The 288,358-nt window shown below is 41.6% G+C and overlaps 1 protein-coding gene and 1 long non-coding RNA gene across 3 annotated transcripts; one reads left to right on the top strand and one right to left on the bottom strand.

Moving 5' to 3' along the window:
• Positions 1-159,659: 159,659 nt before the first annotated feature.
• Positions 159,660-288,003, bottom strand: tafa3a (TAFA chemokine like family member 3a). 2 transcript variants are annotated; one of them, XM_086040707.1, is made up of 6 exons: positions 287,883-288,003; positions 287,489-287,621; positions 214,771-214,883; positions 173,893-174,042; positions 172,724-172,848; positions 159,660-160,327 (listed from the first exon to the last, which is right to left on the bottom strand). In XM_086040707.1, the coding sequence occupies exons 3-6, from the start codon at positions 214,880-214,882 to the stop codon at positions 160,316-160,318; spliced, it is 399 nt and encodes a 132-aa protein (XP_085896833.1). In that variant the 5' UTR covers position 214,883; positions 287,489-287,621; positions 287,883-288,003; the 3' UTR covers positions 159,660-160,315. The 2 variants fall into 2 exon arrangements, with proteins under 2 accessions (XP_085896833.1, XP_085896832.1); XM_086040706.1 differs by having other exon boundaries at positions 287,489-287,987.
• On the top strand, positions 231,012-266,892 carry LOC147141720 (uncharacterized). The gene is made up of 3 exons (XR_015088240.1): positions 231,012-231,086; positions 265,106-265,186; positions 266,722-266,892. It is a non-coding gene; the product is annotated as an uncharacterized LOC147141720 (long non-coding RNA).
• Positions 288,004-288,358: the final 355 nt, after the last annotated feature.

The following is a 288,358-nucleotide window of genomic DNA, read 5'->3' as shown; positions in this document are numbered from 1 at the left end:
ATCATGATGCACACACAATTAAATTCTTTACATTCTGTTTATTTGTGTTATTATTACAGTATGTTTTTGTACAGTAAGTACAAATATGTAGAGTGCTATTTTTACCAATATATTGTTTTGACATGTTTTGGCTATACCATTTAGCAGAAAGTGTGTCCGCAGACACACATTTATGGAGGAAATGAATCGTTAAAATCTGAAAAATTACCATGTTAACTAGATTAGGCAGGGCAACTTATCAAGTAATCTCCTGATAGGGCGTCCGAGCGGCGTGATGGATGGTGCACCGACTCTATGCGCCAGGAAAGAATTCCTGATTGCTCGTTGCAATTATGTCTCACCACAAAATAATACATATTAGTAGGTGTTCCGTCTCCCCAAAGATGTGCTGATTTGCATGTATTCACTGTGGATTAGATGCATATCCTCACAAAGAATATGCTCACCAATAAAATGTCTTCTTTTACTGCGAAGCAGTACCTTGGCCAAATGTAATTTGATTGATTGATTGGTCCGCACGTTCACAAGAGATTTTTGCATCAGACACATTAATGATAGGCCTATAGATGTGTAAATGTTTAAACAAGAGTCTGTGGAGTGCGTCAAACTGCTCAATGAAATGTAAAATATTACATCTTTAAAAAGGTTCCGATCGCCCCATATAGCATGTAATTAAACACCACCGTGGGTAATGGAAGAACTCAATTGCAAAGAGGAAAATCATAAAATCGATTTATAGAAAAGGTTTACTAGTTATGACGTATTTCTGTTATGGTTTGTATCCAGTGTAAGGAATATGTTTTTACTCTATTTTGTTTTTAGCCAAAATTTGAGGGAAAATGTTTCATACTGTTAGGTTCACACCACTTAAGACGCACACAATGAGGAGAGACGACACTCAACACAGTATTGTCTTTTTGCTGAGCAAAGGGAACTGTACAATTACAATTTCTCACAGTGCTCTGAAACGGCCCTTCCACCTCCTCTCTTTTTATTTTCTTGGGTGGTCCCTAATTGTATGCATAGAAATTGCTACTCTCAAGGGTGGGGGGAATATGTTGCATAGCGACAAACAGTTCGAAGACGGTGTGTGTGTGCGTGGGTGTGTGTGTGAAAGTTTGTTGTTATTGTTATATTCTGTCTAAAGGACTCATCGTCTAACCACACAATGCTCTTCGACAAGAGCATCGTTCCTGTTTTGCAACTGCATTCTTCTCACATTCCACTGTCTTCACAGACTTACATGATTCAACAAGTTTATAATGCTGAATAAATGCCTTACAATACTTATAAGAGTAGATATGGGATAACTTATGTACAATTATTCTAACACATATATTGATAAATAAATAGATCATTTAAATTCATTTGAATTCAACTCATACATGTAAGCCTACTGTTTGACTAAAATTTTAATGTACTTTAAACTATATTTCTAAACTATATTAAGCCTTTTACTTCAATAAATAAAATGTTTTGTTTTATTTCAAATATATTTTTAGATGCATAATTGATTAACAAATACAATATGTGTATATATAAGGAAGTACTGGTACATATACTGCTGACAGGGCAGGGGGGCATGCCTGTCCAATATAGGCTCACCGACTGCCCAACAGCTGTATATGTATCCCTGCTACAATACAGTAACGGCCGAACGTTGACATTATATCATACTGGTATTATGGTGAAAAAAAGTATCAGCACCAGTGGACATTTTTCTTCACGCTTTCGACATGCCGATGGGACTTGCAATTGAAACGCCGATCACACAGTCACTGTAACGGTGAGCCATAAGTTATAGATTTTTTTGTGGCAGTGTGTTGCGTGGCAACCTGGTCAACTCTCAATTTGCACTGTCTCCTAAGCTTCCCGTATTCTAATTGAACTGCTTTTATTGGATTTATTAAAAAATGAATGCAAAAACACAAACTCCTTCAAAGTAGCCTGTAGACGAGCCATGCACAAATCACTGGCAATCATTTCCGGGTCCACGATGCAAGTTAATTTGACAATCCATGTGCCATATTTTCAAAAAGGATCTCTATGCCACGAACCAGAAATTAGAGCCACCCTCAGACTTTACAGAATCACGCCTCTTCAAAGGTTGCATGTATATTTCCGGGTCACGCAGGCTGGGTGTGTCAGCCTAGACTTGAAATTGCACAAGAAGCATGTGCAAGGAATTGATTTAAGCCCCAATGGGAGAATATGCTCCTTAATTATTAGGAGCTGTAAGGATGGTAATGCAACAGTTAAAAAGTCCAGGGTGCACCTGGTGGCTCTAAGAAAATCTGGAGCAGAAGAAAATCATAAAGAGTGCATTTAAGGTGAAGGTATATTAATGAGATTTCATTAAAATGGAATTTGTCTTTTGTTGAATTCCATGTTTTACATTATATGGAAAGCTTTAAAAGGTGCAGTCCAGAGACAAATCAAAGTGTGTCCTCATGGTTTTTTTCTTTGGAACAGATTGGATCCTTCTTTTGAAGAGAAATGAAATCTCATCTACAGTAGAAGCAGACTGAGAAAAGATCAAGATTGTCCCCGAGGGTGTGTGTGAAGCAAAAATAATCGGTACAGAGAAACCCACCGTGTGTGTGTGTGGGGGGGGGGTTGGCCGGTGATGGGGGTGTTCGTGAGAGTGTGTGTGTGAGAGGGTGCATGTATATATATGTGTGTTGGAAGACTATTCATGCAAGTGTTGGCCGATACTGGTACTTAAACGCCACGTTAGCTGTATTAATTTAATGTGACTCCTGCTTCCCTCGAAAGCATTCACCCCGCCACTAAGTGAATTAGCATGGCTGATTGTGGATGTAATTGCTCATTAGCATGACCCGGTGGTACCGCAGTCCCGCGGGTACATGGCGTGCAACCCTCGCTAGGGGTTTGAAAGCTAGTCCGAGTACCGTAATGTCTCCTTTGTGTCACGGTGATGTAACACCACATAAGTATAAGACAAAAGTACTCACACTCTGCTCTCTACTTAAGTAGAAGTACAGATACTTGTGTAGAAAAAAAATACTCCGGTATAAGTAGAGGTACTGATTCAAGTCCTTTTACAAGTATTAAGAAAAGGGTTATGTTGAAAAAGTAAAAAGTAGAGATCTGTTTTGAAATATAGGAAGTCAAAGCTAAAAAGTCATCAGAAAAAATATTTCTCACATAAAGTACGCATACAGTGGATAAAAAAGTCTGCACACCCCTGTTCAAATGCCAAGTTTTTGTAATATTAAAAAATGAGACAAAAATGAATAATTTCACGACTTTTTCGACCATTAATGCAACCCTATTACCTGTACAAAGCATTTTTTTTTTTTTTTTTTGTCTTTTTGTGATGGGAAAGAAAATTAAACATCTGAAGTTGCACAAATGTGCACGCCCGGATATAATTGAGGATGTGACTGTGAAGCCGCAAGTTAATTATGCCGTCATTGTATGATACGGCACAAGTCTCCGTTGTTGTTTATCTATCCATCTATCTCTATCCATCCATCCATCAACTTGTTCCCCACGTGGCAACAGTCGAATAAGTAGATTACCGGCATATTTTTTTTTCCACTTAAAGCGCTGGCCACATCCAAGTTAAATTATATCAGTTGATGATTTTCATTTCATTTTGATAGATTATAGGTTACACATTAATTGTGAATTTTTTTTAAGTGATTTATCTTGGTCTCATTTTTTTTAAATCACAAAAATCTGGTATTTCAACAGGGTTGGTTATATTTCTTACATGCACTGTACATGAACAATACATTTACAGGGAAAGTCAACCCAAGCATATTTTTTCCCAGAATATGTTCGATGCAGGCCCACTTGTTGAAATACGGCATTCTGATTAATATTGAGTTTGTGGAATATAAATTAAACAGCAAAATGCACCGACTTTTAGCCATCTCAGGGGGCAGCCATTTTGTCACTTCTGTCGACTGAAGATGACATTTAAGTTGCTCAGGGCTCAGATAACGACCAATCACGGCTGACCTGTTTTCTGAAGCTGAGCTGTGATTGGTCATTACCTGAGCCCCGAGTAGTTGTGATGTCATTTTCAGTCGACAGAAGACACAAAATGGCCGCCCCCTGAGCTTGCTTAAAACGGGTGGATTTCTCATATTCCACAAATGCAATATTAATCAGAATGCCGTGTTTAGACTAATGGACCTGCATAGAACATATTCTGGGAAAAAAATATGTTTGTTACTGTACTTAAAGGGAAGTCAACCCAAAGTATTTGTACTTGGTTACTTCCCACCACTGTGTAACACACAGAGAAATCACCTCTACCACACACACGGAGAGACAGAAAAATATTTAATTTTCTGGCTCACAAGGTTAACGGTGTCGTTTGTCTTTTGATGATGTGGCCGGCAAATCGATTTTTCTTCGTGTTTGGCAGATAGCACCATTTATTCTCGCCATGCCTCAGAGACAACAACATAACGGGAGACGCACAAACAACACTCACGCACCTTGACCCCCTGAACTAAAAAAAAAAAAAAAAAGCCCAAATGCTCCATTGCCCTTAGCTGTAAGGAGTGCAGCACATTTCTTTTTTCTTAAATCAAAATCCACTACACTCCCTTGGCAGGTTCTCCCACCATCTTGCCTCCTTTTTCCCCCCTCACATTCAGCTGTGGACTTCACTTGAGGTTATTAACCTTTAGGCCTGGTGAGCTGATTCAGAGCTCCCTGAAGGCAATGTGGGCCAGCAGAGGAGAAACAGGTGGATGAGGAAAGAGTGGAATCACAACAGATGTTTAAAAAACAAAAAGCAAAACTGCTGAATGTGTATACCAGAAAGGCATCAAACAAGACTATTTAATTTTTTTTTTTAAATCACTGCGGCAAGTACAGTATAATCTCATACATGAGTGACTGGATATGGATCTTATAGTGGGGGATGCTACTCCATTTTTAATGCAGCAAGGAGCTTGTTACCAGGAGGCAAAGATGTGCTCGTCTCTGCCAAATAGAAATGACGTCCAAAACAGCAGTGTGTGTGGGCGTGTGTGTGTGTGTGCGTGTGTGTTTTCAGGATGATAAAACATAGTTTTCATTCGAAGCTGCAGTCTGGTGATTGCAGCACAGTGAGGAAGGTGAGACGTCTCCACCTCTTCTTCCTCTTGCTGCTATTATGTGAAGGACAACAACAACAAATCCTACATTAAACTTTTTCTGACTGATTGTTTTTCCATGTCGAAGAAAGAAACCTGTTGATCTGAACTGAGCACTCAAAACGGTTGAGGTAGCGGACATTAACTACAGACGTGGAACGTCTACTAAAGTTTGCCGGTCCAGTCCGAGAAGGGGGTAAGTCGGTCGACTTAAGCACATTTAAAACGATAGACCAGTACCATCCAATAGGCGATTACGATCTGATCCGGTTCGACAAAAAGACGGATAAACGGACGGCTGTAGGGTATCCAGGCTGCAGAAGGATGGCGATAAACGGACCGGCAAATTTAAGTAAAATGCCCACCTATGGATGCACTATGTACAATGTACAAAAGTCATCGAAGATTTCTCTAATAAACGTTGAGGTTAGAGGTTATCGATGTCAAGGGAAAATATTTGTTTTCGTACATTGTGCATCACAATGTGTCGGCTTGCTGTTCAAACAGATTTACTCTCACATACATTTGACGTTTCACATAGCCTACACTAATTTGCCAATCTATTGAACCGTTGTGGGAGCCTGCTGCCACTTTAACTTTCACTTTAAAGTTTTGCTTACCTAAACCAGAATCCCGTGTCACATTGCACATTGTTGCCAAAGGCACAGTCCTGGTGGATTAAAATGCTTCCTAGTGCTTTTGCAAACTGAAACAAAGTATCCATTACAATAAAATAATATTTTTTTCTTCGATTTATCTTCTTCTTTTAGCGGTTGGCAAGCAACTTTTGGTGCCACCTTCTGACATGGAGTGTGAGGCTTCAAAATACCATTTGACAACATCCTAACCCTACTCTTTCCGATAATAGAAATAGAAATGTAACACTTCACTCACAAGAACTTCTGTGTAAAACGGTCTCCATCTTCAAAGCTATATTATTATCCCTTAGCTCTGTAACATAGTGAGCTGAGGGAATACTTAGTCATGGACGGGTGTTGTTGGATAGCCGAAGGAGCAAAGACTTCTTGATATTCCACAAGCCGTTGTTTAATTTGCAGCATAACAATACTTCCCCAGCGTACCGCGTGTTACTTAAGCACATAGAGTCCATGACAAAAGGTGCACTGAAGTTCAGGAAAACAGAAGTGACTAACTGACATAATAAACCAAAGAGGCGCCACCGTGTGGCGAGACACCGTACCTCAATAACTGACTGTTACATGTTGTTGGATAGCCGAAGTAGCAAAGACTTTTTGATATTCCACAAGCCGTTGTTTAATTTGTAACAAAACAATACTTCCCCAGCATACCGCGCGTTACTTAAGCACATAGCGGTCGGGTACACCCGACCGAGTCCATGACAAAAGGTGCACTGAATTTCAGGGAAAAAGAAGTGACTAACTGACATAATAAACCAAAGAGGCGCCACCATGTGGCGAGACACCGTACCAAAATAACTGACTGTTACAGCTCATTAATTTGTTGTTAGTCTTAGCCTGAATAACACATGATTCTCTCTTTTATGCATACTGCCCCCTGCTGTACAAATACCGTCAATGCAGTCTGGGTCCGTTCGGACTTGACCAGGTTAGTGATCATTACACAGACGGATGAAAATCCACTTCCGTCTGTGCTTAGTCTGTCTTTGTTTTTTGTTTTTTAAGATTCCTGTCTATTGTCTAATGTCAGCAAAACGGGCATCCGTCAGTGACGGACAGACGGACATGTCCGTCATTCGGACGAAATGCCCACCTCTGTTTGGGATTACAAATACGATTTTTTCCATTACAAAGGGACATTCATATAGATAATATATTTAATTCAACTTTTTGACTAATCCTCAAAATATCACTGTGTGACAATCTAAGAATTCTATAGATTTTGCAGGCAACTGAGGGTGGATGTCCAACCATTCTCAAACTTTTAGGAATACTGTCTTGTATAATACAAGAACCCTGCTAATTTTCATTGACTCACACAACATGAGTTATTGTTTAGTCACAATGTTTCGTTGATCAAATACCACCACTGTTTAACAAGGCGAGAACCAATGATATTTAGCAGGTAGCTGAGGTCAGATATAAAAAACAACTTCAAATTGGTGGGAAATCTTTTTGATAAAGCTAGAACCCATTAAGGACGGGAGCTCATAACCGCGTTTCTACCACTAAAGCCGGGAGCGCTGTTGCGTGTTTCTCCATTTAAAGCCGCGAGAGTGTCTACGTCATTTTCTTTTTTTAATCCAATTCTCGGTCTCTTAGCCAATGAAATGCCTCAGAATATACATGTGACGTGTCGTGGAGTTGTTGGAGGATATCCGTAATTTTTTCGAGCAGTAATGGGGGACGCCGTCGATCGTGGGAGCTCTGAAATTAATAACAGCAGTGATATAGACGACACGCTCGTGGATTTTAAAGCCGTGAAACCATCCAAACGTGATGTATGGTTAAGATATATGTTCGTAGACAATGAGGATTTCAACGTCTTTGTAAGAGAATACAGCATGGTAATTACCTGTCGACTTTTAAAAAAAATTAAAATAGTTCTTTACTTGCCTCTTCGATTGAAACAGTGCATATTGATAAATTTGGGCCTGTGTTAAAGCCACGTCTAAGATTTCAAATTCTTTTGGAATTATGTTTCTGCTACAGGGGTTGATATATTAATTATTTTGTAGGTGGCAAAAATGTCAGGTTTTCAAGGGTGACTCCAAAGACGACCATTTTTAGAGAGATGTCTCACGAGGGGCTTCAAGCTTTAATGGGTTAATTTCTGATGGACATTGACACAACATGGCCGAGGTATCTCTTCGTCACTAAGATCTATTGATCAGGTCCTGATAATCTATGATGAAAAGGGTTAGAATAATGTAAAAACCCAAGATTTTATAGCTAAGGTCAGGTGTTCGAGCCGCTCAACCGAAATTCAAACTTAAAATTCAACAACTTATGCAAAGCAAGAACTGTTAATTTTGCTGGAAAATACACAATATGATTGAGGTATCTTGAACTGTTGATAAATCCCTCCACGTTGGCTAAGTCCAAGTTTCACCTGAAGAAAAACAGCCCCAGCGCTTGATGTTACCACTACCGTGCTTCCGTGCTGTGGGTATGGTGTTCTTATGGTGATGACTGCAGCTCTATTTCTGTAGACAGCGCTCAGTGTAAAAACTGGCGCATCTTGATTTTTGTGCCAGCGCAAGCCTAGTTTACCACGTTTCAGAATTTGGCAGACCACGCTGCACCACGCTGGGCTTTCCAGTGGACCGAGCGTGTTTTCTTTTACATGCCCCCGGGGCACCTGATAATTTGGTGACTGCAATTAGACTAGACCTTACACCAGCTTGGAGCAGATCTAAGTAGTAGCACAGGTGGTGTAACGTGATTTTGGTGAATTTGATCAAGGTGTAGGCAGACAAATTTCGCGCTCTGCTGATATGTATGATGGATGTCATCATATTTCATTCATAAATATGACAACAGCATGCAAACTATCTGAATCATTGTATTAATCATTTCATTGATCATTATTATCATCATCTTTATTCTATTTTTTTACACACCAATTCAACTCTGTGTGTATGTGTTTTAACGGCTCAAATGGAATCCAACGGAGTCTCATTCTAAAATGCTCACTTTACATCTTTAGCATGCCTTAGAATGAAAGCCTACCATGATCCATAACACCACAACAAAAGACTATTCATCACCGTTTAACCTTCACACTCAATTTCACACGTGCGAAAAGCCAAGTCGACTGTTTTCTTTTGACTCCTGTGGGTGCTTCTTGGGGAGCAACAAAGGAGGGTTCCACATTAAATAAAATATGAGCAAAGCAGGCAAAGTTTCATTATTCATCTGGAGCTGGAAACTCCCCACCTTCCCATAGGGAGTGCTGAGAAATTTCAATTGGCGTGATGCTATGGTATGCGTTGCGTTTTAATGTCAACATCGCAGACTCCGATTTCCCTCTTGAGCGGCAATGAAGAAACTTCAAAAACCAATTGAATCCTACAATCGTGCATTCAAAAACGTTCACCTAAGGACAAGTTACCTAACTCAGCGTCAACGATAATGATGCTGATTAGTTTAGACAAGTGAGAAGAGAGTTGCCCTGCTGGTGTTACTGCTCATTTTTGCTCTAAGCCGTGAAAAATTAACAGCCTTGTTTCATATTTTAAAATGAAACAAGCAGGCGTCCATCTCAAGCACAGAAAACTCACTTTGCACACACACTTCAGCCTCTACACTGGAATAAGCAGAAATGTGCCAGACAGGAAGAGCAGTGGTAAATGTATCCATCATGAAACTGGAATTCTATAGAGCTTGTCACTTGACCTGACTGGAGTCAAACATAAGGTGACACTGACAGTTTTAGGATTTGGGACATGCTTTGCAAAAACGTAATGTAGAAAGAAAATGACACTTGGATTATTGACGTTTGTATGGGGAATTTTCACCCCTTACTGAGACAATGGGTCAAGGATTTTTCTAATAAACGAAGTTAAAGGTTATCGATGTAAAAAATATATGATATATGTGTTTTCGAAAATCACTGTATTTGTGGGTTGGGGCTAACGTTAGCACACTGTTGTTAGAAAGTGAATGAGAATATCATAGCTGGATATGTAATGTATGTTCTTGCTTTGCTGAGTGGTTGCTTAAAAATGCAAGCTAACAAGTGACAGATGTCTCATTATTGCTTGACAATGTAACCGTTACGTTGTAGTTCGGGTTAGTGCGGTAAAGAGAAAAAGACGAGGCAAAACAAGTACACATTCAAGCCAATGCTGGGATATTCACACACGCGAAAAAAACAAGCACAGAAGCAGGTCCGCTAAATCATACATGAAAAAGCAGATTCATACGCACTTCAGTTTGCGTCACAATGATTGTTGACCAGCAAAAATAGTGAGACTGCAAAAATACGTCCTTCTCCTTCGAAGTCTGGCCACCAACTGGCGGGAAGTCTGGGTGGCAACCCACACATAGGCACCAGCCGATGACATCACTTGTTGGCGACACCTAACTAAAGGACCCATAACATTTGTTACATCTCCACCCCACTGAGAAAAAGGCTGACCCCAGCTGCATACAACCAGGAAAATGTCCAAATCAAATAGAAAAAATACAGCATGAGTGACAGAACCCAGTACAAGTAGTCACAAACCAAACATCTCAAAATACAGAACAACAACACTCTTTTTTTAAACATTTGTATAACATACGCCACCACATGGAACGCAAAACACTCACTCCATGTCTAGTCTGGTGGAATGAAAGGGGTTAGTCCACCTACAGTTGGACCAACCAGATGTAACTCTGGGGTCCTGTCTTTGTCTTAGGTTGTAGCGCCCATCATGACCAGGGACCAAGTCAGTCAACAACTCTCCCGGGTCAACCTTGTCCTGGTCACAATCATTCTTCTCTACTGCCGAGTACTGGGAATGGCCCACAAAGTCAGTGTCCTGGCCAACGTCATGACAGGCCACCCCATGGACCTCTAACACACCATGGTCCTGAGACAACTGGCCTTCCTGTCCATCCTCCCAACCAGACGAGAGAGTGGACCATGTGTGTAATGGCCGAAGGTTCACTACGTGAAAGACGCCAGCCTTGTCCCAAGTGACCACATTGATGAGCCTGTAATTCACATCAGAGAGCTTTTGGGAGACACCTTATGGACCGACATATAACGGGGTCAGCTTGGCCGCATTTTAGGTGAGTCCTAACTCGGACAAGATCACAAGCCCTATAGGATACGTGACTGCGTCTCTTATCATTGTTCCGCTTCTGACGATCATGACTCCCAGAGAGTACCGCTCGGGCATGATCATGTGCATTCGGAATAGACCCCCATAGCTGTTCCATATAAGGGATCCCTGGCTCATCCGTCCCCTCGCATATGGGCTGGGTGACCAGATCAAGACAAGGTACCATCTCCTGCCCATACAACATCATTGAGGGGCTCTGTCCCGTGCTCTCATGGGGAGCAGCAAAACAGATTTGGGGAATGAACTTGTCCCACGACATGTGTTTTGTCACCTATTCCCGTTCCGTGGCATTCGTTTGAGGATGACAGGCGGTGGTGAGACTGTGCTCCGTCCCAAGAGTTGACACAACATTCTCAAAAAGATCACTGACAAACGGAGTACCCCTGTCTGATATGAGGTAAGTGGGAGCACCATGACGGGCAAAGATGTCACTGACAAACATTTTGGCCGAACCCAAAGCACTGCGCTCACCTCATCCCGAGAAGTAATCCACAAAGACAAGGATGTACACGTTACTATTTTGTGTATGGGTCAAGGGAACGACATAGTCCACACCAGCATACTTCCAAGGACTCTGTGGGCAAATCGGGACCATAAATCCCGCTGGCCTCCTATTGTTAGGCTTGGTGGTCTGGCACACAGCGCAAGAAGCCACGTAAGTCTTTACATCAGAGGCCATGTTCGGCCAAAAGAACCTTGGGCGTAGACGCGCCTGCATTTTCGCAAAGCCCAAAGTGGACAGCCGTGGGATGATCATGATGGTGCTCAAGCAGACACCCGCGAAGGGCAAGAGGGGCATAGAGCTTCAAATGTTTTGGATGCAGGCCACACTTATTTATTGGCTCATGAAAATAGAGAAGACCATCTAGCACAGGGGTGTCCAAACTCGGTTGTCAAGGGCCGGAGTCCTGCCTGTCTTCCATCTATTCCTGCTGCAACCCTGATTCGAAAGATCATGATTGTTGTCAAGCTTCAGAGCTTCCTGATGAGCTGATCATTTGAATCAGGTGTGTTGCACAGGCACAGATGGAAAACAGGCAGGAAAGCAGCCCTTGAGGACCGGAGCTGGACATGTCTTATCCAGCACAACATACTGCGGGGAACCCTGGTTGATGTCCCCCGTATGCTGACCATTTTCAAATCGATGGAGCAATTCCGCAGCCACAGAGTCTGTCCGCTGAAATTGCCGCACTTGGAAGCGGTCTTCCACTACAACTGGTGGCAGTGTGCGAAGATCCAGACTTCCAGTCACTACATGTGATGGTAAAAGATCCAAAGGGTCGTCATTAGCGGGTGGGGATTTCGTGTCAAAGCGTCTGGCACTGTGTTACGCTCCCAGGTTATGAATAACTTCAAAATCAAAATCCTGAAGACGAAGCGACCAACGAGCTAGCCTGCCAGAAGGGTTGGGAAGAGACATCAGCCATCTAAGGCTGCTGTGATCAGTGTATACTGTATACCGTAACATGGAATCCCTCAATGTAAGGTGCTCCAAAGCCCATATGAGAGCAAGACACTCCTTTTCAGAAGTTGAATATGGCTTTTCCACCTTATGAAGAGCACGGCTAGCAAACGCTACTGCCACATCTCTACCCTTCCCATCTTTCTGCATTAACGCTGTTCCAAGGCCAGCGTCACAAGCATCCATGATGCCGTTTTTTTTTTTTTTTTCATTCTCTAAAACCCACGAGAGCACTCCTAAACAGAAAATACACAACCCGTATTGGGTTGTTTACTTTGTCCCGTAATATCGTGAGAGTCAAAAATTGCCTGTAAAATGTCAATGGAATTAATGAACAACATGACAGTTCCCTATAGGCTATATGACAACTTACGGTAAAGGTCGTAGGACATCCCCTGCTCTGTGACCAATGAGCTGACAGTACATTCATACACGAGTATGACGATACAGAATTGCTATACTACTTTAACTACAAATATATACAGTAAAAACTTGTTTACATTATTTTCTCTTTTATGAAGAATAAATGGACAAATGTGTGAAACAAATGTTCTGCTGAACTGATTAAAGGTGAGCTCATTGTGAGCTTGACATGACATGTCTTGCTCAGAATTTTACCCTGCAGTAGTCAAAGACAAACCGCTCCTCGCTGCAGCAAGATCTCAGAAGAAATATAAATGGAAAAAATTGGCTGTCTCCACGTAATGTGGCATTGAGCTGTTCATAAGTTATGAATGTTCTACTTATTATTTATTGTTTTATATTCATGTATATAATTTTGAGTTTTGAATTTTGAGCTGGAATGGTTTCTAGAAGTTTGATAGGGGTTAATTAAATTTTGTTTGTTTGTATTAGTACATTTCTGGATAACTTTTTCATGTGTTCATCCATCCATTATCCAAACCGTGCTGGAGCCCATCCCAGCTGTTGCCAGCCAATCGCAGGGCACACACGAACAAACAACCATTTGCGCTCACAATCATACCTAGGGTCAATTTAGATCATTCAATCATCCTACCATTCATTTTTTGGAATGTGGTAGGAAACCGGAATACCTGGAGAAAACTCACGCAGGCACGGGGAGAAAATGCAAACTCCAGGAAGGTCAGGGCCGGATTCGAACTCACAACCTCTGCACCGTGAGGCCGACGTCCCGCCAATCAGGTTTAAATTGTTAAAAATGGTTTCACCCACAAAAATAAATAAGTAAACAAAAAATACAAGTCACGCAAGGAAGGTTGAAGGCAATCAGGTAAGCCGTCTCTGCCGATGAGGTGTCCCTTATTTTTTTTTCAGGGAGTTGGCAACCCTAAGCCCCGGCAAACAAACCCCTCCCACCCACGAAAGCCAAGTTGTCACCGTAGCATAACGCTAACATTAAATGTACAAGCTAGCATCTCCGTCGCGTAATGCTAATATTAAATGCACAAGGAAGCAAATGAGTAAAACAAATAGATGTATTGGGCACCACTCGCTACAAGTGTGTCAGTGAAGTGTGTGCTTCGAAGTGTCATTGTGTAATGTGGCAAGCAAGACATATCTGTAAAAAAATTACATATTTGTAAATAACGAGCGCCGAGGATGCTTGAGGTAGACTGGCACTTGGGGCAGCAGTCTAAAACTCAACATTAGAGGCTGGGCTCTGGTGACGGGTCTGCCACCGCTATTTCAACCTGAGCACAGTCGTTTGGAGGCTCACTTAGCCACACGTGTAGAACGCTAATGGCTGGGAGTGGGGACTAAACCTGCAAGCCAATGGGTCCAGAAAAAGAAAGAAAGAAAGAAAGAAAGAAAGAAAGAAAGAAAGAGAAAAAGCTTCCAGAGCTTTAGGAGGCATTACGAGGAGAAACACTGGCAGGTGCTCTTGTTACATTTGACATGCTGCATAGCAGATGACAAGCACTCCTCCAGCGGCAATGACATGACGAGACGCCAAAGCCCAGCAGACGGCGAAGAAACTTTGCGAGATCCCCGCAGGGTTATTATCTGTTGGCTCCCTTTGTGTAGTCTCGGGATGGAGAGAGGAGACGTGTCTCTTATACATGTATTTTACTTGAGAAAAAATGTGATTATTTGCAAATAGTGGTGCTCGCCGCTGAGGCACCTTTCCAGCGTCTCGTGATGAGTGTGATGCCTTCAGGGGCTTTAAAATCCATAATAACACTGCTAAACTATAAGATCATGAATAATGCATCAGTTTAGAGTAAATCATTGCTGTTCCAAAGTCAATTACTGCCAGCAATAACAACATATGAAAGATCTTGCATTGTGGAAGCATTGTCAGAATTAAGAGAACAGGAGATATTCGCAGTGCAATTACAGTACATACTGTAGACTGTATATTCTTTAAAATACTCATTGTCTTTCCACTTAGCATTTTTTAAATTCTATTTCAAATGGAATACCTTGCATTATCTTGCAAGGAAAAGGCAGCTTGTTCAGAGAAGACTCAAAGAATGCTGTTTACAAGGTCTGCTGACTTACATTGTAAGCCTAATAAATTATCTTTTGAATTTTTTGGGCAAACAAGAAACAACAAATTCAACAAACACTAAGAATCGAGTTGCCTTGATTCAACCTTTGCATATTTCCATTACCTGATTACTGATAGTCTACAAAGACATTGAGCAAAAAAACGAAATTTTTAGCAAGTGCATAGGTATTTTGTTTTAAACTGATACTGTGATCGTAGTTATGCTGTTAGGCCGATGACATGGCTGCACTAAGCCACAAGCTGCTGCACCAAGTCGAAAAAATTTAAGTAAAATGCCCACCGCTACTGCATGTCACTGTCAGAGTTGGGCATACAGCCTATCTAATGAACCGGTATGCCTATGCGCCTATGACGGACGGCCATTTTGTCGGTGATAAACGATAGATGGGAAACTTAAAAATAATTGTCGGACTAATCATAGTCGGAAGCCCATTTTTCCCCGTCCATGCAATCGTCTATTTTCATTCCCAATCTGTATCTATCTGGTCTTCCTCACAGGGATCTCTGAAACAAGCCCTCTATTACATAAGGTTAAAAATACATAATAAAAAAAAAAAAAGAAAAGGAAAAAGGCAACATGGCGATGCAGTAACTGGCACATTACGCTTGAGGTTGTTCTTTTATCCTCAGTTCCAAGCACCTGTCAACATATAGATGTTAAGAGCATAGTTGCATTATGTGTGTAGTCATTAAAAAGGAGCTACTGTAAAGCCCGTTGTCCTTTCATGAAAACAATTCTGGTAAAACCGCTGTTATAGCACAGTCATATTTAGGACATTTGCTCAATCCCTCATTAAAAAAATAACATAATTGTAATGGACACGCATTTCTGTAGAGGATTAAAAAACAAAATCATTTAATTTTCTTTTCTTGGCTGAGTACAGCTTTTTAGACACTCTGCTTAGTGCTCAGTTTGCTATTAATGATTGTGGGCTGAGCAAGCTTGGTGAAAAATAACCTCGTCTGTAGGCGCCCGCCCAACATAAATCTGATTAGATACTAGTGTGGAAAAGTCTCACTGGATAAAGTTTGAATGGATTCACTCTGTTCAATAAGCACTTCATAATGGAGGAGCAGAGGAAAGCAGGAGCTGTAGACGAATGTGTTTACCGTGTTTGCCACCGTCTGCAAAATTTAAGCTTCTGCACGGGAATAAAACAAATTTAGCAGACTGGAAGAGCATTGCTGGATGCATCCATCATCAAACTCCTGATAATAAACAATCCTAGATTGGACAGAGGAAGGGTGGGCAAACCTTTGTGCTCTAGTGTCACATTCAATTTTTAATACGAACGGACAGGGCATGTCATTTGTAGATGAGGTGGAACAAAAAATGTATGTTGAATATTTCTGGTTATTTAAAGAATAATATAGTAATTCAGTATCCTTTTTAATTAATACTTTGTATTGTTCATATATGTATCATATATTAGTATTCTATCTTTGATAACTACTGTATATTATACAATCAATTCTAATTAATTTACGACTATTACTGACTTCTCCAAAACAAATTGATAAAATGATATCATTTTCCTGATTTACTAAGCTCACATTTCTCAAGGTGAGAGTTTACAATTTCATCACCATTTATTCCTTGATTACATTTCTTGGTAAACAAGAAATTTGTTAGGTGGATGATACACTGGTCTAAAAATTAAGATTTTGTGCAGACCGAGGACTTTATTGACTTTTTTCTGAAGTATGAACAGTATGGTCCACCACGTCATCTAGATGCCAGCACCTGTCCATTTGAAATGTCATCCTTCATGAGGAAGTCAGCTGATGACTCTTAGGCCTTAGTGGAGGTGTTCTCATTTACTGAATTGCTCCCCTCCCCCCATCACAGTAAGATTCATTTTTACATTTTCAGTCTACAAAGACAGTGAAATTTAAATTACCTAACATCACTTCTGGTGGTAAGCGTGAAGGCCAACCAAGTCGTCAATGGACATCCGTAACCAACCATCAACTGGATAATGATGAATAGGAGTAGGTGGGATGTGTTAATGAGAGATCTGAAGGAGGGGAACGGCAGAATTTTTTAAAGGACAGCGGCTAGGAATGATTGGCTGGTAGAACAATGATTTGACACAAGCGGTAATTTTAGAAGCGCAATTGAAAGAGATATTGACAGCTCAAGACCCGTGTGACAGGAATTCCCAGCGGGGGAAAAAAGAGGGGAAGATTGCGCCCGTCAATTCAACAATTGGCTCTGACAAGCTGATTTACTAAGTGGGAGTTGTTTACCAAAATTGGTGCATAGAGGGGATCCAGAGAGTAAATTCCATCCAAAGATTCTTTCACAGTATGTGTGAAAGAGTAGTACAGTAACATTTGGTTTTTTTTCTCCCAGCATTGAGCATTTGGTTCTCACTATCTTATTCTTCGTTCAAGGCCCTTCTCAAAGCTATGGGCCACTGGAATTTCATTCTCCTTTTTGTTTTAGGTTTGCTTCCACCTTCATCGTCGTCGTCATCCGAGCTATTCTTCTTTAAGATACCGGATTGTTTCGCATGTCCCCAAGAGGCTGTGCTGGATTTGCATGTTGTATATTATTCATCCATCTGTTGTTCTATAATGATTGCCCTCGTGAAGGTCACGTCATCAGTAACTGGAGTCTATCCCAGCTGACTTAAGGCAAGAGTCAAGGTACATCCATAATCACGTCTAATATAAAAAGATTGCTTTGTTGCCATCTTGGTGCCAAGAAACTATGTTGAAGAGAGGGGAGGGGCTTCATTTAATTAGGCTATAACCTTTTTTGATTGAAAAAAAGAAAGTGTTTTGTTGCTATCTTGTGGCATCTTTAGGAAATTACAAACCTTTTAGGGTGGGCGTCAGTTCTTCGCAGCTTTTCTCTATACGCAGTCTAGCCCCCGCAATTAGCAGGGGTGCACTGTATCCCACAAAGGTGGGCATTACATTATGGAACTACTTTACATACTTCATCCAATATATTATTATACTCATAATGCAGTTTTGGGTTTCGTCTTGACAGTGCTGAGGAAGCAGACAACACCATCTCTGACAAATCTTTACAAACTGTCCCCCTACTAAAAAAAAGTTCTGCCAAAGTCAGTTAAGGCAAGAAAATAAAAAGGAAGTGAGTGTAATAAATGGGTTTGTTACACTGACTCTTTTTGGTACTTTCAAACATGAGCAGACTTTCTTATTGGGGAAAGTTCTCTGGCCATTGTTGCCTCACAGAGGGGAAGTCGCAGCTAATTTCTACCATCTAAAACCTCCATTGTGAGTGGTGTTGACACTGGCCTTTCATCACATGCAGGTGCTCATGTCACCTGTGGTGGTGCATTCACGGAGGCTGTATATATTCAAGGTTGATTAACAGCGGGGTGTCATTTGCATTATTAGAGACTCAGCACTAATGAGACTTCAGCTTTTGGCCCTTAATTGGATTGCTTCACCGCAGTCCCTTATTGATATTTGCATGCCACAGTTCATCATGATAAGTAATGAGAAGATTATTCACTAGAGGTCTCCAATTGCATGCTCCATCTGGGATGCATGTATTTGTGGGTGTACTGTCCACTGTGTGGGGGAACACAGTGCACAATGACAAGAGGGACAGGAATGAATTGTTTTGTTTTGCCAAAAGCGATTCCATTTTTGCTGTTTTTAATGGTGGTGGAAAGTGCTGACTTGCATGGAAATCACCAAAATGTAGTCAATGACTAGATTGTGCCTTATATTTAAAGTGGGAAGTCAACCCAAACATATTTTTTGAAGAATGTGTTCTTTGCATGCCCACTAGTTGAAAGACGGCATTCTGATTAATATTGCGTTTGTGGAATGAGTTAAGGAGCAAAATCAACCCGCTTTTAGCCATCTCAGGGGGCGGCCATTTTGTCGACTGAAAATAACGACCAATCATGGCTCAGCTTCAAAAAACAGGTGAGCTGTGATTGGTTGTTACCTGTGCCCTGAGTAACTGTGATGTCATTTTCAATCGGCAGACCGCCCCCTGAGATGGCTAAAAACGGGTTGATTTTGCTCCTTAACTCATATTCCATATTAGTCAACTCTGAAAATTTCGGGATTCGCCCCCTTTGAAGGGGAGGTCAACCCTGAAATTGTCTTACCAATAATGCCCTATGCAGCTGCACTAGTTTAACCACTGCATTCTGATTGATATTGTTATTTGTGGAGTACAAGTTAAGTAATAAAATCCACCCGTTTTTGGCCATGTCAGCGGGCGGCCAACAATCAAACATGGCTCAGTTTCAGAAAACAGGTGAGCCGTGATTGGTAAGTCGCACCTAGTCATTAAAGTTTATTTTAAAACTTAAGTAAGTAAATAAAGTCAAAGACTAAAAGATCGATCAGTGAAAATTCAAACTCAAGAAGGATTTACTTGCAAATTTACATATTGCACATTTAAAAACTTAAGTTGTATTAACAAAGAATATGTTTTGTATTTGATAATTTGATGCATTTAGTTGCCTTCCATTTTCTAAGTACGATTGAGCTCCAAATTTTTTTCAGTGTAGCTTTTAGATATAAAACATGTTACTAAAAGGTCATTTGGTACCTGCAAGTACCTGTAACTACCTGCCATCTTCGATAAACATTTTTATGGCTGCCGAGCAGTTTTTTCATTATCCACGGCAGAGCTCAGCCCCTGATTGTAGTTGTATAGTATTTTTCGTATCGTGACTAAAGAAGGCGGCCCGGTGAATACATACACGTGGACGACCCTACATGCCTTGTTCTTATTAGCTAATAACTTGTCCTTACCGAGATGAGCCGGCAACAATGCTTGTAAAGCAATCAGTCTGCCACTCTCAGATGGCCTTGCAATGTTATTGTCATTGAAATATGTCCCACTACAAAGGCAGAAGCAATGACGAGGGACAAAACAACTTGTCTCATTAGCAGTGAAAGCAAACCCGCCGGTGGGGACCACCTTTATAAAGCACTTTTCACCCGCCGAGTGTGCTTCTGGGGTTGGAGCGAGGTGGCACTATCCAGGAACTCGGAGAAATATCATTACAACCTGGTAATTAGCTGTGAAACTGTGCACATTAATTCTTGGCAAATTGTAGCAATTACAGCCGGCCATTTACGGAAGGAGAGCACAAACAATGTTCCTTCTTTGTCAGTTTTAGAATTGTCTGTGATGGACAAGCTGCACTTGATGTACTGTTTGCATTAGAACAGGGCTTTAATCAGCCAGGCATTTTCCACATGCAGTAGCTCATTCATTGTATTTCATTAGACACTGTTAGACAGGATTATAAAATCAGCAGTAATAATACAATTTTTTAGCCAGTATGAATTACACTGTTATGGTAAAAAGTTTAAATTTGCCTGCATGATGGGGAGTTTAACTGATGACGTCCACAAAATACAGTTGTTTTTTTAAAATGTTGGATGCCCTTCTATATTTTTTTTGGGCCGCCCTCATTCATTTTCATCTTAGAAGAAGCTGCACTGGCCAAGCCTGCTCACCATGCGTCCATACTCATGAACTTATTTAAAACGGCTTTATTTTTATAACATTGCAGTGGACGGAGAATGGGTGACCTTCGTCGGACACAGTGCAAGCACAAGACACCAGATCAGCCGTTGGAGAGAAAACAGCATTGGAAGTATGTATGAATCATAAAAGGTAACAGCAATGTTAAATTGTGATGAGATCAACGGAATGAAACAGCTGCAGCCGCTTGCCATCTTTAATGTGGTAGGGCAGGCTGGATAATAATGTTATCTTCCATTTTAATCTATTTAAGTTGGAAAGACATAAGCTAGGCTGGTGATTTTTTGGTGAGTGGAGGTATTGGCATTGGCTATCGCTTAAAAATATTCCGCTAAAATTGAATGGTGAAGAAGCCTGTCAGGCATTATATTGGACACTTTAATGGCTACATTTATGACACTGGCACGCTAGCATAAATGACGTCAGTGACGCGATTGGTCGAAACTACTCTGAAATTAGTTCACTCTAATGTCTGAGAAGTCTGTGTTATGTCAGTTTTTTTGTCAAATGGAGCCGTGGCTGTCTCTACGTAGGCCTTATGACGAGATATATTGTTGTAAGGAATGCAGCCATCGCACTGCTAATGTTAAACATTTTTTTGGGCCAAGCTAAAAGTCACAGAAACTTGGCTAACTGCAGGTTTTCACATGGCAATGGGACAGTGCTTCTCCAAATGATGCCCTTCCTGTAAAAAGAGGACTCCAGTTTTCTTTTGGCAGACATAAGAAAGTAGGGACATTTTATCGAGTGAACTACATGGAATCAAATGTTTCTTTAGCCCTACTAGTTCCTAGTCCTCTGAAGTTGGACTTTAAAATATCGGTAATTATAATCACATTTTTTGGGTGTGTTTTTAAGATGCATGCAATTGATTCAACGTTAAGTCCTTCATTTATCACAAATGTCCGTCAATTAAAATTCTAAAATTTTCACCACCGCTGTCATATTGGCGTAACAAGAACTGTAGCTGTAATGTACAGTATATTGACTGATACTATTATACAGAGCTGGGCATCACCTAACCACCACCGCGTTCCGTCCTGCATATTCAATCGACCACGTGGTCTCGGTCCATCCCACGCGAGCGAACAGACACTCACACACGCACAGCGTTGTCATCGTTGAAATAAAAAGAATATGGTACACATGTCATTGCGTCTGTGGGACTGCAAGGTACACCACACGCTTTTATTTTTTATTGTTTCCTTACTTGACCGCATGTCAGGAGAGCGGCACCTGCATGTGACGCGGTATCGGTAAAGTCTGTTCTCGACGTTGGCTGACTCCGAGCGACTGGGACCACGCGGGTCGATTGAATATGCACGATGGAAATCGGGGACGGAGGGCCGATGCCCAGCTCTGATAATTAGGTCATTTAAAGTTGAAAACCACATTCCATCTGTACAGAATCTCTTTATAACCGAAAATATGAAATACAGTTCTGCTACTGTAGCTTAAAATTACAGTTATTGACAACAGTGTTACCAGTAAGTTACTTTAAAAACCACTAATTTCAAACAGTGTTATGTTGAGGCTGGGGATGGGAGATGTAACCATGCACACTACGGTGCTCCCTCATCATTGCTATCATGATTCCCCAAAGCTTTCCGCTGTGGTCCACTGCTGCCGACAGTGTCCTGTGTGAATCCCATTAAAAACCCCCGGCATCTCCCGCCCCTCTTCTGCTTGATATTCATCGGTGTAAAAATACAACTAGGATCAGGAACGGAATTCGCGTACGTGCCGTTGTTTTCCTACAACTCTTGCAGTTTCCCCACCAAATGCATGCCAGCCCCCAAGGCAGGATTTGATTTAATGGATGGATGGATAACACGACAGAAATGGTCCCTCGCGCGCACAAAAATATGTCCAATTCAAATGAGTCCTGCATTTGTCTACGAGAGGGTCACACTGTTCAAACCTGGGTGTCATGTATGACATGATGAGGCTACATTGGCAACTGTCGAATTCACTATTTCCTTAGACCTCCACTGTGGGGTAACGTGCAGGTGGCAATACGCCCGGAGTCGTGTTTGACACCTCACTGAATCGCATTACTGTAAAGCAGCATGCAGCAGGAAAAAAGCACACGTACGCAGCATGAAATATAAAAGAGAGCACCCAGAGTCAGCTGCCCTTGTGCATGGTCCGAGTCCATCTGCACTGAACATGTTTACGTGAATCAGCGTGGTCGCGAGCAGTCAGTGCATGTACTCATGCTTAATTCTTCAAAGAGTGTCTCCAAGGCTGGATTTACACTTTGGGGTCACATTCCCAATTCTGATACAATGCCTATATATTTGGGCTGTCTGTCAGGGTCCATATGCATTTCGAGTGACAATGTATATCCAATGGTTTACATGGTATACATGGTATATCCGTGTTTACATTCACTGAACACATGAAAGAACCTGGATGGGCAGGTGTCCAAATTTTCATGTAAATAACTCAATAAGCGTCAACAAAGTAACAACGCGGAAGTAAACAATAATACAATGGATATAAAAAGTCTGCACACCCCTGTTCAAAACTTCAAACACCAGTTTTTTTGTGGTGTAGAAAAAGAGACCAAGATAAATCATTTAATAACTTCACCCACCATTAATGTCACCTAAAAGCTGTACCATACAAATATTTTGTAGAGATCAAATAATTACTAACTTTGATAATGTGGTTGCAGTGTGCACACCTTATAACTAGGTTTGTGGCTGCGTACCGACATAACCAATCACATTTAAACTCAGACTAAATATGATTCAGAACACACATGCAACCATTTAACCTGTCTCTGATTAACCCAAATACATTTCAGAATGTTCAAGCAGATTTTTCCTGACTTTTTTTTCAACCAGAAGGAGAATACACTGGGGCATTTTTCTCCTGCTTATTCTGAAAATGTTCTTTTGTTTAAAGACCCTATAAAGGGAAATAAAATCTCTTGTAAATTTGACACAAAACAGAAAAGACTATTGTTAGAACGATTGCCAAATTGTACCGACTGAAAAAAAAAAATCTAAGCTCAGTATATAAAATAAGGCTTAAAAGTCGTGAAAAAAATAGATCCACCTTTTCAACTGTATGACAGTGTCTGCTAAAGGCACTTGAAACACACCCTGCTCACACTTGAACATATTGGTCCACAGTATGTGCTAAACTAGTGTCTGTAATAAAAGTGTGCTAAACTAGTGTCTGTAGTCAGCTGCAGCCTGAAAAGTGTGTGCTCCTGCGTTTAATTTTGAAAAATGTTGATTCTTCAATGAGCATAGCATTCATGTTTTTGAAATGAGTGCAAACTAATGAAAAGCCATGTAACCCATGTTAACCACAACTTGTGGTTAGCATAGTGACCATGCTGCAACAACCCTAAAAAAAACAATCAAGATCCGAAGCTCAGTACAAAAGATCCGAAATGTTTCCTGTGACGAGGGTGGTGATGACTGCATCGAATAAAATTTTCACTCAACCCTGAGTTTATTTCACTGCAAGGGAGAGCAGTATTTGATAAACCACATACGCAACATGAAACAAGTCTTCTTTATTGATTGGTCACATAAGTATGATCAACCCTCACAAAACCATAAATACACCACACTTAAAACAATCACATGCAATAGTGCCTTAAAATGGTGGGGGTAGTTGTTAGGGTCAACACGCAAGTGATCCGAAGGTAACAGAGTCCTCTTGGGATTTTCCGACACTGTCCTGTGTAGGGGGCACACCACCAGGACCCTATCTTAACCTATTAAAAGACAAGAGGGGAAACAGCGAGGCATCCACTACTCAAAGACATCCCAATGAGCCCAGTATCACGCTGGGAGAACTTGCAGCACAAGGTTTATTGGTGTAAAACTCACAGCTTTGGGGCAGAAGCCCCAGCTTCTGCCAGCAACGTTCACCAACTTCCAATACACACTCATGTGGTCAGGGAGCAGTGATAGTCATCCACGGCTTCCAACACGTCAGGGCCTGCGGCAGCAATCACAAAACCATTCTGCCTGCTGTTTTTTTTTTTTTTTAAAGGAAAAAAAGGTGTGCTTCCCGCAGTTGCAATTGACCAATATGGCCAGCTTGCAACACTTGAGTGGCTGAAGTCCTTCAGTCCAGGTGTCTCCAGACACTCAATTATATCCAGCTGTTCCTATCATGAAATTAAACCTACATGCAAAAAAAACTCAAAGCGCAACCGGTGTCCCAAAGCCTGGTGGAAGTACAAGACTTGAACTGGGACACTACGCTCAGTCTCTGACTGGGCTTTCCATTGTTGCCTCCTCTGTAGGACCAGTACAATGTTTGAGGACAGTCCTATGAAGAGTTTTCACACTGCCACTCCTCTCTGGCATAACCCTGTAGCCAAGTCCTGCATCTCCCACCATATAAGGCTCTGGATCCCACCAACTGTGTAATTTCCCATGACCTGCTCTGTTCCTATCACGCACCCATACCCTGACAATGGGATCTCTTCTACATAAAGTCCATATAATTCTGTCAAAATTTTAGCGATGTAATCACGATTGTGGTCTAAAACTGTAACTTGTCTTTTAGCCTCACCACTCAACACCCCTAACACAAACGCAACCTTCCGTGACTCTGCTAGTTCTTCTGGTTCTAAAATCCCCATAACTTGTTTCTTCCATTCCTGATATGTAAAATCACAGCCAAAACCACATTTCGGTACCCAATTGGCACCTGGATAAAATACTAAAAGAACATAAAAAAGAATTTGGGGTATATAATATTACAACTTAATTTGATTTGTATACATAGGTATGTTCTTCTGATGGTGTTTTGCCCAGTAGAGAAGGCTTTGAAGGCCCTGACGGCACACCAATTATAGGGTACGTCACAAAAATGTGTACCTTGAAGAATAAAAATGGACCCCTACAATACCCCATTCTTCTAACAGTGTAATTAATCTGCCTGGCAACAAGAGACACTTCACTTTCACTCCTACAGATTTCCACTAATGCCAGGTAAATAGTGTGTTTATTTTACACCATTGGGAGGTGTGGGGGTGCTCCCCTGGCATGCTTCCTGGCGCATCACTACATGAATGTTAATTCCTACTGCCGGGCCTCGGCTTGAGACAATCGAGTCGGACATGCTGCGGCCTCAGGCTTGCTGCTCCGACTCCTTTGTAACCCCTGGCAAGGTTGACACCCGACGGCAGGAAGACATCCGTAAATCACATCCCCGAGATTACCACGTATGAGACCTGAAATCTCCCATACTGCACTCGCTCCTACATACTGCACTATGATGTCTTGAAAAGTCATTTTGCAACAAGGAATGAAGTTGAAGTGAATTTAGTTAGAGCATACACAACCATTCACAGTGAAAATATAATTGTCAATGCCTTTTCTGTCTTGAATTCCAATAGCTGATTTGCGAGTGCCCAATAAATACAGTGCACACAACCTCAAGATAACAGATTTCCATGTAAAAACTGAAAAATTATGAAAATAATGTGACCTATTGCCTGTAAAATTAAATTAAAAAAGAATTGTCATCAAGTAAATACATTCAGTAATGCTGTAAAAGAAGCCGTAAAATAATTATGTCATTTTTTTTCACAATTTAAAATAGTTTCCAGGGTCCTCATTTATAAAGTGTGCGTAAAAACATTCCCACGCAAAGTGTTATTTATCAATTTGGACTTGCCCATGAGGACGTGCATAAATTTACTCACAGTTTTGACTATGCGTACACACAAATCCTTGTGGTAGAACAGTGGAACTACAGATAGAACGGCTGTGCTGACAAGCATATAAAAAAAACAAATGATAAAAAATAAATAACAATAAAAAACAATAATTTACAGAAAAATAAATTAATTGAACAAATAACTAACATTATAGAAACAATTATTTAATGTGAAAGAAAACTAGTCTAGGCTGCAACATGCAGTTGGTCTGCAAATAGCACTTATGTGAGGTCAGATGTACATTTCACTATGTTTGCTTAAGCTTGCTTGTATTTGTTTCCCCCTGACATTTCAGTGATTAATCAGTCTCCTGGCATAAGCACTCACACCAAGAAAAAACAAACATTTACGTTAGTGTAATGGTTGCATTGAGTGGAAATCAATTAGTCATGCTTAAAGAGTGGAATGCTTTGATGCTACGTTTGTAGCAACAAAGCTAACGCAATATAAAGGACGCTAGCTAGCGCTGCGTGAGTGTATGTTAGTAAAACCCGTGACGTATATAATAACCTGCAGCGTTTTCAGGTTATTTTCTGTCTCTACGGCAAAAATGTCACAGTGTGCGGCCTACGTCTTAACCAAAAATCTGGGAGAAGCTCCAAAAGCACATTACATCAGTAAGAATGAAATTGTAAATTTTCTCTAATAAGGTATATATTAGAGTGCTACTCAAAGATTCATCTGCATCACGTTGTCAGAGCCATTAACAATAACGTAAAAGAAAAGTCCATCAATAAAGAAATCACTGTGAAATGTAAAGTTAACCTGTCAATCACAAGTCACAAGTTAGTATCGGGGCTCGGTGCCCATTCCTATGTATGACAGGTGTACAGGTACGTTGGATAAATACCGTTTTTTTTTTTTTTGTACCTACGCACACTCTAAATTTCAGTCGTGTGGACGAATTTAGAACCTGTTCTACACACTCTGATAAATGAAGCTCCAGGTGTATTACTATATGTCTCTGACATTCTTCTGTTGAATTACAAACTTAACATCCACTTCACACGGATTGAAATCACTCAGTTTTGAGGGAGCGGTTTTGACTCATGCAAAAAAATACCGTTGCCTAAAACCTGTGCAAGTATTATGAGATAGGTATAATACATCTGGGTAAAATGTGAACAAGCTAGTTGCACACTATCCTAAAACTAATACTTTAAGTACAGCATATGCACATAAGTGGCAAAATTTGCAGGAGTGCTCCAAACTTTTGTACCCATATACCTCCAAGATTTCCAATGGGATTTAAAACGGGCTCCAGTAAATATAGGTATAAATTGTGTACCAGGTAGATGCCCTCTGGGAAGAACCATGTTTTATTTGTGAATGATGAATAAAGCCTGCTGAAATTGTAATTCTTATAATGCTGACATTAAAGTCACCTCAGACCAAAAGGCCCTTCCTCTCTGGGGCGATTGTTTGAAATCGTCACGAGTGAGGAAAGGTTGCTCGTGAAAGTTGAGCGTCCGACTTTGTTCCCGTGCCCCGGAGCACATCAGCCAGCCAGCCATCCACTCACTTATGTTGCATCAGTAATCTCTCCGCCTCTCTTTGTGCCTGACTGGCCGTGGCTCTATGGAGGCATCAAAGCAGCGAGAGGCCTCTTTCTTTCTCTCGTTCTCTCTCTTTCTCTCCCGCAGCCGGGCACTGGCGGCGCCTTCAAAGCAGGAAAAAAATGGGCAGACGTAGAGGCTGACTGGCATTTTTTTCACCCCAAAAAGAAGCACAATCGTCTGCATCTTGCTGTGCACCTCATTAAAGGATGCCATGCCATCTTTCAAGCTGTCTTACTTTAACTACGGCAACTGTGGCGATGAATGGACTTTCACTTTTCCCTTCTTTTTCAAAGTAGTTTGGAGTTATTTTCCAAGTTCACAGTTTTGGCAATTGGCTTAAGCACTCATTAATGATCGCTGTAAAGCACCTATACACTTCATTATGAGGATAGGAGAAGATCCTTCAAGTGTGTTTGATGCAGCTTTCATTTGATAGACTCAAGACTAGTGAACCCAGCGATTCTTGAGCATCTGCACTGCAAATCTGGTGTTAATTCAACACAGAGTCTGTTAATTTTAATGCCAGCAAAGTGTCTAGATTTATTCACACTACCTGTTGTCAAAGTAACATTTACAACATAGTTAATGTTGAACACTCAATAGTGTGTTACAGCAACAAAATGAAGTGTTGACAGTGCAGTAATGAGGCCACTTCTGAGTGTTCATATGAACACTATTGAGGGTTCATGGAGAAAAATACTCAATGTTCCCCTACCTTAGATAAAACACACCACAAGACTTCAATTAGACACACATTTATTTTATTAAATCAATTTCAGACAGCTCATACAAAACAGCAGTGGGGCACTTTTTTTCCTCATAATTTTCATGTGAAAACTACCCATCATGATGCCATTAATAAAATCCGGTCAGACTCCAGTAATAGTGAAAAAAAATCCTCCTCAATTCTAAAAGCATTCAGGTAATCATCAAAAACCATAGTATAACGTTTGTGGTTAAAAACAAAACAAAAAAAGCCTTATTATCATTAAGATGTTAACAATTTTCCTGAAAGTAGGAAATTCATCTTAACGACATTTCCGTGTTACATCTTATACAATTTTACTTGTGAGTGGTGTTAATGCAACACCGACATTTTGTTGTTCATACTTTCCAAGAACTTTTAACAGTGGCTGATTTACAATGTGGTCAAGGTTTTGAAACTCACTACAGGGAGTGACCATCTTGTGCTTGGCAGGGGTAGGAAGATCAAACAAGAATACAGTGTTACTTTGACTTATCAGTGACTTGACTTTTTTAAGATACATTCCGTACTTGGGTGATTTTTTTTGTTTTGGTCTTCAATTGCTGATTGTGAGGAATTCTTCTAAAAAGAGGCCTGGTACTTGCTTGAAGATTATCGCCATTCCAAGTTAAAGTTTAAACATAAAACAAAGAATTATGTGTTGGTATTTGATAGGGCCCGACCTAATTTTTGAGGCTGGTTGCGATTCCAAGAAGAATTCCAATAACCGATTAATCAGCCAATTTATTAAAAAAAATATCTATATAATCAATAAAATAACTTCTTTATTTGTCCCTTAATGCTAAAAACAAGAAATATATGAAGTACAGGCAGAACATTTGACTGATTTACATTATACTTTTGTCCTTTAGTATTTGTTTAATTTAATAACGGAGAGAAAAATCTGCAAAAAATCTCACATTTTTTTAAACTGGCCAGCTGATCAATCGCTAAGTATTTAATCAACCACATACAAGAAGTCAAACAAGTCTTCTATCTTAAAGTGGAAGTCAACCCAAATATATTTTTTTCTAGAATATGTTCTTTGTTACAGCTATAGCTGTTATGAAATGCGCTATATAAATAAAATTGTATTGTATTATTACTTTGGCCTGAGCACAAATAAAGTGAACAAATTTGTCACTGTACTCACTTTTGACTTTACTACTGCATTAGCGTATTCTTTTTCACGTTACTTGACTAAGGAACACAACTTCATACCTCTGGTTGCTACATTTGTGCATGTGTGAGCCTCATATTTCAAGAATATTGGTTCACCAAGTTCTTGAACCTATCATCCAACTGTCAACAAAGAACCCTAAAATGCCAGCACTAAAAACCAGGAGGCTTTGTGTGTTGTTGCCAAGCCTATATGAACCCACCTTTTTGTTTGGAGCTTGCTTGCTTGCTTGCTTATTTATTTATTTATTTAATTTGATTTGTTTTTTTTTCCACTTTATTTTGAACATATAAGAAAATAATAAATAAAAATAAAATAACAAAAAAAAAGGAGTGTCATTTAAGTGCATACAAAAAGACAGACATACATTACATGTTTGAAATGGAGTAAGAAGAAGTATACGTATACTTTTATATTCCTACCCCTTTTATCTCCATTTCATCAACAAGATATTACAATACTTTCCACGCTGACAAAAAATCTGTTGAATTTATTCACAACCTTGTCCATATTGTTAATGTTAATTTCATTTTCTATGAAATAATGTGGGTAGTTGTCCTTTCTGTGACCATTTCTAATTACATTTAAAATATTCCAGATTCCTTTAATATTATATTTATTATTCTCTAATAATTTGGTATACCGGTAATATTCTTTTTGACATCTTTTCAAAATACTGGTTAACTTGTTTTTATATTTCTTATATTTGTTTTCTGTTTCTTTAGTTTTATAAATCCCCTGTATAGACTGTTTTTCTTTTTGCAAGCATTTATCCACTGATTTTCATTATGCTTTGGTTTTATTTTATATCGTTTGATTGGGCAGTTAATATCATATAATCTCTTACGCTTTTTGAGAAATTCATCATAAGCTTTATCAATACATTTTTCTTTGTATACCGTATTCCAATTCTCTTTCAGTAAATAATTTTTTAGTGCTTTCATAGCCTCTTCAGTCCTTATTTCTCTGTGTCGTAATTTACTATCTTGGTTGTTTTTGCTACAATTACAGTCATAAATTATAAATATTGGTAAGTGGTCACTAATGTCATTTATCAGTTGTCCACTCACCAAATTGTTCTCCATGATACTTGTAAAAATATGATCTATTAGTGTTGCACAAATTTGATTTATTTAACTACCTACCTACAACCAAGCCAAGATGTTATTTCAGGATCTGCAGCAGAATGTGTTATTAATCTCAGGGAGAAATATTTCATCATGTCTGCTTGGTGACAGCAGACAGAAGAGATTCCCATGGCAAATTGTGTGCTGCCAGCAACAACACTGTGTGGGCTCAGTCTCACAGACATGTTTAGGCCAGGCCGCTTTATCCTCTCTTCAATCTTACCTTTTGTTTTAAAACCACACTCAACACACACACACACAATCATGAAAATAAATGAAACGGCGCAGTCATTTGCAGAGATGAGCGGAGCCCCCTCAACCAGAGGAGGCCTTCAGGCCTGTTCGGGCTCTCCGCAGCACATTGTCATGGCAGTGCAGAGCGGGAGGAAGAACAGGCAGCGACAATTTGTGAAAAACTGCAAAAACAATGTTGCTCTAATGTGTTGTGCAGAAAATACAGGAAATGGAAGAGACTGGATGAGACTGATCCTACTAAAGGCAAAGACAAACATGCTCTGTGTACATGTACAATAGTGGTGCATTGCCCACGTAGCTCGCTTGCATACGTTAGTTGTCAAACTCAAGGCATGAAATTGGAGCTAACCCACTCCATCTTTTTATGTTGCCCGCTAAAGCACATCATGTGCATCTACCTCATGGTTCTTGCTAAAATCTATATCACCCAAATTGCAAATTGTCATTACATGTCCTATTATAATGGTATATGACTATTTACCTTGACTTATGATTTTAAAACTAGTTAGTATCCATTAATTTGCCTGTGTACAGTGGTGCCTTGAGATACAGTTTTAATTCATTTCAAACTTTCCCCATTGAATTGCCATGGAATTGTTACAGTACAGTACCTACAAGGTGAAGACATACTGCCATTTTTGGTTGACGAACACACACACATTCCATGGGGTAGGACGAATACCAAATGTTCAATTTCTTTTTGTATGGTTTGGATGGTGGGATGATTCAATGTGTAGGGTTTACCATTGCCAACTTTGTACTTTGTATTTTTCCTTATACCATTGCAATTGGGTGTGATGACATGGTTCTGTCAGACCGTCCTCCAGCTCAATCGCCCCACTTAGCTCAAAAGTTGCACAGAGTTTTGTGGGTGTTGTATAGTGCAACCCTCTTACGTGGCTTTATTTGCTCAAAGGGTGCAAGTTTAGCGGGATGAGGGAGTAACCCCCGGGGAAGACGGGTGAGATCTTAATGAGTTGCGTAACTTCCCCGCCGCCGCAGCATCCTCTGATGTAGTGCCGAGGCCAGCTTCGGGGGGACTTAAGTGTAATCCAGAGATGGAGGGAGATTTGCAGGTAGACAGGCCAGAATTCTGATTTGATGACTTTGTTTTTCCAGACAGGGTGAGATGTCGGCTGCCTGCCTCTACTCGGTGATGGATGAGTAAACTCACTGAAAACGCAGAGACGCGCAACGATTCTAAACAGCCTCTTGTGCAAAGTTGTGCAAAACAATTTAATGCTTTCAATTTTCAATAATTTCAGTAAGAAATGATAAAAATAGTAGCAGCGTGACCAGATTTCCCCCCAAAATGAATAGCTTTGAAAATGCAAAGTCCGGGTGGAAAACATGAATACAATGAAGCAAGAATTTTGAAAATTGGATGAAGTGTTCTGGAGAAATTGAACATATTAAGAGGACTACAACTTTCGGTGCAGTCATCTACAGAGGTGAGCGGAGCCCCTCAACCTTGAGTTTGTCTGTCTGCGCCTTGATCAAATATACCAAAACCATGGTAGACCACTTGCACTATGAGTTCTACCTGTTTTTTGCCTGTTTAAAATGTAGTCCATTTGTTGTAACCAAATTGTCAAGTGCGCCGGGGGGTGAGCTGAAATAGACCATTGCCCCAGCATGAAAATGACGGTGCACCCGTTGTTATGCCGAGCGCAGACTACCTTCTGCTACCAAATTTAGTTGGGGGCGAGGCAACTCGGTGCTTCGGAACACCCAGACAGGCACAACACAGCACTGAACACGGTAGACTGGCGAAATGAAGTTATGCCTTTTTTTTTTTACACCGAGCGCACAGTTTTGCACGGACAAGGTTTAAGTTTGGTAAAATGGTTGGTAGCGTTTGTCTGTCCAGTAGTGAGTGAGTGGCTTGGTTGGTTGGTTGCTTCAGTAATTAGTAGGTTGGTTGGTTAGTTGAGTCAGTGATTGACTGAGCTTAAGACTTATGCCTATTTACTTGGTCGGTTATTAGTCGGTTCGGTTGCTCCTGAGTTGATTTATTGATTTGGCTGTTAGTTACTGCGTTGGTTTCATACTGAAGCTGTAGGTTTCCTAGCTGGTTGGTTAGTTTGTTATTTTAATAGTGGGTGAGCTGGTCGGTTGTTTTTTGGTTAATTTGGTTGGTTATTAGTTAGTAGGTTGGTTAGTCTGTTTGACCGTTAGTTGCTTTCTCACTTGATTAGTTCGTCTGATCGTTGTTGAGTTAGTCTTTAAGTGAGCTGTTAATTGTGTTTTATGGTTATCTAGTTGTTTTCTTGGTTCTTGGTTCACCATTAATTACCAGGTTGGTTGGTTAGGTTGTGTTTGTTTGGTGGTTGATGAGTTGGCCATATGTTCGCCCATTGGTGAGTGACTAGCATTGATCATTATTTAAGGTTGGTTGATTATTTGGTACAATCTTTAGTCGGTGAGTAAGTTTGTGAGTTAATAGTTTGTCACCAACTTTGGTTGAAACCAAACTTGGTTGACTGCAGTAGCGTTTTATCCCAAACCTGCCCATACTTGTTCAGAGCAGAGGTGTTTTATCACTTCTATTTTAGCCATCAAAATGTGCCAAATGTTTACTTTTTCATTCTCACAAAAGGTGTTACAGTAGCATCACCCCCATCAACCATTTAATAAATCATGAACTCCCTGGGATTATTCATAGCGCCAAGGTGTTAATGGAGGAAAAGTAGGTGATGGCACACAGGGATGCTGCACACGTTGGTCCTGACAGGGTGAATAAAGTGCACCCGCTCACAGTTGGGTCCAGTCGAGTGTGTAATCAGTCAGAGGTGCGGCCTGTCTATCAAACGGCTGACAGGCCGTCGTCGCTGCTGAATGCGCCCAGATCAGTGGCCGTCATGTGACAACCTCTAAATGAGGACTTTAAATTAGTTCCACGGGTGGCGGAGCATTTCCCATGAGCTCTCCCTACACAAACACATACACACACAAACGCACATTCGCGCAACCACAAAGCTCCATTTCCATTGCCACCTCTCTTGCTCGGACTCCGCCTACGTGACTGCATGATCACAAACCAATAATGGATCCTTTTCACACAATATTCCAGCCTGTCTGTCACATTTGCCTTCTCCCGCCCCACCATGGACACTGGACATGTCTAATAATCGAGTAAAACTAATGTGGCAGTGACTCCAAATAAGACAATTTATAACTTTTATGTTAACAGGCAACATCAATCACAAACTATTAACAGACACAAACTATTCATGGAGAAGAATTTGTGTTTATTTTCCATTTGTTACTACCTGTTACGACAAATCCGTCCCGGCGTAAAACTAAATACCACCAACTGACCACCTTATTACAACCAACCAGTTGGTGGTCTTACTTGACTTAATCAATGACAACCAAGTGATGATCTAACTACATACAACCAACTAAGTAAAACCAAACAACCACCAATCTTAGTTTGTCCAAATATATTTTTTGTTTCCAAGCTACTTATAGTTCGACAAATTAACATCACCGACGGATTCACATCCCCCATTCCCTAACCCTAACCCTAACCCTAACCTTAAACCTCCTAATCCCAACCCTAACTCTATTTTGGATTTTTCCCAGTTTTTCCGCATGCGGCCTGCGGCCCGCCTGTTGTCCATCCCTGACTTAAACTATTATAAGGAGAGTTAATATTGGACCACAACACAAAATGAATGAGGATGCTAGTGAATATCAAATCACACATCCATTTCTCTGAGTTTTACTGCCAAGACTCCCTTTATTGTTTTTATGTTTTCCATTTTGCAGTGTGATTGTTGGCCTTCTTTTAACAGCCTCTTAAAGGAGAGTAACTTATCATCAGCAACTGCAAAGTGAGTAAAGCACAAACAAGATAGATTACATTCTGTTGCTGTGAGTGAGCAGAAGGACTCAACAGTGAATTTGTAGCACATCTTCCTATGAAGAATATCTTTATGTGAAGGATCAGCATGCCGATTGTCACTAGTGCCACCTCACCAGTAATGCTGTTTTCAGATTTCTTTAAAATCTAACCCCCTTCTGATCTCCATAATCTAGGATTACATCAAGTAGAAAAGCAAAAAGAGGCAATCAATCTTCTTTTAAAGGATTTAATCCCTTATGAAATAGACTGGATTATTTTCTTGGTTCGGCTTTATGACTGAGATTTAATTCCCTCGGAGTTTCAGTGCCAGCTCTTTGTGTTTGACTCGCTCCCGCTTGCTCCCTCCTGCTCCCCACCAGGGGATTCTTGATTTATAGATATCATTTGACCTGTTAAGGCAACAGTCTGCCAAAAGTCCAAGATTAAGTGCCAATGTCTGGGCTGACAGCGGTTCCTGCTGCTAATTTTACATGATCTATGGGGCTAATACCTATTCTCCACCCAGGCCTGTGCCTCCTGTCAGGGGTTTGGCTAGAAATTACCCGCATGTCAAACCATCAAGCAGTTATTACAGCAAGTTTTGGTACTTGGCTTGAAAACCTAGAATGCAGGTTTCAGAGTCGATACTGCAGATGCCCTCCAAGAATGACTTTCTAGGCGAACATAACGATTTGTCTCTCAGAGATGCAAAGGTTTTGATACCTGCACATTCTTCAGTGTCTCTATCCAGTCCTGTGGTCTAAGGTCACACAAATGTATATCAGTATGTCCAACAAGAAACAGAGTAATGAGTCAAGCGGTTGGGAAAAACAAAACATCCATCCATTTTCCATGTTCATCCTGTTCAGGGTCACAGGTGAGTGTGAACTCCTATCCCAGCTGGCTTTGGGAGAAAGGTGGACTACACCCTGGACTGGTCTTCAGTTATTCACAGGGTGAGTGGGAATTGATCCAATGCTATTTCAACCACTAACTTGCCAGTGATGTGATGAGATATGAAGTTTTGAAGAAGATTATTTCAGATTGATGAAGGTAGTGTGCTCTACCAATGAGAACGGCATACTGCATAGTTCTGCATAAAACGGACACATGGTTGTCAGAACCAGAGTACCTGTAAGCATTCAAACAGTAATTATATGAAATCTACCAAAATAAAAAGTGTTGCACAAAATAGTGCGTTCTTTGAAGAAGTGAGATCATTTTTTTCCATAGTGAGGTGATTAGCAGCCATGCTTGCGAACACATGAATGGGTAGCTTCAAACAGCTATGTACTGCGGCAGCGCAAAGGATCAAAAACTTGTTTGTGACATTATTAGAAACAAATGGGACACACAGTTTTCTTCTGTAAATTAGTTTAGGTTCACCATGAAAAGAATACTTTCTGACCTGAGGCAGAAGTTGTTCAAATGTGTGTAGGCAGGCAGGTGGAAGTAAATCATTACAGTACTCATTCATATGATATGTTGTATAAATATGACTGACCTTCAAACCTCTGTCGATTACACTACATGATGCCGTTTTATTTTACAGTACAATTATTTCCAAAATAAAACAGAACTGAGATATGCACAAATGCACATATGCCTTTTCATTTGGGGTCTGAAACTGAGGACATATACATTTTCTACATATTTTCTCATGTTTCCCTAACACCAGCTTCTGTATCCAGGGATGCCAAGGTCCCTGTCTTCCGCCGACTCACAATGCACTCGACTTGTATGGCAACCTCTCACAGGTAGTGGGCCCATGGAAACAAGGACCCACGTTACCCTTTTGGGCTGTGCCCGGCCGGGCCGCATGGGTACAGGCCTCAGGCACTCGCCTTCGAAGCCTCACCTCAGGCCTGAGTGCAGAGGGGGGCCCGGTGACCCACATCCAGGCAAGGGAAAACGTCTTCAAATATTTGGAATCACCATAGGGGTCTTTTGAGCCGTGCTTTGTCTCATCCCTCACCTAGGACCTGTTTGCTCTGTGTAACCCTGCCAGGGGCATAAAGTCTCAGATAACTTAGCTCCTAGCATCACTGAGACACACAAACCCCTCCACCACATACTATAAATTACAAAACTTAAGTCATCTTCTCTACTCAATCTATAACAACCTGCCAATCTCGCCGTGCTTGTCAAACTGTACTTTAAATTTAGATGTCAATTCCATGTACAAATGCATCACAAATAAACCAAATCTCTGTTAATCCTTGTTTGAAAATAGTCCAACTAACAAATACTCTGTATTGATTAAGATACATTATCTCAATATTGCAGCACCATCGGTTTCAATTCATCGCTACAATGTTTGAGACATGTGGGGCAGCACGGCTCAGTGGTAGAGTGGTCATTTCCCAACCCGGAGGTTGTGGGATCGATCCCCGGCCATCATGACCATGTCGAAGTATCCTTGAGCAAGATACTGAACCTGCAGTTGCTCGTGATGCTGCGTCATCAGTAGGTAGATGAGATACAGTGTAAAACGCTTTGAGTACCCATGGTAGAAAAGCGATATGTAAGTGACAGCCCATTTACCATTTACCACATGCTGTAATTACCAATGGATTACAACACGACACAGGCTACTGTAAATTAACTTTGATTTTGATTTTGATTAAAATGTTGCAAAAAACAAGCATGGCATGGATGAACTCATCACTACATTTGTACTGACAACTGTTGGTATGCTAGACATGCTGAACAGTGATATAACATAAAGTATTCCCACATTATTTTATGACCGCTGCATGTGGAAACACTGAATCTTGAATGCCAGACGGTGTATCTTTTAAAGAACACTATGACTAAAAGCTGTCATGCTGCTGTGTCCAATTCATAGAGGTAGCTGCTCAAGTCACTGAAAACATTTAATTTAGTCATCACATATGGAAATGCATGCACAGTGCATACAGTACTAAGTACATGTGCAAAAGTCAAATGTGCTGCACACGAGGAGTGCTTGAATTTGGACTTTTTAAATCCATTCTCACAGCTTTCCACGGTCCGCCAAATGCGTCATTCGCATAAAACAAACAAATGCCTCACTAAATAGATGCAAGGAAAAAAACAGGTAGTTATTTCCAATACTTCTCTAAATTGCTCACACACAGAAAGTTAACTGCTGAGACAGTTTAAACTATTTTGCTAACCACAACAGCAGCACCTACCAAGGTCATTCATCTGACTAAGGTCAACTGAATTACATATGAGGAGTTTTGGCATTAAAGGAATGGTAAATGGGCTTTCATTTTTATCGCGCTTTTCTACCTTCAAGGTACTTAAATAATAACCTGTGAAGTATTTCTATTAACATTAACAACATTAACATTGAATAAACAGCCTATATTATCATAGCTCTTCGTGCTGGTGGGAGTGAGACATGGGTTAGATATTCACATGAATGTTTTTGTAATAAAAAAAGGTGCAGCATCTGAACATCTAAAACATTCAGTGACATTCTTCTAGAGCCCACTGTGTGACGTCATATTTTTATGCTGTGTGCGCTGCCTGAGGGCAGGTGGTCGAGTGAGTGAGATAACAGAGGAAAAATAGTCGTTAAAGGATGGTTGGGCCGGGACGGCCATGTTTTCACTAACAAGTTAATTTTATATATTTTTTTATCAGGAAAATGAAGGGTTGTCATTTTCTATTTTATCCATTCATTTTGGAGAAATTATTAAATAAGTGACCCCATGAATAACCCCCCTTGTTAATGAGGAGAATGGCCGCGCCCCCTACCCTTCTATCCTTGTTCGGTCGGAGTCACTGGAGGAACCGATTACAAACCCTCCACTGGAAATCATTGTACTTTCATGGCTTATAACGTCCAAAAACGGTGATCAATTGGCACCAAAATGTATGTGGACATCCCTACCAATAACCACTACAACATATCAAAAGGATTAACCTCTGCATGGCTGATTTATATGCGAATGAGGAAATTTGGACGTGAGCAGAGTTACATAGATTTATGCTGGGACGAGCGCACACTGCTTCTTTACTAAAAAAAAACAAAAAAAAAACACTGCTTCTTTGCATTTAACACCAGTTGGGATATTTACAGAGACTGAAGTGGGAATGGGTGAACGTGCACATTTATTTGGATGAGGAAAGACCACAGTTTTTTGACCGACAACACACCATCTAATGGAACGTAACAGCCGAAATGGTACATTCCAATATGGCCACACTCGGCTGTGGAGTCGGATACGCACGTTCATGACACCCCCGGTGTTCGATGAGGTCTTCATTCTCGCAGCTGCAAGCGGTGTCTGACAATGCACGCAACTGCTTCGGAGGCAACCCCACGACAGGAAGACACAGGCTCATGATCACTTCCACACACACAGTAAGGAGCTAATGTTGTTGTGAAGGGAAAGGGGGGTGGGGAAACAAAGATTCATGCTTGCCTGATTGCTTGCCCGCTGCCAGTCGCCGTCTGCCTCCTGAGAGTTGACACGAGTTTAGCTTTGCTAAATGTCCGAAATATAAGCAGTGGGGGTTCGTGTGCGCATTCATGCTCTTGTCCACTTCAGCCTGTGTATTTGGAGAAGCAATCGCCACGGTATTTTTGATTTTGTGGAGGTGATCATGATGACATCACGATGTCAATGAATCCAAACTATTGTGCAGAACAAGCAAACAATGCATATAGGAGTGCTTCTTGGATGTTTTGAGTTTTCTCAAAACTGTCTCTTTGGTGCTCTTCAGTCAAGGGATCAATGCAGGACTTCAAAAAATGCAAACTGAGGCACTCGAAGTATTTTGGATGAAAAACCCTTTATTTTAACATGGCCAGTTGGAGATAATGTCTACGCATTTCAGCCTTGGTAGGCCTTCTACAGGGCAAGCACTATTGTGCAGAACACTTTTATACTTTCACAGGTTGAAATGGACAAGAGTAGTAATGTGCATTTGCATTGTGGTGGCGATCGGTTGCCGTTTTATACAACAGAACTGACAAAGCGAGCAATATTACCACGCTTGCCTCCCTCAAGTGACGTAGACTGCTGAGACCGAAAAAATAACGAGTCCAGACCCAAAAAGGGTTGGGGCAATTTGTGGTAAATCTGATCACAAAAAAGCCCTTAAATGACTACAGAGTCGTTTTAGCATTTTACTACTGATGTCATTTTTACATGCAAACCTATTATATAAGTGCCAATGTTAAGCTCATCCAAGTGTTCCTTATTTGTTTATAAAAATGGTTAACACCTGCCCTGTTTACGGTTGCTGTAATCGGTCAACTAGAGATTTTATTTTGTGATACCGACAGTGATTCAAAACCCGGGGGGAAAAACAAAGAAGTTGTTTGAAAGACGAGCACAATGGCTGTCAAATCTTCAACATTACCATTTAACACCATCACAACATTCAAGGATATGCTCTGATCACTTTATGTCAGTTACTGTTTTCTTTTTCATGTGCAGTGGGTCATAAAATTACCTTTGATTTTAAATTTGAGGCAGACGTGATGCTTACCTGTTTGCATATCCATTCAAGTTATCGTTTGCATTGCCGTTCAACATTAATCGGTTAATTATGTAGGTATATAAATTTTAGATGTTGATGGACCGGGCGGCACGGTGTTCGACTGGTTAGCACATCCGTCTCACAGTGCAGAGGTCGTGGGTTCGAATCCGACCCTGGCATTCCTGTGTGGAGTTTGCATGTTTTCCCCGTGCCTGCGTGGGTTTTCTCCGGGTACTCCAGTTTCCTCCCACATTGCAAAAACATGCATGCTAGGTTGACCCCAAGGTGTGCTTGTGAGTGTGAATAATTGTTTGTCTCTGTGTGCCCTGCGATTGGCTGGCAACCAATTCGAGGTGTCCCCCGCCTACTGCCCATTGACAGCTGGGATAGGCTCCAGCATTCCCGCGACCCTTGTGAGGATAAGCGGTATAGATAATGGATGGATGTTGATAGACCATTATAGGACATTTTTCTGTCGGACTTACACACATTTTCGCTCAATCGCAACTCTTTACACTAGTGTAGTTGATGTCTGCCAAGCAACGTGTTGTAAACAAACTTGTCTCTGTTAGCAGTTTGCAAGCTAGAGCTAGCTCACAAAGCTTCGCCGGCGCACAAAAAGATGAGTTATCTGGACACAAACAATTTCATGAATGACTCTTTACACCATTAAAGTAGTGATTGGCATACTGTGTCAACCAAAAGCAACATACTTTTCACTGTCACGAGACAAAGATCCAACCAACAAGCTTCACCCCTCCGAAAGTAATTGCAAGATGACAGCATCAAAGTCCCCCCAAGCAACTGCCTCCAATGTGGTGGCGTAATGGACAGGTGTCCTCATCGGGACCTTTTTCACCAAACTAAACATAAGTGGACCGATGACCAATAACGCTAACAATGGATAAGTCTTCTCTTCGTATTTTCCTTCCGCGTGCGGATCTGAAATAGGCCACGCTGTTTTCAAAGAAAGTACCAGTATCGATAACCGGCATCTGCGATTTATTTTTTAGTACTCGTCAATGCCGATACCAGTTTATATGATGCCATTTTAATTGATTGTCGGGACAATCAACACGGCTTATTATTTATAGACAAAACTCCATCCTATTTTGCTAACAGTGTTGATATGGTGAGCTACGTAGTTATGTGGCCACTGTGAAAGTGGCAAAAAAATCATTTACTAGAGTTGACACAACCCAGCCAGCTACAAGCGCTGTCCGAATTATCCTCAGAATGTCCAGGTTTTCGTTTCTTTTTTTAGAAAAGTCAACCTTGAAAATGAATATACTGTCTTGTACAGCCGTCTGCTCCCAACTTCATGCAATTTATCCAACTAAGTCGCTCTGAACCAATCAGAGGACGGAAAAGTGCTGACGTCCCCAGAAGTATTCCAGTATGCCCTGTATACTTAATCTGATATCTGATTGGTTCTGGCTTTGAAGGCCCTGTATTCACAGTTGAAGCCACATATTCATTTATGTGTGTGCATTCCTATCTGTATTTACACTTTGTATAAATGTTTTTACATGCGAACCGATAGGTGCATCTTAATCTGAAATAGTATCTGTATTATATAAAGTCTTAATCCCACCCACAAATGCAATGGATGTTTGATACCAGTGTTTGGGACTGAGAGGACAGAGCAGTGACTACTAATTAAGATTTATTAGGATTATTTGGCATTGTCATAGGGATGTAAGTAGTGTCAACTCTAAGGAAAAGAAGATGTTAAGCATGTCAAAGGTGACACACAGCAACCATCCACTTCCCCCAAATTGATCCTCTGGGAACTGCTGCCTTATAAAATTGTCAAACGAACGCTAGCATGAGCTTTAACAAAAACTTTAACTTGGAGAGAAATTGTTGGCATTTAATATTAACTTGGCATGCCAAAAGTCTGTTTTGACCCCTCATCATCCATTCTTGTTATTAGTATCTATGGTTGAGTTTTACAAGTTCTTTGTTCTATACCAAAACAATAGTTTTTTAATCATATCGAACACAACATGCCATCGGTAGCCATTGTCAATAATCATGTTACCAATTTCCTTGAATGCGGCATTTAACTTGTGAAATTAGGAAAGATTTCCTGGTCACAGTCTTTAAATTAAAGTTATGTTAGCCTGAAGTGAACAACTCAATGTAGCAACCATACTCTATATTTACTTTATGGTTTATCTATATTTTAAAATGTTATGATTAATATATCATCACTGTCCTGTGAAAAACACATAAATCCATTTTTTTCATTTTTTTCTTATTTTTACTTAATGTAAAAACATCATATTTGGACAGCCGCATTTTTCATAGGATAGCGACGATGTATATGTACCTCGTATACATGTGACGTACAAGTATTATTTTCATCCACCTGGGGTCGCCATCCTCACGTTAACACTGTAGTATCTGTGACTTGGAATGGAGGTGGCTAAAGGCGGAGCCTGGCCTGGTGAGTGACGTGTGCCTTAGCTAATGATGCTTACCATAGATGTGTACTTGTAAGACAGTTCTGCTTTGTAGTAAAAACAATGCATACTATCTTCTTTTTAAGTGTGAAATAATACCAACTTTTAACATTCCCTTTATTTTATCGACTCTTTCCACTTGGCTTGCATTAATTTGTACGTCAGGCTGCAGTAACATTTGTGTGGAAAAATGATCACTGAAAAATCTCGCACTATAACAAAAAATGAGTGTTAATGTATGTAATTAGATATGTAAAATTTAAAAACCTGCGATACAGTGAGACCGCAAAAGATGAACCGTAATATGTTGAGGTAAAAGTATTCTATAGAACAAAAAATATGTCATGTCATGTCATGTCATGTCATCTTCCAAACCGCTTATCCTATACAGGGTCGCGGGGAGTTGCTGGAGCCTATCCCAGCCGTCAATGGGCGAAGGCAGACTACACCCCGAACTGGTCGCCAGCCAGTCGCAGGGCACACATAGACACTGTCACTGAGCGGGAATTGATCCCACGCTGCCCGCACACAACTCAGGCGTGTGTACCACTACACTATCAGTGGACCTACAAAAAATATGGTATTAATATATGAGATTCAAAAAGCTAATCATTAAAAACTCACTCACTTCCATTGACACCTATAGATGTCAAAGATCCATTTCAACCAAGCTGGCAGTGAATAATATGTGATATCATGTCCAGATTTGATACATTAAATTACAACACAGTTTTCTGCTAATCTGAAGATGCATTATCCTGACTCCTCATTAGCCCCATCTCGTTTGTATTTGCTCTCTGTTGTCATCTGTCTCACATTATTAGCAACACACATACAGCCACAACTTGCCGCATAGTACATCACAAGAGCAGACTCTGTCTCATTAAAAAGCAGCCGACAATGAACCATTGGCAGCAATCACCCATTACTGCTGCAATATTTTCTGCTTATGATGCAGAACTGGCTAGCAGTTAGTATGTTGTTTTCACAGAACTGTGAAGGTTAATTAACGTGCTACTTTTAACGGTTGGTTTAACATGGATGTCATGGACAAACTGTGAGGGTTTTTGTTCATCTGCTGGTGCCAAATGTTAAAAATTAAGTGTTGATGGTTTGGTTCGATTTGAAATACAGGGCCAAATCTCTCCGAGATGGACTGAGACTGTCTCCATCAGCCTGGAGCAGAGAAGTGATGGACGACCGCAGGTGTTTACAACAAGCTGGTGGCATGAGCGGTCACACGAGGTGAGGTAGACACGATGTGTTTGCACATCTCCTTCGCTCGGTTCTCACAGCTACTACTTAAATGTATGACTGAAAAGTATTGGGATGCATACAGAAGCAGAGGAGAATGCATATTAGACAGTGAACACATAAGCTGTGCCCTAATTGAGGCTTCGTGCTTCACTTGTTGACGTTTCTCTGCCTCTATACACTCTACTACATTTGAACAAATCTATATATGTCTTTAAATCCAGATGTAATTCACATCTGGATACACACATGCATTCATAACCAAACCCTGCTGAATTCACATCTGTATCCACATCTGTATTCACAAGTGAATCCATTTTTCGTTCACATCTGTATCAGTGTTTGAATTCACATCCGAAGCCAGATGGTCATTCATATAGAGTATGTAAGCGAATCTGTCTTGACAACTGAATCCACGTGGTCTTTCACATCTACATTAGTAATTATCATCATCTGAATTCACATATGTATCTACTGTATATCGACATAAAAAGCTGAATACACAACCTAATCAATATTTTCATTCACATCTGCATCAATGTTTGAATATGCATTGGTCCATCTACATCTTTCCCACATGTATCCAGATCTGCATTCCTATCAACCGTCAGGTCAGAGTGCGCATCTGAATTTGCATCTGTCCGCATTCAAACTGAATCATGTTCTTTCACATTTGTATCCATATTTGAAGCCACATCTGAATTCACATACGTATATATCTACTGTATATCTACATTCACATCTGAGTAGTCGACCTAATTACATTTTCATCACATCTACATTCACATATTCATTCAAATTTGTATCCATACTGAATGCACATCTGAATCAATGACTTCATTTAAATTCGAATTCACATGCGCATCTTAATCTGTATTCGCAACTGATCCACATTATCATTAATGTTCTAAACTGCTAGAATCCACAGCTGTATTTCCAGATGAATCCAGGTCTTCATTCACGCGAAACAACTAAATATACATTGAAATCCATACCTAAATGGATATATGCACATAGACATCTGTATTAACATTTGATTCCATGTTTGCATCCATATATGAATACACATCTGAAATCCACATCTGTTCCAAGTATCATAAACTGGTCAACACTGGTAATGCTTCAAAGGAGGAGGCCGCTGGAGGAAACACATTTGGGTGAAAATGAGTTGCACGTAATTAAAGTCCAAATCATATTAATAGCCTTCATTTAAATACCATGTTGCATTGCAGAGTCAATATTAGGAGCATGGATCATTCCCAGGGCACAGAGGAGTGGGAGGAGGTGCAGCTCTAATTAAGTTGTTGGCTGCACAGGATCCTGGCCAGGATGTTTCACTCTGAGGCATCATAGATAATTACACAACAAAATGGTCATTTCAGGGCCCAGTGCTCAATGGCTACCGTGTTCTTGTTCAAAGGCAAGCAGCTGATTATTCATGTCCACTCTGCTTACTTGCTGCTGAGTAGAAGTGTGTTCTCACAGGAGCACAGAGCATGAAAACAATTACAAACACTTCAATGTTAATGATGCAACGTCACTGCAAGGCCTCTTGTTCCTCCTCTTTTTTTCCATACGTTTCCCAATTTGTCTATGGACTGAATAGAGTTTGTGTTTTGGCCACCACTGTCCCAACACATCCATGCAAGGCAAAAACATCTATTTTATCCTCTTAGTGCCTAGAAACCAAAAGTCTTTGAAACGAGGTCGTGGATTATGCAAATGCCTTATCCTGCCATCACAATATTAGACTTGGTTCTAGTTGAGTTGGTGCATTTGCATTTTGAAATGAAATTTTACTGTGGGGATACAGTGACCAAAACAATGTGGCTATATGTGTTATTTCCAAATATTCTGAAGAGTTCATTTTATTGTCATTTCATTGTTTTTTCATCCAATCGTAGTCTGTCTCTGTCTCCATGTCTGAAATCACATCTGCATGTGTATTCATATCTGAATCCAGAATGAAATTCAGCTCGGTATTCTACAGCAGCATCCACAACAGAATTCACCTGCCATTTACATCTCTATCCATTTCTTGATTCGTATGTGACCACATTCAAATCCTCATCTGCATCTGCATCAAAATACTATGTATCCAAATTAGCGACATTTTAATCCACATCTGTGTCCACGTCGGCATTCACATCTTAATCCTCATTAGCATCCAAATTGTCAACATCTAAATCCAAATCTGCATGCAAATCTTTATCAAAATCGGACTCCACACATTTCCAGCATGTGTGCAAGAATTCATGCATACAAATGCGTTACTGTCCTGTTACAAACCAAGTTAATTTTGTTGCTCCTCGATCCCAGCGAGCGAGCTGTGAGAAACACTTCGGCAGGATCAAATGAGCCTCTTCAATATTGTCTCTCCCAACACTGTGGCGGCGTGAGTCAAAGGTTAATGAAAGGGCAATGGTTGGGAGGATGAAGATGTGGCAGCAGCCAGCACCACGGGGATTAGCCCTGTTCACATATCAAAGGCATCCCCCGGCTGGCGAGGCTCAATCTGGATTTGGCGGGGGAATCTGCATCCATCACAGAGATATTTAGCCAGGCTCTTCATCTTCCTTCGCATCGCCAACCTCCAGTCGTACTGACATTCACCGTAGCCCATCAGGATGAAAGGATCTAAGTTTGCCTCCAATTTGAACATATATTAAAGAGTTTCCTGATATGGAACATTAACCCTTTCATGCACGGATTATGATAACCTACATCAGGATTTTAAAGGATTTTTAAAAACATTCTTTCATATATAAGAAAGCAACTTTTTGAATAGCTGTCGACTGTAATGACCACTGTCCTGGCATTAAATTCACTGGAAAAACTCACAGGCAAACTTTATTTTAGCGTCTTTATGGCTCAAATGGGACATCCCACTTACAGTATTTTCATGAACAATGGCCAGGGGTATGTTTATTTACTCAAGTGCTGGAGTTTAAAACAGCATAAAAAGGATTACTAAGGTGTAATGTATCAAAATAACAAGAACCAAAATTCGACAGGGCAGAACAGACCAAGTCTTGTAACTGCTCAGAACATATTAACATGGACGCACACAACCTTGCAGAGTGGCCACCTGTGAGTTTGTAACACTAATCGTTATAAAGATACTAGCAGTGTGGACACATTAGCATATTGTCCCTTAGCCCTAGATTTGTGGTTCACAAGAACCAAGAAATGTCCCAATTCACCTTTCAATAGGGTCACAGCCAAGGGGCGTATGACCCTAGGGCACGAAGACAGGCCCTGAACTCCCAAGACGACAAGAATTGTATACACTCCAACCCCTTGTCAACAGGCGACAACAACATTGCCAGCGAAAAGAAAAGTGAAACACAGGCATTATTTAAGTAATATTTCTTTATTTTTGTACTAATGACACTTGTGGTGGGTGGCACGGCGGTCAACGGGTTAGCACGTCCGCCTCGCAGTGCAATGGTCGTGGGTTCGATTCCAGCCCCGGTCTTCCTGTGCGGGGTTTGCATGTTCTGCCCGTGCCTGCGTGGGTTTTCTCCAGGTCCTCCGCTTTCCTCCCAAATTACAAATAAATGCATGGTAGGTTAATTGATCACTCTAAAATTGCCCCAAAGTGTGATTGTGAGTGGGTATGTTTGTTTGTCTTTGTGTGCCCTGCGATTGGCTGGCAACCAATTCAGGGTGTCCCCCGCCTACTGCTCGAAGACAGCTGGGATAGGCTCCAGCACACCCGCGACCCTTGTGAGGATGAAGCGGCATAGACAATGGATGGATGGATGGATGGACACTCGTGATTTGATTAGATGCTAAGTACTTTGTTACAGTGTTCTGAGTTGTTGGTAAATGCTCGCTATAGAGCTGTCTTAATTGCTGTCGGAGCAAAATAGCAACACAAACGCTATTGCTTCTGAATCCTGTGACAAATTGAGCTGGTTTACATGCGGTCGGAGAAAAATAACACTGATGCTAGAGGCTAGATAGTATTTTTGCTTCTGAATTCTGTGGTGTAAGTTTTTCATTGTTTAGTCGTCTAATCAATCACGTAATGTAGTAGTTATTAGTGACATCTGTTGGCTGATGTCATACTATTCCAGAAACTGTAAGCAAACGTAACAAGAAAATGGGGAGTGAACTTTGAAATCTTTACCCTTACATGTCTGTTCTTGTATTGTTAAGTAATGTGGGACATTTGTGTGTTTTGTTTGTGTTTTTTTTTTTTTTTCAGGAAATTGGATTGGTAGTTGGGCCTTGAGGGAATGGTGACAAGGAAACAAGCCTCCAAAATAGCAAAAAAAAAAAAAAAAAATGCAAGATAGTTTTCTAGTTGGCCCCCAAAAAATGCTACATAGCAAGTGAAAATGTTATAATTGTCACTATTTTGATTTTGCAACTATGTCTTCTTGAAGGATATACAAATGCCCAAAATGGGCTCACATACTGAAGAACACTGTGGGCACCTGGCAGTAAGACATGCACGAGGTGTTGGTTACCAGGCCAACTATAGAACCACCGTACAGTCTTGTGGCATCTCTTCTGGGGGGGGTCGCTCAACGATGACATACGATTATTGTATTATTCATACAGTACCTATAGTTGGGAATTTCCGTGACCTAAATACAATTTCTAAACACATTGTGGACAGCACACCTGCTGTACAAAGTCTACAGCCACAAAGCAATACACTTTTGTTATTTGTTGTCCACATCTATTCTTACCTTCACCCTCTATTTGGATTGAGCACACTGAGTCAATGGTGATAGCATATGTTCCCAATTCCTAGAGGAATTTTTTATTTAAATTTTTTTAAACCTTTGTCTTCACCTCCCCTATGAAGAGTTAAGGCTTCTTTATACTCACTCCCACGGGCGACATCCGCGAGCACGTCACTGCGGCGGCAATGCCACACGTACTCGCGCACAACCCTCATGCATTGTTTTGAAAATGTGTTGCAGTAACACTCCAAGTTGTGGGGCGTTGCTAGGGTTGATACTGACGAGGACACCGCAGGGCGGAATTTCCTCTGCCTTTTCGACCAATTCTAGTGGGTCTGGTTTTTACTGCCGAGCAGCGATCAAAAGGACAGTGACAACACTGGATATCGTGTCTGCTACAACAAAGAGACCTACATGACTAGACGATGCTTGTAATTACATTGCGAATACGATCTGGAAGGTGTCAGCGGAGGTGGTACGTGCGTGTGTATGCTTCTTTACACGCACATACGTGACAAAACACCCACGCCGCTGCCAACACATGCCACGCATACGTCAGAAATTGTTGCTGCGTATATGATGCCGCATGCATTCTCTCGCTTGATCGGTCCATTATGTCACATGTTGCGATGACGTACAGTTTCCCCCGGCTCGGCCCGGCACTTTATTTGTCACTACGGAGGAGAGGATTCACCACGCAGTTTGTTGCTGCTGCGAAGCAAACTAGTTTTGCAGTGGCGTGGGTGTTATGTCACGTATGAGTGTGTAAAGAAGCTATACATGCACCTTCGCCGCTACCTTCCTGAGTTATAAAAGCAAACTGCGCGCAGCAGTGACGTGCTCGCGGATGTCGCCCGCGGGAGTATAAAATAGCCTTAATAATAAACATATAGTAGTGTTGCAGAATGTCAGGCCAAACGGTGAAGTACCACCACCTCTTTTAATGTATAACAGAATGGTTACTCTTGGCTGTAACCACACCCAGACAACAACAACACGCTCTAGTGCGACACTCAACAGTTTGGATTTTCCCCCTTCCTTTCTCTCCTGCCATCTGACGTACACCCTCTTGTTGTCTTTTTGGACCCTCCAGACAACAGGAAACCAAAAAACTCATGAAGGTCGCTACAATATTTTATTTAAAGTTTCTTATTCTTATGACATGTTAGACATGTTATTAGATAAATGGTTTCACTGTTATACTGTAGTGAAGAGATTTGGAATTGAACATTGTAATGGAGTCACTAGGTGGTCCACAATCCACCTTTTTTATTTGAATATTCAAGAATTGCGGAAATAAACCTGAATGGAAATGCTACAAATAAAAAAAAAAGGCCTAAAATTCACCAAAAGGGTTTTATGCTTGGAGTGGGCGGATTTTTCTACGTATTGATAAAAAGAAAATGCGAATTTTGGCTATGGAAATATGTTTTGCGAATAAATTATGACAAGAATGGATATCACGTGGCGGCACGGTGGGCGACTGGTTAGCACGTCCGCCTCACAGTTCACATGTCGCGGGTTCGATCCCGGCCCCGGCCTCCCTGTGTGGAGTTTGCATGTTCTCCCCGTGCCTGCGTGGGTTTTCTCCAGGTACTCCGGTTTCCTCCCACATTCCAAAAACATGCATGGTAGGTTGATTGGACACTCTAAGTTGCCCCTAAGTGTGAGTGTGAGTGCGGTTGTTTGTCTCTGTGTGCCCTGCGATTGGCTGGCAACCAATTCAGGGTGTCCCCCGCCTACTGCCCGAAGACAGTTGGGATAGGCTCCGCGACCCTTGTGAGGATAAGCGGTATCGATAATGGATGGATGGATGGATGGATATCATGTAGCACGTTTTGACCGGACATTAGTAGCGATGGACAAAAAATAAATAAATAAAAAATAGCGGCAGACGAGACAGTAGTGTATATTTGGAAGCTAACATTAGCGCGGAGACCCAGCTGCGATACCATACAGATGGAGCAGAACGCAGGATTGTTATTATTTCCAACAGTATTCTTGACATAAACAATCTTCTTTGCCATCTCCTTTTTCATGACAGCTCAGTATGCAAGTGAATGCTGAAACAATTGTGACCAGAGTGCTTCCAAACCACGGAAGCAGAGAGGAGGTTAACATTTTTGGGGGAATCCCGTGGGAATCACACGGGATGGGAGTCAACTTTACCTTTAATCACCGTATTGGGACGGCACAGGATAAAACATTTACCGGAGCAGGATTATCGATTAGGGATAAAAAAAAAAAACTTGTCTAATGCGCAGACGTTTTTAATGTAGCTAATCTCCAAAATGGGAGCGGTATGGGAGTGGGAGTCATTCTGAACAGGAGCAGGATGGGAGTGGGAGTTGTTTTCATTGGGAGTGGGACGGGACAGGCCTGTGGGAGTGTGAGAAGAAGAGGTAAAAAAGGAAGCGTGGGGGAGTGGGATGTGACAGGACTGAAAATCGACTCACGTGTCACCCTCAAGTGCAGCGTGAAGGCCTGAGTCTGAAAGACACCGCCTGCCATGATATACACTATGTATATCAGTGGCAGGCGGTATCTTTCAGGCATATATATCTACTGTATGTGTATATATGTGTTCTCTCTTTAAGGTGAGCTGTATTTTTCACATCTACCACCCACCGCGACCCCAGCTCCCCTCTGTCCTCTTCCCAGTCGTCTCTGCTTCACTGGGGCATTTGATGGGAGAGCTTCCAGCAGTGTCCCAAGGTAACCAATCTTTGAGAGATGACAGGCCGCAAGTTCCATTTTTATTATGATTTATTCCCGTCAGCCACACTTCTGTAATGGAAATTCATTGGGAAACATCCTGGCCATCTGCGAACTTCACGAGACGTGTGCGTCGGCCCCATTTGGCCAAATGAAAGTCCACATTTTTAAATGCAAATATTTGCAAGGCTGGAATGAGCTCCATATTCTATATTGCAGTACCAGTTTGTGCTTATTTTATTCATTGCACGTCGGTTGTATATTGTCTGTGATGTTGGTTGGTAACTTCCTGGATATGGTTTTGGATCTACAGTATAAACCCTGCGATTTTGGTTAAAATAAAAATACGATTATAAAATCATACAGGGGGCGGCACGGTGGTCGACTGGTTAGCACGTCCGCCTCACAGTTCAGAGGTCGTGGGTTCGATCCCGGCTCCGGCCTCCCTGTGTGGAGTTTGCATGTTCTCCCCGGTGCCTGCGTGGGTTTTCTCCGGGCACTCCGGTTTCCTCCCACATTCCAAAAACATGCATGGTAAGTTGATTGGATACTCTAAATTGCCCCTAGGTGTGATTGTGAGTGCGGATGTTTGTCTCTGTGTGCCCTGCGATTGTCTGGCAACCAGTTCAGGGTGTCCCCCGCCTACTGCCCAAAGACAGCTGGGATAGGCTCCAGCACGCTCTGCGACCCTTGTGAGGAGAAGCGGTACAGATAATGGATGGATGGATGGATAAAATCATACAAACACAAATATCATGTGATGTCAACTCAAGTTTCTGGATCGCAGAGTACATACTCTATAGACAAAAAAAAAAGATTTTCACAATCACGATCACACATATGGGCAATTAAGTCTTCAATGAGTCTACATGCATGTTTTTAGAATATGGGAGGAAGCCAGAGTGCCCTCAGAAAACCCACACAAGCATGGGCAGAATTTTTTCTAAAAATGCTTTTTATTCAGCAGACTAAAAAATATACAGGTACAGTGCAGATTGACTATACTTAATACTCGCCCTGGACGTCCCTCAAAATGTTTCCAATGCTTGGTTGTGATAAAGTTTGAATATACAGCTTACGTAGTAGTGAAGAAACTGAAAGCCTTCGATCTAATACTTCATCTTGTGTAGGTGTGTGTGTCTGTTGGTGGGGGGTGGGGGGGGTGCGTGCGTGTAGGTGTGCATGTATGTTTCGGGAGGCCTCCACATTTAATGTATGACTACATTTATTTGAAAGCTCCATATTTTTCACACTTTATATTCAGTTCACTTATTTTGCAGGAGCCTTATCTGTGGACGAGATATAAACTTTCACTTTCCCTCCATATTTTCTTATGGAGTGAATTTTCCTATTGAAGGAGTCTTCCGCTGTGAAGATTTACGAGGCAGACAAGCTTGCACAGTAACGTACAGTGTAATTCATGTTGGATCAAACTACAGCGGAATGACGTTGGAAAATATGATGACTTCAAATGGAGCCACTCTGTCAGGAAGGCAGCTGTGCCAGCCCTACAGCTCAATACCGTAGTGGCCCACTCTCGATATAGTATGTGTGTGTTTGTATTTTGAATGTCTAATTGATGTATCTTGAGGTCGTCCTTTCCGACCTATAATCAATAACAGCCACCGTCAACTGATGTTATACAGATTTTTTTGTACATATAAATGGAAAAAAATATTGATACCTCTCTGTTAATGAAAGAAAAAAACATAATATAAGAAAGACAAGAAAATGATAGCAATACTTAACAAAAATATGAAAATTAAGCAATGAAAATCACACATTGCTTTTGAATTATGGTTCAACGGAATAATCCATCCATTATCCGAACTCCCTATCCTCACGAGGGTCACGGGCACGCTAGAGCCTATCCCAGCTGTCTTCGGGCAGTAGGCGTGGTACACCCTGAATTGGTTGCCAGCCAATCGCAGGGCACACGAAGACAACACCAAACATTCACACTCACAATCATACCTACGGACAATTTAGTGTGTCCTACAAGGCATGTTTTTGGAATGTAGTACCAGAGTACCCGGAGAAAACCAACGCAGGCACGGGGGAGTTGATTGGACTCTCTAAATTGCCCCTAGGTGTGATTGTGTGTGCGGATGTTTGTTTCCGTGTGCCCTGTGATTGGCTGGCAACCAATTCAGGGTGTCCCCCGCCTACTGCCCGAAGACAGCTGTGGACGAGATACATATATATATATATATACATGCATACATAAATACAGTCATGACAATAATCACCATAGTGTACGTGACCCTAAACATCATTTCCAAACAGCGTACGGGTCAAATAATGACTTACAGTGGCTTAAAGCTAATCCTGCTGTCTAGTGTTTATTCTGTAATTGGCAGTGGAGCACAAATGAGGGCGAACTTCTCAGTATGTCAGCGCAGTGAGCTTGGCCAACATTGATGATGATTGACACCGCAGTCGAGAACATGACAGCGTACGTTCAGCTGAGCTTCTTACTCAGAATAACATCCATTTGTGATTGACATCACATTCATTTGACCGCAGGTACACATAGACAGTGAGTGAATATGTCACTGAGTATACACAAACAACTTGTGAATTACAGTATTACCTTTACTTGCCAGTCTTTCGTGCTTTTGAAAACACAAGCCATTGCTCTGCCATTTTTTTTGTCTACAAGATTGTATTGGGGTCCTTCGGTGGCCTGCGCGCCTGCTGATGATGTCATGCTTTATCACAGATTTCTGGAATATATTTCTTTGCCTCAATGTTTGCCATCCCCTTTCTGTTGTGTTTGTATGTTGTGAGTTACTAATTTTTAAAAAATAAAGAAAATGAAGTAGTTTTACTGCTACTTTTGCAAGGATCGTCCTTCGGTGTCCTGCGTGTCTACCGTAGACCTCACGTCAATGTTTCGTGGCTTTGGGAATCAGATTGTAGTAATGCTTATTCGGAGGGAAAATATGGACACGCCTTAGTAAGAATACTTCGCATTATATACATACATTTTAGTCATACAATCTTGCAGCCTGAGTTAACCACTGCATTGTTGCCAATTCCAATACAAAAAAACGTTACACCTCTAATATTGAAGCGAGACGGTAGGGGCTTCAGGGTTCGGTGCACGCAGTCATACAATGAATACGTATAATGTAAATATATATATATATATATATATATATATATATATATATATATATATATATATGACAAATTTTAAAAAAGGGCTGGACTAAGCATGACCGGAAGTGGATTTTAGTCTGGTCCACTAATCGGCCCTCATGCATGTGACGTGCTCGCGAGGCGGCCAAATTTCATCTCAGCCTACTCGGTGAAAGGCTTCTTTTTAGGCTTCTTTCTACTCCCGCAACAGCGAGAGCGACAACTGTCGCATTGATTCACATGACTGATGTATTGTGCTGTTGGCAAAGGGTCTGCAACACATGCCACGCACAGGAATTATTGCTGCTCTGATCGGTCCATTATGTCACATGTTGCGATGACATACAGTTTCCCACACGGAGGAGAGAATGCACCACGCAGCTCGTTGCTGCTGCAAAGCTAACTAGTTTGGCAGCGGCATATGTGTAAAAAGAAGCTACTCACCCACGTTCCCCCTTAGCCGCCACCTTACAGATCGTTTTCGCAATAAAATTAAATGCATCGTCTAGTCTCTCGGTCCCTTTATGGTTGTAGCAGGCACGATATCCATTGTTGTTGCTGTCTTTTTGAAGTGGCGCCCCCCGACTTGAAACGCAACTGTTCCAAAACAACTTGTGTCCTCGAGTATAGTCAAGCTGCGCGCAGCACTCAAGGATGACGCCGACACATCAAGGTGGAGTTCATGCACTTCTTCTGTCTCGTCTTCCGTACTTCCGGGAATACGCCGTAACAAACCTGCTGTGTATAGTGGTTTGCTGGTATGCTTTGATTTTGAAGGCCAGAAGTGTGGAAAATCAGTAACTTGTTGACTGCGACTTCTGGCCGTCTGTTGGACCCAAATAATTATACATACAATACGACAATTCCAACCCAGGGGCTCGCAATGCAAGTAAGCACACGTATTTGGGTGAGTACTACTGGCGCATTTGAAGCATGTCCATAGCGGGTTTGAATTGTAAATTAGCCAGCTAATGATCTTTAAAAAGCCTCTGCCGTTAGCATCTCCCCCGCGGCGACGTCAATCACGGATGCTTTTTGGGTTTTTTTTGGGTCGGGTGGTGGAACGGGGCGGGGGCCGACAATGTTTATGAATATGGCCGGAGGGTCGCGGCCGGAAGGGTACCCAGGTCAAGAGTGGATGGTTGCGGCCGGACCGGCAAAATTGGGCACTCTAAATTGTCCCTAGGTGTGATTGTGAGTGTGAATGTTTATTTGTCTCTGTGTGCCCTGTGATTGGCTGGCAGTCAATTCGGGGTGTCCCCCGCCTACCGCCCAAAGACAGACGGGATAGGCTCCAGCACGCCCGTGACCCTTGTGAGGATAAGCGGTTTGGATAATAAAATAATATTATTCTTGTAGAATTGGTACTTTTTTGGAATGGTATGCCATTTTTCATTAACAATTAATAAGTATTTCTTCCTCACTATACAGTGTTATAGTAGTGTGCAGTATAATAGTGTATACAGTGATTTTTTTTCCCCATAAAATTAAGAATTTGTTCTCACATAATTAAGAGTTTTCCCCTGATAATATTATGGCATTATGCGGGTAAAATTAAGTGTTCTTTTTCCCCAATGCCTTGTTCAAAAGAATATCAATTATAAATCCTCAGAATGTCTGAGAGGCATTTAAGCTCTCACCTGCAAACCAAATGATGTGTTTGCTGCACCAATCACACGCGTCTCTCTCATTCTGTGGCAGCTTAATTCCTTTTTAAGTGGCAGCTGGATATGAAAAGCAAAGAAAAATATGAATAAAACATTAGTATTTAGAGAACATATAGATACAGAGGCTGTATCTTATGTAAATATGCTAAACAAATACCATTTCAGGCGTATATTTAAATATATCCTGGCTAAGACTGGGGGAAGCAATGGTGGATGGTGCGCGGAGTATGTAAATCTCATTAGTTTGATATCAAATAAAAGCTTCCTTCTGGAGGAAATGGTGGCGAGGGAGACAGGAGGGCATGTTTTTCTTTGAAGTGGATGTGGTTTACCAGGAACATTTTGGCCTATTTAAAGGCAACATGTCGGAAAGGGGAACCTAAGATTGACATTAAGTTGTTGTTCACCTTTGTATTTTCTTTTACATATACAGTACAGTGATGCCAATTCAGCTTGTTCCATGACCACACTCGTAACGCAAAAACGCTTGAATCTCAAACCGTGTTTCTCCAATGTTTGAAATGAATGGAAATAACATTAATTGATTCCAGCCGTAAAAAAACAACAAAAATGTAAATTTCAATAAGAGAAAATGCACTATATAATACTGCACTTTATACATATAAAAAAACCATACAGCAATGGCTGGTGTAAGACAGACGTAATAGTCGTTGAGCCTGTCTCATCTCCTTATAAATCAGCCTTATTATTAGTTGTTTTTTGCAGAGGATAAATAATCTACACCTGTGAGCATTATCCGTCAACATGTGTTGCTTGCTTCATTTCTTGTTTTCAAATACAGTTTTAAAAAGGTTTATAACACTGCGACACTGATACTATTTGTTAGTCCATCTATTCTGTTTCCCATTATGCGTTGGCATTAGGCTAGCTGACTTTACCCGTTGCAATTCCAGCTAACGTGCTGGCGACATTCGCCATGAGACAGCAGACGGCTGCCAGCAAGACCGTTATCTCGGTGTGGGCGCATCAAAATATGTCCTTATGTGAAAGCCGTCCACAGTGCAAAACAAGAATGGAGACCTAGAGAACTGTGCTAAGCTATCTGACCACAGAGTCCCATACTGCAAGTCAGAGCTGGGGAATACATTTTTCGGATGGGCAATGCACACTCAATTGTGTTATGTATGAATTTAATGTCTTTTTATAAAACTGTAAATTGTATTGTTTTAATAAGCTGCCATTCTGTAGCCCTGGTATAATTGTCTTGTTGTAATTATGAAAAAAAAATCTGAAAAAAAACGTTTTTTCAGTTATGTTAAAATGACAGATGCACACATATTAACGATAAAACTTGACCAGATGTGCTATAAATCTTTAAATTAATCCATGAGGTCGGTTGTGTTGGAAAAAAATCTAGCACCAAAAGCAATCCGGTGCGTAGTGGAAAACCACGCCAAAATGAGGGATGCAAATTATTGCGCCACATTATTTCTGCCTAGCAACAAGAGGTCACAAAAGAATGTGAAACTGCCATTAAGACAAGTTGGAGCATTTCTGTTTAATGCATGTTTGTATGCCTAAATATTCATTCTGTCATGTATACACAGCGCTTGGGAGGGAAGCTAGAAGTGAATTAAAAGTAATTCAATAAAAGAGTAGTCACTCTCTAGTCACCATTGTTGCTATGTAATCTGACATAATCAAAGAGCAATGACCCCAAAACAGCTCTCAATACTTCTTCTTCGTCAGTCTTCTGTTGTATGTGTTAATTATTAATCTCAATCGTGACACGTCTAAACCAGCCCGCGTTTTGTGTAAATGTTTTGTGACAGATCAACTGTCATGCTTTACCTCATTAAGCTCCATGTGCCAGCCCCCAAGTGTAACACTTTGCAAAAGGAGGCAGCCAGACAATTAAATTGCAAGTCGACATCATGCAAATGAAACGCCTAATTATGATTTTCTGTCAAAAGGAATTATTTGCTTGTATTTGATCAGTCTGCACCAATACTGCGAATGGGAGATGGACGCTTAACGACAATCTGATGGCTCATAAAACAAACATTATCGTTAATTAAGGAACATATTGTGAATATTTGTCTGGAATTTAAAATTGTTTCCAGATCTTAATAACATGTCTGCCACATGCTTTTGTCAAAATAGCCCACTGAGCAAGAATTCCAGAACACTTTTATATGCTTTTATTTAGCCTTGCAAACTACTTTTGAGGAGGCGGTCCCATCTCATACAAATGAGCCACCGTTACTATAGTCCGCCTCTACCGTGAAGCCAACAATAAGTAACACTTTTGTTACGTTGGCGACTGAGGCAGCGCTGGCTGGTTGTGATGAGTCGTGCATCTACTGCCAGCCCAGACTGAAGAAAAAAGTGAGACAATTAGAGTCCGAATATCAAAATAATTTTTCAGAATGAAAGGTGGCTTATGAAAATAAAGTTGTATTTTTGACATTCACTTATTCCAATTTGACTTTCGTACTCCAATAAACGTTGACCTTAACATTATATTATTAAGACTTACTCAAATATGACTATACTATCATGATTATGACTGTTTATCTCAAAAAGTGTTATTCAGTTGAAAAGATGACTTTGTCAACTTCATTGTGGATCACTGCATATTCAAAGTTCAAAGTGTATTTTATTTAAAGTTGTATATTCTTATAACATACTGTATTAGATAAATGGTTGTGCACTGTTATACTGTAGTGAAGAGATTTGGAGTGGAATGTTGTTCACTCGTGCAGAGTGAAGACCTTCATCTCAAAGGCACCACACACCACTGCAAAATGCAATCTACGTAAAGCAGGGGTCACCAACATTTTTATAGCTACTTAGGTACTGATTAATGCAGAGGGATACCAGTTTTATACACACTTCTAAAATAACAAATTTGCACATACCTATAATTACGAGTTAATGAGATCCATTTATGTGAATACACTGGTTATGTCAATGATTTATCACAATGATTATCCACAATTACTACAATTATATGCAATCAAGAACCAGAGCTGGGCATTTCACTAAAATTTCCTGGTCCGTTTATTATAAAATGGATTATTTCAATACAATACAATACAACCTTATTTATGTAGCGCATTTCACAACAGCTACAGCTGTAACAAAGCACTTTACATACAACAGCAAAATACCAATAATATAACAAGTGAAAGCAATAAATAAACACAAAATACTATACAATAGACACCGGAAAAAGCAGAAAACTATCAGTCTCATGTAGAATCAAAAGCCAAAGAATAGATATGTGTCTTCAAACGGGTTTTAAAAATGGACAGAGGGGGCTTTGCCTAACAGTCAATGGAAGGTCATTCAAAAGGGAAGGACCGGCAACAGAAAAGGCCCAATGCCCTCTGAGGCACCGCTTGGTCCTCGACACCTCGAGCAGTGCTTGGTCCGCAGACCTGAGGTTCCGGGGAGGAGCTCGGTGAGGTACGTCGGGGTGAGGCCATTTAAAGACTAAACACTAAACAAATAGAAGCATATTAAAATGAACCCTAAAATGCACTGGGAGCCAGTGAAGGGGGGCCAGACTTGGGGTTATGTGCTCCGTCTTCCGAGCTCCAGTTAGGAGGCGATCAGCAACATTTTGGACCAACTGGAGACGCTTGAGAGAGGACTGTCTGACTCCACAATAAAGTGCATTACAGTAATCTAGTCGGGATGTAACAAAGGCATGCACTACTGTTTCTAAGTGCTGATGAGAAAGGAGGGCCTTTACCTTCGCCAGCTGTCTAAGATTAAAATCGCTGGACCTGACATCAGCGCTGATTTGCCGGTCCAATTTAAGATCACTGTCCGTTTTAAAGTTCGAGACTGTTGGACTTAGATATGAAGCCTGGGGGCCCAGGTCAACAGGGTGGAGGAGAGCCACTGGGAGCGAATACCATAACATCTGTTTTCTTTTCGTTGAAATTTTAAAAATTTCGTGACATTCAGGCTTTGATGTCCTCTAGGCAGGAAAAAAGAGGTCCTAAGGAGAAAGCATCTTTTTTGCCTCGCGGGACATAGATTTGACAGGCATCCGCATAACAATGGAAGGAAATACCGTGTTTTCGAAGGATGAACCCAGGGGCAGAAAATACAATGAGAACAGCAAGGACCCCAAAATAGAACCCTGTGGAACACCATACGATAGAGGGGCAGAGTGGGACTCAGAGGAACCTAGGCTAACACAAAAAGTCCTGCCAGCCAACTAGGATCCAAAACACTCTAGAGCGCTTCCACTAATGCCCACTTAGTGCAGCAAACAAGCCAAAAGAATACTGTGGTCCACCGTATCGAATCCTGCAGTCAAATCCAACAGTACATACACACAATAAACAATACATACACACGTCTCCAATGTCATTTGTCAGGAGGATATCATTAAAAACACATAACAAGGTTGACTCTGTGCAATCCATCATCTTGAAGCCTGACATGACATTATGTGCGTCCAAGAAAGATTTTAACTGAGAGTGCATCACTTTTTTCCAGAATTTTAGAAATAAAAGGCAGCTTGGAAATGGGTCTAAAATTTGACAGCACACCTTGATCAAGGCCAGGTTTCTTAAGCAGGGGTTACACTACAGAATGTTTAAAATGTTGAGGGACTACACCAGAAGACAGGCTGCTGTTGATAATGGCCAAAACCGATTCACCAATACTCGGGTATTCTTTATTCTTCTTTAGGTACATGTTCAATATCACAATTATATCAATATCACAATAGTCAACATCCATGTCGCATATCGCATGTTTTCCCAATATCGTGGAGCCCAACTAAAATGCAGGTGTGTTTGCTAATGACATCTCATATGGGTTTAGCATGGTGTCAAAAGTTAGATGATCAATTTGAGGATAAAGGGGGTTGTTGTTGATGAATTAGTACGAAAAATGTATAGTGTGTCATGTGCCCAGCAGCACACTAAAAGCCATTTCAAATTTCTAAAATCACTCAGCCATTCTTCCAATGCTTATCCCTCAGTGGTGTACATCAGACAAAGGGGGCTTGTCATTGCTGCCGTATAATGTATAATTCAGTGCACTACAGCACTGACACAAGTATAAATCAGTGCATCTGTTCATTTATTAATCCAAAATATGTATACATCAAACTTCAATAAAAGGCACAGAATCCATTTATGAGACTACTGCTACATCATCGTCATCATCAACCATCATCACCCCCTAGCACAGCTTGGATGCTAAAAGCAGTGGTGGTGGGGGCTACGTTGTAATGACCCTTGTGATGGAACGCTGAATGTTGATCAAGGTGAGGCGCCGAGGAGGCCCCCCTCAGCCGTCTTGTCAGGGGTCCCGCCGTCATCCCCAGGCAATCTGCGCAGCCGGCAGATGGAAAGAGCAATGCTCTCAGATCCATCATACTCCGCACGCCCCATGCAACATGGATGCCACCGTTCCCCCAAAGTGGGAATACTGTATGTTAATGTTTGGCATTTCAGGGCTGGAGGAATAATTAACTGTTGGTGTAGCTAATGACAAATAACCTTAACATAAACACATGCGAATGCATTCAAGATGGAGAGCGGGCATTAACAAACATTTGCGCTTAAGGGTCACTTTTGATTTTTAAAATGGACAGATGGAACCAGATCAAAAGTTGAAATGTGAATGGAAAATGGTTTATTTTAATAATGAAATACTATTCAGCCTGGTTTTTAATGTTGTATCATGATTAATTTAATAATACATATAATTTAATAATAAATAAATACATTTGTAAATGATCCAGGTGATTAAAAAAGAGTCCATCCTTTTCCCTTTAAAGCGCTTCCGCCATTACATTTCGTTAGTGCCCCCTTCCGCTAAAAAACAAACAAACAAAAAAACAGCGCCTGTGCATGACGCCGTGGGAGAGATGGTAACGGCAGAGGTTTCATAATTAATAAACATTATTTAACGCTCATTAGCTGGTTAATTTCCTATTTCAGCTGGGAGTATCGTGAGTGGATTGAAATGTTTACAACTGTGTAAGTGTCAACCAAGATAGTATTTAGCTGCCAACACAACCACCGTCTGTCACCAGACTATGAAGCCTGACATTACGAGAATATTTAACATTGTGTTATAACGCATTTGTGCTTTATTGCAACACTTTTATGTTATAACGCGATAAATATAATTACTGCAAAATAACACAATGAGGTGAACGAAAGACTTCCACCACTGGGTCGTAGCTTTAAGTGTACGGTGGCGCTGGCATGAGCATGAATGATGGTTTAGAGAGATTTTTGCGCTCTAGAGATGTTCCAGACAAGGACATACTTCGCATACAAAGTGATAACTAAGGTATTTACTAAATGTTAACAGCAAACAAAATTGCTATCGACCTTTTACCTCGTCAATGAAATGTGCGTCCTGTGGCGTAATCATGGTATTACACGTACACTAGAGGGCAGACTATGCCTGTGAGTACAGTTACTGCAGTGAAACTGCACATGAAAAAGAACAAAAAGACTCTACAGTATTGTGCAAGCAGTTATTAAAGACGACCCCGTGGTATCGCAGAAGAGAACATTGGTCTTTCTTTTTAAAATAACCCAACACAACAAGTCAGTCGGTACTTAACCCGGTTAGGGACGATTACAGGGATGGACGAAAACGCATTTCTGTCCTTGCTTAGTCCATCCTTTTTTAAAAAAAAAAACATCTCGTCCTCTGTCCCCAAAATGGGTGTCCATCTGGAACGGATGGATGGACCGTTCTGTCCCTGAAATGGAATGCCCATCTCTGATCATTTCAACAGGTTCATGATTTCAAATTATGAACCTTGTTGGTTTTAGAGAATACCCGGCAGAATAATCTGAGATCATTAGTTCACTTTTTATACGTCTCGTATCACTACTTTAGAGCACAATTTCACCTAGTCCACTACAAAGCTGTTACTTCGGCATGCTAGGGCAAGACTCTTATTGAATTTGGAGAATGTGAAACACATTATGACCAAAGGTAGCCCCAGTATACTGTAATGTCCAATGTCGTTATTTCTGTACTGGAAATTTCAACCAGTATTCAGTATTTATTTTTATTCTACTTAATATCAAAGAAAGAAGAACCATATCAATTATGATTCGATCGAAGATGCTCGAAAAAAACAAGTTTTTTTCTGGTACCATGTATTTTTGGAAACCATTTTTTTTTTGGTACAGTATAAAATGGTCGTATTTCCCAGGTGAGCTGAGCAATGAAAAACAAATTAAAGCCTTCGATAACATAAACCAAGAGGGGCCAGCAAGAAGTGCACCCCACCGTTCAAGGTTGACCTTGTCAATATAGTTACAGCCTCATTAGGCAGCTGTAGGAGAGGGCGGCAAAGGCAGTGGGCAGTGCGGCCCACCACAGACCAAACTATTATCATGAAAGTCGTCTGGTTGGCTTTCCCCATCGGGTTGCAGGCTAAGATAGTGATCTGAGAGGCAGCACCATGATAAAGATCACACATTGACTGGTTGGGACGCCTCCCCCTCCAAGGATTTAATTGAAGTCAAAGCATCTTTGATCCAAAAGATTGCCAGAGTACACTTGTTTCAGACCCTGTTTATACCTCCCTTGCATGAATAACTGAAACATACAAGATGAAAACAAAACAATTGAATAATACTCTCTATTCTTGTAGGGTTCTATTTATTAAAAATTGAAATATACAGGCGGCACGGTGGAAGACTGGTTAGCACGTCTGCCTCACAGTTCAGAGGTCGTGGGTCTGATCCCGGCTCCGGCCTCCCTGTGCGGAGTTTGCATGTTCTCCCGGTGCCTGCGTGGGTTTTCTCCAGGTTCTCCGGTTTCCTCCCACATTCCAAAAACATGCATGGTGATTTGATTGGACATTCTAAATTGCCCCTAGGTGTGATTGTGAGTGCGGATGTTTGTTTGTCTCTGTGTGCCCTGCGATTGGCTGGCAACCAATTTAGGGTGTCCCCCGCCTACTGCCCGAAGACAGCTGGGATAGGCTCCAGCACTCCCCGTGACCCTTGTGAGGATAAGTGGTACAGGTAATGGATGGATGGATGAAATATACAGTATAATTTCTCTTTTATGTAATGTGCCAGTTTCAGACTCATACATGTATCCATAGGTTTCGTAGGTTCAGTCTCAGGGCCGTAACACCTTTTCCGGCTCAGGCTAGTCTTCCACTAAGACTTTAGACAGTGAAATTGGCTGGAAATGTACTGTACTGGATATGATTTAGATTGCAGCGTAAACAGGAGAACTCAGAGAAAAGCCTACAGTTAATAGGTGAGCCTGCAAACTCGTCATAGAAACGCCATAAAACCGGATGTTCCAATTGGTTCAACTGGGGATCTTCTTGCTCCCAGAACATCAAGGAGATATCCGTACCCCGCACTGGTTTCATTGCAGCGTCCTACCACCAGTCTCTGCTTAGGCTAGACTTCGACTAACATCTGAATGAACTTGAATGAACCTGACATGATTTAGGTTGAAATTCCAGATGGTCCAACCTGAAACCTTCATGCTACACGATGACCGACGTGTGTCAGAAAGGTTCTCGGACTGGCATCACAAAAGATATATTTTAAATGCAAACTACAACACTCCTGTTTGAAGTAATCCCCATGGAGTCTTACACTTGCACATTTTCAGCCTTTTCTGTCATGCCTTCATGCACACATGAAAGGATTCTTCCTGGATCCTCTGCTCTGTAGACATGGCCATATTGTTGTCATCCACGTCTTGAAAACACATGCCCTTGACGATCCCCCTGAAGCTTGGGAAAGAGGGGGCAAAAAAATCACAAAGAACCAGGTCAGGTGAGTAGGGTGGTTGCTCCAGCAAGGCGGTGTTCCTTTTGACCAGGAACTGACAGATGCTCAGCGTACTCTTAGCATGTGCGTTGTCATGGCGAAGCAGCCACAAGTTGTAATGAAGAAAACACTGCAGGATCTCTTTTTTAGACGTGATGGTTGACCGCCTGGCCAGCATTGAAGAGGACAGGTTTTAGTATGTAGTTTGGATTTAAAACATATCTTTTGTGATACCAGTCCCTCGAACATGGTCGATGTATTGGTATCCCAAGTTGGTTCTGTCGCAGGATTCTTACATAAGTCCCTGCTCAGACTTTGACTAGTACTTTGGCTGACTGAAACTGACTGGAAATTAAATAAATTACATGAGTGAGTTTTTGGGGGCAACTGGAGATCCTGAAGAAAAGCCATTCAGGTAAGACCACCATTTTCTAAATAATCAGCCACCCCATCATCTTTAAATATCAACAGGTCAGGTATACTGCATTCATTCTGTCAACAGATGTTTCCGTACCCCTCGTAGTTCTGTCTCACTGTCCTAACAATGAAACTGGCTGGAAATGAACTTGGCCTGATTTATATTGCAAGGGAAAAGAAACCGCAGAATTCCATTTGGGTAAGGGGAGGACCAACAAACTCCACTCAGAAAGGCCCCAAAATCAGTTGTTCAAGTGACCAGGTTCCTTCTTAATGTAAAGCACCATTTATGAAAAACAATCAGCCATCTGATGTACCATTTTAAAATGTCTAATGCATGATCTGAAAGGCCCAAGCCACAGATGTACTATACCTTTACTGCTTGTGATTCCGTTAGCGGGTTCTAACACCCGTCTCCACTCAAGCGCAACTTAGACAGTCAACTTCATCTTTCGGCACTGTCAAGCAAAGTAATGGCTGACATCCACTCAGGCTGATATCAGTACTGTCATGTATTTTCTCCCAATCTTAATTACCAACTGTTTGGAGCACCCGGCTCGCCTGGCCTGATCCCACTGGAGTTCAAGTGTGTCCCCCGGTAAGTGGGAAAAGTGTCTTGTTGTCTTAGAGCGGTGCTGTCAGGGCGGGACAAGGAGCAGGTGATTGATGTGTTTCCCAGAGTGTTCCGCCAAGTTGCCCTGCACACCAATAATGACACATGATGGAAACGCCTGTCAGCTAGCCATGAGCAGGAATGAAGACGGATGGCGTCTGGGATGGGAAGTGAGTTCAGTCGGGCGCTAAAGTTGCGAGCGCTTTAGGGAGATAATCTGCTCGTATCATTATCAGGTCGTTGTGGATTCTGGATGGCATTTTTGAAAAGGATCACATAGCTTTCTTCTCTTGTTTCTTTAAAACAACATGTTAGCATTTGACCTTGAACTAGAAACCCTCAGAAATGACGTGAATGCTGAGAGAAAATATCAATTAAGGGGCTCAGGTTGAAAAATATTATCAATTTTACCAACACAGTAACAGTACATTTGAATTATTCAGTACAGTGCAAAAGCATTTCTACATCGAACACATTATGTAAGTTACAGGAAGTGTAACCACTTCATGCCTTCACCACACATCTACTTTTAAACAAACACAGTGCAGCTCAGCATTTGACAAGCGGGCATCATGGCTAGGGACATGCTGTTCAATTTTCATTATATCATCCATTATTTTGTTTGAGAAGCTTTGACTTAATAGCTAATTTACTGCTGGCATTTTGTAGTGTTTTATGTTTCATTGTTAATCTTTTCCTGTTCACACAAAAGATGAGAACTTTTATGTTTCACATTTGTGGGGTGAACATTTCCGACTGTTGACGAAGGTGGAAAAATGCGGGTTCACATCAGGGTTCGTCAGGGTTCATTGAAGGTCGCAAATTTTTGCCAAACTGTCGTCAGATGTTCGCCTGTACTTTTCTTACTTTTCTTAAGATACATGCTTGCTCAAGGTACGTGGTGAACCGTGATTTTTTCCCCCCATACCATTACACTTCTACTGTGCACCATATTTCATTTAAAGAGCTGGGCATTTTACTAAAAATGTGCAGTCCATTTATCGCCTACTGCCTACAGCCGGGGTACCCTTCCGCTGTCCGTCTATCTGCCTTTTTGAAGACCAGAAAAAATTGTAATCACCTGTAGGTTGTTCCGCCGATGATTTTAAACGGGGCACCCAGGGAGGCATTTGTAACAAAAGACTGAGTCACTGAAGCATGGAAGCGTCACCGCAGCCGGACTCAATGTGTCTCCTTTTAGCACCTTCCAGGAACTTTTTGGAGCTTTATGTACCTTTAAGGACCCTGGAAGTCATGCCGCATTTCAAGGAGACGCATTTTGTGTGGCTATCTAAGTCTCTGAACATAGGGAAAACGTCACTTCCTCTCGCCTGTTCCCTCACTCAAATCTGTCCCCCAAACAACTCAATCCAACAATACTATTGTTACAGAAACCTCACCACAGTCATTGAAGCCTCACCACCATTTTGACCCGTACCGTGGAAATCCACACAAAACAGTAAAAAAAAAAAAAAAACAGGTTGCACCAGTAACAACTTTATTTTAGATGATTTTAGATTATGTAAAAATTCAGAAAAGAGACAGACAACAGATTTTAACTTTTTCTTTTTTTTCATTTAACTTCAACCCCATTTTCTGAGCTCGAGTGTTCAGCATCTTCAGTGGTTCCCACATGATGGACAGAATGTGTGCTTTCTGCAGATATAAGTCTTGCATTTCACACAAGAGGTGCTTGTCTTACTGTCCTCTCGGGAGGGACAGACCTGGCATATTTTCAGGTTTTTTTTACACCTGTGTCCACTGGATTAATTGCAGATTGGTTGGATGACCTGTTCTTGACATTTTCAATGACAGCTGCAGATGCAGGGGATCGAACTGGCCTGGCTCGCATCTGGATCTTGGGTGTGACGAGTGCTTTGCCGAGTTCTTCCAGGAAAAGCCCACGTCAGTACAATTTGCCGGCATTCCATTGGTGGTTATTTTCAGCCCACAGGACATAGGCATTGTAAGCAGACACATCAATAATGTTGTAGAAAATCACCAAGGGCCAACGGACAGTCTTGCGCTGGCAGCTGTATGTTGCTGTGACTCCTCCTCCTGTGGTGGAGTTGTAGTCCAGGATCATTTGTGGCTTCATTTCTTCTCTTGTGCTCAGAGATGCATTGTGCTTATTGGGGAGGCGGAAAGTTCTAGTTCGTTTAAGGGGCTAACTGTAAACAAGATGGTGTGCCGGTCAGAGCACAGGCAGGAAGAGACAGGACTCCAAGGTGCGATTTAGTATCCTTTACCGTTCCAAATATATGCATTAAATGAAAGTAACTTATACAATCACAGATAACTGATAGTGTAAGGGTGCCATCTTAGTGACGACATGAAAACGGCCACATATTCAATACAAATTTGACCTCCTACGTCAACGTAGTAATGAGTTACGGTCGTCACAACATTGATAGACACTGCATAAAACATAACATAAAATCAAGGAAGAAACCATGCCCTTATAGTCACATATTAATGGCCGCTTACGGCGGGGGCCCGATGCTAGGCACCTAATATGGCTAACTAGCTCACGAGCATATGGGTAGGCATGAACCAAAAGACACAAGTAAATGAAGACTACTCACGTTTTTGTCATTAACTCAAGGCTTAAGGTGCATCAATGAAATAAGAAACAACAACAAAGAATCATCAGACTAGGCTGATATCGAGCTGAACTGTAAAGTTGCACCTGACCCAAACCCGCGGAAAACAGGAAAAACGTCTGAAACAACGCGAGATACAGAACGTGTGAACGTGAACTGACAACAACGAAATTAAAGTGAAGGACAGCGGCCCCTGAATGGAACAAGGTACTCATCTACAGTAACATGGGGACCAGGATTGTATAGCAACGGTAGAATTTAAACCCATTTATCCCATACATCTCTGATTGCAGCTAGTTTGTCTCTTTCACGTCGACCAGCTCTGGTGTCACTGTTGTCAAATCGGATCATGCGAGATAACAAGTGGAATTTCTCCAGAGACATTGTTGCCTGAAAGATTGTCCTTCCATACTCTTCATCCCATAGACTTGCAGTTGCTCTCCCCGTGACCTGTACACTCCAGCTAATAACAGAATTCCAAGATAAGCATGCAAGTCAGTCTGATCCAGTGGCTTCCATTTCTCTTGAAATACACGCTTCCCCTCCAAGTTGGTCATTTCCAGTATAATCTTCTCTATTGGTGGGGATATGAACAGCTGAAATACTGATTGAATATCATTAACTCGTGTGACAGCAAATCTTGTAGGACCAGGAGTCATTTTGATGACATTGGAAGATGACAGTCTGCCTTGGCTTTGGTGTGGTGATGTTGACCATTTTATCTTACCATCTTTATGTGCCCATGTCCCCCCCGTGGATGATGATTGCTGCATTCCTAGGTTTTCATCCAATGGAGAGACAGCAGCAGACTCGCTCTCTGAATCCTCCTATCGGTGGAACACTGACAATCTAGATCATCAATAACATTGTCTTCGGTCTCTGAAAGATCCTCTGTCTCTGAAATCTCTTCCTCTGCATCACTATACCAGTTCAAAATCTGCGAAGAAGCTTGTTCAGCAGTAAATCTTCTGGAGCTCATTTTTGGTGTGTTGGTCAAAGAGATGACATGAGAAGGGTGACAAGTCAAATAAGAGAAAGTTCCTGCTCTACACACACCTGGGTCTCTGGCAGTCAAAATACAAATAGTGAGCAGTCAAGACAAAGTACATCAAAGAGACATTGGATCTGAACAGCTGCTTGCCCACATTACAGTGCCTGGGTCGAAATGACCCGCAACATCATATTCGTACACAAACTGTGCAGAGACATTCCACGACACATCAGAGTGTCCAGATTTTACACACCAGTTTATGACCCTGATGGGCAATCCGATCCTGCTCCTGTCGGGTTCTGTACAGCATGCTCTCCCTGACTGCAAGACGACTCTACTCTCGTAGCCACAACCCCAAAATCGGAATCTCCTGTTTTAGTGTAGGAGGGGTTTGGCTTCCAGACTTCAGATTTTCAATCACTATTCTTAAAACAGTGTCTTCCCTTTGCTTTTCTGCTCATTCACTCATGGTAAAATGAGGGATAACAGGAATCCCATGAGCACACTCCTGCTGAAAACCTTCAGGCATGACAAGGACGTCAGTAGTGAGAGACTCCACCAGGGGGGTCGATGGGCCAAAACTTTCCAGCTCTCCATGACAACAGTGCACTTCATTTATTTGGCATATGGCCCGTACTGCCTCAGGCAAAACTTTGTTGGACCCATCCTGTCCTTCCATATGATTCAAAGTGAACTGTTGGATCCTTTCACTTTCCTTCCTGGATCTGAGGTCATTGTCAAGCTCTGCATGGGGTCGTCTGGAAAGCCCATCCGCATCTTGATTCTGACTTCCTGCCCGATACTGAATGTTAAACGAGAACGTGGACAATGATGCCAGCCATCTGCAACTTGCAGCATCCAATTTTGCAGAGGTCAAGACGTAGGTCAAAGGGTTACTATCTGTAACCACCACAAATTCAGCTCCATACAGATAATCACTGAACTTGGTCGTAACTGCCCATTTCAAAGCCAGGAATTCCAGTTTATGCGCTGGATATTTAGATTCACTTCTCGTTAATCCTCGGCTCGCTTAAGCAATTACTCTCATGTGTCCATCTTGCTCATGGTACAAAGCACCGAGTCCCGTGGTACTGGCATCAGTGCGAAGGAGGTGCGGAAGTTTAGGGTTGGCAAAACCCAAGACAGGGGCACTTGTGGGCTTGCTTATGATGTCATCAAAGTCTGTTTCACAGTCTGCCGTCCACTTTGCTCCAAAGTGATCTTTTGGGTGGAAATGCGGCACGTCGGTCCTTCCTGTTTTTCCCTTTATATGCTCTCTGACCGTTGGATAGCCCGGTGTGAGTTCGCTGAGAGGTTTCACAACCTTTCAATAGTCCTTCACGAACCGCCGATAATGTGTGCCCCTATACAGGGGCCTTACAGAGGTGTGCACCATAGGTGGATTCAAGCTGACCAAATGGGTCAGTAATTGTCGCAGTGTCCCCTCCTCAATACCAGAGGAGGAAAAAGCAAAAGTAGTAAAAACATTGGACCTGGATAGAGATCATCTTCTAATGGAGCTAGCTCTTGGAGCTCAATGGAATATTGAGCAAGACACCTTCACATTTAGCATGGCGGTCAAGCCACAGCAAACAACAAGACGTGGCATACTGTCGATTGTCAACTCTGTGTATGACCCGCTGGGGTTCCTTGCACCAGTCATACTTACCGGTAGGCAGATTCTACAAAACCTGTGCAAGATCAAGCTTGGATGGGATGAGGAAGTCCCAGGGCTAAGTGCGCAACAGTGGCAGCAGTGGGTGGCCGAGCTGCATAAGTTGGATGACTTTCATTTTCGTAGATGTCTCACACTTAGCCATTTTGGTGAGATAAAAGCAGTACAACTACACCATTTCTGCGACGCTAGTGAAACTGGATATGGAACAGTGTCTAAGCTTACATTGGGACCACCCACGGGCACTCTCACCTGTCCTAAAGCTCGATGCCCGACCCTAAATGTCTCACTTCCAAAACCTTGAGTACAACCCCATATCCCGGGACAGAAGACAAGGGCTGCTGTCCATGACGTTGTATATGGTCATTGTAAAGGACAACGAGAGTAATGGTACCTAAAAGGATTTGAGGTGAGGAACTCACAGCAGGGACTACCAGTGCCAGGGTAGAGACTTCAACCGAACCGTTAAGTTCCAACAAATTCTTCTGGGAATGTCAAATCCAGTCCTATGCACCCTAAATAGGGCACAACTTGCCCATTTGCTCCCACCACTTTAGTACTTTGACATCCACTAAATCATCCAAAGACTTCAGATTGTGATGGGACAATTCACTCTCATAAATGGACTGGGGCATGGTAGTCACTTGAGACCCAGTATCTAGAAGACAGAAATGTTCCTTTTGCTGAATGAGAACTCTAGCAGTGCATTTAGCTCCCATCAACCCAGGAGGTAATCTGGGAGAAAACCGTTTTATAGAAGAACAATTATTGTTGAATTTCTTGGATTTACTAGGGCTTTTTATCTAAATTGATTCGCCGACCTCTGTTCGCCCTGAAACAGGGTCCCCTAGTAGTTTAAATTCTGCAAGTGGGGAGTACCATTCTGCTGATCCCACTCCTGCTGACTATTTCTTAGAGCATGTCTCTTCTCTTCAACTAAAGTGGGCTTTGGCTCAGCTTCACAATTTCTCGCCATATGGCCATCCTCCCCACAGCGAAAGCAATACCAGGGTCGAGGTTGGTCTGCCATCACACCCTGGGATTTTGATTGCACAGTTCGTCCTCCTCTTCCATGCCGCGCTCTACCCGCCTGGTATGTACCATGTGAAGAAATATCTTTTAAAGGCTGCTTAGCCTGCACGAGCAATGCACTCACTTGAGATTGTAGTTTAGCAAACTGTTGTTTTAATGCTCTCAACTCAATTGCTTCTGAACTGTCACTCTTAGCCGGAGAACATGGAGGCTTCACCTTTGTGAAATGAGCTTGAATGTCAGCGAGTTGCTTCTCCACCTGGTTGAGTTCATCTGCTTCATGCAATGGGGATCTAACTTGCTGAGGATTAGTAACGTGCAATGCAGCAGTTTGAGCCCGCATGTCCTCCATTTGTGTTTTCAGCAATGCAGTTTCAGCCACGTCCTCTTTAGCTGCAGCGCAAGCACATATAGCCATTTGGCTTGATACCAATTTTGTTTTGTTTCAGGTTTGTGCAGTCCCAAGTGCCCCTTTTTTGAATTTATTTTGCCTTTGCCTTGTCTTCTTCGGTTCGGATTAGCAACACGAGTTCAGTAAAACTGGGGGGCGAGTGCTTTCGTCGTTCCAGCTGGAGGTCGGCAATTAATCCATCCTCCCAACATCCTCTACAGAACTGTTTAAAAGGTAACAACTTTTCTCAGCATCAGGCAACCCACCACGACGGATAACTGCAGTAAGTATTTCTCTGCAGTCTGTGGAGGTATTGTGAGGGTGTCTCAACACTGTTCTGTAATGATGCCATAAATTTGGCCAACAGCTCGTCTCCATCTTCCACTGAACCATATATGGAGTCTAGTAACTGTAGGTACTCTGACGGGGAAGCGAAGTGATGGACGAAAACGGTGGTTAGTCCGTCAGTTTTTTTTAATTTCCCGTCATTCTACAGCACGGGACATTCCATATTGACGGAATGCCCACCTCTCCTAATCACTAATCTTTCCTGCTACCAAGCCAAACTCAATTACCTCAAATACAGTATACTTATTCTGTGTTGATTTTAGATCTCTTTCAGTAGCTTTTGATTCCTAACATATCAAATACACAATTTAGGTTGCAGAGGAGAGGATTACTATGTATGGATTTCATTTATGTCTTTGGATGGCATGTTAAAAATACACACGGTGTCGGATAAAACATTAAATAGGTGATAGTGGTCTGTGGATTTTTTTATACCCCTGCTGTGGATTTGACGCGCGTCTTACATTTTTCAATGTTGAAAGGATTAATGATGTTTCTCATAATTAATGGATTATTTACATCTGTTACACCTTTGTCGCAAACGCACGCACACTAAAACAGAAACAAACACACGATGAAAAAAATAAATCAAAAACACACATGTAAGACAGCCCCACCCACACGGCAAAGCACAAACAGACATTCACACTCACTAGATGTGATATCTGATTAGATATCAGCTAATCATCACCCAGGGAATCCCTGCTGGAGGCGACGGGATTCATTGACACTTTTTCCACATTTTTCCGCACCAGCCAGCACATTATCCTCACGCCCTCGCCTAAGACACGTTTGAGCGGCGATTGTCTCTGCCGAAATGATTCATTGTGCGTCAGCTGGGGCATCGATGCCTTGTGATGGCTCTCTCCCTCTCGCTTCGTCACAATTTTACGGTTGCGCTGGAGGATTTTAATTTGTCAAAACTGTTTACCAACTGGCCTGGGTTGAGAGACAGCAGCAGACTCATCCTCTGAATCCTCCTCATCATTGGAACACTGACAATCTGGATCATCAATAACATTGTCCTCGGTCTTGAAAGCTCCTCTGTCTCTGAAATCTCTTCCTCTGCATCACTATCCCAGTTCAAAATCTGTGATGAAGCTCGTTCAGATGTAAATCTTCTGGAGCTCATTTTTGGTGTCTTGGCCAAAGAGATGACATGAAAAGAGTGATAAGTCAAATAAGAGAAAGTTCCTGCTCTACACACACCTGGGTCTCTGGCAGTCAAAATACAAATAACTGAGCAGTCAAGACAAAGTACATCAAAGAGACATTGGATAGGAACAGCTGCTTGCCCAGATTACAATGCCTGGGTCAAAATGACCCGCAACATCATATTTGTATACAAACTGTACAGAGACATTCCACGACACAGAGTGTCCAGATTTTACACACCAGTTCATGACCCTAGATGAGGAAAAGTCACAAAATTTCATGAAGAAAAAGAAAGGGTATCCAGTGCTTTGATCAACACAAAAACTGAAACGGATCAAATTGGCCCTGAACATAAGTGGTCTCCAAACTTTGAAGGTCCACTTACGGAATAATCAAAAGGAGGTGAGGGCTGCGGATTTTAATTTGTCAAAACTGTTTACCAACACGCCACTGAGGCTATTACTGGTGTGTCACCAGGGAGTAGATGGGTAATGAAAAGCATACAAATGGTAGATGGAGAGGTGGGGGGAAGACGAACCTTGTCGGCCCGCTTGGATAACGTATTCTCTTGTTGAAAAAAAAAAAGAAAGAAAAAAGGAAGTAATGTCACAAACTGGCAAGATGCAAGACGGGGAGGACCCAAATGCGAGAGGGCAAGGCATGAGGACAGTTTATGATATTTTAATGAAATACTGAAAGGTTCAGATGGAACCGGCAGTGATGAGATCCCACAAATGCAGACAGACAAGAAATAAGTAACAAAAATTTACTTACAGAAAAACAATCACTACAGACTAAAGTGCAAATCAAATCGCAGGCAAACTGCTTGGGGGGAAAAAACAAAAGACGCTTGCAAATAAGGCAAGGAAAATCAACAACGCAAAATCACTTGTCACAACGGGATCAGGGAAACTCCAATTATAAACAAACCAAAATGCCGTACAAGAAAACTAACAAAAAATTCCAATACTCGACAAAAACACGCGAACCAAAAACTACTAGAGCCAAGAACTAGGTAGGTCAAGAACATACACTTGGCACAATGACAGCAGGCAAGGTAGAATAGGCTGACGATGAGCCTTCGACGACGCAGTCATTTTATAGCCCCTGATTAGTGATGTACAACAGGTGCGGCGCCGAAGGACATGCCCACCAATCAGCCTCCTGACAGGAACACAGAACAGAATCATGACAAATACAATTGACCGGATTCATATGCTTGGCGTGGTGAAGAAGCTGGGCTTGGCGTAGGGACGAGGTTTGGCTTGGCTTGCGAGACTGGGCTTGGCGCGATGACGAGGTTCGGCTTGGTGTGGTTACAAATCTTGGCTTGGTGACTTGGTTCGGATTGGCATGGCTTGACAACAGGTAACTCTGTTCACACGACAGCATCGACAACAAGGACTAGAACGACAATGACCCGACAAGGACTGAACAAAACCTAGCAACTTAAACACAAGCACACTGATGAGAAGCGAAACACCTGGACAAGACACACAAGGTAGGAGGGAGCTGGCACAGGGCAGCTCTCTATATAAGCAGCTGTTGTCAGCGGTCCCAGTCGGACAAGCTGGAAGGCTGGACAAGGTTGAAAAGGCACACATAACTCTACATTCTCAGCAGAATCAAGCAGAGCGCAGTCAGACAAGCGGAGCGGTCATTGAAGACACACTACAACGGGACCTACATACCCAGAGCCCAGCTCTGACTTCTTTTATGTCACACGCACACAACTTAGCCACAATTAACACTATAGGCTTACACTGTCAGTGCAGACACTGACAATATGGGCAAAGTGGACGGACTTGGCCAGCTTGATATTTCCCGCTCCATCTCCAAGCGAAGACATACAGAATATTTCACTTATGTGTGTTGTATTGAGCTTATATCGTGCAATACCCAGCATTCCCCACTACTGTAATTCCGTGCAATACTCAACATTCCCCACTACTGTTAGTCTAGTTTTATTTGTATCCAATGCATTTGGATGCACTTACATTTCACTGTAGCACTGCAACACTGTCACTTAGAGTATTTTTCCTCTGTACTATGTAGAGGCTAAAATGAGTGTTCCTCATACTTTTTATGTAGATGTATGTTGGTGTGTATATACACGTGTATATACACATAGTTACTGCGTATATTTACATAGGTTTGATCCTGAATGTTTGCCGTTAATGTTATACATTAATGGCTACATTATGCCGCCATCCCTGTGCGACCTATATCTTTGCTGCTGTAACACTGCAAATTTCCCCACTGTGGGATCAAAAAGGCCTTCTTATCTTATCTCATCATTAAATCAAATTCATCCATGTCAGTTGTCAAGACGCAAAGAGGCTTCAAAATGAACATGTGAAATTACAGAGATGCTTTGAAATTTGAGTGATCCGCATTCACGTTTTTTGGTATACAAGCCATCGTTCGGCTGATTTTTTTACTTTTTTTTGCAAAAGGTTTATATACAAACATTGCACAGTGGCAGAGTACTCATCTGACTTCACAACAACAGTTTGCCAGATTGGCAGCCAAAATTCTTCAAAAAAGAGGTTGTAAGCAGTTTAAAGCAAAGGTTACTGTCAAACTAAACATAAAACAAAGCTAAGTATAAAAAACAACTACTTTAAGTGTGACCTTAAAAAATGACAAGTCTGCTACATATGATTTATTTGGTAGGTAGAAACATAATTCTAAGATAATTTCCAGTTTATACAATCTTTATTTGCATGTACGCCACCATTATCGCAATAAATTTAGGATAGTGACGTAGAATGGTTGCTGCTGTCTGCCAAGCAAAGCAAAATAAATGCGAACTACTACTCACATCAGCAAAAAGGAGTCAAAATGCCACATTGCACAACTTTTTGTATATTTTAACAAGATGGCATAAGGCAAGTGGTTGGGGGGTTATTTATGTTTTCTTTCTCGAAGTTGGTAATCGGAAATGCTAACGGAAGCTCGTTTAAAATGGTAGTCAGACCGCCCTATAGACAATTACTATTTGGTCCTGCCGGACAAACTGGAGGATACACGGACGGCGGAAGGGTACACCGGCTGTAGGCAGCAGGCGATAAACGGACCGCAAATTTTTAGTAAAATGTCCAGCTCTGCAAACAACAATAAGTGAGCAACTGACATCCCCACATCCCACAATATGTTAATACTTGCCTATTTAATCTTTAACCCCCTCCAGGCAGGTGTTGCAGATTCGCAACAACTAATTGCTAATCCACTAATTAATACACATTCATATTATATGAGCCTTTTTTTTTTACTATGAAGTATTACTAAAACTATTACTAAAACTTAATTTGAGCCCGAGAGGGTTAAAAGTACAACAAACCATGATCCCAAAGCACTTAAGGGGGAAATCAACCCAAACACATTGTTCCCAGCAGGCCCACTATTTGAAACACGTGATTAGGATTAATATTGCGTTTGTGGAATATGACTTAAGCAGCAAAATTCACCCCTTATTAGCCATCTCATGGGGCATCCATTTTGTCACTTATGTAAAATGAAAATGACATTACAACTACTCAGGGCTCAGGTAATGACCAATCACGGCTCAGTTTCAGAAAACAAGTCAGACGTGATCGGTTGTTACCTGAGCCCTGGGCAGTTGTGTTGTCATTTTTAGTTGACTGAGGTGACAAACCGGCCGCCCCCAGGGATGGCTAAAAAACAGTAGATTAACTCCTATTCCACAAACGCAATGTTCATCAGAATGCCTTGTTTCAACTAGTGGTCTTGCATAGAACATATTGTTGAAAAAAATATGTTTGGTTGACTTCCCCTTTAAGTATCATTTTAAATTCATCATCCAACAATACCCAGGCGTGTACAGTATGTCAAAGCACCACTGTATTTGTATGAATATCAATATAACACAGGCCATGAATATAAAACAATCGAAAGAAAAACTTCCAGCAACTAATTGGGACACGGAAATACTGTAAAAGTCAGTCTGAAAATAGTCCATCTGAAAGTAAAGGCCCCGACGAATCAATCCCAGATGCAATGTGAAGAGAAGAGAGGAAGAGGAGGAGAGCTGCCTGAGAAGTGACTTGGCCACACACAAACACGCAAACACACATAGGAGGACAACAAGGACGCTTCTGGGCCGCGCTCGTCATTTAGGTCCCGCTGAGAGGAAGCCGCCACACAAGTCGAGGCGCATTAATGTCACACTGGCCCCATCACTGCCACTTAATTACACACCTGTTAATGGCAGTGCCCTTGCGTGTTTTTGTGGGTGTGTGCGCGTGCATGCGTGTGTTGGCGTGTGTGTGTGAGTGTGCGAGTGTGCGTGGCGAAGAAATATAATGTCCATCTTGGGCGTGATGCCTCATCTGTGTTATGTCATCGTTTAAAACACGCCATAGCCCACAGTTACAGATAGATAGAGTTGATTTAATCCCATGAAATAGCCGACAAATCACGAGAAAAAAACATCCACCATTCACACTACATATATCTTTATGGTGAACCACCATGATGATAACAATTCCTTGTTCTCAACCATACTATATTATATGGCGGATTTTTAGCAGATTGGATTGTTTTATTCCCATTTTTCTTTCAACATTTTGCATTTGATATATAAAGATCCCCTGCTCATCACGGGAGTAATAATCCAAACCCACCTGAGACAGGGGCGGAGTGAGATTCATGAAAAAATATGGACGTTAAACTTTTGGTAAATTGTTAATAAATTATTTTTTAATTTGTGTTTCATTGTAATTTTTTTATTTTATTGAATATTAAGAATGGCATAATTGTGATTGTCTAAGGAAGATCTGAACTTCATATTATTCAGTTTGTCATTTTATTTGAATATACGGGACAGGAGGATTGTACTCAGTGAGAGAAATATTCAGGCCCACCCTAATTTTTCCAGGCTCACCCATTAGCCACGTTCTGGCTCCGCCCCTGAGTCCTGAGATAAGTGAACATTTGTGATAGTGACATCATTTAAAAAAAAAATAAAAAATGTTTTTTTAAACTCTTCAAGCTGGGAATTACCCCTCCCACATGCTTTAAACACATATAAGCATATTAAAACACACTGGTTAAACACAGCGTAAGCGTAGGCGTGTCCTGAACAGCACTTTGTGCTCTCTTGAAATGAAAGTTGCTGTACTGCAGACCGCAAAAAGGCTTCACACTCCTGTTCAAATGCCAGGTTATTGTGACATTAATAAAATGAGATCAATACAAATCATTTCATATTTTTTAAAAACATTAATGTGAACTATAACCCGCAGCTGTTTGTGAGAGGAAGTTTTTTTAATGCGATTATGTGGTTGCACAACTATGCACATCCCCTTAACTGGGATGTGGCTATTCATAATCAAGCAATTACATTCTAACTCATGTTCAATGGGGGTCAGCACACACATCACAATTTAAAGTGCCTCTAAATAACTAAAAAAAAAAAACGGATGTTTTCATATGCGTTTCCCATAATTTTGCTTTCTAGCAGAAGTCTGAAGGTTTTGTGATAAGACTGACTGCTATTTGGAACTATTCATAAAGCTTCTCTGTCGGTATGGTGCTCTTTTGATGATGAGCAGTGTTGTGTTTGTGTGCTTTTTGGAATTATAGCCAAAAAGTTCAACCTAGGGTAACCCCAACCCTATAGATGGGTAATATTTTTTTTCCCCCGGAAAAAAGGCGAATGACGGAAGGGTACCCACGCTGCAGACGGATGACGAATAACGGACGCTCAATTTTTTGTAAAATGCCCAACTGTGGTGAACACGGTAAGCTCAAACAATGCAATCCGTCTCCACTAACTACAGCAACAAATAGCTGGGCTTCTTTCAAGTTCAAATTCATTCAACTACATGAATCGGGTAAGCATGACCACCATCAGACATATTTTTGCTTTAACTGAATTGACTCCACTGGCACGACTGTAAAGTAATGATTTTGTCTTGAGTATTTCAGCTTTTGGTTGTTGTGGAAAAGTGTCGTCAGTGGAAGTGAATATCCATCCATTATCTATACCGCTTATCCTCACAAGGTTCGCGAGCGCGCTGGAGCCTATCCCAGCTGTCTTCGGGCAGTAGGCGGGGGACACTCTGAATTGGTTGCCAGCCAATCGCAGGGCACACAGAGACAAACAACCGCACTCACAATCACACCTAGAGGCAATTTAGAGTGTCCAATCAACTTAACATGCATGTTTTTGGAATGTGGGAGGAAATCGGAGTACCCGGAGAAAACCCACGCAGACACGCGGAGAACATGCAAACTCCACACAGGGAGGCCGGAGCCAGATCGAACCCACGACCTCTGAACTGTGAGGCGGACGTGCTAACCAGTCTTCCACCGTGCCGCCCTTGGGGGTGAATAAAAAAGTGAAAATGAAAGACGACTGTGTTTTATATAAATCATACAAGTGTGTTGCTGCTGATCTGGGAATGTATTCATATGATACAAGTGGGTATCATTTTGTCATCCAAATGACATATTGTCAAGGGATTGTTGGTTTTTGATAGCAGAATTTCAATTTGACACAGATGTGAATGGTTTATTTCTTGGTATGTCTTATTTGCTTGTGTACAGAGTTCTGAAACGGTGAGCCAAATTTTGCAAAACGTGCTCAATCAATGGGCAAAAACTGTAAAAGCCTATCCATTCCAATAGCAGCTAGCTCAATTGCACACTTTTGGTCACGTGACTCATCAGATGACGCCAAACTCCGCAGTGACAGGTGGTGTTAATTAGATGAGGCTCGATGCGTCGGTCTGACAGCCCCCACTAATCGCGTTGATGTGAAGGTCCCGTGGGTGAAAGCAGAGGCTATCCTACGTATCCCTCTTAAGTCAGAATGGGGGTAGGGGGGGAGTCATCTATTCCACACAGATGTAATCTTGGCTACTGTGGAATTCCTCCTAGATGCTGAGAAGTGTGTTGAATGGTCGCCAATAGCTGACAGAGGATTGTAAAGTATTACAGTGTCCTATCTGCTGCAAAGGCTTAGTATGTAGCAACAGGGGAAAATAACAAGCTTTCAGAAATGGGCAATATAGAAGCATTCTGCAGCAAACCTGACTGAAACTTGAAGGAAGTCTGTTATATTTTTTTACACCACAAACAATTATTTCAAACAAAATATTGGACTTTTGTTAAAGCGAGTAGCACACATACCAACAATCAGACCAAATGTGAGGATTGTAACTCCCTTGCGATCAGTCACAAAAGGCCTGATTGTCTGAGAGGAAAATCCAACCTTTAATTCAAGTGCGTTTATTCAGTGGGAAAACCAATCAAAATCCTGCATTAAAAACTAATTCTTTTAAATAAAATCATGTGTTCCACACTTATTAGCACGAGTCACGGTGGCCACAAGATGCTCATATATTGAAAGCTATTTTCCATATCTAATGAAGGAGATCAGATCTTATTTAGGGATTGAATAATTTTTATCATCTATGATAAAACGATCCATTAAAAATCAATTAGGGCCTCCAGTTAATTTCAACCCCTAGTTGTTTTGCAAACATGGTAAAAGGATCTCAAAGATTTTAAAATTACAAATAAAAGCATATAAAAGGGAATCTTTAAAGAAAACAGATAAAAGGGAACCTTTAAAGGGGAAGTCAACCCAAACATATTTTTTTCAAGAATATGTTCTATGCAAGCCCACTGGTTGAAACAACTGTATTCTGATAAATATTGCGTTTGTGGAATAAGAGTTATTTAGCCATCTCGGGGGGCGGCCATTTTGTCACTTCTATCGACTGAAAATGACATCTAAACTACTCAGAGCTCAGGTAAGGACCAATCACGACTGACCTGTTGTCTGAGACTGAGCCGCAATTGGCCGTTACCTGGGCCGGCATGGCTCAGTTGTAGAGTGGTTTCCCAACCTGGAGGTTGTGGGTTCGACCCCCGGCCATTGTGACCATGTCGAAGTATCCTTAGAATAGAATAAGAATGCCTTTATTGATCCCACAGTGGGGAAATTTTCATTGTTACAGTAGCAAAGATATAGGTCACACAGGGGCGGCGGCATAATGTGGCCATTAATGTATAACATTGACGGCAAACATTTAGAATCAAACCTATGTAGATATACGCAGTAACATGTGTATATACACATGTGTATACACACCAACCTACATCTACATAAAAAATATGAGGAACACTCATTTCGGCCTGTACATAGTACAGAGGAAAAAATACTCTAAGTGACAGTGCTGCAGTGCTGTAGTGAAATGTAAGGAACAGCATTGGATAAAAATAAAACTAGACTAACAGTAGTGGGGAATGTTGAGTATTGCACGGTATTACAGTAGTGGGGAATATTGGGTATTGCACGATACGAGCTCAGGTGCAGGACTGCACAATTGCACTAATGACCGCCAGTTTGTAGAGACTACACAATGTTCTTGTTAAAGAGTCTGACAGCAGCAGGCAAGAAGGAACGGCGGAATCTCTCCTTTGCACAGCGAGGGTGTAACAGTCTGTCACTGAAGGTGCTGTGGAGTGCTGTTAGGGTGCCCTGGAGGGGGTGGTCCGGGTTGCCCAGCATTGATGACAGCTTGGCCAACATCCTCCTGTCCCCCACCGAGTCCACAGAGTCCAGGGAGCAGCCCAGGACAGAGCCGGCCCTCTTGACCAGTTTGTCCAGCCGCTTCTTGTCCCGGGCCGAGACGCCGCCTGCCCAGGTGACCATTCCCTGGAAGATGACCGATGCAACCACCGAGTCATAAAAGTTCCTGAGGAGTGTCCCCTGAACCCCAAAAGACCTCAGTCTCCTGAGTAGGAAGAGTCTGCTCTGACTCTTCCTATAGAGGGCGTCTGTGTTGTCGCACCAGTCCAGTTTATTGTTCAGATGAACACCCAGGTACTTGTAAGTTGAGACTCTCTCAACATCTGTTCCCCGGATGTTCACTGGTGCAGGTGAAGAGTGCTGGCGCCTACCGAAATCCACCACCATTTCTTTGGATTTCCCCGCATTGATCAGGAGGCGGTTCTGCTGGCACCAGTCCACAAAACCCTGAGTAAGTTCTCTGTACTCCCGATCATCTCCGCCTGTGATGAGGCCGACAATCGCAGAGTCGTCAGAGAACTTCTGCAGGTGACAGGTAGGGGTGTTGTAGTTGAAGTCCGAAGTGTAGAGGGTGGTGTCACGACTGACCTGTTGTCTGAATCTGAGCCATGATTGGTCGTTGTGAGCAGTTGTGATGTTATTTTCAGTCGACAGAAGGCAAAATGGCCGCCCCGAGAGATGGCTAAAAACAAGTGGATTAACACACTCAGGACAAAACTGAAGTTTTAGTTATCGGTCCTGAAGGTCAGAGAGAGAAACTTTTACCAAAACTACAAGTTTTTAATCCCTCACATTGTGTGAAGAACCTTGGCGTCATTTTTGACTCTGAGCTCAGTTTTATTCCTCATATTAAAAATGTAACCAAGATTGGTTTTTATCACCTTAAGAATATCGCCAGAGTCCACCCGTTTCTCTCTCAGGCTAACACGGAAGTGCTGATTCATGCTTTTATTTCCTGTCGTTTAGATTACTGTAATGCCCTGCTCTCTGGCCTCCCGAAAAATAGCATTTCACCATTGCAACTACCGCAGAATTCAGCCGCTCGGGTGCTGACGAGAACCAGAGGGCGGGAGCACATTACGCCAGTTTTGAAATTGCTGCATTGGCTCCCCGTGTGTTTCAGGATTGATTTTAAGGTGCTTTTATTAGTTTATAAATGTGTTAATGGTCTTGGGCCATCTTATTTATCTGATTTGCTTTTATCATACCAACCCTTGCGGATCCTGAGGTCCTCTGGCGCCGGCCATTTAATTATTCCAAGGGTGAGGACCAAAATGCATGGCGAGGCTGCATTCAGCCATTTTGGTTCTCACCTTTGGAATAGCCTGCCAGAGGACGTCAGGTCTGCAGAGACTGTTGCTATTTTTAAGAGAAAGCTCAAGAAACACCTTTTTAGTTTGGCTTTTAACAACTTTTAAATAATTTATCTTTTCTTTTGATTGAGGATTATTTTTATCTTATCTTACTGATTTTAGTTCTTAGACTATACTACTGTTCTGTCTTAGCTTTGTTGCTCTCTGCCGTTGTCAGCTTTTAGCTCGAGTGTTTCCTCATGGGGGGGCCTCCGCGTTGAGGGAGGGGTGGCTGCCCTTCCCACGGGGGCTGTCATCGCAGGGACTCCTTGGGTCTGGGTGGCCGGCACCCTCTACACTTTCTGTGGGGTCCGCCTGTCTAATCCGGGCTGGGGTCTCTGTGGTGGTGGCCCCCCTGTGGCCGTGGGCTGTCATTCCCCTCAGCACGGAGAGCTGCCCTTGGGTACCCTTTCCTCATATGGTGTCTCTGTGCCTTGTCATGTCTTTTTAACGCATTTTATCAGGTTGTGCACTTTGTGTGGGTGTGTGTGAGTGAGTGCTGATGTACTAGTGGATATCTGTCTTGGGTTTGTTGGGAGGGAGGGCGTGAACTGATTTTTTTTTTTTAATGTTTTGCTTAGGATGTTTTACAGCACTTTGAGCTGCATTTTTATGTATGAAAAGTGCTATATAAATAAAATGTGATTGATTGATTGATTGATTGATTGATTGACGCAATATTTATCAGAATGCCGTGTTTCAACTAGTGGGCATGCATAGAACATATTCTTGAAAAAAAATGTTTGCGTTGACTTCCACTTTAACTCATATTCCACAAACGCAATATTAATCACAATGCCGTGTTTCAACTAGTGGGCCCGCTGGGAACATATTCTGGAAAAAAAATGTTTGGGTTGATTTCTTCTTTAAGGTATAATATCAATTGCATCAATATAGGTTGATGACGACAAATGTTTTGAGTAAACTCATGAATACCTGGATGTTTTTTTTGCCATTTTTGCATTTCCACGAGGACAGAATATCTGTGTAATGTTGACATAATACGTCTCACTCAGGGCGCCCCAAATGTCACCCCTGCAATTTTTTTTTGGTAATAGCGCACGCTTGTAAATGTCAGCAAAAGTGCGTCTCTGTTGAGTGAGTGTTGTCCATCTTATGCACCAAGTCTTTTGATAAGAGGCTATGCCTTCCTACGATTGTCGCCGTCACGCGTGCAGCAGATGTGTTGATGCGTTATCAAATGCGCAGGGAAGGCGTTCCGTACGTTGTTGTCGTCTCCTCCCGCGACGAGATGAGGCAGCGTTGACGGATGAAGACGGGTGCGGTAGCTGTCTTCCATGACCCCATCTGCGAGATTGACTCTGACGTTCACGCACGCCGCATCTCGGCATTGTTGTCCGCAATGGACAAATGGCCCTGCTAAATGCAAAGTGCTGCTTGTTGCACCTTTTATGCATTCAGCAGTCACATTCTGGCTCAGAAGACAGTGTTAAATTATGATGCTTTCAGTGAGGCATTGTGTTTTGGGATGTGAAAAGATGTCAGTGTATAATGATTTTCTTTTCTCCTAGCGACATGCTCAACAAATCTGTAGAGCACATTAAGAAAGTAAATGATCAGTTTTAAGGATCATTTATACATTTGCTGTTTGGTAGACCATTTTAAAAGGAATGATCTAGCATTTGTAACACATTTTGTATTGCAGCTTTCAAATGTGTGCTGTTGCACTCTGCACACATTACATGAAGACGGAAATATTTCTTTTTTTTTTTTTACAATATTTATATGCATCGGAAAAAAACAGCGATACCATAAAATACAATATAAACAATGTCCCCAAACATTTTAACTGTGTATATCTTTTTTTTTTTTTTAAGTTAATTTTCCGAATGTTTTTGCAACTATGACCTTTCTTTCTAACCATCAAACAACATATCAAGAATTTGGTAGAGGCTAATGTTTTGAAAACTGTTGGTTCTTGTTATAACTGCTCAAAGGAAATATAGTAAATTGCAGTAAACCTTTTGGACAGGCTTCCTCCCACATCCTCAAAACATGCATGTTGACCATTCATTCATGTGAGTATGAATGGTCTGTTGGCTGGCAACCATATGGGCTGAGATAGCCTGCAATTCACCTATGACCCTGATGAAAACAAGTGCTGTACAACATGGATAGCTTGGTGATGTATGGTGCTCCAATTTTGGATGTGGTGAAAATTGAAAAAAAAAATCAATAAATTAATAACAACACTGGACATGATGAAATGATGGCTAGTTGAAGCAAAGAAAGTACACGCGCATGCACGATCCGGGGTGAAGGCGGTCTCCAAGTGCCCATCTACAGCGGCCCACTTTACATTTCCCACAAGTGGAGATCTTCTTGCAGTTCCCCTTACATGTACTTTGCGTGTGCCGATCCCTTGTAACTCCATGCAATGTAGACCACACTGCACTCTTGGAATTTAAATGGAATGATGGAAGCCACTCCGACTGTCTGGAAGTCAGCTGCTTTCCCTCCCACAATGGCACACAACGGCACCAACGCCCTTTTCCTAACTGCGCTAGTCCAGCAAAATACCAAAAGAAAATTCCATCAATATGCACAATAATACTACGCTGTACTTGGCGCTGGGCATGAAAATAGGGTCCATACTGCGTGGTAGACAAAATAGCTAAATCCCCTGATTTGCAGTGCATAAATGTGAATAAATTCGATGAATGTGTGTCTAGAAATACAAAAAAAACCTAAATCTTTGTTCAGACAATCTAATCTTTGCCTATCAGACGGTGTAATTTGTGTTCCCTCGATATAATTCCCAATAATAATGATTACATGCCACATGGGCAAAATACACAAGCCACACAGGGTACACATTGTTCACCAAAATGACAGAAAATGACTGAGCGAGGGCGCGAGGGAGGTGTTCAGACAGGAAGAAAAAATAAGCTGCTATCGGATGCATTTCAGACAGCATGTAACCCAACAGGACGGCTTTCCAGTTAAGAGGCCGCCTTGACCTTTTCAGTATGCATCAGCAGATTGCATCTTTCGTCCCTAAACCAATCAGCTGGGTGGAATTTCCAGGTCAGTGTAGCCACCTCAAAGTAAAAGGTCACACGGGGAGCGTCCAGGCTCTGCCAAGACTTGCTAGACGGTGGGCTCAAACTACCTGGGAAATGACACTTTTACAAAGCCTCCTCACCTGGCTTGGTGCCACTTTAGTAGCTATAAAAGAAATGTTCAGCAACTCACATAAAAAAAAACAGCTCAAGGAACATAATAATAATAAACTGCAGAAACACCTTAGTGAGGATTACTGGATCAGTAATAAAATAAATATATGAGACACAGAAGCTATGTTTACCTACCACTGTGAAGGGAAATGTTTAAAAGTATATAACATCTACCATTTGGTACAGCTTTGGTGGATATGACTTTTAATATTTACCTATTTCCTTGACGCATTAGCGTTTGGTGGCATACAACTGTGAGTACAAGCCCCTGTCTCTGTAGACACATAAATCAAGGTATGACTGTACATGTAAACCATCCATCCAATTTGTCTCAACTCAACTCAACTGTATTTATAAAGCACTTAAGACAACCACCCTTGTATACGAAGTGCTGTACGTGGAGAAAAAGTAAGTCATACAACAATAAATAATAAAACTAAAATTAATAATGAAGACAGTAAAAAGCACAAAAACTGTAAAACCAAAACCAAGTCTCATGCTGAGACAGAAGCCAAAGAATAAAAATAAGTTTTAAGACGAGTTTTAAAGATGGGAAGTGAGGGGGCTGTCTAGCGGGATGTCATTCCAAAGAGAGGGACCTTTAACGGAAAAGGCTCGATCCCCTCTGAGCCTTCGCTTAGTCCTCTGTATCTTTAATAGCGCCTGGTCCGCAGACCTGAGCCACTGGGCAAGTTCGTAGGGATAAAAGAGCTCAGAGAGGTAAGCTTGGACGACGCCATTTATAGATTTGAAAACAAATAATACAATCTTAAAGTGGAAGTCAACCCAAACATCTTCTCTCCAGAATATTTACTATGAAGGCCCACTAGTCTAAACACAGCATTCTGATTAATATTGTGTTTGTGGAATATGAGCTAGCTCAGGGGGCGGTCATTTTGTCAATTCTGTCGACTGCAGATGACATCAAAGTTGCTCAGAGCTCAGATAATGACCAATCATGGCTCAGCTTCAGAAAACAGGTTGTTAAAAAACCCCGGCTACGTGTAGACAAGGCCTTAAATTGAACCCGAAAGTGCACTGGGAGCCAGTGAAGGGAGGCCAGAATTGGTGTTATGTGCTCCATTTTCTGAGCTCCAGTTTGGAGGCGAGCAGCATCGTTTTGGACCAACTGGAGACGTTTGAGAGCGGACTGGCCGACTCCAAAATAAAGTGCATTACAGTAATGAAGCTGAGATGTAACCAAGGCATGGATGACTGTTTCTAAGTGCTGATGGGAAAGGAGGGGCTTTACCTTAGCCAGCTGTCTAAGGTGAAAGAAGCAGCGCTGATTTGCGGGTCCAATTTAAGATTACTGACCATTTTGAAATCCAAGTTTAAGACTGTTGGCTTTAGATATTGTGCCAGGGTGCCCAGGGCAACATGGTGGGATGTTGAAGAGCCACTTGGACCGAACACCATAACTTCTGTTTTATTTTCGTTGAAATTTCAGAAATTCAGTGCCATCCAGGTCTTGATTTCCTCCAGACAAGACAAGAGTGGCCTCAATGAGAGTCTTTTTTGCTTAGCGGGAAATAGATCTGACAGTCATCTGCATTGCAGTGGAAGGAAGTAGCATGTTTCCTTCAGATGGAACCCAAATGGAGCAGATACAATGAAACAGCAGAAGCCCCAGAATTGAACCCTGTGGAACACCGTATGACAATGGAATGGTGCGGGACTTAGAGCAAACAATGCTAACACAAAAAAATCTGTTGCCAAATAGGCTATAAACCACTCAAGGGCGCTACCACCAATGCCCACTTGGTGCTGCAATTGAACCAACAGAATACTGTGATCCACCCTATAAAACGCTGCAGTTAAATCCAACAAAACCAGATACACATCGCCTCCAGTGTCACTTATCTGGAGGATGTCATTCAAAACGCATAACAGGGCTGACTCCGTGCTATGCATCACCTTGAAAGCTGATTGGAAGACCTCCATGACGTTATGTTTATCCAAGAAAGATTGTAACTATGTGCATCACTTTTCCCAGAATTATTGAAATAAAAGGCAGCTTGGACGTAAAATTTGAGAGTACATTTTGATCAAGGCCAGGTTTTTGAACAAGGGTTGCACCATAGCATGTTTAAATTGTTGGGGGACTACACCAGAAGACAGACTGCTATTATCATAAGGGGAGACAGATGGCTTAATCTTGAAAACCACATCCTCTAAAAAATGTCAAGGACTCAGTTTCAAAAAAATTTAACAGCTGAACATGGCACATGGACAGAGGGATCAACTGTGGTGGTTGAAACTTTGTAGAATCTGTATTACGCTTAGGGTCACAGGTGCGCTGGAGCCTATCTCAGTTGTCTTTTGGTCAAGAGGCGGGCCTGGATTGGTTGACATATATGTAAACCTATCCCACTTGTTTTTTACAGTGATAGACCATCAAAGTAAGAAATTGACGGTACTGTAGCAGGCAAGTTTCCGGTCAGCTGGACTGTACCATTTTTTTATCCTGTGGTGGTGGAAAATGGTTCCATCATGACTCAAATGGCAAAAAAGAACTAAATTCCTCCAACAAAAGCACATTATGTCCAACGTTAGTCCAGGAGTTGCAGTTTGAGAACATCTGCATTAAGATACCCCGGAACAGATTTTTCAAATATGTCTACTTTAAGGCTTGGGGGAGGTAACTATCAGGTGTCACACACCTCCACAGACAACCTTAGTGTAAATGGTTCAAGCATCCTGATGCTGATACCATGACTGCACAGGCATCGACAGTTTGTTCATGGCACTAATGGTCAAGAGTGCTTACTAATACTCTCGCTGCTGGACATTTAATCGCCCTATCAATCTTACCTGCGACGAGGGCTCCTTAGCCACTCTTTGGCAAGTGCATCTCTGCCTGCAATCTGTGCCACGTTTCCCCCCACCAACGGGACGTCGAATTAAGATGAGCGACGGGGGAGGCGAGATGGAAACTGAGGAGAGGCAGGAATGTTTAATCTACTGATTCAAATGCTGCCAATGGCTGTCATTCTCCTTCTCCGCCAGTGTGGCCAAATGGAGCATGGGGCCCAAAACACATTTTCTTATCCATATACGTACCTCTCTCGCTCACAATGTCTATCTCACACACCATCTCTTCTGCTTTGTCACCCTCTCACTGACTGGCTCACTACACCCCCAACCTTGTATGAAAAAAACATTTAGTTTTCTCGGTGATATAAACCACTCCAAAGCATTTAACCTGAGATTCACCAAGGATCATAAAAAGATGCCTTTGAAATGTTTTGAACTGCAGAGCTCTCATTCAATGAAATGGCATTGTGTTATTGCTATCATCAAGTTACAAGCGGTATAAGGGTCTGCCAAATAACACAGTATGAACCTTGATTTTTAAGGTCACGGTTCAGTTCCTGTTGAATACAGTGAGGGGGCAAAAAGAAAAACATGGGTGTGCTTATCTTTGTGTAAACAGGAGTGGATGCTTGCAGTCAATTCTCCAATGAATTAATGTTTCTTACATAAACAAAATAATGCTCATGAAAAATAAATAATTAATGAGATGTAATAATGTGAATATTTTATTTTAGGAAAGGGCAACATCAATAGTCTGCCTTTTTAGGAAATTACCAATGTAAACAACAACAAAAACACTTTCAATACAGGGTGACCTGAAATGAAATGGATAAAAAAGGAAGTGTATTGTGGTTTTGGGGACAAACACCATTTGTCTTGTTCTTAGTAAATGAATGATGCAAAATGTATTTATTAGTATATGACATCTTAGAAAAGTACAGATCAGTAGTTTTTTTTCTTCTTTTTAGAAAGAACAAGGACAAGTTCAACACCAACAGTTTGATCAACATAAATTATAATTCATTAATAGCACTAATAAAGTAATTTGTTATTAATTTGGCTGCTTCTGAAGAGCCCAAGACAGACTGTTTAAATATACCTGGGAGTCCTGCGTACTGTGCATTTTTTTCCCCCGTGCATCACTGATATTCATATAAATTTTTCGCAAGTCTGACTTACTGCCAGAAGCATATCACTAGTCATGACGTATGGCCGCCAATGGCTGAGCTGCATTGAAAATTTCTGTGGGAACTTTCATCAGTGCATTTATCTTGAATGTGCATTTATATTATCATTAACTACCAGAAGACTGTATATTGTCAGTTGAACTTTTTAATGGGTGCCAAAAAGATCTAAACTTTTTCTGCGAGACGTGAAAGGAAGTCTAAAAAGGGTTGCTTGCTTTCATACCATCACGTGGGGGAGGCGAACAAGGATGCTCTACTGGGGCACAGGGCTCCAATGACAGTGGTCCCAAACCACCGGTCTGCAGCCAAATACCAGTTTGCCAGCCACATATTTGTATTTTGAAAACATAGAAGCGTCAACAGTATATTATCACCATGGCATGTAACAGACATTTGCTGTCCACATACACAAAATGCCCCAACCCCACTGCTGCACTCTTACTAAAACTACTATCTGAGTGTTTTTATATATATATATATATATATATATATATATATATATATATATATATATATATATATATATACATATATATTATTTTTATATATATATATATATATACATATATATATATATATATATTTATATATATATATATATATATATATATATATATATATATATATATATTCATCATTATAAAATTATTTTGACAAATATGAACACTTTTAACACTACAACAAAGGCATAGCAAAGCTGTTTTTGAGTCTCCCTAGCAGACCTCAATGTGCAATGTGCGCTCAGTGTTCTGCACCCCAGAGAAAGCCGTGTGGATGGGTACAGTGGCAGTGCTAGCGTGGATGACGCCATGTTGGCCTATGTGTACAAACTTAAGAAAGTGCAACTTTGATTTGAAGAGGGCTGCTGTTGTTGTCCTAAAAACTTTATAACACCTTCAAGAAAAGAGAAAAGAGTGTGCTATATTTAGTCAGCTTGCTCTAATACGTTCATAAAAGTGAACAACTGTGTTTTCCAATTAAACCACTGAGACCTGTACGGAATGAATGAACAGCCATTTGCAGTAACAACTTCAATGCCTCATGTTAACATTTTGTTTAAAGGGACGGTGGGGCCGGGATGGCCACGTTTTCACTAACAAGTTCATTTTATATATTTTTGGATCAGGAAAATGAAAAGAGTTATCATTTTGTATTTTATCAATACATTTGGGAGAAATTAGGAAATAAGTGTCTACATGAATAACGCCCCTTGATAATGAGAACAATGGCCGCGCCCCCTAGCGTTCTATCCATGTCCGGCCAGAGTCACGCGAGGAACCGATTCCAAACTCTCCATTGGAAATCATTGTACTTTTATTGCTTATAACGTCCAAAAACGGCGATCAATTGGCACCAACATTTATGTGGACATCTCTACTAATGCCCACTTCAACATATCAAAAGGATTAACCTCTCCGTGGGTGATTTGTATGACAATGAGGAAATGTGGAAGTGAGCAGAGCTACAAAGCTTTATGCTGGGACGAGCGCACACTGCTTTGTTGCTTAAAAAAAAAAAACACTGCTTCTTTGCTGACCACGGTTAGAACGGGCGAGGCATTAAACACCAGTCAGGATATTTACAAAGACAGAAGTGGGAATGAGTAGACGTGCACATTTATTGGGCTGAGGAATGGACCCAGTTTTTCGACTTAGAACGCGCCGTCCAATTTGGAAGGTAACAGCCGAAATGGCATGTTCCAATCCGGCCACACTCGTCTGTGCAGTCAGCCTCGCTGAAACTTTTTGTTCGCTGTTCAATGAGGGCTTTCATCACTGTCAGGCCGCTTTACTCAGGCAGGTCGCGGCTGCAAGCAAGCAAGCAGGGACACCGCACGCAACCGCTTGCGAGGCGACATGAAGACAGAGGCTCATCTTCACCTCCACACGCTGGGCGGACAGTAAGGAGCTAATGTTGTTGTGCTAACGCCTTTTGTTTTAATGACCTGAAGCTAGTTGTTGCTATTAGCCATCCTATTATCCTACCTTTAGCCGGGGAGGGAAGCGTGGGGCTCCAATCTGCCTGCTGCTGCTGCAAGCCGCCGCCTCTCTCCTTCCTGAGAAACGAATTTAGCGTCGCCAAATGTCCAAAATATAACCAGTCGGGGTTCGTGTGCGCAATCATGCTCTTGTCCGCTTCAGCTTGTGAAAGTGGAGGAGCAATCACCACGTTATTTTTTATTTTGTGGATTTGATCATGATGAGATCGCGTTTTATGTCAATAAATCCAAACTACTGTGCAGAACACTTTTATACTTTCACAGGTTGAAGTGGACAAGAGCAGTAATGTGCATTTGGATTTTGGTGGCGATCGGTCGCCGTTTTAGACAACAGAACTGTCAAAGTGAGCAATATTACCACGCATGCCTCCCTTGCGTGACATAGACCTCTGGGACAAAAAACATAACATAAACCACGCCCCAAAAAGGGGCGTGGAAATTTGTCGTAAATCTAATCACAAAAAAAGACCTTAAATCACTACAGAGTCTTTTGGGGGGAACCCTTTGGTACTGATGTCATTTTTACATGCAAACCTATTATATAAGTGCCAATGTTAAGCTCATCCCAGTGTCCCTTAATGTAACATTTAGTCCTTACCAGAAAATTCGAGGAGATATATAATTATTTATCTTAACCTCAAATTACCTGTTGGGACATGCCAAGCAAGCAAAATTAAAGAGACAGTGTGTAAAAATGTGTAGATTTTTCAATGTTCTTTATTTCAAAAACCCATTATTAATTTCAATAATATGCACACAAATGTGTTCTATTACATCAATGTAATTTTTAATGTAATTCTATGTGAAGTAATGCTAATTATCAGAGGTGGGCTTTTGTCAGAACTTTAGTTAGTCTGTGACGAGAACGGACTTATCGGTACCACGTCACACTCAGGTGTCGCACTGCAGACATTCAGCCAAATAAATAAAAAGTAAAACAGTGTTGTACACCTTTTGGTCCCAAAGAAACAATGACATGTGCCCCATATTGTTTTTATTTCACCGATCACCACGCTGTGCATGTGTGTGTCTGTTGTATTTATTTGATATGTTTTTGCTTTATTTGGCTGCGTGTCTGCTTGTCTGGCTCCAACGTGTGATGTGGAAATTATGTTCTCAATGCCGATTGGCTGTTGTCAACGAGGGACCGAATGGGACCACGGGCGTTGGCCTAAATTACTGACGGAAACTTCGAACATACCGACGATGCCCACCTCTACTAATAATATTACATAGCCTCCCCTACAGGAGGCTGACATGTTTTGCCATCATCTTGCTGCTATGGATACCCGAAGGGGACAAACAGTGAAAGTAGTTCCTTAACATCATGACTACAACATGTATAACAAATGAAATGTACTTACTTTGTCACTTGACGGAATAGTAGAAGTCGTTTGTGATGTATTTTGCTTGCACCTCTGCTGAAGATATTATGGTAGGCTTGCGAAGTTTGGTCTCTCTGAGGCACTGTAGTGCGTGTGCTTCAAAATGCACGCACTGCGAGCTTAGGTCATTGCATTACTTAGTTCATTGCAGTACTTCACCACTAGTTGGCACTAAATTCTACACTTCGTACTTTTAAGGTGTTGGTATAAATTTTTGCATTTGACAGCAACTGCATTATTCTGCTAATGGAGAAATTATTATTGTCAGAACAGGACTAACTTCTTGCAGCACGGCTAATGGCATATAACTGTTCTGTGTAAACAAACTCAAACAGAAACTATATATTGTTTTGTCTCATCTGTGTGTCTACTGCTTAATGTAAGCTAGTAATGTGCAGTCAACTTTGTAATGTTTGGTGAGGCTCGGACAAACTGGCAGCACAACTTTTCGCATGTAATAAATATAACATTTATCATTGCCGCTTTGTTCTTTTTTTCATCCTCTTGTTTTTTCCATCTTTTGTGTTCCCATATCAATAAGTTAGCGTCATTTTGATGTGCTTACAGATGTTTTTTCAGCAAGTATGCTAGTAGCGGGCTCTCCGACTCCCAACGTGTCATTGCAGTGACTTTTAAAAGTTGTGTCATTGATATATCAGCCAAACGTCAGAGGTGGGGCCTGGTTCCTGGTTAGCACGTCAGCCTCACAGTACAGAGGTCGTGGGTTCCTGCAGAGGCCCGGCCTTCCTGTGTGGCGTTTGCATGTTCTCCCTGTGCCTGCGTGTGTTTTCTCCGGGTACTCCGCTTTCCTCCCACATTCCAAAAACATGCATGGTAGGTTAATTGGGCACTTTAAATTGCCCCTAGATGTGATTGGGATTGTGACTGTTTGTTTCTGCGTGCCCTGTGATTGGCTGGCAACCAGTTCAGGGTGTTCCCTGCCTACTGCCCGAAGTCAGTTGGGATAGGCTCCAGCACCCCCGCGACCCTCATGAGGATAAAGCGGTATAGATAATAGATGGATGGATATATATATATAAGGGCGACATCTCTGGGGGCAACTTTGCCTAACCCATGTGGCAAAGTCTGACTCCACGGTCTTAACTGTATTCAACTACTATGTGTGCCAAGAGTGCCATATATTAGGAAGGCAAAGCAATGAGAAAGGTGACAGCAACACAACAGCCTAGAACACCACTAGTCACCTATCGAATTGTGTGCCAAAAAGGTCTAATCTAACAGTAGACAGAGAAAACGTGTTGCTGGAGTGCCTGCGGTTTCACTTTGTGGCCCTTACATAATATGTTCCATATCAGAAAATCTGTTGCTGTCCAGGTATGGGTTGTACCCCTAATCATAGTACTTGAATGCCTACATTGCGGCATTATACATTTTTGCCAACAGTATATACAACATAGTCTCAAATGTCCAAAACAATCCTTTCCTCAACTTCCAATTTATTGGGCTTTCCTATAACTATTTCCCCCATAGGAAACATTGTAGATTTGTGGTCCAATAGAAACAATCAAAATGGGTAAAGAATTAGCTTAGCTGGCATTCACACTATGCCACACAGCTAACAGGCATTGGCTTAATTCAATTTGAATGATCCCAAACACAAGCCTTGATAGAGTTTCCACACAGCAGAAAGCTCAATAAAACCTCAGTCTGTGAAAATAGTAACTTTAGAATCACTTCGTCAAGAGCTCCAGTATTAACCAGTGTCATACTAATATAGTTAACCAAAAACTTAACTTAGCTATATTCAACTTTTAATGGTGTGTCATTGCATTTTGGCATACAATTGTCCAAAATGGTTTCCGAAGATTCCAAACCATGATTGATTAATGATGTAACTAGAAGTAGAGTCCTAAGAATTTCATGCACAAATACTGCATTAGCACTCTATAAAAAATAATAAACACATCAACATTGTTTGTGGCGATGAGAATACATTACGATTTTACAACACATCTCTTCTTTAGATGGGTAAGGCTTCAAGGGTCATCAAGGATTCGCTTTTATTGCTCTTTGTGTAAAATACTCCTCTTGTTAATTGTTCACTGAAGCATCATTCCTGCCTGTTGTGAATTTACGGAGATGTGTAGGATTCACATTATGGCTGGATGGCTCCTTAAAGAGGCATACAGTTGGAATAAATTGCGTTTGTGATTTTGGTGATTTTATGACTTATAAACACATTATTTTGTGCCACCATTATAATTAGTTTTGCCAGTCAGACTATAAATCATGCAGGCTCAGAGTCATTGAAACTGCATAGTTGTCAGATATTGGCATTCCGTCCCAGGGCCGTTACGGATGACCATTTTGTGGATGGACAGACAGAGGACAAGAAGTTTTTTGAAAAAGGACGGATTAAGCAAGGACGGAAGTGGGTGTCCATCCCTCTATTTGTGGCTAACGGGGGGGGGGACTGCTGGAATGTAAGGACGGAAGTGCTTTAAATGGACGGGGACAGACATTGTCGGAAGATGATTCTTTTTATGAATAATGATGGAAGGGTACCCAGATCACGGATGTAAGATGGAGGACAGACCGGCAAAAAGAGTGCCCATCTCCTCTCTTTTGAAGTTTTTTCAAAGTCCACTTCACATGCGTGCGTGTGTCCGATTAAGTCACATTGCAGGCGGCCTCCCCGGCTGAGGTGCGGGCCTCCCGGGCTCTACCACTCCCACACCAACCGATTGACAGCCATGACCCGCCATCGGAGGCCCCCCGCCGGCCCCGGCCTCTCGTCAGGGCTCGGGTGGACGGTTCCTACGGCCTGCGGGTAGCTCTCCAGCACCAGGGTGCGACCGCCGCCCTCTCTCGCCTCGGGCTGATTGCTTTGGAGCGAAGTTGAGAAGACCCCGTCCTCAGCCCAGATGCATTGCCACGGACATACTTGTAACTTGCGCATGTGACTTAGTCCTCTTGGAGATTGGTCGTACATGTTTCCCTGTTGTTTCTTATTGCTTGATTGTATTTTCTAGGTTCACTGTGTATTTTGACAAGGATTAACAGAGACAACAACAGCACTCAGGCACAAAGCGAACTAATGACAGAATGAGTAGCAGGTGGAGAGAAGAGCCAGAGAGCCAAATGGCCGAGGAAACCCAAAGGAAGAGGGCGGGGCCCTGCGGAGACACATCAGAGGAGGGGCAGATGGAGCAAACAGATGGGGAGAATGCAAGCAAGCTGGTAGTAACACACAACAGGGACGTGATTACAAAATAAAACAGGAAGTTAGAGCGGCTTAAAAGCTCAGAGCTGCAGATCCTTTATTAGTATCATTGATACATAACATACCGAGGGATATGGGATTATTTTACAAACCAAGACAATTGCTCCCACTTGAGGCATTGCTATCCTTGTATCGATCTATGTGTGAGCCTCATATACATTATTGTAATATTATTTGGAACAATACCTAAAAAGCCATAAGAGCAATATCCTGGTCTAAATACAATTCTACTACAAATGCTGTCTTCCATGGATATGGCCTCTTAAAGCTTCCCGAATGTATTGTCTTTCACAATCAATGCACAATGTACAATGTGGTTCATAGGCTAAACACTCATTGGTGTGAATTTATTCCACTGGACTCTTCCACTCACCCACAAAATACCAGGAGTAGGTTGCATCTAAAAGGTAAATATAGGAAATTGAAAGTTACTTGTTTCAGTATATGTTATCGAGGTCCACAAATATGGAATGAGCTGGAAAATGATACAAAGCAATCGCCCACATTCCCCATTTAAAATCTGAAGCGCAAGCTACTGGAGCGCTGTCTTAGGTTGAGTTGCCATAGGACCACACCGGAAATTATGATTTGTATTTCTTTTTCCTTATAAACTGTGAGGCGCTTGCCTTGCATTCCAAGCATTTGCTAATCATATATAAATGAACGTGAATATGGCAGAGCTGTAATACATTGTTAGGTGGTGGTGTGTTGGACCCCTGTTTGTAAGCTTTAAGCTTCAGAGGGAATCTATGTTTTACAATGTAAAACAATATTGTGTTTTTGATACAATGTTATGGAAATAAACTTGATATAAAAATTGAAATGGTGGCACAATCTTTGTAGTCCCAGTTAAGCTCCCTCCAGCATTTTATTTGATATTTTAAATTATATATATTAGAGCTTTCAAAACTGATGTGTTAGTACAGTGTTAACTTAAATTCTTTTTAACTGCAGTAATTTTGTAATGCATGATTAATCATGGCCATTTGCCGACCCTGTAATTTGGGTTTTCCAGCTGCGAAACAGAAGGTTGTCAACGAAGCACGGAGAACTCATCAGAGTACTGGAAGAAATGGACACAAAAATTGTGTTTTGGATGCAAAGTTCCACTTTAAAGCCCTTCAAGATGGTTCAGTCGACAAGACCAAAGTGATTTGCATGTACTGTCGATGTGAAATGAGAAACACAGAAGTACAGCAAGTCTAAAATACAATTTGCTACCAAAACATACAGTTAGTGTTTCTCTTAGGACCACTCCTCACCCTCAGCAACGGCAGACATCTTTACAGAGGACACGTCTGGACAGAGCTACAAGCGGCAAAAGCAATAACTAAATGGGTGGCCACACCTTTCAGGTCAATTAGGATTGGGGAGGATGAGGGTCTGCTTGAATTCATTTGTATCGCATCCAAAGACAGCACATGTATTTTACCCTTGAGAGTCACTACTGCAGCCAACATACAGCGCTTATATCAGGAGGAGGAAGCTAAAGAGGAGGCGGCATTGGGAGTGACAAGGACGGTTGCGCTAACTGGTGATTATTGGACTTACTTACCATAGCACATTATTTGACCCACAACGGGAACTTTGGTCATGTTTTAACATTTTAAATGTTATGAAGACGCAGTCCGCTGATAGTGTAGTGGTACACACGCCTGAGTTGTGTGCGGGCAGCGTGGGATCAATTCCCGCTCAGTGACAGTGTCTATGTGTGCCCTGCGACTGGCTGGCGACCAGTTCGGGGTGTAGTCTGCCTTCGCCCATTGACGGCTGGGATAGGCTCCAGCAACTCCCCGCGACCCTATATAGGATAAGCGGTTTGGAAGATGACATGACATGTTATGAAGACTTAGATGCACTTTGCCAGTGCCTGTTCTGAGCACTTCACGCAAATAATACGGCGGTGGGACATTGAAGGTAAAGTAGGCACACTGACTCGCAGCATGATTGCAGCGGCCACACGGTTTCCTTTCAACCACATGCCTTGTATTGCACACAGCCTTCATTGAGCCGTCACCGTTTCTCTTCAGAATTGTGCATTTGACATTGCATTAGCTGAGTGCAGAAATAAATGTCGGCCTTTTCAATAGCCCACTGAACGTGGTGGAGTTCGAACAACAGCAAATTGCGTATCATCTTGAGAAAGAGTTACTCACACAGGACTTGTCAACGGAATGGAATAGTACACCGGAAATGATTAAGCGTATCCTGAAAAATCAAACAGCACTTAGAGATGCATTGGCCCACTATACAACAAAGGTCACCATGTCGACAGGAGCTGAGCCGGAGAAATTTAAGAACTTGGAGAGAGCCCTGGAGCACTACAAGTGTGTTTCTTTGTTATTCAAAATGGGGTCAAAAGTGGGAACCAAGTGTGACCGCTCCATCAAGGGTTAAAGAACCTCAAGTGTCTGAGCTGACTTGTCCGGACAGGGGTGTGGTGTGTGATTGCTGCCTTGCTTAGGCGGTTGGAGACAGCGGTTGCACAGCGCAACAACCATGTAATAGCTGAGTCACCAAAGAAAATATTGGCTCTCAGGGCTGCTCCAAACTTTTCATCTGATGAAGAGGAGGACATTAATGTCAAATGTTTGGGGCGCTATAGAGAAGAGCCCCCAATTAGCTTGGAGGATTGTTCGCAGCAGTGGCGAGCCAAGCATGAAGGGGAGCACAGCAAGATGGCCTATCTTCAGAGATGGGAAATCCCGGTCCAGAAAGTAAAAACCCAGCCACAGTTTGGCTTTAGCCACAGGTGCTTCTACTCAACCGGCAGGTAACGAGCACCGGTGGCTCAAGACAAACTGTGGTAGGGTTTTTACTTTCTGGACCTGAATTTCCCATCTTTGCCTGTCTTGTATGCAAGTACTTGGCAACACCTGCTTACCAGAGGTGGGCATCGTCACTCCGTCACTAAATTCCCGTCAGTATTTCAGGCTGACCCGCGTGGGTCCAGTGCGACTCTTGCCGGTGAGCGCCAATCGACGTCGAGAACATAATTTCCACGTCACACGTGTGCGCCGCAGAAGCGGACACGCCGCCAAATAAAGGAAAAATATCAAATAAAAACAACACATGCACAGAGTGGTGAAATAAAGACAATATGAGACACATGTCATTGAGGTCTGTGGGACTGAAAGGTATGCAACACTGTTTTATTTTGTATTTATTTGGCTGTATATCAGGTGTGTGTCACCCGCGTGTCATGTGGTACCGGAAAGTCTGTTCTTGACGCTGTTTGGCCGACTCGAAACGACTGGGCGGGCCTGAAATACTAATAAACATAAATGAGCATTTACATCTCTAAAAACTAAACGGAAAACAGCTTTTGAAATGAATGTTGACAGTTAAATCATTGAAATGTTATTTTTTTCATACAAAGGGTTATATGAGTGGCTACGGAAGCATGGAACTGCCAATGTGGAGTGTTCACTTTTGACTAGCAAATACATTTAAATGTCTTGTGGGATTTTTGTCTCATCCAATATATATATAAAATATAAAAAAACTATATATATATATATATATATATATATATATATATATATATATATATATATATATATATATATATATGTATAGGTTTTTTTATATTTTCCCACTACGGTGAGTTTCCTCCTTCATTTTACAGAAAGTACAAATGCCTTTTTTCAGGCAGCATGGCTTGTAAGCAAGGCCTTGAGAACAACAGCATAAACTGAGCTTCTAGGTCAAAATTACATCGTTCTTTTGAGGGGGTCATGAACGAGTTGATGACCTAGCCTTACCACTACAGAAATCTAAGTGTTGACCCAAATTTCCCATAGAGGCACTTAAATCCTATGCTCCTGCAAGCCTTGAATTCAATCTGAATATGGAACGGCTCCCGAGACGGCGACCCCGAGAAGTGAGTGTCAAGAGAGGAAGAGGAGCGGGAACGTGCACTTGATAGGAGGCGATCAGTCGTCAGTAGGTGGCCAGTATCCCGGCGATCTCTCAAGGATGATCACATGGCCCTTCACATATGACGTCCGTTGCAGGGTTGGGTGCGTGTGTATGATTACGCACAGTAAGGGGGCCATTTCAGACTTCGTTACAAGAGAGTGATCACACTAAACCGTTAGGGGGATGATCATGTTCAAGACACAGCATTCTACCGTATGGAGAATTCCCTGTGAGCCGGATAATGAGTCACTGCACGCCTACACACAGACTCATGTGTGTCCTGGTGGGGGGCCGATAGAGGACACATCTGCTTTTCAAATTTCACTCTTGTCACTTTGTGTCGCTGTCATCATCCATCAGCGTGTATTACACATGGCGTGGAATTAAGACATTAATGCTGTAGTTTTCAAGACTCCCGATTTGCATAATCAAAGATTCACCAAATATGAAAAGGATGGCAGGAATTTATTTTCTGTGGAGTGTTTATGTTTTCCACGTGACTAGAATCCATGCTTGGCCAATGAAACAAGAGCATAGAACACCGTCATAGTCTTCCGGGAGCCTATGCCATCTGACTGCTACACCCTGTACTGGCCAATCACTGGGTATAACCATAACCAAGATACAAACCCTGAACCTTCCAAACTGTGAGGGTGATGTGCCCATAGTCATCAGGACGGGCTCCAGTTCACCCGTGAATCTAATGAGGACAAGCACTAGAGAAAATTGATGGATGGTTTGATTGTTATTAAAAGGACTAAGCACTTGAAAGTTTCACCCTATTGGTTTTAACGATATTTAAAATCGATACTTGATCTATGTGGCCTTTGTCGAAAGCCTAACCGGTGAATCCTCTTTAAATCACCAGCAGTTATCTGCCACATTCCTTGTTTAAAGTTCATCCTTTGTGTTTTACAGCTAGAAGACTAAAATGGTGTAGACTTAAAAGTTTGTACTAGAGCAGCTGCACTAAAGCAAAATGTGTCTCTGCTCCACTGACTAGCACAACAAAGGTGATGTTTTTGTGTTTTGTGTGTGCTTGAGTGTGTCTGCCATCAGCCAAATTTCCTGACAGCATGCTTAGCTCCCCCAAGAGAAGGTGGCACAGTGTCACAGTGCGCTTTTCCCAGTAAATTTCTCTCAGTTATGTCTTTCCCCCTGTTTGTTTTGTTTTCAGCCAGACAGCCAAAGAGAGAGGCAGCGGTGGGTCATCATTCTTTACTCGTGGGCCTTTGTGCTTGTTGGTCCTGCAGTAGCTGCTTTATTATGAGGGCCAGAGGGGGGTGGGTGTCAGAGACCAGTTGGAGTGTTGAGCTAGAAGTCCTAGATTCATAGCTTGTTGCTGTGGCCTCTGCGACCTGCATTACAAGACTGCGCAGGGATAGATCGGGTGCATAGGGATAGGTAAGGGTTGTACAGTGTACACCACAAAGGTCAGGGAGCACAGGAATAGACAGGGATGTACGGGGTGCGCTCAGATAGACAGGGTGTACAGAGATGGACAGCATGTTCAAAAAAACGATGGATGGGGTATGCAGGGATAGAATCCACATCACCCAGAATGGACAAGGTGTGTAAGGATGGACAGAGATTGACGAGGTGTGCACAGAGAAACGGGGATGGACAGGGTGCACCAGGGCAGAAAGGGTTCCCAAAATCCCAGCGATGGATTGGGTGTACCAGGATGAACAGCGATTGACAGCATGTTTTGGAAAAAAAAACAGACAGGGTATTGCATGGATAGACTCTAGGTGTACTAGAATGGACACTCTATGCAAGGATGGACAGGAATTGACAGGGTACACCGGGATAGGCTGGGATGGACGGGGTGAACTAGGATGGACGGTGTTTATCATTGAATATCAGTAGGGTTCTTGCCACATTTGATATGCATAATCACTAGGGCCTCTAATGCAGCAGACCAAACACAAACTGAGTGTTACTGGTGGAGTGTTTCCATATACTGTATAGTCAATCCAGTTTGTGCGATTGCATGCCGGGTGGCGCGGATGAAGCGTTTGAAGCAAAAATGTTGCTTCTTTGCAATTGTCATGATCTGGTTGTGGCTTAGGTTACATTTAGTTTTGTTTAATGTTATGTCTTGTTTCCTCATGTGCCTTTTTTATGTCTCGCTCTTTCCTTTTATTTCAACCTGTGCTCATGAACCTGGTCCCGTGTTGAGCAATCAGCTCACTCCAACTACTTGTATTGTCCAGGTGTTCGTTGTTATCTCGTCAGTTTTCAGTCTTTGTCAGATTATTGCTTATGTTGGTGTTTCTGTCAGTTCCTGTTTGTGAGTACATTACCATTTTGGGGATTTACCACTCTGTGTCCAGTTTTTCGGACTTCTACTCATTTTGTTCTTTTTTTTCCACATGCCTTGTTTGCATTTTTGTTTTAAATTTATAAAATAAATGCACTCCTTCCTTGCCTTCCTGCACTTGCAGCTTTTCCCACTACCAACTCAAAAACCCACATCCCGTGACAGAGATATTTAATGTTCGGTCTGAACCCAGCATTACTCTCCTAAAGAATAGTTTTGAAGGAAAAGGTAGAAACTTGTGAGTGCTAGAGCCTTGACAGGGTATCACGTAGCATTGCTAGTGCCATTTAAAAGCAATACCTTTATGGAATCTTGCAGAAGAATAACAATAACGGTGGATGATTGGTGCAGGCAAAAGATGCTCAAGTCATATGCACCGTGGAGAAAGTCTCAGGCTTTTGGAATGGTGACATTTACAAGGTGCCAGGTTCAACCTTTAGAGAGCAGCTGTGGTCGCTTTGAATTCATGTCAGATACAATTTACTGCTACATTTCCAGTCATTACTGCAGGGAAACAAGGCAACCTTGTGGGATGTTCTTTGCTTCTCTTATGTGCTCTGGTCACAATAGAATAGACAACTAGAACTTTCTATCCTTTGGTGATAGTCTCATCGTATACATGTCTGAGTGTAAAATGACAACCGGTTAAGTATTAACACCTGCCACTCTAACTAAGCCCACCATTGCATGGTTATGCGGCTACATTACCGCGGATTGACGGCCCTTGTGATGAATAATTATGGCACTGTGGAAAGGACACACACAGCACAATAGGAAACAAAGAGGGGGTGCGCGGGTGGCTAAGCGTGTTAAAACAGGTGTGTGTCATGAATTATGCATATGGAGAAACACAGCCCTGCTGCCGATGAAAAAGAGACGAGAAAGGACGTTTTCGAGGGACGTCGGATTTCGTGAAGACCCGTACCTTAAGGGTGTTTCATTAGTTATGCTCGATGAAGATTAATTACCTTAATACACACACACACGCACACACACGAAAACGCTTGTATATAGATATGCTAATGACACACAAAATCAAAGGACAAGCATGCATCCTGCTGTCCTGTGCAACATGTCCTTTCCTGTCTTTCCACATGGTCCAATACATCAACTGAACAAATAAATTGTATGGATCATCAGAGTCTAGTAATATTTTGAAAACCCGGTGCATCCTCCTATACCTGGGCACAACTGCAAACCTCTCGTCTCGAGCTTGTTCTACAAATGTACGATGGTAGAAAAAAGAAAGCCCGCAAGCTTGCAAAACTGAATAAAAAAGCATCACTGACGTCCAAGTTTTGAGTTTTGCCATGTTTCCACTTCATGTACCACATGAACATATCTGCACACTGATTGACAGGTCTAATTTGTGATGAAGTGCTGCTTTCACAAGCAAAAATATAGTGCAACTGACACTTGCACTATATATGGGCGCTTGCTTATTTATTTATAAAGAAGGACAAGAAGTCTTTTAAAAAGGACGGCCGATGCAAGGACGAAAGTGGGTTTTCATTCGTCCCTCTATTCGACCTGGGTCAAGTACCGGCTGATGTGGTGTGTTGGGTTCTTTTAAAAAGAAAGCCCACTGTTCTCTTCCGCGATACCACGGAGCAGTCATGACTAAGCCTGCACAACACTGTAGAGTACTCGTTTTCATGTGCGTTCCCTCCCTGCAGTATTGTTCTCACATGTCTGTCCTCTAGTGGACGCCCATTTCACTGGCGAGGAAGAAGGAGGATAGCAATTTTGTTTTGTAAACTATTAATATTGTGTACAAACCTTATCCCTTTGCATGCACAAAGTATGTCCTCGTCTGGGACTTCTCTAGACTGTAAAAAATCTATCCAAACCTGACAGGTCATGCCAGCTCCGCCGTACACTGAAAGCTTTGACCAGGAAGTGGAAGACGTTCATTCTCCTCCTAAAATAACATTGCGTTATTATTTTTTTAATGTGAAATGCAATAAAAACTGAAAACGTCTTGAGTTCAAATGTAAAGGTTTTGCAATAAAATACAATGGTATTGCATTTTTAAGCAAATTTTAAATATTCTTGATGTCCCCTGGCTTACTCCGGTCTGCATCATCATCATCGTCATCTTCATCACATCACGATGATCTTGTGTTGGCACCTAAATGCTATCTTGGTTAAACATTTGTAAACAATTCAATCCACTTATGATACTCCCAGCCGGTAAGTGGATGTGCATAGGAAATTAGCCAGCTAATGAGCTTGAAATAATGTTTATGCACAGACTTTTTGGGGGGTTAGGGGGCGGACCGATGGAACGTAAGGACGGAAGGACTTTAAAAGGACGAGGACAGACGGGGTCGGAGGATGATTATTTTTATGAATAAGGATGGAGGGACAAGAACGGAAGTTAGTGACGATTACACTGACGGATGAAAATCCACTTCCATCAGTGCTTAGTCTATCTTCAGCAAAACGGGCATCTGTCAGCCTACCTCTGGAAAGAAGGACTCGCCTTTGGCCAAGCAGTATATAGTCTCTATAACTTGTATGAGAAAGAGGCACCTCCTCAATACGGGCTTATTTTAACAAGCGAAATAAAGTGTGCTATAAATATTGACCCTTGAGGTATTTTGATGAAAGCATAGACCAGAAATGTTACCAGAATATCTAGGAACTATTTTACATTGTCAAAAAAATGCCTGGTATGTCTCCTTCAAACTGCATTTGCACCTCTTGTATGGATTCGGATATTTATGTCAAAGCATTCCACGGCCACCAAGAGACCGAAGCCTCCGCACTATTGGAATTCATTTCACTGCTGCTAGGGACATTCCTCCCGTGCACGGCATTTGGCCGACCATGAAAATAAACCATCAATTTGATTGACTGATTGAAATTAGTCCTGTAGGCAATTAGAGCTGCTGACACGCACTCGGCGTGCTGTTTATGAACTTACATTAAATGACAAGCAGCGAGTCGTCGTGCAGCCTCCGGCACTACGGAATAATTTTACTCTGCTGCAATGTCACACGTCATTGAAGTGCCACCTCGTCCTCACAACACCACGTGAGTCGTCAAATGTGTCCAAAGTGAGTTTTTTTTTACCTCCTCCTCCTGGTAAGTGAACGTGAAAGATAATGAGTGGAGAGGCCAGGGTTCAGGACATGTAGGAGGGTGATCTGTATTCTCTGCAGGCGATCCAAACCCCCGACCCCCGCTGCTACCTCGCCCCCTATCTCTGAGACTCGAGCATCACTATTAGGAGGGAAAGTGGCAAGGTAGAGGAGTACTAATGTTGCGAAGGCTTTATATAAAAGCTCCATTAACAGGCGGAATTTCTCATCGGGGGTGGTTTGCTTGCGAGGAAATGGGCGAGGGAGCTGAAATCATGGCTAAGCATAATGTTCGAGGGAATGGGGCAAAGGAGACAGAAGCTAAATCAATGCAGCTGCTCTGCGCCTCCAAACTAATGCTTGTGTCCCAGCTCCCAGCCACAATAAGTCTAAATACCTTACCTAACGTGACCTGTGGGAGCCTTGGAAGCCTACTAGTCAACATGAACAGGAGATACTTCCACAGTATCACACTACCTTACTGCCCTGCATAAAAGTGGAAAACACCAATTTATTATTTCAGTCAACACCAAACATGATAAAGCACATGTCAGGCAGTCTGTGTGTGCGTGGGGGGTGGGGGGGGCGGCGTGGGTGTGCGTGTATGTGTGGGTGTGTGTGTTTATAGGACTGTTAAACCGACAAATTCATCTAGAATGGTACCAACATCTGATGTTGCAAGGTTAGAACTTGTTTGGATAAGAATTCGTACGTTGAGGTACAAATTTGTATGTTGTCACGTGGAATGAGAATGTACACGCAGTAATTACTGCTTTGTTCTACATTTGCAGTGTGGACTGGAAATGAAGTGTTTTTCACACCAAAAAAAATGTCTGTGACGATGGCCTAACTACTACATTAGCATGTGTCAGTAAACTGTCAGTAAACTGAAATTATGTACAAATTCAGGTAATGGCAATGCTCTAGGAACAGAACTCTGTCATAAAGCAAGGAGCCCCTGTATGTTTTGATTAGGCATCGGGTTTGTGTTGTATGTCATTCAAAATCATTGCAGGTCTTGCTTTAATATTTATTTATATGTTTAAATAATGATTGGCAAAGGTTTAAAGCAGATGCGTTTTGAGTCATACCTGACAGAAAGGTAGAAACGTTTTAATTTGACTTTATAGTTGTGTGGGACATCTAAAATCAATAAGCTTCTTGCTTTGACATGATTGCAATCATCACAAGTGCAAGCAATGTGCATGTTCTCAATTGGGAAGGAAGAGTGGTTAACATCTGTGCTTCTTTCTGAGGTTCTGGATTGGAATATCTGCTGCGGCCCTGTGGTGTGAGCCTTCTTTGTGTTGTGTGGGTTTTCACCTTGCACTCTTAGCTTCCTTCTACCTTCCAAAACCATGCATGCTTGGTTCATTGAAGATGCTAAAAGTCTTTTTTTGTCTATAGGCCTGCAATTGGCTCGCAAACAGTCCAGGGTCCAAAGTCAGCTACGATTAACTCCAGCTGACCCGGGTTCCAAATGAAGACAAGCACTATCGAGAATGGATGGATGGATGTTCTGATTTGAGCTCATGGTGTTGGCTAGCTTCCAAAATCAATACAGTTCCCACTTTAATGTTGTACCTCAATCCTTACAAGTTTGAAGGAGGTCAGTTTGAAATGGTAACTGGCAGGAAGGTAGGAATGGGATTAATCTTTTTTACCTTTTGGTGTTTGAATACCATGACATCATTGATTTAAGATTACTGTCATGAATTCTTATGGTTTGTCTTGATTTGAAGTCAGACCCTGAACAGAAGAGGTGCTGCATGTTTACTTATCAACTCAAGCCAGTCAATAAAAAGAAACAAAAGAAAAATCAATTTTTTTTCCAAAATCAATATGAAAACCCTTTGTGTTTTATTGTTGATATACCTTTCCAATGCACTTTAAAAAAGTAAAAAAATATTTTTTTTTTATGAAAGAAAAAAACAACTAATCCCTAATAATAAAAAACAGCCCTGCACTAAAAACGGGTTGACGTGGTTAGTAATGGAGTTTCAAAAAAACATTTCGTATTCTGACACTTTTGAATTAGAGTGGTCCCTCGTTTATCGAAAAATTACCCGTAATAGGCGAAATCCGTGAAGCAGAGGTTAACTTTATTTGGGACGGAGGGATTTATGCAAAATGTATTAAAATTTAAATAATTGAAAGTTAGTTGCCATGATTACCCTTGCTTCTTCTTCATTGTCTTCTTCGGCTGAAGAAACTAAAGGTGCGTTCGGAAATTCACGCTAACACTACTCTGAGAGTTTGTGTATTCGGAGAGGCAGAGTGCACTCCGCTCCCAGTAATTTCCAAACGCAGATTGTACTTGAAATGGTTTCATCTGTGCTGGTGTCCCCAGTCGGAGCGCCTAGTGCGTACACTGGCACTCCATTTTTTGTGCACTATGAATTTGAGCAACGCACTGAATTTCTGAGCGGTCGGAGTGAACCAGCGCACGCTCCGTGCATATTCCTGAACACGCCCTAACGTTCGCTTTGCAAAACAACAAGGATTGAAAAGACGCTATAATCCATGAGGATTGTAACTTTAGCTAAAATGTGACACAGGATTCTAGTAAATGTAAGCCTTTTTAAGTAAAAAAAAAAAACTTTGACAAATTTATTAGCTGACGTTTAATCATCCTCGTCCACTCACATTAATAGCTGAATGCAGTAGTTTACTTTCCTTTTACTGTCTGCACTGGGCTCCATTTTTTCGGGCACTCTGAATAACAGAACGACACATTTGAAAAACGTTTTGAATTTCCAAATGGTTTGAGTGAAGCAACACACTCAAAGCGTATTTCTGAACGCACCCAAGATAAGAGAATGGGGATTTTGAAGGCAACGAGCTCTCTAGGGCGCGTTCGGAAATGCGCTCTGAGCGTGCACTTATTCACTCCGACCGTTCGGAAACTCAGAGTCTTGTTTAAATGTGCCGTTTGGTTAATCAGAGCACACCAAAAATGGAGTGACGGTGTGCCCTCTAGGCGCTCCAATTAGGGACACGGTCTATCAGACAGTCCACACAGAAACAGTTCAAGCATGAGCCAATGATTGGTTTAAAACATAGGTTTGCGTTCGGAAATGAATGCACTGCATGAGCATGCACTGCCTCTAGGAACACACACACACACACACGCATCCACACACATACTATCAGAGATAGTGCACGGGCGACAGAGTGAATTTCCGAATGCGCCCCTAATGTTCATGGTCTCGGTTTTTGTAAAAGAAATGCCCACCCCCCCAAAAATGTCAATTTCTTGACTGATCCAACTTAGAATGAAGGAAAAAAAAAAAAAACACACAAAATAGCGAGGTAAAACTGCAATAGATGAAGCTATGGTCACAAATTAAAACCCACGATCGAGCGAATCCGCAATAACTGAACCGAGGGAACACTGTATTCGGGTCAAATTGACCGAGGAACATTACAGATGTTCCTGAGAAAACAAACAGAAAAAAGAAAATGAAGACAGACTAATTTAATTGATCGATCTATTTAAATTGCAAATCGGTAGACTGGTAAGAACTGGCAATCCGTTGTTCAAATTAGTCGGGTTTTTCTGACATCAACAGACAAACTGATAGCGCTTGTGGTTTTTTGTTTTTCTTTGTCGACTTCCTATGACTTTGGCCTTGCACTCTCATGGTAAGAAAACTTTATCTTCTCCAGCCAAGAGACTATTAAATGTGTGAGCGTGTTCCCGTAGTCCTCCCTTTCATCAGATTTCGTTGATGCTTCACACGCACGTGCCCCTTGATTGGAGAAATTAAATAGAATATATCAGCGTTCAAACAGCGGTGAGATAAAGGAGAATTGATTAAAAAGGGATGGTTGGAATTACTCAGGAAAGAAGGGTGGTGGGGTGGGGGACCTTTGTGGGTCATGCTTAGCATATAAATAGTAAAGGGAACCATGAGTAGGAGCTTAAGGTATTGGTGCAATTATAGAACTCTTCTGGGTCTAGTGGTCTCAAACTTGGTACCAGCTTGTGTGTCACTTCCACCCATTCCGCACCAAGCTGGTTCAGATGCTAAAATTGGTTGCTAGCCCCCATGTTAGTGCCAGTTTTGGGCTTACCGAAGCGTTACCAAAGGTCCCGGGTGCCTTGAGATCATTCATAATTCATTCTGTGACCATTCTCGTAACTCAAAACATGTGTAAGAACATAATTGAATAGAATGTAAGAACTGAACAGTTATTGCATCATGAGTAATTTATCCTTCATTCATGCATTCATCTGGAAGTAGTCATGATTAAAAAAAGAAGGCTTTCATAATTACCGTACATGACTCATTGAACTATTACTTATTTTTCCCCCACAGAGGAAAAAGAATATATGCCTTGGAATATTGTTATATTGTCTGTCAACACCATTTGTGTATTAACTATGGATGCAATTTGTTAGCCCAGCTATAGCATTTTGTATTGTGTGTTAGCATCAAGCTAAGTGGACTCTCCTATGGGCCGCAAAGCTATGCGGTTCTTTTCAATACACAATATGTTGTTCTCTTTGTTTTAATTTTAATGTAATGCTAAACTTAACCTTTGGAATGTGTTAAAAAGCTGCCCACGTCTTTAGTGTTTGCGGGTCAAATTTGACCTATGATTTAGTTCAGCCTGAAAATTCATAAAAACACTAGTTATCATTCAGTATTGTTTTTCAACTTATAGCTAACTTATTATGTATTCATATCCATGGAAACAATGTTTTAAATATTGTATTTTGGGTCTCCACAGAAATTTTATCTTACAATGTACCACTTGTGTTCAATTACAAAAACTGGTAAAATTCACTAATTATGTTTCCTATAGTGACAAAAATGAGTAATTATATCATCCACATCTTAAACTAATATTAGAGTAACCCTACTCCAAAAATTATTTTATGTATTTATTTTTATATTTAGAATAATTAACAATAGTGACATCTGTGGTGTTAAGGGTCAAAACTGACCCGTATAGATTTATGGTAGGATAAAGACAAAAAGTCAATTCTTTCTCATAAAAACTACTTCATTTTAAACAGAATTACAAATGCAAATGAAAATCAAACCATAAACTGAAAACGCGTGTGCGTGTGTGTGTGTGTGTTTGTGTTGCTTACATGCATGAATGAGAGTATGTGATGGTTAGAGATGTGTGCTCCTTTCATTTCACTCAAATGTATTTTTGCATTTGGGGCATGTGGCAATGGTTTTCCTGTCCTTGTTGGAGGGGCAGGACTGTCACCTCTTTCTTTTGTTCCCCCTGGAATCCCCTGCCTAGTTCCTATGCCATCCAGCTATCACCAAACACTCTTCCCCCCTCAATGTTGGTCAGCTCAAGCAGGATCTTCTGAAGAGGTTGTGGAAACCAACAGCAAACATGGACTTGATGTCTTGGTCATGCGACATAGAGTTTCTAGTAGGCCCTGGAGTCATTTTGAGGTTGTTCTCTTCTGGTGCCCTGTATTGCGTGTCCAGATGGCTTGATGACCACAAAATGTCATATTTCCTTGACTGGAAGACCTCTCTTTCTACATCTGTGAAATCTGGGTCCTCCTCATCAGATGTATGGTCTTGTTCGGGGTCATACTGAACCCCGTCCTCATCCACATCCTCCTGAGATTGGCTTTCCTCTCGGTCTTCAGTATCACTGACTGTCAAGACCAAAGATATGATCCAGCCCCTCATAAACTGTGCACCTCTTGCTCATGTAGACTACAGCTCCAACAGAACGCAACTGATAATATCTCACCCAAACCCTGCTTATATATGCCAATGTTTATTTTTATAAGAAATGTGTCAATATGCTGCAAGAAAGCTTGAGTTCACGTGGGGTGAAGATGGCCTTTGTGTATGTGTGAGTGCGACAACAATAACAATAATTTAATAATAATTTGTAACAATAATTGACGAGAATGCGTGTGCGCATGATAATGTGTGTGATGCGGGTGTGCGTGTGTGTCTCCGTCTGTCTGTCTCTCTGTCTGTCTATTGTGGAGCATGTTGAGCCATATTTGATCCACAGAGCAACCCACAGCTTTTAAATAGCCAGTATTCACTGATGGGTCAAATTTGACCCATAACACCACAAATGTCACAGATGAAGCCTCGTTCCGGTACAAAAAAGCCAATGGTACTTTTTACGTAACTAGACTTCAAAACAGGTCAATTTTGACTCCAACACAATATAAGGGTTAAACCGGAAGTGGCAATAAACAGCTTGTAGGTACTTTTTTGAAGAACTCTTCATTATCTGGCAAACTGGTTAATGTGTGACTTGAGTTGTGTTCATTGTGTCAATACAGCACTTGTATCTAAATTTTTTCTTCGCAAATTAAAGCAAACAATCGTCCGAAAAACTCATACATCTGGTCACATGTATCTCAAGGCCCCACTTTTGTCAGGATGATTGAGGCCTTAAAGTGGAAGTCAACCTATGAAACAAGGCATTCTGATTAATATTGTGTTTATGGAATATGAGTTAAGCAGCAAAATCCATCCGCTTTTGGTCATCTCAGGGCGCGGCCATTTTGTCACTTCTGTCGACTGAAAATGAAATCACAGTTGGTCAGGGCTAGGGTTGTCAACCGTCCCTTGAAAAACGCAATCGTCCCCTTAGGCCTATTTAGAAATGTAAGCACGTGTACGTGTATTGACTTGTAAAGGGACGCATTTTGTCCCATAATATCGTCCATCTATCCATTATCTATACCGCTTATCCTCACAAGCCTGCTGGAGCCTATCCCAGCTGTCTTCAGGCAGTAGGCGGGGGACACCCTGAATTGGTTGCCAGCCAATCACAGGGCACACAGAGACAAACATCCGCACTCACAATCACACCTAGGGGCAATTTAGAGTATCCAATCAACTTACCATGCATGTTTTTGGAATGTGGGAGGAAACCGGAGTACCCGGAGAAAACCCACGCAGGCACGGGGAGAACATGCAAACTCCACACAGGGAGGCCAGGGCCGGGATCGAACCCACGACCTCTGAACTGTGAGGCGGACGTGCTAACCAGTTGACCACCGTGCCGCCTCCTATAATATCGTGAGAGTCAAAAATAGTTTGTAAAATGTAGATGGAATTAATGACAATTTACGGTAATGGTCCTAGGACCGCCACTACTCTGTGACCAATGAGCCGACAGCACATTCATACACCAGTATGATGATACAGAATCCGCTTATCTTATTGGTCGAGGTAGTTGGTGTAGCAAATGTTTAGTATTAAATATGAATTTAATAAATGGGCGGCGATTAGGTTAATGCTATACGGGAATTCCTCGAATTACGACGTTTCGACTTTACAACGCATGTGCCTCTTCTGCCATTTTGACCCCAGCACCATAGTGACTATGTTTACATTCAGTTTAAGGTCAAAATTCAGATTTCTGAAATATTCGGAATAACCCGTTAACATGAATGGGCAGAGTTGCTCAGGCATTTGAATAACACACTGTGAACGGCGTCCACCGACGCATGATGGATGTCATTTCCACATGTTACTTTCAACTGCCAATAAAACACTTGATATTCATTTCACTCACCACAGGAATGAAGCAGCCGGTTTCCTCCTCCCTCCAAAAGTGTGCTTTTGTGCTGCGTCTTGAAATCCGACATACGCGGAAATTCAGGTTACATCGCCTGTGTAGAAACGGAACTCGTTCGTAAATTGAGGACTTCATGTATTCCATAAACGCAATATTAATCATAATGCATTGTTTTAACTAGTGGGCCTTCATAAAACATATGCTTAAAAAAAATATGCTTGGGTTGACTTCCTCTTCAAAGCCAAAAGTTAAATAGAGCTGCATGCACGAACCCAAAATGACAACACTCGCAAGGAGCAGCTGTAGGCCACAACTCACGTTCACCCTGAATTAAAACCGGCCACACCCAACTCCAGCTCCTGCCATCACTCACCAAGCCACGCCCCTCAAACTCACACATCCAAAATATGGAAACTATAGTATGTACATAGTATTTACACTTTTTAAAACCCCAACTTGTTTTATAGTGTCATTAATTTTACAGTATTTATAATATGTATTTTTTTATAGAATACAGTGCTCTTCTCTCTATTAAAAACTAATAAAAAATTGTTGGTGTTCCTTGGATGCTGTGTAAAATGTACAAAGTGCTTTTTATACTGTATATGAGTAAATTGAGGTTCAAGCTTGGTCATGGAATGAATTAAAGTCATAAATCAAGGTACAAGCGATTGCTCGATGTAGTTGGCGACGCTGTGGTGGGGGTTGTTTGTTTTTGGCTATGTGTCCATGCGTTGCATACACATGGAGTGGTGTAAGAAGTGCTGCTTCCACAAATAAAAATGTGACTCATTCTGGATGAAGAGTCGTAAAGAATAGTTTTGCGAAATGGACAAAATTTTTGATTTTGAGACTTCAAAAATATCCTCTTTAAGGTCTCTAATTTCACTATACAGCAGCCCAAAATTTACACTTGTAGTCGAAGCAAAGAAAATAACTGATTAGTAGACAATATGCATTGTTAGCTTAGGTGTTTTTAGCTGATGGGTAGCAAGTGCGTCTTGGGAACCCGAAATTCCTCGCCTGTAACTCATTTCGCAAATTATTTATTTTTAATGCATATGCAACCAATAAAGGTTAAAAATACACCATAATGTGATCCTCTAACATGATATCGAGTGGAAACTCAACAGCCATGTTTTGAGCTCGAACCCATAATGCAATGCTTCTCAACATTTAATGAGCAAAGGCACATATTTCACATCGGGAAAAGTTGTCAAGGCACATCAATTAGTAAAATGATTCAGAAAAAGTGGATATACAGGTTAATTATGTCCAGTACCTTCAGTCAAATTGTGGACGAGCATTTCATGTCATGTCATGTCATGTCATCTTCCAAACCGCTTATCCTATATAGGGTCGCGGGGAGTTGCTGGAGCCTATCCCAGCCGTCAATGGGCGAAGGCAGACTACACCCCGAACTGGTCGCCAGCCAGTCGCAGGGCACACATAGACACTGTCACTGAGCGGGAATCGATCCCACGCTGCCCGCACACAACTCAGGCGTGTGTACCACTACACTATCAGCGGACCCTGAGCATTTCATTGTTTTACCTTTTACTACGCAAGGTTGGAATACATAAATACAAAAAAATTATTAGAAAATAATGTGGGGTTTTTTTTGTCAAAATAAAAGACATTGGATAATTTTCCGCGTCACACCTGATCATCTCTCACGGCACACTAACGTGCCATGGCACACTGGTTGAGAATCACTGCCATAATGCATTAACTACGTTGAATTAAAAAAAAAAAAAAAAACACACATTCAAATCAATATTCAGATTCAAACAAGAGAAACAGACAAAGATGTGACTACAGGAATACAGGGCTGCCTAACAATGACAGTTGGTAAACCCATTTTACCATATAATAGAAGCGAATGTCATAATGGGATCCAGATACAGGCAAATCTTTGTAATGCAAATATTGAGTCAATCTTCAACCCGGGATCTCTTTTCTTATCGAGTCTATTTCTCCTTTTAATTTCTTGTATACATGCAAAGCAATTTAATCACGAGGGAGTTAGACATCACTGGAAATTACGTGGTTGCTTAAAGCACAGATGAAATTCGACGTCAGTGTCAACACAAAAATATTTATGGTCGTTTGTGTTGCTTTGATAATGGAAAAATTATATTTTTTAAAAAGCTCTACTTGGCTTTTTACTTGAGATTCAACAAATTTTTCTAATTGCAATTACTATAGGTCCTCGCTCGACGCTCCACTGTTTAAGCCCCTATCCCACTGAGCGGCGAACTTTTGCGAGTGTTTGCGAAGATTGCGAATGTTGTGTTCTGGTCAGGGTTCGGTCAAGGTTGCAAACGGTCACCCGGCGTTTGCCTTTAGTTTTCTTGTCGCAAGGGAATTTTGAACATGTTCCTTGCAAAAAGAAAAAACTCTAAAACTGTTGTCGAACATTTTGCAAACATTTGCAACAAATTTGAACAAACCCTGATGTGACATTCCCTAACCTTCGCCAACAGTTGCACATGTTCACCTTTCAGTGGGATAGGGGCTCGACACCTCCCACCAGAAATTCAGTCTAGGAGTGAGATTGACAGAATTAGGGCTGTCAATAGATTAAAAAAAATGAGAGATTAATTAATTATGATCTGTAATTAATTGATCTAAATAATCTATTTTTTAATCTCACTTAAAATTGCTGAAAAGACCCAAAGCTTCTTTGGTAAGTAAAGTCCTTCTTACAAAGAAGTCATATCACTTTGCCTTTATCAATAATGCTGTCAGGACGTTTTTTTAGATTTACCATATATCGATCCAACAACTCTCACATGCTCCTCCATTTTCACGTCTTCTCTCTGCTTCTGAACTTGCCCTCAAACCTACAAAAGGAGCCTATCAGGTTATGACAAACACAATGACAGCCATTTTAAAATTTATTGAAATTTTAAAAATTATAATATTGCATCCAATGAAATTATTTTTAACATTTGCTCAACTGTGAGCCTTACAGTGCAGAGGTCGTGGTTTCGAATCCAACCCTGGCATTGCTGTGTGGAGTTTGCATGTTCTCCCCGTGCCTGTGTGGGTTTTCTCCGGGTACTCCGCTTTCCTCCCACATTCCAAAAACATGCATGGTGAGTTGATTGGACACTCGAAATTGCCCCTAGGTGTAATTGTGTCTCTGGGTGCCCTGCGATTGGCTGGCAACAGGTTCAGAGTGTACCCCGTCTGCTGCCTGGGATAGGCTCCAGCACACCTGCGACCCTTGTGAGGATAAGCGGATTGGATAATGGATGGATGGATGCTATTGACAAATTTCCTTGTCTTTTCACAGTCCAGCCATTCCCAGGAACTCATTTATATTTATAGTTTTATTTTTTTTCAAACATTAGGGTAAAAGAGGGTCTGAAAATGTCTGGCAGTGAATGAGTTAAAATGATTCAGAGGGTTTGATCTATGTTGTCAAAGGGTAGTGTAAACGGGTTGGGCAGTTTTTGAATCATTATACTAACAATTTACAAATTAATACTGTCTACTTACATTACAATGGATGGCTCAAGTGCATAAAAGGAAATTAATGGCAAAGCAGATATTGGATTTCACATTTCATATTTGCAGGAAATAGCTACTCCATAGGACATTGAAAAAAAACTTGAAAGGAAACAGAAGAATTGCTTTAGTCTTTCAAGTTTTAAATGGATCAAAGATTCAAAAACATCCACGCACAAGAAAAAAGCTGCTTCCTACCCACTTTGCATCCCCACAGCACATATTGGCCACCATGACACTTTTAAAGGTCCACTGACAACTTATGTTAAGCATGATTTAGCCTCCGGTGTCGGATGTACCACAGAACTCACGCCGCCTTCATCTCGGCTGCTTTCTTGTCCACGCTGGTCCTCAAGATAAATAGATGAGAGTTGCTGATGTAAATTTAAAGCCGTCTCTGTTTTATTCAGGGATTCCCCCCCCCCCCCTTTTTTTTTCCCCATTTGAATAGCGGCGAAACACTTTCATCTCGGCATCGCTGCCCGCATCGTCTATCTCAAAGCAGCTCGGCCAGCTCGCTTGATATAATGCATCATAGCACTTTCTTGTTTTTCTCACCTCTCCCCGAGCCTGCATGTTACACTGGGGTGACATGATGGTGTTCCCCCCTCCCTCCTTCCTAACCTCCTCACCGCCCACCTCCCTGGTCACACAACGGCAGCAGCACTCAGTGTCCTCGCACTCGAAGCTGATATGAACCCTCAGAAATTACTTGTAACTCGATCTCACTGGAGTGCAAACCTCCACCAAGGCCAAACAATCCAATGCCAAGTTTTCCTGACTGATGATCTCAAAATCATGGCATGCTGTCCCACTCCAGCGGCTGTAATTCAAATTACAAAGTGGGTGCTAACTGCTAACCAATCTGGTAGGTAGGGTTGCCAATTCCCTGAAAAATAAATAAGAGACACCTCATCGACAGTGACGGCTGATCCTGACTGCCTTCAACTAGCGATGGGTGCATCGATACCAAAATATCGATATTCCGCTCAATTTTAAGTATCGGTCCTCAAGCTAAAGTAGTGATATTTGCAATTACTTCATATATAATGTATTTATTAATCTATCATTTAGAAGGTTGTATTGTCATCCAATCAGAAATTTCACTATGTGTTGCCAAGGGCAAAGAGCTTTCTGCCTTGGCAGAAACATTTGACTACTGCAGTGTAAAACACTGAGCAAGACATGTTATAGTTGAGGCTCAAAATGAGCTCACCTTTAATCAGTTCAGCGCAACAGTTTCACATATTTGTCCACTTAATTTTCATAAAAGAGAAAAATAATGTAAATAATTTTTTACATTTTTTTTTACTAGAGTAGTATATCGACTTCCTGTGCAGTAAAATGATACATATCTGTTTGAACTTGTAATAAATGTAAGGCTGTGTGTGTATTCTTTATCGATTATTCATCAATTTATTATGTTTATTTAACGTACTTGTCAATCAATTGTACTTGTTTATTCCACACCAAAATTATTATACAGTATGTTGTTTGTCAATACAATGCTGACATTCATTGCACATTCCCATATTAACCTTGATCGGAGGGTTGAAAACAAATCATTCTTTACATACCATATCTATCTCTGGCATTGCCTGGTGGACAACAAATTTGTCACGGTGCTTTGTTGACTTCCGTTATCTACTTTGGCAAGCGACATTACCTCGACTAACAAGATAAGCGGATTCTGTATCCTGATATGCATGAATGTGCTGTTACCTCATTGGTCACAGGGCAGGGGAGGGCCTAAGACCGTTACCGTAAATTGTCATATAAAGGGAATTGTTGTTCATTAAAATCCATAGACATTTTACAGATTATTTTTTACTCTGACGATATTATGGGACAAAGTGCATCCCTTTACAACTCAGTTTGGGACACGTACTGATTTACCTAAATGGTACATGGACTGTCATTTGTATAGCGCTTTTCTACCTTTGGCACTCAAAGAGCTTCACACTGTACCTCATCTACCTACTGATGACGCAGCATCAGGAGCAATACGGGACGATTCCGTTTTTCAAGGGACGGTTGGCAACCCTACTGGTGTGTCACTGCCCTACTCGGCCCTATCCCTGTACCTTGATACTAATGAATAGCCAAGTACTTTTAATGATGGCTCTATTTTCAATTAAGATGCTTTTCCATTCTTAAATTGCATCCTGATTTTTGTAAGTTTTTTCCTCACTATCACATAATCCCTGTATTATCCACAATCTCTGAACCAGAGATGGCAGTACAGTAAATCACATATGTACAAGCCACAAGTAAGTCTCAAGTTGCAACCTTCAAGTCTCAACTACTGATACTGATATCAGTCATTCTACTGATATTGATGGCAAGTGGTTTTAATGATTGACATATTTTGAATTTCAAAACCTGTTTCCATCACTCTTTTTTGTTTTGTGCCAGTGATGTGTTGTAGCTTGTTTTCATCCAATACTTCAATTATCACACAATCGTTGTATAGCGAAATTAGCAATATCATAGCCATGTTTTTAAGATGACATATCCTCTCAGTTTCCCATCTTCAAATGCATGGTGTGGTGAGCATTATAGATTGTTTTCTGTCAGTGTATACGGACTAATGAAAAGTCATTGTATCTTGATACAAGATAAACTGATGACAATTGTTTCCATTGATTGAATTGGTCTAGTCTGAATTTCTGTAATTTTTCCCTAGGTTTTCCTCCTTTGGTTACCTAGCGGTGCATCATAGATGTTTTCTTCCAATTAATCGAAGGCCGTACAATTACTGTATTATGATACTTGTGACATTGTTTCAGGGATATCAAGGGTCTTTTAATGGTTGTTATTGCCTTTTTGGAATAAAGAAGGCTGTTTCTACAGGATTTCCTTCCGTTAAACGGTTGACATATCATAATACTAGTGATAACACAGGTAAAATATTGCAATAATCCGATTGTGAGTTACTCTGCACTTCCTTTTGATTACATGACTTGATATGTGACTTTGCACTTACTAGGAGCATTTTTCCTACAGATTGTTGATGATTCTCTTTTCTCAATTCGCCACCGGGCTTGCCTTGTGTGTTTTCTTCAAGCTTTTGTTGTTCACTCTTTCTAAAACGTGCACAGCAATTTATTATTTTTACTGGAGGATCTTTTTTATATGCCGTGTTATAGATTTTTTTTTTTTTTTGGTGTGTTTACGAACCTTCCGTCGACCTTGATGTCACTCTGGAGGAGAGCTTCACTTTAAAGCCGCGGCGTGTCTTTGAGGACACGCGAAGGACGAAACACAAACAACATATCAAAAAGTTTTCATCAACGACTGCACAGGACGCCGGTACTGTATCACCATATGACACAAAAGGTCAAATTGAGCCAGAGGTGGGAGCAAGTCACATATGTGCAAGCTACAAGTTAGTTGCAAGTCGCAACCTTCAAGTCACAAGCACGTCTCTATTTAGAGACTATGCCAGAAAAGGACTATATGTATGGACCATGAGGTGCAAACCATGTGTTTTGCCATCGTCATCGACAAAATAATCCATTACTTCAAATTAATGATCCTCGGAGTTGCACCCACGCTGCTGGTGTTTACGTCGCCACTTCACACCAAGAAGTGATGATGACTGGGTTGCCAGATTGGTGTGAATGAAACAAAAACACTCTTTTTGTCTTTCTGTCTTGCTTTCCTTCCTAAAATAGCCAGTTGCGTCAAAGTGTAAATTTCAAACTATTAACAAGATGACTTGTCAAGTCATATAGTTCAAGTCGAAGGCAAGTCGAGTCACTTAGATACATAGTCTGAAGTGAAGTCAAGTCATTCCCAACTTTTTGGCAAGTTGCGAGTCTCAAAAATAGCTACGCGAGTCTGACTTGAGTAAAATTGTTAGACTCGAGTCCCCCATGTCTGTATTGAGCAGACGTCCAGGATTCTGCAAACATGTGGTCTAAAACTTGAACCATGAAGCAAAGGTTTCTCGTTGAGCGGTCATACATTTGCTGACACCATGTAGTGCTCTACAACCATAAAGACGAAATTCCAGCCAATAGAGTGAGCCGCGTCACCTCAAACAAATAAGGCCTACTTCCACGGAATGAGCACCGCCGCCAAGCAAACGAAGCCAGCAAAATGTCACGTAAATGAAGCCGACATGTTGTGACAGCGCACACGTAGCCAAGCAACCGTCACTTGGGTGCCTCAACAGGGAGAGGCCACATGCCTCAATGAATTTGCCAGTGTTAAAGACCCTGTAAAGTGAATTCACAGATTTGTTTCTCAATGCATTATACATGTTTGAAGATAATTGCAGAAAATGTGCAAAATGACTGTGAACTATAAACAGTAGGACTGGATTGTGGGGATATGTTGTTAAATTATTTCTAACCAATTCAGTTTTCCTGAATTGTTTTTGGGTGTGGCTAAAGTCAGTACGCACTTGGGCCGCAGCATGAGTTGCCCCTCTTTCATGGTAATTTATACAGTGCAATTGCTACGTGCAGTTAGCCAGATAGCTGTGCCACTTTGAACTTGAGCACGTTGTGGTTTCAATGTAATCTCTGCCTGGTTAGCCTATTGTGCTGTTTCATGAGCGTTAACAAGGAAATTTAATGTAAAACGAGAGATGGGTTGAATTAATGCTATTTAAACTTTTTGACACATTTCGGGATTCAAACATAAAGATCATTAAATGTTTTCTTTTTTTTTGGGTGACAAATCAATCCCAAGCGGGACACTCTCGTGAAGTGGAACGATAATTCATATGATATTTTCAATGTTTTTTTAGAGATTAAAAAAAGTGTGGAATTCGCCCCCTTTACTGTCAGTGCAGCCAACTCACTCCAGAAGTTCCCAGATGATTTCGTAATGAACCATTGTTGAAATGACGGATGACGATAAATAGAGTCCACTTGTGTAATCTAGTGTCAGTATAAATGCCAGAGCTGATGATAGTGCCATTCAATAAGTTTAGCTATTTTTTATGAATAATAATTGCAAATATTTTATTTTTTGATCATTCTATATGTTGGTGAAAACTGATGCATTTGTCTTTTGTAATTATTTTGGTTTTTGAATTGAAATATGTGTGGGATGTTGCTACTGTCTACGCTAGAGGACGAAGTTCTTTGTTTTGTTACACACGAAGAAGAAAGTGTTGTGCATTGTTGGAGAGGAAATAAAAATGTTGGCGGATGAGCAACGCGGTCGTTTTTATCGTGCTGCGGCCGTCAGTGTTGGCGCACGCGTAAAACAGTGTTTGTGTCTGTCTCTAACTGAAGAGGTTAAACAACGAAAGAAGAAGAAACTAAAAGAACTAAAGCCTCTACAGATGGACATCGCCGAACCGCCACTGAGTTCCCGTCTGCATACATAAATACCCCATGTGGACCCAGTCTGTCTCGCGTCGGTGACAACCAATTGGCATCGAGAACGTAATCTTCACGTCACACGCAGGCGCCGCACGAGCAGACATGGCATCAAACAAAGAAAAAATATCAAACAAAAACAGCATACGCACGTGCACAGAGTGGTGATCGGTGAAATAAAAACAATATGGGGCAGTCATTGCAGCTGTGGCACCGCAAGGTACACAACACTGTTTTATTTTTAATTTTTTCCTTACTCGACTGCGTCATGAGTGCGGCACCTGCGTGTGACATAGTACAGGTTAAGTCCGTCCTCGACACCGTTTGGCTGAATCGGACTGACTGGGACCACGTGGATCGATTAAATATGCACACGGGAACTTGGTGGAAATTAGGCGATGCCCTGCTCTGGTAAATGCACCTGTTCTGTGATGGGGAAAAAAGTCTCTTGATGTGCAAAACTGAAAGAGACAAACTCCAAAAGCATTGCAGCTTTAACCACAGCAAAGATGGTCCTATTAACTCAGAGGGGCCGTCAGCTTTTCATTTCTACAAAATGTTGGAAAATTCCCATGATTTTTTTTATCCGTTTCACGATTGTGTCCCACTTGCTGTTGATTCTTCACAAAAAATTCCTTACAATTTTGTGTATTTATGTTTGAAGCTATTCCCATGGGTTCACCGTCTGTGGGAGGGGCCAAAGAGGTTGGGTGCTTTGTGAGCTGGGCGTTGGCCAAAGGCGCTCTGATCCCCTGAAGCTAGTACTAGGGATGTGGAATATCACCTCTCTGGCAGAGAAGGAGCCCGAGCTGGTGTGCAAAGCAGAGAAGTTCAGACTTTACATACTCGGACTTGCCTCCACACACAGCCTGGGCTTTGGTACCAGTTCTCTCGAGAGGGGTTGGACTCTCTTCCACTCTGGATTTGCCCACGGTGCAGAGCAGGCGTGAGCATACTTATTGCCCTCCGGCTCGGTTCTTGTACATTGGGGTTCACCCAGGTGGATGAGCGGGTAGCCTCCCTCCACCTGGGGTGAGGGTCGTGACTGTTGTTTGTGCCTATGCACCAAACAGCAACTGAGAGTACCTACCCTTTCTGTTTGAATTCGCATAGTCTTATTTTTAGCGATAATTTATGTCATGCTCTGATTTTCCCTTCTTTCTTATTCTTACTGAAGCCATTATTTCTAAGGACTACTTTTTACTTTTACAATTATATTATATATATTATATTATCTATTATAGGTTGAGTACAATTTGGCTACTCTACCCACCTCTGCCCCTCACCCCAATTTTAAAACTAACCCCTCACACACAACCTTACTAGTCAACAACTAACTTCCCTTCTATCAGTGTCTGGACATGTATCAGCATCAGGCCCAAAACAACATGACCGACATCAACAACCACTAATGAATGAATGACTGCAGGGACGGCGAAAGGGATCGAAGGGATCGATCCACGGCCCGCTATCTCATCCCCGTTTTTAGCCTCTGTCAAACAGGTGCCAAAGGGAGACGAATTTGGTCTGCCGGTGGAGTGGATTAATGTCGTCAAAGGGGAGTCTGGCTGCAGCCGAACTCAGCGGAGGGGCACTCTGCTTGGGGCGGGACGATGATGTCCGAGGTGTTATTGACAAGACTCTGGAAGGAGAGGAGAAGGGAGGAGCTGCCAGCGCCTCAGGTGGGAGAGCAGGAACACTCACTTGGTCGCATGCCAGCACGCACACATTCACACGCACACGCAGGCACGCACGCACAAACACACACACAAACACAAATCCAGTGCAGCATGTTGTATTGTGGTAATTGCAGTAGGGAGATGTAAAAAATTACCAAATGTACAAATACTATGTTGCTGTACGCAGGCTCACCTGTAAGTGTTGCTCTGCAACTCTTGCATTTGATAATGAATAATTCATAGTTTGTTAGTTGAGTCAGAACTTCAATAATTTTTTTGTTGTAAATTAATATAGTTGTATGTAAATATGGGTGTGTATTGCTTGGATGTAACAGAGGGGGACCATGTTGGTATGTTGATTGCTGTTGATGGTGTCATGTTGTGTTCATATCCGGAACGTTTGTTTCTTGTGTTGCTACTGCTGCAGGTTTGGAGTGGGCGACTTTGACTGCAACTTAACTGCGCATGTCCACCTGTTAATGCTAGTGCTAATCTTCATGCGCCGAGGTTAAACTGATGTCGGGAGGACTCTGGCGAGGACTTGATGAGACTCGTTTGTGGGTTGCCGGAAAGCTCGCCTCTTTTCACGGCTTGCGGCCACAACGAGGTGTTTATTTGTTGTGCTTTTCGTTTGCCTTGTCGAGGCTGTGCGTCTTATTTGTACTGTTTTTTTTCATTTGTGGGTAATGGCGTGTGCAAGCCATGACCACGGCAGAGGATGTGAAAGCAATAAGTGCCAGTTCCGAAGAACTGCCTGTGTCATTGTTGTTGTGAAGACAGCTACACCACCCTTACCAAACGGCTTCAGCACAGGTGCCTACGGTACTCAAGGACCTATCAGAATAAAAAAGGAAATACGTTTTTTTTTTTTTTTTTTTTTTTAATCCAATTTGTTGATTTTCCTGTCAATCACCTTACATTCTTGGCATGAGTTGACCAACCCACGGGCGATTCTGCACAGATCCGTGGCCATAAATATATTGGAGCGTCCTAAATGTCTTAATAGTTTCATATTATTCTGCCGCTTTTTGAACTTTTGTCAGTCACTTCACTGTTGCAAAAGACAAAGCCCAATGTACAGGGCATACAGCGTAATTTGTTTATTTATCAGTCAATCATATCATTCACTACATTTACATACAGTCAATATTCGGTTTAAGGTCAAAATTTCGATTTCTGAAACATTTGGAAAAACCCATTCACATGCGTGAGTGGACAGAGCTACGTGCGCATTTGAATAAACCGATTGAAACAGCGACGCACAGACGTTGTGACGCAATTACACGGTAGACATAATTTCCGCCTGTTACTTGCTACTGTCAATAAAACATATTACATTCATGTCACTCACCACAGGAATAAGACCGTCGGTTTCCTTCCAAAAGTGTGCCACAGCGATGCGTCTCTGAGTTTCGTCATGATTGTTTACCTCTGCCTGTGTATTTCTGGTGAGTTGCGCCCCAGACATACGGACTTATACCACGTATATATGTCTCCATATACACACTGTGTCATTTTTGCCATAGAGACAGAAATTACTGTGAAAACACTGCAAGAAATCACTGTGTTCAAGTTAGGCTCGTTACGGCGAGGATGCCGTGCTTACAAGCACATCCTGTACTACAAAGACCAAGATTCAATACAAGCATTTCCTCTACTACAAAGACCAAGATTCCTTGCTGTTGAGCATGCGCAGAGTGTCTCGTGCATTCGGGATATTCAGATCGCCATTTACATGCGCGCATATTCGGTTTGGGAAGGGAGTAACCGAGGCATGATGTATGATTGGTCCGCAGATGGTGCAATGTCTGCATTTACATGCAGCCAATAAACATTTAAAACCTGAATATTGGCAGTATTTGGGTTTTTGAAAGCCATTTAAATATGTGCAATATTCCGAAAATCCGTACAATAGACTCCAGATATCACGTGAATGATCCCCACATGCATTTGTTTACACTGCCAAGCTGACAGGACTGTAACGACAGCAGTTTATCAGTCAATATTCTGTCCAAGTGAATTCACATCCCGCTTTAAAGTACCAGCAGCTTTTAAGACCACTGTTATTCAACCCCTACTTAAGTGGCCAAACCTCGACCCAGAGAGTGTCAGTAATAATAGACCGGTGTTTGTCATGTGACTTGCCTGTGTAAAATGAATTTGACTGAAAAAAATGCCAAGGAAAAGGTATTGGTAACGGTATCAATCATCTTGCAAGAAAAAGTATCGGTATCGTATCAAAGTGTGGTGTCGCCCACCCCTAGCCTCTATACTTGTCTACAGTCTATAAACTGAAAGGGGATGTTGACCCTTTTCGGCTCAGCTTGACTTCACAGGTCTAAAAATAGCACTCTCGCTATTTGAACCCATTAGCTGACCAAAAACATGCCTGATGTAACATATATGAAAACAGGTGGATTTTGCTGTTTAACTCATCTTCCACAAACGCAATATCAATCAGAATGCTCTGTTTCAACTAGTGGGCCTGCATAGAGCATATTTTGAAAAAAATATGTTTGGGTTGACTTCGTCTTTAAGTTTCCCGTTTTCCCCCATCCGTCATGGGCAGGTAGACGGACCGGTCCGTCGGCTACGGGGAATGCCCAGCCCTGTTGATAAATGTACTCTTACCCAAAGTGATTCAGCAAAGAATATTGGTGTTTTATTTGACTCAAATCTGTCTTTTCAAATGCACATTACGATTATTACTAAAACTGCATTATTTCACCTCCACAGTATGGCTAAAATTGGTCCAATCCTCTCTGCTAGTGAATCAAAATCATGAACCATAACATATGCGTTTGTTACGTCTCGCCTCAATTATTGTAACGTTTTGCTCTCTGGTCTTCCCATGTCTAGCATTAAAGTCTGCAGCTAGTAAAAAAGCTAGACTCCTGACAAGGACGAGAATGTTTGATCATATTACGACAACAGATTCGGTGAAGCAAGAATACATCCATTGCTGTATTGAAGCGAATTGTGCGTTCATTGCTGGCCACATGAATGCTTCCTGGTGAATGTTTTGTCACGTGCCAAACTAGAAAACAAACATTTCTAATCTGGAAAGACACATCCAAGTTTAGTTGTAGTTGTTATTTTTAGCTAATTTTGCATTATTTGTCAGTCAGTTCACTATGTTAGACAAACTATGGGAGCATTGTTTTGATTTCATAAAAGTCGAGCCAACAGTAGCTACCTCTTTAACAACATCTGACTTGTAACGTGATTTGTTTTCCCCTAAGACCCCCCAATACACCCACCCGCACACACACACACACACATCCAACCCACATCCCCCACACTACTGTATTGATGTGAACGAAGGTTCTCAAGTTCTTATGTACTGGGGGAGTGGGTACACCCGCCCATTTTTGTCACAGAAAAAAAACTGAAATGGTGAAAAAGTTTGAAGCTTTATATTCAGACCGCCCTCCCAGAGCATCTCTTACAGGCAAAATGATGGATGGTTAGAGGGCTCAGCTACCAGTTCACCTTTGTTGGCACTTGCCTTTCTATGAATTGAGTGGCTGCACTCATGAATATGCACATGTGTGGATGATGTTCAAAATCTTGACACCAAGCATATAAATTGCCAATTGCTCTGAGTTAATGACACCAACACAACCCTGTTGTTCAATTACCATTGACTTAGCGCACATGAATTAATCATCTGCCAAACAATTAGAGCGGACATCGTCAATGCATGGAAATGTTTTCTCTAAATACATATTGCATTGCTCTAATTGAGCGGAGAGAAAATATGTCCAAATAATTGCTGATTGTGTCACACTTATACAAATGCAGCACAGTCGCTCAGCTTCTTCTCACAATGGCTCAATTAGCCATAAGTCAGACATGGCAAAATACTCACTCTGCACTCAAGCCAATCAGGATCTTAACTGCGGTTGACTCTACTTGTCTCTATGTATGTCTTTTTTTACATTGCGTTGCCATCTGCAGAGGAACATTTCATGTGATATTTTCCGACTGGTGGCAGTTTTTTTTTTTTTTTTTTTAATACATTCAAAAGTGAATATCAACCATTGGTTTAATTGGAATACACAATGAAGCTCTCAAATACATCTGATCAAGAATGAAAGTGAAAAGTGGAGGTGTGAACCTAACTGATCCAGATTTGAGACCATATCTACAAACATCTACGGGGCCAGATTTTCGAGTCTGAAATGTTTGCCAAGAAAAAACAGTGCAAGTAACTTTGTCTTTCAGGATTTCTTTCAGGTTTTCTGTATAACAACACTCCCCCACCCCCCACCCTCCCCACAACAGAGTTTGGTCACGGAATGAATGAAACTAAAAAAATACCACTGTATCATTTTTCAAAGGTGAGGAGTAACTGTCTTCTTTTGCTTTCAGCTTGTCCCATTTCCATCTGAGCCTATCTTCTGCATCTTACTCTCTAACACCAACTGCCCTCATGTCTTCCTTAACTACATCTATCAACCTTCTCTTGGGTCTTCCTCTAGTTCTCTGGCATGATATGTCCATCCTCATCACCCTTCCATCAGTATACCCACTATCTCTCCTCTGGATGTGGCCAAACCATCAAAGTCTGCTCTCTCTAAGTTTGTCCCGAAAATATCTCACCTTGGCTGTAGCTGATGAGCTAATTTCCAATCTTATCCTACCTGGTCACTTCTAAAGGAAACTTCAGGATCTTAATTTCCAGTCATTCCCAGCTCTGCTTCATTTAGCCTCTTCAGTGCCGCTGTCTCTAAGCCATACTTCATGTCTTATAAACTTACCGCCATCATCCTAGCAGAGACTCTTCTATCATGTAACAGCCCACTTTCCTCCACCGGTTCCAACCAGCTTGGATTTGTTTCTTCACCTCCATACCACAGTCACCACTGCTCTGTACTGTTGACCGCAAGTATTTAAAGTCCTCCACCCTCGCTATGTCTGCCTCCTGTAGCCGCACGCTTCCACCTCCAGCTCTCTCATTCACACACATATTCGGTTTTAGTTCTGCTCATCTTCATTCCTCTCCTTTCCAGCACATTACTCCACATTTTAAAGTATGCCTTCATCTGTTCCCTGTGGTCACTGCAGATCATAATGTCATCTGTGAGCATCACCGTCCTAGGGGATTCCAGTCTAACCTCATTTATCAGCCGATCCATCACTATTGCAAACAGGAAGAGTCTTAGAGCTGATCCCTGATGCAGTCCTACTTCCACCGTAAACTCCTCTGTCACACCTAAAGCACGCCTCACCACTGTTCTGTAACACTCATACACGTCCTGTACTATTCTAACAGACATCTCTGCTACTTCAGACTTCCTCATGCAGTACAACAGTTACATTCAAGGTTCCCTGTCAGGCTTTCTCTAGAGCCACAAAGACACAAAGCAGCTCATTCTAACCTTCTCTGTACTTCATCAACTCTAAGGAGCAGCAGTAGAGTTGAAAAAAACATCTAATCCAATCTAAGTACAGTGAAAAAGGAGTTGTTCTCTGTTACTTCCAATCGTTGTAAAAACACATCGAATTACTTTAATTGAGCAATGGGGAAATATGTCCAAAGGATTGTTGATCGTGTGATGCTTAAACAAATGCAGCACACTCACTCTTCTTCACCCAACAGTATAGCTCAATTAGCCGTTATACGGTACGTTGAACATATAAATGCTCGCACATGATTGGTATTCACTGTAAACTTTGAAGGTCACAGGTCCGTAACCAGTGTATGGCTCGTGCGCAGCCAGCAACTCTTCTAAATTCACTCAGCAGAATCGAGGAGGAGGCCCGCGGGCTTGAGAGGAGCTCAGTATGCTGCAGACGTCTATCTTTCTATCTCTGGCTTTGGGGCACTTTCCTCCCTGTGAACCATCGTTGATAATTTCTCAGGCCAGCAAAAAGTGCCGATGCTCTTGTTTTTCTTGTTTTGTTTTGTCTGTTTCATAATAGCTGCTCGGCAAGACACCACAGATTAATGAGCAGCCAAATGTAAACAGGCAGCGGTGGGATTAGCAAAGTCTCCTTTTTGTTCTCTGAAGACTGATAGCTCGTTAAAGAAAACTATGTGCCTTTGTCCCTGCTAAATTGTAGCGATTAAACACACCCTACAATACATTCCTGCTGGTGTTTACTTTGCTATTGTCTAAAACAGGGGTGCCCATTACTTCGCTCGTAGGCATCGTGGGTAGATCGCCAGCCTATCATCCATCCTCACTACTGTATTGCTACGTTCACACCAACTGCGTTGGGGGCGTTTCTGGTGCCGCGTTTGAATTGGAGTCAATGTAGTTTGCACGGGCGGGCGCGGTTGCGCGCAGGACGGCGCGAATGATGCGTTTGGAGCGGTGGGACGCGGAACGAAGCACCAAAAATTCGCCCATTCACTCCATTCGGCACGTATAAAACAATTCAACTTGTTTGCCATTTCCCCTCGCGTCAGCCAGTCAGCTCGGGCATTCTACGTCACACACAGCCACACAGCGTCCTGTTCATTCGGCGGCTTTTTTTTTTTTTTTTTTTACAGTTCTTGAACTTTACCAAGACAACAATATTGTTAGCATTAGCATAGTGTGCAAAGAAGTTGACTTGTTTTATATGCGCCAAATGGGCGGATTGTTGTTGCTGCAAATCTGCATGAGGCTGGCTATCAGCAGCTACTGTCCATAGCTATGCGTCCCTGGCTGATTCCATTCATTGCAAGTCATCAGAGTAAGGTAATTACAAAACATGTTTTTGTTGTATTGTGCTATATAGGTTGATGCACTCATGCAAGGTACACCAGCATATACGGTACATATAAAAATAATTCTCAATATAGTTATAAATAATGTGTTTTGCATGTTTAGTAGGTGGTAGATCATTTTGACTCGGTCATGTCATGTCAAGTAGCTCTCAGGCTGAAAAAGTGTGGGCACCCCTGGTCTAAAAGAAGTCATGTTATTATGTAATTGATACTGATTTGATGAACTGTATACCTGGCTTTCAGTCCAGGTACTCTGAATATAATTTACCTTGGTGTTCCTTGGCAAATGGTATCAGATGATGACTAAAACCCTATCCATAACATATCCAGTAAGAAGGACTCTGGAGACAGACGCCCCTGTGAAAATAAACCTGGAGGTGGATGACTCACTGGGAAGATTTGGTCCTTCCGATTGGGTAATATTCCACCCCTGGAACCAACAATACTGTAGCAGGTTTCACACATGAGCAAGCACGCTGGCATCAGTGCGAAAGGTGAACCCAGCAGAACCAGGTCGGGTACTCCACATCAGGGGGTCACTTGTCCCAAGTTTCCTTCCATCCGGGCCCGCCTCAGATCTCATTTCTGCCACCATTTTTTTTAACTGAAAACTTTTTGAACAACAGTTTTAACAGATGCCAGAAGCTTTAAGCAATTTGACCTGGCTTTTTGTTGTCGTTTTTTTTCAACCCAGCAGAATTGAGTTGGGTAGTCCACTTCAACGGTCACATGTTCCAAGAGTTCTTTATTCCGGATTCTTTTTCCTCACATCATTCTTACTTGAAAACCAACAGCAGCTTTAATTATAGAGCCTTGTTGCTTGGTGTCAGTGTATAATTTTTTCAACCCAGCACAGCTGAGTAGGGTACTCCTCTTCAGAGATTACCTGTCCAAGGGATCATTCCCCCTGGATCCCACTGATGACTTCATGCTTGTTCACATACTTAAAATAACAGCAGTTAAAGAGCCTGGGTTGGGTAGTCCTCCTCAAGGGTCAGCTGTCCCAAGGGTCCTTCTTTCTTGATCCTCTTGAACTTAAGACCCTAACTCTTCAATGTCAGTGTACAGTATATGTTTTTCAACCCAGCACTACCGGGTTGAGTACTCTCCCTCAAGGATGACCTGTTAAGTAGGATCAATCATTCTGGACCCCACTTCTAATAGCCATTTTGATTGAAAACTTAAAACCAGAGCTGGGCACTTGACCCTTTTTTGCCTGTCCGGCCGCGACCCTCCGCACTTGACCTGGATACCCTTCGGCCGCGACCCCCCGGCCATATTCATAAACATTGTCGGCCCCCGCCCCGTTCCGACCCGAGCGGTTGGGATGATGCACATAGCATAATAATGTATAATGAAATGAAAGAGTGACTACTGCTAACATTACTTGTACACATAATAATGAATATGATAAATGTACTAACATTATTTAAGGACAGGAAAACAACAACAACAGAAGCAATGTAGGTGCTTGACGCTCTATTGTTGCGGCCAATAAATGATCAACAATGCACACTACCCCTGCTGGGGCTATCCTCAGCTCCATTATTTATGGCACCACAACAGTCTGCTGTATGTGGTGACTAATGATGTAAGAACAAAAGATCTAGGAAATACGCTTTGAGTGTTGTTGTAATATCAAACCTATTAAAAGTCCTGTGTGTGTGTGTGCGGGGGGATGGATTATTTAAATGGAACATATGCTAGCTACACCTTCTGTTAGTCAAATGCTGGCTGAATTTAGCCAGCTGGAATGTGACAGGAGTTATACGTAAATATTGATCATTAGATTGCAATGTAATGTAAGATCAATTTGCAGTGTTTAAGAAGAAGCGGTCGCCTGAACTCTATTTTAAAATGACAGACAGAGCTTTTGTCATTGCAATGGTTGAAGGAAGGTGGATTTCCACGATCCTCCTCTCCAAAGATCACAGGCTCGTCTGACCATGATGTGCCACTCTGACCAGGGAATATGCAGGAATGAAGTTGTGTGGGCGGAACTGGGATTTAAGCACTTTGAGACAAGGCGGAGGCGGTGGGGTCAATGGGCGCGCCTGATGGATTGCCTTAACCGAACCGGCAAGAGGACTAGGAGTACTTTTTCTGCCATCCCAGATTGTCCCATTTGTCAGTGTCGTGGCCAAATACAGATGTGTGCGAATCTAAGACAGCAGCTCATTTTGAGCGGTGCGCTTGTAGGAGGCCCCACCCTCATATGATCACTTCGATCTGCTGCTTCATTTCAAAGTTCACTGGCGGCTTCACAGGGGAAAGTTCTTTAACTTTGATTAGAAGACACTCCACACCGGCGCAATCACTGGTGTGGATGAAGTTTGGGCCTTTCTGTGTGGCTACTTCCTTGCACAGTCCAAAAATATCTATGTGAGTTTGATTGACGACCATGAATTCCCCACAGGTGTAAATGAGGGCTGGATTTACACTGTAAATCCATCCACCTGCCATCAAGCCTATCCCGGCAGACTTTGGGCAAAAGAAGTCGGGGCACAACCTTAACTGGTCGCTGCCAGAGCGCATATAGACAAACAACAATTCACGCTCACATTTACACGAATGGACACAGTCTTCGGTTCACCCAAGAAGCATGGTTTTTGCTCAGAATAATCTTTTAGAGACATCTGATCACTAGGTTTTTGCTGACTTTCATCAGGAAAGGGGAAACCAGCCTCAAATTAGGCGCAGTTAGTGGCATGTGTGCACTCATCTTACCAAGATAAGCTGAATAACAACAGGTTACAACTGTTAGTTAAGGTGGCTGTGGTGAATGCAAATGCGGAGATGGTGGAGGCTACCACAGTAACTCAGGATGCACGGATAATTGATAGGAACAAGCAAACTCTGAAAGGCAGTTTGGGGACAGCATTCAAATGCCAATGAGCCAAAAAAAGACTTAACCGAAACAAGGGAACTAAAGAGCCAAAAATGGAAGGCACTTATTGGACAACACGACCCATAAGCTAATAAGGCTAGATGTGTCCACCTAGTTGCAAGAGTCTGTTTGTGTTGGTTTCTTTTTTAGTTTTGCATTGTTTCCTTTTTATGGATATGAGCTTCAAAGGCATGTGGCACGCCCTTAATAGTAATAATAACAGCATCTCTCTAGGGGGCACAGACTATGCTTCTGAAAGCTTGAATTGTGCCACTTGGGAGCGATGTGTCACTGGAGCCATATAGTGCAAATCTGGCCCAGTGGAGCTCATGTGCCAGTCATAGGATTGACGCAACCTAATCACACAGGATGAAGCAATATGGCCCCATAATGAAGAACTGGTTTTACTCTTAACTGGATTTATCCACAAATGTGTATTTGACACTTGACAACAGAATTACACTGCTTTGGAAAAATTATCTTCAATCAAAAGATGCAGTGGTAATTACTTATGCTTCTAAATATCATTGCTGTCCGGTGGAAACCTTGTATGGACAAATATGCTCAAAATAATTTGTCCATACTAGGCCACGTTTCTACAAGAAGGCATTTAGTGATAATATTGTAGGGCGAACGTTTTTGTGATGTTTTCAAAGGCTTTTTGCACAATGGGAGCTTTACAGGATTGCGGACTTTGAAGTACTCGGCTGCCGCCAGCTTTGTGTTTGTACTATCTTAATCAATGCCACTGTTAAATTAGTATTTAGATGTGTTTTTTTAGATAGTATTATGTTGATGCAAGTGTGCAATAGCAATAGAAGGTATAATACAACTAGAATGAACTCAAACAAGCTGGTGTTTTTTTTGGACTGCCTATAAAGTTGTCATTTTGACACTATGACTATCATATGCAAATACCGTAGCTTGTGAGTCATTCACACTTAAACATTTACCGGCTGCAGCTGGATGTGTCAATGTGACACACTCCGAATATCCCCAATGCGAAATGTATCATCTTATCAAAATATTCTATAGTTCTCCTAATATGGTATTTACTAAAGTCTATTTTCTACTGAAAAAAAAAAAAAAGCTATTCATTAGGTTAATATTAATACACTCCCAAGGCACACATATCTGTCCCAGTGCACACCTTCGTTTGTTCTTTTTTCATAAACTCCAGAGATACTTAACCCTATTTTGCAAGTCCGTCCTCCGTCCGCAACCTGGGCACCCTTCCGTCATCGTCCCTCCATCCTTATTCATAAAAAAAAAAAAAAAATGTCTTCCGACCCCACGTCCTTGTCCTTTTAAATCGCTTCCGTCCTTATATTTTGTCAGTCTGTTCCCCAACAACAACAACAAAAAAAAAACATCCGTGCATGACAACGTGGGAGAGATGCTAACAGCAGAGGTTTCTTAATTCATAAACATTTTAAGATCATTAACTGGCTAATTTCCTATTCACATCCACTTACCGGTTTGTTTACAACTGTTTAAGTGTTGACCATGATAGCATTTAGCTGCCAACACAACCGCTGTCGGTCCCCAGACTACAAAGCCTGCCAGGAGGCATTACGAGAATATTTAAGATTGTTTAAAAACTCAATATTGTTGTGTTTAATTGCAAAACCTTTGTGTTATAAAGCAATAGGTTTTAAATTTTCATTGCCTTATATTGCCATAGAAACTATTATTTCAAAATAACGCAGTGTTATTTTAGGAGGACAACAAAAGACTTCTACTTCATAGCTTTGCATGTACGGCGGCACTGATTGAACTTCAAACCTGTCCAAAATAATTCTCTGCTCATATATTGTCTTAGTCAAGGCCCACACTGGAGGTGTCATAGCCTAAACAATGTCTCTTTGTGCAATATGCTTGGTAACTGGTTTTAACTAAGTGTGCAGAAGATAGGAAGATGCAAGGGCCAAGCCAAGTGTAATGTTGAAGCAACGAACAATTGTAGCTCAAGCCACACCATATAGTTATGTGCATTGGCAGGGTGGCCATTGGGAATTTCGGGATAAGATGTGTTTTTTTTGCCCCCATACTGTATTTCTGGCCCAGTATGGAACATCATGGCTGCCAGCAGCCGTACCCAACCCCCCAACGAAGTTTTAGCACGTGACGGCACCAACTATGTCCCAGCGCATAAAGGCCGGCAACTTTTCATCGCATGATGGCCAAACGCACCCTCCAACCCCTGTCAACGATAATTTATTGGTGTGTGGCGGTAACGGTCAACGAATATTCCCAGAAAGAGTTTTGGTCACAGCGCGTCCCTGGTCATGTGTCAAACAGGCCTATTCCAACATAAGGCTACAGCAGATTAGAGGCAGTTCAATTGCACAATTATTGATAATCAACTTATGGTTGGAAAATTGCTTCCCTGTGCTGGAGGCAAGTTGAGACATGCTAAGCATGTTGACATGCTAAGCATGTTGACATGCTAAGCATGTTGACATGCTAAGCATGTTGACATGCTAAGCATGCAGTATCATGTGATCTATGCATCTAAAGCAAAGCAATGTAACACATTCACACACACATATGGATTGCGTGTAATGTATTCACATGCAAACACGCCGCAGTGTGTCAGTATCATCGCTCCCTAATGTAACCATCTGCTCTTCTCGTCTCTGTTATTTCTCGCATGCATTAAATGCCCTAGCAAACCTTGGCAAAGGGAACCTCAATTCTCGCCACCGTACGTACATCAGCGCAGATTAATGAGTTACCTGAGAGCAGACAGCTTTTGTGGGTCTAATGGGAAATTAAAATGGCTAACAACCTTGAATCAGCCAAACTAATGGGGAGCGCGGCAGAGGCCTTTTCTGGATGACGCCAGGGCCACCCCACACGAAACGCATAGGAGTTGCCGCGTTATTGCTCAGAACAGAAGTTCTTAATGAGCAATAAGGCAAGAAAGCCACAAGCCATTTTGTAGAAACAATTTTGGTTATCTTAGACAACATAATCAATCCGGAAGGTGAAACTTCAAGGAATATTACACGTACTTGTCTTATAATCAACATTTAATGCATTGTTTTTAAACTGCACTTTCTACAATAAGCAGCAAATAGACTGTCACACCCTCTTTTTATGGTCAATCATCAAAATAATCATGGAAATTTTGAAATCAGGCTGCACCCACATTAGCTAGCATGTCCCTGAACTGTTTCATTTATGGTATTTGCTTCCACTTGGGGCTCATTGTGACTTTTTCATACGTTACATTATGTAGTCAAGTGCACACAATTGCTTGTTGAGTTGCGAAACTTGTACTTTTTTTTGGGGGGGGGGTGTCATATGTTTCCAGGGAGCGCAACTAGGGTTGCCAACCGTCCCTTGAAAAACTGAATTGTCCCGTATTTAGAAATATAAGTACGCGTCCCGTATTGAGTTGTAAAGGGACGCACTTTGTCCCGTAATATCGTGAGTCAAAAATAGTCCGTAAAATGTCGATGGAACAACAGTTATCTTTATATGACAACTTACAGTAATGGTCCTAGGACCCCTCTGCTCTATGACCAATTAGCTGACAGCATATTTTTACACGAGTATGATGATACCGAATCGGCTTGTCTTATTGGTCGAGGTAATGCCGCTTGCCAAACTCTTATCGCGGAAGACAAAGCAGCGTGAATGACACGGTGACACTCGTTCGAGCAGCAGTGTGACCGGCAGAAGCACTAGTCCTCCGCAGAAATGATTGCAAAAATACAGAGGACGCGAAAGCAGAAAACACATGGGTCGAAAAAGTTTGAGAAAATATCTATCAAGTGCACTGCACTGTTTGCCTGCGCACTTTTTCCATAGCCGATGGTGGACTGACTGACCTCAAACAATTCTTGCTTTCAGTGGTGGAGACATACGGAAGGCTCAACAAAACTAGGGGAACCCGAGACAAATTTGTTGTCCACCAGGTAACGCCAGAGTTAGATCTGGTCTGTACGGTATGTAAATAATTATTTTTTTCAACCCTCTGATCAAGGTTAATATGGGAATGTGCAATGAATGTCAGCCTTGTGTAACATAATAACAAACATAATGTTGGGGTGCAATAAACAAGGACATTGAACACACAGGTAATTAATTGATTGATTGACATTGATGAATAATAGCTAAAGAATACACGCACACACACACACCCCCACACACATACCCTTACACCCCCCCCCCACACACACAGCCTTACATGAATTACAAGTTCAAACAGATATGCATAATTTTTACTGTACAAGCAGTCGATATACTACACTTTAATTATAAATATAGTAGAAAAACCTTTAAAAAAAAGTTTTATTTTTGTCTTTGATGATCGTTCTTCATCCAATCAAATGCGTTTACAAAGTTCTGGTGGGCGGGACCAGAGCCAGCAGTCTGGTTCTGCCAAAGCAGAAAGCGCTTTGCCCTTGGCAACACATTGCAAAAATTCTGATTGGATGACAATACAACCTTCTAAATTATGGATTAATAAATATATAATACAGTATATATGAATTCATTGCAGATATCAATACTTTAGCTTGAGGATCCATACTTAAAATTGAGCACTCTGGATTGGAATATCGATATTTTGGTGTCGATCTGCCCATCCCTAGTTGAAGGCAATCAGGTCGGCCGTCCCTGCCGATGACGTGTCCCTCATTTATTTTTCCGGGAGTTAGCAACCTTAGGCGCAACTGAGTGAGTTTTGTTGCGGGCGTGTTTGGCACCCCATACTGTAAGTGTGTATGTTAATTAGTAAATGGGCTGTCACTTGTATAGTGCTGGCTTTTCTACCTTTGGTACTCAAAGCGCTTCACACTGGACCACAATTGCCTGATGACGATGCAGAATCTGGGGGTTCAGTATATCACTCAAGGATACTTCGACACGGTCACACAACGGCTGGGGATTGAACCCACAACCCCTGGGTTGGGAGATGACTACTCTACCACTGAGCCATGCCATCCCCATGACATATGCCCCGTGAACATTTGCAAAGGTAGCGAATGTTGATTTCGCGTCAGGGTTTGTTCAGGGTCGCAAATGTTCGCCAGATGTTCGCCAACAGTTTCATAGTTTTTTATTGTCTCAAGGAAATTTGGCTTGTCGCTGCAAGAAAAACTGTCGGCGACCATTAAAACTGTTGGTGAGCGGCTCACGTTCGTCTTTGTGACCTTGAACGTAACCTGAAGAAAAATTAATGTCTGCTTACCCTCGCAAACTTTCATCGCTCAGTGATAAATAGGCTTAAACTGTGTACATTTGCACCAGAATATAAACATTTGTGATTTTTTTTGCGCATGTTGCTGCCCCCAATTTGATTAATTTGTCAGAAAAATAATGAACAGCAATTCCAAAACACGCAGTGGTGCCCCACCACAGGAATAATAATGATTATTATTACTAATGTTACTATGTTTATCATTATTATTATTATTATAACAACACTGTGCAATGTATTTCCACCATTTTTAATTTTCTGCGAACAAATGCTTTAAATGACAATATTTCGATTTGTAATTTGGAAGTAACAACATATTGTCATAGAATAAAATGTTATTTTTACTAAGTCATAAAGAGCAAAATCAAGGAAGCAGAATTTTTTAAATACAATCACAAGGGCATTAAACGCTCCTCCCTCTGTCTACATGCCACCTTGGCAAGGCAACTCCTACTAGTGAGGAGTCGATGTTTTGATGGAAAAGTTTTTCATTTAAATGCCTTTTATGTTATAATGTAATGTAACGTTTTGATCATTCCTCGATGTCATCATTTCATGCGACGCATGATGACACATCACTTCGTCAGTGACAAGCAATCTACTTATGTAGGAGAGTTCTAGCACCACCAGTTTCCACTTTAAGTGGATTCCGCTGTTTTAAGTGGGAGGAAAATAATATTGAATATGAACACTGTTCCCATGCAGATGAAAGGATAATTGTTTGTGACTATCCTTCCAGCCCGGCCCCTAATGCTCACAATATTTGGAGTTGTCAGGTTATCGTGGAGGAGGACCCAAATGCAGGAGGCAAAATCAGAGTGCAATATCAAGTACTTAATTTAAAGAAAAAAAAAAAAGGCTTGCAAGGTACTATGACAGCAAAAATGTTGAAGTCCGAAAAACAACAAGGACCAAAACAAACACTAGGACTAGGACTGGACTTGACTTTGACAAGTGACAAGACAAACCAACAAGGACTGAAAGAAAGCGGGGAACTACCGTAAATACAGACAAGTTGACGATACAACAAGGAACACCTGGACAAGACACAGGGGGTAGGAGGAAGCTGGTTGGCGAACACAAGGGACCGTGATGACAAGCACAGGTGGACTCAACTTAACGAGAGCCAGACAAAATAACACAAGGAAAAACTTGAAACTAAAGTCAAAAACCAAACTCAAAAGACAGACCATGACAGGAGTAATGTGAAAATATTGGACAGTATGTATACAAAGTGTTTGTGTTCATTATGTACTACATTGAATGCAAAAAAATGTGGCAAAATGCATTTGAGATATAATAACCATGATAACATTTCGGTAAACTTTCTTGTCACAGGCCACAACAAAAGTCAAACAATCTTGTGACACAAGGTTATTCAATTGAAATTTCCCATTGTGGTAATTTTTACCTGATTATATACACTCCTTTTAAATTTAAAGGAACACTTTGAAAACACATCAGAGCTAAGTGGTGAAAAAAATCATGCTGCATAACTCTACTGATATAGACTGGGTAATATGTTAGGAACGAAAAGGATGCCACATAATTTGACCAAATTGAAAACTCAACCCACAGCAGGCTGCATTCAAAGACACCTCGAAAATCAAAGTGCAAAAATGATGCGGCGGGTTAGTTCATCCATTCACCCATCACCCAAACCGCTCATCCGCACGAGGGTCGCGGGGTTGCTGGAGCCTAGCCCAGCTGTCTCAGGGCAATAGGCAGGGTACTCCCTGAACCAGTTGCCAGCCAATCGCAGGGCACACACAGACAAACAAGCATTCACATTCACAATCATACCTAGGGACAAATTACAGTGTTCAATTAACATACCATGCATGTTTTTGGAATGTAAGAGGAAAGCCGAGTACCCGGAGAAAACCCACACAGGCACGGAGAGAACATGCAAACTCCACACAGGAAGGCCGGGCCGGATTCGAACCCACGACCTCTGCACTGTGAGGCGGACGTGCTAGCTTAGTTCATGTTGCTGAAATTTAATTCCAGCTACTCAGAGTGGTACTCAGTAGTTTGTATGGCCCCCACGTGCTTGTGTGCATGCCCTGCAACGTCGGGGCATGCTCCTAATGAGACAACGGAGTTTTCCTGGGGTATCTCCTCCCAGGTCTGGACCGGGGCATCACTGAGCTCCTGGACAGTGAGGTGCAACTAGGTAGTGTTGGATGGACCGAAACATCATGTCCCAGAAGTGTTCTATCGGATTTAGGTCAGGCGAGCGTGGGGGAGTCAATAGTACCAATTCCTTCATCCTCCATGTACTGCCTGCATACCCTGCCACAAGTGGCCAGGCATTGTCATGACCCAAGGAAGGATCCAGGACCCACTGCACCAGCATAGGGTCTGGCATTGGGTCGAAAGATTTCATCCCGATACCTAATGGCAGTCAGGGTGCCGTTGTCGAGCCTGTAGAGGTCAGTGTGTTCCTCCTGTAGGGTCCAGACACCCCCCTCATGCTCGCATTAGTGACACTGACCCAAGACGAATGCAAAACTAGTGGAAAAACTGTCAGAAAAGATGAGGAGGGGAGGTCGTCTTGTTGTTGCTCCTCTACGCACACCTGATGTTCATTTCACTAACACCAAAGCAGCTTTAACAAATTAACAACCCCCTCTGTTATTTAACTCATCAGATCAATATCCCAGGTGTTTAAAAGACGTGATGCTATACTCAGATTAAAAAGTGTTTGTTTTTGGAGCAGTATATATTGAGAGGTCATAAGTTTTTCAGTGAGAGGACTCATCAGGAACATTTCTTCACCTTCCAACGTTACATAAAATGATCCATAAAAGGTCCTCAGTCACCCTTTTAGGCTTTTACATCTTTGAGTCCAACTTGTCAGTCAGCCAACATGTTTAAATCACAAACACAGGCCTTGGGTTGCAAAGTCACTCTGCATCGCGTCATGACATTAATTTTCACCACAACCATCCCTGCAGCCTTCCCATCTCGCATGGCCACGATCGGCATGTTGTAATCCACTCTAGTCGGACCTCGCTTCCATTCCAAGGTGCCGCTGAAGTTCTGTTTGAAAACAAGTGCATTATGGTCCTAAATGGGGTGTGCGAGTGATGCATGTAGGACAGTCTAGACAGAAACAGGATTATTCATTTATGGCATAGTGTTTTTATTTTATTTTTTTTTACCCTTACACTTTTTCATTTCTCTCATGTTTGGTGGTGCTTATCTATGAAATAAAATTATAAACTTAACTCAATGTATATACAAAAGTACCCAGACATGCTTCTTAATCAATTACTAATCAATCGGAATATCAATTCTTTTTCTTGAGAAGACATTTTGAAAAATGATATAATTCTTACATGTGCAAAGACCATGAAGTTGTGCTTGGGTAATACTAGTGTGGAAGAAATCGGACAAACCCCATCACCAAACTTTGGGATGAACAAAAAAAGAAGGTGTAAGACATTAGGGCTTTTTTTTCTTTTTTGCTGTTGAGCATCAACATTTTTCGTTCAAGGCTAATAGAAATGTTTAGAGGCATCCCACTAAGAAGTAGTGCCAGCTCTGACAACGGCTGGAGTGACAGCCGAAACTGTCAGCAAGGTAAGAGACTTGTTTCTTTACCGGAAAGAAACGTCAAACCTAATAGAAGGCCACAGAAGAACAGACCAGTGTCTTGTCCTTCTCCGTTCTTGGGTGCTTGTAGCTGTGTTTTGGTTCTCTATTCTGTTGCAGGACCCACGATCTGAGCCTTTCTGACGATACATTGTACCCTGCAGAGACTGAAGACAATTTACTGTATCCCAGATGCAACAAAACATTTCCTGGACCAACAAGCCCAACCATAGAGCTAATGATACTGCAGTTTGGTCCGAATCTCTTTGTGGCTTGTCAATGCTTTTGGGAAAATTGCGATCTCATCTATTATTAGTTACTTCATTAGCCATTGAGTGAGCGGCATGGCTCAGGTGGTAGAGCGGTTGTTTCCCAACCTAGAGGTTGTAGGTTTGATCCCTACCCCTTGTGACCATGTCAAAGAGTTCTTGAGCAAGACACTGAAACCTCATTTGCTCCTGAGGCTGCATCATCAGTAGGTGAATGACAAGTCAGTGTTAAAGCGCTTTGAGTACTTTCTAGGTGTGAAAGTGCTGCACAAATGAAATCCCAAGCATATTGCAGTTTTTCTCTTCCCTTAATGTAATGGCACCACAAATTTTGACTATGTGTGCAATAACAACCTTTAAAGACCCAACTAAGCAAAAGTGTAAACCCAATCTTTGGGTTACTATAGGCCCCCACCCCCACAAATGTGGCTCACTTGTAGTGTTAAAACTTTACATTAATACAGACAGTAATACTAATGGATATTTTTTTAACGTAACACGGCAACTTAAAATGATCACCTTCCATATACAAGCTATTTGACTCTTCTTGGTTTACCTAAAAGTAACTCCAACTGCCTCATGCCTTGAACATACTATGACGCATTTCCCCTCAAAAGTGAAGCCTGTAGAGGACATTATGAACAGTATGTTTGATAGTGAATAATGGCAATACTACCATAGTCATAGTTCAAATAATCATAAACTAGCTGCACATTACGTTAATATTCCTGTTCCTGATGGGTCATAAATTATTCTTCGATCTTATGATACCATGATAACTGTAACCCATAAATCAATTACCATCATGGCTTTTTACATCAAATGGCCATGTTTACCAGAGCTGTGCATTTTACTATAATTTCGCAGTCCATTTCCCCTTCCGGCTTCCATCTAACCACCTTTTTGTCTGGCCGGACCAAATAGTAATTGCGCATTTTAAATGGGCTTCCGTTAGAGTTTCCGGCTACCAACTTCGACCAACTTTCATTAGCAACGCCTAAGCTGAGGCGATATTTTAAACGAAAGACTCACCGTGGCATGGAAGCCTCACCATCTCTTTTTAGGACACAGGAACTGTCAAAAAGCCTCGGCCACGCCAACGGGAAACTGAAGCCTCGTTGCGGCCATTGAGGCCTCACTGCGAAAATAGACGATAGACGATTACATCAACGGGAAAAATGGGCTTCCGATGATGCTTAGTCCGTCTATTTCATAGTCTATTTTCTACAAAACACAGTGTTCACTTCTCGCATCTTGACCTTTCATACACTTTGCATGAGCCTAAACACATTTTCTATAGTGTTGATCCTGTTCAGAGTCACAGCCATCAACCTATTTGTAATAACTAAAACCTGGTGCACACATACTGAAAGGTAGGCCAGTTTTGAGGGTGGGTCCTCCCTTCCGATCAAATAAATGTAAGGCTCAATTATCTGATGTGTCAAAAGATTGTACTGATTGATGATCGTGTGGTGTGTGGTGTATTGATCATGGTTTTACTCCCAGATTTGCTCACAAAACGTTCAGTGCCAGCAATCCATTAATGTTGAATGTTCAATATTCCATCAGGGTCATAAATCAATCACAACATTCCTTTGACCATACTGTGCCATATGTGAATCAATCTTGATTATTGTTTTTTATTTTAATTTATATTTCTTGGCATTGCCTGATCCCTAACTTAACCTGGGGTTTGTGTGTCCCAATGATCTGAGGAGCTAATTTGTCTGGGTCTTTATGACCATGGCAGGGTCAACCATGGCTAACAAACCCTAGGTCAGGGACCAGACACTGTACGACTCATAGACCCCCTATGAGGACTAAAATCTTTGGACTTCGATTTCCCTCGGTCACCGGGGGCCTACTCTGGAGTAAGTCCTGGGCTCGGTGGCGAACACATGGTGACCGGTCCTGCAGCCATGGGGCCCTGCTGGGCACCACCCGAAGAGGCAAGGTGGGTTTCCCCCCACCGTCTGTGGGAGGTGACAATGAGATCTGGTGTGTAGAGAGCTAGGTGACTGAACTTGGCGGTGCGATACTAAAAAATATAATACATGTCAGTATTACTGCCAGTGGGTCACTGGTGGTGTAGTGGTACACTTGCCTGACTTATGTGCGGGCAGCGTGGGATTAGTTCCTGCTCAGTGACGGAGTTTGTGTGTTTCCTGTGACTAGCTGGCGGCCAGTTCAGGGTGTAGACTGCCTTTTGCCCAAAGTCAGCTGGGGTTAGGCTCCAGCACCTCCCTAAGCGGTGTTGAAGATGACATGACATGTCAGTGTTAAAGCAATACATGGTGTATAAATAATATTCAAATAAATACATCATAAAATACCACATTTTATATATATATATATATATATATATATATATATATATATATATATGTATATATATATGTAATATACTGTATATATATATATATATATATATATATATATATATATATTTATATATATATATATATATATATATATATATATATTTATATATATATAACCAACATGACAAAATCAGGTGACAGCTGTAGCGATTGTTTTGTATCAAATATGAATTTAATAAATGGGTGGCGATTGGGTTAATGCCTGCACTAACTCTCGATTGCTGCTAGGGGGCGTTTTGGGTTGATTCTTTCGACAAAACAGACGAAGTCCTCGTAATTCAGTCTTAATATATGAAGGCGCTACATTAAAAACCTGTAAATCCGATTTACCAAATCAGTGATTGAAAGTTTCTGTAAATGACAATGATTTATTTTCTACAGCTATCGAAATCTAAATGAAACACACTTCAATGTTCAGAAACAGAAATAGAAACACAATAAAGAAATACTATGGCAAGTCTAAATAAATGAAGAAAACGAATATCAAAGGTTTGTGAAGAAAAGGGCATTGGGGACCGGACAATGTGCGTGCATGTGTGTGTGCGTGCGCGTGTAATGAGCAGTGAGCTAGCGTACCAGGCTAAGGTTGCTGGCTTATGCCAAGCATTACTTGATTCCCAAGTTAATTATTTACCAATCCTATGGCCCGTAGGTGATTGCAAGCTGCACTTACGGGTGTTGGTTGTCGTCGCTCAATGGGGAAGGGGAGGAAGCGTTGCCGCGGAGAGTGATATCACAGGTTAGCAAGAAGAAGAAGAAAAGTTGATTCGAAAAATGAAAAAGTTCCACCAAGGAAAATTGATCGCAACGGCCACAGAGGTTCTGCGGTCAGCACGCTGGTTCGGACCAGGTGGAGCTACCCGTTTCAGGCGCCCAGACACTGGTCGTCCGGGCGCGTCGACTTTTTGCCGGACGCACGCTGTGATTCCTGTTTTGAGGGAAGGGGCGCACCTTTTTGTGGGGTGCGGCCGCGCTGTGCTGGCTAGGTGGAGGCTAGAACCAAACAAAATTTTGAAGGCCCCCACGTGTGCTTTATGTTTTATGTTTCAAGTGGTCAGGGGCGGGGTGGCCATCAGGAATTTCGGTAAAACGACAATTTTACCAAACGGCCAGTGTATTCCTGAGCCAGTCCTAGCCATCATGGCCACCAGCAGCTGTCTGGGCACCACTGTCAACCATTACGTTTCAGCGCGTTGACGGCCGCACAACATCGCCGATTATCTTTTCAGCAGCCTGACGATGACAACTTTTCAGCACATTCACACATGAATCGTTATATACATTATTCTTGCATCATACGATCCAATAGAGTGTCATAATGGTATATGTTTATACTTCGCATCCAACCACAAAATCACTAGATCTATCCTTATTGGTGTTTTGAACTATGATAAAATAGAAAGAATACGCTTCAAAATGAAATAGTAACAAGACTTTTTTGTGTGTGTAAGTACGTGAGTAGAAAGTACGGATATTTGCGTTGTAAAATGTAAGGAGTAGAAGTATAAAGTAGGTTGAAATATTATTACTCCACTAAAGTGTCGATACCCCAAATTTCTACAAAAGTAAGGTAACGAAGTATTTTTACTTTGTTACTTTACACCTCTGAAAATGAATGTGAGTGATTATGTGTATAAATCTTAACACCGTCCGACGAATGACGGACAAGCAAGATTTAATAAATTTCCCAACTCTGACTCAAATATAGTATGTTCATTATGGTTTTAAAGCTGGGGGGGTCATATGTTACCTCTCTCCTTTGATTTTATGCATCGTGGGTCATTAATCTATCGCCACAATCATTTGGCACAACCAATCTTGTTAGGAAGAAAAATGATCTGCCATTTGATCTTTTGACATTACAAGGTCATAAAATCCAGATCGATGTATGTTCCATTATGGTTTTGTCATATTGTGCATAACTCTGTTCTTCGATCTTTTGCATAATGAGTCATACATCAAAATCCCAATTTTACTTTGGACATAAGCAGTCGTTTTATCATAATACCATTCTGCCATTTGATCTTTTAACAACAGGAGCTCATAAAATCCAGCTGTACAGTACAGTATGTTCCTCTATTGTTTAATGGGTGTCATACGTTGCATGTCTCCAATGATCTTTTCTGCATCGTTGGCCATAACTCAATCACCACAATCCTTTTGGACAAGCAGTGGTGTTACTTTGAGGGGTTGTCAAAAATTCTTCCTTTTGATCGTTTGATATCAGGGGGTCATAAACTCCAAATTCACAGTATGTAGCATTTTGGGTTATTTTTTTTTAGAATTGTTATAAATCACACTCCTTTTGCATTGTGAGTCATACATCAATTTCATTCCATTCCATGTGGACACACTCTCTCATTGCTGACACAAAAACACATTTGTTAACTCTCAAGCATATTTTGGTCAATCAGAAGTCTAAAGCATTTCCCCCCTTTAGTATGACTATCAGCCACCCACTTTGCAGAAGATGCGATACAAATACTAGTGAAAGTACAGTATGTGCTGTTAAGAAGTCATCAGAAGAAGAAATGTGACTGTGGATGTGTGAGTGACTTGGCCAAAGCAGCTGGCATCCCAGCGTCATTATTCACGGGCTAATTGCCTCTTGGGCCCGGTGTAGTGGAGAAAAACATACCGAATTGAAGGCAGCAGGTACACCAGCAATACTTTGACAGGATCATTTCCGACCATCCATGCTTTTGCCTTGAGCGGGATAATCTCATTATGCCCCAGGATACTGACAGAACGGCACAACTCACTCGAAAATAAACTATTTGGTGAGGCATAACAATTCAAGCTGCAAGAATTAACATCCCAACTCTGACACCCCATGAATTAGAACATTCATTTTTTGTACAAATAACACATATATTAAAAGAGAGAATATAGCACATAAAGTGCAGTCGTTTTTTGCCTGGCTTTTTCAGATCATCTTGTGAGTTTTGGAGATTAAGCGGTTTTTCATTAGTCTGTCAGCTTTCATTATAACATGAGAAAATCGAATTAGTTTGGTGTATCTGACAGCTTTTCCAAACTAATTCATTCTGTCAAGATAAATGCAGCAGATGGTGTTTGTGTAAGTGAAAGCTTGCTCTTCCATCAGAGCACTTAGGAAAAGTGCAAGATCCTTCATGTTTCAGATTTAAATGCTCATTGTGTTGTTGATGTTATTGTTATTTGACAAAGGAAAATTAAACCAACTATATTCTTTCACAAGTAAACCATCTTGTTTCAAGCGGTTAATAAACAAATTATTTTATGCTTTATTTCTTCCATTAAATTGCTCTTCAATTCAATATTTGCAATTATAGTAGTTCCAGCGACAAAAGAGAGAAAATAATTGTTTCATCTCATGCATAAGTGTTTTTGAAATATTCAATTAGTCATAATTAGGGGAAGAAAACTACATTAGAAATAAATTGTGTGTGGTTCAAACCACTACCCTGTAGTACTCCACTGCTAAAAAAAATGGCTGAAAAAAATCGGACAGTTTTTTTTTTTAAATACAACAAATTTTCTCCTTACAATATATGTTTTTTTCACAAAAATATTCAATGTCACAAACACAATGTGAATGAGAGTTGATGGAAATTGGAACCCAAGTGATTGGGACCAAACAACAACATTGGCAAAAAGTCCACCACATCCAATAAAACCTACATGGAGTATTTTAGTCACTTTATTTCCCAATCCACTGTATTTGATCTGCCGGGGAACTCATTTCGGGCAGGAGGAGTGTGGAGGATTTTAATCAAAAGCTTGAGAGGCATCTGCGTGTAAAAGCTGCAATGACACCGGCTATAAACTAATGACCTACACACAATATTAGAAAAAACTGCAACGAATTTCATTATCAGGAGCAACACAACACCAGTTGACTGTGAGGTTGTGATTGAAATGTCTCTGAAGGAGTTTTTGGGGGGAAATACTTGACAGTTGTTGAATTGTGACAGAGAGGTCAGCACTGCATAAACCAGGGGTTGGCGACCTTTAACTCAAAGAGCCATTTCAACCTGTTTTCCACGGAAATGAAAACACTGGGAGCCGCAAACACTTTTGACATCTGAAATGAATATATTAGCATATTCATCGCTAACCGCGTTTATAAAGTCCATATTAAAATGAAACGGACTTACCTCACGACCCACAATTGAGGAGAGTCTATTTGCAGCTAAACATCTCATCGATCCATACAGTATTAAACAAATAAGTAGGGCTGTCGAAGTTAAAACATTAATTATGGAGATTAATTTAAATTTGATAACGTACTAAAAAAATTAAGTAAACTCAATTTTATTTACTTCTTGTAGTAGCTGACCTCTGCTCACTGTGTAGACAAACTTAGAGGATGGTCACTGTCGCAAAGACGGACTTTTACGTAGTTTTACTTTAAAAAGTTGCTCGATGGCTCATTAGAGAAATGAAATCCAAAATAATTTTCACATTTTGCAAAGCCAAATTCAAATACCATATTAGTTGTAAATCATTGGTATATCTTTCAACTGTTGTATTTTACAGGAAAAGAATCATATTCAAGGATCAAAGAAAGCTATTAGAACTAGTCTTTGAATCTAACTTTTATTTTTCTTCTACATTAATTCAGAGATTTTACTCAGGTAAATATCGGCTCCAAGCTTCGTAAAAAAGTAGTTGAAAAATACGATTAATCTCAATCAATTATGGAAAATTTTGCGATCAATTAGTTAAACAATTTGAATCGCTTGACAGCACTACAAATAAGCCTACGTAACCTCGCTATTTTCACTCGTTACTGTCTAAAAAAGAAAAAAAAAGGAAAAAAAAAACATTACTAGACAGTAGCGGGGCGGTCATTACGCCACACGGCTTCTACATTCCGCATTGTGTCGCACACACCTCCGGCCGTGAAACTGTGCTTTACTTGAGTATTTGCTATTTTCGCCGCTTTAAATTGGCTGGAATTGCATAAAATTGAAGACGAAATAGGGATGAACATTGACCATATTTGGACTTCCGCGGTTGTCGGCCGACAGCGACGATATACAATTTTATTTTAATATTTCGAGATCACAATAATCTTCCAATTTACAACTACAATCAAACAAACGATAAAACATTAAAAAAATACTTTGTTTGGATATTGTGTGGTTTTGGTGTTGCTGGCATGCAGCAGGCGTGTCAGCAGGCAGCTGTGCATGCCAGCTGCCTCCTGACGCATTAATTGCTGTCAAACGTCTCTGGAGAAGGTGAATGCTAATCACCGAAATTGCACAAGGTCTGAAGAAAGGAGTTAAAAACTTTGACTTAATAAGAAGACATGATACACCTTTTAGAGGCAAATAACATACACTTCAATCGGACACTTATAATTCATTTTCCCAAGCCAAGCAGAGCCGCAAAATAAAGATGCTCCGAAGCGGGTCGCCGACCCCTGACATATACCCTTGAAGGGATTTTTGTAAAACACATTTGATAGCACAAATTGGGGAAAAAAACACTGGCTATTATTAAAAGCACCTAATTCAAAATATTTCAGCCGGACCAGGCCATCCATTACTACATGGTCCAAGTTGTGTCGGATATGATCACACCTTTAACTGAATTTAAGGCAAAATTGGTAGTGTTTTTTCTAATTAATTTGTGAAACGTGGAAGAACGGTTAAATGTTTTGGCTGGGCCACTGCAATGTACTGTAACTAAGATTTAAGGCCTCCACACACCAATCTGACGTCGGCCGTCATGGCCAACTGTCGCATTGACCTAGAAATCGGCATGTTGGACCGGAGAATGACGGACGAATACACCGCAAAAGCCGACGGAGATGCCAACTACTCCAGAACTTCTGTGCATGTGTGGGTAAGTAGTAAGTAAGTAGTACTCCACCATGCCATCGGAATTAGACAATTACGAATGGTTTCTGTATGAAAATAAATTCAAGTATAAAAATAAATCCTATCTAGTATAACCAGATGCGTCCTATAGCGTCCCATAGTTTGCCTTTCATCACTCGATCGGCGTAGCCTTTGACAATGATTTCAAATAACGGTAGTCTTCATTGAATTTGAGTGATTAATTCGTCTTCGCGCTCTTCTGTCCAGCCAGCTATTATGTCCATAGAGGAGATGTGAAAAATGAGCGAAGTTGATTTAGTGTTCCTCATCGCCTGTTGTAGTGTTTTCAATGACCGCCCCGCTTGTCTGTGCTTCACTTGAAAATTCTGGGAAAGTAAGCTCTTTGTGCCTCGTCAAGCGTCTGATTGAGAATGCTGACGACAACAGCTGCTTATATAGAGAGCTTTCCTGTTCCATCGCTTCTTTCTGATTGGTGGCCCACGGCGGGTAAACGGTCATCCAATCAATTTGCTGATGGGACGGCTCCCGCACACAGCGCGCACTGATTGGATGGCCATTTTGAAAGTTTAGTCTGACTTGCAGATGGACGGCTGTTTAAAAATAGAGGCGGACCGGCCTATAGGTGGGTGCTATTTTTTTCCCCTCCGGGAAAAAGGACGGATGACATGAAGGCACACGTGACGTGACACGACTCCATCAAGTCCTTTTTATTTTTCATATTATACAAATATATATATATATATATATATATATATATAATTGTTGCCTCGCCCACCAATAATTCAATGTGTCATTATTTTGTCGAGGTGATCCTATCTTGTGCAAAATCATCCACCGTTCCACTGTACTCCCGTCCTCCCTTCTGCTGCAGGGCCAATGTTAAGTACGGCTTTTTGAAGATGTGGGGCGGAGCTAGGGGTTGTGACGACAGGAGTGGCTACTACTTGCTGAAGTTGCAGCCCCAACCAAGCGTGAAGAGCGCCCATAAAGGCAAAGTAAAACCTTGTATTTTACTTTCACTCGGGGAGTCAGCACTTTGTCACCAAGTTGCCAAATTACACTCACCCAATTCTGCATGCAGTGCATTCAGCCGGCCAAACACAAATCCCCCACATCCAAAGTATGACTGAACAATTCGGCAAAATTCTGAACTCTGCTTAGCGTTGGGCCTTGACATGATAGTGCTTCTGCAGTTTGAACATTGTAGATCTTTACAAAGTACAGCTGCCAAGTCTACTGCTTTGAAAGTTGTGTAGGGGCAGTATGGTGGAAATTAGCAAAACAATTGAATTGGCTGTTTAAATGCACACTTGATGGGTTGGCAGGCACTCCAGAGACCCAACTTTATGTATATATGCACTTTTACATAAATGTGCTTTAAAGCAGCATTAGCAGTTCAGATCAGACAGACAATCCAGGTTTTGCCATAAATGAACAGCACAATTAGTTTCGAAAATGAATGTCTGGATTTGATCTTACCTTGGTTATATTGTGTCATATAGCAATAAACAGTCTGTACAATTTGAGGATTGTTGCATGATCAGATCAAGTGAAAACAAGACAATTCTAGACTTCTCTAGATTTAGAAAACTCCCAACTCAAGTATATACCTCATTTGACTAGAGAGAAGCAAACTTGCTCGAGTCAAGAGCATGGCACGGCATGACAATCAGCCAATTCTCTCAACTGCGGTCTCTAAACGCGCTTGATACATTTCCATTCAAGGTCTTTTATGACAAAGCAACAAAACCCAGAGGAGCTTTGCTATGAAGAGGTCTTTTATCATCAATAGAATATTTGCCCACAAAAAGGTAAATGACAGGAGGATTGTATTTTCTCTGCCGAAGGGCCTGTAAAGTGCACAGAGGTTAATTGTCAGATCCAAGGGTAGATTTGCATCAATGTTTGCAAAGAGAAAAGGATTCTTCCATGGGATGGATTGGTATCTTCTCACTGTTTCCCCTGCTCTGATTAATCTTAATGAATTATGCAAATAACCTTTATCTCAAATGATTTAGCGATGTTTCTGTATTGTTTTATTAATGCGCTTTTGAATTACTCTGTATAATCATGAAGCCTTTCTGTTTGTAATTCATCGCCGGCTCTTTATTAAATCCACAGCAGTCTCGGGTGGCTCGCATGCAGGAATGAGAAATTAGTCATTACTGTAATTTAATGATTTCTAACCAAACAAGTTGGATCACTAAACACACACACCCACTCCTCGCCTTCAACGCCATCCGGTGGGCTGGATTAGTGGGAGTGAGCGCTCAGGCACTATTTTTTCTGCCTAATTAATTATGTTTGATATAAAGATCTTTTTGCACTGAATGTTCATGTTTCAATTACAGAAAGAGAGTGAGGTGGTGCTTTGATGGAGTCGAGACTTTCCAACACTTCACTGCAAGAATTTGTGGTTCGAATTTGATATTTGGCCGAAAAGTGTTGGTCTTTTGGGGGATTTGGATACAGCTAGCAGAGCTAGATGCACCGCCGAAATGATGAACCGGTCTGTCTTTCCGTCAATGACGGATGCCCGTTTTGCTGACGATTGATGGGAACATTTTTTAAACAGGTGTACTAAGCATAGACGGAACCCGATTTATTTAATCCGCCATTCGTCAGTAGTCCCTCATTAGTCTATTTTTTGCGGTGAGGCTTCGGAGCGGTGAGCGTGGGGGGGAAAATAGTGAGTTGTTGTTGCTTGGTGGACAGATTTGAGTGAAGGACCAGGCTGTGAAGAGGCTTCCAAAGCGCTGAGTCACTATTTCTGTTCAGATATTGTCCAGCGGAGGGGGAGATACGCTGAATCTGTGGATGGATTGATGGATGGATGGATGGATGGATGGATGGATGGATGAGGCGGTCTCCAGAGATGGGCATTCGTCTATGTTTTGGTCTCTGAATTCCCGTCTATATTTCAGACCCGCCCGGTCGGTCCGAGCCAGCCAAACGGCGTAGAGAATGGACTTTACCAGTACCATGTCACCCGCAGGTGCCCCAGTGCAACCAATTTCCCAGATTTTATTCCACCGATCACCACGTTCTGCGTGTGTGTGTGTCTGTTGTTTTTATTTTATATTTTTTCGTTATTTGGCGGCGTGTCTGCTTGTGCGGCACCTGCATGTGACGTGAAAATTATGTTGCCGATGCCGATTGGCTGTCGCCGACGAGGGATGGACTGGGAGCACATGGGGCGGCCGGAAATGCCACCCAGAAATTTTAAGGCCTTGCTAGACCAATTCGACGTTGGCCAACTGTGACCGACGCTTACCCCCTGTGGTGTTGGGCCAGCTGTCGGCATTTCACGCTGGAAAAATACACCGCAAAAACAGACAGCGACGCTGACCATTAAAGTACCTTCTGCGCATGCGTGAGATATAATACCCTTCCATACCATCAGCGGTGGTAGTCACTTTTCCTCATGGTTAGAAAAAGCCAACCGGAAAGCTATTGGCTGGGGGCAGATTATACAAACGTAAACAATGCATTAAGCTATAGTTTTCGCTCATGATAAACTCCCACGCGAAGTAAACCTTCACGTTCTTGACACAATATTGTGAAATACTTACGTTGTCAACTCTCACATACTTGTACTTGTAAGAAGATTAAGGCAACAAAGGCGTGCTCACTGTTTTACCGCATTTGTCACTTTCCGTTCGTACTCCGTGCGCTGATTCGCTAGCTTACAGCCAATCAGAGTGACATAATGTCATGACTCACGACGCCGATTCAACATACTGAAACGCCAACCAGACGCTTCCTGACGAGGTTCAATGTTACGACGGTGTTTGCTACAGCAATCAGACGGCACAATCAGACACCCCGACGCTTACAAACGTCCGACGTCGGATTGGTGTATCTAGGCCTATAGACGGATAGACGATGCCCAGCTCTGGCTGTCACCATTGCAACTTGACATACGATCGTGTTGGAAGTGCAACCCTCACCAATGACTCAAGTTCTGATAAGAGGGTCATTGTGATTTAATTGGATTCTTTCACAGTTTTTACATCACATTAGAAAGGTGCGAATAGAATACTTATCTACTCTTGATTTGTATCCATCTATTCATCCACTAATCAACAGAATCCATTCAGTCATCCACTAATCCACACAATCGATCCATCCATACTTCGCAAACAATCCGTTATCCATTCCGTCAGTCCAACCATGTGCATCCAGCTTTTCCTCAAATGTATTCATTGTTTCTTTCATTGTATCAAACATTAATATTTTAACTATCACACATACACATTAGTGGTGCAACGGATCAACTTTGATCCGTGATCTGTACGGGTCACGCATAAGGCATGGACTTCAAATTGGTTGGTGAAAAAAAAGTGTGTGCGTTCACGTGAACAATATGATCAGTCCACATTCATTATAATAGCAGCAGAGGAACTTAAAACTCTTGTTAATCATGTTAAGTCGCATGTATGGGAGCATTTTGGCAACTAGAGGCAAAAGGGTATGAGCTCGATGAGCGGAAGCTCGATAAACGGAAGAATCTCCTGGCAGCTTTTAGTTTTCAAAATAAAGATTCACATCAAAAGTTCCAGTTTGGTCATCTCTTTATAGCAAAATATAGTTAAATATTTTATTTTATTGAAGGCTGCAATGTTAGATTGTTAGATTTTATATATTTGTATTATGCTCAGCAGAATTCAACTGGTCTGGCAAGGCTAATTGAACATAACAGACAATATGAACCACATACATGTCTGGAAACCAGCGTTTTTTTCTAGATGCGTTTGTGATAGTGCAAGTAAAAAATTCCTCTACTCATGCATGTGTGACCCGTAAAATGTGTTGTTTTTCATTGATTATTCTTTGCTGCGGCGGCACGGTGGTCGACTGGTTAGCACGTCCGCCTCACAGTTCAGAGGTCGTGGGTTCGATCCCGGCTCCGGCCTCCCTGTGTGGAGTTTGCATGTTCTCCCCGTGCCTGCGTGGGTTTCCTCCGGGTACTCCGGTTTCCTCCCACATTCCAAAAACATGCATGGTAAGTTGATTGGACTGTCTAAATTGCCCCTAGGTGTGATTGTGAGTGCGAATGTCTGTCTCTGTGTGCTCTGCGATTGGCTGGCAACCAATTCAGGGTGTCCCCCGCCTACTGCCCAAAAAGACAGCTGGGATAGGCTCCAGCACGCCCCGCGACCCTTGTGAGGAGAAGCGGTATGGATAATGAATGAATGAATGAATGAATATTCTTTGCTGCACTACTTTCTAACATCTTCTGCAAACTTGAGTCTTAATATATATATATTACGATAGTGAAAATGAGTGGAAATGTGAATAACACTGCGATCAGGCAGAATTCTCCAAATTTTTCGGAGAACAAAAGTATCAGCATACTGTAGAGAGCAGGTGTGGACTGAGTAGTATAGATAAGTGGAGGTTTTAGAACTGAGTCCAGCGATGTTTACCTCGCTACTTTATTTACAGTGTGTACATTTTCTACTACTTTGCAAATTCCTGACCAACATTGATTCATATAAGTATAGTACATTTAATGTTGCCTAAAACAGGGACTGTGCAGAGAACATCAGTGGCCTTTGTAGTCTGGGTGGTGGACAACAATGCATGAAGTCAGACAAAACACAAACACACACCCACAGCTTGAGAACCCATATTAATATATTCTCAAAAAAAAACACCTCAGTTATAGCGCTGAATTTCCATGCTCTCCTCACTCATACCCCGTTGTTGCCCTAGCAGTTCCTGTTCACTGCCAAAGACATACATGTGAGACATGATCGATAAATCATACATTAATAAGTAGTTCAAACATTACAAACATAAGTCTCCATTGCTCGTGGCCAAAAGCTAGCCACTAGTTGCCAGCAGCAAGTGCAAGTGCTGGCAACAGCAAGTAGCCAAATAGTTGCCTTGCTTTCTTCATTTTCTTCTTTTTCAATGAGTTGGACAAAGGCTCTCTCTCTCTAACTCTCTCTTTGTTTAAAGCTAGAGGATGTGCCTTAAATTGCACTTTAAGGTCTTTCTCATTCACAGTCCATGTATAAATTAAAAGGTATCCTGCATTATATTGCATATTCGACATTTTGAGTTGAATGTTTATTTCTTTAATGGGCAAAAGTGTCTTATAAAATAAATGAAGACAATATTATTTATTTATTCATTAAATTTTGCTGATCCCTAAAACGATCCGATCCGTGCCCCAAATCCGTGATGCGATCCGAACTTTGAGTTTTTGATCCATTGCACCAGTAATACATAGCATACTTTTAACCACCAATCTATCCACCTGCCCATCGATCCATCCATCCATCCACCCACCAAGACACACCCACCCATTCATCCAGGCACCCAAATTAATCCTGGCAATGCACCATCCACAAAGCTGAGCATTTTACTAAAACTTTGCCGTCTGTTTATTGCCTTCCGCCTACAGCCGGGGTACCCTTCCGCCGTCCATCTATCCGCTCACTCAAATCTGTTCCCCAAACATCAATAACTCAATCTAACAATATTATTGTTACAGAAACCTCATCGCGGTTATTGAAGCCTCCCCGCGACAATAGGCGATTATATAGGCATATAAAAACGGGCTGCCGACTATGCTTGGTCAGACTATTTTTTTTAATTTCCTGTTTATCGTCTACAAACTGGGTGTCCATTATAGGCGGATAGACGGACTGGTCCATCACATAGGCAGAATGCCCAGCTCTGCAAATTCATGTCTTTCTTGTCCACTACTTCTTCAAATATTCATCCATTGAGCTTGTGCATTAATCAACCATCTTTGTATATTTTCCCCAATCCATCAATCTACCTGTTGAGTCAACTTGTCAACAACAAACCTCCCCAACCAATTCATCCCTACTTCATGTCCATCCATCCTTCTTTCCATCTCATCATAAACTATGTACATCCAACAGTCCTTTCCCCCCCCATTAGCCATTCACTCCTATACACCATCTATCCTCCTTGTCCACCGATCACTCCCATCGATCGATCCAGTCATTCATCTGTCATCTGTTCCTCTTGTTCCACGCCTCCAAGCTGACACTTTTATTGTCTTTGGACAGACAACTTTTGGTGATTGTCAGATGCAGCACCCGGGGGGAAATCTTTGGGATACAAAACAACAAAGAAGAAAAACCTCTTTGTAGACAATGGGATGTAGTATTTCAACTACTGTTCAAAACAAACAAAGGGCTCAGAGATGAAGACTACTTGTTGGAAACTAATCAAATGGGATATGAGGTGTTTCAGGGTGAAAGATAATTATCAGTCTCTCTCAGGACCAGGTTTCGGATGGCTTTCTTGTTTTTTGGGATGTTCGCAATGTGACACTTTATCTTTTGTGCAGACCTATATACACTTCAGTAAAATCCTTAGCACAACTTGCAAAAACTGCTTGCAATGTGAATACCAACTCCAAACAGACTGCATCTTCCATTAGGTTAGATTTATTGATATAATACCGATATTTGTAATCAATGGTGGTTGTCAGGCTTTGAAAACAACAGATAACATTTAAATTTTTTGGCAAAAACCCTTATGTGTTTTTTTATCATAGTGCCGCCACCTTTTCTACATATCAAGTCTTTGCAGGGATGAATTGATATCCTAACAACTCGATGAAACATAATGTAGCTTTTTCATAAGGCTAAAAGGAATGAAAATGCTTGTCTGGCTTGATCTTCAACACAAATGTGCATTGAGCGTCTTGGGATCTCTACATGGTGAGAAAAAACACAAAAGTATCACATCACATTTTTCTTCTTTTTTTTTGCTGTTATGATAATCCACAGTCTTTCAGCTAATAAATATCTTCATGTTGGAGTCCTCTGGTCTGTAGGAGTCAAACTATAATACAAAGATACAATTGGTAGGGAGTCGAGTTACTCATAATGCTATGTTGGTAATCTTTTTCAGAAACGCAGTCTGAAATGAAGCCCCATTCCATTTATCCTTTTTTGAGGGACTGTCCATCCATGACCAAAGTCCTTATTAGTCTCTCGTTTCCAACAATCCTACCAAAAAAATATATATATATATCCGAGTGTTCTACTGTGAAACAAACGATGTCTGGTCCCAAACAGACGACTATCGTGTGACCTAGAAAGAGAGTGAAAGGAGAGAAGAGTTAGAAAGGAATGCTCATAAACAACAGTCCATAAAATGTACAATAAAGTGCATCTCTGCACCATCAATCATATGTGAAAATGAACGACGCCTTCTTCAAATGGGGGCGGCGGGTATCGATTGTGTTAGACTTTTTCTTCTTTTCTGCTTTGCTCTACCCACAATATTTAACCCAAAGGAATTGTTATGAAAGCAGGTGAAAATGAATATACACTTGCATGTGTGACTATGTTAATATTTAAGTGGTCCTGAATAAAGCCTCTGCATAATACTTTGTATAATTTACTGACGCTGCTTTGGATAGATCCCCAGCCATGTTGACCCAAGGGTAAATGTTTTGCCACTGTGCTGAATCACTGTGGGGAAGACAGTTTTCCATTTTAAAGGGAAGTCAACGCAAACATTTTTTTTTTCCAAGAATATGTTCTATGCAAGTCCACTAGTTGAAACAGGGCATTCTGATAAATATTGCGTTTGTGGAATAAGTGTTAATCCACTCGTTTTTAGCCATCTCTGGGGGCGGCCATTTTGTCTTCTGTCGACTGAAAATAACATCACAACTGCTCACAAAAGCCAATCACGGCTCGGATTCTGAAAAACAGGTCAGCCGTGATTGGTCATTTTCAGTCGACAGAAGACAAAATGGCTGCCCCCAGAGATGGCTAGTAACAAGTGCATTCCGCTGCTTAACTTATATTCCACGAACGCAAAATTAATCAGAATGCCGTGTTTCAGCTAGTGGGCCTGCTGGGAACATATTCTTGAAAAAAATATGTTTCGGTTGACTTCCGCTTTAAAATAATATCGCTTGAAGCAGGTACACACACACTGATAATGAAATTTAAGCAATTTCCCAAATTCCGGTCAAAGTGAGCAAAGATCTGATGATCCGACCCCTAAAAGATTATACTGAGCGATTATCCTGTGGTGTGGGGTGTTCAGAGTGATTTTTTTCTCAGCAAACTGATCAGAAGATGGTTGAGGCCGACAATCGTGAATACTAAACATGTTCAATACTCAAAATGGCAAATCCTTTTGAGTATGGCCAAGTTCCGTGGTTGTAACGTGAAATTTTAGGACCCAACCCTATTTTTGGTGCTCATTGCAGTGGAAAAGGGACATTTGATTACCTTGAGTGTAAATACCTGGTGAAGTTACAATTAACTGATTAGTTCACAATGGGCTTGAGTCTGTATGTCACCTGAGGATCGGGATTTGGACCCATACGCAGACGTGACACAGAAGTTGAAGAGTAAAAAGTCTTTATTAACAAAAATACAAAGTAACAACAGAGATTAGGACTGGAGGAGACATTGCATCCTCACTCAAAAAAGGTTTGATGTAGTGACGTGTCACTGAGTAACCCAAACTTTTAAACTGTAGGACTTCAGGCCTATATGACATCATAAAGGACAAAGCATAAAAGAACCATAGCAACTGCATAGCAACTGATACATCACGTAACAACCATAACACATAACACCGTATCCCTCATTTCCAGATTCACTCAGAATTCATTCTAAACATTGAGAAAGCGCTAACTAAGATTTTTAAGGGCACTTGAAAAAGCTTCCATGTTTTATTCATAATTTTTTTCATGAAAATAATATGACCTAGCCCTAAAATAACCCAAAGGCCCAAAGGCAATCAGTTTGCAATCATAGGAAGGAAAAAAAAAATCCACTTGACATTTGACAAGACTGGAATGGATAGATACCATGGAACATGAGATCTTGTCATGTTTTTTGGAGGAGGGATTTTTGATTGACTAAAGTGATCGAGTTTACTAGTAAAGGACAGTCATTGTTAATTATCTTAGAATTAGCCAATCTTAATTACTAAAGCGATGAAAGGGCCGCCGCACCCCCTTTTTCATAGGGAATTCTGAAAATTATCATCAAAATTTGACACTATGCTCCATCCACATTAGATGGCATAGGCAAAAGAGCTTCACAATTTATCATTGCCCTTCAGTGTTTGATACCGACTTCTGATTAGGACTTATTTCGGCGAATTCCCTTGTAAGATTTCGCCAATGTACGAGCCCTGGAGTTTGCTATTCAATTATTTCATTTTGGGCATGGGTTCTTGAGACTTTTTCGAGGTTTCTATTATAGTCTTGTCCACCCAATTTAGTTTCTATTTGTGAAATTGGTGCCTGGAGCTGTTTTTTTTTTTTTTTTGTAAGTTTCTAATGGGCACTGATGAATGAGCCTCTGATGAAAGATCTCTAAAATACATTCCATTTAACCAACATGACAAACAAAGAGAGGTCTTTAAGTGGGAAAAACAGCAAAATTCACAATTTTGTGGCATGTTGGGGACCGCCAAATGGAGATTCACTTGTCAGTCAAACATTTATGGGTGCCAAAAAGCTGGTATACATACAAAATCTTTGAAAGGACCCAAGGCTACTTCAGTGTTAAGATGTTCAAATTTTAAGATGAAAAGTCCTTCAAGTAGCCACCATCAATGTGATGACCCCCGTTTCATGTGAGAGCTACTTTTCTGACCGGTGATGAAAGTCTGCGATATAGAGAGACTATGAAAACTTTGTTTAAAAAAAAAAAGGTTCAAATACCCTCCCACACACTTTAGACGTTGAAATTTGTTTGAGCCAAGAGAAAACTAGAAAATATATGATGATGGAAAATATATGAAATATATGACAATGGAATAAAAACTAAAAACATTTGTTGATGTTAATACTGTATATAAAATATGCAATATAGCAGACCGTGATAGGTGAACATCCACTTCCTTCCATCGATTTAATAATTTTGCTCCATTCACTATGCACACAAGAAACACCTGCCAAATGTGGGCCCTTTCCAGGGTGCGTTCTAGGCCATCTGGCACCTCCGGATGTCTTTTGCAGCTTAGAAAGGAGCCAGTTGGCAGCCAGAGAACGCAGACATAATGCTACAGTGTTTACTATCTATATACAAGCAGGGGGAATTATTGGGATTCACGACGGTTTGCGAGGATGCAGTTTGTGCCGTTTTAAAACCGTACATGAGGTTCCAGTCAAATTTGACCTGTTTTGACATTTGATGGCAGTAAAAATACCCTCAATGACATCTTTTCAATCTGAAATTTGATCTACATGCACCTAATAGATATAATGTATTTATTGAATATAGTATAGTTAAATATAACATTTAAAATGTGATTCTGCTACAAGGTTTGTGTACACTGAGGCTAATCCTGGTCAAACTTGATCCGAATCTACTTAAACCGATTTTAGATATGTGAGTGTGTGGAAAATGGTTGTACTGGTGGGAATCTTGGAGCTGTGCATGCCATGAATGTGCTGCTTTTATGGGACAGTGGTAACCATTCAAAAGAGTGCTTGAGACAGACATTTTGAAAAAATAATGTAATTTATAATTTGATATATAATTATTATGAACCGATGCATTACATCATCTACGCAATTCCTGCTGTGTAAATATTTATCAACATTACAGTAACAGATGCTGACCTTCCAAAGGCAATGCATGTTTTGCCAACGTGTGATAATCCAAAGCAGAAGACAGGGATTGCTGAGTTGGGATGCGCCATCTCATTTTCACTTTGGGAACGGTGCGAAAACAAAGATGATATTTCTTCTCTGGCTACACTTGCGGCAGAAGGCGGGAGACGCGGCGGAGGCATGACCCAGCGCGATGGGGGTGTCGTGGGTGTCGCTGCGAGGGTTATCGGTGAGTAATCACACAAAGGGGGACGGCTGAGAAGACAAAAGCTGCTCAGGGTTTGACGCTTATAAGCTCCTTTAGGATCAGACAAAACACTCTCGACTGGTGAAGGTTCAAAATCTTGTCCAACACCCAATTCAGCATATATTGCAAAATGAATGACACTCATCAGTAGTACAGATACTTGTATACAGAAATACTCTAGAAACAGTAGTACTAATTCAACTCCTTAAAGAGGGAGTCAACCTGTAGAAACTTGTCAGTTTCACTGTGCAAATCAAGGATATCCTATCGATGAACAGAACACTCGTTTATTGTAAACGACATAAAACTGAGAGCAATGATGCTGCGTACGTGCTTCTGTAATAATATTTTCGGACAACCCCTGCCCAAATAGTGATTCATTCGACCGTCGAACACGTCAAGACTACGGTGGCTTATGTGCAGGCCCACTAGTTGAGACATTCTGGCATTCTGATTAATATTGTGTTTGTGGGATATGAGTTAAGCAGCAAAATCCACCCTTTTTTAGCCATCTCAGGGGGCGGCCATTTTGTCACTTCTGTCGACTGAAAATGCCATCACAACTGCTCAGGGCTCAGGTAACGACCAATCACGGCTCAGCTTCACAAAACAGAAGTGACAAAATGGCCACCCCCTGAGATGTCTAAAAACGGGTAGATTAACTCTTATAGCACAAACGCAATATTTATCAGAATGTTTCAACTAGTGGGCTTGCAGAGAACATATTCTTGAAAAAATATGTTTGAATTGACTTTCGCTTTAAGTACTTGCCATCACACAACACACTTGACTGGTGATGGTTGGAAGTCCTGTTCACAAACACCCAACTCGGCAGCAATGATACCCCCTTTTATTATTGGTAAATATTGTCTCACCATCTCAATTCATAATGCCAGTACGAGCCTCCAGCCAAGACTTAATAAGCTATAAAAGAAATCAATGGTCAAAAAAAGTATTTTTACTAGCAATACATCAAGTAAATGTCACTTCCCAGCACACACACTTGTGTTTAAACAGAGCCAGATAGTAGAAGAAGAAGAATACATGCTCAGAGGATTACAGTGTGTGTCTGGGAGGTGAGTCTGTTTGCATAAAGATGAAAGACAGATGACGTTCCAGTGGAAAGATTTGTTCTTTTATATTGTTAGTTTAGTAAGAAAAAAAAAATTGTAAATACTTTAACCATTGTCTGAGCTGAAGTCTTACTTAGCTGAATGTCAACTCTTTGGCAGGGAAAGAGCCTGAGCTGGTGTGCGAGGTAGAGAAGTTATGACTAGATATAGTCGGCCTTGCCTCCACACACAGCTTGGGCTCTGGTACCAGTCCTCTTTTTCACGCTGGAGCTGTCCACGGTGAGAGACGCAGGGCAGGTGTGGGCATACTTATTTCCCCTCGGCTTAGCGCCTGTATGTTGGGGTACACTTCGGTGGATGAGAGGGTAGCCTTCCTCCGCCTTCTGGTGGGAGGACAGGTCCTGACTGTAGTTTATGCTCCGAACAGCAATTCATATTACGCACCCTTTTTTAAGTCCTTCAAGGGAGTGCTGGAGAGTGCTCCTTCTGGGGACATCGTTTTGCTGGGTGACTACAATGCTCACATTGGCAATGACAGTCAAACCTGGAAGGGTGTGATTGGGAGGAACCCTGATCAGAACATGAGCAGTATTCTGTTACTGGATTTTACGGCCCTGGCCGTTTTGTCAAGAAGTGTGTGGGTGAATGTATTGTTAGTGTGGTTGGAGTATATGGCCGCTGCCTGGATGTGTGTGTGTGTGTGGGAGTGAGTGCTGTTGCTATTGTCAGGACCTATGGAGACTACCGGGTTTCACTGACGTGGCAACAGGAGAGACCGGAGTGGATTGGCCACAACCTAAGAGCGGCAGGTTTAAAGACGCTCCGCGGATTGACAGATGGGGGGATGCATCTGACAGCAGCAGCCCCTTGCTCTCGGCCTTCAACATCGTGATCTCTGTTTAGTAGTGCTATTAGGTTGTGGATAGCTATTGGTTTTGTATTAGTTAGTTTCAGGTATATCCTTAGTTTGAGAGTCAGCTTGTGCAACCTTTTATTTGTGACCCATTTTGTGGCTATTTAGTGTTACTGCGATGCTTTTGTCTCTGGCCCCTTTTTGTTGTAATAAACCTTGTATATTAAGGCAGCATTTTTGTTCCGTGTATGACACTTGGAGACCGAGAGCAATCACCTTCATTTACGCTACGCAACCCACCCTAGACGGGTGTGTAACACTGGACTTGTGTGCTCATCATGGATTGTCCATAACGAACACCATATTCAAACATAAGGGTGTCCATAATGATCGACTTTGTGGTTGTGTGATCGGATTTGCGACTGCATGTTTTGGACACTCGGGTGAAGAGAAGGGTGGAGCTGTCAACTGATCACCACCTGGTGGTGTGTTGGCTCCGATGGTGGGGAAGATATTGGTCCAACCTGGCAGACACAAATTTATTGTGAGGGTTTGCTGAGAACATCTCTCAGAAGCCCTTGTCAGAAAGAGTTTCTCCAGCAAAACTTCGTCCCGGGGGAGGTGGCGGACATTGAGTATGAGTGGACCATGTTCCGTGCCTCCATAATTGTAGCGGCCAACCAGAGCGGTGGCCGTAAGATGTTCGGTGCCTGTCGTGGCAGCAACCCCTGAACCTGTTGATGGACACCGGCGGTGAGGGATGCCGTCAAGCTGAAGAAGGAATCCTATCGGGCCTTTTTTGGCCAGTGGGACTCCGGAAGCAGCTGATGGGTATCGGCTGGCCAAGCAGAATGCAGCTTTGGTGGTCACTGAGGAAAAAACTCGGGCTTGGGAGGAGTTTGGCGAAGCCATGGAGAATAACTTACGGGTGGCTTCAAAGAAATTCTTCACAGAAGTGCACCGTCAACACTGTATATAGTGGGGATGGGGTGCTGCTGACCTCAACATAGGACATTGTGAATGTGGAGAGAATACTTCGAAGAGCTCCTCCATTCCACCGACATGCCTTCCCACGAGGAAGCAGAGTCTGGGGTATCTGAGGTGGGCATTCCTATCTCTGGGGTTGAGGTCGCTGAGGTGGTTAAAAAGCTCCTCAGTGGCAAGGCTGGATGAGATCTGCACAGCGTTCTGAAAGTCCCTGGATATAGCGGGGGTGTCCTGGTTGACATGCCACTTCAACAGCGCATGGACATCGGGGACAGTGCCTCTGCATGGGCAGACCGGGGTGGTGGTTCCCCATTTTAAGAAGGAGAGCGTGTTCCAACTATAGGGGAAACACACTCCTCAGCCTCCCTGGTAAGGTCTATTCAGGGGTACTGGCGAGGAGAGTCCATTAAGAGGTTGAATCTCAGACTCATGAGGAGCAGTGTGGTTTTCATCCTGGACGTGGAACAGTGTACCAGCGGACCAGGTTTACACCTTCGGCAGGGTACTCGAGCATGGGAGTCTCCGGTCAACCGGTCTACATTTGCTTTGAGGACTTGGAGAAGGCGTTTCAACTGTGTACTCCGCGGGTCTTGCGGAGGATGCTCGAGGAATGTGGGGTATCAGCTGCCCTAGTATGGGCAGTTCGATCCCTGTATGACCGCTGTCAGCATTTGATCCGCATTGCCGGCAGTGAGTTGAATTTGTTTCCAGTGACGGTTGGACTCCACCAAGGCTGACCTTTGTCACCAATTCTGTTCAGAACTTTTATGGACAGAATTTCGAGGCACAGTTGAGGGTGTCCCATTGAGTGGTTTCAGTATAGCGTCCCTGCTATTTGCAGGTGATGTGGTGCTGTTGGCTTCTTCAAACTGCGATCTCCAACTCGCACTGGAGCAGTTCACAGCCGACTGTGAAGTGGTTGGGATGAAAATCAGCACCTCCAAATCTGAGACCACGGTCCTCAGGTCAAGGATGAGATCCTGCCCCAATTGGAGGAGTTCAAGTATCTTGGAGTCTTAGAGGATGGAGCGGGAGATCGACAGGCAGATCACTGGAGTGTTTGCAGTATTGCGGACTCTGTATCGGTGCATCGTGGTGAAGAGGGGGCTGATTAACGGTCGATCAATGTTCTTACCCTCACCTATGGAAAGAATAAGATCCCGGATCCAAGCGGTCAAAGTGAGTTTCCTCCGCAGGATGTAGGGGTTCTCACTTAGAGATAAGGTGAGAAGCTGGGTCATCCGGGAAGGGCTCAGAGTTGAGCCGCTGCTCCTCCACATTCAAAGGAGCCAGATGAGATGGCTCGGGCATCTTCTCAGGATGCCATCTCGACCCCTCCCAGGTGAGGTGTTCCGGGCATGTCCCACTGGACGGAGGCCCCGAGGACGACCCAGGATACGGTGGAGTGACTATGTCTCCCAGCTGGCTTGGGAACGCCTTGGGATCCCTCAGGAGGAGCAGGACGATGTGGCTGGGAAGAGAGAAGTCTGGGCTTCCCTGCTTAGGCTGCTGTGACCGTGACCCGACCTCGGATAAGCGGAAGAGAATGAATGAATGAATGCGAAAAAACATATTGTCTTGTTCTAATAAATACATATCTGCCTTTGTAGATATGATATTTGTTGTTGTATTTAAAAATGTTGAACAAAATAAAATCACAAGATCCACACGTGTGCAAATAAAATAAAAGCAAATTTTTAGAAATAAAAGCACAACGTATTTACATTTTATTTTGATTTCACTGTGTGCTGCTCTGATCGGTCCATTATGTTGCGATGACATACATTTTCCCACACGAAGGAGAGAATGCAGCACACAGCTCGTTGCAAAGCTGCTGCAAAGAAAAACTAGTTTGGCAGCGTTGTGTGTGTAAAGAATTTACCTTCCCACGTTTCCCCTGAGCCGCCACCTTCCATATCATTTTCGCAATAAAATTAAATGCATCGTCTAGTCATCTCGGTCCCTTTATGGTTGTAGCAGGAACGATATACATTGTTGTCGCTGTCTTTTTGAAGCGACGCCCCCCGACTTGTTTCAAAACAATTTGTGTCCACGAGTATATTCAGACGCTAGCACATCAAGGTGGAGTTCATGCACTTCATCTGTCTCGTCTTCCCTACTTCTGGAAATACGCCATAGCAAACCTGCAGTGTATAGTGGTTTGCTGGAATGCTTTTATTTTGAAGGCCGGGAAGTAACTTGACTGCGACTTCTAGCCGTCTGTTGGACCCTAATACTGTAATTATACAATACGACAAAACCAACCCCGGGGCTCGCAATGGAAGTAAGCACACGCAGTTGGGTAAGTAGCAAAGTACTAGTGCCACATTTTGAAGCGTGTCCACAGCGGGTTCAAATAGTAAATTAGCCAGCTAATGATCTTTAAAAAGCCTCTGCCATTAGCGTCTCTCCCGCAGCGACGTCAATCACGGACGCATTTTTTTTGGGGGGGGTCGGGGGACAGAATGGGGCGGGGGCCGACAATATGGTCGGAGTGTTGCGGCCGGAAGGGGTACCCAAGTCAAGGGTGGAGAGTCGCGGCCGGCAAAAACTGGTAAAGTGCCCAGTTCTGAGTAATACAATTACTAAAGAACTAAAGAATCACTGCATTGGGTTAAAATGTTTTCAAACTGTGTGTAATTTTACAGTAACTTGAATTTTTTCTAATAGGTTACTCGTGTTTAACTTTCAAGTGTAAAACATTTTAATCAAATAATTAAGTTCAGTTAATTTTCCTATATTTAAGGACAGTGTTTATGTTCAAATTGTACGTAATGTTACAGTGGCTGACAATAATATTAAAGTATTAGGTCTTATTATTGTAGGTGGTACTGGGTTTTAAAAGCTGGAGAACCACTGATCTTCTGTGATGCATAAGCCAGTGTTATGATGCTGAAATCATTTTTTTGGGCCATTTTTATTCAGCAACAGGACATCACGCATTGTCAGAAGTATTTTGCAACAAAGTTTCGGGAAAAAAGAAACTGCAACTTTCAACACGAAAAGTCACCTAAGCTTAGGACAAGCTTGCTTGCAAGGTGTGAGAGTGTGCAATAAAAGGGCCGCTGGTTGCCTTCACTTCCTGTTAATATTGTGAGCTTAAGCCAGGCAGATCCAAATGTGTTGGGAGCCACATTGTTCTTCTTTACACTTCAAGAAAAGCAATTGCTTGCGACTGTCTGGACTCGTTGAGCGTCATTTTTGCGGCCGTCAAGTGGTAAGAAGTCAGAGCATCTACGGCCTTTTGTGATTTGATTGATAGGAGGCGAGTAGTGGGAGTACTCCTGACATCACTGACAGCAGGACTGTGAATGTAGCAAAGCACAGGCGATGAGAAGGAACATAGTCACAGTTGGTAATTGTGCAAAAGTGAGGCACTAATATAGGCCTACTGGCGTTGAACAATTTTGAAAAACAATTGCGTTTTTCCCCCCTCAATACTGCAATTATACATATATATATATATATATATATATATATACATATATATATATATATTTATATATTTATTTATATCATTACAATTACTGAATACAGTAATGCGTTACAATTTTGGGACCACAAGACAAAATTAAAAAACTAAAGAGGAAAGTGGTCCATTAGATCATTTACAATTTAAGATGTTAACTGAAAAACAACATTTCTTAATTGCCTATTGAAGTCATGTATTAAAGATGAGTACACAGTAAAAATAATTTCAATGACAAAGGGTTATTTTTTTTGCCTGATAGTCAGTATCTTACATGGCTGAAAAGTCATTGTTTGTGAGACCAATCACTTATGATTTCATGAAATAAAATGCAAAACATATCTTTTAGAATTGTTAAGAAGAGTCATTGTTTTTTTAGACATGAGTTGAATGAATGTGCCATCAATTGCAATATGCAAACTGACGATCACTCTGATTGGCTGTTTGCTAGCCAATGCAAATCATTTAGTCTTTGGGCAGAATACCTCCAATGGCTGATGGCAACTCTAATCAAGAAAACTACATTACGCTCCATTAAATAAGAGTCTGATCTGCTCATTTATTAGGGGTGTAACAATCTACACAATCGATGTATCAATGTGTCTGCCGTGTGATCCATTGATACACCATTGATCGCACTGGACTAGTTTATATTCATGCTGGCTATATATCAACACAATATAATTTTGAAGTTATTGAATGATTTAATCAATGTCATTTCAGCTCATCAGCAAGCTTTACATGAGCCTGATAACGATCCTGACCATTTGAATCAGGTGTGTTGGAAGTTGGAACGGGGATACATATAAAACAGGCTGGATCGGGGCTCAAGACTTGGAGACCCCTGCCCTATACTGTGAATTTTCACCTATTTGGCATTGGTCTGGACCATATCCCCCATGATAAACAATATCCGACGGTATACAGTAGGATAACCAGCCTGGATACTGCAGACATCTTTGGAGAACACCATTCAAAACCAATAGATTTTGCCACTAGAACAAGCCTTGATATTGTCCAGAAAATCTGTTAAAAATTAGGAACATTAGCTCCAAATTTACTGAGGTACGCAATAGCAATTGAAATCAGTCATGTTCTTGTTTTCTATTGTCATAGCGTAAAATGTCCAGCACGCTCACTGAGTCATTGTGCTTGTGATGAGTTCTTCCTGGGCCACCTTGCTTGTCCCCACCCGTGTTTCTGCTTCCCCCGGTGGCAGTGTTGGAGAGCCTGAATTATTAACCCGGCTAAAATAAAAGACTCCGCTTCGTCCGGGTCTCCTGTAAACATGAATAATGGACGACGGTGCTCGGCGACAGCGTTTGACGAGTCAAACACGGAGCAGGGCAGGGGGGCAGAGTGGCAGGGAGGTTTGAGACGGGCCCATGACGGATGACTAACACTGGCCCGGCCCTCAATCTCCGTCTTAATTCCACTTCACGTCTCCCTCGCACCCCGAGCGCATCCTGATATGTGATAATTGCCTTCCTGTTTAGGATATTCTTGAGTGTCTCATGTTTCCACATCTCATTTAACACTCAAAACACCTGAAAGTTCGGATGTGTTAGGATACAGCTCAATTTTCACTTTTTTTTTCAGATTTTTCTAAAATTGTACACTACTCTCCTCTATTCTTAAGGTCATATTCTTCTTGATGGGTACTGATCAGTGGCGGGCTGTGCATTTGGTGGCTGGGCCTTCAGTGGAAATCCATTAATACTATACAAGAACGCAATATAGCAGCATGGAACTGCGCCACATGCATTCTCTGTAGCAGTTCAAAACAATATTTATCTAATAACTTACCAAATGTTAATGAAATACTTCTTACTACTAAAGATGCACAGAGGAACTGAAGTTGTTCTAACAACCAATCAGAGGACAGAAAAATGTTGGCTTACGTATGAGCCAGCTAGCTGACCTGGAAGGCGAATTTGAAATCTGATTGGCTAATATACGGTAGTTTAAGTTCAATTGGCCAGCACTACTGATTCTGAAGGCCTTGGGCAAATTAGGTTGGCATGGCTACACAGAGTGGCTGATATTTGATTGGACAAGTCAGACATCCACATACACATACTGGAAGCAGTGCAGACAAGTGATATGCTACAAAATTAAGTGAATACACTGTTGGGATTGAATTACATTAAATTAAAATAATTTAATGAAACCAATATTGAATTTGCCCTGTAAATTGAACGGTCTACCACTGCTTGATTTATTGTGCCCTGTTTAATGTCAGATAAGTGTATAAATAGAGCCCACCTTGGTGGTCTTCACTTTGTTGCCCGTACTGCAGCTCCATCCTTTAAAGTCCGGCAGCACTTTGCACTCTTCGCCGTCCATGCAGGGATGCATCTGGCACCACCACTTCTGTGCAACAATGGATGCTGTCGAGAAAAGTGACGCAAAAAAGGAACACAAAAACAAAGAAAAAAGAATGAATCACACATCAGAACGAATGAGACTTTTGTAAATCAAGAATAAATTATAAGAAGTTGAACAAATCCAAATCGTAGAAGGTAAATTCACTACTGAAGGATAAAGCATTGTACATGTTACGAATGATGAATGGATGATATTGTTTTACAGTAATTTACTCACTGGCATAATCCTGGGCCTGTTTATTGGAAGACAAAGCTGATATACTAATTTATTGTGCTGTATGAATCGCAACATGTGGATACGCAGGTTTGTTGTACCTTTTGCCATCAAATGGAAGAATATTTGTTTTGATTTTCTCTAGACATCACTGCCATAGCCACTTGAAGAAAGAGTAATAATTTTCAGACTAAGTGCTCCCTAAAGAATGGCAATTGCTGGATTATTATGTTATCTTCAAGGATGGATGGGGTGCTGCACTATAGCGCCTGCTAAACTATGCCTATCAAGTTGACAGAAGTGACAAAAAAAAGAAAACAGAACTTTCCTCATTGTATCAATTTAAAATGTAAAGCTTTCTTTCCATAGTTTTCTTGGTAAAAAAAACCATTAGCTAAGCATAGCGAAGCTCATAAAACCGTCCAGTTTTTGTACAATATCCTACAATTTTGAATGCGCAGCAAAGGTTGTAAAGCAAAGCAACCCATGTTGGCTCTGAGTCTCTGAAGCTGTCAAAGGCCTTCCCAGAGTGACTAGACAAGTGTCAGGAAGGAGGAAGCTCCTGTCAGGGGAAACTTGAGTTATGGATTGATTCAGTTGCAACAGAGGCCACAATTGACGTGATATTAAATGACCCAGTCTGGATGCTGTCTCCTCCAGTGGACTGCTGGAGCTTCAACAAGCGAGTGCCAAGTGAATCAACTGATTTGATCTCTATTTATGGCCCAGGGCCCAAATAATCAAATCAAACTGCATCGCTGCACCGCATTTTTTTCCTGCTTCTTCCAAATCTTATTTTTCTGCCAGAGCAAGAAAAAGAGGCTTGCTTTTACCATCCACACAAGACGGAGCCGCCCTCGTCGTTCCTGCCACTTGTCCCGGAAAGCAAGAGCATTTGACAGTCTGCGATCGCTCCTCGATCTTGTTCTTGTTGCAGCATCGGTGCGCGGCGATCACCTCGCAGGTTCCTGCCTTCACGTGAACTGGAAGCACAAACGCAACATTTGTTAGTTTTTTCCTGCTACAAATCCTACCAATGCACCTAAACTTTGGTTACCTACATTCTATTTGCATACAAGTGCACTGTGGTGCCAATACATGTGCAACATGTCCATTATAGCAATGGAAGTTAAAATATTTTCATAAGGGACTTGACATGGGTTACAGAGTTCAATGTGGGAAATGGATCATATTTTGATGACATAATATTCATCTCTCGTGTGAGATTTTTACAACAAACTAACATAAGTAGTTTAGATTAGATAGTTAGCTTTTAAAGTGGAGAGGAAATTACTTACTTCAATTGAATATACCTCCCAAAAACTAGTAGTAATAATTGGATCAGGAATATAGTGGTAGTAGTAGTAATAGTAGTAGAAGTAGTACTAGTAGATGATGTTGTTGTTTCAATAGCAATTGTAGAAATAGTAGTAAAAGTTACCGTAATTGTAGTGGTAGATACTAATAGTCGTAGTATTAAAATCATCAAAGGCGGGCATGCCGGCAGACTGAGGGACTGGTCCGTCACTGATGGACACCTGTTTTGCTCACGTTTTTTGAGGGGACTAACTGACGGACTTAACTGATTGAATGACTGACAGACTGACCAACTGACAACTACTATTCGGTTCGTCACGAAAAATGACAAATTTTTTAAAATGCCTACCTCTGGTAATTATTATAACCACTCATGATAGTACTTGTAGTAGTAGTAAAAGTTGTTTTAGTGATAATAGGAACAGCAGCAGTAATAGCAAAGTGGTCAACTGTAAAAAAAAAATGTTGTTTGAACTCAAAATTTCAAGGAAGCAAACTTTGATAATTTTTTATGTTAGGCAATTCAAATAAAAGTGTTGTTGTCGTGATCATTGCATGATCTGCATTTCACACCAAAGAAATAAGAGTTTACAGAACGGTTGCCTGCTTTTATTGAACCCCATCTTACAAAATATACCGGTAAATAAAAACAAATTGTTGTTTTGTTGCACTAACATTCTTGTCATAGATATCAGTAATTTATATTTTTAAGTTTTTCCAACTTAAATTGCTGTTTTGGCCCAAAACCACCGACCCCGCCTCCAAACGAAGGGGTGCCCATTACGTTTAGTGAGTGGGTTCAAACAACTCAACTGTATCCAAAAGATTATTGGCAGTATCATTGCATGAACCACAAATTCAATTGCACGGCTGTTTGACTCTTCAAAGTCAACCTCTAGAACCGGGATTAGTGTTGGCTTTGTTGCCATAAAGTGTATGTATTATACCGCCTGAACACCTCTGTTATATCACACAGACGCTGACCAAGCAGCAGCGTTTGGATGGAACAAAAAAAAAAAACCTGACTTTAGTACTCATCTCCCACATGACTGTGCAATGCTTTCATTGTTGAATACACAGAAGCTTGCTCAGCGAGCCCTCATGTATTATGCATGCACACCAGAGGAGTTCACGCGGTGTACCACAAACACACGGCGAGGAAATGTTCAATACAATTGCACCATTGAGGAGCCATTTGTCTGTCAACAAGCAGCTGCTTCTACTTTAATCTGGCGTTGTAGAGCGAGGGAAGGTTGGGCTGCAGAACCTTCATGAACCCCCTCGGCCCCCTTTTGGTATTAAGAGTCTTTTGAGGGCCTTAGAGTAATTTCTGAGTACAATCCTGCCTCAAACATTCAAACATCACAGCTCGTTGAAATCCAGGTCAACCCCCATGCGGAGGAATCGGGTCCGGCCCCACTTGGAATGAAATCCTTAAGCACAAACTACTCCACTGACCCTGCACCTTTTCTAGAGGACGAGTGGACATACTCCCTCCACCTATATGCGAAAATACATTGGATACACCTGTACAATGTAATTACATCCATTGCAAGTGGTGTATTCACAAAGAAAGCATGTCCAAGATGGCCACAATCACCGGGCATCCCCCGTTATTGTACTGTTCAGTGATTCCCTTCATATTCGTGGTTCACTATTCATGATTTCACCTACAGTGGTGCCTTGAGATACAAGTTAAATATCTTCTACGATCACACTCATAACATACATGTAGACAGTCTCAGCGCCTCAGTAAGCCGCAGTTATATTTGTCGTTCTTTGCAGACGATGAATATATGCCTGTGACTATTGTACAGTATTATCTGCTAAATGTGTTGCTCCACCGTTTGAGTTTAAATATCTGTTCCTGAAAGTGCGATAACACTGAAAAGTTCAGAGTGAACTTGTGCTGGTTCTCGTGTCTTTAATTCTCGCTAAACTAACATTAACTACCAGGAGACTGCATTTTCACATTTAGATTATTTAAAGTAAAAGTCAAGTTCAAATATTTCTTTACACTAATAGGTTCTATATGCCCCTAATATTCTAAACACGGTATTCCGATTAATATTGCGTTTGTGGAACATGAATTAAGCAGAAAAATTCAGTTTTTTATCCATCTCAGGGGTTTTTGCCTTATAATGACATGACAGTGCCTAAGGGCTCAGCTTGCAAATGTCACATGGCCAAACTCAAAAAGCAAGTGAGCCTGGATAGCCATTACCTCTATCCTGCCTATTTCAGATGTTTCCCTCCTCCAACACACCTGATTCAAATGATCAGCTCATCAGCAAGCTTGGCAGAATCCTAATAACGATCCTGATCATTTGAATGAGGTGTGGTGGAAGAGGGAAACATTTAAATCAAGCTGGATAGGGGCTCTCGACGACTGGACTTGGGCACCCCTGCCTTAGGCACTGTGACGTCATTATCAGTCGACAGCAAGTGGCTGAACAAGGCAAAAACAGGGGCCCGTGGAGTCTTTCAAACACACGCGTGCAGAAGAAGCCACTATTCAAAATGATTCCTGTCCTCATATTGTCTTAGCCATGCCCACACAGGAGCGTGGGATAACCTATCAATGTGTTGAATTTTCTCTGTTTGACTCGACGGTCTTAACTGGTTTCAACTGGTAAGTGTGCCAAAGAGTGCAAACAGGGGGCACAAGGCCATAGCAAGAATAAAGACCACAGCATTATCATGGCCTAGCTCAAATCACTTATATAATTGTGTGCTAAAGAGGCATAAGTGTAACAACTTGGTGGCATCAAAACTATTTGTTAAAATAAAAGCATCATTTGTCTCACATAGAGGCAGGTGACAAGGTGAAATCAATTACACGTCAATTAGTGTACCAGATCTGCGTATGTTGTGCATGCAGCATACACTTCGCCAAACACAAACAATCCCCATCTCTATATCAACAACTTTTCTAACAGGCTTTGGCCAACGCTTGAAAATACCAGATCTGCACCCAGCCTAGGTTCCAAGTCATGGAAGGAGAAACTGTAAGTGGCAGGGTGGGTATTCTGTAAATAAGCCTGCCTCGTCACATTCCGTCAAAATTCAGAACAGCTTTCTCACGGACACATTTTCAGGAAGGGTCACTGATGGTGTAGTGGTACACACGCCTGAGTTGTGTGCGGGCAGCGAGGGATCGATTCCCGCTCAGTGACGGTGTCTGTGTGTGTGCCCTGCGACTGGCTGGCGACCAGTTCGGGGTGTAGTCTGCCTTTCGCCCATTGTCAGCTGGGATAGGCTGCAGCACCTCCCCGCGACCCTGTACAGGGTAAGCGGTTTTGGAAGATGACATGACGTGACATTTTCAGAAAAAGGCAGCACACAAAAGATTTACTTGGTTGCTTAATTTCACACGAAGGGTAGTCAGGAACTCGTGAGACCTATTTATATACAAGCAATTAAAAAGTCAATTTTCCATAATATGTCCCTTTATACTTTGCAGTCATGTACAACTTCACTCTATCACTCTGACAGCCGTTTCTAATGGTTGGTCGACCTTAAGCTATATAGGGGGGCTCTCAATGTGATGCAGTGCAGCTATACCCCATTGCATACAACAGTAATTATTATACCAATAAATCAATGAAAATCATGTTCTTTGGATCATAATGTGCTTTTTTCATCCTCCAAACACAGCCTATTGAGTTGATGCCAAATATCTAAACTTTAGTTTCATCTGACCAAAGCACTTTCCCCCAAGATTCAGAGTATTTTACTTGTTCACTGGCAAACCTCAGGCGGACCGATCTGTGGCACTCAATTCAATTCAAGACCTCAATTCATTACAGTACAGTGCTTTATCAACTCTTTTCTTGGGAATGAGGTCCCAGTTGCCTTCAGGTCATTAACATGATCATTTCTTTAGTTTATTTATGTGAAACAATATTAAGTTTTCAGTTAGACTAACCTTATTTTGATTGTGGAATCAAATATCAATGCAAGGGTTTAACATTGCATCCCAAGCATTTTTTTGTACAGTGGCCATTGAATGTATCTTTGGTTATGTTCGCAGAGCATCTCAATTTCAATTTTTTTGCCGATATGCGGGCCGTATTAGATTTTTTTCATGCAGTGTGAACAGTATAATTTTTCAAATTTGACCTCTGGGCCTGTCATATATGAATATAAATCGGATATGCATGCAATGCGTGTGCAGTATGAACGCTCTTCCGCACATATCTGACGTCATTAAAAGCCCCAAATTTCCTCGGTGTGGGCAGGGGAGAGATTACTTGGGAGACTACTGACAGTATTGGGGGTAACGCGTTACAAAAGTAACGCAGTACAGTAATACATTACATTTAGGCAGTAACGACGTAATGTAACTTGTAACTCCGATTTTTTTTGTAATATTATTACAGTTACTGAGACTGGTAACGCGTTACAAATTTCATGACCATAATACATATGTTGACATCATTTAACACGTAGTTCTGTTCATAATATCACTTGATCATAAGTTATTGCTTCCAGCAATACTTAAATAAAAAGTTCTTGTCACACTTGGAGCTTCACGTAACAACGTGAGTGCGCGAGTCAACTCTCTGCCAAGCAAATTGATTGTCTTTACTCCATTGACAACACCGGAGATGGCTGAGAAGTTATTGTTTGTGTCAATAATCACTGTCACGGTTTCATAAACTAAAATGAAAATCATAGACACAAAATACAAGCAGGAACAAACCTAAGTAAAACGAAGCGAATAAACTGCAAGAAAATAAGTCACTGTGCTTTTTAGATATGATTTAATGAACTTAGTGTCATCAATTGCCATATGCAAAACGTAGTGATTCTGATTGGCTGTTCACAATCATGATGCGCTCGTTTCTTATTTCCCTTTTTTTTTCAAATCACCTCAAAACTTTGTCTCCATGTAGTAAAAGAATATTAGAACTAACTGAACTTTCAATTATTATGAATAGAAAAAATAATAATGAAAATGGAAAAAACTTAGTCACTTAGTCAGGTCAGGTTTGACTTGATCAATACATATCTATCTATCTATCTTGTTAGACCAATTATCAATGTTATGCATCACTATTATTTGTGTGTAAATGGCAAATGGACTGTCACTTGTATAGCGCTTTTCTACCTTTGGTACTCAAAGAGCTTCACACTGTACCTCATCTACCTCCTGATGACGCAGCATCGAGAGCAACTGGGGGTTCAGTGGCCGGGGGATTGAACCCACAACCTGCCGGTAGGGAAAGGACCACTCTACCACTGAGCCATGCCGCCCCCAGTGTGCAAATTAATTTGAGAATGATGATAATTTCATTTGTGGTTTACAGTCTGATTATTTATTTACTGGACAAAATATCAGTTCCAATATTTATATTTAAAAAATAAATCTTTTATTGATACAAATATTGATCAAAGGTAGTGATGTCCCACCACACCATAGAGTTGAAACATTTAATATTATAGACCACACTATATAGTTAAATATGTTCATAAGTTAAATTTACCAGCTAGAGTATGGCAGCAAATTTTGCATTTTCCTTTTAAGGTCTTGAAATCATTATTGAATAAATTAATCCCCGATTTTTGAAAAAGTAACTTAAAAGTAACTTAAACTTGAGGTACGCATTACTCTACAAATAGAGTAATATTCAACCACACTGATTCATTTATTACACGCCAAATATTTCTACCTCCTTCGGCCTCGCTACTCTGGCAATATGAAATGATAAAATGAGCCTCTACCGGCAGGACCATATTTACTCCCGTAAACACTGCGCCATGTTACGTCTTTTATTTGAGTGCTTGTCACTCGACGTTGTGCTTTGTGTCCATGCACATTAGACATCGCATTTGATTTTGTAATATGAACAAGTACATAAAAAGATTGAATTTAACAACAAATCTGAATATGGGCATCACGCCCTGCAGTGTGAACGTAGTAATATTCTCAGTTATTTCATAAACCCGTCAGTAAAATGGTATATATGTGCTACAACTTGTTTCCCTGGAGAGACAATAACCTGTGGCACAGCAGCTCTGCCAAAGTCACAGCAGTCTCATTTAAGCTGAGATGGCTGGGGAAAAAAAGAGAGCAAAACTGCTTTAGTGGATGTGAATATTTTGATCAATGTTTTGTCCTGATATTCAAAATGTTGAATTCCTGTTCAAAGGGATCTTACGCAAAAGAGCTCCGTTTTTTGTAGTCAGTGTTATGAGAGTTATATATAACAAAGCCAGGTTTATTATTTTTATTCAATAAATTTTTTTGATGTATATTTCTCGTTTATTTTCAAGGCAACATGTTTCATTGGGGGTGAAAAGAAGGGAATGCCTGAGAATTAAATATTCAAACTAAGGAGAAGAAAGAATTCATAATTTGTTCATTCTACTTTTGGAGAATTATCAATATGTATGAGTTGGGGGTACTCATAGTATGACAATAAGGTTCAGGGGTACATGAGACAAAAACGGTTGGGAACCACAGTTTTAGACAAAGGGGCATGCAGAGTGGGGGCTAGTGAGGCGGTGGCCTCAGGCATCCAGCCAAGCCCCCCACCTCCCCACCACGGTCGCAAAAAATGTGTCTGGGTCATATCTGTCGCTGTTCAATAATAGATGAATAAACTGGTAGAGTGGACATCCATTTGTGAGAGAGTGGGGGGTTCACTTCCAAAAACACACGTCCGTAAACACCCACGCTGTTGAAAAAATAATTTTGGAGCTATCGAAAACTTCGCCCCTAGAATCTAATGAGCCAGACAAGACTGCTTGGACATTATTCAAACAATTTTGAGGGTTTATTTTCAGATGACACTTAATTACACCTGTAAAGATTTTCTATTGGCGTCCTGATTTGAAACCAAGATTGCAGTGAATCTCCCTTCTGCCCATTAGCTGCCAATTGTGAGATCTCATTTGCAACATTAAAAACATTTCGCTCCGATCGATACACTGCCATTCACATTCACACAAAAAGCAGCAGCAGCTGTCACGGCTAAGTGCTTCCCCCCCTCTAGGCCAACTTGCTGACGCAAAAATAAGTAAGTAAAAAAATAAGAAGAAGTCAGACTATTTGCCCTTGGTGTGATTATCGTTGAGCCTCTGGCACGCCTCCAGTCAAAGTTAATTTGCCAGAAGTTGCAGTAGCGTGGAGGGGATATTCAGATTTGGTTCAAGGGAATAAAGGTGCACGGACAATAGGCAATCGCGACAGGTGCATGGAGCAGAGCTCAACGTTCAGCCGCTCGGCAGAGGAAAACAAATGTTGTCAGAATGGAGAAAGTCTTGGTACCAAAAACATACAAACACAAACAAAACTGTACTCAAATAGTAGATTTTTGTAAAGGAGGGATGGGAGTAAGTCACATATCGTTAGTCTAAAAGCATACATGTCTAAGTCTAAGTAGTTTTAGCTTGCTCTCATCAAACCAACAAAAAACTACTTATGGACTTGCTAACCTTCAAATATGATGCAACATTGCTATTAGCACAATGTTACTCCGATGAATACAGAGATAGGTACCGAGGACGGTACTTTTAGGGTATGGACCGATTTGGGTCATTACTACCGAGCACCGATTCACGTGAAATCAAACGGTGTTATGTAGATCTCAAGTGTTCACTTTCAAGATTTAAGCAAGTCCCAAGGGCAAAAAACTAGCAAAGGCAAGTCATTTTTTGGGTTAAACAAATTGGCATTCAGTCTTGCTCAGCCACAACAAGTGTATTAGCACATTAGTTAATTTGTACACACTGCATAAGTTAGCTGTACTAACGCATTCAAATTCACATTTGTTCATGGTTCCAAACCAGTCACCATGTTGTCTATAACTCATAGTCTTCTCAGTTAAACATATAACTAGCTTGGTTTGTTAACTAAAGTGTGGAGTAAATATAACTGACTGTCATTGTGGGTTTTATAGTGACAGAAAAAGTTAGATATCATCTCTGTTGTGTCCTCTATCCTTGCAAACCTTGCAATTTTATCAAAAGCAAAATCATGTGTCACGTGTCATCTTCCACACCGCTTATTCTGTACAAGGTCGCGGGGAGGTGCTGGAGCCTATTCCAGCTGACTACGGGCGAAAGGCAGACCAAAAGCAAAATACTTGAATCAAAATGTAATAATCCTTGGAGCTCTGTTTATGATACTTGCTCCTCTGCACTGTGCATCATAGCATACTGGTGGGTTGACAGGCTTGCACACACGACACAGTAATAACGTATTTATTTATTTTATTTTTTTTTCAAAAATAAAGCAAATGGCACGCTCTCTTGAAAAGGCAGATTTTCAAATGCAAACGAGCAAGCTTTGTTAAGGCATGAGTTTCAAGTCCAATCTCAGGAATATAAAGTTAAGTCAAGTCAAATGATTCAAATGTTTTAGCCAAACAGGTCTCAAAAAATGGTGACTTAAGCCTAATTCAAGTCAGGTCATGTATCTCGAGTCCCCAACCCAGAACACTGATATAAAGTGTCTCAACGTGCTAATTAACCATAAGAAAACAGTTCCATCATTTCTGGGACTATGGACACATGGAAGACCGCAAGTGGATGTTAGGGTTCGCCTATGGGAGGAGGAGGAGTGGACACTGGCTTCGTAATTAAAAAATGAGTCTGCTAGCCGAGGTTATAGACTCTGTGACCGGACCTGAACCCGTGAACAGGATGGGAGTTCAGAGAACTGGACACAGCGGATCGCCCTCAGCTGCTAACCATCCGACTGAGAAGTTGTTCTGCCACACTGACAATAAAGCAGTAGAGGATGAAAAACTTTAAAAAGATGAGACTTATTAAGAAACATGAAGATAAAGCTGCGATAGTGCAAAATGCAGCACCACATTGATTTTGTGAAGTAAAATAGCTAGTGGGAAGAGCCATTTATTTAAATATTCACACATTCACACAATTCAAATCACTGAAGGCAATTTTGGGAGAAGAAAAATGTGGGGGAAAGTGAAATACGATTAATGTTATGTTCTAAAATGAAAGACATTTGCATTTGGTTTGACTTATAACCATGAACTTCTTTTTGCTCAAATGAATGAGAATAAAGTTTGAGCGTGACTTTACACACCATTTTAAAATCAACCATAATGAAGATGGAGAGATAAATAAATGGATGCGATGAATGGCTAAATCGGTACTTAGGAATTTGTGCAGTGGTGAACGGATGGACAGCTAGGCAGGTATTTGGGGTGCAACAATACACGTATCTGTATTGAACCATATAGTGGTCATGTTTCTGTGCCCGCTGTATTTAGTATACTTTTTTTTTTAATCAATTGCGCAACCGTTCCGGGAACTGTGGGAATTCCGTCAGTACTGATGGAAGGTCTGTCAGTCCATCACTGACAGACGCCCGGTTTGCTGTCGAATGACCAATGACGGGAAACTTCGAAAAAGTGACGGACTAAATACAGACGGTAGTGAGTTTTCATCTGTCAACAGAAGGGTCACTACCTTCTCAGTGATTGATGGAAACACGCGCTGCGTCTCGAATGTGTTTGTTTGCGGGGGTGAATACACTGCGGTTGCTTTTCGTGGAGCGCAGGAGGGGCTCCTTGTCCTGTGAGTCAATTTCGTGAGTCAATTTCGTGACCTTTGGTGCTTTGACCAATCACTACGCTGTGTGTGTGTGTGTGATGTGCGTGTATATCTGTCTGTCCCTTGTTGTTTTCTTACATTATTTGGCTATGTGTCTGCTTGTAGCTGGTGCTAGTATTACCTTTGATTGGTTGCCATGACAACAGGATTCTAAAATTTGTTTGAATCTAAGATAATATTTTCTGTATGCCTATTTGCATATTAACCTTTATGGCTATGATTTTATGTTATATCTTAGTGAGAAGATTTACTTCGAGAATAGTTTGTGAACACTTACTTCTGGTTTGGGTCGACAATGTTTATGAATATGGCCGGAGGGTCGCGGCCGGAAGGGTACCCAGATCAAGGGTGGTGGGTCGCAAAAAAGGGTCAAGTGCCCAGCTCTGTGGTTTTGTTTAAGAAACGTGCTGAAAATATGCAAAATTTGACATTGGTATTTTCCTTTATGCCACAACTTTGAGGCTCTATCTTTCTTTTCTAACGACACACGATTTGATTCAATTTTGGAATTTACTTTCCCGATTTCCATTCAATTCAATGTTTTAAACTTGCTGCCGTGCTTTTTTCTGTGCCCTAGTTTGGTGCTGCAACCATCCACAAACGCAATACAAAACGATGTTGGGCGCAAGCGTGTCAAGTCAAGTAATTTACCAACGTGTGCAGTTTGTTTACAGCGTGGACATGAGAGAGCGGCTATGGTTAACATTGCGATGCAAATCCTTTTTTTTTTTTTTTTTTTTACATCGATGCATATTTTAAGCAGTTTAAATCGATTCTCAATAATTTGTTACATCTCTAAAGGATAGATATGTCAGTCAGTGAATGGGTGGATGATCGGTAGGTACTCTAGTGGTGGATCAATAGATATGGATGGATGGATGATAGGACAGTAATGTACAGTAGATATTTAGAGTTGCAACACCCTAGTGACAATGTTAAATGACAAAAGACATCTATTATTGACTCACTTGTTGTGTTATTTTCCTTTTGTTCACACGACCTTCCAGAACATATGCATGCACGAGAACATACACTCATCAGGACGCTCTATAGAGAAACTTATAGGTCAATGTGTTGTTCAAGGACACTTTGACAGATCATGGAAGGAGAATGTGTGTGTGAATGTGTGCGTGTGAGTGTGTGACCACAGCCTTTAATTCTATGGTTGCAAAGCAAGCCACGATGGTGACCCTGTCATCCTGATGAAGAACAAAGCAACTCTCCGTTTGCTTTCAAGTGTGAGCGTATAGCAGAAGTGTAGATGGGTGAAAGGTCCAGTTCCGTGTGTGTGTGTGTGTGTGGGTGTGTGGGTGAGAGATCAATACATTTCTATTAAAGCACTTAGGCCTGCCATGACTTAGAATCACATCAGCAGGAAATAGTTGGGACATAAAGAAAGGTGAATGGACAGAGACCACTAACGAGGACTGGCGTGAATCCTGCTGCCCCCTACAGATGGTCAATGGCACTCTGCTGCTGCAAACATCGTATCCACCAATGCTGATTCATAAGTGCAACAATGCATATGCAACTAGACTCATTGATTTTGTGCCTCATTCTAAACACTAACTAAACTACCCGTTTTTCATTACTTTTCAAAGGTCCATTGGGCCCTTATCTTATGGGCGATATTGCTAGAGTTGGTATCAATCCAATACATAGTAAATCCCGTGTCAGTATCCTGGAAACCAATACCGATTCTTTCTAATAATTATGGTGGATGCCAGGGGCGGAGCCAGAACGCCACTAATGGGTGGGCCTGGAAAAATCAGGGTGGGCCTGAATATTTCTCTGAGCACAATCCTTCTGTCCGGACACATCGTATATTCAAATGAACAGAGCTGGGCATCGCCTAACTGCCACCGCGTTCAGTCCTGCATATTTAATAGATCATGTGGTCCCGGTGCATCCCTCGTCGGCGACAGCCAATTGGCGTCGAGAACGTAGTCTTCACGTCACAAGCGGGCGCCGCACAAGCAGACACGCCGGCAAACAACGAAAAATTATCAAACAAAAACAACAGACACACACACACGCACAGCGTGGTGATCGGTGAAGTAAAAACAATATGGGGCACATGTCATTGCGTCTGTGGGAACGCAAGGTACACAACACTGTTTTATTTTTTATTTTTCCTTACTCTGCTGCCTGTTAGGAGTGCGGCACCTGCGTGTGACGTGGTACAGGTTAAGTCTGCTCTCTACATTGTTTGGCTTATGCCGACCGACTGGGACCATGTGGGTCGATTAAATATGCAATGGGCGGTGCCCAGCTCTGTAAATTAAATGTAAATCATATTAATTTACAAAAAATTTGAAAGTATATATTTTTTCATGAATCTCACTGAGTGGGTAGTCTGTCAATCTGGGTGAGCCTGTGCACACCCAGGCCCACCCATGGCTCCGCCCCTGGTGGATGCATTAAATGCATCATTCAATTGCTACATCGGAATGAATGCTATTATATGAGGAGGCAGTGAAAGAACATGCAACCACCACACAATGAGAATGATTAGTCTTAGTTTGAACCTTGAGTCTAAACATGCATTTGCTTATATTTGTACACTGGTATCAATCAATATTCAAAACCAATATTAATGAATGAAAAAAAAAAAGAATTCTCTGAAATTGAAGAGGACGCGTGAAGAAATACATTGCTTTCATTGTTTCCCACTTATTTGTACTGTGCCTGTCACACTTTCTTTGACTACATTCATTTCCCATAAAACTAACACGATACAAAAGGAAGACGAGGGGGGAAAAAAAAGCTTGTTTATATAATCTGTTGGGTGAATAATACATTTGCTTGGGAATTTATTTCCATGATACACCTTGCATTTGTTTCTTTCTTTCTTTTTTGGCTGTCAGGAAATAAGACAAGACACGTATTCCAATTCAGCAGAGATAAGAAAACAAGAGTAGTGTCTCCACAAAACAATAAAGAAGCTTGATGCATGTGCAGGTTTATCCAAACTTGGTTACAGCATACTGTCGCGATTTAGCCGCAGGGTTTGTCAGTGTCTTTCAGCGACTGTACATGCATTCTAATTAGGATGCAATTTGTCCTAACCTACAATAAATCAGAGTCCAGCTCTACTGGAGCTCGGTACTGAGGGGGCAGTATATCCTTGATGTCATTATATTGTACCTCGTTGTCCGGGCTCCCATTGTCTGTACGTCTTCGCTAATCACCAGGGTTACAATCAAGCAATTGATTTAACATGCAGGTGGGGATGCATCGCTAACAAGCGTGTCCCAGCTGTCAGCCGCACGACTGAATCCATCAGCTTCACCTGGCCATTCCAGGAAAAGGTACAGCTGTGGAATGGCAATCAAAACAATGGTGGCCAATCACCGATGCCAACAGAGACCTCATTTAGCAGAGTATGACGCACAGGGGAGCCGATCCCGTCAAACATCTCAACACCAGACCCCCATTAAAAACCTCATGTTATGTTGCTGGTCAAATTGACTCATGTTAAAGTTTGACAGTGAGGGGCTAAGAGAGTGGGAGAAATTTCTAATGTAATCACTCTGTTTTAAAGTAGCATGCACACATTCTCCAATAGCCACAAATTAAGGATAAAAAAAAAAAACATTTTAGGGTTAAACATGCAATGGATAAAATTGAACCGTGTTAAAGTTATGTTAAGTTAAAGAAACACAAAAGGGCTAAAAAAGAAAAAAAAGTCACATTTGGCTCATTTAACACAAACATGGCCAATGTGCAATGGGTCAGATTGACCCAAATTGAGATTTGAAAGAGACTCATGGACTAAGAGGCAGGAATGTCTTATTTCAGCAATTTTTAATAGTATACACTTATTTTCCAATATTCACAAAGCAAATCCAATTTCATGAAGAATTGTGATGGTATGGTTGATGTTTTGCAGAGGGTCAGACTAACCTATGAACATTTTTGTGTATCAAAGAAACACATAAAACAGGAGGGTGAATAAGTCCTGTTCCAGTTTGGGAAGCAAACTCTGAGCCTCAACCTTAATTTCTCATTTCCCGTCAATTATATTTCTGCCACTGTCCAATATTCACACACAAAAGACCTATTTTCATTTTTTTGATAGGCAGTGGATTAAATTGACATGAACATTTTGGGTTTATCAAGAAACAAACATAACCATTAACTAACTCAACTGCACTTGCTCATTTTCTTTTTCATTCCTGGTATTTTGCAATATTTACTCAAACAAAAACCCATGTCATAATAAAACAGATGAAAAATCTACAAGTAATTTAATTAAAATGGTAAATGAAGTGCACTTACATAATATCAGTGTATCTACATCATACAGCGGGTGCCGAAAGTGCTTTAAAAATCCTCAAATTCACTTATTTGCCAAGTTTATCTATTAAACTGCTGCTGTTATAACTCATAAAACGCCAAAAGGTTTTACTTTATGTATATTTTTTTACTTTAACACTATACATAAGGGGTGCACATGACCACTGCAATTCGAATAATGCACTCCAGTTCAAGTCTGTCGCCACGCTTTTGCACATGTGAATAATGCATCTCAGTCAGTCAGTTTGACTGCGGTCAGGCTATGCAACATCAACTCAAAGTTCGCTGCCACAATGATTGCTTCCGAGGGACACCTTTGAAAATAAAAGCAAAATAACATATCGACACATATTAATGATGTAGCAAATATGCCTTCAGTTGGACCACATCTTCAGGGCTGAAGACAAGAGTCAGCCCGGAGATGCCATCAAGTCTGCTTCAGTCTCACTTCAAAACAATGGAATCATCAGGGGACCCCTGCCATTTGACTTAATAAGGACATGCTAGGACTCAGGAAGACCCAAAATCCTGATAAGGAGCCACTCTTCGTCACCTGAAAACATCTCCAGACAACAGATGTGGATTCGAACGGCCTTAAAACAGACATGGAGCCGCCCCCCAGCGGGAAGCCAGAAGGTGTCTCACAAACCCCGATGAACATCGACAGTGCTTTATGAAGACCGACACCAAGAGGTCGACATGGGAACTGCAGCATTGAACTTCCTATGCTTTTGATCAATCAAAATTACCTTGAAATGAAACATAGTTGAATGTATGTTTGTGTATTGCTTACTTTGTGTATCCTGCTAACTTTGCATTGATGGATCTGCTTCTCTATGGTAATACTCATTTTCTTGGTCCGGTTTATGAGTGTAGATATAGGCTTAAACTCGTATCTTTGACTCCTAAACTTTAGACGCATTCAGAATGAGATGTCTCCAGCTGAAGCATGAAAATTTATGCCAGTTATGAATTGTGAAATGCACAAAGGTTTTAAACAGGACAATTAAATAGACTCAAATCTAACTTTATTGTCATGAATTGAGGCTCACCTGAAACCTGAGCTGTAGGGGGGGATGGACACCTCACCCCCTCCCCTTTTTCTTAAGGAGATAAAAAGGCCTGGCCTTTGTCTCTCCCTCTCTCTCCAGAAAACCCCTCAACTTTGCTCTCTCTCAACTTGACCCTCTCCCAAAAGAATCCCTTCAAGAATTGGCTCTTTAAAAACCTCTCTGAAAGCTCTCCCCCAAAGAAACTTCTCAAACTCCCTTTTTCACTTCTCAACATTTGGATCTTTTGGATGAATTTCTTTTTGCTTGCGCGTCCATGCTACTGAAAATCAACCGCAGTCGACCTGACAAGCTAAATTGGACCACTCCGAACCTCGTCACCACACACGTGGCAGACGCGCCGGACTCCGGCCCTTGGGCAGCAACCGCTGAAGCAACACGCCGGTTCTGTCCCGTTCGGACCCCCGACCCCGCGCCGCGGCCGGTCGAGTCATCTGAGAACCCAACAAAGCTTGGTCCCGCTCCAAGCAGCCTCCTTCTATTTTTATTTTTTTTTGGTTGTTCTTCCACCTGCAAATGAGTGAAGGTCCTTCCCCTCTTCGCTCATCATGTGAGCTTCAGCAAATGTAAGTGACTACTGTGTGACTCGCCGAGGCTTCTCACAGTGGGTGCATACAAATTGATAGTGAACGCTAGCTTACTTTGTGCATTTCATAAAGTCCGCCGACTTGACTCTAGTCATCCTTACACTCATCTAGTCAGACGTCCCATTCTTCCCTTATCTCCTTATTATTTTTTATATTTGTTTTCTTGTTTTTCTTCATTTTTTTAGGCCTGCTATATTGTAGTGTTTTCTTGTTATGTTCCACTAATAAACATTGTCCATATACAGAAGTTAAGCGTGAATTGTGTGTGTTTGGGTCAAGATATTAACCTCTATTTTATTCCAAGAGCTCACAACTTATTTTATTGTAGCACCTTCACATTTTATGACTGATTTAATGAGGTTTTTCATCAAATTCCCCTCTAAATAACATAAAACTTTGATGTGGTGCCCCTAGAGGTGGGCAGGAGTAATGCAGGCATTGCTCCCGGCCACTACAAACTATTGACACTCTTACGAGTAACCCATATTTTCGCTACAATGATAAACCGTGCCTCAAGTCTTGAAGTTCATCCATGAGGTCGGTGGGTCTGGAAAAAATGAGCACCAAAGAAAACCTCTGGTGCCCATTTGAGGACTACGCCAAAATTGTTATGTGCACCCCTGATTATAACATCTGTTTGAAATATCTTGTGCCATTTACTTCACAAAATTAGTAACTTGTGTTATAATATGGCTTATTGGTGCTATGGCATTAGAGTTGCTGTTGATTCATTACAGTTGATTCATTTTTTTTTTTTTATCTAGCTAATGGTTGCAACATTTATTAGTAAACATTTGAAGGATACGATATTTCAAATTTAAAGTCTCAATGGCAATTAATTCTAAAGTTATGTAAAAAAATAAAGTCAATAACAGAAAGTGACAAATGTCATATAAGAAATGATCAGCTCATCCACAAGCTCTGTAGAAGCTGGAAAACAATCCTGATCATTTCAATCAGGTGTGTTGACTCAGCGAGCAACATCCAGGAGACCGGCCCTCGGCATTCCAAGATTTCATTTACGAGTGCAAATATTTGGATTTCACACTCGCATTTCCACGCCCACTCAAATCCTCATTAAAATCACCACTATTTCGAGCATAACCTATATATCGCTGGCGTTGGGTCAAAACCTAGTACCTCCAAATTAGTCACTTTTCAGGAGACCCCCAAGAAGTTTGTTCAACCATGAAAGACGGTATATATATATATATATACACACACACACACACACACAAATGTAGTATAAACTGATAAACTCTGTCAAAAAAAGACATGGCAAGGCACAGAGAAACCATACGAGGAAAAAGGGGAGCTCATCCACGCTAAGAGGTATGACAGACCATGGCCACGGGGAGCGCCACCGTCATAGAGACGCCCGGCCCAGATTAACCGGGGCCGACCCCATACATAGTGCAGAGGGCCCTGGTCAACCGGGCCTAAGGAGTCTCCAGGACGCCCCCCCCCCCGCTGGAAGGAGAGCCACACCTCCCAGCGCGGAGGAGCCACACAAGGAAACACTGGAGCTAAAAGCTAAAAATACCAGAAAACAACGAAGCTAAAAACTAAAAATAGTAAGATTAGATAAAAATAGTCCTAAATCAAAAGAGAAAGACAAATGATTTAAAAGCCAAACAAAAAAGGTATGTTTTGAGCCTCCCTTTAAAAATATCAACGGTCTTTGCAGACCTGACGTCCTCTGGCAGGCTATTCCATAGCTGTGGACCATAATGGCTGAATGCGGCCTCGTCGGGGGTTTTGGTTCTCACTCTAGGAATAATTAAAGTACATTTTATGAACATCTTGATGTTTAATTAGACAAGCAGCAAGTCACATTCATCCGTGGACATTTTTGGTGTACCAAAGCAACAAAGTAACAGCTCACTTCTTGTCAGTGTATGAAACCAGAGAAGTGAGGCACCATTAGCAGTGTTTTCATCATCACACCATCGTACTTTTTTGAATAATATGTTTGAAATGTCAATGCGGGGGAAAAACTGAGCTCCTACTTAGCATTAAAGACAAGAGACACCCTGTCAAAGGCAGCGGTGAAAACCACCCGTAATGACATTCAAGTGACAGACGACAACCAAGCCTGCGCGGTAAATATGACCACTAGGGAAATCAGATAACATCAATACAGCAGGAGAGTCCACGTTTGCAGAGGGGAGATGACGAAAAGATGAAGAAACGGCAAAGCCAAGCTCTTTCATGTTAACTCGCAGAAATTGGTATTCTTTTGACAAGACTACATTCAGATTTACGGCATAAAATTAGAAGCTGAAGACGAGGCGAAAGTCAGGCTTGAATATCAATAGGCCTGTTACATAACCTGACACGGGAAGACCACACTTACATTAGTCTGTTTTATCGCTACATAAAGACACGACTGGGATGCTGAGTCATGCACATCCAAACAACAAAAGGGCAAAAAGGCTCTCTCTTCTTTGCTCTGCATTTTAATGAATGACTGAATTTGGACACACACACACATGCACAGAGAAACTCATTATCATCTTTGGCATCCAAAACAGGAACTGAGATTGTACACTTACAAAAACAGACGTGTACTTAATCTGTATACAGTGGACCCTGCTATTCGTAGGGCATAAGGACTGAGCTGGACCTCAAAAAGCGAACATTGCATGTAATTGGGGCCATTATAATATTGGAAAACATTGGAATATGTGTGTGTATATATATATATATATATATATATTATGTCCGCTGATAGTGTAGTGGTACACACGCCTGAGTTGTGTGCGGGCAGCGTGGGATCGATTCCCGCTCAGTGACAGTGTCTCTGTGTTCCCTGCGACTGGCTGGCGACCAGTTCGGGGTGTAGTCTGCCTTCGCCCATTGACGGCTGGAATAGGCTCCAGCAACTCCCCGCGACCCTGTATAGGATAAGCGGTTTGGAAGATGACATGACATGACATGACATATATATATATATATATATATTTTTTTTATTAAACCCCCACAATCTTGAAAAAATGTAATAAACCCCAATAAGCATTTACAATTAATAACCCTCCCTCCCAATTGTTTTTAAAAACATAACAAATATTGGAAAAAAAATGATCAGTAAATGGGTGAATTTGTGGGTGCTGAACCACAAGTATGCAATGCTCCACTGTAAATATAAACATTCTATTCTTCAATATTTCACCACAGATTCAGCACAGCTTCAGATAGGGTTGTTTTTGTTTATTTCTCTTTCAAACATCCGCCTAACCGTAACAGAAAATGGGTTGAGTGGTTGGTTGGAGGCAATTTTGCGTCACTGGTTGCATGTCGGTAAACAGTGGCTATCATGCAGGACCAGAGTGATGACAACATTTAACAACTGGCATGCACAGTAGACTGCCAATGACCTCAAGAAAAGTAAGTGAAAAGCGTCCGTGTGAACATGAACGGGCAAAGGAAGCAAACTTGTTCATCCTCTGAGGCATGCAGTAATTGCTTTGGCACTGCAAAAGCCAGATATAGCGTGAATCCTCAATTCAGTAACACACGGCACACCGAAAATCAGCCTTTTTCAGGCAGAAGTACATCAAAACATAAAATACACAGTGTGGCAGACATAAATCCAGGAGGTCTAGGACCCCTATGAAATTCCAATGATTCATACAGTTTGCTTCACATTTCAGTAATCCACTTAGGTTCAAAGGCGCTATGCTGATCGCAGCTCATAAAAAGTATTCTTTAGCTAAAAGCCTCCCAGTGAAACTAAAAGAACCGCAACTGCGGGAGTTAAAAATGCGGGGGTGAATGTCAGATGGTATTAAATAATACAGACAGGTGAAAGGATTCAAGAAACACTCAGAAGAACGACGTAATGAAGGTGTTCGCCAATGTTGCCTGCTGAGAAACAATGCAGTAAATCAACCTTTAATTGAATTAAAGTATTCAGAAAAGACTAATTTTCAAGGCTGTAAACCTGCTGAGCCGACAATCAAGCGTGAAATGTAAAAAGGAGGCAGTGGTGCTCCTACTTATGCTTTATGAATATTGGCAGGGGGGTGGGGGGAAGCTCTCCGACATCTTTGTATCCTTTCATGCCCTTAAACATGCAAATTATTAAGTAAAAACCGAACAGATGTTTTATGACAAACAAAACAATATTTCCAAAACATGAATCAATACTCAGGATGAAAAACAATACTTGAACTAAAAATATTACCACGCTACAGTGATGATAAGAACTGTAAAAGTAGAAAGGCTGCAGGGGTTAATGCACACAATATTGTAAGCTGTAAACAACAAAAAGTTGAAACAGGATGACTGTCCAATGTTAGCTGTCCTTTACGCAACATTCTTCACTATTGATATGGGTTTGACAATATCATCCTGTATTTTACTTGGTATTGCCCATCACAAATATTAACAGACAGACATTTTACCCTAAAGTTTGAAAGAAATTTGCGACAAGCCGAGGGCCGGACTGATAGAATGTTCATTGAAATTTTTTAAAATGTTCAGATTGGATCGGGTCCTTTGCGCCTGCTGATGATGTCACGGTTTATATTTCTGTAATATAGTTCTTTGCCTTTATGCTTGTTACCCCCCTGGCTGTTGTGTTTTTATCTTCGGAGTTACTAGATAAAAAATAAAATAAAGTACATTACTGCTGCTTTTGCGAGGCAGCTCGTACGCCACCTCCGTTTGCGTTTCTCCTGCTAAACTGGAAACAATTTTCTGGTTGACTCGGGCTGCAAGATTGTATGAACTGTACATAATGTGAAGTAAACCGGAGAGGATCATATGATTGTTATGATGTCTCCAGCTGACTATTTTAGAATGGCAAGGTATGAATGGAGGTGCTCCTGTCAGAAAACACAGGCCCGTATTCCACTTGACACGTCTATTTATTGTGGTCTGCAACAACACAGACAAAGAATAACCTAGCAACATCATCCAATGCATATCCATTCGTTAATAATATGCCTAAACATTCCAATTCACTGTATTAAGAAATTAAACAGCCAAACAATACATACAATACCCATTCACACGTTTCATCACTAGAATAGTTAGCATACTAGCCGAAATAATTAACCAGTGTTCATCAACGTGACATCACTCACGAGAACATATCTAGGCTATTATGTACAGCAGTTACTTGACATGAACTTAAATGATTAAACTCACCTTTTAACATTTACACACTACAAACGTCGTGAAACACGGGAAATCTGCGACTACTGAGTTTGCTGGCACGAACAAATTACTAGCTAGCTTTGTCGAAGGATAAAAAAAGAAAAAAGAAACCACGTCTCTCGCTATCAACACTTGGCGCTCGAGGAGCGTTCAATGCCTGCTCACAGTGTGGGACATTTCAGCACTACATCGAAACTCAATGAATTTATCAAATGCCAACAATTACTAATAATAAAACAACGTGAGATTTCTAACATGAAGTATTTCTTAATAAAGAAATCCGATTCTGAAAGCCACGAAAAGTGACGTGAAGTCTTCAGTCGGCAGGGGGACGAAGGATGATCCTCGCAAATGTTCGTTATAACAACAGCCAGGGGGTGGCAAACTTATATACAATGAAATATATTACAGAAATAGTGGAAGGAAATGGGTTATCTATGTTCTAGTCCAATTTGTGTCTTGCCAAGGTATGTTGTTTCCGAGGTTAATGAATGCATCGTGCTGTTCGCTGGATGGGAGGGCATGCGAGAGAGAGTAGCAGAGGACGAAGAGGAGAGCCGTCGCTCTTTTTTGACTGAACGCTTGTTGTACTGTATTGGCGTTGGCTGCGGCCCACAGTAGCCGGTTGGACTAATAAAAACGTGATAATTAAACTACGTCTGTGTTCTTGGAAGACACTACAATATATTTTAAACCGTGACGTCTTCGGCAGGCGCAAAGGACCCGATCAGATCTGCTCCCCACACCGGCTTGCTGTGGTCTACGGGCCGGATCTAATAATGAAGCAATATCTTCCCAGGGGCCGTAGAAAATCTTCTCGCGGGCCGGACGTGGCCCGCGGGCCTTGACTTTGACATATGTGGGTTAAGGGCTCTATTTTCATGCCCAACGCAAGTCTAGTGCAAAGTTGCACTGCATGGGTGGAGTTTTCTTTCTTTTGGTAATTTGCTAAACTAGCGCAGGTGGAATAGGGCATTTGCGCCGACGAGGCAGAACGCAGCCGGCTCTCAGCCAATCAAAGGTTCTCTCAGCTGATTCTCTAAATTGAGCATAAAGAGCGATGTGCTGTCTTCATGGTGCCGAAAGGACTTGCTGGAGTCCATGCCGGAGATTGGCGCATGCAAAGTGCATTTACAGTAGAAAGTGACATGGGAGTGGATTTTCACTCCCGTTCCATCCCACTCCCACAGAAAAAATGCCATACCGTCACGTCACGCACCGTAGTAGAACAACTTCCTATCCCGTCCTCCGCCTGTTCAGAATAACTCCCACTCCACTTCTGCTCCCATTTTGGAGGTCAGCTACATTCAAAAAAAAAAAAAAAAAAAAAAAAGTTTGTCGCCCCCTCTTCATACACTCTCCTATTCCTGTCTGCTCCTGTGATCTTTTTATCCTGTACTGTCCCAAACCCATGATTAAAGGTAAAGTTGACTCCCATCCCACGCGATTCCCGGGACAAGCAGGACTCTCGAAAAAAATGTCAGCCTCTAATTTACAATAAAAGGAAGTGATGATCTAAAGTTGGCCGCTGTGGGTGTGAATTTGGAGTCCACCTTCCACCCTTGATCGTGCGTCTGTGGTAGTAATACAATTTGAAAAATTAACATGTCTTTATGCTACAAAAATAAAAAAAATAAAAAATAATAATTAAACCGGCCAATGGTAAAAGAATGGTAAATGGAGGTTACCCATTTTTCCAGGTACTGTTATCCAAACATAACTTAGCTTTTTTCATTGATCCATGACGAAAAAAAAACTACAAAAATTGTCAATTGCAAAAACATTTTTACAGTATCAACACAGATCTCTGATCTATTGTTTTATATTTTTCCTGTGAGACAAACCAAAGAGAGACTCCTTACTTTGAGAGAGACTAAAATAAAAGTTGGGGATTGTTGCTGGCTCATCAGATTGGTTATCCTCACAGGTCAGATTGCTGCAGAGCTGAAATTAGTTTTCTTGTTTCACCCGGTACGGATGATCTTTAGAGAGGTTGAATTTAAAATCAGATGAGTCTGCTCTCACGTCCCGCCGAGCATACTCGCTTTCGATGAACCATTCATCCGGCTTGCCGTAATGCCGTAGCACCGCCGCTGACTGATTAATTCCTGTGGCCTTACAAGTGAGCACTGCAGCCACTCTAACACAAGGACAAGTGTGTTGTCTGGGCTCTTAAAACGTAGTAATAGATGTTCACAGAACCACCCCGGTACGTTTCTCTTTTTATTCACGTGCAATTTTCTCCTCCTAATAGCGTGGGACGCTGCCGAAGCATTTGTCACCATCTCATTTTCTACATCGTGAGGTTGAGTACACTCGCGGGCATGTTAGTTTGCTGCTGATTTACTGGAGGTACTCAACTCTCTCTTGACTGTTACCATGTCTGATGGTCTCACAAGGCCAACACCGATAAAAAGCAGTTTTGCATCATTTACTGCTCATCCAACAATGATGATGTCAGAAGAAAAAAAACATCTTGCCGCTACAAAACAACAAATCATGAAAGAAGCAAGGAGTTTGTCAAAGTACAACCTCCGGAATTTGCCCCAAATTTGCTGCTCCAAACCAAAATGGCTGACTTCCCTTTCATTTTCCTGCATAAGTCCATGAGATATTTTTGTTCATCCTGGTATGATAAGTCCAGCAAATTTCGTGTTGATCAGTGAAAACCGATGTTTGGGGCTGATTTTTCAAATTTTTCCACGGGGTGATAATAAATCTGTTTCATCATTCAAGACCCATAAAATATATTTAATCGAGATAAAAATGCTTGCAAAAAGTGGTGCGTTTTCAGGTATGGTGTAATCAACACAACCAGAGAGCTTTCTTGAGGTGAAAAACGAGGACTTTTTTCAACTCTCAAGGGGGTGCTACTAAGAGCATAAATATGGAAAAATATTAACTCAGTCTCTGCTGTGGATGTTTACATTCATCAGCGTTTCTATCCAGGACGTTTACTGCAACAACGTATATATTCATCAAGTATGTTTTTCAATGGGTAAGTGTGGAAGAGGATCTCGCCCAGCTTGCCTGTGAAATTGTAAACCACTGCAATGACTATCACATCCATGCAGATGGTGCAATTGTATGGCTTTGGATTTGAGATCAGCACAGCTTTTAAGGTGGAGATAAAGATTAGTGGCAGAATCTCGGCCTTGTCGCGTTGATTATGAGGGAGAAAAATGCCAACAAATTGGAAGTCGGAAAAGTTGGACAACTCACACTCAGTAAGAATATGTATATGTATGGTATGGAAAGAGAGTGTCTTAAGTTAGAAGTAGTAGAAAGTCGCGATCGTGAAAAAAAATAATAACTCAATTTGTGGAGTGAATGACGAACACCATGTAAAAAAGGCAGACGTTCAACCCAGCCATACGGTGAGCAACATGGCATGGCATGTTTCTATGTTGTATATTTGCATATAAATGATTATTTTTCCAATAAAACTCCCTTTCTCAGTCTTGTTTTTGTTGTTTATCGTTTGAGATGTCCCAAAAGCAAAAAAAAATACTTTGATGGTCGCTGTTGCTTTTCACAAAAAGCTTGTGTTTTCTACTTTTTGGTGATTTGGGCGATTTTCCTACTCCTGATTATTAAAAAATGGAAAAAGCTGGGAACAAACTTTTTTGTGGTGAAAGAAGAGAGCCTACTCTTACTTTCCGTTAGTTCGCTGCTCATAACGTGACAGACCCTATATTCTGTCGGTCTTGAAAGATCAGTCAAAATACTCTAAAATGGCTGGCAGTGAATGAGTTAAGTTCTAGTGTTATTTTCATGGTCCTGCTATGTAGCCCACCGTTATGTTTATACATATAGAAACATGATCATTTAAAATAGAAATGAATAGAATACTGGTGCAACAAAGTGAAAATAGCCTTTTTTTCCCTTTTTTTTTTTACATTGGCCTTGGCAGTTGAAGTGATTCCAGTGATTTGTGCATGTTTGGTGAGCGCAGCTGAGCTCTGGCTCCCAGCCAGTGGGACATCGCTAACGAGCGCACTCTTGAAAGGCTTTTCAAAGCACGATCGATAGGCCACCACGCCGGGCCCGGCTTCACGCGTGTCGGCCTCAAACCGCAGAGCGGCAGTGCCCCTGTCCGCCGCTCTTTTCATCTTGACACGCTCGCGTAGTGCTTACAATATCTGTCATGTCTGCTCCTAAACGGCTGCCGTCGCTGCACGCCAACTGCATTGCCACGTTCTTCATCTTTCGGCTCGTGCGGCTTTGACTGACTGATAGAGAGACAGCACGGCAGAACAACAAGGCCTGGAAAGAGGATAGTAGTAGTTCGTTAGTTACTGTAGTTGAGAAGAAGGAACTTACTGATTTTTTTCTTAAATTAGGTATTAATTAATCATACATTGCTTGTGTTTCACAGGAGTGTATCTATAGTAGCTAAATAACCAAAATGTTGTTACAGTGGACTCCTGGTATTCACGGGGGATAGGAACCGGGATGATGCCCATTGAAATGCATTAGAAAAATAACATGTAGCCCAAAAGATTCTTCAAAATGCTGATGAGCATTGAATATAATTTTTTCCATGAAAAACGGGAAATGTATTTTTGCTTGGGGTTTAAATATTGCAAAAAAAAAGGGGGGGGGGGGGGGGAATCTGCGAATATGTGAATCTGCGGGTGACGAACCGTGACTACACTTTAAATCTGCTTTAAATGTGTTAATTAAATTCCTAGGGTGTTTATTTTAACACCGGCAAAGTGTTGATTTGATGTCAATAAATCAAAAATATTGTGATGATCATTATTGTACTGTCACAGGTTGAAGTGGAGAGAGAGAGAGAGTAGAGTAGGAATGTGCATATACATTTTGGTGGCAATTAGTCACCGTGTTCAGACACTAGGTGACATTTACATATTACAATGCCTGTCTTCTTCCCTCTATGACGTGGACAGGCTGAGATGAGGAGAAAAAAGTGAAGCCCCCAAAATAGGCTTTTCTATTTGATGTGAAAGTCACCACAAAAAACGTTTAAATCACTACAGATTTATATATGCATATTTTACTACTGACATGATTTTTGCATACAGACCTATTAAATAAACAATGCCAATGTTCAGCCCAATCAAGTGTCCCTTTGACTTTTCACATGAAAACTTCAATGCAATCAAATTCCTTCAAGGACACTTGACTTTTCATCAACTTATTTACATGTTTCATTTTGGAGAATAGGCAAATAGTTTGTCAAGTAACTGACAAATGATACTCATCAGACTGAAAGTCATAGAAATAAGTTTCAAAAAACATGCAGCTTGTCACTCCTAGCTTCCTACATCTACTTGAACCAAAATGTGTAAAATACCGTGTTGATCATCCCGACTGGCTGTGTTAGGCCATGTGGCCACGAGATGCCACACTACTGGCCAATCTGTATTAAACAATATGAAATAGTAATCTCAATTGCAAACCAAGTTATGAGGCAAGACATTTTTTATCAAATACCATCATGGAAAGTTATGCCTACCTAAGGCCAGTTTGATTCCATCTTGCATGTGAGGTGGAAAATGATGCTGAAGAAAATTGCTTCGACTCTAACTAGTGAATGCTACTTAATGCGTGTTTCAATTTCAAATGAACACCAATCAGGGTGGAATAAAGGTGACGTTACATCCAGAGCTGGGCATTCCACCTAGCGGACGGACCGGTCTATGACGGACACCCATTTTGTAGGTGATAAACGATAGCCGGAAAACTTTAAAAAATAAGCATAGGCGGAAGCACATTTTTTTCCAATCTACAGTATATAATCGTCTATCATCAATGAGGCTTCCACGGCCGCAGTGAAGCTTCCGTTTGCCTTTGGCCGCAGCGAGGCTTCTGTTTGAGGCTTTTTGACAGCTTTTGGTTCCTAAAAGGAGCGTTTAAAATTTCGCTCACCGTCAATTGGAGGGCACATATGTAAACAACTATTCACATTCACAACTATTGGCAATTTAGAGTCATAGGTAAGCACATTTAAAAAAAAAAAACATGCAAGCACAGGGAGAACATGTAAACTACCGACAGGATTCTTAAAATGCGATTCCAACCACAAACCAGAAGTGCTTACCACTGTTTCCTCGTGCTGCCTGTGCAGATCATAATTTCGATTCATCTTAAGTTATTTATTTATTTATTTATTTATTTTTGCAGCTCCCCGTCAGAGGCTGTGTGTATTTATAGGATTAATTCATGACATCTGAGAGCATTTTGGGAATTCTTGGGAAGTCATTTGTAAACAACACTTTGTTCTTCATACTTACTGTTACACTTTTAGAAATCATACATTCATCACAATCTCCTGTCCCCTAAAAGACTGTCTTTCAGTTTGATCACGCAAACCCTAACAGACGTTTAGGACCGCTCTTCTGTAATCAGGGCGCGCATGGGAAGCAACTCCGTATCAGGTAGTTCCCTAATCGTACTCTATCTATCTATAGGGGATAATATATCATATTGAGGGAAACAAGTGAAATAAAAGCTGTGAAGTGCTGGCTTCCATCTTTTGCCGCTGCGCTCCATGACTTCCTCGGGAATGGAGTGCAGTGGCAACTTGTCCACACTCGGACCATAAAGTCAACGACCAAGGCGGAGCATCGACTTTATGAGAATGGAGCGTGGGATAAAATGTAATGGGTGGAACTGCCGGAGTTCTCTTGAAATTACCTTTCTTCTTGTTTTTATCTAAGGTTTGTCGATGTACTTTTTTTCCAAGAGATGGCCTGTTAAAAAGAGGGGCAGGGACAGGTCACATTGGCTTTTAATGGTGTGTCCTGAGGCGACTTGCAATTCAACACCGAGTGCAGAACAAATTGACTGGGTGATAATCTAGGACTTCACTGACTAAAGATGATCATACACTATTCCAGTGTTTTCCAACCGAAGAACATAATTTGCAATAGCAAAATCTCACAGTACACCACCAAACACCATTGTCACGAAAAGTATGTCGTATTCTGAAATTATTATGTTGTGTGGTGATAGTGGTAGTACAATTTAGTCCAACCTGTCACTAAACCTCACAGACATAGATGAACAAAGATAAATGAGTGTGAAATTAAACAACAAAATACAGGAGATACTCGGGTTACACGGTACTCAACCTACGCTGTTTCAGCTTTATGACGCCTGAATCTCATCCAGAATTTGGTCTCCTGCCCCATAGTGTGTGTAAAAGAGAAAGCAGGATATTCTAGCGATGTTGGTCCAGCCAAGAGGAACGCCATTAGAATAGAAACGAAGCTGGATATCATCAAAAGGTCGGAGAAAGGCGAGACGCCAACGAGCATCGCATATTTATTTAGAGATTCAGGAGTTATTAAAGGGTTAATTCCAATTGCCCCCCAATAAATAAATGAATACAAATATATGTATATATGAAGTCCTCGAATTACGATGTTTTGACTTTAAGGCCCTGTCTACGCGTAGCCAGGGTTTTTGATAACGCCGGATATAAGCCTGCGGTTAGCCCTATCATCCACATGTCCCCGGGGTTTTTTCACTGAAAACGCAAAACTCCGGCCACAGTGGAGATTTGCGGATATCTCCTGATTAGCGTTTTGCTGTGGACGGTTACACCCGGAGATTTACGTCGTCACCATGCGACAACAATGCTTTGACATCATTGCGCTTTCTGAAACATTCTGAATAACCCGTTTACATGAAAGAGTGGACAGAGTTGCACCGGTATTTGAATAATCCACTGTGAACGGCGACGGACGGGCGTTGTGACTCAAATGGACGTCATTTCCGCTTGTTACTTTCAACTGTCAATAAAACACTTGAATTCAAGTCACTCACCACAGGAATGAAGCAGCCGGTTTCCTTCTCGCTCCAAAAATGTGCTTTTGTGCTCCGTCTCTGAGCTTGTTTACCTCTGCTTGTGTATTCCGGCGGGCTGTGCGTCTAACACAGTACAGACAAGCACTTCCTGTACTACAAAGACCAAGATTCATTGCGGTTGAACTCTGCAGAGTGTCCCGTGCAACCAGGGTATTCTGATCGTGTCTGCGTTTGTGCACCAGGAGTAACTCTGCCATTTTCGGCCTCCCTTCCTTCTTCTCCATCCAACTCGCCACAGTAATGGTAAGTACAGCATATTCTTTTTTTATTTTATTGTATTTTAATAGCCCGTTTCACAGACTGGATGGCCTTGACGTGGGGTTCCTCAAGGGTCAGTCCTTGGGCCCCTTCTGTTCAGTCTGTATAGTCTGTTACCTTTGGGTCAAATGCTTCAGAACACCAATGTTGGCTATCACAGTTATGAAGACGACACACAGCTATATATATACATATATATATATATATATATATATATATATATGTAAATATAAATATACAATCAATCCATGTCCCCAAATGACACCAGCTCAATCAGCGTATTTTGTCACTGTCTAGATCAAATTAACAACTGGATTGAACTAAAACTTCCTTCAGCTAAACCAAAACAAAACAGAAGTAATTGTTTTTGGCAATAAGGAAAAGAGGAATGCTGTTAGAAAACGCCTGGAGTCACTGTCTTTAGAAACCAAAGATCAAGTCTGAAATCTTGGGATGCTGATCGACTCAGACCTGACTTTCAGCAATCATATACAATCAATCACTCAATCAAACAGCCTTTTATCAGCTGAAAAATATATCCAGACTGATGGGTTGCATGCTGCAAGCAGACCAGGAGAAACTTATCCATGCATTCATCTCCAGTTGACTTGATTATTTTAACGGTCTTCTTACTGGTCTCCCTCAAAAGAGTATCAAACAGCTGCAGCTCGTTCAGAATGCTGCAGCTCGGGTTCTTAACAGAACAAAGAGATCAGAACATATTATTCCAGTCCTAAAGGCTTTACACTGGCTCCCAATTAACTGTAGAATAGATTTTAAAATGTTGCTACTGGTCTATAAGTCACTGAATGGTTTGGGTCCTGAATACATTAATGAAGTGCTGATTGAATATAAAGCCTGTAGGGCTCTGAAATCTGCAGACTTGGGTCAATTAGTGGAACTGAGAGTACAAGGTAAACATGGTGAAGCTGCATTTAGCTGTTACGCTGCACACAAATGGAATAAACTGTCAACAGAAGTTAAGTCATTCCCGAGTGTAAATGCTTTTAAATCCAGGTTTAAAACAGCTTTTTTCTCATAACTTTGATTAAGGTCCTCTATCTTTTTTTTTTTTTAATGTATTTTAGAAATCCATTTTTATTTCTTCACTTTTAAATGTTTTTAAAGTTTTCTGCTGTGTGCTTGAACGTGGTCAACGTACATTCTGGCAGTTTTATTGGCTGCTTTTGTTTTCTCTGCTTTGCTTTTGAAATCTTAACTTTGGTGTTCGTAAATGCTTGTAGGTGTTGTCTTTGCTTGTGTGAAGCACATTGAGTTGCCTTGTGTATGACGTGTTATATAAATAAAACTGCCTTGCCTTGCAGCTTTTTTTATATTAAACAAAGTATTTTAAAATACATTTCAACCTTAACGGTGAAATCCGACATACACAGAAATTCAATGGCCAGCGTAGGAACTTAAATGTTTCCTAAATCGAGGACTTCCTGTATAGAATTTGTAAACAGCCTGTCTTAAAACATAGTAGGAAGTGCAGTAAATCTCCCTTACCGATGAATTAATAAGTCTTGAGCGTATTACCTTTCAAGAGCGCGGTGCAGAAGAATGAAGCTATAGTATAGGGGCCATTTTGAAAAAGGGGCAGCCTTGAATCTCCTCCTGGTGCTCAGCTCCAACCAAGCATGGCCCATTAACAGCACTACAATTGACTAACTTTAAAGGAGGCTTCTCTAATTGGAAGATAAAGGAAGGCTTTTAGTGTGTAAGACCCAATTACTGCCATGCTGTTAGCCCCTCTCCGCTGATTGCATTCATTAGCCAGAATCGCTATCATCCCCTCTCCTTTGGTTTCTATCAAAATACCCTCTCCAAAAAAGCACCTTTTCCAGCCCATTCCAGAATAGCTGGAAGTAACTCATAAAGTGTCGAGGTCTAATGGCTTTACATTTGAGTTGCAATTAGAGACTCGGTGCTACAATAACGTCTGCTGGCGGATTCGCTTGCTAACGCCGTTTGCATCCAACCAGAAGAAACACAGAAGAAGAATACAGTAAGTACGGTGGTGCATGCCTGAAACCACAACAAAGGCATGCAGAGTAATCAAAACGTTATTGCATAAAGTTGTGCCTCACTTCAATTCGGTAAAGTGACATCGGTCCAAAAGCAATGCAAGCAGCTGTTGTAGTGAGAATAAGATTATCAGCTAACATGGTAGATAGCATACATAGTTGATTAAAAGTAGTTGCTGTACAAAGCACCAACAGATCTAGCCTACCTTAGATACTTACCTAAGCTTGTGTCATGCGGTAAATCTACTGATAATACATTAATAAAATTAAAGAATTCTTGCACTGATTTATTGGATAGATCTATTAAAAAGATGGAAACGTACAACTGGAAGACAATAATTTAAAAGATTTATCATGCTCGAAGATGTACAGTAGTTGACACATCCTTACTACCTATATTGCTAAACATTTACTGTTAATCAAGTTTCTCAGTTCTTGCATTGATATGGGTCATGTTCATATAATTCAATTAATAACGGTAAACGTTTGTACATTTTTTTTTCTAATTTTACAGTTTTGTTTATGCTGCCTTGGTTTTATGTGTAAACTTCTCCCATATTGAAAGCCATGTTTGAAGTCAATTGTTTTTTTTAAATATTGATGAACTTAGCCCACAATAGTAAAGGAAATCAAGAGATATATACACTCATTTCATGGCAGTCCAATGCAAATGTAATCTGAACAATATTTTGTAAATTTGTGTGTGGAAAAAAACATAAACAATGACAATTGACAGAGCAAATGGTGGTGTTCCATTACACTCTTGTCTTTATACTTTCATATTAATGTATATAATAATAACGGATAACGGATTCTACCTTTGGCCACAATGCAATGCGGGATTCCAGTCAAGGTAAGCCATTTTAAACTAAAATGAAAAACTTCTCTGCAGTTACAAGCATATGTTTCGTCCAACCTGGCCTTGTCTTGTTTGCTGCTGTCACCAGGAGGTGCGTTCGCAAATTCACTGTGATTGTCCATCCATCCATCCACTATCCATACCGCTCATCCTCACAAGGGTCGCGGGCGTGCTGGAGCCTATCCCAGCTGTCTTCGGGCAGTAGGCGGGGGACACCCTGAACTGGTTGCCAGCCAATCGCAGGGCACACACAGACAAACAAACATCCGCACTCACACTCACACCTAGGGGCGATTTAGAGTGTCCAATCATCTTACCATGCATGTTTTTGGTATGTGGGAGGAAACCGGAGTACCCGGAGAAAACCCACGCAGGCACGGGGAGAACGTGCAAACTACACACAGGGAGGCCAGAGGATCGAACCCACGACCTCTGAACTGTGAGGCGGACGTGCTAACCAGTCGACCACCGTGCTGCCTGTCTGTGATTGTGTGAATGCAAAATGACTACCTCATCCTGGCACTTCAAAACAAAGATCCCTCAGCTGTATTGTAACAACATAATGAGGCTTCCTCCAGTGGCATTGACGGCCAAAACAGCTTGATTGATATAGAAGAACCATTTGTAAAAGAACCAAGAAACAATGAACTCTTAAGACACACAATGCATGCACAAGATGTATTTCTGTTTTTTTTTTAATGGAAAAGGCATATTTGAGCAATAGAAGAAAATGTGATGTATCCAAAAATAATCATTATAATAAGTAACCAGCATCTTCAGAATACATGTAGCAAATCGGGAAATTTCATTTGGGACACATAAAGGTGAAGACATTTTGTCATTAAAACCGTGAAAAATACGACTTTAGAGCACTTTTTTTTTCTTCTTAGAAATGCTTTAGGGCCTAATGAATGATAACAACTGCCAATAATTCAAATACTCATATAAAAAAAAGTGTGTGTGTGTGTGTGTGGGGGGGGGGTGTATTATGGGGTAATTAATTACTTGTGGTTTTACTGTAGTTTAAGAGTGAACTCCATTTAAAATAAATGTGTGGAAAGAATCATTAGGATTCTCCCCACGTCCACGCCGTCCCCTCTCACTTGGTTTCACAAGCGCATACAAAAAGCATCCAAGGCCACACACGGCCACTGTCCACCCATCTATACAACTGCCATTCACAGGCCGATCGCCCTGGACATTTGACGGGTTTCTAATCTAGAGAGCTGCCACAGCGAGACGGGGGGACGAATCACCTCTGCCAAACCCCACAGTGCATCTCAAGCAGCATCCGCATCTCTGTCTCAATCTCCACCCGTCATCGTCGCCGTCGTGTCGCCCACCCGGTCGCGTCACCACCGACCCTGGGCAAACACCATGGTGGGGGAAACTTGCTTGCTATAAAATGGCACGCTAAAGTGGGGCTTCCCGGTGTATGTGACCACCACCCATCCAGTCACTTTGTCTTATATAGGATAAAAATGACCACACTATAAAAACAGGTTTAAGAAAATGGGAATATATCCCTTAATCTAAGAAAAAATATCTGCCAAAAACAACAGTAAAATTTGGAGTAATAAACCAAGTGCAGGGAACTGCACTCATAATGATTGCCTTTTAAAAGATATTTTTTGATTATATTGATGCATACGGTTCAGAATTTGGCAGCTAAATTGGTCATTAGAATGTAAATTGTGCACCAGTTGCAGTTACTTTGTTTTGTCAAACCAAGTTCCCGCCGATCTTGGATCATGAACGTGATGGTCAGAATTCCATTTTGTTATATTTGTATCATGTCAAGTTGATTTCTGGGCAAAACTTTACTGTCACACATTGCTACACTTGACTTCAAATTCCTAAAATAACCAGAAGCCTTTCAGAACTCAATGACTCCTCTAATGGTACTTGCTTTTAAACAAGATCAAGCATATAATGTTGGATCCTGTCATTAATTTGGACTCTTGAGGATCTTTCTTTTTCATGCGTTCACACTTTAACATGAATAAGAGGGGAAAACAACTCAATGACATTAGCATATGAAAGCAAAAAAAAATAAAAAACCAAGAGACAAAAGCCCCATGTAGCACAAAGTCTAGCTGGAGAGTAAGCCATTAGGGTGCATCACACATTTTCACAAAGCCTACCACCATAAGCAAATATGGAAATACAGTATTGCACTGAATTTCAAATGAGAGCTTATGCACAGTTGCATGCTATTAATAAGGCCACCCGGCCCTTGCGCATGTGAGTGCGTGTGCGCGTGCATGTGTGTGGGTGTGTGCGTGTGTGTACCTCAATATCAACCTGACAAGTCATTTTGATCACAATTTGCAGGAGCATCCAAGAGCGGCGCTGCATAATGATTTGTATTTAAACCTGTTACACAGTTCACGACCCGCAAACGACTCTGCTGCATACGTTCTTTCTTTTCATTTTTTTTTTTTTCCCCATCCTCTCAATGCATCACGCAGCCTCGCAAGGAAAATGTTTTCCTCCTGTCAACGTTTCAATGTTTGCCGTCTCAGTCAAAACAAGCTAGAATATTTTTTTTTTTACCCAATACACACACACACACACACACACACCCACACACACACACACACACACACACGCACAACTGCTGTTCAGGGGGAAAAAAGTACAGTTAGTCAAAGTTGAACACCCAAAGGAGTGTACAATTTGTTGTTTCCCAGAGGGGAGAAATGCCCCCCCCCCCCCCCCCAAAATAACCACCCAAACTCATTACACGTAAATTGATAACAGCTATAGAGCCCCCCAAGAAATGATTACACGACACTACATGTCTCATCATGGCAAACTCAATCTATGACAATTTATCAGATCAGGCTACATGGGATTAGACAAATGAATGTCTTGGTGAACCAGCATGTGGTTCCTTGTCCGGAGTTGTTTTTGTATACGCCTTACTAAGTAACGGTAAACAATGTTATGTTTGTAATCTCGAGGTGACATATTTGCATACACATTGCTTAAAACGTACCAAAAGAAACTCACTCCCTTAAATCACTGTTGAGAATCTCACTCAAAAGGTATTTTTTTGTAATTTTTTTATTATGGTGCTTGTCCTTATCAGGGTGAGTTTTTGGAATATGGGAGGAAGCTGGAAGATCCGGAGAAAAACATTTTTTCTGAGTACTCTGGAAAACATGCAAATTCCACACAGGAAAGCCAGTGGCTGGATTCCTACCCCCATCCACTGTCTTATAACATAGCACGTATGGTGGTCAACTTTGGAGGGTCCACTCTATATTAATAGCCGCGACTCCAATTTGACCCTGTACATCACATTATCAGCCCAAGTCTTGACAAAGCAGATTGTACAGCCAAAAGGTACTTGTTAGCACGCTGGCTTCCTCTCCAGACTATTTTGGCCCTCGCCTCCTTTCTTCCCTCGCCACTCTTTCATGACTAGCTAATGAATGTAGATGGTTCTCCGGGGGTGGGGGGGCGTTCTTATTAAGGCGGCGAAGTGAGAGCGCGGCATGCTCCGGTCATGGTCATGGTGAAAAGTTCAACAGCTTTGGTGAAGCCCCCGCCTTGGTAAACAGAGACGGGGCTAAAGAGGTTTGTTTATATGGCCCACCTGCACTTGACCTCTGCAGAGGTGGGTGTGATTAGTGAAATGTGTCGTGGCCGTTATGGGGTGCAGGGGTGCGCTCGCTCCTAATAAGCCACGCAGCGGCACAAATACACAGGCGGCGACTTAAGTCTGTGGATTAACTGATTGAGCAAATATGTTTGCAGTCAAACAAATGGGATTTACAGGAACAGTGTCACTCTCAAATATATGGGCTGTCACTTGTATATGCATGGATGGCCCATTTTAGGCTGGATTTACTGCATGGTTCAAGTGAAACAATTCAGTATTTTTATTTATTTTTTGCTCTTATGGCGCAATTGGGATAAGCCTCACTGAAACGTAAATGGAAAACAAATACGTTGAAGAGCTCTTAAAAATGTGGAAAAGAATTTGATGCGTATTGGGTAACCGTCAATGTGAGTGCAGTGTAAACACAAAAATCGAATATACAATTGTCTCTTGTTCCCCGTGTTTCAGATCCACCAGTCAAACAGAGAGAACATTAAAGACCCTGTAAAGTGAACAGTGATGCCAGTAACCCGTTGGCAGTAACTTCAAATATGCGCAGTTTGAAGTAACTGATAATCTAATAAATTACTTGTATTTCTTGGGTAGTCAGACTACTGTAACTTTTCAAATACTCCGGTAAGTTACAATGTTGGCGACATCCACTCATGTGACAACAAAGCAGTTCAAATAATGGATCAATGGACATGCATTGGGTGTGAAGTTTTTTTCAAAGCACTGCCCATCTACTCTCTAAACAGATGCAATTTGTGGCCTGCGAGCAGCAGCCATGAGTAAGAATTGATCTGAGTTAAGTATACTCATCTCACCCACGATATCTCTCAAGCACACGGATGAAGAATAAAACAAAAAAAACCCTTCCTAAATGTATAGTACTCACCAAAGTCACTAAAGAAATAATTGCACATTATAGAACACATACGGAAGGGAAACAGGTACTTATATCTTAAACAAGGTGAAAGGCATTGGGGGAGTATTGAAATTCACATTACCATCTGAGGTAGTGTTGTAATCAAGACCACACCAACCGACACCAAGACATTATTGACGTTTGGAGGTTGAGACCGAGACAAAACCAAGACTGTAAATAATCAAAGAAAATCACACCAAAAACAAAACTGAACAAAATGACCAGTGTCTTTTTTTTTCATAACGTTTGCAACAAAAGATAATTCTGCTGTTGCTTTTGAAATACTACAGTGTAACAAATATCTAATCCAAGCAAAGTTGTTGTTTAACTTCTACAATTATGCAATCATACCCTTTGTGACTGAGTCATGAGACATGAAAAATGTCAGGCCTCCTCTCGAGCGGTCTTGATCAAAAATCCTGAGTCCGCACTGTCCGAGACCGAGGCAAGACCGAGTAAAGATGCCTTCGATTCCGAGATGAGACCGAGACCCTTTAAAAGTGATCTCAAGATCAGGTCTGGACACAGACTACTCTGGAGAACTACAACACTAATCTGAGGGAGTGCCATAATCGTTTTACGTGCACAGACTAGTCATGTCTTTATAAACAGCAATGGAGGAAAGAGTGAGATTTGCATTTTCAAGATGGAAATACAGTCCCTATTTTCAGCTAAAAACAACAAGGTTACGGTTTGCTGCATACTCTGTGTTGTCTACAGAGGTTTTGTAGCATCAAAGACAGATATTAAAAAGAAACAACAACAAAAAAACATGGATCGCATTGCAGTATGCATTCAAGCTAAAAGAGAAAGTCACACCAGATCGTGAGTGCAGGAGGACACCAGATTTAATCGCTATATTTGTAAACAATTTACATTACAAATGTTGAGTTGTGCCTTTACAGTATTAATAGTATGGCAAGTCATAAAGACTTTTTTTTAACAACCTTAATTGAATACAAATATTATAATAATACAAATAATAATTATGGTAAGTAAAAAAGGTTTGTCTTTATTTTGAAATAAAATATAACTTATTCTTTAAAAAACTATTAAAGTAACTTGCAATCTAACTTAGTTACTTTTAAAATCAAGTAGTCAGTAAAGTTAAATTAGGTTTTAACACAGTTTTCGGGAAACTGTGGCAACACTGAAGGTGAATTCAGATATTTGGTTTTAAATAAGTGATACATATTTGAAGATCATTGCTGAGAACATGTGAAAAGACTGCGAACTTTGTAGTACTAAATTGTGGAGATATAGGGCTCCATTTTCATCACCGGCACACAGCCAGCGAGTTGAGTGGGGTAATTTTGCATGAAGGCACTGTTACGCTCTTCCTCCTTGCCATCTTGAGGAGGGCTCTAACATAAGTGTGAGAATTGGAAGAGGTAAATGAAAAACATGCACTGACGCAAAAGACGACGACTGCGAACAAAAACAAACAAGGACCGGCAACATCACCAGTAGACAGCCCAGGGACTGGCAAACAGACAAAAACATACGAGGACTTAGCACGTCACTCGCAGCCAGCCAAGTCCACCAGCAACCGAGTCCCTCTTAACTGCTTGCTGGCGAACACACCTGAAAGTAATTGACTAATTTGGTTATTCTCCCCTGCTATGATCGGGTGGCTGTACCGGTGGCGAAGGCCACCAATCAGGGCAGAGCATGGGAGAGCACACAAACACACGCGCACAATCACACAACATAAAGCGGAAGTCCACCCAAAGATATTTTTTTCAAGAATATGTTCCCAGCAGGCCCGCAAGTTGAAACACAGCATTCTGATTAATTTTGCGTTGGTGGAATATAAGTTAAGCAGCAAAATGCACTCGTTTTTAGCCATTTTAGCCATTTTGTCTTCTGTCGACTGAAAATGACATCACAACTGCTCACAATGACCAATCACGGCTCAGAGTCAGAGACCACAGGTCAAACACAGTTGTGATGTCATTTTCAGTCGACAGAAGACAAAATGGCCGCCCCCGGATATGGCTAAAAACGAGTAGATTAACACTTATTCCACAAAAACAATACTTATCAGAATGCTCTGTTTCAACTAGTGGATTTGCATGGAACATATTCTTGAAAAAAAAATGTTTGCGTTGACTTCTCCTTTAAACGGCCACGACACAACGTGGGCCGTAACAGCACTTCTCCTTCTTGTCTCCTCCCTGTCTCTTTCACGTGCCTTCAGAAGTCTTTTTAAATGCAATGTTTAATGCCCATTTTATATTCTGTTCATGAAGTTTTCTGTATGTTAAACTATAGTTATTCGCTCTAAACTGTAGTTTTTGGGTTCATTGAATTTATGAAATTTTCAATGGGCAATATTGCTTTAATTTACATACGACATTTTGGAACAGATTCATAGCGAAAACTGACGTTTCACGGTATGTGCAAAAGTGTTGATGAAACTGCAACATCTAAGGCACTAGCACCCTTGCCAAAATTTGACAACTGCCGCAAAATCTGCGGGAATGTGGCAAAAAAGTCAAACCAAACTTCCCACAATCTTCATTGATGATGACCACAAATCTTGCGAAACGTGCAAGATGCATTTTTCAGCAAAGTGGGAGGAACCCGAAGTACTTTGAAAAATATCCACACAGGAAGTCCGCAGCCCGAATTTCAACTACCAACCTCAGAACAGACTTTGACAAATATGATTAGAAAAGCAGAAATGTGTTTTTGCTTCAGCATAGCAAAACTCTCTAAAAGTTTGGAACTGTGTCCTTCCGAGTATAGGCTATGGATCAAAACCAAACCCGATGCAATCTCATTAACTAGAAGGAACTACAGCAAAATCTGTTTATTCTGCTTCCGCTTTTTTTATCAGTTGCCTATGTGAGACACACACACACGCATACACAAACATGTTCCCTCCAGGTGCAGCCTCTCCAGTCATGGATGCGCATCTTTTGAGGTCTGTCCGATCAAAGTGTTTGGCTGGTGGGAGTTTGGGTTTCAGTGACTGACTGCGGCGCCGATTGTCGTGTGGCGGAAATGAGGCTCATTATTTCAATGTGTAGTCACACTTTCTGCCCTTCCGCCCTAGGACCAGGCCATCTATCCATTAAAGGAAATCACTTTGAAAGGGCTTGTCCTTCCTTGGACACACTCACACAAACGCACAACAACACACACAATGATGCATGGTCACCATCGCTCTACTGGTGCACAAAAACTTTTTGACTGCTGGACTGTTTAATGTGCTCTAACACAACTTTGGGGTGAGAACGCAAACCCTCAACAATGTGCCCGCTAAATGTAAATGCAACATTTATATTACTTATATCAAGGCTATTATTAAATATGACTATATTGTCATCAGAAATGGTCTTGGTGTGACACAATGCAGCTTTTTGACAGATTGGAGCCATTTGATGACCTTAGAGCAGAGATTTTTTTTAACTTTTCAGGTGCACTCTCCCCAAAAAACATAACTAGCACATGTACCACTAAATGCAATAGAAATGCAAAAACCCTATTTTGGAGGGAAAAAAATGTTACAATATCAAATTTGTATTTTTTTTTTAGAAAAATGGTGTCCAATAATATAATAAGGTTGTATTTAAAAAAAGTTAACTAAAACTAGATATATTTTGTTGAGTTAAAGGTTTTAATCAAGATAGTCATTAATACGATGAAACTTTAACAAGGAAAGAGTCATATTTTACCAAGTGAATTTAAACAAGGCTTTAGTCATGTAATATGAAGTCTTTTGTTCCACAAAAGATGCCCTTATTCTGTGACAAAAATAAGACTATTGTCTTATTGGAAAAAGGGGACGCTATTCCTATTTTAAACTGTAATTCAGGCTTTTTTTTTTGCAAATATTATTGACGCAGGGATGTCAATGTTTTTAAAGTATAGTTTAATCATAAAAATATTGAATTAATTAATTAGTCAATTATTATTTTTATAATTACTATAAAAATTAGCAATCATAGTAGTAGTATTTTTAATTTTTTTGCAAACCCATAAAAACTAAAAATGCAGGCTAAATAAATCCACCAAAATCTTAAAAAATATTCAAAAAAAAAATAAAAACAGAAAATTATTCAATATGCAAATTTACTCGTGCCAAACTACGAATATGCATCGACTGTAGTTTTAAGCTGTACTTTGTGTGGAAGTCATGGCATGCAGGGACATACCGATGTGGCTCCGGTGCAATGACGCGCTGCTCAGTTGTCCCCAAAGAGACAACATGCAGATGGTCAGCAGCAGCACTTTTCTGCACATTCCCCGCAGGTCTCGCGTTTTCATTCTGTAACGAAAAAAGACACTGGTCACTCATGGTCAACTATTGTGGAACACACTGTTTACTTGTGCACACACTCGGGTGTATAGACGGCATCAGCTGGAGTGTTTTTGTGTCAACATTTCAAGAACCAACATCACAATGCTTTGATTACTGTTAACACCAAAATAATCAGCCTGAAGTCAAACTAAAAAATAAAATCCCTCCTCGTTGCTGTTAATCCTTCCTTCTTTCTACCTGACAGGTGCGCACTCACAGCGGACAGCAAGGCGCTCTAGTGGCCATGCCAACAGACAATCCAAGATGCATTTTTGTGGATTAGGTATCGCAAGCTAGCTCATTGTGCGTCGCAATTGTGCTGATAATCGCTGATGCAAACAAAGTTTTTCAACTTTTTATATTGTGGGCGAGGTGTGAGTCACGCTGGGCCCAAGTGTGTCACTGGACCCATTTTAGCCAAGCACCCCAACATAAGGAAATGGTTAAAAAAAATAATAATAATAATTATCTCCATAATTCAGAACTACACAGTTCTTTCTTTGTGCATGTTCTCAACACTTATTTTCATTCATGTGTCTTTTGAAAAAAAATCTCTGAATTCACGTTACAGGGTCTTTAACCACCACCAAATCAAGCTATTAGTTTGTATTATTATTATAGATTAATCTGTCTAACACTATACTACACACTGGTTCCAATGAGGGTATTTTTGATAAAAGTATGTTACAGATACTTTACTAAAACACCTGGGAACTGTTTTAAATTGTGAGGAGGGAAATGCATTATAGGTCTCCTTGAAGACTTTGTTGTTTGATTCTGTCACCATCCAACGGAAGGTGATACTGAAGGCGCAGTCCTCAAAAGGTGTTTTATTATGCCCATGCTACCCAGGAGGTCTTCAAGTGTTCTCGGTCTCAGTTGTCTTTCGCCAGCAGCGCTCTCCACCGCCAAGTGAGAGGCCCATGGAGAGCTCAACACACGCGGTCCAATCAGTGGTTTATCTCACTGCCAACACCACTGCCCTGTTGGACTCTCTCCTCTCTCTCGTGTGGGAATCAAATCACAGCTCTGACTTTGAACTGTGTTCCAGTGCTGCAACTCAAATTAGTCAATGCATGTTTTTTTTTTTTCACATGAGATTAATTCCCTGCTTCCCTTGCAAGCACAGGCAAATGAGAGGATGGTATTTTTTTAAATTTATTTATTTAATTTTCCCGTGATTGCTTTGTACTGACTGCCAGAGGCGCTTCATTGGCGTAAGATGAGAGACTTGATGCATTTTAGAGGGAGTTACGATCACAGTCTGGCACACGACCGCTGCATACCTACTAATATTATTGAAGCTTACTGAGTGAGCTTACTCTTCTTCATGTGTCTCTCTATGTCTATATCTGGCCGAGGCAATACCAGAAGGAGCAGCACAATGTTCATTGAATTGAAGCCAAAAAAAAAAAAAAAATGGTCAAACTGCCTATTTTTTTACACTGTATTTCGTTGTATATTTTTTGTAAGTTCTTATGAAGCTCAATATGATAAAATATTATAGTAGTTTTTACTTTTTGGTAGGTCAGAATAGATGTATTTCTATTCATTGCAATGGAGAGAAAGGATTGAGTGCACTCCCAGAACTAATCACACTCGTTTTTCAAAGCTCCACTGTATGTACCAGGGGTGGCCAACCACTCAAAGGCGGAGAGCCACAATTTTGACTGTGTTACCGCAAAGAGCCACAGCATACACATACACTTGGTATCTTGATTGTTGAATGTAATCACCACCTTGAAACGAACCCTATACACACACCGTAATGCTCACTATGTGTAAAACATTACATTTTCCTCACAATCCTGTTAGGGGCCGAAATTACATTTTCATCAGATAAACTTTCTGTGACAATATCAAAAGCTCATGGTTTGGTTTTATCACCGTATTGACGTCACAGTATGATATTTATTGCAATATTGTGTGAAAGCTCCACCCTAAAAATAGTTGGGTTAAAAAGAACACAACTAATTGGGTCAATTCGACCCACCTTGTTGCGTTGCTTTGTACAAAACAACCCAATTTCTGCGGTTGTTTTCTGCAAAAACAACCAAGAAAGTTGGGTCAAATTGCCTCAAGTAGTGCATAGGTCCATTTTTGACCCACAATTGTGTTATTTTTAACCCAACTGTTTTTATAGTGCAACACTGCAGTAAGCCTCAATGTATTGCTGGAACGTTCACGGTGCACAGTCTGGTCACTAATTTGACATTATCATATTTCTTATTTTTAGCATTTGAAATGTGAGACTGTCTACTGACAGTGATTTCTTTGCTTGTCAAGTCAGAAACACAGGAGCACTGTGAATGAAGGCAAGAGGTACAGAAAAAGCTAAGTAACAAGAACGAAATAAAATAATCACCTTGTTTGTTTCTTTTTCTGTGCTTTCTGATATGCGTAAATTTGGAGGGCAACTTATCTCTGTTGTGTTCAAGGCAACGGGTGGAAGTGGGGCGAAGTGGAAGTCTCAAACACGGACATTGCTTTTTTTTAATCGGAAGATAATGTCCTGTAGCTCTGAGACGGCTGGCTTTTGTTTACATAGCTTTGCGGAAAAAATGTCACGTGCGCTAGTCAGTGAATCATCAGTGCATTGTGTCAAATTATCACGTGGGTAACACAAACCCAGAAGTGAGGTGCTGAAAGGCCACACCGGTGAGTAAAATTACATTTTAAGAAGAACAGCTCATTATTTTGCAGCCAAACCAGACCAGGACGATATCAAGGAACCTATACCGCACCCTTCCATGCTCCCCACCCCTCACCACATACACACTAACGGGGTTGAGCCCAGCTAAGATCATTTTCAAAAAGGGCTTCAGGAGCCGCATGCAGCTCACGAGCCGCGGGTTGGCCAGGCCTGGTATGTACTGTGACGAAAAAGTAAAGAACAAAAATACTGTAGCTCCAGTGATCCACTTATAAACCAAAATGTTTGTTCATTTAATTTGTTTAAAGAACATTTGAATAGGTCAATTTGACCTGCAATATTACAGGAGGGCTAGATTAACCATAAAGAACTGTAAAACACTATTTTTGTAAAGACTGATGAGGTTCACTTAGGGCAGATGTGGTAAAAACCTTACATTGTACCTAAACCAGTACATTTTTTTTCAACCTCAACACTTGCACAGATGCATTCATTTCTACTTGCTGTCTATACGTTTATTACTGCTTGACGAAAGCCAAACATTGGGAAATTAAAACTGCCATGCATATTTTTAGTTAGAGCCCAAATTTGATTTAAATCCATGCTGAGCGTGGTTGTGTTCAGGTGGCCGGACGGAGGACGCTTATTAGAGAAACGATTCCGGCTGACGGATGAGGCGCAGAGACCAGGTGGCTCATCACAAAAATCATAAACTCATTTAATAATTTTTCCTCCAACCTGTGAGCAGTTTGTCATCTCCTCAATTAATCAAGCAGGTGTTTGATCCAATTACACTTCAGCAGTCAACACAGTCTATATAAAAGTCACAAATTCACCTTTATGAAAACTCTCACTGACAATTTGTTCAACATACAACAAAAAGTGCAAGCCGTTCCGTTTTTTCAAAATGAGATGTGTGGCAACTAGAGCACCATGTGAATGACGCATACAAAAACAAAGGCCAGACTCAACATACAACAAACAAAGCATGTCAATTTGCACATTTTTAAAACCACGCTATAAAAAGAAGAAAATAGGCCAACATAAAAAACTTTTTTTTATTTTTTTTTAATTTTTTTTAAACAATACGTTCTGGCGCCTGTTGCAGGCTCCTGTTCCGGTGCCGCGGCTCTCAAGTCAACAGGGAACAGAAAAAGGCCTACCCTAAAATGCTTTCCACTATGCTGGAAGCATACAACTGTCCAAACCACCACAAGTGTTGCAGTCACCTACAGTCACTATTCCAAGAGGGCCAATTAATGCAAGAAGCAAACAGGACTGCCTCCCACTACTCGCTGTTCATAGCATTACACTACTTTACAAGCTTTAGGTCAATGATGTGAAGCTGATGTGGTATGAATAATAAAAAAAAAAGCACAATTAGCTCTGGTTTTATGACCCGTGCCGAGGCTTTAGTAGCTGCTCTGTAATTGGGCTTCCAATTCACAATCTCTTTTTATTTTCAATTCATGCTTTGTAAATGTGTGCTTTATGTCGCCTGTTGTGCCTCCTAATGCATTTTATATCTTGTTAAAAAGAAAAAAAAAACACTTGCTTGCCTTGTTATGAGCAAGTGCTCTATTTTTATTTTTATTTTTTTCCACTTAATCCACTTTGCTATTTTGGGATAACAAGCTGGCGCTGAATGGCTTGCTGGAATGTTGTAGTCGGGGGCGGACATGTGCGCGGTTTGATCCCGACCTCTTTTCCTCTTTTTGTTATTAGCACAACAACATAACACAGTTATTTATTAAAAGACTCATTATAATGGCGGACATGGCAGAAGCACTCACACTTTGTACCTAAGTACATTAAAAAATAAAATAAAACACACTTGTTAAATGTAAAAGTACCGGTTGATTCAACTTCTTTATTTAAAGTGGAAGTCAACCCAAAAATATTTTTTTCAAGAATATGTTACCAGCAGGCCCAGTAGTTGAAACACGGCATTCTGTTTAATTTGGCGTTTGTGGAATATAAATTAAGCGGCAAAATGCACTCGTTTTTAGCCATCTCCGGGGGCGGCCATTTTGTCTTCTGTCGACTAAAAATGACATCACAACCACTCACGACCAATCACGGCTCAAATTCAGAGAACAGGTCAGCCGTGATTGGTCGTTGTGAGCAGTTGTGATGTCATTTTCAGTCGGCAGAAGACAAAATACCCACCCCAGAGATGGCTAAAAACAAGTGCAATTTGCCGCTTAATTTATATTCCACAAACGCAAAATCAAACAGAATGCCGTGTTTCAACTACTGGGCCTGCTGGGAACATATTCTTGCAAAAAATATGTTTGGGGTGACTTCCGCTTTCAGTAAAAAAAAGTACAGACTCTGAAATGTGTTTAAATTAAGCACAACAGTAAAACTGAAGTTTGTCAACTATATATAAAAGCTGTTTTGATAACTTGGCACAATGGATTTTTTTTTTTTTAGTGCTCATACCAAGAATAGGGGGGAAGCTCGCTAGCATTGGCTCAGGCTTTTATGCGATCAAAACATGTTACCATACTTTTGTTCCATAAATTATGAACTGATATCACCACACATGAGACGCACGTGCTCGCGACACACTGACACATGAAATTTCGCCCAAATGCACGTGGGCCAGTGTCACGGAAAGAGTTTCCAGCTGATGTGGAGTTTGAGGTTGGCTGTGACCACGGGGCAAAAAAATAACGCTTTTGTTTACGACTCATTTAAATGTCGCCGCACGGCTTTGCTGCGGTGACATCAGGAAGATGACACGCGGCAACGCCTCGGGCCGAGCCGTTCCTCCTCGGCGCTGACAGCGCGTAATGCCGTCACGCAAAATGTGTGACATCACAGCCAAATCACTGACTGAGTTGATGGGGCTTTAAGTTGCAGTGTGTCTCATGGTCAGCAGGAGACATACTGTACATAGCTGCATGGCCAAATTAGTGATCTGCAATACTGCACGACTTGGTATTGATCCAATACAAACTAAAGGTAGGGCTAGCAATGCTAATACAATCCTTTTTTTTTTTTTTTAATAATGCGAGATTTGGTATTGATCCGATAACTACATACGAGGTCACTGGGACCGATATTTGACATGCTGTACTTAGGATAAAAATGCTAATAACATCCAACCTATTTATGTGAGGCCCATTTGAAACAGGAACGCTCTCTAATGAAAAATTTGGTATTGATCCCATACCAAGTAAAGACATGGCTAGTTTTGCTGATTGGGATAGTGATACTTTTCGAACAGCGAAATAATTAGTGTCCATTCAGATATGCGATATTGATTTTTCTTGAATAATTCAATTTTTGGTATCAATCTGATACCAAGTAAATACAGAGCCGGTATCGATGATATGGATTAGATACTTTTCTTAATGATGCAAGATTTAATTTCAATCTGATACAGAGAAATACAGGGCCAGTATCACTCATACTGATATGTTTTACAGCAAGGCTTTAGGAACGCAGTTCCTGAGTTAAAATTTGCATTTTTCACCTCATACAAACCCATTAAAAAGCAAAACTGACAATAAAAGATATTTAAGGTTTTCCGATCCACGGAGATGGTTCCCAAAAAGCTTCACTGGGCTGGACGCGAGCACGCTAACGTCAAGGGGACCAAACGTCCACGTTTGCCCGGACATGTCTACTTTTTTGGACCCTGTCTGGCTGCCAAGGAGAATTTGATAAATTCATGAAAATGTCAGGCTTTAATTGTTTTTCATGGGACCAATTAGCATGTGTCTAATTTGTCTGAAACTTGTTAGGCGGAGTGCACCGATACCGGCATGTGTGGTACGGAGAATGGTGGAGGGAGAACCCGAAAGAGGATTCTCCCTTGGGGCGTCATGGCTCAGTTTTAGAGCGGTCGTTTCCCCGTTGTGGGTTCGATCCCCGGCCATTGTGACCATGTCGAAGTATCCTGAACCCCCCAGTTGCTCCTGATACTGCGTCATCAGTAGGTAAATGAGGTACAGTGTGAAGCACTTTGAGTACCAAAGGTAGAAAAGTGTCTGAGATGGGCATCAGCCCTCCGTACTCGGGTTTCTGTCCTGCATATTCAATCGATAGCCAATCGGCGTCGATGTCGTAATCTTTACGTCACACGCATGCACCGCACGAGCAGACACGCCACCAAACAAAGAAAAAATATCAGACAAAAACAACTGACACACACATATGCACAGCGTTGTCATCGCTGAAATAAAAAGAATATGGGACACGTCATTGCGTCTGTGGGACCGCAAGGTACACCACAGCTTTTTATCTTTTATTGTTTCCTTACTCGACCGAGTATCAGGAGCGCGGCACCTGCATGTGACCCGGTATCGGTCAAGTCCGTTCTCGACGCCGGTTGGCTGACTCCGACCGACTGGGACCGCGTGGGTCGCCTGAACATGCAGGACGGAAACCGGGCACGGAGGGCCGATGCCCAGCTCCGAAAAGCGCTTTACAAGTGACTGCCCCTTCCTATTACCATTATCAAGAGAAGGCAGCGGCAGTTTGGACAAGTGTGTGGAGCTGCTGCGCGAAATTTCAAGTGTGAGTGCCACAGAAAACTGTTGCTGCTGAAATGGGATAGAATGAAGCCCCAGATGATTAATCAAGCAGTATGATATACACGTTTATTCATCTGTGTTTCACCGCTGTGGTTGAATCACAGGACCGAGAGGAACGTTAAATTTCGGTTTGGAGCTGAGGACAGTGACAAGTCACAAAAAAGTAACATTGTGCAAAGCTTGCACGTACATTTTTCAGTGTCTACTAAATGTGCCGGTCGGCGATCTCAACGCTCATATGGACACAGAAAAACACACACATAAAAAAGCTGTATGAGAGTATCTGCAAAGTTTCTTATTTGTGAGGCTCGGGAACACAGAATGGAGAAGAAAACAATTATGATTATATTATTTCTTTGTTAAATTAATAACCTTGTGAGACTAGCGTTTAATTATTTACATTATTACACTGAAAAAAGAGTAAGAAGTATTTTATTAAAGCTGGATTTTATATAGAACATTGTCAGATTTAAGTAAGAGAATTACTGCTATGTTTTTTGTTTTATTTTCTACTCATACAGAGGAGGCAAAATTTAAATTAGGGCTGCACAATATATTGAAAAAATTAATGTCGTTGTAATAATGGAACATGCAGTGCAGAAAGCAAAAGACGTGCCATAAATTCATAGGAATTGTATGCTTTAATCTAACTTTCACCAATCAGTCGCAACCTTAAAGGGGAAATCAAGCCAAACACATGTTTTTCAAGAATATGTTCCCAGCAGGCCTACTAGTTGAAACACGGCATTCTGATTGTTACGTCTGTGGAATATGAGTTAAGCAGCAAAATCCACCCCTTTTAAGCCATCTTAGGGGGCGGCCGTTTTGTCACTTCTGTCGACTGAAAATGACATCACAACTGCTTATGGCTCAGTTTAAGAAAACAGGTCAGCCGTGATTGGTCGTTACCTGAGCGATGAGCAGTTGTGATGTCATTTTCAATCGACAGAAGTGACAAAATAGCCGCCCCCATAGATGGCTAAAAACTGGTGGATTAAAACGCAGTATTTATCAGAATGCCATGTTTCAAATAGTGGGTTTCCATAGAACATATTCTTGAAAAAATGTGTTTACTGTGACTTCCCTTTAAGTGTGCATTGCCATCTAAGGCATAACTAACTAAATAACTTGGATAAGAATAGAATAATAGGATAAGAATGCGTTCATATTCTTCCGCATGAAAACATGTATTTCTTTCATTAGAGAATAAACACGTAATTTCTTTATGTACATGTTAAATATCGTAACAACATTGATATTGAAATATGCAACACTCTTATCGCATAGGAGTGTCCTCTTTTTTGAAATTCAAAATATGGTCACCGTAATTTTCAGTCGCCCACATGGTATTGATGTAGTAGTACCTTGTTGACTGGGAAATGAATAGGAATATGAGGATCAATAACGCTGAGTAGATTCCACCTTGCATATTCACCTGTCGGTTAATATGAGCTGGAAAGTGTACTTTATTTTGTGTGCTTACATGCGACACTCAGGTATTCAATTCAGTTCGCTCACCTTGAGGTTAACTCGTGACGGCTTATAAAATCAATTTGCCATCCGCGTTGAAAGCCTTTTTAACATCATAAGGAGTGATTGCGATGAGATCGCCTTGCCTGAGGGATGTACTGCACTTTTGTGTGCGGGTGTGTGTTTGGGTCGGTGTGTGTGTGTGTGTGCGTGTGTATGCATTGGCATATGTGTGTATAGCTTAAAAACCTCCAATTCATTTAATATTGAACGTCTCGCTTCACACCAGTGTAAAAAACCCACTGGGCACACTTACAGTTCCTCTGCTCCGCAGCTATACACGTTCAATTCGCAGTATACACTATCCATAAAACTCAAAACAAAACTATACTGTACAGTGTAATTATAACTGACATCTTTTGTGTCATGTGGAATTAGTGTTAACATTTGGATTGCTTTATCATAAGCCACCAAGATCCCAGTGGAGAATATAGACAGTGTTGCCCTGACTTACAAGTGACCCAACTTGGGAGTTTTTTTTAGATATGAGACATCGTTCAACTGTTTTTTATTTGAACTCGAAAGCAGAACTTTGAGATACGAGCAGATGGGGTATGTGGCCCGGGATCTGTTGCGATGAGGGTGGAGCCGAGGGGCGGAGGGGGGGTGGTCGCTCTCGAGCGATGCTCCCCCTCCCCTCTCAATTTAACCATGGAACGGGCATTGTTTTAATAAAACATCAGATGAAAATGTGGTATTCCACTTTTTTTTGTTTGTTGGCTCGTTTGTTTGCTATTTGTTTTGGTGTTGCTGTGATTACTGTTTTTTTTTTCTTAACTTCTCACATTAATGATGGCTTTGTTCTTGCTCGCTCAATGCTGCCTTACTTTGCCTTGATTCTTAGACGGGACCTTTATTATATTCTTCATCATGATTTACAGTAGAGAGGCCTACTAAGGGATGTCTGCATAGAAGTGCATGAGGTGGTCCCTCTACGTTACATTCATGTGTGATTTTTGTTTTATTTTCTTTTTTTTGTATCCAAAGTAAGCTAGAAAAAAAAAAGACAAAAAAATAAAATTGAGATACAAGCACTGTATCGTGGCGGTGAACACAACTCGAAAAATTACAGATAGTCAACAAGTCCTGGAACTTTTTTCAAGCAGTTGATTGCCACTCCCAGTTGAGGTTTACTATAATACTGTACATTTAAAAAAGAAAATTACATATGTATTAAAAACAACATAATAGATGTTCATCATGCCACATTATCGGTGCGTGCTTCTGTCCTACACGCTAAATAATTAGAATTTAACCATGAAAATTGCTGTACATATATGGGCTGTAAGGTGAGCTTGCCACTGGTTTACTTCTTTTCCGCGACAAATTGGTGTGTCTGAGAGTCAGAAAGGCCCATGGATGGCGTCAAACAGGCAGAAGATCGACGCCCACACACATTTTTGTGTTTTTTTAATTGGGGAAGACCGAGAGCAAATAGTGATTTTTGACAGTATCCCTAGGAGTGACCCCAAAACAAGTAAATAAGCGGTACAACCATTTTACAGATAATTCAAATCGAACTGTGTTCCTCGCGCTGATCCCTGAAATGGCCGGAAGGAACCGACACAGTTGGGTGCGCTGGCCATAAATTAAAAAAAAATTCCTCATCCACTCTGACCAATATTTTGAATATTTCTCTAAATGACTTGGAAGAAGTCATTTATGATTATAATTCTCACGTATGACTTGCCTTTTGGTGGGCTTCCAATGCCTGGAAAAACTAACCAGTTATGAGATCCCAAAACTCACTCAGCAGTACTGAAAGCTTGTTTTTATCCTTTAAAACAGCTCTCTGGTTTTCATGTTGGTTAAAACATGCCCGAATTTTTGTCAGTTTCAGAAGAAATGTGTATCGTGATAAAAACGTATATATTTAAATCTAGCAATCTAAAATCCCAAAAGTCAGTCAGTAGCTCCCCGTGGGAAGTTAGAAAAACAATAGCCCCTAACACCACTTTGTCAGATTGACGTGAAACTGGGTGGACGTGTCTATCATAGCAGGACGTACAAAAAATTCACAAGTAGCCATGCCTGAAATTGAACAGGAAAACAGCCATTTTGGCAGAGCTGGGCATGGCCTATTTCACGTCTGCATATTTAATCAACTCACGTGGTCCCAGTCGGTCCGAGTCAGCCAAACGACGTCGAACGGACTTAACCTGTACCACGTCACACGCAGGTGCCGCACTCCTGACACGCGGCCGAGTATGGTAAAAATTTTGGCGGCGTGTCTGCTCCTGCGGCGCCTGCTTGTGACGTGAAGATTACGTTCTCGATGCCGATTGGCTGTCGCCAACGAGGGATGGACCGCGACCACGTGGTCGATTAAATATGCAGGACGGAGCGCAGTGGCTGTTAGGCGATGCCCAGCTCTGCATTTTGGGATTCAAAAAAGTCATTTTGTGTGAATTCCAGGGCTTGTTTGTTCAAAGTCCTACTAGGGAATTTACCCAAGTGAGTCCCAATTGAAAACTGGTATTCTAGACAGATGGGCGACACTAAATTACCGAATTGTTTTCGCCTACTACATCTATTGTGTGTAGAGCATGGTGTCAAAGTTTGATGATCTTTGTGAGAATTTGCCATGAGAAAGCTTTAGAATAATCAAATTTGTTAGAAATCATTCCATTGTGAGACAACCCATTTACTGTATCGTTAGAGACGCAAATCCATTTCCAGCAATGACCTAACTGAATCAGGTCCGTTATTAATTCTTCCTGAAAATTGACAGAGTGAAAAACATAAAACAATCAGCCACTTTACTAGTTTTTTATTGCCAGTTGAGAAGGAAAAAAACAAATGGTACACGGACTCTAATGCGACAGTATTATGAGTGTATTCCAAAGGAAAATGCTGACGTTCCAGCAGGTTGAATGCAGCGTCTGTGTTAGAACATGAGCTCTGTCATGCTGCCTGCACACAGTAGACAACCCCCCCCCCATCCCCCACCCCCACCCCACCACTTTCCCTGCTCCCCTCTTGCGATGATACATTGGGACAGCTTTCTGATCCATGCTGTGTTGTACCGTGTGTCCGGTGGCGTGGACCATGCTGAGGGGTCAGCGTGTGACTCAAACAGACCGTACTGCGCCGCCACGGAGGAGGGGGGATGTTTTTAAAAAAAAAAAAAAAAAAAGACACGAGGAGGGTGACAGAATCAGAAAGAGGAGCTAGCCAAGTGGGTCAAAGCTCTCCAGCGACACCAAAAAAATGACCTCTACCTCCCCAGGGGTTTGTCCTTCCAACAGGTCTGAGCCTAATATTGGCTCGTGGAGCTAAATGCTCTGGCTTTTCTGCTCTGCCACCTCCGAAGTAACCACCGTATCAAGCCAGTCCACCAGGGGAGTGCATGCGCGAAGACGCTAACACCTCCTGTACACAGCCCTGTATGCCTGCCTACTTACATTTAGTCCAGCCACAAACGCAATGGGAGGCGGCAAGTCACATGGCTTCTGATTTTGGCCATTTTTTGAACCAGAAATGTTGTCCCATTACGCCTTACATTTGTAGTTGTAATCTTGCAATGCATCGATGCAATAAATGTAGTGAGAGCCAACTCAAGAGCTGTATCATTAACAACTGTATTGTTCAAACACGTTTGAATGTTTGAACGCATTAAAACAAATATAAATTATGATTGTCATTGTAAATGTATTTGAACACAAAAGTAGTCCAACATGTAAATATTGTATTTGTGTTAGATACATGCAAAGTATGTATCTTTCAGAGGTGAGGGCTGCTGAGGTGGTGTATGACTTTGATGAGTGTCTGGGCGTGAGCTGTGGATCACAGCAGCTTCTGTATGAGTGTGCTTATTGTGTTGTGTATTAGTGACTGTAGCTCTCCTTTCTCACATGCAAGCATTACAGTAAGTATACGGTAAAAAAAACTCAGGAAAGACAATTGCTTAAAAATCCACAATACAGTGGTACCTCTACTTACAAACGTCTCTTCATACGAAATTTTCAAGTTACGAAACGCCTCAACAGGAAAATATTGCCTCTTGTTACCAAATAAATTTCAGGATACGAATGGTAAACATACAGTATGTTCATCTACTCGCAGCTCCAAAGTTTCCTCAATGCAACATACTCATAGCTGCTCTGCCATTGGCTATTACCTAGCATCTTCCTTGCATCCCATTGGCTAAGATGCAGCGTCCTCGTCATTCGCCCCACGGGCCATGAGGTGTTGCGATAGTTTTACGTGAATTAGAAACGAGGAAAATAAAAAAAGGAGAAAATCGTTTTTTTTGTCCATACAAACAATGAAAAAGGGATGCGTTTGGTTGATCTCGCCAAAGAATATGACCGTAATGTATCGACAGTCGCCACGTTATTAAATCAGTTCTTTACAAAACGCCAGGCAAAAACCACTTCTGAGAGAGAACCAAAGACAGCAAAAAGCGATGAGGAAAGCAATTCAAAGGTAAAAAAAACTTTATTTTTATTCTTTACTCTATTCTTTGTTTTTAACATTATGCACAACTCTCATTTATTGTGCAATAATCTAATTGCAACATGTATTTGTTACATGTTTTGATGCATTTTTATGCTTTATAAAACATTTATGTCTGAATATTGGGGGACTTGGAATGGATTAAGGCATTTAAATGGAAAACGCGTCTCTAACATAATTTTCTACTTAAGGAATTTCTTCCAGAACCAATTAATTTCGTAAGTAGAGTTACCACTGTACAGTGGAAGCACAAATGATCAACTATGATATATCAATGAAGACAGTAATGCTATTTTTTTAAAGAATAAAATGGAATATTTTGTCATTGCAACACACAACTGTACATTGCAAAAAAACAAGGTTAGCTGATCTGTTACATGCATAAATGACGATAATATCAATGTGTTGTATCATACCAAGAGCAATATTCTCCTGTAATGACAGATATTCAAAATATTATAATGAGCCACACTATGAAAGGCACAGAAATGGACGTCCTTGGAAATACGGTGTATGGATCAAACAACTGTTGCGAATTTTGCCATTCAGCTCCTGAGATCCAAAATATTATAAAGAGCCACACTATGAAACGCATAGAAATGGACGTCCTTGGAAATACGGTACATGGATCAAACAACTGTTGCGGATTTTGCCACTCAGCTCCTGAGAGAACAGTAAACTGTGCAGCAAGTGCCGAAACACTAACCTGTTGGACATTCAAAGGTTTAAAGAAGGTCACATTAAGGGCACCTAATAAATTTTACTATGCATCTTAAATTAATCCGTAAATTTCACATAAAAGATCATGGCTTAAGCCCTTTTCACACCGCGCTTAGCAGCATGACAAACCCATTCGTTGTGTACGTGGTGGTTCAGATTTTTTTTGCCCATATGCAACACGTATCTGTATGTCGATATGAATCAGATATGTATGTGTAGCATCTGCAGTATGGATGCTCATCTGTACACCTCCGACCTATACATCATCAAAAGCCATTGCATTGTTTTGAGTAACAGTATTATCCAGAGCTCGGCGTTCCGTCTATGTGACGGACCGGCCCATTTACCCGTCACTGACGGATGTCTGTTTTGCTGGCGGTTGACAAAACAACGTCAAATTGTTTTTTTTAAAATAGACGGATTAGGCATGGATGAAAACCACTTTATTTAGTCTGCCATCCATCTGCAGTCCGACATATTTTTGGTTGCGAGGCTTCAGTGGCAGGGAAGAAAATAGTGTGTGTGTGTGTGGGGGGTGGGGGTTGGGGGGGGTGTTGCTGCGAGTTAAAGTTTCGTCAGACTCACAGAGTACGCCCGTTTGAAAATAGAGGCGGACCAGCCTATAGACAGGTACTACTCTCCCCCCGGAAAAAAAGGCAAATGACGGACGACAGAAGAGTACCCAAGCTGCAGAGGCATGACGAATAACGGACGCTCAATTTTTGGTAAAATGCCCAGCTCTGGTGTAGTCTTTGCATTTGACTTTAATTTAATCCCACTTGGAGGCACGGTGGTCGACTGATTAGCACGTCCGCCTCACAGTTCAGAGGTCGTGGGTTCGATCCCGGCCACCGCCTCCCTGTGTGGAGTTTGCACGTTCTCCCCGTGCCTGCGTGGGTTTTAACCGGGTACTCCGGTTTCCTCCCACATTCCAAAAACATGCATGATAGGTTAATCTATCATTCTAAATTGCCCCTAGGTGTGATTGTGAGTGTAGTTGTTTGTTTTTCTCTGTGTGCCCTGTGATTGGCTGGCAATCAATTCAGCGTGTCGCCCGCCTACTGCCCGAAGACTGCTGGGATAGGCTCCAAGCACTCCCCGCGACCCTTGTGTGGATAAGCAGTGTAGATAATGGATGGATGGATTAATCCCACTTGAAACATACAGAGGACATTTGTGGTCATAGTAGTAATTCAGCCACACTCATTTCGTACGCCCAGCAATGACGTGATGTTATCCCTAGTAGATGCCTTTATTAAATGAGGACATCAAGGAGCGTTGCCTCATATTCCTAAAATATTTCTACTTCCTCCTGCCTCGCTACTCTGGAGAGATAAGACGATAAAGTGAGGCCCCACACGCGGGACCACTTTTACGTAATGTGAACGAATACTGAACATAAAAAGATCGGATTTAACAAAAAACCCATATTGGGCACCACGCCCTGCAGTGTGAACGTAGCCTATTTCTTTGTCTGTCTGGCAACCAGTCAAGGGTGTAGCCTGTCTTTCGCTCAGTCAGCTGAGATAGACTCCAATTCCCCGTGATGCTCAACACGATATATAAAACTGATAGAGATGGACAGACATGCAGTTAAGAGTTTTAAGAGTATGCCTTTGTTTTCCAGTTTCTCATTTTATATGCATGTCCAACAGCTTTGTAATTGCATACAAACGCGCTGCCAAGTCAGCCATATGCCACATTGTTAATTAGGCAGCAAATTACACACGCTATTCCCTCACAAATTGTTTTTTTTTTGTTTTTTTTTTTCTTCCCACAAATTCTGTGCGTAGCTCCTGCTGGGCTATGTGATGCTCATCTGTTCCTTGCTGCTCTCGATTTTCCCACGACGGTCCATCGCATGAAGTGAAATTCGTCCTCCGTCTCTTTCTCTATTCACTTGTCTGCAGCTGTCTTGCAGGATTGCACGGGATTTGGCGGTACAAAAACACGCTCGGGGGGGAAATTCCATCACTTTATGGAAATTGTCGTTCCCTCGGAGCATTCATCCGGGGATTTAGGCGACACGCTTTGCTGATCACGCTGTCATTCCAATCCGACTGGAAATCGCTCGTCGCTGAAGCCTTTTTAGGACGGGCTGTCTTTTGTGGTGCGTGTGTGTGTGTGTTTTGCACTTGTGATTGTTGAAATTGTTACATATCATAGCTATTGTCCCTATTGAATCAGAGACCACACGGGAAAGGCACCTGAGCTACATGATATGGACAAGAGGATTAGGACAGCTAAAGCATTACATCATAGGTGAGCACTATACCAATCCATTTTGGTTCAAGGAAAAGCAAAGATTTTTACAATGAACCATTTCAACAAACAGGCAGCACAGTGCACTAATAGTTAGCATGTCTGCCTGACACTTCCCGTGCTTGCATGGCTTTTCTCCCTGTCCCTCAGCTTCCTCCAACAGTATAAAAATGCATGACTTTGATTGGTTGTTTGTCTATATGTGTCCTCCAAATTCCCATCATTTTTGCGTCGTTCTAAATATGGCCACTAAAGGGGCAAATTCTCCCTAAAAACACCAACGATTTACATGTCATGATGCCGATCACACAGTGTCGCAAACAGTGCTGGGCATTCCGTCTTTCTGATGGACCGGTCTAAACATCACTGACAGACACCCGTTTTGATTACGGTTGACGAATGACGGGAAAAAAATGTAAATAGACGGATTAAGCATAGACGGAAACCCCTTTATTTAGTCCGTCATTTGTCTGCAGTCCGTCATTAGTCTCTTTTTCGTGGCGGCTGTGGTGGGGAGAAAATTGTGAGTTGTTGTTGCTTTAGGGACAGATTTGAGTGAGGGACCAGGCTGTGAACAGGCTTCCAAAACGCAATGAGTCACTATTTCTGTTCAAACATCGTTCAGCCGAGGGAGGGGGCGCAAGTGAAAGTTTAGTCGGACTTGCCGATGGACGGCCTTTTAAAACTAGAGGCGGACCAGCCTATGGACGGGTACTATTTCCGCCACGGAAAAAAAGGCAAATGACGGTCGACGGAAGTGTACCCTCGCTGCTGACGCTCAATTTGTAGTAAAATGCTCAGCTGTGAAAATAAAGATGACGAAATGATGATGGCAAATTTGGTAGACTTGAAATAATAACAGGCTGACGTTGGCGGACGATTGGCCCGGCTGCTCGCGAATGACAAATGCAAAATTTACTGACGCAACCACGCCCCTTTCTACCTGCACGGGTCTAGGAAAATACCAAGAAAAAGAAAACTCCACCCGTTCGCACAGTTCGACTTTTGTACTAGGCTTGCGCTGGGCACGAAAATAGGGCCCAAGGAGACAGATGGCATGAAAAGCATTGATGCCGAGAGAAAGAAGGAATTAGTGTTTTTACTGACACTGTAGTTACATAAAGTTGAGGCGCGAGAATGGAATTACTTCCAATGACACAACGGCTGTGAGTGTCTGAACATTTTGGAGTCAAGTCAGAACGCGGAGTGCCCGCTAGCATCAATGAGCTGCTATGAAACATTTGCATGTCACACAAACACCTCAAAAGTCCATGTAAAACACAACCATCCCCCCACCCCAATTTCTTCAACCGGCAAGAAAAAAGACAGCGAGACATGGAGGGCCGTACATTTCCCGACAGCTTGCAATTATAACGTCACACGGATACCGTTACTCGCCTGGCAGTGACAGAGATGCAGCCATTCAATACGATTGAGAAACCAGCATTCAAAGAAATGCTGCAGACTTTTGATCACCAGTAGGAATTGCCAAAGCATACTGTACATATTTTCCAGCCTTGTTTACAGGTGAAAGAAGGAGATAAAACAAGTCTCATTTTACTCTACCACTACACGCATGTGCTTGTATGTTATGTGTCAGTGTTTGTTGAAGTGCAATTTTTGTCAACACAGCCTTGTATATTTTTTTTGTATTTTTTTTTTTATTGAGATATTTTATTTATGGTTCTACATTTCAATGCCAGTGTTAACTATTATTGAGAAATTAAGTTAATTGCTCTTAAAAATGTATGTACTTGAATTATTGTGCTGTAATATATAAATATAAACAATGGTATAGATTACCGTGATGGTTTCAGGGAAAATATATCGTCTTGAATTTTTTTTATCGTGACAGGCCTAAATGCACATACCAGAAACCACCGCTGGCTCAAACTCACCTGTGATCGTAATCAGCATAGGGAAATGGATGGATATTGGGGCACCTGGCCATTACACAGTTCTTCCACACCTAATTCATCCAAATATACCTTCATAGTGGTTGTGTTTTTTCTTTGGCTTTTTGGGGCTTTCTTTTCACCATACCTGTTATCAAAAAAAAAAAGTGCAAAAGGTGAAAATGAAGAAATGCCAGGGTTTTGTATGTGTCTGTATGTGCGTGTGTGTGTCTGTTTGTATGTCCATGTGTGTTAACTAAAATCATTCAAGAATACCTTTATGGTCAGATGCTTGGTTGGTAGTTAGAAAATGATGCGGTGTAGCACTTAAGAGCTCAGTTCAGCAAGTCTTGCTTTACTGTTTTTGGATCAAAAAGAAGCTTTAAGAAAAGAAACTGGTTGGTTTATACTCTAATGTAAAGTTTGTGCATCATATAAAAAAATCATTGTGACTGTGCGGCTTATGATGGTATGCACCTTGGCCACCTGGGGGCAGTATAATACAAATGGAAATATAGATTAGACTGTCACAACTCAGCTAAACTAAGTAAGCTGCAATATTAGCCATTTCTCACAAAGTGATGTGTGAAGTTATGTCTATCTATATGTGTTGCTGTACCATTTGTGTTCATAGATCTATTACTTAAAGGGTTACAACACTGCTATTCGTTAGCCCATCTATGGCATTTTGCATTGTTTGTTCCCATTGAGCTAAGCAGCCTTTCTATCAAGACAAAAATATATTGTTTAAATTGTTTAAAATTTATCTATCTATTGGCCCATACGTGTTGCGTTCCACTGCACATTTTAATGCATATTCCAAGGCGTGAAAAGCATCTGACATCAACCGGAGGCCCGAGCCAGCCATAAGCCGTAATAAGATCAAAGTAATGCTAAGTGGATCTTCAAGCTTTATTACCACGTTTTCATCCGACAATGTGTCTGCCGGAGCAGAAAATTATTGGGCCGCTTTAAAGCAATGGAAGTCACCGGAGAATAAACAGTGTTTCACTCGGGTCCTCACGCCGGCGCAATTAAGATGCTGCTGACTGACGGAGCAGTTAAGACGTGTGGAGCTCATCTACGCTGACTGATGGTGGCGCCAACATCGACAAAGCAACTCAAGTTAAGGGCTCCGCACTTTCGTACATTTAATGACTTTCATTAATACCTGAACTACAATGACATATGCTGTTGAGATTACGACACAGCATTAACAAGGACAGTTCTGATAAAACTGTTTGCAGAGGCGGGCATTCCGTCAGACTGACGGACCGGCCCGTCAGTGATTGATTGACGGACACCCGTTTTGCTGGTGAGTGACAAATAACGGCACACTTTTTTAAAAATCCCCGACTAAGCACTGACGGAAGTGGATTGTCGTCCGTCAAAGTAATCGTCTCTAGCCGCCCGTTTTGCTGACGTTTTTGGGGGGGGGGGGGCAACTGACGGACCAACTGACTTGTGATGGATTTAAGTGACGGACTGACCAATTGAAGATTACAATTCGGTTCGGCTTGAAATATGACAGACTGACGAATGACGGACAGGTACCTGTGCCGCTGACAGAGGAGTAGTGATGGCCAAGCAAAATTTTGTAAAATGCCCACCTCTGCGTGTTTGCACCTCCATTCATCCATTATCGATACCGCTTATCCTCACAAGGGTCGCGGGGCGTGCTGGAGCCTATCCCAGCTGTCTTCGGGCAGTATGCGGGGGGACACCCTGAATTGGTTCCCAGCCAATCGCAGGGCACACACAGACAAACATCCGCACTCACAATCACACCTAGGGGAAATTTAGAGAGTCCAAAAAAACTTACCATGCATGTTTTTGGAATGTGGGAGGAAACCGGAGTACCCGGAGGAAACCCACGCAGGCACGGGGAGAACATGCAAACTCCACACAGGGAGGCCGGAGCCAAGATCGAACCCACGACCTCTGAACTGCGGACGTGCTAACCAGTCGACTACCGTGCCGCCGTGCTTGCATCAGTGAGGCTAAAACAGGGTTCTCAGAGTGTTGTGTGCAGACCACGGGCATGTGGGGTCGCTCTAGCGGAACACGAAAGAATAACTAAACATGCCAAAACTTCGAATTGCATTGCTACAGCGCCTTACACTATTTTTAAGAACAGGTACTATATTGTAGTAATATCATTTTAATACAATTCAGTTGTAGGTTTAGGGGAGGACAGCCAGTCGCTTATTCAGGCGGAACAGGACAAACAGTCAGTCACACAAATACAAAATGAAGACACTTAAAAGGAGCAGCTAACCGACATCACTCACTAGGCCACGCCCCTTGAAGGCACAATCATCAGATAAACACTACAATGCAAACAATTATACTTTAATAGTGGCAACCCACCATTTGGCCACACAGATTTTTTTTTTTTCGCTTGCTAACAAATTTAACTTGTAGGTTAAGTTATCATTCAAGACAGTGCTGCCCTAAGGCTAAACTTGCTTTTCCAATGCATACAACTTCTAATAGTCTGTGCAGTCCATTAAATCTAATATTAGTTTAGTATAATCAATCATCGCCTTTTTATCATTTTATAATCAACAGTGCAGGCTAGTGAAGCAGCTAAAAGAGTTCAATACTGCAACTAAAGGCAATATTAACGAGTGAATAATTCAAGTGTTACTAATTACAGAGTCATATACTGATGGTGTGTGTGTGTGTGTGTGTGTGTGAGGGGGGGCTGATTTATGTAGCAGCCCCAGCAAATAATTACAGCTAACAACTCGGTTTGAGACGTTAAAATATGCAAAGAGAAACAGCGTGTGGCAGGTTTCAAGCGCACGACACCGCCGGCAGATGTGATTAATGACGGTGTCACCTGCAAAAGAAAGGCAGCTTCTGTTTGCACGTCGCCGTGGTGACACAATTTGGGCAGACACCAACCACCGCAAGTTTGAACACAAGCTGTCAAACACAAGCAGTACTTTTTTTTATTTGTGTATTATTTCAAATTGTTGTGGTAATTTCTATTGTTCAGTGTGTCAGTCATTATGAATACTGTAACTTGTTAGGAAGGCTCAAAGTAAGCCCACGAATGTGTCTTGGACTCTGTGGTTAATTCTATTCTGAAAGATTATAATGAATAACTGACGAGAGGAGAAGTCGCATTTATTATAGGACTTGTACATTGCACAAAAAATGCGACTGAGTGCACCTGTTTACCATGGATCAGTCTTTTGATTAAGTGGATTGCTTGTTGTGGTTCTGTTTATTTCTATTGTGCAAGATGGTAGTTAGCATGAATAACTGCTTTAAGTGTTGGAAATGTGTACAATGTTCATGCACATGAGTTTGCGGGCGACCAAGCATGCCATGGACTTTTTTTTAACAATGGATTATTTCTACTTCAGGTCATTTCTCTTATACATGGTTATAAGGAATAACTGGCGAGAGGAGCAGTTTTTGTAACAATAGCACTTGTACATTGCACAAACGTGACTGTGTGTGCCATAGACAATTCATTTGTTTTTGTGGAATATTTCGAGCCTTTGTATATTTCTATGGTGGCACGGTGGTCGACTGGTTAGGACGTCCACCTCACAGTTCTGAGGTCGTGGGTTCGATACCGGCCCCGGCCTCCCTGTGTGGAGTTTGCATGTTCTCCCCGTGCCTGCGTGGGTTTTCTCCGGGTACTCTGGTTTCCTCCCACATTCCAAAAACATGCATGGTAAGTTGATTGGACTCTCTAAATTGCCCTTAGGTGTGATTGTGAGTGCGGATGTTTGTCTTTGTGTGCCCTGCGATTGGCTGGCAACCAATTCAGGGTGTCGACCGCCTACTGCCCGAAGACAGCTGGGATGGGCTCCAGCACGCCCCGCGACCCTTGTGAGGAGAAGCGGTATCGATAATGGATGGATGTATATTTTTTATATATATTATATTATATATATTGTGCAAGGTGGTGGTGAAATAACTGGCAAGAGGAGTAATGCCTGAAAATGTCATGAAATGTGCACTTAACTCAATCAAAAATGTAATAAAACCAAATAATGTAATAATTTTACCAATAATGCAAGAAAAAATCTTGACTGATATTGTAATAATTTTTTACCGAAAATGTTAGACTTTATTATCTGATGTAACAGTGACCTTAACAGCGCTTTGATTGGTTAACAACAAAACAATGAACATAACATTATTAACTAAAAAAGAACAGGTACATTTAACTAACACTCCCAGAGGTCTTTGCGGCAGAGCAGTTCTAATCGTGGGCGGAGCTTACTTAAATCAATTCTGTCAAATAACTCCAACGGTGACCACCATTTAAATCAGACGGTGTTAAAAATACAATTTGGGGGTTGAAATGAACTCTGAAACATTTAACACCAACGTTTTAACACTCCACTTTTTGCTGTGAATGTATGTAACAGTATTAGATTCTCAACACACAAAATGTTGAACATTATCAGTTTTGAGAAAAAAGAACCACCTGAAAATCCAATAAAACCGCAATAATGTAATAAGGTATTACAATATCTGTAAAAATGTCACATTACCACTCAGGATTTTGTAATCACATTATTGATTAAATAATTACATTATTGGATTTTATTACGTTTTTGATTGAGTTGTGCAAACGTTATTACATTTTCAGGAAATTATTAGTCACTTCTTTGATCACATATCTTTATTCAATCATAGGAGCCATATTTTGCTCAAGTATATGTGTTTGTGCATGACTGATCTGTGTGCACCTTTTGGACCGTGGATTATTTCTAGTCATTTCGCTGATTTCGATTGTGCACGATGGTGCTTATCATGACCAACTGCTGAGAGTGGTGATCGCTCTGATGTGTATATTGCCACTAATGTACCTGTGCTGAGCGTGCCATTAACTTTTTGTTAACTCTGGATTATTCCTTGTTATATTTATTTCCATTCTACGAGGAGGGGGTTATCATGAATAATAATGGGACTTCTACATCACACATACGTGTATGTCTGTGCTTGACTGAGCCTGACGTGTACTGTTTTTGTTTTTTTTTTACTCTGTGGATTATTTCTAGTTGCTTGTCCATTTTTTTTCGGTTGTGCAGGGTGGCGGATATCCTGAATTACCAGCTCGAGGAGCAATTTCATTCATAATGACACATACAGTACATTGCACACGATGTGTATGTGACCCAGTATATCAGAATTTTTTGGGACTCTGTGGATCATTGTTAGTAGTTCTGTTAATTTCTATTGTGAAAGATCACAGTTGCCATTAACAATGTGCAAGGAACGATCACATTACTGCAACTGTATGGTCTTTTGTACAAATTTCGAGGCATATTTAACTGTCAAGTACGCAGTCTACTGCAATATCATCTCTTATTATTTGGGTGAAGAGTGCTTTCGTTCATCTAATTTAGTGTTTTTCTTTTTGCAAATCTCCTGCCGTCCTATTCATTATTACGTCTGCCGTCGCTGCCATTTTTAGCAGCTCTGATGACAGTTTACGGTGAGCAGGTGTTAAAAACACACAATAATCACTCCGTCTCTGCAGCGCACTCAGCAACTCCACAACACAAAGACACACACGCACACACACACAGTTTGTTTCAGATGTGGCGGAACAAAGTCTTTGCCCGACCCAAATCCAGCACAGACACAAATGCAATAATAACACAATTTGCATAAAGTGTGCGACTCGCAGTGTCGAAGACGTCGTCTCAAGTCTTAAATAGGTCAGTTTTAAACTTGTGAGCGCCAGTCAAAATAAGATCGGGAATAAAGTAGATGACGAAAACCCGAAAGTTGAAAAGCTCCCTTTTTTTTCTTCTCCAAAGTAGGAATTATTGTCTTTTTTGTGAGCTTTAACAAGCCTGCCATACCAGTCGGATACATATTAAGTGCCTCAGTTCTATCCTGCATAATGATAATAGTTAATTATCAATAATTGAAAAGGTTACGGCGGCACGGAGGAAGACTGGTTAGCACGTCCGCCTCACAGTTCAGAGGTCGTGGGTTCGATACCGGCTCCGGCCTCCCTGTGTGGAGTTTGCATGTTCTCCCCGTGCCTGCGTGGGTTTTCTCCGGGTACTCCGGTTTCCTCCCACATTCCAAAAGCATGCATGGTAGGTTAATTGGACACTCTAAATTGCCCCTAGGTGTGATTGTGAGTGCAGATGTTTGTTTGTCTCTGTGTGCCCTACGATTGGCTGGCAACCAATTCAGGGTGTCCCCCACTTACTGTCCGAAGACTGCTGGGATAGGCTCCAGCACTCCCCACGACCCTTGTGAGGATAAGCGGTATAGATAATGCATGCATGCATGCATGAAAGGATTACTGAGCACAACCCAACATGACTGAGCCAATTGGAGCACTTGGTTCCCTCTTTCTGGGGAAAATCTGAAAGTATACTTTTATCATGTCACGTGTGGCATATCTCTGCATGGTTGGAGGTAGATTAGACCCGATGTTGGTAATTTCATAGACAAGGGCTGATGGTTTGTGTAATCTCCACCCTCCATAGCAGTGATTTAAGAAACATAATAACATAATTCAGAGGGTTTGATTCCCGCTGTTCCCGCTATTTTGGTAGACTGGCACCCCTGAGTTCCCAGGCGTAACTTCATTTCCGTGCCAGCGTAAATCTAGTCTCGCGTGTTTGGGGCCGTGTTGCGCTTCACTGGGTGTTACTACCGTGCCCCCCAGCACATATTTTCATTTCTAAATATGACATCAGCATGGGACAATCCCTCTGAATCTTTGTTGAAATCAATTAATTGAATAAATTATAGTCATTATCCTCTTAAAAATATTTTTGTAGCACCCACGTCACTATTGGGGGCGGAGGGAGTGGTCACACACGGACCCATGGTTGTGCAGGTGCAAGGCGGTTTTCATTTCTATAACAACCTTAGATTTGCTAATGTTTCACTTTCCTCCGCAACAACTGAGTTGTCACTGTTGTTTTAACGTTTTTATTTAACATTACATAATAAATATAGTTACATGTACTTGGTCTTGCTCTTTCACTTGCATAGCGCTTTTCCACCTATTAAGGCACTCAAAGACTTTCGCAATGAGTTCACATTCACCAACTGATGGCACAGCATCAGGAGCAACTGGGGGTTCAGTATCTTGCTCAAGGACACTTCGACATGGTCACAAGGGTCGGGTATCAAACCCGCAACCTCAGGGTTGAGAAACGACCACTCTCCCACTTATCCGTGTCACCCCCTTATTGCCCTTTAATATGAAATATTTATGGTAAAAATTTGATTATCTTAAATGTTACTCAATCATGGACTCGTTTTCATATACTATTTAAAGTATAACACCCACCATCATACATTTTGAAATATACAGCAACTAATCTGGGTACTCGAGATTCAAAGCAGGTGACACGCAATGCGTAAGCCACCAGCCACTCTGCCTGGGCACGATCGCTGATTTCAAATTAATTCCCCTTGCTCCTCTTCGCTTATTTACAATTTTGGGGGGGATGTGGGGCTGAGACTTTCTGTGGATGCGGTTCTGCCATCCCTGAGCCCAGCCACATACCTCTGGAAAAGTGCAAGTTTTTACCGCATGCATTATTTACAGCAAAGCAAGGTAGGGTTCCCACGTTCAGCACAAGCAGCTTTGCATGCATTCATTAATAATAAACGCGTGAGGCGCTCGCATAAAGACACTCAGCGTGAGACAGAACGAGCGATGGGGAGGGAAAAAAAAGCACACTGTCCGTGCATGTGAGTCATCCAGGAAGAACTAAAAGTCATCATCCAAACCGCTTATCCTGTACAGGCTCGCGGGGAGGTGCTGGAGCCGATCCCAGCTGACAATGGGCAAAAGGCAGACGACACCCCAAACTGGTCGCCAGCCAGTCGCAGGGCACACACACACAGACAGACACCGCTGAGCGGGAGCCGATCCCACGCTGCCCGCACACAACTCAGGCTTGTGTACCACTACACTATCAGTGACCTAGAACTAAAAGTCACATGACAAAACAACAACAAGGGCGAGCACACATATTGCTACATGCTGGCATCCGGCTGACACATGTAGCAGTGGTATACACACTTACCAATTTTTAACATCTTAATCCAGTGAAATAATTTCACAGACCCCACACATGAGGAATAAAAATGTAAAATCTTGTTAAACATAGTTTGTGGTAGCCTGGAGGTGACCAGCACAGCACACACATAGCGATATCTCGGCCGACAATCGTAAGTCTCTTCTCTAAACTAGATGTCCGTTGTAGTACCAAGACTGGCCTGTGAGCAGCAGCATAGTGCCACAGGGCATGTAGAGTAGGCGTAGTAAAGAATAGAAAAAATATGTTAACTGTACATTGTGGTGGCAAACTCTACTCCTTGTCATTTTTATCATGGTGGATATCCCGCTTAACACACCCCACACTGCAGGATAATCACTCAGGATAATCTTTTAAACCGTCTGATAATCAGACTATTGCCACTCTTGATTATAAGGGAGTACAAATTTTCAAACTAGGCCTGATTGTTGGTATTGGTTGGTTAACATTTAAGATTGAAATCCTTCTTATGACACCACACACTACAAGGAAATTGCATTCAATAATCTTGCCTTTGCCGGATTAAAAAAATCCTCAAATTAGACTTGATTGTTTGTACTGTATGTGTGTGTGTACCCTGTGAAAGATGGTGGCAGGAATTCCATACAGGCCCCTGGGTTTGAAAGACATTAAAGAGCCTATGGAACGGGATTAGATGTCAACTCGCTGACCCCTTGTGCAATCACGCCAGGATTTTCAAAAGGTTTGCAAAGAGAGGAGTTAATGAAGGCCCCAGGAGGGCAGCACACCCGTAATTGGATGTCCAAGTGAGTCCGTTTTTGGATGAGCTAATTGCCAGACTGACTTAAAAGTTTAGTTGGTGATCTTTGACCCTCGCCGTGACAAATCCATTCGGTCAAGCACGAAATGATAGCGATTAACCCAAAAAGCTCGAAACACATGAACAAACATCATAGCACAGCCTAGCAGCCCTTCAGGGTCTCTATCCTCCGTTCATCAACACACCTGATTCAAAAGATCAGCATCGCCGTCAGGCTTTTGAAGAGCTGATCACTTGAATCAGGTGTGTTGGAGGAGGGAAAACATGCAGGATAGGGACACTGGTGGACCGGAGTTGGTGTGCCCTGGCCTAGAGTAATGACCCAAATCTTAGTACTTAACAAGCACTCTTATTTTTCATTTGCCACTACAGTTTTATGCTAAATATAAAGTATCTGGTGCTCCTCGTGGTTTGCATACCCCGACTGGGTCCAAATTTTTGGGGTCAAAAGGACCCGATTTCCGTCCTTATTCTCAGCCTTAATTTGATTTTCTTCCTTTGATTATTTATTAGGTTTCTAATTGTTCTGTATTTTAAAATTAATATTTTTGAGCATGTTTCATGCTTCTCCTCACAAGGGTCGCGGGCAAAACAGTTTTTGAACGAAAGAAACAAACATAAGAGGATTAAATTGAGACTAAAAGTACATTTATGCAGACATGCCTTGTCTGTCAAAAGAAAGTGATATTAACACCCTGCGTGAGGTTTTCTTCCTTTTTTGCCAGAAGAATCTGCAGTGTAGACCGCAGTGTCTTGGCAGACCGACGTGCATTGTGGGAGCCAAAAAGAATCTCTTTCTCCTCAAACAGAAGCCAGTTTAATTTATTGACAGCCTCGCTTAATTTCCCTTTCAGAGGCTCCGTCAAAATATTTTGTTATGCGCCGCTCCTCTGTGTATTTTCAGCGGGGAGTCTTGCGTTTGTGCTTTTTTTTTTCTTTTCTGGGCTGGCTCCTACCTGTTTATGTGAGCTCGTTTAACACCTAAACGAGAGGCAAGAGCGGGGTGGAACAGGGCCCACTGTTTATTTGCTTCACTTGTATTGAGCTGTACTATTGTTAAGAATTGAACTGAAATTGTGCAATTTTTGTAAGCCCCGTCTAACCTGGTCAAAATGAATGTCTCAAAAATGACACTTTACACTCGTTCAGTCGAACTTCCTATAGAATAGGAATGTCCAAACTCTGTCCTCCAGGGCCACTCTCCTGCCTGTTTTATTTCTCCCTGCTGCAACACACCTGATTCAAATGCTCAGGATCGTTATCACGCTTCTTCAGAGCTTACTGTTGAGCTGATCATTTGAATCAGCGGCGTACAGCCCTCGAGGACTGTATTTGAGACAGATTCAGTGCTCCACAGACGTGTGTGGTGGATGTCAGTGAATTTCATTCATAAATATGACAACAGCGTAGGACAATCCCACATGAATCCTTGTAGAAATCAATTCATTGAATGAATTATATTCATTATCATCTTAAAAATATTTTAACAGCACCCCTGTTACTATTGGGGAGGGAGTCTCCAATTGGCCACATACTCACATGCACAGCCGACTACATCATTTTAGCAGTTTACGTGCCCATGTCACAGTGAGTCTATTTCTGTTTGTTAAAATCATGCTGCTGGTCTATAAATCTATAAATTGTCTTGGACCGAGATGTATTAGTACCCTACGAAGCATCCACACCCCTCAGGTCGACTGGGACAGGCCTAGTGTGTGTTCCCAGAAAATCTGAACCAAACAAAGTGAAGTAGCAATTACTTACTAGGCTCCCCGCCTGAGGAATAAACTCCCCAATAGCTGAGGTCCACTCAACCTGTCAGTTCATTTAAATCGGGGCCGAAAACATTATTGTTTATTGCAGCATTCACATGAATATTTCCTTTATTCCCTTGTTTTAATCATTTTAATCAACTGTAATTCATTTCGATAATTTTATTTGGATTTTTGCAATGTTAATTAGTATTTTGTTTCTCTTTCTGTGCTTTTAATGTTTTATGTAAAGCACTTTGAATTGTCTTGTACATGAAATATGCTGTACAAATAAACCTGCCTTGCCTTTCCTTCAGTTGCGTCAATGTCAAGCACTGCGTGTGCTTTGACCGCCCTGATTTAAATGGAAATGAGAGCAGGGCTTCGATTGGCGAGGAGTTGGCTCGTTCTATCCCACAACGGTGCACAAAGGCTCAAGCGCCCCATTACGCCAATTCTACCTGTGCAAAGTCTAGGAAAATACCAAAAGAAAGAAAACTCCACCGATGCGCACAGTTGGACTGCACTTTGCGCTAGACTTGCTGGGAACGAAAATAGCACCCTTTATCTACTCCAGAAAGTAGGAGTATTTTCTCAGATTTACACTTTTTAGTTGAATGGTAAATAAGTTGTCACTTGTGTAGCACTGTTCTACCTTTGGTGCTCAAAGTGCTTCACACAGTACCTACTTATGATGCAGCATCAGGAGCAGCATGGGGTTCAGTATCTTGCTCAAGGATACTTCGACACGGTCACAATGGCCGGGGATCAAACCCCTAATCTCTGGGTTGGGAGACGACGCCTCAACTACTGAGTTGAACGTCCATAATTGATGATAAGCATTAATATTCAAACTCTTTGCATAACACGGATGTGGAGGTCCTCGTGACTGGGTTTGTCTTGGCCCAAATGACTAAAATTGCCCCTGACAACAACACCCATTTTTGTTTTATCTTCCATTCAGTTGCATTTTGACTTCACTTTGCCTTGCCCTTCGCCACTTGTCACTCTGAAAATATTTCAATAGCCACTGAACCTTCTGCTCTTCCTTATCGCAGACTCGCAAGGAGGAGGTGGAGTGTTTCAGGGAGGTGGGGTTGATTAATTCATCACTGTGAGTTGTTTTTAATTACACCGTCAGGAGATCTATTAATGGACAGTGAAATCAATGACTTCATTCTATATATATATATATATATATATATATATATATATATATATATATATGTATAAATGAGTGAGGCTTCCTGCTAGCCAATGATCCCGCATCTCTGGTGGCGGAGGTGAGACAGGATTACAGATATATGAAACGACTAGCGGGCTTCTGTGGGTGGGGTGTGACACTTAATTAATCTGCTGCCTGCTCATTTATCACTTGACAACTCTTCCAATCAGACGTCATCTGACACCGCTTTAGAAAAGGACGTGAACACATCATTGAAGAAATGCACTATTTCTAGAAAGACTCCACGGAACGCCCTGAAGGTTATCACACAAACACACAAGCCGAGAGGTTACTCTGCTTTCACAAATGGTGGCCAGGGGTGTTTGTTTTCTTCACTGTAGATGAGTAGAGGCGTTTATTAGGGGTCTTTTTAACACACTCTTGCAATAATAATAAACACTATAATTGATGTAGTAATCCCCTTGCCATCGCGGGGGTTACTTTCCATTCTTCTAAACGGGTGCTTTACCCTCTTTTATTACCACTCCCAATTCAAGTTTACTGTTCAACTAAATAGAAAACAAAGAAGAGTACCGATTGTGCTTTTGAAACAACCACATCGCTTTGAATGTCCACGGCCAATCACACAATGCAAAATGCCACTACTAAGTTGCAGTGTTATAACGCTTTAAGCAACAGATATTTGAACACAAATGTGCAACATTACATTTGAATTTTTTCATTTTAGGACATCATCGTTGGTTTACTTAAAATGCTAAGATTCAGATTCCAAAGCATCATAGTAAACATTGAAGATGTGGTTAGACAGCTCCTAAAGAGCTCAGAGACGGCTTATTAAAGCACATATCCCACTGAGAGGTGAACGCTTGCGAGTGTTGGCAAAGGTAGTGAATGCGGGCCTGAGGAGGTGGGCTCGCTCAAATGGGGGGAAACCATGCAACCTTGTCAGCATGGTGAAATACAGTAATTGGTGGCCAGCTGAAGGCTCAAAGGGAGAAAAGTGCTTTCATCGCATTTGGGCCGAACCGAAAGCGCAGCAAAATATTGTAACGATGGTCTACCTGACGTCAGGTGAACATGGATATGTGCTGTGTTATCATTTTCACTACACACACACCCTTTTGAAGGCCTTTACCTTATAGCTTTGTACTCAATGGATATAGCATAAAACTCTGGACCTCATTTTATCTCCAATGTCATTCTGCAACATCCATCTTTTTTTTTGGTGGAAAAATATACTATATATCTTTTGTTTTTGTTTGTTTGGTGGATGTTCATTGTCGGGCCACGGGGGCTGATGGGGCGGGGACGTGGTGACATTTTCAATAAGAAAGATTTATGGGTGCCATCTGAAGCAGAAATGTGAGGAGGCTGTGGTTGCTGTTGAAAAGGACTACCAAGTTTTGTTTTCATTTCATTTTTAAGATCCCTATTGTGGCTAGAAAACCAACATATTAGTCAACATATAGTCACAAAAATGGGCAGAATGGCTTGTCAATGGTTTGAATGATAATAACAATAATAATAATAATAATAATAATAATAATAATAATAATAATAATGTACCACATTTATACATTATATTATTAAATTTACAAATACATACAGTACATATAGATAGATAGATAGATAGATAGATAGATAGATAGATAGATAGATAGATAGATAGATAGATAGATAGATAGATAGATAGATAGATAGATAGATAGATAGATAGATAGATAGATAGATAGATAGATAGATAGATCCGTTGTTGACAAGACGCACTAAACTAAGTAAGGATATGAGATATACTGCGGTCATAGCGAACGTGTGTTGAGCTATTCTTGTGACACAATTACATATAAAGTCAATACAGTTTGCGTAGACAGAGACGAATCTGAACAGCACACACTCCAGGTAAAAGTGGACAAACAATGTAGGACAAAATAATCATTGTGGCCTGTGACTTGTTTACAGCTGTGAAACCAAGATAGCAATAGTTTGAGCAAAAGTCCCGGTCAGCTGAATGACTGGCAATGTTCAAGCATTTTTTTTCCCATTAATGTCAGAGAAGGAGATGTTGTAAACATATAAACATTACATGTTATAGTTAATATTTAGCAACCTTTATTTGAATTGATTGATTTTGGGAGGGTTTAAATGATTCTTTATTCTAATGCCTTTTCGCTATGGCGGGGGTAAATATACAAGTTGTTTAACCCATTAAGGCCTAAAGCGCCTGGCTAAACATCTCTCTAAAGCCTAAGGTCGAGTTTGGAATCACCCTCTGAGCAGATAGCAGATTATTATTATTATTATTCCAAAGGAATTTGAGACCTTAGACGTGACTTTCACATAGGCCTGAGTTTATTATTATTTTGTGTTTCAATAAAAAATGTAAAAATAAAGGGTCAGTGGAAGAGAAGCACTAGTTTTAATAATAAAAAAAAAAAATCAAGTGGTAATTACCATCATCTATTCTGTTACAAAGCCATTGCAGATATAGTCATTGTCTACAAACATATCTTAACGTTATATTGCGTTCGACTGGTTCAAAGTCCACAAGCGCGCCGTCTTTTTCACTGCCGTCACTTATTGTAGAGCTCCCGCAGTCGTCTGCTTCCACCAAGAATTTGATTAAAACAAAGAAAATGACATACGCTATCGCGGCTATAAGATGCAACAGCGGTCCTGGGTTTAGTGGTAGAAACGCTGTTATGCACTCTCCACCTTAATGGATTAAATACAGATACAGTATTGCTCCATCTTCTGGCTAAATCATTGATTGAATATCATTTTTTCACACTCACTGATCATCGATTACCGATCGCCTCCAAAAACCCTGATCACATAAAGTATATGGCATCGACAGAAGTGTCAGTCTTTATGGCACAAATGGATCAGCATTTCAGGAAGAATGTCAGAGGGCCTCATGTCAACAACAAAAAAAAAGAAGCTGTGAGATGCTGTGACGTTTGGCCTATGATGGCCTCCTGAGCCATGAAATGGATGAGAGGATGCGGAGGAAGGCTATGTTGTACTCATTTAATTTTACCTTACATCACACCACAGTCAACACTGTCCAAGCACATCGAAGCCGATTTCCACTTATTTCCCGATCCCCTCCTCTATCCCTTTTAACCACACTTAACACTCTTTTCCACTTAGCCATTGGGCAGCCTCATGAGAGCCAGTCGTGCACATATGTTGGAGACGGGGGGTGGGGCTGGGAGGGCATTTAGTGGGAGTGGACGGTGAGGGTATGCGGGCTATTAAACACAAAATTGGGAGTCCACTCTGCTTCAGAGCTGCGCACACTAATTCCTCCGACCTCTACTCTGCAAAGGCTTTAGCTAAAAGTGCCATCTAGCCACCACTTTATGTGTTATTTTTAATGTAAGCCGCAGGGCTAAACACGCCACAAGGACATACAAACAGGACATCGGGTCATGAATGTTTGCCCCAAAAGATGAGTATTAGGGACGAAAGGAGGATTAATCAATGCAATTTGCACAGGTTTTACAGGGAGATGGTGAATGGCATAAACAGGAGCACCATATCATGCAATATCTCACAAAAGTGACCACACCTCTCACATTTTTGTAAATATTTCATCATATCTTTTTGTATGATAACACAGAAGAAATGACACTTTGCGATATTGTCTGGCAGTCAGTGTACAGCTGATAACAGTATTAACCTAAATGTACGGTACTGTCACCTGAAAATACCTCAATATGTAGCTATTAATGTTGAACACAGGGGCACCCATTAAGTAGATGGTGAGCTACCAGTAGCAAAGGTTATGTTTCGCTATATGTTAATAGCTCTAATTCCATTAAATCAAGCACTATTGATATAGCTGTCTGTCAACGGCAGTGAATGAGTTAAGAAAAGTGCCCTGGGCATTCTGTCCCATTTTGTGGGCTATTGGATGGAGGACGGAGGATGAGAACTGTTTTCAAAAGGACGGACTAAGCAAGGATGGAGGGAGGTCTTCATCCGTCCCTCTATCATACCTAGTACCTGGAGAAAATCCACACAGGCACGGGGAGAACATGCAAACTCCACACAGGGAGGCCGGAGCCAGGATCGAACCCACGACCTCTGAATTGTGAGGCGGACGTGCTAACCCCCCAATTAGACATCCATTCATTATCGATACCGCTTCTCCTCACAAGGGTCGCGGGGCGTGCTGGAGCCTATCCCAGCTGTCTTTGGGCAGTAGGCGGAGGACACCCTGAATTGGTTACCAGCCAATCGCAGGGCACACAGAGACAAGCATCCGCACTCACAATCACACCTAGGGGCAATTTAGAGAGTCCAATCAACTTACCATGCATGTTTCTATCCTTTATTAAAGGATAGAACATTTATATAATCTAATAGGTCTTCTCTTAACTTAACCTAGCACTTGTTTGCCAAAAAAAAGCTATCATATATTCATGAGGCTACCTGTCTTGTCTCTCTGTACACACACACACACATACACACACACACACCCACGCATTGACGTGCACATGCACACACAAATTCACTGTAATGATGATAATAATGTGTTGGTGTTGAGTAGAAGGTAAGAAATGTGTCACATAAAGCATGGTACACTTACACATTCACTCTATATGACGGAACTGAGATCACACACCGCTGGTGCTCGCTGCCCGGAGCTCCAAAGCAGAGGTGGGAAGGGGTGAGATGGATCAAATCATTTTTTAAGCAGAAAGGGCTACGCTGTATTTTTGTTATTATGTTAAATATTACTTTTCAACTTTGTACTGTATTGTTTTACAATTTTCTAGCTTGTTAAAAACAACACACAATTTTTTTTAAAAATACTATAATCTCAAAATTTTGGCTGCGCTATCATTCTCTCAGCACCTCTAAAAATGGCTAGCCACGCCTATGGATGATACATTCCCCAGAAAATCCATAAATTGGTAAATTTGCGAATGTCAAACCATGGGGGTTCACCATATATGAAAACAATTTTGCACATTAACCTGGATACGGTCATCAAGGAATTATGCAATTCTGACTGCTTTCACACAGAGACCCCAAAAAGATGAATAAATGAATAGACATGCCAGTACCGTTTACACACCATGTATACTATTTGTAGCTGTAGCTAAAAAAAAAAATCATCCACTAATTAGCACTTCTCTGACATGAATAATACATGACGGTGAAAATGACAGCTGATGGCAAGTCAATGGAGGGGAGGTTGCTTTTTATTTTGTTTTTTTAATCGCCTGAATGATAGACATTTTTCTGAGAACTTGATTCCTGGCTGTGAGATGAAGCCATACTAGCCTACCGGTAGTCTTTTATTGAGGTCTTTGGATGGATAAAAATAGATTATTCTATTTATAACTATAATTAAAACACACATAGCATAAAAAGTCTCATCGTGTTCCAGGCATGCTTTGCAGTAGCATCCTTCCAGAAGATACCTTCTTTATAGTCCACCTTTGGCCCAAAAAGGAATAAGTTTCTTGATAAATGATTAAAATTACTGCCTTTTGATTAGACATTTTGCTGTGCTGTTATAATGACAATTAATCATATAACACAAAGTGCATTGTGTTGACTGCATAGCAAGATCAGCGGACAGCAGCATGTATATACTTGCCAACACAGGGTAGCAAACTGATGTTAGCTCATTTAAAATAGGCTGTGGCCGAGGATTAGAATGTATTGCAATGCCCCCACAAGTCTTCAAAGATGGACGCAGCCAAATTCTGTTTTGGTTGCGTTTAGAAATTCGGACATCTCAACACACAAACACAGCTTGCCTATATATGTCACAAGCCCTTAACAGCAACACTTAAAGAAACACTGTGTCATATGTCCGTTTTTGTTGATTATGGTGGCGCCATGTGGACAAAAGCGGTAGTGTTTTGACAAAAATCAACCACCATCAACTATCCTTATAGCGAAAGGGGGAAGTGAGTATGCCGTAAAGAAATTCGGGACATTTGTGTTTTTTTTGTGTGCCATGGTTGATCCCACCCCCAAGTTGCTTTGTGCCAGTAAAAACGATACAGACCCCCTCAGGGCATGAAGTCCCATTCAACTACTGTACTCGTAAGTCAATGTTTCATCAAAAGAGTTGTGAAATGTTTTTATTAAGATCGATTTCTTGCACAGTGCTGCTTTAAAGCGTAAGTCAACCCAAACATATTTTCTTCAAGAATATGTTCCCAGCAGGCGCACCAATCACAGCTGACCTGTTTTCTGAATCTGAGCCATGACTGGTCGTTGTGTGCAGTTGTGATGTCATTTTCAGTCGACAGAAGACAGAATGGCCGCCCCCGGAGATGGCTAAAAACGAGTTCATTTTGCTGCTTAACTTATATTCCACAAATGCAAAATTAATCAGAATGCCTTGTTTCAACTAGTGGGCCTGTTGAGAACATCCATCCATCCATTATCGATACCGCTTATCCTCACAAGGGTCGCGGGGAGTGCTGGAGCCTATCCCAGCTGTCTTCGGGCAGTAGGCGGGGGACACCCTGAATTGGTTGCCAGCCAATCGCAGGGCACACAGAGACAAACATCCGCACTCACAATCACACCTAGGGGCAATTTAGAGAGTCCAATCAATTTACCATGAATGTTTTTGGAATGTGGGAGGAAACCGGAGTACCCGGAGAAAACCCACGCAGGCACGGGGAGAACATGCAAACTCCACACAGGGAGGCCGGAACCGGGATCGAACCCACCACCTCTGAACTGCGAGGCGGACGTGCTAACCAGTCGATCACCGTGCCCCTGTTGGGAAAATATTCTTTAAAAAAGATATCTTTTGGTTGACTTCCGCTTTAACAATGAAAGACATAACCTACCTAGGTCATTAGAATACATTAATTTAGAGAGCTAAAAAATGATGACAGTCCTAATAATGATTTTTTTTCCCATTCCAAGTACATAACACATTTTGAATGTGTAGATACGAGAGATTAAGGTTAAATAAAAACAAAATTAAAAATCAATTCAAGTTTAGTTTTGGTGCCTAAGAAAAGTGATATATGTTTACAAGTACTTCTTTTACTATTTATAGGTAGTTTCATAGTACTAGTGCAACTCAGCGTGCATAGTAGTTTTTGTGCAGTTCGTGCTGCAGGATGGTGGATTGTAGGAGTTAAGATCGCTAAATCAGAGGGTACTAAAGTGTTTACGAGGTCCTCTTCAGAAGTTTAAAGTTGATTTGTGGCGTTGTATCACGCCAGACAGGGAGTGTTCTGCTACGCAATGAGAGTTGTTGTATTTGTTTCGATGTAGAAGTATTCTGTAGTATTTGTTCATATTATCCACGCTGTCTTTGGTGCTATTCAGGACACTGCAGGTCATTGCAACTAATGTGCCTTATTTTTACAATGCGGAAGCGACTGGCAGTAAGGAGACAGACGATGGCAGCACGTATTCTCTGCTGTCCTGAGAGACTGCTATGTCTTTTATTTTAAAGGGGAAGTCAGGGCAAACATTTTTTTTGTTCTATGCAAGCCCACTAGTTGAAACAGCGCATTTTGATAAATATTGCGTTCGTGGAATAAGTGTTAATCCACTCGTTTTCAGCCATCTCTGGGTTCGGCCATTTTGTCTTCTGTCGACTGAAAATGACATCACAACTCCTCACAACGACCAATCATGACTGACCTGTTTTCTGAATCTGAGCCGTGATTGGCTCGACAAAAAACGAGTACATTTTGTTGCTTAATTTATATTCCACAAACGCAAAATTAATCAGAATGCAGAATGAATGAGAATGAATGAATCAGAATGAATGTTTCAACTAGTGGGCCTGCTGGGAACATATTCTTGAAAAACATATGTTTGGGTTGACTTCCGCTTTAAGGTTGTCGGTGCGTATAATTTACTTTTATGTAACAACTTTATTGTTTAATTGTGTTGTATATTAGCCGTCAGCAACTAGCAAACTGGCTGTAGTTTGTAGTTTGTTACCCACGTACTAGCGAATCATTAAGATGGCGTCTAGGATGCTTATTGCATTGTTTACACAGCACAATATATTATGCAGTTTTATCCATGCATTTTGTAATGATATTTTATGTCTGCTTTACACAGTTTTACCCTTATGAGTATCAGTAAACCTACTTTGACACATCCACATCTGCAGAGTCACTGATAAGAAAAGTGTTCCTAGTCATAACAACCAAATGGTACAAAAAATGTGTGCGCGTGCGTGTGCATTGAGTGTATATTTATTTTTTATTTTTTTATAATACAATTGGGTGACCAAATTATTGGAAACACCATTCCAAAGAGGTGCCAATTTATAATGAATCTCTGCTGCTTCTATAACGGCAGACATATGAGACTGACCAAAGATGACCTTGGCATAATAAGCAAATGGTGTTGCTATTTTGACTGACACGTGACTGCTGCTTCATCACTCATTTTTGTTCCACTGCAAGATTATGAGGCTTGTTACTGTGCAAGCTGATGCTTGATTATCAGCCTGAATGCTAAACGCATTGTGTAAGCTTGCTTAGCATAATCTCGCAGGCGCAAGCATATGCGCTGCTAACGACCGCTCACGCGCACTCACCCGCACACGCACGCACATACACACACACACGCACTGCTAACAGATGCTAAACCTCCAGCTGATCCAGGAGCTTACTCACCAATTAGAGTTTTTGTCTCTTGTTTACTTGGACTCAGCTTGACATGTCCCCTTTCTCAATGTGTTACTTCATCAGTTTGACGTGTTGTATTCGAGTCTCTCATTGCTGCCTGTCTGTTTGCTATCGCCTTGCATACAGGTGTGCGTGCAGCTCACCAAAATAAGCCTCTTCCCATTCTGGGGCACTGATAAGAAAGAGAGAGGGCTTCTCACCATGCAGAAGCATAATCCTGGATCAAGTACAGTACAATGGGAATTTAAGTGGATATGTTTGACAATAAGATTTGTGGTACTCCATAACAAATCTTAAAGGGCCACAAAGAATTTTTCAATGGGTCAAAGGTCAATTTGCTGAGGTTGGTTAGGTCGCTTGCGATAATATTGTTATATCCAAACCAAAATGGTTTCTTGATCCTGTGAGGTAAATTACCTCATTCAGCAGCCCTCACTATGATCCAATACAGTTTTAGTCCACGGCAAACTACAACATAATAAACACATGTGCATATAAACTATTTGCCTATCAAAAGTTCATCGGACCCACTCACTAACTTCACTATAATTATTCTCTATTTCTTTTTCCTCTGATATTACGCTAAATCCCAATACCTACATTAAGTGGATTTTTTTTTTTTTGCAATAGGACGAATGCCAAACTTATGATTGCATAACAACAATATCAACTCACTGTGATGCAAGTGGAGAGCAATTAAATCGAGAACTAATTGAATTTCATACAGTCTAAAAAAACTGAAGGCCCAAGGCTAAGATGCATTAAAAAAAACAGCACACATTTAAAAATGTTTTATCATTTAAATGAAAAGTGTAACCTAAATGCATAAACAACAAAGTGAAGTGGTACTTTGGCTAAAGTGTCTGCACAATGTGGGCTGAAAGTGTGTCACTTTTGACACGCTGGCATCTGGTGTGCAATGACGAGGATGAGGATGATGAGGAGGCGGAGGGTGACATCTTTCTCACACATCTGCCTCGTTGTGTCTTTATCACGGCGACACATGCACGACACAGGCAGCACGTAATCCGGTGTTGAGAATGACCACATTGGATTTGGGAGGTGGGGTGGGGACAGCTGCCCTGATGAAGTCAGCCATCTTAACTTTCAAAACGATGATAACTGCTTATTCTATACGAGTACAGCCTCTTTTTGCTCTGAAAGGTTCATCGGGCTCCATCGTAAAATGTGTCGTGTGTCATCTTCCAAACCGCTTATCCTGTACAGGGTCGCAGGGAGGTGCTGGAGCCTATTCCAGCTGACAATGGGCGAAAGGCAGACTACACCCTGAACTGGTCGCCAGCCAGTCGCAGGGCATACACACAGACGCCGCCACTGAGCGGAAACCGATCCCACGCTGCCCGCACACAACGCAGCCGTGTGTACCACTGCACCATCAGTGACTCAGCATAAAATGGGTTTTTTTGTTGTTGTTTTTAAATTACATTGCCAGTCATTCCCATTGGTATATTTGAATGAAAAACGAGGGATTGACAGCAGATTCACGGAGGACTCTAATAATATACCGGTAATAAAAAAAAGCTATGGATAATCGTCTTTCATATAAAATTGCAGATGAAGCTAAAATGCACTGTAACCTTTACAGCTGAACCAAATTTGACTTTGTCCAAGTGTTTAATGTTGCAGTCCTTTTTGCACAACTTGCCGTTCTCTAACAAAGAGCCGGATAACAAATTTCCCAACAAGTGTTTGATCCACTTCTTTGCCCTTCTAAGACGCTTCCAGTCTCTCTTTTGCAACCTGCTGACTCTGGAAGATCAGTGGCCACTTCCCATTGAGAACAACCTGTTTGAAGCCTGACAATGGCGAGGTACTGTTGATCAATTGTTAGGTCTCACCTTGGTCTCATGATGTCCAAAAGTGAACAACATGATGAAGAAGGCTGATTAAATGCCATTTCTAATTGAACTAGGAGATTTTTTGGTCGACTTATGTGTTCATATCATCCAGGTGACTAAGGTCCAGAGTGACACAGGCAAAATTACATTCATTGGAATTGGGTTGCACAGTATACCGGTCCTACACAACTGAAATGATAAAACATAATTTTATTCCCCTTACTTCTGGGCACTTTGGCAGATAGAAAAAAATCCTGTATATCCCCCCCCCCAAAAAAAAACACATCTGTACTCGCTCCCAGCTGTTTATCAATCACTTCTGAAAATTACACTGTATAGTCGTTTCCCGGTATATCACGGTTTGCACACCACGGTCCCCCTACACAGCTGTTTTTTTTTTGTAAGTCTTATTACAGTTCTTACTCCTTTTTTTTACACTGCCGTTCTTCCATCTGTAGGTGTAGTTCCACTTTTGACCACTAGATGGTGACACACTATTCCGTTAGATGCTGCGTTATTTGATTATAGAAGACGTATGAAAAAAGAAAATAGTTCAGAGTTCAGTTCAGCCTCATATTTTGCTGAAGAATTGAGAGAATATTGAATCCCACAACGCTTTCCAATCCTGCTTTTTATGCCCACAGAAAATGGCAGATATAGGTTCATTTTAGAATACACATCTTTGGGGATGATTCTTGATGTATATTGGGAGATAATAAGTTTGAAGTTGGTTAGTTTGGAAAACGTGGTTGTGTAAAATTCCGAATTTCAGAATTCGATTCATTGGACACATTTAAATTTGAATTCACCCCAGGATGTGGAATTGAATTTCAATTTAAATTACACGAAGTCGAATTGAATTTAATGCAATTAAGAGAAACTCATTCTCATCACATATCAGGTGTGCTCCAAGCAAAATGTTAATGAAACTTCAATGATGCTAACATGCATGTGGGAGGAAGCCATAGAACCTGGAGAAAAATCCACAAGCAAAAGTAGAACATGCAAACTTCAAACAGGGAAGCCATAGCTGAGATTTAACTCCGAATCTCAAAACTGTGAGGCAGACATGCTAACCACCAGGACACAGTGCTGCACCTCTGTAATGCATTCACTGGAAGCTCATCGTTAATAGATGGGCGCAGAACTTCTCTGTGGGGTAGGCCTGCTACCCACACTGCGCAGCATGTGGTGCCACTGTATTATGAAAAAAATAATAATAATTTTTAAAAAAAGAAAAAAATAAAGAGTTTTAACCTAAAACAAAATGCTACGAGGGATTTCAGTATATTTAGCAGATGAGTGTCGGGCTTGGAAACTTGATCTGGGACTAACCTGCAGGAGGAAGTAAGTGACATTTAATCAAACCGCTAAAAAAGACCAAAACCTCGAGAAACTGAAAATCAACAGCGTGTTGTATCTTTTTACTATGCCGTTTTCTTTTTTTAAATTTTTTTTTTTATGGTCCTTGTGGCAATTGGGCATCCAGCAGTTTGTCTTGCTTCAAGCCAGCATCTAAGCAAGCTTCCAATCAGCAACCAGCGGCGTACGATTTACCTCCTGCCAAGTTAATACGCTGATTGGCCTGAAACATTGTCATTTCGCCGTGTGCATCTGGTATTTTAGCTTCACAAACATGTTCTTCAGAACGCCATTAAAAAAAGGAATAGCATACATGCAAATAGTTCCTCATTATGACGATTAAAGAAGCAACTGGATGCAAATCAGTCGGTGCGCAAATACAATTTGTGAGAAGTCATTTGTCACGTTTTATGCAAACATCAAAGCAGCGTGGAAGAGCAGAAGTCTATCTTTAATTCACAGCCGTAAATGTGGATGGAGAAACTGGCTCCAGCATGTCAGGGAAGAGTAAACGCACTCGGGGCAGAGGCCAGGCATGCAGAGGGTGGGAGGGGGTCTCATGCGGTTCCCATGGATAAAACTGAAGGAGCGAGGATGAGGAGGGAGCCTGGGAGATGAAGCAGAAAATGAGGAATTAAACAGAGCCCAGAAGAAAGTCACGGCAAGGAAGTCATGAGTCGATGCCAGGGATTAAAAAGGACTCTGTTGGGGATGAAGTCTGAATAAACATGATAGTCTGATGTATTTCCCCAAAAAATAATGCAAATGGGTAAAGAGTGGCTTACTATTCACTTCGACAGGGACCAAGATGGTATAGTAGAGTGAAGAGTATCTAGAAATCGTGCACACTTGTGGAATTCAGAATATCAACATGAGTGATGTTGCCAAATTAGTAAAACTTTTTTGTGATGCCACCACAGAGACAACCTTCAAAATCTAATTTATTAAAAAAAATAAATAAAAAAAAATTAAAAAAAACAGACCCTGACACTTGTTTCGATAACCAACAGGAAATTGGATCAACATGTCTACCATAACAGGGCGCACCAAAAAGTTTCAAGGACCCACGTTCAAAATTGAGCTGGAAGTCGACCATTTTGAAACATGCATTTTCTGCAAATTCCAGGGCTCGTACTGGAACAAACTCTGACTAGAGAAGTGGCCCAGACGAGCCCCAATCAGAAGCGGGTATACTAGACAGATGTGCAACACTAAATTGACTGACGAACAAAAGGAAGCAGTGGTAAATAAAATGTTCGTTGAGTTTCTCTAAAAGTGGGTTCCCCGACGCCAAAGAAGTATTTTTTTTATCATCTGTAGTGGTTATGCAATATAGGTTTTTGTCAGAGTTCGTTCAAGGTTGCAAAAGGTTGCAAAAAAGATGTTCGCCAGACATTCGCAAACAGTTTTAATGGTTGCAAACAATTTTTCTTGTCATCAAATTTTGAATATGTCCAAAATGTCTTTTCTTTTCTGGCTACTTGCGCGAACACTCACAATCATTCTCTGCCTCAATGAAATGTTGGACTATATTTCATGTTTTAAATGTATTTTAATGTGTTTTTTTATTTAATCTGGTTTCTTCTTTCACATACCACTAGTGGTACCCATACCACAATTTGAGAATCACTGCCCTCATACAAGCACAGGAATTCACCCAAATTGGAAGCAGATATCCGAGACATATAGACGTCCATCATCCATTTCGGATGTTCCATGAAAAATGTTAAGTGACTGCTCACATATTTTATCATCAAAATTAAAATATTCAGATGTCGGACTGTGTCAACATGGGCCGTAAAAATTCGCTTTTCACTAACGCTTCCACTGAGAGTCAAAGCCGCTAAGGAAGTCCAGCAAGGCGGACACCGAGAAGTGAGATAATAAACGGAGAAAGATGCTACATCCTGGTTTGTAGTGACAAGAAAGAACGGCACGAGCTCAATTACCCATATTTCTCCTACTTCCTGCATCCACCTGCAATTTGGCAGTGCCAACATATCGCCAGCCGACTAACGAATGTTTGTTTGGGCTGCTGTTTTCTCACATTCCAAACAACGTTTTTTTTTGTAATTATCATGCGCACGGATGCCAAGCTGCGCAGACTGTAAACATTTGATTGCAATTAATTGAGCAGTTGGGAAGTGCAGGACACGCATATGCACGCACACACATAGAGGAAATTAAGTATTGTCAGCAAACTCTTCACTTTCCCCTCAGAGCGATGATATCAATGCACTGCTAATAATAACATTTCAACACACTTTCTCAGGGCTGTAGTGCAAGCAAGTAAACAGCACGGGGAAATCTCCTGTATTCCAAGTTCTGATCAATAAAACCTTCTTTTTTAAAAATACTTTCAGAAAATGAATGAGGAGGCTGCATGGCCAGAGCTCATGTGTGCGCTGAGAGAGTTATTCCTGTGAGGGCAGGAGGTAGGATACAGCAACCACAAGCGACACACACTCATTATTTTTAGTCCTGTTTGCTCTAGGTTCAGCTCCGAAATGCCCTCTTCTTCCTTCTCCTCCCCTTCTTATCTTCTTCTTCCCAAGAATAAATAGAATCAGTGGCAGAATAAGAAATGAAACAGACCTTAAGAAGAGAACGTACACATAGGAAAACCCATCATAAACAAATATGATCGACGATCACTTGGTTCGAATGAGTGCTAAAATGCTCACAAAGTGCAGGAAATGGCAGTCGCCCATTAAAAGGATTTCCACATTGAAACTACGTTCAAGTCTGAGGCCTCCATTAGAATTGTTGTTTTGGTAACGCTTTAATGGCGAATGAAAACAATCACAACAACGAATGTATTTTATATCAGAATTTTTAAAACATAAAACAATGGTGACACAATTAGTATCTACAAAGTTGATCCCACACGATTAAGAAATGAATGTGTGTATACATATATATATATATGTATATATATATATATATATATATATATATATATATATATATATATATATATATATATATATATATATATATATATATATATATATATATATATAGAGAGAGAGAGAGAGAGAGAGAGAGAGAGAGAGAGAGGGACGGCACGGTGGTCGACTGGTTAAACATGCATGGTAAGTTGATTGGACTGTCTAAATTGCCCCTAGGTGTGATTGTGAGTGCGGATGTTTGTCTCTGTGTGCCCTGCGATTGGCTGGCAACCAATTCAGGGTGTCCCCCGCCTACTGCCCAAAGTCAGCTGGGATAGGCTCCAGCACGCCCCGCGACCCTTGTGAGGATAAGCGGTACAGATAATGGATGGATGGATAGAGAGAGAGAGAGAGAGAGAGAGAGAGAGAGAGAGAGAGAGAGAGAGATTGGTTGTGTAACGGTGCACATGGGTGTATTAATACGTTTTGGTATGGCATGTTCGGTTCGGTCCACTTGCGTTCGGTTCGGTCCACTTATTAGCGCGAGTTTACGCACGGGCGAAACTGACTGTTGCACACGGGAGAGGCACAAAAGAGAGAGCCAGAAAAGAGCCAGAGCTCGAAGGTCCGCCCGTACACTGCGGTCTCCTATTTGGGAACATTCTGGCTTTCCTGTTAAAATCGCAGATGGGGAAAGGTACGTGGAGGAGTCCCAAAGTTGTGTCGACATTGTTACATGAGATTGGCGGCTATGTTGCAGATAGCATGTCTAACATGCACGGCATGATCCGACTGTGAATGTTTCTTAGACAAGGGAGCAAAAACGTCAAACTCAAACAGCGAGATTTATCATATCGTGGCGCTTTCCAGGAACACGCCGTCAGACGTAGTTTAATTATCACATTTTTATTAATCCAAGTACAACAGCTCGCGCTCTTCTTTCTCCGCTGCTCCACTTGCTTGCGGTACGACACATTCATGAAGCTCGGAAACATAACTCAGCAACACACAAATCCGACCACAACACAGATAACCCAATTCGTTACAATATGCTCTTCATCATTCAAAGATTTCAATTGCTAAAAAATGTATACAGTTTCATAAAGACTTTTTAAAGTTACTGTATTTTCATTTTAAAAAGTTTTAATATAATTAGCAATAATTGTAACTGTTATTGTATGTATTTTTTTCATCACAAAAAGTGTATATATGTACTGTAATGACAACTTGTCTTTAACTTGAATACTTAGGTGTGTCATAGTCATAGGCTGTTGCTGCTGAGTATTTAAAGATTTCAGTGTCTTAATAATTTACTATTATAATTAATTATTACTATTAATATTTATTAAGAGATCTTTGGGGGGGGATTTTCGCGACAAGTATTCACAATAATGGGAAACAAGATAAATGTTAGGAAAAATATTTTTAAATTCATTTTTACTTCATTTTTTTCAATCATGAAACTAAAGTTTATCTAATTATTAATTAATGAAACAAAAAAAATGTATGATTGAATTACTGTACAAAATATCCAAGTACAGTGTAATGTTGAAAAAAATGTACGATTAATAATGCTGTGATTATGTTTGTAGTGACATTTTAGTTCATTGTCATGTAAGCGCAACAAGAAGTTTCATGCTAACTTCTGTCAGTGCTGTTGGAGTCTTCAGAAAGTTCTGATGGTGGCGCTCCGGGACACAAACTGATTTAGCATGTGAAAGTGAGGCGAGGCGAGCCAGAGAGCACGCGTATGATCTATCATGCTGGGCCACCTGCTTTCCCCAAAAGAAGAACACTCAAATGCCACACAGCTGCTGTGCTCAGCCAAGCATGAAAAACAACACTACAGCACAAAAGACAACTTCCACTGCCTCTATAAATGTGTCATATACAGTATTTGTGCAAACACATATAGTGCATTTTTAGACAATAGGTTCTTCTCATTATAGGTTTGAAAATTGATTTAAGTAACAACCAGTAGAATAACCAAAAAAGATACTGGTAGACATTCTAATAAGGATCAAATGGTCTTCAAAATTAGTAGAATGCTTACAAAAAAAAAAAAAAAAACATCTGTAGATAAATGGTCAGGGCATCATGTGCTGGGAAAGTTTAAGCTACCAGTTTAACATCTGACGGCTTCTGTACACGCATATTGATTTTCAGAGGTGGGCCTTCCACCAGACTGGTGGACTGGTCTGTAATTCCATCACTGATGGATGCCCGTTTTGCTGACAATTGACTGTTATGCATTATAGAATCCTGAGGTAAATGCAAATGAAGCATTAATTAATGTGAACGACAGTTTATCAACTACAATTAGAGGTACCACGACAAAATAATTCTTCACACGTGTGGTGTAAACATAAAATAAGTACTGATACCATACTGTAAAGCAGGGGTGGCCAAGTCCGGTCCTCAAGAGCCACAATCCAGCCTGTTTTAGATTTATCCCTACTGCAACACACCTAATTCAAATCATCAGGCTCATTATCAGGCTTTTGCAAATCTTGCTGATGAGCTGATCATTTGAAACAGGTGTGTTACCATGGGGATAAACCTAAAACAGGCTGGATTGTGGCTCTTGAGGAGCGGATTTGGCCACCCATGCTGTAAAGGCACAAACTCAAGTGCGGATTACAACAATAATGTAAACAAATCAGTAATTTTGACACTTCTTACATATCACTTAGTTTCATAAAACATGGTGTAAACGAGGACTGCACCTCTTAATCACTCAATTTCTAATATAGACTGAAAAATAATAATCCAGTGGTTATACCACTTCCAACACGTCACTTCATTTCATGAAACGTGATATGTAAATATGGACTGCACTTCTTAAATCAATCACTCAACAACATACAGAGGAATAAATAAAACATACATGTATAAAATTAAAGCTTACCCGATCTCCGTTTAGTAACATCACACATGCCACCCAGTAGGAAACATAAGATACTGTCTAATTGTGACGCCAGCGGGCATGACTACTTGGCTCAACAGCTTTTCGTCTGTCTTTTGGTTCGAAATATACGGCCGAATCCATCCTCTTTATATTTGACCGCTTGACAAATTTGCACTGATGCGTTTTTATTTGTCGTGGCTCAAAGAGTCGCACACTCGCGTTTGTGTATGTTGCTCAAACTTCGACCACTCGCAAATCGAAGTCAACGGCGGCACGCATCGACCCCATGACAGACACTTCACACACGCGCTCCGACGGCAGCCAAAACATCACGAAATAGACAACACACGTACGGTGAGGGTTCCACTCCTTCTTGTAATCGCAGCCGTTTTGTGCACCCCGAGTCATGTCCTTCACCGCCATCTTCCTCACCTCGTCCGGAACCACCAGTTTTGTGTAGTCCATGTTTCCCGGTATCTGCTGTCTTGGCCCCTTGTGTTCCCGGTTCTCCCCAACCTCTATGGCGGCAGGCTGATGGGGTTCTGCCCCTTAATCTGCCGGTTCCGTGTCAGCTGCAGTCCCCTTCTGCGCTGGCTCCTTGTCTGGGGGGCAGCCCCCCGCGCCAGCTCCTTAGCAGCTTTAAGTCCCCATTCCTGCGCCGGCTGCAGCCCCCCACACTGGCTACTTGTGAGCTGCAGCCTCCCGCGATGGCTCCTCACCAGCTGCAGCCTCCCACGACAGCTCCTCGCCAGATGCAGCCCCCTTGCCGGCTCCTTGCCAGCTGCAGCCCCCTGCACTGGCTCCTCGGCAGCTGCAGCACCCTGCACCAGCTGCAGCCCCCTCGCCAGCTGTAGCCTCCTGCGCTGGCTCCTCGCCAGCTGCAGACCCCTGCACTGGCACCTCGCCAGCTGCAGCACCCTGCACCAGCTGCAGCCCCCTCGCCAGCTGTAGCCTCCTGCGCCGGCTCCTCGCCAGCTGCAGACCCCTGCACCGGCTCCTCGCCAGCTGCAGCACCCTGCACCAGCTGCAGCCCCCTCGCCAGCTGTAGCCTCCTGCTCCGGCTCCTCGTCAGCTGCAGCCCCTGCGCTAGTTCCTCCCCAGCTGCAGCCCCCCACACTGGCTCCTTGTGAGCTGCGGCCTCCCGCGTTGGCTCCTCACCAGCTGCAGCCTCCCACGCCGGCTCCTCGCCAAATGCAGCCCCCTTGCCGGCTCCTTGCCAGCTGCAGCCCCCTGCGCCGGCTCCTCGCCAGCTGCAGCACCCTGCACCAGCTGCAGCCCCCTCGCCAGCTGTAGCCTCCTGCTCCGGCTCCTCGTCAGCTGCAGCCCCTGCGCTGGTTCCTCCCCAGCTGCAGCCCCCTGAGCCGGCTCCTCGCCAGCTGCAGCCCCCCGAGTCTGCTCATCACCAGCTACAGCGATCTGCAGCCCCCTCCGGCGGCTCCTCGCCAGCTGCAGCACCCTGCACCAGCTGCAGCCCCCTCGGCAGCTGTAGCCTCCTGCGCCGGCTCCTCATCAGCTGCAGCCCCTGAGTTGGCTCCTCGCCAGTTGCAGCCCCCCGAGCCTTCTCATCATCAGCTAGCTGCAGCCGCTGCGCCGGCCCCTCGCCAGATCCTCACCAGATGCAGCACCCTGCACCAGCTGCAGCCCTCTCGCCAGTTGTAGCCTCCTGCGCCGGCTCCTCACCAGCTGCAGCCCCTGAGTTGGCTCCTCGCCAGTTGCAGCCCCCCGAGCCTTCTCATCATCAGCTAGCTGCAGCCCCTGCGCCGGCCCCTCGCCAGATCCTCACCAGATGCAGCCCACTGGGCCAACTCCTCGGCAGATGCAGCCCCCTGCGCTGACTTCTGCAGCCATCTGTTCCTGTCCCGGTGGCGTGTGCCCTGCGGCCGCCGTCGTCTCCCATCTGGCCCCCGGGATGGCCACCCGACGGGATCCATCAGCATCCGCTAATCTGGCCTCCGAGACCGCCGCCCGATTGGCCCCTTCGGGAGCCGCTTGTCGGGACGACCGCCCGACGGCCCTTGCTTATCGGGCTGCAATCCCGCCTCCGGGGCCCCTAGCGCCCACCCTGTCTCTTGTTTTTTGGGGGGATGTCTGGGATCTCTCACTTGAGGTGGGGGGTACTGTCATATTCTGTCTTGTTGGTTTTTTCTTAGTTTCATGTTTTTTTTTCTCACAGCTCCTATCTTTCTCGTTATGATTATTATGTGTTATGTCCTTCCACTCCCTAGTGTTAACCACTCAGCTCCCTCCTACCTTTCCTGTGTTGTCAAGGTGTTTCTCCTTGAGTATGTCTGTATTTAGTTCCCTGCTTTACTTTCAGTTCTTGTTGGGTCATTATTGTTCGTTGTTGTCTTGTGGAGTCTTTTGGTATTGTCTGTTGTTGTCACAGAGTTTTCCTGTAGTGAAGTCAAGTCCAGTCAACTCTTTCTGCCACGCTAAGTCCTTTCTCTCTCAGCCACGGCACGCTGAATCAACTCTCTCAGCCAAGCCAAGCCTCGTCACCACGCCTAGCCCAGCCTCGTCACCACGCCTAGCCAAGCCTCTTCACCACGCCAAGCATCATTACCCTGTCAATTGTATTTCCCTGCACCACTTGCCATTTCATTAAAATATCCTAAACTGTCCTCCTGCCTCGCCCTCTTGCATCTGGGTCCTCCACGCCTCTGCATCATGGCGAAAACTTGCAGAATGACCCGACCAACACCGGACCCAGCCAGAGGGCGATGGCGACGGGCTCCACACCGCCGACCTGCTGTCTGCCTGTCATGGTGATTTTTCATCTTCCTCTATGTCCGTGTTTTTCGTCACCCACCTAGTTTTCCACCCCATGCTTCTGTTGACTCCGATTTTTATGATGAACCTGAATTTGACCCTGATTGTTTCACTTTACGTTTCAAGTTGGCCAAGCCGCTTCACGACTCCAAGTATCATTACCCTGTCAATTTCATTTCCCTGCACCACTTGCCATTTCATTCAAATATCCTAAACTATCCTCCTGCCTCGGGAATCCATGCCTCTGCATCAGGCCAAAACTTGACACAAGCAATATAGCCATAGGACGTCAAAGACTTCTTACATATTTTTTTTAAACACTGTTATTGTTTTTTGTTGCTTCATTTTTGCTCCATATTTCAGCACATAACGACAGGCATCGCATGCTACCTGTTCCTTGTACCTCCTCTGCCACTGTAAAAAATGATGTGTTGGCTCAGCATTTAAAAGAACAGATGGATATTTTTAAAGTTCTGTATTTCAGTTCAGCTAGTGGTGAGTAGATCCCACGAGACCTATCTAGCCAAGTAGAAATAAAGTAGGCTACAAATGTTTGCGGAGAAAATGATTTTGACTGATTATGCGGTCTAGATAATGGATGGATGATGGATGGATGGATGGATGGATGGATGGATGGATGGATGGATGGATGACTTTTTTATTATTACACTGAGCAGACATGTAATTTTTTACAGTGGGAGAGTGACTCACGTCACCTAAATTACAGCGTGTTCAACTTCCACTGAGAGTGGGTATTTAGAGCTCTCAACTCCACAAGGAGTTGTGTGCTCCCAGCACTTCCTAGCCTTACCAACATACAGGAAAACATGTAGTGTTAAGGTGAGTAAAAGATTCAATCTATTTCGGACTTATAAGATTCGTCTGTCTTCAGGAAAAGGAAATATTGACTTGAAGGTGAAATTCTGACATCACTTCACTTCACGTCACTTCAATGAATCAGTAGTTGAAATGGGACATAACCGCCCGGACATACACAAGTACTCTCTGTTTCACCGGAGAGCTTTTCCGCTTTACGAGAAAAAGTTGAGGGGGGAGAGAGGGCGGGGACCCTATCGATCTATCGAAGTGGGAGGGACATGTCCCCCCGTCCCCAGTACCATCTGCGCCCATGCTCAAAATTAATGGAGTTCTTGCTTCATAACTGAACAGTTTGCAAGAAAACTTAACACATGATACCTGTTTATTCTTTCGAGCAGGAAAATAAGTTTTTCGTCACAGTACAATGTGTTTGTTACATTTGTGTTTTCGCCAACATTGACAAAACATATCGGTCGCCAAGTGGACACCGCAGGTGGTTAAAATCAACCCACGCGCTCTTAACCCTAACCCTAACAACACATATGCAAGGAGAGAGGGCAAAAACTCCTTGCAGGAAAGCAGAGCCAGGCTTCATATCCCAAAACGAACTCCTTCTTCGTTGAAAGATGAATACTTCGTGTTCTGTTGGACTTGACAGCTCCCATCACACATCACAGTTCATTAGCAGTGAGCCAGAACCCTTTCATTTCAGCCAAACATGTTCTACTCCTCCTGCTCGACACGACCCTGACCGCTGATGTCCTGTCACAATTGGAGAACACGCTCTTCGGGGGAGAGGACAGCCTCCGCAAAATGTGCCGCTTCACGTAACCGACCCTTCACTCCCACTTGAGCCCAGGGGCTCTCTGAGTTGGGCAACATATGCCATATTTTAATCCAGAAGTGCCCTCTGTCAAATCATTAAAGCTGCGAAGGAGCCACTTCTGTCAAGTTCTTCCCCGTTCCCATCACTCCCTCGCTGAACGTGGACTTCTTGTGCTGCTAATGGGGCCAAGCTGGAGGTGGAAAAAAAAGCGCCTTCTTCTTCGCCTGGTTCTTGTGAACATCAGCTGCCGCGAGGCATCTACTGACAAATCGCCAATGGCTTGGTAATGACGGAATGAGACTAATGAAGTTCTGAGAATCAAGTATGGCAGTGATGGGATGGCGTTTATGATATGAATTAATAGCATAAAAGATCAAATATTTAACATTTTTATTAGTACAACATTCAAAAAAAAGCTTTACACTTGATAAATTGGAATGTAGAAAATGATAACATGCTATGCTTATCACGAGTGCAACTTTAAAACAAAATGGGCTTAGGCAGATTGTCTAATGTTTAAAATCGTACCATGTAGTCATGTATCATTAGCAATGAGAATTGATTAAATTCTAACATGATAATAGTTGTTATGGTAATGTTATGGTATGGTTATGGTTATTGTGAATGTGCTAAGTGGCCTGATCAGTCAGTCTAATTGGTCGACTTCAAAAAGCTAATGAGACTGGATAAAATGCTAACGTCTAGTTGTTTAAGTTCAAAGAGAGTGTTTTGTTGTTTCTGTCTTATTAACAGTGATTGACTTGTTTTTCATAATGATAAGATTGTAGCATGCTATCAATTGCTAAGCTAAAAATTATCCGCAGTGGAACCTAAATACAGAATTCGCTAGTAGTAGCTCTATAGATGTCATTTTTTCCCTGTAGTCAGGGACAATGCTAACATGCTATAAATTGGTATGCTGGTGGGCACTAAGGGAGCTTGCAATGACTTCCATGCTATCAGGTAATCAGGTACAGAAGGCTGGTGAGACTGGATAAAAACCCAACTAATTTAAGTTTGTACTAAATATTTTGTTTAAAACAACTTAGTAGTCCAACCATCTATTCATTTTGCAAACTGCTTATCCTCACTAGAGTTGTAGGCATGCTGGAGCCTATCCCAAGTGTCATGGGGCGGTAGGAAGGATACACCCTGAACTAGTTGGCAGCCAATCACAACATTTAACAACAATTAGTAGTCAACTTGCGCTATATATCAGAATATAATCAGAATTAATCGAATGCTAACATGCTAACAGTTCAAATGCTACTGATACTGTACCTGACTGTAGGAGGCAGTCTGATGGAGATTTTACTGCATCATACAGATCTGTTCCAAATATTTTGATTCTTTGGACCCTAAACTGCAACTTCTCATGTGCATTTTCCCTCACAAGGCAAACAAAAATCATCAGCTCGAGTCACGTAATATTAAAAATGGGGAACGGGGGGGAGTGACTGATCGCAGCATCCTAACAGGATCTCATATGACCCACCAGATCCATAGTCGCGCTCTTGGCTTGATTCTGCGTTTTCTCCTTGGCTCGCTTTGCTGCCACTTTGTCAGCGGGTGTTGGACACAAAATAATTGCTTCTATATTTCCTCCATTGATTTCTGGCACAAGGCAGGCTGTGCTAACCCCCCCCCCACACACACAACATCCCCACTCCGCCGCTGAAAAGGCAGTTAAAACATTTACAACTTGGCTTTTTGTTTATTCCGCAGCTCGTTATTAAGATAATGTCATCCATCACAGCTCATAAATTAAACGTGGTGTTGCAGTGTTCAACACATGAAAGGATAAAACGCCCTCAAAAATGAGGGCCAAGTGATTAACAGACTCAATAAAATACACGCTCTCCTGTTGCAAGATACTGCACGTCAATATGCAGATGAAGCAGCGTTCAAATTCTCCATTGCTTGAATTTTTTTTTATAAGGGTCATAAGTCAAAATCATTGACAGACTGCCAATGAGACTTTCCTGCAGGTCAATTTTGATGAAGAAAATCGCACACTGGCCCCTCGTCATCTTTTCTCTGTAATGAAACTCCCACAGTGTGATTTCCAACTCTTAATTACGCCATGCTTCATCCTACTTTACCCTCGCCTCGTGGCATGTCATAGCTATAATGAAGCAGCCCCCCATCCCCCCTGCAACACACAGCTCTATCATTTTGCTTTCTGCTCTTATAGTATGGTGTACTCGAGATGACCAACTCAGCGCACACATAACCATATTTCCAACAACAATCGTGTCTCCTCTCCCAAACCACATGTCAGGTTTTACATTTTCAGGTGCCACCGCCAAAGGTTTTCAGAGCAGATTGTGAGGTAAAATCACATTTCACACCACAAGAAAATCACCCAGATTAATATTGTCAAGACGTCTGATAATCAGGACTTGGATGACTTTGATAGAAAGTAGGAAAGAGGAAGAGTAGGAAAGGAGACAGCACTTTATTCACTACACTGTGTGTAGTGTGTAAACGGACACATCACAAATATACAAACAGTGGCTCTGGATCTTCACCCAGCCTATACAATTTATGTACTGAGTAGAATAACTCATCCGGCGGGGGTGTTCTGTAAATTAGCCCCACTGTTGGGTCACAAGCTAGCATAATTCAGAACAGCTTGCTCACAGAAACATTTTCAGCTCATAAAAGATGTATTTGCTTGTTTAATTAGATGCTAAATGAGAGAGCAAACTATTTGCATACAAGCCATTAAAAAGTCAAATTTCCATATGTCACTCTTATATCTGCGTCTTAGGCTTACTTGACATTTTCAAATTACGAGTTCATTCCTGTCAATTCCAATTAAATCACACGTGAACTAGCCAACATTTGTAGCCCTAAATCTGCTTTAAAAAATCATCACCTCAGTGTGAGACAGTATGCAATTAGAGAGTACAAAAGGTGTCCATGGAGACACACCCGCCAACGGCAGGATGCCTGGGGCAGGGCCGGTGACATGAATTATTGAACATTTGTAAATGAATTAGCGGCCGAGGGAGGAGTTGTCATCTGTGAACAGAAGGAGGATTGTATCTGTAGTCACAGTGAAGGAAAGAAAGAAGGAAGGAAGGAAGGAATAAAGGAAGGAATGAAGGAAGGAACGAAGGAAGGAAGGCAGGAAAGAAAGACGTCCACCTGTACCTAAATGCTCATCAGATGACCAAAACACAAACAATGAGGCAAGTGGGCAGGGGCGCGTAGGTATTAGCACAGAGGGGGCGGAGCCTTCTCGATGAGCCCTTATGAAAGTAAAACAAACAGACATATTGAGCACCACTCGTATCCTTTTTCTATCTCAGCTGCCAAGCTGTAGGTAGAGAAATTCCATGTCAGGGTGGTTATTTTGTAAAAGAGAAGAATTGTGATGAAACTGTTTTGGAAATAAGCAGATGGCAAAAGATATATTGTACTTGCTTGTTTACTTTCAAACTTACGTTGGGTGAGCAGGCAGCCACTTTACAACAACTATGGAACTACCCAGATAGCAAAATATGGGTGAATCAATGTTGAAATATGGTTCGGCTTAAGTGTTGAATCTACGTTGAAACCTAAAGTAGAAATTAGACAGAAAGTGCAAGGTTGATGAAATGTTGGGTCAACGTTTGCTTTTCAACCATAAATCACACAACATCAATGTTGATTCAACCATCATCGAAATGGGAATTAAAATACTGTAAATGGGCTGTTACTTACATAGCACTTTTCTACCTTGGGTACTCAAAGCGCTTCACACTGTACCTCATCTACAACTACATCTACGCAGGATCAGGAGCAACTGGGGGTTCAGTATCTTGCTCAAGGATACTTCGACATGGTCACCATGGCCGGGATCGAAGCCACAACCTCCGGGTTGAGAAACGACCACTATACCACTGAGCCATGCCACCCCACTGCAACAAAAACATTGGCTTAGTCCACTACAAAATGTTAGCTTTTCCCTTACCCAAATATATGAAAAACCTGTGACAGAAAACATGTTTGATATTCAAAAATGTATTAGAAGAGATCAAAATACTGTGCGGAAATGCCTACGAATTTAAAACGTTTCATGAATCAGGACCAACACCAGTGTTCTTAGGGCAACAAAAAAAAAATCAGTCAGAAAAAAGTGGTTAAAAAAATACATATATATATATATATATATATATATATATATATATATATATATATAATGGAGAGCGAGAGTGAGTGAGAGTGTGAGAGAGATACAGTACACACACTTTTTGCAGTTGAAAAAGGCCTGTCCCCCTCAGAATATGCCCCCTTCCCATCTCCCTCCGCTCAAGTAGAAAAATAGAGAAGGGCAAACGTAGATAACAGAGATTCAACATTAATTACACATTGACCTTTCAATTTTTTAAATTCAACCAAAATACAATGTATTTTTGAATCACAAACTTGAATGCTGACAAAATATTGTTGAACCAACATTGATTAAACATCAAACGTCTTCAACTAAAACCAAAACTCAACCTTCTTAACCCTAATTCAACATTGATTTAAAATCTTTTGCTATCTGGGTACAAATCTGGGTGATATTTGACAAACAACACTGCTGGCTACAATTAGCCAACTTTAATTTGTAAATTGGCCATTCCCTGCCGAAGCAGCATTGGGTATGGCGGGGTGGCATAGTCAAATGTGAATCAATAATAGTCAAATGACAGGCTTCTGGGCATTCTAGTGTTAACACCACCAAATAATAGACACAAAACAGTCCCCACAGACACACTCCAAAATTGAATGGAAAATCTTTAATTTTCTAACATTTTTGTGTTACAGCGTTTGAACAACATGAAGCACATCAGTCTGCCCAAGTGCTCATTCAATGACGGTAATCTGCCTTGTAAACAGATAACAGTCATAGAGGTTTGAACAAATTTAAACAAAAAAAAACATCTGGCCATGGATCCAAAATGAGAACCTAAATGAGAAAACATCACATACCCCAAACCAAAAAACACTAACCCAAGTAGAGTGCTATTAAATAAAAGATGCATGCAGCTAATATTTGCCACGGTGTAGAATGGAACAATGCAACACCTCCACGCAGATTTGCCCTTAGAGTAAGCAATTGTACATATAAGCGTGGTGACCTCAAACTGTTTGTGAGAGGCGGATGCAAAGCAGAGAAGAAAGGCGAGAATCAGGCGAGGTGTATGTGGACCGCTCCCCCTGAGTTGCCTTCCCTTTTATTTTCTTGCACCCGCGTCCAAAGCCCAGGAGAAATTAATCCCACCGCACACTTCTGCGACTGCTGCTGGTGATATTGCTGGTGAGGGACCTTGTGGTTTTTGAGTGTGTGTGTATGTGGAAGAAAGCCGGAGTGTGAAGACAGCCGGAGAGAACAGCAAGGTCAGGAGAAGTAAATTGTTTTTTCCGAGGCGAGGCATTTAATTCTGCTTTATATGTGAAAAGTGGTAAACTGGCATAGCTGCTCTGAAAAAAAAAAAAACACTGTGCACGTCATCTTAATAAAGTGCTCACAAATTGCTCTTTGCAGAATTAGTTTTACAATAATATTAATCAATATTAGCAGGACATTACAATTTTGGTTAAGGTACCTGAAGTACAAAACAGGAATTACTATTACATATTACAAGGAAGCAGAAGACAACAAAAAAGCAGATGATGATGAGGATGGCAATGAAGATAGCGACAAAGACATTGATAAAGGAATTCTAGGATGGAGAGACAGAAAATGATGTTAAGGCCAAAGAGGAAAATGGCAAAGCAGAAGATGAAGAAGACGGTGACCAAGATGACAAAAGACTGAGATGACAAGTACGGTAGATGAAGACCATGCAGAAGAAAACAAAAATATGATGGCAAAGTACAAGATGACGAAGCAGAAGACAATGTCCACGACGATTACTAAGTAGACGACACTGGTGAAGACAGAGTCAAAGAAGACAATAAGGAAGCAGAAGAGGACAAAGAATTGGAAGAGGACAAAGTGACTAAGACGAAAATGGAGAAGATGACATAGATGGCAAAGAAGCAGACGGAAATGCAGATAAATAAGTTGACGAAGCAGAAGAAGACCACGACAGAGAACATGACAAAGACAGCTGCAATAAATGCCAACATCAGACGACATGAATGTAGCCCGATTTTGGCACAAGAGACATGTCGCAGACAAACATAGTGTCTCGTAGACGATTTAGAGTTGTCTTGACGGATCATAGCGCGTGTAGCAGGGGCAGAGCCAAAACGTAGCTAATGGGTGGGCCTGGAAAAATCAGGGTGGACCTGAATATTTCTCTGACTGAGCAAAATTCTCCTTTCCCGACACATCATATATTCAAATAAAATGACAAACTGAATAAAACTAAGTTCAAATCTTCCTTAGACAACCACAATTATGCCAATCTTAATATTTACTAAAAATGTTAAATGTTATATATTTTTTCATGAATCTCACTGGGTGGGCAGTGTGCACACCCAGGCCCACCCATGGCTCCGCCCCTGCCGTGCAGTGTGACATTCTCAACGATTGGGATGCTTCACGACCACCACCACGAAAGTGTAGCATGTCAGAATTTTTGTTCGTCTTGCAGTGTGACATGTCCTACGTCGTCCTTCAATTGGTTCTTCGGCATTGACCAACAGGAAGACAGTTTCCTCCTACTTATGACGACAGACTGTACGTAGCACGCACATACAAACAATCAAAATGGCAGGAAAAGGAACAGAAAGTACTGGGGAAATATTGGAATGTATATGTAGCATTTCTACTCATGCTATGTTTGCTAACTGCAAAGCCAGTAGCTGATTACCAAACGTGGTGTGTGTCATTAAACAAATTTCTTACCTTAAAGAGAGACTTCGATGAGTTTAACATTGGCACTTATATAATAGGTTTGCATGTAAAAATGACATCAGTACTAAAGTGCCCGCACCCCCAAATGAGTGTAGTCTGTAGTGATTTAAGGTCTTTTTTTGTGATTAGATTTACAACATATTGCCCCACCCCCTTTTGGGGCGTGACTTATGCTATGTTTTCGGTCTTAACGGTCTACGTCACGGGAGGGCGGCAAGGTGGTAATATTGCTCGCTTTGACAGTTCTGTTGTCTAAAACGGCGACCGATCGCCATCAAAATGCAAATGCACATTACTACTTTAGTCCACTTCAACCTGTGAAAGTATAAAAGTGTTCTGCACAATAGTTTGGATTTATTGATATAAAACGTGATCCCATCCTGATCCCCTCCACAAAATCAAAAATACCGTGGCGATTGCTCCTCCACTTACATGAGATGAAGCGGACAAGAGCATGAATGCGCACACGAACCCCAACTGGTTATATTTCGGACATTTAGCTACGCTAAACTAGTGTCAACTCTCAGGAGGGAGACGGCGGCTTGCAGCAGCAGCAGGCAGATTGGAGCTTTACGCCCCCCTCTTCCTTCCCCGGCTAAAGGTAGTATAATGGGACGGCTAATAGCAACAACTAGCTTCAGGTCGTTAAAACAAAAGGTGTTAGCACAAAAATATTAGCTCCTTACTCTGCGTCCAGCCTGCATCGATCTTCATGTCGCGGGCTTGCCTCCCAAGCAGTCGCGTGCGTTGTCCGACACCGCTTGCAACCGCCAGAGAGTGAGGTAAGCCCTCATTGACAAGCGTCAATGTTCAGCGAACAAAAAGTTCCAGCGAGGCTAACTGCACAGCCGAGTGTGGCCACATTGGAACGTACCATTTCGGCTGTTTACGTTCCAAATTGGATGGTTTGTTGTTGGTCAAAAACTGGGGCCAGTCCTTATCCAAATAAATGTCCACATCTACTCATTCCCACTTCAGTCTCTGTAAATATACTGACTGGTGTTTAATGCCTCGCCCGTCCTAACCGTGATCATCAAAGAAGCATTGTTTAATTTATTTATTCATTTATTTATTTTTAAAGCAAATAAGCAGTGTGCGCTCGTCCCAGCCTAAATCTATGTAGCTCTGCTCACTTCCACGTTTCCTCATTCTCATATAAATCAGCCACGGAGAGGTTAACCCTTTTGATATGTTGAATTGGGCATTAGTAGGCATGTCCACATTAATTTGGGTGCCAATTGATCGCCGATTTTGGACGTTATAAGTAGGGAAGGGAATTTCGACTAATTTGCCCGTCGACTAGTCTCAAATTTTATTTGCGACTGGTCAACTAGTCTATAAGCAAGAAAATGTGAAATTTAATATAAATTGAATTCAAAGTTTAAAATGGAAATGTGTGTATTTAGGGGCTATTTTAGCCCAAACATTGAGGACAGTTTGTTAATTTAAATTCTATTGATGTAACAACAACTGATTGAATAAAAGTGAACAATTGAAAGAGAAATACATTTCTGATAGATTTGCCAATGCAATGCATGGCATTTATTATGAATAATGTAATGAGTAATGGTACCGTCTCCCAGTCCAGCAGGGTCTCATTCACCAGCACCATGTTAGCGGCATTATCATGCACACGGGTGACGACTTTATTTTCTAGTGTCATGTACCCATCACACTCCACAGGAGAGCAGCCAAGTTTTCAGCTGTGTGTCTTTCCTCCAATTCGCATGACGCACACAGCTGCGGGGATGTCCTTCGTCCACATACGTTATACACATCATAGTCATGTAAGATTCAGTGGCTAGGGACGTCCATCCATCTGTAGTTAAGTCATTGGCCACATAGCTGACTCGCTCAAACGCTCGTAGTATCTACTCTTTCATTTGGTTATGGCTACTCTCGAGTTGGGGCGTTATTGTTTTACAACTCGGCACCACATACTCAGACTCGATATACAGCATACCGTTTGGCCTCAACTAAAGAAAGCGGCAGCATATCGCGTCATTTTACAAATTAGTTGGGTAATCTTTGCTGTGCGGTGAGCATTGCAGCGCCTGGCTGGAAGAAATGCTCTCATGCTCGTCTGCCTGGCCCCGCCGCCATCAACCTGCAGGTTCACATCGAGATTTACTTTGGATGTGGTTTCTCATCGTTCCGAGAGAGTGGTTGTAAGCGAGTTTATGCTTACAAAGCCTACAGACGACCTTGTTGTCATCTGCTGCATCAAAATACTCCCAAACGGTGCCGTTGTTTTTCGTGGTAGCTTAGACAGAATTTACTTTTCTTCCGCACACTTAGTGTACCTGTACCCTACTATGTGTATATTCATAAGATAAGAATGCCTTTATTGATCCCACAGTGGGGAAATTTTCATTGTTACAGTAGCAAAGATATAGGTCACACAGGGGCGGCGGCATAATGTGGCCATTAATGTATAACATTGACGGCAAACATTTAGAATCAAACCTATGTAGATATACGCAGTAACATGTGTATATACACATGTGTATACACACCAACCTACATCTACATAAAAAATATGAGGAACACTCATTTCGGCCTGTACATAGTACAGAGGAAAAAATACTCTAAGTGACAGTGCTGCAGTGCTGTAGTGAAATGTAAGGAACAGCATTGGATAAAAATAAAACTAGACTAACAGTAGTGGGGAATGTTGAGTATTGCACGGTATTACAGTAGTGGGGAATATTGGGTATTGCACGATACGAGCTCAGGTGCAGGACTGCACAATTGCACTAATGACCGCCAGTTTGTAGAGACTACACAATGTTCTTGTTAAAGAGTCTGACAGCAGCAGGCAAGAAGGAACGGCGGAATCTCTCCTTTGCACAGCGAGGGTGTAACAGTCTGTCACTGAAGGTGCTGTGGAGTGCTGTTAGGGTGCCCTGGAGGGGGTGGTCCGGGTTGCCCAGCATTGATGACAGCTTGGCCAACATCCTCCTGTCCCCCACCGAGTCCACAGAGTCCAGGGAGCAGCCCAGGACAGAGCCGGCCCTCTTGACCAGTTTGTCCAGCCGCTTCTTGTCCCGGGCCGAGACGCCGCCTGCCCAGGTGACCACTCCCTGGAAGATGACCGATGCAACCACCGGTAAACATTGTCGGCCCCCGCCCCGTTCCGCCCCCCGACCAAAAAAAAAGCGTCCGTGATTAACGTTGCCGCGGGAGGGATCCTAACGGCAGAGGCTTTTTAAAGATCATTAGCTGGCTAATTTACAATTCGAACCCGCTGTGGACACGCTTCAAATGCGCCAGTAGTACTTACCAACTGCGTGTGCTGACTTGCATTGCGAGCCCCGGAGTTGGATTTGTCGTATTGTATGTATAATTATTTGGGTCCAACAGACGGCCAGAAGTCGCAGTCAACAAGTTACTTATTTTCCACACTTCCCCTCCTTCACACTTCCGGCCTTCAAAATAAAAGCATACCAGCAAACCACTATACACAGCAGGTTTGCTACGGCGTATTCCCGGAAGTAGGGAAGACGAGACAGAAGAAGTGCATGAACTCCACCTTGATGTGCCAGCATGACTATACTCGTGGACATAAGTTGTTGTGAAACAGTTGCGTTCCAAGTCGGGGGGCGTCGCTTCAAAAAGACAGCAATAAAAATGGATATCGTGCCTAGTACAACCATAAAGGGGCCGAGATGACTAGACGATGCATTTAATTTTATTGCGAAAACGATCTGGAAGGTGGCAGCTAAGGGGGAACGTGGGTGAGTAGCTTCTTTTTACACATACACCGCTGCCAAACAGCTTTGCAACAGCAACGAGCTGCGGGGTGTATTCTCTCCTCCGTGTGGGAAACTGTATGTCATTGCAACATGTGACATAATGGACCGATTAGAGCAGCAACAATTCCTGATGTGTGCGTGGCATGTGTTGCAGACCTGTCGCCAACAGCACAATGCGTCGGTCATGTGAATCAATGCGGCAGTTGTCGCTCTCGCCGTTGCGGGAGTAGAAAGAAGCCTAAAAAGAAGAGTTTCACCGAGTAGGCTGAGATTAAATTTGGCCACCTCGCGAGCACGTCACACGCATGAGGGCCAATTAGTGAGCCGGACTAAAATCCACTTCCGGCCATGCTTAGTCCAGCCCTTTTTAAAAATTTGTCAGCCCTCATCTCCCGCTCCGGCCGGGCCGGCGGATCCGACCGGTCCGGCCCAGGGACGGACTGCCCAGCTCTGCTCCCTTATAAAACTACACCATTAACACTATTCATCAACCCAGAGAAATGTTGCGTTTGCACAAAAAGAGCATGTCTATTGTGTACCAGCTTGAGATGAGGACAAGGAGGATGAAGAGGAGGAGGAGGCTCATTCCAAAAGATGAAAGTGAAGCGTGAACTGCCACTGCCCTTGAGCGGCTTCTTTCACAGTGTCGACCTGATACGAGACATCAACACTCCAACGTTGGCTTCACCATACTCGCCTCTTACAAAGAGAATGCTCTGACATGCAGCACGTTGGAATAGTGGGTTCTGTGCTTCTGGATTTAGAGATGAACTCAACCCAAAAATGTTATTGAAAATATGTTCTATGCATCTCCACTTGCCTAAACAAGGCATTCTGATTGATACAGAGTTTGTGGAATATGAGTAAAGCAGCAAAATCCACCCGTTTTTAGCCATCTCGGGGGGCGGACATTTTGTCACTTGCTGTTGACTGAAGATGACATCACAGTTGCTCAGGGCTCAGCTAATGACCAATCACATATATATATATATATATATATATATATATATATATATATATATATATATATATATATATATAATTTTTTTTTTTTAAACAATAAAGCATTGAGTTGTGTGTTTGTGTATTTGCCCTAAAGGTAAAATTATGCCTCCAACAAATATCATGATGAATTAATCTGTTGCATCACAGAGAATACAGAACAAAGGCCCAAGCCCTGCTGTCAATATAAAAAAAACATGAGGGATTGCTGTCCAACACTCAGATTTCTTTAGAAACAAGTTATCTTACACCAGAAAATTTCATATACTGGAACAGCACATGTACATGCACATTCCACAAAGACTGTCCATAATTTCTCCTAACAACACAGGCTAAATTTAAGCTTGTATCTTGGTTGAAATGTATCATTCATAATACTTCCTTGACACCACGACAGCAAATTTCCTATTAGCCATGATATTAGCTATGACATTGTTCTCAGTGCCAAAATATCGCAATGAATAAAAGTAATCACCGTAATGAAGACCGCTTTAGAATGCAAGTACATGCCCGAAGACGCCTTAGACACTCAACCTTTTAGAGACACTGCTACAGTCCAGCACTCTCTCTCTCTTTCTCTCTCTCACATACACATAGTCTCATACACATTCTCAACCAGCAGACATGCACACTCTAAATTAGGAATAAATAAGAGATGGAGTTGTGCCTTCCTCTCAGAGTCTAATCTCCGAGGTAGGTGGTAGAAACAGCTTGCCACATCAGGCTGCATGAGTGAGCGAGCGGGACACTGCTGGCTTCCAGGAAACCAATTTGTTTGTTTATTGTCTTCATGTTTTTTGTCTGCGGTTACACTTCATCGCAGCCGGGCCCATCGTGGACATGCTCCCCTTAAATGGCATCAATAAAACACACCATGTGCTCTTCCACCTCCTCCGCCTCTTCCTCTTTGTCCTCGTCGTCGACAGGAAGTACCACAGCACTTCCAATTTCCCCTTAAAACGGCCGCCGGCTGAAGATGGCGCATCAAGAGGTGGAACAAAGTGCTTTCTAAACACATTAGCCTACCAACACAACTTCACACAAACGTTCCAAAATCGGGCCTAATCATGTAGATCGATGGGCCGACTTTTTATTGCTTGCAACTGCTGTGCGAATGACGAATACAGTTGAGGGACGGATGATGATATTTGGTTTGTAGTGCTGATGCCGCTATGCTCGGTTCAATAATTGGGCAAATATGCAGACAAAGGTATTGACACACACCACTTCAGCAAGAAATGATTCAAATGATTGTTAAGCGCACACTAAGTAAAACAATAACATACAAAAAAAAAAGCCTAAACAAGTGAATGGACTAGGGACCACTATATTGGAACCAATGAACTTTTCTACCATATTATAAATGTATCCATACTTATCTTGTGTGTGCACACTTAAAATGATGAAGTCAAAGTCGATGCATGAAATGTTTTAGTCGCATGCTCGCCAACACACAACACGCCCATGTGACTAGGGCTGCCAACTGTCCTGTATTAGCCGGGACGTCCCGTATACTGGGCTAATTTGGTTTGTCCCATACGGGACCTTAAATGGCCCGTATATTGACTGTAAACTCTTGCAAATACAGAAAACTGCAATCTACCGATCCTGTAATATAAGATGCTTTTAGTAAAGCTTTGGATGGCGATCGATTGTCAATAACGACGGACACAGACGGGTTGGCAGCTCTTTTACTTGTATGCTTGCTCGAACATACATTGCTGGTTCTTAAACAGTGATAGCACACTAGAGCGCTCCTAATGGAGACTCTCGGTACTACATATGACAGATCCTAGATCAGATAAAGTGTCAATCTGACTGCTCGAGTCAGTCAAAAGCAGGTATCCATGGAAAAAATACATTTTGTGAGTCACACTCCTCTTTTACATTTCAGATTTCTTAGCCCTGTTATTTGATGAAAAGAGACAAATTGGTTTCATATGAGGTTTCATATGAGGTGACATATCGTCACTGTCTTGTGAAAAACACTGTCCATTTTTTTTCATTTTTTCTTATTTTTACGTGAATGTGGTTTCCGCATTAACATGAAGCTTAAAAAAAAAAATCAAAAATTCATACATCATGCTCACACCTCCGTGGCATCGTGCACCTGTCCCTTATTTAGGAGTGAGAAAGTTGGCAAGCCTACATGTGACGCGCTATTGATCTGAAAGTGCGAACGGCAAGCCGACGGAGAACACAACTACAGCCTGCGGTGGCTCCTTAAAAACTCCAGACAAGCCTCTTCATCCTCGCTGTACTCCTCCTCCTCCTCTTCTGGAAATCAACCTGGTGGCTCATGCATTTCAATCAGGTTTGCCGAGGCTCCGGCCCGCCTGCCAACAGCACCTGTTTGTAGCACCAAGGTTGCTTTTTAAAAAGTGAAAATTGCAATGCCCTGGCTGTCTTTTCTCTCTGAATGCTGATTTTTTTTGTTTTGTTTTGGGAGTTGTTTGCCAATGACTGAAATCATACTAACCTTGATAGACAGCTGTACTGGTGAGAGTTCAGATGCTGTGAACTATCTTGTCAAATTACAAAACCTTTTTTTCCGTACAAAATTTCCCACTAACATTAATTATATCCGGAATAGTTCATTTTCTATTGCAAGCCGATCATCTAACATTTATTACCTGTTTTGGTGGTACCTTGACTTACCCCAACTTAAAACGAGCTCCCACAATTTCAGTTTATGCAAGTTTCAGATACATGGGCACTCAATTCAATTGAAAGGAAAAAAATTGTCGGCATTAACTCATTCACTGTCGTGGATTCTTAAATTCATCATCTGGAATCCAACCAGCCACTGCCACCGATGTTTTTTCATGTATATTTTCCAATGGGTACCTGTCGAAAAGGGTCTCGCCCGGCTTGTCTGTAAAATTCCTGTTTTAAATGACTATAATAACTAACAGAACACTGTATATGGCAGTGTTGCATCACTGTGGATTTGAGATCAGCACAGCTTCTGAGGAGAAGATAAAGATTAGGAGGTGAATCACAAAAAGAAACAGAAAAGCAAAAACCAAACATTTTTGGGGTGAGAGAAGAGCTAATCAACTCTTTCTTTTGGTAGTTATGGTGCTTATCTTGTCAAAGGACACAATAGTCTCTTGGACTTGAAAGAGCAGTCAAAATGCTCTAAAGCTTGCAGTTAAGATACCGTAATTCCCTCACATGTGGACAAGGAAAGTCGCCGATGCTCTTTCAGCTATTTAATGAACGGAACAAACAGTCAAACAAACAAATACAAAAAGGGAACACTCACAAAGAGCTGCTGTAGGCCACTGCTCACACCGCAGTACTCACACTGAACTACAACTAGTCAATCCGATTCCAGCTCCTTATTGTCACTCACTAGCTGTCACTCAACCTCCATCTCCACTAATCTCACGGTGGCCTTTGCTCCGCCTGTCAGCAACGCCGACCAATAACGTGGCACAATAAAAGCCTCCAGGACAACAGTGGGTTGCAGGCAGCTTCAAGGGCTACTGATGGCGATCTATAAAACAATATAATGGCTCTCCTGTCAGCCAAGGGGTGGGGCGGCGGAGTGTGGGGGGTGGGGGGGGAGAAAGGGAAAGATCTACGCCTCCTCGGACTCTCCGAGGAGACTTCAATTAATCACCGCTGAATTGCATCAGTCCGCAATAGGCGTGTAAGGTTATTACCATGCGCTCTCCGCAGGATGAAATGCAATGATAGCGCTAATTGAGGGGAAAGGGAGAGAGGACAGGCCGCTGGGGGGGGTGGGGGAAAACAGCTGACCGCACAACAGTTGTCAAAAAGGATGAAGGGCAGTTACAGGGACAAGGTGAAGACAGGGATAGGTGACAGGCTCATGCAAATCACATTCGTGTCTCTTGAAGACAATAAAACACAGTCATTGACAGGGCTTCTAATCATCTGGTGTACCCGCAACAAAAATGAAACGCCAAAGAGGGGTGGTCCCAAAGCTACTCTGTGTTACAAATTGTATCTGGCGAATGGAGACAGTTGAGCCACAACCATTTAAGAATAAAATGATCATTGGGATGAATTTGAGTGGCCTGAAAAGGGCTAACTTTGGGATGTCTCTTAAAGATTATCCTGACCAATTATCCTGCGGTGTGGGCCGGGTATGCATAAGTGATTTTTCCCACCTGATCTGCTTGGTCAACAGTCAGTGCTGACAATCGTAACCTGTTTAATATATATGATTGCGTACTTTTATGTGTGTGGTCAAGACTGAGTTTGGCTGAGCCACGGACTCTGTGATTGTGACATGAATCGGAATAGTAGCTAACACTGGTCGACTGAAAATTTTAATCAGAGATGGCTTCATGTGTCCCTAAAATTTGAAGCTGGTTTAAAAATGCCTTTACTTTTTTCGAGCACATCGGGTTTTTGAGATATTTACTATAAAAGCTTGCGCAATACAGATTTTAACCTGCGTTGTAATTTATAGCTATGGCGTTTCAGAAAAAAAATCCACTTGTTGCTGAACATAACACCTAATTTATAAATATTAAAACATATATTGCTATATTCCATGTTTTAATATTGTTATTGTTTATCATTATTACTATCTTCATCATCATCATCATCATTATTATTATTATGAAAACCTGATGTGCTTGAGAAAAATACAAGGGCAGATTCGGAATCAGCGCAAATCAGGAAAAGTTAACATGCATCTCTGATTAAAAAAAATGTAAACATTTTCTGATCAGTGTAACTGAGACAAATTTGATCCTGGTTCCCCACTTTCGAGCACACTCAGCAAAGGCCAAATTGTCTTTGAACGATATCTTGATCGATTTACCCCATGGTGTATTAACAGTGACCTTTCCTACCCGATCCGCTCAGAAACCAGTCTGTGGCAACAATTGTAACCTGTTTAACATTTACGATCCTATATCCTTTTGCGTGTGATCAATACTGAGTTCAGCATTTAAGAGTGATACACACACCCCGATAATTAGGATGAATTTGATTCCTCCCTTCCAATCAAAGTGAACAAAGGCCCATTAGTTGGATGTCTCTAACAGATTAACCTAAGCGATTATCCTGTGGTTAAGGGCTTTGGTACCCAATCTTTTTGGCATCACGGACCGGTTTAGAAAAGTAAAGGCTTTTCATAGGCCATTTTCTGACCGAGGGTGGGAGGGGGCAATCGACTTTACAATTTATTTAATTTCCAATTACCAGTTTTAAAGCAAGGGTACCGACAACAAACATAATTAGACAGTATGTCAACATTTTATTAACATGCAACATCCTTTTTCACTCATTTTAGAATACCTATTGTATCAAAGAACAAACTGAACTACTACTTCATTTTTAAAGGGGAAGTCAACCCAAAAAGTTTTACAAGAAAATGTTCTGTGCAGTCCCACTAGTTTATACACGACATTCTGATTAATATTGCGTTCAGGGAATATGAGTTAAGCAGTAAAATCCACCCATTTTCGTCCATCCCATGGGGCAGCCATTTTGCCACTTGTTGTCAAATAAAACTGACATCGCAGTTGCTCAGGGCTCAAGAAATGACCAATCGTTGCTGAGCTTCAGAAAACAGATGAGCCGTGATTGGTCATTACTCGAGCCCTAAGCAACTGTGATGTCATTTGCAGTCGACAGAAAGTGGCCAATTTACTTTGTGGATTTTGCTGCTTAAATCATATTCCACAAACGCAACATTAATAAGAATGGTGTGTTTAGACTTGTGAAGGCACATAGAACATATTGTAAAGAAATGTTTGGGGTTGACTTCCGCTTTAACTTATGATCCAACATACGGCATTAGCATCATTGCTACTTGCAAATGCGCGTGATCGAAAAATGACACGATTGATTGCTAGTGGCTGCTGGCTATTTATGAGTGGCTAAACTGTTAATGTACACGCGAGCAGGCTGTGCAAACTGCTCGCATTTTCATGCTTTTCACTTCACCACGTGCTACTTACTCAAATGATTCCACAAGTTTGCTGTATCCTTGTATTGGGCAAGATACCTTGCACAATAGCTTCCTCCGCGTCACTGTGGAGATATCGCCACACAATCGATGGGAAGGAACTTCTCTTGTCAAAATAGCTTAATACTCGGAAGATTACGCCAAACCATGGCAGCCCATCAGCAGCACATGTAGCTGCATGTTCCATCATTGTTATTATTACTTTCTGTTTACTGCTTCTTCTGGAGTAAATATGCTCACAGCTCGCAGCTTGTCACATAATATCACAATATCTCAATCATACAATCGCCCAGTCCTACTTATATTGTCCTTCAGAAGTGGGGGAAAAAAAGATCATATTATTTTTTGTCTTTCTCTGTTTGGCCCAGTACTAAATTGGCTGCAGAACGGTACCGGTGGTTGGGGACCATGGGATTAGGGTATGTTGAGTGAGATTTTTCTCACTCGATCTACTCTGAAAATGGTCGGGCTGCCAATATATGTTGTAATGTTACACGTGCAATATTCATGATTGAAAATCTAACAGAGGAATTCTGCAATCCCTGGAGAAGTGTGTAAAGTTTAACACCTAACACTCGCTTCTCCTGCCCTGTGGTGTCGCAAGCAATTTGTTTTGTTTCGCATACGGCTGGCGCTAGGTGGTATCCTCGCATCTTCAAAAACAATCACTTTGCAGGCAACCCCCCCCCCCAAAAAAAAAACAGCAACGTATGTTTAATCATAAAGAGCGCAAGCTATTTTCAACATTTTAGATTGGTCAATAACGTGTAAAAATAACACATTCACGTGTGGACTTTATTTTTGAAGAAAAATGCATAATTGACCAAATTTGGACATTGGAGGTTTCCGTCCCACAAGGACGATATGCATCACATACTGACATCATATAATGATCTCATTGTGGGATGCAGTTTGGACTGGATTTAAACTGCAGGAAAGTTTTCTTGACAATAATATGTTCTATGTTCCTCCGCTAGTCTAAACACGGCATTCTTATTAATATTGTGTTTGTGGAATATAACTTAAGCAGCAAAATCCACCGAATTTTATCCATCTCAGTGGGCGGCCATTTTGTCACTTTCTGTTGACTGAAAACAACATCACAGTTGCTTAGGACTCAGATAACAACCAATCACAGCTCACCTGTTTTCTGAATCTGTGGAACTATCTTGCAGTGAACTGAGGATGTTCATTTAGACAAGAGTAGTGCTTTGTCACAATCTTGTGGCATCTATACACTGAACCCATTACTCTCAGATTATCTCTATTGGTGGCGAGGCTTGTTCCCTATTCCTCGCAGTTAAGCAGGCTGAATTACTCTAATGCCCTCCCATGTGGGAAAGGAGAGTCACAATTACTGACACACTTTTCAGCTGTTTATTGAATGCCAAGAGATCATTCGCAAACACAACAAGCACACTCATACAGGAGCTGCTGCCAGCCACAGCTCACGCCCAGACACTCTCACACAGCCTGACCAACATCTCACGCCACGCCCACCAAGCCATGTCTCTTATAGGTGCATACCTAACACACTGACATGACACTGCATACAATTGTTTCTATACATTTTATGCTTACAATTAGTTTTTTTGTGTTTAAATATGTTTACAATTTGTTTAAAAGTTTTTTTAAAAAGGATTGAATGTGTTTAAAGCCTCCCCATAACAAAGAGGTAATTACTGTAGCATACCATTACGTGTCATACTAAAAAGGAAAATTACTTGTCATCCTCATGATGAATCATAATATAGCCCATTGCAACAAAACATATCGTCGCTGTCCTGTGAAAAACATGTATGTCCAATTTTTGATTTTTTTTTTTTCAAGTTAATGCGAAGCCTATAACACTTAAACACCATTCATGTAAAAAATAAGGAAAAAAATGGACATAAGTGTTTTTCACAGGACAGCGGAGATATCTTACCTTATTAATTGTAACATTGTAGCATATTGTAATGTTGCTTTTTATAGCATAACATAGCACTACATAATGTACCTCATTATAAAGAATCAGGAAAAAAAAATTGCCATTGTCATATTGTAACAAATCACAACATATTGTAAAATAGCATATTGTAGCATAATATACCGTCACGTAACAATGTAACATAAATCATAATGCAACATCTCACGTACATAATATAATACAGCATTATCGCACCTCATCACAAAGAAGAGTAAAACATAATAAACCTCAACATAACATATTATAACATAGCATAACATAACATATTTTTGTGTAATTTATTGTAACATATCATAATGTAACTTATTGTAATGTAGCCTACTGTAACATATTGTGATCTATCCTAATAGTGTATTATAAAATAAATGTGCTTACAATGTGTTTAAAATGTGTGCTTTATTGAATTTCAATGTGTTTACAGCATGTGGGAGCAAATCATTAGATTAATTTACAAATCATTAAGTTTTACATTGTCTCTTTTCACCTATAGCGGGTGGGTGTAGCCCTAACGATGAATGGGGGTTCACAGTGTCCATGAAAGAAGCCACTGTGCGATGTCACGTTAAATGACGCAGTATTGTCATTTTCAAGGATTTCAGACCGATTATTGGCATGCTGTATGTAACTGTGCCAAATGTGGAACTTAAGTTTTTTTTACCCCCCTCTTGCTCCTTCAAACCCATGAAGCATATACAACTAAAGCTCTGCGTGGCTTTGAGATGGGCACAAATGGGACGTTATCTTGTGCATCATGTCATGGTTGAGAAAAGTATCTGTGGCCTTTGTTATTGAGACGATAGAGACATAGCTGTGCAAATAGGGTGGTTGGGGGTGGGGGCTTTCTCACTCCTGCCTGAAGATCACGTATCAACTTGTGCTCTGCATCCACTCAACATGGATGTAGTGCAGGCAAGACAGAAGAGCCTTTTCATGTATCCAAAATGATGAAAAGATGCCGCTCAATGCACCTTTCAAGACCACATGCAGGATATCAGGATTGGAATCACGATTATGAGTACAGACAGCATTGTATTGTACGCTAAATGATTATCATTAATGTGACAGATCCCTCTAAAAATAGCACACGCACGAACTTCATACATTGCAATTAAGAGTGGGAGGCATCTTACCTGTCGTTGTGCTGTCAATTTAATCCCGATATTTCATTTATTCCCCATTTTCAACCACAAAGCCCGGCCAGACATCTTCTTCTTGTTGTTGTTTGCGCAAAAGCGATTTCCACCCGACTCCACAAAACATAACCTAAATGTGAAAAGATGCACTCAGTTTATATTGTTGTATTGTTCTCCAGGCGCGCACAAACAATCCACTAGTCCGCACAAGTGTGATGGAGACGAGAAGCTGCGAGTGGACTCGAAAGTCGATAAAAGTTGCGGGCTCCTCAAGTTCTCATCTTCGGGTGCTTCCGAACGTCTTGCGCACACACGCCGAGCCGTCACGCATGCTTTCTACCGTCTGCCATTTTTAAGGAGTCATACAACAAAAATCCTCCATCTTGCGTACCAGTTGCGGTTGTATTTTCTTTTGTACTGCGTCTTCCTCCGGTCGGAAGGATGATTTGGATTGGAGGCGTCCGACGGCTGGTGAGAGACGCCGGAATTATCGCTCTGTGCCGCGTAGCAGCAGGGAGCATCTGCGCCGGTGCTGTAGCGCCCCCCAGTGTCGAGCTGTTGTACCGACATCAGGGAGGGAATTGACCTCACCCAGCTTGTCGTGATGGTGATGGTGAGGATGAGGAGGTGGATGTGGCACCACCTTCACATTGCTTGGGTGAGTGAAAAAGCACGTTGTTTCTATGAGATAAAGCAGAGACATTTTGGGCAGCTGCCACTTTTATCGGATCCCTACTTACCTTTCCTAACCTGTATTGTTATACTATTGTAATTCTACCTTCCCTTATTGCATTGTGACGTGTGAATTAGGCATATTCCTAAAATAATGGCTTCTGTCATTCTTTCAGTTTTTCAGAAAACACAAAA

This window comes from Filicampus tigris, chromosome 9, assembly GCF_054856515.1.
Source record: "Filicampus tigris isolate MCC_2025a chromosome 9, RoL_Ftig_1.0, whole genome shotgun sequence".
In the NCBI taxonomy this organism is placed as follows: Eukaryota; Metazoa; Chordata; class Actinopteri; order Syngnathiformes; family Syngnathidae; genus Filicampus; species Filicampus tigris.
The sequence above is the reverse complement of the archived record's forward strand: the minus strand, read 5'-3'. Positions and strand labels throughout refer to the sequence as shown.

What these genes read in the sequence shown, in the direction of transcription:
- tafa3a (XM_086040707.1), bottom strand. Translation starts at nt 214,882, where the DNA reads ATGAAAACGCGAGACCTGCGGGGAATGTGCAGAAAAGTGCTGCTGCTG. An exon ending in ATTGCACCGGAGCCACATCG is followed by an intron (nt 174,043 to 214,770) that starts GTATGTCCCTGC and finishes TTGTGCTTCCAG; the next exon opens with TTCACGTGAAGGCAGGAACC. An exon ending in GGCTCCGTCTTGTGTGGATG is followed by an intron (nt 172,849 to 173,892) that starts GTAAAAGCAAGC and finishes TTTTCTCGACAG; the next exon opens with CATCCATTGTTGCACAGAAG.